The sequence below is a fragment of the Elephas maximus genome, chromosome X (genome assembly GCF_024166365.1).
Source record: "Elephas maximus indicus isolate mEleMax1 chromosome X, mEleMax1 primary haplotype, whole genome shotgun sequence".
NCBI lineage: Eukaryota > Metazoa > Chordata > Mammalia > Proboscidea > Elephantidae > Elephas > Elephas maximus.
In genome coordinates, this window is record NC_064846.1 from 45,178,340 (window position 1) to 45,466,697 (window position 288,358).

The 288,358-nt window shown below is 40.7% G+C and overlaps 1 long non-coding RNA gene across 3 annotated transcripts; it reads right to left on the reverse strand.

Moving 5' to 3' along the window:
- Nucleotides 1–11,075: 11,075 nt before the first annotated feature.
- LOC126069211 (uncharacterized) lies at nt 11,076–177,498 on the reverse strand. Of its 3 annotated transcripts, none has more exons than XR_007515887.1 (5): nt 177,422–177,498; nt 16,211–16,259; nt 15,154–15,282; nt 13,401–13,506; nt 11,076–11,536 (listed from the first exon to the last, which is right to left on the reverse strand). It is a non-coding gene; the product is annotated as an uncharacterized LOC126069211 (long non-coding RNA). The 3 variants fall into 3 exon arrangements; XR_007515888.1 differs by lacking the exon at nt 177,422–177,498 and adding an exon at nt 24,316–24,363; XR_007515889.1 differs by lacking the exons at nt 16,211–16,259; nt 177,422–177,498 and adding an exon at nt 15,812–15,984.
- Between the last annotated feature and the right edge of the window lie 110,860 nt (nt 177,499–288,358).

Here is a 288,358-nt window from a genome sequence, read left to right on the forward strand (position 1 = left end):
ATAATCCTGGGGTCGGCTGGTTAAACAATGCCCGATATGAGACCAAAAAGCTATACTATACTCTTCTAGCTTTATTTCCAACTTTTGGATGATTTTTATTAATAGACCCTAGAGGGAGGAAAAGGTCGGGGTTTCAGCGTTCAGAATTCATTTCACTCACTCCCGTTTTCCTTATGATATTCGTAGTGTCCCACAGTCCAGAGACTCTCTGTTTTACCATCTTTGGAGAATAAATCTGTAATTTTCTGCAGAAGCAGGGAAGGGTAGTCACCTAGAAGTGTGGCGTGAGGGAGATCATCTAGGAATCTCTTAAACAACTTTCAATCTTACTTATTTTAGCTTCTAATTTACCCCAGTTCCAGAGGTGCATGGTGCCTCCATTTGTAATCCTTTTGACGGTTATACCAAGTAAGCCAGTTTACTCTCAGCTTTCCCCACTGCCACCTAAAATTTATCTTTCTCAGGTTTGCCATTTCAGTTAACCCAGATCTGTCTTCTTTCTGTCTTCCAGAATATTATTGTTGTCTTCACGTCACTTCTCTTTATCCTTGTGAGCTTCGTGCCTCTAAAAACTCCTTTTATTTTCATTTTAGAGGCATTTCAGAAAGTTTGATGAACCCTCAAATGTCAGTATCGTTGGGTCCTTCCTCTTAAACTGGCCAAATTTCAGAGAATACTTCCTGCAGAGTAAAGGTCTGGTTGTCAACATTTCTGAGAGCTCAGTAGCGGAAAAAAATTAAGCAAGTTTCTGACTTCAGTATGCATAGATGCATTCAACGGCTCCGGTTTTAATGTACCACCCATGCATTACACTAAAAGCTTTCCTTGGATCCAAGGAGTGAGAAAAACTCTTGTAGGGAAATTAGACATGTGATCAATTCACCAGAATCATTACCTCCAAAGTCTGATTATTTTCTTCTTTTTAATGAATCCTACAGGATTCGATGGCACAGGATTTATTAATTATAAGGAAGAAACCTCAGGTGCTTAAACAATTGACTCAGGACAAAAACAGATGAGTGCTTTGTAAGCTGAGCATTTTGGTTATTTCCCTACCACAAAATATGCACAACTGAAAACTCAAAATCCAGTCAAATATTTGGGCTGTGTTAAGTATGTGTAAAAAATTGAGAACAGTGCTTAGCACTCAGTAAGTGTTAATTACTTGTAATTGTTATCTGATAACATGCAACCAATTTGATGGGCATGTTGTAATGAGCTGATGAGCTACTCGGGTATCTTTGAAGACACAGCCTCAGTGTCCTTCTTGCCATCTGGAATAAGCATAGGCAGGACAGTTGCCTGCTTATATGCTGGGACATTGAGAAGCTTCTCTAGACTTGCACTCAGAGACTTGAAATCCTTTTCCCAGGAATGAGAGTTATAGGTTACATACCACTGAAAGAGGAGCCAAACTGGTTAACATTTGCCCACCCAATGACCAGGAATGGCTCCTTTTCTGGGAGCAAGCTTAGTCAAGATATGTGTTTAAGGGTATAGAGGCATGTAGGACGGCAACACAGGATAACCCCCCCCACAAAAAACCCTTTGCTATCAAGTTGTTCCCGACTCATAGTGGCCCTATAGGACAGAGTAGAACTGCCCCCACAGGGTTAACAAAGAGCAGCTGGTGGATTCGAACTGCTGATCTTTGGGTTACCAACCGTAGCTCTTAACCACTGCACCCCCAGGGCTTCAACACAGGGGTAAAAAATCAAACCCATTGCCATCGAGTCAATTTCAACTCATAGCGACCCTACAGGACAGAGTAGAACTGCCCCATAGGGTTTCTAAGGAGTGCCTGGTGGATCTGAACTGCTAAACTTTTGGTTAGCAGCCGTAGCACTTAACCACGATACCACCAGGGTTTCCAACACAAGGGTACTGGCCACTAAATTGGGGGAAAAAAGCTCAATGGGTAGGAAGTGGGAGAGTAAAACACAGAGAGGCAAACTGCCAAATTTACTATTTGTTCAATTACTGCTTCCTAGGCATGTTGAGCAAGGATTTTCTTGAATCCAGAGAACACTTCTGGAGCTGTTTCTAAAAATGTGGTAGAAGAAGGATATGAGAACACATCTCTTTTTTGTGTTCTCATTAGATGTTTCTGTCACCTATTCTGGGAATTGTCTGTTCACATTCTTGGTGACACAATGATCTTGACCATATCACTTAAGCATTCTATGCATTTTAAAAATAATTGTAATAATGATGTCTTTATTTTAATGTGTTTTACGAAAAAAATTAAACCAGCATCTCAAAACTGTGATTTCATAGATATGATTATCTAAGGATAAGGCTAAAGGTAAATAATTAGTCTAGTTAAAGAAAAATATCAAGTTGATCATAGTACTGGTGGATCATGGGTATGGCAAAAATTAGAAGGCGGTATGTGGATGAGTGCAGTTTGAACAACACTGGGCTTTTGCCTCAGGCAGAAGGCTAAAAGTGTGTCTTGGGGAAAAAATAAACACAGCCAACCTCAGTATCTTGGTAGCCAAACAATTCACATTTAATAAATGTCTTATTTTTCAGTTGGCTACTCCATTTTGGTAAAACCTAATCTATGCCTCTCAGGCATAGAAATATCACTATCCTTTGGGGCAGAGCTTTTCTAAACCATGCACTATATATTTAGTGGGATGCTAATAGGTGCTATGGAATAGGTAAGATACATTTTCTGTATCATTTAAGGATATTCACTTCTGATTACAGCCTTGGGGGGCCAAGATGGCTGACTAGGCAGAAGCTACCTCGGATCCCTCTTGCAACAAAGACTCGGAAAAACAAGTGAATCAATCACATACATGACAATCTACGAACGCTGACCATCAAACACAGATTTAAAGAGTTGACCTGAGTGACACAGACTGAGAAAGAGCAACCACAGGGAAGCAACGACAGTTTTCAGAGCCTGGAGCCAGCGTCCCAGTCAGAAAACCTTGGCGCCGGGCTTTGGACTGGGCGCAGAGGAGCTGAGCACAGTATCCTGAGAAGGCACAAACACGGGATGCAGCCCTAGCCCCCAGAAGTGACCTCAGAGGAAGCCCAGCCAGTGTACACAGGCAGCACAGCTATGCAGCTGACAGGAGGGGAAGTCATCAGGAGGCAGTGACAGGTTTTGGAGCCTGGAGTGAGGCATCCCAGCTGGGGAACCTTGGTGCTGGGCTTTGGACTGGGAGCGGAGGAACTGACCACGGCTTCTGAGACAGCACAAGCACAGGACGCGGACCTGACCCTCGGGGGCAATCTCGACCCAGCCAACGCACACAGGCTACACACCCCTCCGGAATCTCAGATAAAACACTCATCACCAAGCAAGATAAGTAACTTCGTCTATATTCTGGGGTGATACTCTCTCCTATCTATTTGATCCCTCCCCTCCTCTTCCGAGGTGGCTTCATTAACTTTGGAATTTCCTGAGCCAGAGAGTGAACTGCTCTGTGGTTTGTGTTTTTTTTTTTTTTTTTTGGTCTTTTCCTAACCCATTCTCCTGGCCTGAGAGAAGCAGCTACAAAAAAAACCCAGGGACCAAAAATCCTTCCCTGACTTCCTGAAATTGGACTAAAAATACAGAACCAGCTCCAGCCAAGCATATGAGATCCACAGTCTTGGGCTTTCATCCCTACAGGGAACAAGGTGGCTATTATAATGCAAAGGCAATTCTGATAGGGATCTGACTGTAATTGTTTTAGCGGATTACTGGAAAGACAAGTTTCCCAAGTCTGATATCTCTGCGTATTAAACAGAGCCCTCACTGACCCACAATGGGGAACTGAGGGCTAAAGCTCCCCCCAGACCACCTAGCCTCCTGCCTTAGGGGTCTGAGGATGGTGACACCTACCAATCTGTAGAGGTACATGCATTGGGTGCCTAAGGTACAGCTGCAGAGCCCACCCACCAAGGAGCTTTAGGAACAGAGACACACCTACCTCACCGGCACTTGGAGGAACCCTGTCAGCATCCTACCCCCCCTGGAGTGTGAACCCCTGCTACTACTAGAATCTGGTGCACACAACTATCACCACTACTCCTCTAGGTGGATAGGTGACAGTCTGCACCACACACTTGGTGACCCCAAATCAGATTCAACTCAAGAACAGTGAATGGACTCTTAGGCTTATATATCTGGTAATAGCCCAAACCAGCTGGTAATAGAACATAAGTGATTCAAGGGCTACAACAATCAAGACAGCACAATCCAGTAGCCCATCTATGTATACTGAAAGAAAACAAAACAAGTTAAGACTCAGTGAGCAAATATAAAATAAATCACTACAATATCTTATAGATGGCTCGGAGACAGCAGTCGATATCAAACCACATAAAGAAGCAGACCATGATTGCTTCTACAACTCCCCAAATTAAAGAATCAAAATCTTTCCCAAATGAAGATACAATCCTGGAATTGCCAGATACAGAATATAAAAAACTAATTTACAGAATGCTTCATGACATCAGGGATGACCTCAAAAATGAAATAAGGCAATCTACACAAAAAGCCAAGGAACACACTGATAAAGCAGTTGAAGAAATCAAAAAGATTATCCAAGAACATAGTGGGAAAATTAATAAGCTGCAAGAATCCATAGAGAGACAGCATTCAGAAATCCAAAAGATTAACAATAAAATTACAGAATTAGACAACGCAATAGGAAGTAAGAAGAGCAGAATCGAGCAATTGGAATGCAAAGTGGCGGACCTGGAGGATAAGGGAATTGACACCAATATAGTCGAAAAAAATCAGATAAAAGAATTAAAAAAAATGAAGAAACCCTAAGAATCATGTGGGACTCTATCAAGAAGGATAACTTGCGTGTGATTGGAGTTCCAGAACAGGGAGGGATAACAGAAAATACAGACAGAACAGTTAAAGATCTGTTGGCAGAAAACATCCCTGACATCATGAAAGACGAAAGGATATCTATCCAAGATGCTCATCGAACCCCATATAAGATTGATCCAAAAAGAAAATCACCAAGACATATTAACATCAAACTTCCCAAAACCAAAGATAAAGAGAAAATTTTAAAAGCAGCCAGGGATAAAAGAAAGGTCTCCTACAAAGGAGAATCAATACGAATAAGCTCAGACTACTCAGCAGAAACCATGCAGTCAAGAAGGCAGTGGGATGACATATATAGAACACTGAAGGAGAAAAACTGCCAGCCAAGGATCATATATCCAGCAAAACTCTCTCTGAAATATGAAGGCGAAATTAAAACATTTACAGATAAACACAAGCTTAGAGAATTTGCAAAAACCAAACCAAAGCTACAAGAAATACTAATGGAAATTGTTTGGTCAGAAAACCAATAATATCAGATACCAGCACAACACAAGGTCACAGAACAGAACATCCTGATATCAACTCAAATAGGGAAATCACAAAAACAAATATTAATTTTAAAAAGAAAAAAATGCTCAAAACAGGGAATCATTGAACTCAATATGTAAAAATTGCAATAATCAAAAAGAGGGACTAAATAGAGGAGGCATAGAACTGCCATATGGAGAGGAAAACAAGGCGATATAGGACAATACAAGTTAGGTTTTTACTTAGAAAAATAGGGGTAAATATTAAGGTAACCACAAAGAGGTATAACAATTCCATAACTCAAAATAAAATGAAAGAAAAACATAACGACTCAGCAAACATAAATTCAACTACTATGAAAATGAGGAACACACAATTTACAAAGAAAAACATCTCAGCACAAAAAAGTAAGCGGAAAAATGAAATTGTCAACAACACACACAAAAAGGTATCAAAATGACAGCACTAAGCACATAAAAAAAAAAAGCACATACTTATCTATAACTACGCTGAATGTAAATGGACTAAATGCACCAATAAAGAGACAGAGAGTCTCAGACTGGATAAAGAAACACGATCCGTCTATATGCTGCCTACAAGAGACACACCTTAGACTTAGAGCCACAAACAAACTAAAACTCAAAGGATGGAAAAAAATATATCAAGCAAAGAACAAGCAAAAAAGAGCAGGAGTAGTGATATTAATTTCTGACAAAATAGGCTTTAAAGTTAAATCCACCACAAAGGATAAAGAAGGACACTACATAATGATTAAAGGGACAATTGGCCAGGAGGATATAACCATATTAAATATTTATGCACCCAATGACAGGGCTGCAATATACATAAAACAAACTTTAACAGAACTGAAAAGTGAGATAGACAACTCCACAATTATAGTAGGAGACTTCAACACACCACTATCGGAGAAGGACAGGATTTCCAGTAAGAAGCTCAATAGAGACACAGAAGACCTAATTGCTACAATCAACCAACTTGACCTCATAGACCTATACAGAACACTCCACCCAACTGCTGCAAAGTATACTTTTTTTTTCTAGCGCACATGGAACATTCCCTAGAATAGACCACATATTAGGTCATAAAACAAACCTTTGCAGAATCCAAAACATCGAAATATTACAAAGCATCTTCTCAGACCACAAGGCCATAAAAGTGGAAATCAGTAACAGAAAAATCAGGAAAAAGAAATCAAATACTTGGAAACTGAACAATACCCTCCTGAAAAAAGACTGGGTTATAGAAGACATTATGGAGGGAATAAAGAAATTCATAGAATGCAACGAGAATGAGAACACTTCCTATCAAAACCTCTGGGACACAGCAAAAGCAGTGCCCAGAGGTCAATTTGTATTGATAAATGCACACATACATAAAGAAGAAAGAGCCAAAATCAGAGAACTGTCCCTACAACTTCAACAAATAGAAAGCAAGCAACAAAAGAATCCATCAGGCACCAGAAGAAAACAAATACTAAAAATTAGAGCTGAACTAAATGAATTAGAGAACAGAAAAACAATTGAAAGAATTAACAAAGCCAAAAGCTGGTTCTTTGAAAAAATCAACAAAATTGATAAAGCATTGGCCAGACTGACCAAAGAAATACAGGAAAGGAAACAAATAACCCAAATAAGAAATGAGATGGGCCATATCACAACAGAACCAAATGAAATTAAAAGAATCATATCAGATTATTACGAAAAATTGCACTCTAACAAATTTGCAAACCTAGAAGAAATAGATGAATTCCTAGAAAAACACTACCTACCTAAATGAACACAATCAGAAGTAGAACAACTAAATAGACCCATAACAAAAAAAGAGATTGAAACGGTAATCAAAAAACTTCCAACAAAAAAAAGCCCTGGCCCGGATGGCTTTACGGCAGAGTTCTACCAAACTTTCAGAGAAGAGTTAACACCACTACTACTAAAGGTGTTTCTAAGCATAGAAATGATGGAATACTACCTAACTCATTCTATGAAGCCACCATCTCCCTGATACCAAAACCATGTAAAAAAAAAAAGACACCACAAAAAAAGAAAATTACAGACCTATATCCCTCATAAACATAGATGCAAAAATCCTCAACAAAATTCTAGCCAACAGAATTCAACTACATATCAAAAAAATAATCCACCATGACCAAGTGGGATTTATACCAGGTATGCAAGGCTGGTTTAATATTAGAAAAACCATTAATGTAATCCACCATATAAATAAAACAAAAGACAAAAACCACATGATCTTATCAATTGATGCAGAAAAGGCATTTGACAAAGTCCAACACCCATTTATGATAAAAACTCTCAGCAAAAATAGAAATTGAAGGAAAATTCCTCAACATAATAAAGGGCATCTACAAACCAACAGCCAATATCACTCTAAATGGAGAGAGCCTGAAAGCATTTCCCTTGAGAACGGGAACCAGACAAGGATGCCCTTTATCACCGCTCTTATTCAACATTGTGCTAGAGGTCCTAGCCAGAGCAATTAGGCTAGACAAAGAAATAAAGGGCATCCGGATTGGCAAGGAAGAAGTAAAATTATCTCCATTTGCAGATGACATGATCTTATACACAGAAAACTCTAGGAATCCTCCAGAAAACTACTGAAACTAATAGAAGACTTTGGCAGAGTCTCAGGTTATAAAATAAACATACAAAAATCTCCTGGATTCCTCTACACCAACAAAAAGAACATTGAAGAGGAAATCACCAAATCAATACCATTCACAGTAGCCCTCAAGAAGATAAAATACTTAGGAATAAATCTTATCAAAGATGTAAAAGACCTATACAAAGAAAACTATGAAGTAGTAGTGCAAGAAACTAAAAAGGACCTACGTAAGTGGAAAAACATACCTTGCTCATTTAACATAGTAAAAATCTCTATTCTACCAAAAGCCATCCATACATACAACACACTTCCGATCCAAATTCCAATGACATTTTTTAATGTGATGGAGAAACAAATCACCAGCTTCATATGGAAGGGAAAGAAGCCTCGGATAAGTAAAGCATTACTGAAAAAGAAGAAGAAAGTGGGAGGCCTCACTCTACCTGATTTCAGAAGCTATTATATAGCCACAGTAGTCAAAACAGCCTGGTACTGGCACAACAACAGGCACATAGACCAATGGAACAGAATTGAGAACCGAGATATAAATCCATCCACATATGAGCAGCTGATATTTGACAAAGGCCCAGTGTCAGTTAATTGGGGGAAAGATAGTCTTTTTAAGAATTGGTGCTGGCATAACTGGATATCCATTTGCAAAAAAAAAGAAACAGGACCCATACCTCACACCATGCACAAAAACTAACTCCAAGTGGATCAAAGATCTAAACGTAAAGACTAAAACGATAAAGGTCATGGAAAAAAAAATAGGGACATTATGAGCCCTAATACAAGGCATAAATAGAATACAAAACATTACCAAAAATGACGAAGAGAAACCAGATAGCTGGGAGCTCCTAAAAATCAAACACCTATGCTCATCTAAAGACTTCACCAAAAGAGTAAAAAGACCACCTACAGATTGGGAAAATTTTTTCAGCTATGACATCTCCGACCAGTGCCTGATTTCTAAAATCTATATGATTCTGTTAAAAAGACAAACAACCCAATCAAAAAGTAGGCAAAGGTTTTGAACACACACTTCACTAAAGAAGATATTCAGGCAGCCAACAGATACATGAGAAAATGCTCTCGATCATTAGCTATTAGAGAAACGCAAATTAAAACTACGATGAGATTCCATCTCACTCCAACAAGGCTGGCATTAATCCAAAAAACACAAAATACTAAATGTTGGAGAGGCTGCAGAGAGACTGGAACTCTTATACACTGCTGGTGGGAATGTAAAATGGTACAACCACTTTGGAAATCTATCTGGCATTTTCTTAAAAAGTTACAAATAGAACTACCATTCAACCCAGAAATCCCACTCCTCGGAATATACCCTAGAGAAATAAGAGCCATGACAGGAACAGATACATGCACACCCATGTTTATTGCAGCTCTGTTTACAATAGCAAAAAGCTGGAAGCAACCAAGGTGTCCATCAACGGATGAATGGTTAAATAAATTATGGTATATTCACACAATGGAATACTACGCATCGATAAAGAACAGTGACGAATCTGTGAAACATTTCATAACATGGAGGAACCTGGAAGGCATTATGCTGAGTGAAATTAGTCATAGGCAAAAGGACAAATGCTGTATAAGACCACTATTAAAAGATCTTGAGAAATAGTATAAACTGAGAAGAACACATATTTTGTGGTTACGAGGGGGGAGGGAGGGTGGGAGAGGGTTATTTACTGATTAGTTAGTAGATGAGAGCTACTTTAGGTGAAGGGAAGGACAATACTCAATACATGGAAGGTCAGCTCAACTGGACTGGACCAAAAGCAAAGAAGTTTCTGGGATAAACTGAATGCTTGGAAGGTCAGCGGAGCAAGGGCGGGTGTCTGGGGACTATGGCTTAAGGGGACTTCTAAGTCAATTGGCAAAATAATTCTATTATGAAAACATTCTGCATCCCACTTTGAAGTGTGGTGTCTGGGGTCTTAAATGCTAACAAGCGGCCATCTAAGATGCATCAATTGGTCTCAACCCACCTGGATCAAAGGAGAATGAAGAACACCAAGGTCACACGATAACTATGAGCCCAAGAGACAGAAAGGGCCACATGAACCAGAGACTTACATCATCCTGAGACCAGAAGAACTAGACAGTGCCCGGCTATAATCAATGACTGCCCTGACAGGGAGCACAACTGAGAACCCCTGAGGGAGCAGGAGATCAGTGGGATGCAGACCCCAAATTCTCATAAAAAGACCAGACTTAATGGTCTGACTGAGACTAGAGGAACCCCGGAGCTCATGGTCCCCAAACCTTCTGTTGGCCCAGGACAGGAACCATTCCCAAAGACAACTCATCAGACATGGAAGGGACTGGACAATGGGTTGGAGAGAGATACTGATGAAGAGGGAGCTACTTGTATCAGGTGGACACTTGAGACTGTGTTGGTGTCTCCTGTCTGGAGGGGATATGGGAGGGTAGAGAGGGTTAGAAACTGTCAAAACCGTCAGGAAAGGAGAGCCTGGAAGGGCTGACTCATTAGGGGGAGAGTAAATGGGAGTATGTAGTAAGGTGGATATAAGTTTATATGTGAGAGACTGACTTGATTTGTAAACTTTAACTTAAAGCACAATAAAAATTATTTTTAAAAAAAGAATATTCCCTTCTGCTAGAGAAACTCATAAGATGTGACAAGATAGTTAGCAAGTAAATTAGTAATCTGTGAGACATGTTATAAAAAGAATAAATGGAACATATGTGTGTTGAGCATAGATTAAAAAGGACAGAACAAATAAGAGAGTTACTTATAGATAGAATGACTAACAAGACCTTGTTGTTGTTAGGTGCCGTCGAGTTGGTTCCAACTCATAGCGACCCTATGCGCAACAGGACGAAACACTGCCCAGTCCTGAGCCATCCTCACAATCGTTGTTATGCTTGAGCTTATTGTTGCAGCCACTGTGTCAATCTACCTCGTTGAGGGTCTTCCTCTTTTCCGCTGACCCTGCACTCTGCCAAGCATAATGCCCTTCTCCAGGGACTGATCCCTCCTGACAACATGTCCAAAATATGCAAAACGCAGTCTCGCTATCCTTGCCTCTAAGGAGCATTCTGGTTGTACTTCTTCCAAGACAGATTTGTTCGTTCCTTTGGCAGTCCATGGCATATTCAATATTCTTCTCCAACACCATTATTCAAAGGCGTCAATTTTTCTTCGGTCTTCCTTATTCACTGCCCAGTTTTCACATTCATATGATGCGATAGAAAATATCATGGCTTGGGTCAGGCGCACCTTAGTCTTCAAGGTAACATCTTTGCTCTTCAACACTTTGAAGAGGTCCTTTGCAGCAGATTTATCCAATGGAATGCATCTTTTGATTTCTTGACTGCTGCTTCCATGGATGTTGATTGTGGATCCAAGTGAAATGAAATCCTTGACAACTTCTATCTTTTCTCTGTTTATCATGATGTTGCTCATTTGTCCAGTTGTGAGGATTTTTGTTTTCTTTATGTTGAGGTGCAATCCATACTGAAGGCTGTGGTCTTTGATCTTCTTTAGTAAGTGCTTCAAGTCCTCTTCACTTTCAGCAAGCAAGGTTGTGTCATCTGCATAACACAGGTTGTTAATAGTCATAAAGCAGAGACCATACCACCCTGACGGCTATATTATTACTAGATGGGCAACCCATTGGTGACATCTATTCTGGCCCCACATGTCCTCTGCCTTAGATCCACAGGAAAAAATCCTGAAATCCTCATCATGTTACAGTTATGGCCAGACACAGTTGCCCCTCTCTCTCTCCCATACAGCAAGCGTATGTGTTGGCTTCAGAGAACTTCCATCTACTGAATTCCTTTGCTCCCCCTTATGTCTAGTCCTTATAACCACATCATGAGTGACTAAGTCTGATTCAGCAGAGAGAGAAAGACTGCGCAAGAAAGAGACAGAGAGAGAGAGGATATGAACATTAAACGAGCATGAAAGAGAGAGAGGATGTGAACATTAAATAACCAGAATTCAGGAAATGAGATTTTTCCACCCCACTTACATTCTCCTATCCTAAGTGTGTTGACTTAACCATCTCTTTTTACCTTGTTTTTCACTGTGTGCATTAAATTAATTCAATATACCATTTGCTTCAAGCATCTTAATTTGGTCTGTAATTATTTCCGTTCCATGGCCTCTAGGGTAGCCTGACTGTTAGCACATTTGGAGGTGACCATTGCATCAAGCTAATTTTTCACTGTGATAGCAGAAAAGAGGTTTTGAGGTTAAATTAATTTCTAAGTGTTAGGTAAAACAGAATTAAACACATTTCCTTACTGCAGAACTATTCAGAGCTTTTAATACACTAGTGTTGAGTATGGATCTCTAAGAATGAGATATAACCTAACCTAAGCAAACCAAACCAAACCAAACTCATTGCCGTCAGGTTGAATTCTGACTCATAGAGACCCCATAGGACAGAGCAGAACTGCCCCATAGGGTTTCCAAGGCTGTAAATCTTTACAGAAGCAGACTGCCACATCTTTCTCCCACAGAGTGGCTGGTGAGTTCAAACTGCTGACCTTTTGGTTAGCAGCCAAGCACTTTAACCACTGCACAACCAGGGCTCCTGAGGAAGGAGATATAGTATGCTCTGTTTTCCAAACTTTTTGGCAATGGAAACGTATTTTTTCCCCTGGAGCATCTCTTGAGACTAATGTTCCACAGAGCCCACTTTGGGAACGTCTTCATTAAGAAAACAGTTATTGCCATCTCAGTGTCTTTTCAACATCAATCTCTTGTTCATGGTTGCTTTCACTTCTAGCCCCTGAGCAAAATGATTGGATTTACTGATACATTTCAGCAAAACATGTGGTGAAGCCTGTCAAAAGGTAGATGGATCTGGATAAATGTCTCCTTCCTTTAAATTAAAAGCCAAGTGCAGGGAAAAGAATATCCTTGGAGACTAATGAATGGGCACCTTGGAGACCTTCTAAAAGAAGACAGGAAAAGGAAAGAATGGCTGGTGAATCCGGCTCAGAAATGAACTACTGAGGCTTCCAAAAGCTCCCCAGAGGGAATAACAATAGCAAAAGGAACTGAATGCTTGCTCCGTACAAGTTTTTTTTTAAAAAAAAAAACATCAATTATTTCATTTTTCCTTCCAACAATCTTGTGAGATAGACACTATTTTTCTCATCATTTTACCGGTATTACTGATGCTTTTTTTTTTTTTTTTTACTGATGCATAGAGAGGTTAAATAACTTACACAAAATGACATGGTTAGCAAATTTCAGAGCCTACATTTAAACCCAGTTTTGTTTGCCTCAGTAGCTGGTGCTGATAATCCCTATGTTGAATTATCTCTCAGAGAAGAATCTGCCACAAGTGTTGATCATAACGAACAAGAAAGGACCATGGTTAACTCTAGGAATTGCGCAAAGCTGATCTAACTAGCACACTCCCCTCTTTCACCTCAATACCTCCTCTCCTGGAGGCCCACAATCTTATTTAGCTTTGTGGCTGGTTCCCATTGTGAATTTGGTGACTTCAGGTTTTTCTGTAGCCAGCTCTCAGCTAGCAATCACACTGGAAAAGAAAGAGAGAGGAAAAAAACAAAACAAAATTAGCTCACACTAAGGTGTTAAAAAAAAAGTGGCAGATAATGACCTCATGAGGCAGTATTTTGTAGTGATTAACCTGTAGATGCTAATACCAAATTGTTGGAATTTGAATTCTGGCTCTACAACTTATCAGCTGTATGATTTGGGTAAATTCTATTATTTCTCTGTGCCTCAGTTTCCTCATCAATAAAATGGGGATAATCCTAACACCTATCTCACAGAGTTGTTGTGAGCATTACGTGAGTTAGTTTTCGTAAAGCACTTAGTATACAGCCTGGCTCGTGATATGTGTTCTATTAATTTTAGCTATGATTATTATCTTATTACTAAGGTTATTCTTATTTGATCATGGGGAACTTTCTAGAGATAAAAAAGTAAATTCCAAAAATAGACTTTTGGATTGCAAACACTCTCAAAGTAAACAAGAAAGCAGGAACTAATCTGTAAGTCAAACATCCTAGAAAGGGAGACCCTAACCAAGTACAGTCAAGTGGTTAAGATCCTAGGATATTTCCACACTGCTGGTGCCCTACTTCTTAAGCCCTACTCTATAGCTATGGATGTGACCTATGAGACTTCTTCAATCCCACCTACTTCTGTTATTTTGTGTTCCTAACCTTGTTTCCTGTTTGACTCTTAATATTGCATTTGTTTGGCATGACTGCCCTTTTTCAATCAGGAGGTTTGCTCTTCATTTTACCACTTCTTTTCATTAGCTTTTTTGGCCTTTAAAGTAGAAGATAGTGTTATCGCTATTTTAACATATGGCCTAAGTTTCTAATTAAGCACTAGAAATCCCCTGAAGTGTTTACAGCCTGGACTCTGAAACAGACTCCTTCCCTCTAAAGGTAACACATCTCCTTTCCACAGAAAATTGCAAGACATTCTTCCCTGAAAGTCCGCCTCCAGCATCTCAAACTCAATGTATCTCATCAAAGTTACCTTCCCCACCAGGCTAGCTACCTCCCTACTGTTCCTCCCTCCAGTGCACCAAACATGAACTTCTCCTGTGAGAAGCAAGCCTTATTTAATAGGTTAAGAGGATTAAAGGCCATTAGAGTCAAACAGACCTGAATTTGAGTTATATACTAGTGATATAGTCTTAGATACATTAGTAAACCTTTTGCCATCAAGTTGATTTTGACTCATAGTGACCTTATAGACAGAGTAAACCTGCACTATAGGGTTTCCAAGGCTGTAATCTTTACGGAAGCAGATTAGTGGAGCATCTGGTGGGTTCAAACCGCTGACCTTTCAGTTAGCAGCCAAGCACTTAACCACTGTGCCACCAGGGCTCCTTGGACACATTACTAACCAGAATTTAAATTATCTGAGCCTCAATTTCCTCTTCTATTAAACAGGGGTAATAATAGTACCTACTTCATAGGGCTTTTAAAGATTAAATGAGATAAAGCATATAAAACCTTTAACATGGTACCTAGCACATAATAGAAACCAGCACTTATTGAGGTTTTCCTATGTGCCAGGCAATGTTCTAGCACTCATTACACGCATTTCACTTATTTAATCCTCTAAAAATTCTATGAGATAATTACCATTATCATCCCCATTTTTCAGATGAGAAGACTCAGGCATGTAAAGGGTAAGTTACCTGCCCAAGGTGACAAAGCAGAACCGGTGTTCAAGTAAAGACAGCTTCGCTCCAGAAGTTATGTTCGTATCTTAACCACCATGATCTGCCACCTTCCGTGTAGTATACACTGAAAACTGTCAATGTCACCTTCAACAAATGATAGCACTTGATGAATGCTTACCATGTACCAGACTCTGTGCTGAAAGTTTTTCATGCATGATTTAAATTAATTGTATACCCTATGAAGTCATTGCTAATCTCACACTCTGTTTTACTTGCAAATTGCTGAATTCTCCCATCATATCCTTTTGTCTCTAAAAGCCCTGCTTGCTCTCTTTAATCCCATCAGAGAATATCAACACTAGTTCCCATTGTGCTGTTCTTATCTTTCCTGCAAACCGTAACTGATGTGGACTATTATTGTTTCATTCTGTTTTTTGCTCTCTCCAGGATCAAATATTTCACAGCAGTTCCACAGCTTAGAGCACGTGCCTCAGTGATTGTTGACTGTGCTTCTTTACCCCTCAGGAACCATGATCTCTCATAAGTACGGCTGGCTTTATGCATCAGTTACCTCTGTGTGACTGAAGTGCCTTGAAAAGAGCCCACTGCCCTTCAAATGCCCTTTCTTTACTGCCTGTGGTACAGTAAAGAAGTGGCATTTCACATTACTCACTTCTCTAGCTTAAAGCTCCAGACAGCCCTACTCTCTTTGGTGTATGTCCCCTCCTTTCTCCAATCAGAATTCTTTTTCCTTTCAGGCACCAAGCATCACCATGCCACCTCCCATTTGCCAATCCATTTTCCCTTCAGTAACTGACACAGGCCTGTCTGCTAGCCATCTGGATGAGGAAGACTTAGCCTTGGAAAGACAGAAAGAGAATAAAATAATATGCTAATAAAATCATAATAAATAAAACAAAATAAATTAACAAGCCTATATGTATATTTATTAATTAAATGATTAACAGTAATTAATTATTAAAATAAATTATTGCTAAATAGGCTAATAAAACAGTATGCTAATTTGGTTATAACAAACTGCAGAACCTCTCTTCTTCCCAACAAAGTTTACCTGTCCTATGTTCCCCTCCCTGGGGATCCTGTTGGGTCATGGTACTGTCCTAAAAAAAAAAAATAAGAAGAATCTGAGTATTTTTGTCTTGAAGCACCCCCTCCTGATTGTGTTCATCAGAATGGTCATTTGTTATCAATGGAATTAAAAAGCAGAAATTCAGATATGACTACATTTTTTTAACTAATAAAATGTTTTGTGGTTTTGCAGTATTATAGAAAAAGCTTTAATTGACCCATTGGTAACTGTAAAAAAAAAAAATCACTCAAACCTGTTGTGGCATATCAGAAGATTCCAAAGGGTCTGGCAGAGGTTGATTCTTTCATCTTCCAACTGATGCATGTGACCCCCGTGAATGTGTTTAAACTTTTTCATCTAAAGATGAATTTTTGCAATGAAGTTTTTCTGGTTGTGGGGGGTCAAGAAAGGTGGATTTGATTTGCACAGAAAAAGGAAGAGGAGTGGGTCTTCTCTAAGGATGCTGCCAATAATTTCATTTGAATGATGTTAAAAATGTTTATCACTTAGCATTCTAATTCTCCTTTTCCGTAATTAATCCTGCTCATGCCACAAAGCTATGCACAATTCTGTTTTTCCCTGGAGGAAACCCCATACTTCGAGATTACAGCAATGTGTGGCTAGAAGTGAATAGGACAGTGAGAGGAAAAGAAAAGTGAGCTCCAGAGCTCAAATGATTATACATAATGTTTAGACAACTTGGTTTGGTATACATCGTTTGAAAATGAACTATCTTGCAGCTTGGGATCAAAGAAAGGCAACTAAATGAAAATAACAGGTTGTGAGTTCTATGTCTAAACCTGGGAGACAATCTTTGAAGACAGACCTGTAGTCAAGCCCAATCTCTATCAATTGTATGACTCTGAAAAATTTTAATGTAATCTGGTTGAATCTCAGCTTCTCCAACTGAAAAACAGGCATAAAAGTATTTATCTCACAGAACTGTCGTGTGGATTTCATTACATATGGATATAAAGAGCCTGATACCGGAGATACTTAGGAAGCATTAGTTCCCGTCTCTTCTTTTTCCGTGATGTGCAGTGTGATTTTGAGCAAAAGATTTAGAATCTTGGGCTGAGAGGGAATTGAGAGTTCATCCACTCCAAAGACTTTATTTTATAAGATGAGAGAAAAAAAAAAAAAAACCCAGTGCTGCCAAGTTGATTCCAACTCATAGCAACCCTATAGGACAGTAGTAGAACTGCCCCATAGAGTTTCCAAGGAGGAAACAAAATCTCAAAAAAGTTGAGTGTGCCTCACTGGGCTGATTTGTAAAATGGGAATGGGGCTATGGATTCTTACCTTAATATCCTGAGGAAGTCTATAATTCACTCTGCATTACCCACTCCTCTCCAGATCAGGAACATGGAAAGGAGGTTCTTCTCCAGTCCTTTCCTAGATTTTCTCCTTAAGCCAGCCTGACAGTTTAAATGGACAATTATCCATCTGCAACCTACAACTTCCCTAGCTATGTGCTGAGTAAATTTCTTAAGCATCTCTCAGAATTACTTAGGATGTGGTTACAGTCAAGTGGAGACAATGAGGTCCTAGAGGCCAGAGGCAAATTCTTTGAAGATGGAGTGAACAGAATTTACAAGTGCCTTCACAGGGCAGGAGGGAGTAAGAGGAAGATGCCTAAGGTTTGGAGCTTGAATGACTGGGAAAATGGTGATGCTATTAACAGAAATTTGGAAGTCAAGAACAGGAATGGACTCAGAGTGGAGGTAGAGGTGATGATGAGTTCATGTTGGAATATGATGATTTTGAGGCGCCAAAGGAACCTCAGGTTTTCTTCTGACTACTTCAGAAGGTCAGCAACTGCAAGAGAGGATGCGGGAGGAGGTGTAGGAGGTCTGAAGAGGAGGGAAGGGTATGAAGAATGGGAGAGTGAATGGACCAGGGAAATGAATAGGAGTGGCAGTCAGCACCGAGGGTTCAGCTGAGGCTAGTGGTCATGAATTTAAAGTGAAGCAAGTTAACAAAAAGCTATGTCTGTATTCCAACCAGCTCTCTAGCCTCCAACTCCTATTCCTTTCTACTCACTCTCACAAGAGAGGGAGCCCCATTGTCTTTGAACTGAGGTTGTCTGATTGGGACTTGCTGTTCCTTTAATTTCTAAGGCAACATCTATAAAGGGGCCTAGACCATGCCCTCAATTTCAAACATCTCCCTTCCTGTTCCTGGGACCTTCCCTTTCCCGTAGCTCCAAGCAGAAGGAAAAGCAGCAGGTTTGAAGTGGGAAGGGAAGAGTTAGATTTTGGACAAGGTGAGTTTGGGGTGCCTGTGGGATGGACACCTGAGTGGAAATGCCAGTCTGGGGCTAAGGTCAGAGCTCTGAGCTGGAGGTACAGATTTGGGAGATGGTACCAAAGGCCAAGAGAGTGGACGAGGTTACTCAGGGAGGAAGGAGAGGATGAAAAAGAATGGAAGAGAAGAGGGTTTAAAGCAGAACTCTGGGGACCAACTACATTGCAAGGATGGGGCAAGGAGAAGGAGAGTTGCTAGGGAAGTGAACGTAGACCACGTTTGCCCATCATCCATCTGTCTTTGACCTGATTGCTGTTAGCCAGGCAGTGTTTGAAGAAACCCAAGTATGAACACCACCATACGATATTTCACTACACCATGAGTTGACAGTTACCTCACTACTTTACAAAGTCTCCTGTCCCTGAGGATCTCAAAGGACAGAATATTCCACATGCAGTACCAGCTTGAATCATGGATATTGGTTAAAGAGTAGGATAACAAGGTAAAAGCCCCATATGCCCAGGTTACACAGTCAGGCTCTGGCCCTGGGAGTTAACATCCCTTCACATATGCACACCTTTCACTTTGCAAAGAGCTTTTATGACTGTCATCCAAACTGGGTCCTTAGAGATCCTCTGTGAAGTAGGAAGAGCAAGGATTATGACCTTCGTTTTATAGGTGATGACCCTGAGGGCCAGGGAAGCAGAGAGATGTGTGCAGGGTCACCTGACCAGATCAGTGGCTGAGCTGCCTCCAGGATACAGGCCCTCAACCTCCTGGGGTGGTACCCCATCCCCAGCAGAGTGCTGCCAGGAGAGGCACCCCTGGTGGCTCCAAGAACTCCTAAGTCGTGGCTCCAAGGCCTGCCGCAGCAATTGCTGAAAAAGCTGATGGTGATGATAACCTCTGAAGTTGAGCCCAGCCCAAAAGAGGTTTTTTAGCATCTGCCTGTGTCCAGCACTGGACACAAAAAGAGGTGCAGCATGGGCTCTGTCCTCAAAGAAATGAAAACTTGAATGGGGAGACAAACCTTAGACAATAAATCCAAAGAGAATTCCAAGAGCATCTCTCTCCTCCACTAACTGGTCTATTACCAGGGATAATGACAAAGAGACCCCTTCTGCATTCACCTCTCTCCTGCCCCAGCCCCATGGGAGTAGGTGGGTAGGGAGGAGTAATAATGGGTAGAAGAAAGGAAAAATCAGAGTTCCTACTAAACACCAGGTACAACGTGGAGGAGTATATATGTTATACATGAAAGACAAACAAAAACCAAAGCAGCTGATTCTGACTCATGGCAGCCCCATGTGTGCAGAGTAGAACTATGCTCTACAGGGTTTTAAAAGGCGTGACCCTTTGGAAGCAGATCACCAGGTTTTTCTTCTGAGATGCTCAGGGAGAGTAGACTTTGTAAAGTCCATCTGGGTGGGTTTGAATCACCACCATTTTGGTTAGTAGTTTAGTGCTTAACCATTTGTGCCACTGAGACTCTGATATGTTATACATACATATATTATGTTTATAGTATATATGAATAAGTATATGGTAGACACAATACACACACATATGCATGCTTTATCACTTTCCATGGATTAACTCATCTAGTCAGCTGACTCTCATCCATGTAAAGAGCTGGCTTTTGGAATCTAATAAATGTTAGCTGTTCTTGTTGTATGCCATAGAGTCGATTCCAACTCATAATGACCCTATAGGACAAAGTAGACTGCCCCATAGGGTTTCCAAGGAGCGGCTAATGGATTTGAACTACTGACCTTTTGGTTAGCAGCCAAGCTCTTAACCACTATGCTACCAGGGCACCAAATGTTACCTATTCTTCCTATTTATCATCATCATTTATAGGCATATTTCCCAGTTTTGGCACCGGCAGTATGAGAGGAGCTGGTTAGAGATGAAAACTGGAAGCCTCCAAAAAGAGACCTTTGTTGTTGTTGTTAGGTGCTGTCGAGTCGATTCTGACTCATAGCAACCCTATGTATAACAGAATGAAATACTGCCTGGTCCTGCGCCATCCTTATAATCGTTGTTATGCTTGAGCTCATTGTTGCAGCCACTGTGTCAATCCACCTCGTTGAGGGTCTTCCTCTATTCCACTGACCCTGTACTCTGCCAAGCATGATGTCCTTCTCCAGGGATTGATCCCTCCTGACAACATGTCCAAAGTATGTAAGACTCAGTCTCACCATCCTTGCCTCTAAGGAGCTTTCTGGCTGCACTTCTTCCAAGACAGATTTGTTCATTCTTTTGGCAGTCCATGGTATATTCAATATTCTTCGCCAACAACACAATTCAAAGGCATCAACTCTTCTTCAGTCTTCCCTATTCACTGTCCAACTTTCACATGCATATGACGTGATTGAAAATACCATGGCTTGGGTCAGGCGCACCTTAGTCTTCAGGGTGACATCTTTGCTCTTCAACACTTTGAAGAGGTCCTTTGCAGCAGATTTACCCAGTGCAATGGGTCTTTTGATTTCTTGACTACTGCTTCCATGGCTGTTGATTGTGGATCCAAGTAAAATGGAATCCTTCACAACTTCAATCTTTTCTCCTTTTATCATGATGTTGCTCATTGATCTAGTTGTGAGGATTTTTGTTTTCTTTATGTTGAGGTGCAGTCCATACTGAAGGCTGTGGTCTTTGATCTTCATTAGTAAGTGCTTCAAGTCCTCTTCACCTTCAGCAAGCAAGGTTGTGTCATCTGCATAAAGCAGGTTGTTAATGAGTCTTCCTCCAATCCTGATGCCCCGTTCTTCTTCATATAGTCCAGCTTCTCGTATTATTTGCTCAGCATACAGATTAAATAGCTATGGTGAAAGAATACAACCCTGACGCACACCTTTCCTGACTTTAAACCAATCAGTATCCCCTTGTTCTGTCCAAACAACTTACTCTTGATCTATGTAAAGGTTCCTCATGAGTACAATTAAGTGTTCTGGAATTCCCATTCCTCGCAGTGTTATCCATAGTTTGTTATGATCCACACAGTTGAATGCCTTTGCATAGTCAATAAAACACAGGTAAACACCCTTCTGGTATTCTCTGCTTTCAGCCAGGATCCATCTGACATCAGCAATGATATCGCTGGTTCCACGTCCTCTTCTGAAACCAGCGTGAATTTCTGGCAGTTCCCTGTTGATATACTGCTGCAGCTGTTTTTGAATGATCTTCAGCAAAATTTTGCTTGCGTGCGATATTAATGATATTGTTCTATAATTTCCACATTCGGTTGGATCACCTTTCTTGGGAATAGGCATAAATATGGATCTCTTCCAGTCAGTTGGCCAGGAAGCTGTCTCCCATATTTCTTGGCATAGACGAGTGAGCACCTCCAGTGCTGCATCTGTTTTTTGAAACATCTCAAGAGACCTTATCTGCCTCAATAACCCAGCATGGCCCTGGAGCTGAGCTTTGTTTGGTGATGGCCTGTTTCCTGACACACTAGCCTAAAAATTCCAAAGTATTAGGGCTATGAAATAGAGCTTTCCAAATATTTTTTATTATTGTTCGTAGTAGTCATCTTTATTTTTTTCCATATCTTCTCCTGGACACCATGGTTTAGGCCAGACTACCGTCTCTCCTCTTACTATCTACAGATGCCCAAGCCTCTTGCTTCACTGAGAAATTCAAGACCACCAGGAGAGACCTTCCGCCCCAGCAACCACCCCTACTGTTGACTCATTTTCTCTAGTCCCAAACAGTGAGGTTTCACTCCAGTCCAAATCCAGTCTGTCCACTTGATCCTATCAACTCCACCATCCTCAAGGACACTGCTCTATAAAGCACCTCCTCCCTCTACTTATTCTCAACCTCACCCACTCCTAATGACTCTTCCTACAGCATAGGAACATGGTCAAGTTTCGCCCACATTAAACAAAATCAATAATTCTCCTTAACCTACAACCCCTTTTGCTTAGTCATCTAGTGCTGCCATAACAGAAATATCACAGGTGGATGGCTTTAACAAAGAGAAATTTATTTTCTCACAGTCTAGTAGGTTACAAGTTCAAATTCAGGGCATCAGCTCTAGCGGAAGGCTTTCTCTCTCTATCGGCTCTGGAGGAAGGTCTGTCTCATCAATCTTTCCCTGGACTAGGAGTTTCTCGATGCAGGAACCCCAGGTCCAAAGGACGCCCTCTGCTCCTGACACTACTTTCTTGGTGGTAGGAGGTCCCCTTGTCTCTCTGCTGGCTTTTCTCTTTTATATCTCAAAAGAGATTAGCTCAAGACACAATCTAATCTCGAGGATTGAGTCCTGCCTCATTAACATAACTGCTGCCTATCCCACCTTATTAACATTGTCATGGATTGAAATATGTCCCCCCAAAATGTGTGCATCAACTTGATTAGGCCATGATTCCCACTACTGTGTGGTTGTCCTCCATTTTGTGATTGTAATTTTATGTTAAGAGGATTAGGGTGGGATTTTAATACCACCCTCACTCAGGTCACCTCCCTGATCCAAGGTAAAGGCAGGGAAGCAATCACAAGAAAGCAGCACCAGTAGCAGAGCACGTCCTTTCAACACGGGGTCCCTGCGCCTGAGAAGCTCCTCAACCAGGGGAAGATTGAGGACAAGGACTTTCCTCCAGAACCGACAGAGAGAGAAAGCCTTCCCCTAGAGCTGACACCCTGAATTTGGACTTGTAACCTACCAGACCTTGAGAAAATAAATTTCTCTTTGATAAATCCAGCCACTTCTGGTATTTCTGTTATGGCAGCACTAGATTACTAACACAAGCATCATAGAGGTAGGATTTACAACACATAGGAAAATCACATCAATCACAAAATGGAGGACAACCACACAATACTGGAAATCACAGCCTAACCAAGTTGACACATACTTTAGGGGGACACAATTCAATCCATGATATCCTTCTAGCTGCCATCCTCTTGTTCTCTTTTCCTTCCCAGCTAAGCTTTTTGGAAGAAAATTTTACCGTCGTCACGCTCTCGTCTCTTATTAATACCTCAACTTACTGACAATTTGCTTCATCTTCATGACTCCACTGAAATTACTCTTCCTGAAGTCACCAGTAATCTCCATAATTCAAAATTCAATGGACACATTTCTATCATGTTCTTACTTGACCTCTCTGTTCCATTTAACATTGCTGATCACTCCCTCCTTAAACCTCTCTCCTCCTTTGACTTCTTTGAAATATCCTTTCCCCAGTTTCTCTCCTTTTCTGGCCATTCATCCTTGGTGACTTGTTCTGGATCCTCTTGCTCTGCTCAAACCTCAAATATTGTTGTGCCTCAAGTCTCCCACTTTAACCCACCTGTGTGATCTCCTCTGAAGCCACGGCCTCTGTACCCTATGCTTCTCCATACCAATGTATTTAGCATTCTGCTTTATAATCACCCTATTAGTCTGCAGTGCGCTTTTCATTCTTATATCCTCAATGCCTAGCACAGTACCTGATATGTTTCAAATATTCTATTAATGTTAATTTCACAAATGAATTAAAGTTAAGGTTTGACCTTAACCATTGCCGTTGAGTTGATTCTGACTCATAGTGACCCCACAGCATTTCCAAGGCTGTAAATCTCTGCAGAAGCAGACTGCCACATCTTTCTCCTGAGGAATCACTGGTGGTTTTGAATAGCTGACCTTTAGGTTAGCAGTCAATTTTTTTAACCAATGCACCACCAGGGCTCCTTTTGACCTTAGTGATACTTTATCAAATTAGAAGTTCCCTAGAATGAGGCAGAAGGGTTTAAATTAATGCTTTACATCAAATAACCACTGGATGTTTCTGAATGAGGCTAGATTAGCCCCTCAGACTACCCATACATCAAGAAGCAAAGTTGCTTACCTAATAGTAGATATTCTTGGGGTTCTTTATGTTCCTGAGCCCTAAATCTGAAAAAAAAAAAAGTTTCTGAAATTGTGCTTAAGATCAGTACAATAAATGTAAAAAAAAAAAATACATAGCTATAGCCGGGTTGAGGCAAGAAAAATGAGGCTTGAGTGACTAGGAAAGGTGACTAGAAATGAACATGTATATATGTTCATTTTCTGCAGCCTTGAAGATAATCATTTGCCTGGATATTCAAAGCTAGAAACACTGATGACAGGATATAGTAGGAATGGTGATTATGTTAATTTGGCTACAATTGTATTAAATTTTGTCTTTAAGTAAAATTTCCTGTAGAAACTCAGCCCCAACTTCCATAATCATTATCAACACTGTGGTAACACTTCACCAATATAATACCCCCTCCAAACGCACACCAACCACTAATGTCAAAGATGAAGAAATTAAAGATTTTTACCGACTTCTATAGTCTGAAACTGATCAAACACATAATCAAGATGTATTGATAATTAGTGATGATTGGAACGTGAAAGTTGGAAAAAAAGGAAGGACCAGTAGTTGGAAAATATGGCCTTGATGATAGAAATGATGCTGGAGATCACATGATAGAATTTTGCAACACAAACGACGTTCATTGCAAATACCTTTTCTTAACGACATAAACAGTGACTACACACATGGACCTTGCCAGATGGAATACACAGGAATCAAATCAACTACATCTGTGGAAAGAGAACAATGGAGAAGCTTGATATCATCAGTCACAACAAGGTCAGAGGATGACTGCAAAATAGATCATCAATTGCTCGTATGCAAGTTCAAGCTGAAGCTGAAGAAAATTGGAACAAGTCCACAAGAGCCAAAGAACGACCTTGAGTATATTCTACCTGAATTTAGAGACCACCTCAAGAATAGATTTGACACATTAAACACTAATGTCCGAAGACAGACCAGTTGTGGAATGACATGGAGCACATCATACATGAAGAAAGAAAGAGGTCATTAAAAAGGCAGGAAAGAAAGAAAAGACCAAAATGGATATCAGAAGAGACTATGAAACTTGCTCTTGAAAGTAGAGTAGCTAAAGTAAATGAAAGAAATGATGAAGTAAAAGAGCTGAACAGATTTCAAAGGATGGCTTGAGAAGACCAAGTAAATTATTATAATGAAATGGGCAAAGACCTGGAGTCAGAAAACCAAAAGGGAAAAACACACTCAGCATTTCTCAAGCTGAAAGAATTGAAGAAAATATCCAAGCATCGAATTGAAACATTGAAGAATTTTACAGAGAAAATATTAAATAACACATAAAGCATCAAAAGAAGATGGAAGGAATACACAGACTCAATGTACCAAAAAGAATTCAACCATTTCAGGAGGTAGCATATGATCAAGAAACTATGGTATCGAAGAAAGAAATCCAAAGTGCACTGAAGGTCTTGGTGAAAAACAAGGCTTCAGGAATTGACAGAACACCAGTTGAGATGTTTCAACAAACAGATGCATCGCTGGAAGTGCTCACTCGTGATTTTTAAGGTTATGTGTCAACTTGGCTGGGCCATGATTCTCAGTGAATTGGCAGTTAGAATGCAGTTTGGCAATGGTATAATAATGATGTGATCACCTCCATGATGACATTTGATATAATGTGATCACTTTCATGATGGGATGTGCTGTAAGTGGCCAATCAGTTGAAAGGGAGTTTCCCTTGGGGGTGTGGCCTGCATCCAATATAGAAAGACTCTGGCAAAGCTCACAGGCTTTTGCTGACTCTGGATCCTGCAGCTGGCTCCTGTTCACCTGACCTCAGGTTCTTGCGACTTGAGCTAGCAGATTACCTGCCGTCTTGCCTGCCAATCTTGGGATTCATCTGTCTTTGCAGTCTGTGAGAAATAGCCCTGCTGTCTGAATTGCTGATCTTGGGTTCACCAGCCCCTGTGGCTACATGAATCAGGAGAAGCCTCCAGCTTGACCCATGGACGTGAAATGTTCCAGCCACTACAACATGAGCCATCTTCTTAATATAAATCTCTCTATATAGATATTTATATGCTTTACTGGTTTTGCTTCTCTAGAGAACCCAGCCTAAGACACTTGTCTATGGCAAGAAATTTCAAAGACAGCTACCTGGGCAACTAACAGGAAGAGATCCATATTTGTGTCCATTCCAAAGAAAAGTGATCCAAAGAATGCAGAAATTATGGTACAATATCAAAATATCACACGCAAGTAAAATTTTGCTGAAGATAATTCAAAAATGGTTGCAGCAGTACATCAACAGGGAACTGCCAGAAGTTCAAGCTGGATTCAGAAGAGGACATGGAATGAGGGATATCATTGCTGATGTCAGGTGGATTTTGGCTGAAAGTAGAGAATACCAGAAAGATGTTTACCTGTGTTTTATTGACTATGCAAAGGCATTCGACTGTGTGGATCAAAAGAAATCATGGACAACATTTCAAAGAATGGGAATTCCAGAACTTTTAATTGTGCTGATGCGGAACTTGTACGCAGATCAACAGGCAGTCATTCAAACAGAACAAGGGGATACTGCATGGTTTAAAATCAGGAAAGATGAGTGTCAGGGTTGTATCCTTTTACCATACCTATTCAATCTGAATGCTGAGCAAATAATCTGAGAAGCTGGACTATATGAAGAAGGCCTTGGCATCAGGATGGGAGGAAGACTCATTAACAACTGCAACATGCAGATCACACAACCTTGCTTGCTGAAAGCAAAAAGGACTTGAAGCTCTTACTGACAAAGATCAAAGATTACAGCCTTCAGTATGGATTACATCTCAACATAAAGAAAACAAAAATCCTCACAACTGGATCAATAAGCAACATCATGAACAATTATAGGCCAATCTCAATTATGAACACAGATGAAAAATATGAAATAAATTAATAGACAACCAGTACATCTATATATCATATCATGACCAATTTTATTATATCCGAAGACTGAAAGAATGGTTTAGCATTCCATTGAAGCATACTATGTATGTCTTTAAACATTATTATATCAAAGAGAAAAATAAGTTGATACAAAGTCGACAGTTGCAGGAAACATATTTGATAAAAATCAACACCCTTTCAAGAAAAAAAGTCTCAGAAAATTGAGACTAAAAGGTAATTTCCTTAACCTGATAAAGATTAACTACCAGAAAATATATGATGACCGTTAAACTGAATAGCAATACATTTAAAATATTTCCATTAAGCTCAAGAGTAAGTAAAGAACACCCGTATTACTGTTTTTGTTCAATACTGTACCGGGGGACCTGGCCAACACAATTAAATAAGAAAATGAAATCAAACATGTCAGTGTAGGAAAGAAGAAAAAAGAAACTGCTATTATTTGGAGATAATATGATTGTCTATATAGAAAACCCAAGAAAAACTACAAGATCTTAAAACTAAAAGGTTGCTATATATGCAATTAAAATGCAAAGACTGTGATCTTATACACCATTAGCAAATAATTCAAAGTGAAATAAAATATACAGATATTATTTAAAATAGAAAAAAATGCTACATGCACTACAGGATAAATTTAACAATAGAAACAAAAGACTTTAAGGAGAAAATTATAAAATATTATTGAAAACATAAAATGAAGGTCTACATAAATGGAGAAACATTCACATTTATGTGCCATGTTCATCAATGGGAACATCAATATTGCAAAGATTATAAGTTTCTCCAAATTAATCTATGAATTCAATTCAATTCCAACAAAACTTTTGCTTAAAAAGTTCACTCTAAAAGTTATATTAAAAAATAAAAGGTGAAGAGTAGCCAGGAAAATTTTGAACAATGATAACAATAGAGGGAAAATTTACCTCCTGTAAAATCAAGCCTTACTATAAAGCTATAATTGTTTTTTAAGTACCGTGTTGGTACAAGAATAGATAAATAGCCCAATAAAACATAACAAAGAACCTAGAAACAGACCCACTTTATATATCTGAGCTTTATCTGAAGCAGAGATGCCATTACAAGTTAATTTTAAAAAGATGGATGAACTAATCAATAAATAAATTTGATAAATTTTATCAATAAATAGATAACAACTAGCTATATGAAAAAAGATAAAATTAGACTCCTATTTCACTCTGATTAATTAAAGATTTAAATATGAAACACAAAATTTTAAAAATTTTAGAAGAGAGAAGCGCTCTGACATTAACCCAGTGCCGTGGAGTCGATTCCAACTCATAGCTCTGATATTAGGCAGAAAAAAATCTTAAAATACATAAAAATGCACAAGTCATAAATGAAGAGATGGCGGAATTTGATATATTGAAATTATAAATTTCTGTATGACAAAAGACACCATAATCAAAGTGAAAAGACCGGCTACAGACTGAGAGAAGATATGTATAATGCATAAAACCAACAAAGGTTTTTTTTGTTTTGTTTTGTTTTTTAACTCAGAATATATAGGAATTCTATAAATTAATTTAGAAAGGCAAACCACTTAACAGAAGAGTGGTTACAGGATATGTACAGACACCTCACAGAAGAAGAAAAATGGGTGATTAATAAATATAGGAAAAGATGCTCAATTTTATTAATTATCAGGCGAACACAAGTTAGAATAACGAAAGACCATTTCACACCCATCAGACTGGAAAGAATAAATTTGATCAACACCACAGAACTGGGACTGGGGTGAGGTGAGTGAGACACTCTCGTCAGGCGCAAACTTTAACCAAAAAAATAAAAAACCCACTGCTGAGTTGATTCTGACTCATAGCAACTCTATAGGACAGACTCGCTATGAGGCACAAAATTTAAAGGGGGCCAAAAAAAAAAAAATTCAGGAATCAAGATAAATAATATTTCAAGGCAGCATTTTAGAAATTCAAAATTAATGCCAAAAAATCCTCATGATGAACAAAGTATCAAATTTTAAATAAAGACAAGATCTGACCCTGGATTTCTATGATTCTCACGTGCCTCAACCCTAATCCTGGCCTGTTGGATCCAAGGATTGGCGATGATTTGAGGAAATTGGGTCTTTAATTCATTTCTGTTAGGGATATAAATCTGTACAGCTATTTTGGAGAGCAATTTGGTACTATTTAAGATGCCGTATCTTGCATCACAGTAATTTTACTTCCAGTGGTCTATCTTAAAGAAACTCTCACACATGTGCACAAGGAAACATGTAGAAGGGTATGCTTTGCTTCACTGGTATGGCAAAAAAAGGTTGCAATCATCTAACTGTCCCACAGGAGGGATGGATAATTAAACTGTGGCTTCTTCATACAATGGAGTACTAAACAGCAGTCGAAATGTATAAACTAGATCTATAGTACTCACATAAAACTCAAACATAATGTTTCATAAAAAAAGCAAATTCCAAAAAGACACTGATACCACCTATGTAAAGATTTAAAACACTTGGAAATAATATATTATTATTTATGTGCACACACACATAGGCTATATATGTACGTATATATTTATACATACATATGTATGATATGTGAGTATAAATATTCGTACCCCTGGGAACTAGGGGAGGAGGAATGACTACTATGTGGGGACCCAGCTATATGACATTTTATTTCCTCCTTTAATAGAAAGGAGAAGAGGCAGAAATGTGAAGGAAATAAGATAAAATGTTAGCATCTATTAATATGTCTGTTACCTTTGGCAAAATTTTATTTGCATGTGATATTAATGATATTCTTCAATAATTTCTGCATTGCTTGATCACCTTTCTTTGGAATGGGCAGCCAGGTAGCTGTCTTCCAAATTTCTTGGCATAGACAAGTGAGTGCTTCCAGTGTTACATCCATTCGTTGAAGCATCTCAATAGGTATCCATCAATTCCCAGAGCCTGGTTTTTCGCAAGTGACTTCAGTACAGCTTCCTTAAGTACCATCATATGCTACCTCTTGAAATGGTTGAACATCCACCAATTCTTTTTGGTACAGTGACGCTGTATATTCTTTCAACCTTCTTTTGATGCTTTCTGCGTCGTTCAATTTGTTGCCCATAAAAAACCAAAACCAAACCCAGTGTCGTCGAGTCGAATCCAACTCATAGCGACCCTATGAGTCTATAGAATCCTTCAATATTGCAACTCAAAGCTTGAATTATTTATTCATTTCTTTCAGCTTCAGAAATGCTGAGTATCTTCTTCCCTTTTGATTTTTCTAACTGTAGGTCTTTTCACATTTCATTACCCTCAAAACTGGACCAAAAAGCAATACCCTGATAAATGGAGAAAAGTTTGAAGTGGTCAAGGATTTCATCTTACTTTGATCCATAATCAACGTCCACAGAAGCAGCAGTCAAGAAATCAAATGATGTATTGCATTGGGAAAATCTGCTGCAAAAGACCTCTTTAAAGTGTTAAAAAGCAAATATGTCACTTGAGGACTAAGGTGTGCCTGACCCAAGCCATGGTATTTTCAATCTCCTCATGTTGTTGTTGTTGTTAGGTGCTGTCGAGTAGGTTCTAACTCATAGTGACCCTATGTACTACAGAACGAAATGCTACCCAATCATGCTCCATCCTCATAATTGTTGTTATGCTTGAGCCCATTATTGTAGCCACTGTGTCAATCTATCTCGTTGAGGGTCTTCATCTTTTTCACCATTCCTCTACTTTACCAAGCATGATGCCCTTCTCCAGGGACTGATCCCTCTGGTAACATGTCCAAAGTACATGAGATGTAATCTTGTCATCCTTGCATCTAAGGAGCATTCTGGTTGCACTTCTTCCAAGACAGATTTGTTCATTCTTTTGGCAGTCCATTGTATATTCAATATTCTTCACCAACACCACTATTCAAAGGCGTCAATTCTTTTCATATGTATGTAAATGCTGGACAATGAACAAGAAAGACCAAAGAAGAATTCATGTATGTGAATTATGGTGTTGGCAAAGAATATTGAGTATTACAACATGAACTGCCAGAAGAACGAACAAATCTGTCTTGGAAGAAGTACAGCTACAAAGTTCCATAGAAGTAAGGATGGCAAGACTTTGCCTCACGTACTTTGGACATGTTATCAGTAAAATTTCATCCATTGAGACATTCTGTCTTCTATTCCTCTTCCTGTGAAGAAACCACTGCTTTGTCATATTTGAATGAGTATATACGACATTTTACAATTAAAAATACATAATATAATTGATATAATAGTATTGTATTATAGTGTGTGTGTGTGTGTATGTATATATATATATATATATATATATATATGTAAAATGAATCTAGAAATGTTAGTCCAAAACAAACAGGAATGACATTTAGTGGGCAAAACAGAATTCTATCTTTAAGGTAAAAATGTCATCACGTATGTTCTGAATGAAGGAGAACTCACTTAAGCAGGTGTTCATATGAAAAATATGAACACCTGAGCATTTTTGTTAACTATGGGGTAAAAATGAACCAACCATATGACATGGTTGCTGAAAAGGCTAATGTAATTTTAGGTTATATAAACAAAGGTTTATTACCCAGATCAAGAGTTTATTGTTCCACTTTATTATATACTGATTCAACCATACCTGGAGTATTATGTTCATTTCATTTCCGCATGCCACGGGAGCGAGAAAGAACTTGTGAAGTTATTGAGAAAGATTAGTTTTGAAAATGAAGAATTAAGGGAAATAAGAGGTCTCTTTTCAAATACGTGAAGGCAAGAGCAGTTAGACTTATTCTATATTCTTTTGAATAGCCCTAGTAGGACCTCCACAATCACAGGAATTAAGGGAAGCAAATTTCAGCTCAGTATAAAAAGCTTCTAACAATTTTTCTAACAATTTGGTTGTGAAATGGGAACAGGGCAGAAGGAAATTAATATATACTGTCAACTCCCTGCCAGACTTATTGTGTACATAATTACTAATCTTCACAATAATCTCACAAGGAAGGTATTATTATCTGTGTTCCAGAAGAGAAAATGGAGACTCAGAAAGGTTGAGTAATTCACCTAAGACCCTGCAGCTAGTAGCAGCAAAGCAAGGATTCGAATCCAGCTCACTACGGTTTAACTTGTTCTCCGTACATTCAATCCTATTTCTGCCATGTAATCAGCGTGATCTTTCTAATAAATCTGATCATGGTATCTCTCTGCTTAAAATTCTTAGCTTAGCTTACAAAGTCCTTCATGATCTGGCCATTACTTAACTCTTTATAACCACTCACTACTTGGAATTGCCCGTGGCCACATAGAATATCTTTTAATTATTCAAATATGAATAGAAAAAAAAGTTGTTTCAATGGAAAATTATGCATTGTCTATTGCACTCTCTCCTGGGTTATCAGATTCTAGTCCTGTTTATCATTTTTTTTGAGCTACTTTGCAACTCTTTCTAGTTGTAGGTAACTAATAGATATGTAAATTCTGTCCCGTTCTGAAAAAACAGCTTTGTCTCTATTTGCAATTCATCTCAATATTCCTTTAGTTTATAAATCTGTCCTGTTTTGAGTCTTCTTTTGAACCAGTTATAACATCTGCCTGGTTCTCTTATACCATATGAGTAAAATAAATTCTTAAGCATGTATTTATTTTTATACCTGTATGAGAGTCATGATTTTACCTTTCCCTGAAAATTATCTTTTAACACATGCCATGCTCTCCTCTTTCTTGCCTATTTCTTGTCTCTGGGCCTTCACATAGTCTGTTTCCTCTACCTAGAACAGATTTCCATCCCTATCCCCCTTCTCCTCTCTGCTGGCAAAGGGATTATAAAATGCTTGTTGAATAAGAAAGTAAAAGGAAGCCTTGAAGGAAGAAAGAAACTAACCAATCCAGGTCTTTCTGGAAAAGCCCATGCTCTTTCCAGTTAAATAGCTGCCTCTCACATCTTTTATATCATATAAACAACAGAATAGTCTACTCAAAGAGCAATGAGCTCCCTGTAACTGGGACTGTTCAAACAGCAATTGGACCATCACCCATTAGGAATACAGTACTAAGAGGTAGGTTGTAATAAGCAATCTCCATGATTCTTTCCAACTCTAAGGTCCTTGAGATGTAACGTACTAGAGCCAAGATACTTCTCTGATCAGTTTGAAAGAAAAGGAGCCTGGGACAAAGTGAGCCCCATCTCTGTGAGTCTCCCACAGTCTCACTATACCAGCCCACTTGGCCTTTCTGTTTTAGGCATATTAAGTTCCAAGTAGAATCTAGGAAGCAAAGCCATAAAGATCACTGTGAATTCTAGAGTGTTCCTGGATGGTTTCCCACTGTGCATTTCTTAAGGAACAGCCCCATGCATTTTTAATTGGAGCCACTTCTTTCCATTTGTGTAGGCAACCCACATTAGTGATCTGCAAAAGAGAAGGAATGGAAATGAGCTCAATGAAATGGTAAGCAAGCTTGCAACAGACTCATCTCTTCCCCAGAAGCTATTTCTTAGACTTCCATAGGAGAAGGTATCAGTGGTAGTGGCTTTAAGAAACATCACAGGCAGCCTGAGCATGTGACAGATGCAACCAGCTGGGGTGCCTTATTCACTTACACAGGGCCCCATTCCTTGCACCGCCAGAGGCAGGAGCTAAGCCAGCAGCAGAGAAGAGGGACAGGGTTCCCACTGAAATGAGGAAATCAGGTCTCATCCAACCAAAAGGCTGGAGGCTCAAGTCCACCCAGAGATGCCTTGTAAGAAAGGCTGGGCGATCTATTGTTGAAAAATCAGCCCCTGAAAATCCTGTGGAGCATATTTCTATTATGACACACATGGGGTCACCAGGAGTCAACATTCACTCAACAGCAGCTGTAAGATATATTTCTTCAGCCCCGAATGACATTCATTATGAGCTAGTAAATGCTACCTAATTAACAAGATTCAGAACAGGCAAATTGTTATAGAGGACAAGAAGAAAGATATGTCCAAGGCAGTTTGTCGTGTATGTGGCTAGGTCAATAGGAGTACTATAGCCAGAGCCATCAAGACAACTAGGGCACCCATAGTTGGTGGAGAACAGAGCATGCTAATGACAAACTTCACTTCATAATTTTGCTGTGCTTAGGCCCCAGCCTCCACATCCACACACAGACACTCACATGTGGATACACACAGACACACAGACACACACACACACATGGTCTCTCCCCAGGCCCCCTTCCAAAAACAGTCGTTCACAATAGACTATAAATTTTATTTCGGTAATCAACCTAGCATTAACCCAGTAAACCCAGTGCCATCGATTCAATTCCGACTCATAGCGACCCTATAGGACAGAGTAGAACTGCCCCATAGAGTTTCCAAGGAGCGCCTGGCAGATTCGAACTGCCGACCATTTGGTTAGCAGCCGTAGCACTTAACCACTACGCCACCAGGGTTTCCAAACCTAGCATTGGAGGTTATAAATCAAACACTTCCCAGACCCATATTATCAAAGCAGTACTTATTAGGAGGTTGATCGTGGAGAGCAATGAGCTCAAGACTTAGGAGCAAAGTACTTTTATTTAATTACTTCCTTTCACATAATAAGGTGACTCCTTGTAGGGCACCTAGAATAATTTGGGCCAGGGTGGGAAAGCATGAACCAGTTTACTTTAAATTCGGTTCATTTGGGGTGGATTTCTTTTCACCTGAAGATGCTGTTTTTGTTTACCTTTTATGACAAAGAGAGCAGCAGCTGATAGTTTGTGACGGGCTCTACTTAAATCATCTCTTAGAATTCAGATGGCCGAGAGCTCAGAGACTGATCTGACTCTCTGGGTGTTCTTTGGTTGATGCTCTTTCCATGCTTCAGTGTATCTCATTTTCATAAGGTTCAAAGACACTTATTAGAATGCTTACAACGTCACTAAAATCCTTTGGAATTGAAGTGAACCTGTTTTTCTCTTAGGCACTGGGGCATTCTTTTTAAAAATAAAGGTTGGGCACTGGGCATCTACTTTAAAACGGAAAGCTATTTCAGCCTGGCTTATCATCCCCAAGTATTTGAGGGATACAGACTGTAAGTTATGGCTGTAAATCTTTTAGAAGTGGAGTGCTGGCCTGCAAGATCAATGTGGGGTCATTTCAAACCCTTCATGCTCAATTCCAACACACACACACACACACACACACACATTAAATATAATGTACACATGTACTTCTCTATGAAAGTATGTAAAATAGTCAGAACTGGCCTGATACAGAATCTGGTTGGATCCAGACTTAATTTATTTACCCTAAACATTGTGATGCAGTGAATATTAAAGTTTTTTTTAGTAATCCAGAAGTTTTCAAATGGCCTTATAGTCTGTGTTACTTAGAGCAGGATATAAACAGGGACCGTGCCACAAATAAAAAACATCTTTCATCTTTCTATGCATGGCCACTTAAAGAAGGACAAAGAAGAGGAAGATGAAAGAAAATAAAGGGATGAGCAGAGGGGAGAAGGCAAGAGCAGAAAAGAGAGAAAGAGCTTGGTGTTTGCCAAAGTCCCAAAAGGCAAAGATCTAACATATTGACTTTTTTTTAAGAAAATAATGCAATCATTTATATTATAACAGTAGGTAAAGGTTGACAGAATTTTAATTTCTATTTAAAGTTCAGCAGTGCAAGCACTCCTAAAATACTTTCTTTTTCTCTTTCAGAAGCATCTCTAAATGAAGCTCTGTAGTTGAAGGTAGTCTTTTTGAGGACTGAATACATGCTAGCTATTATTATCATAATCACCATCATTGCCATTGTCACCATCATCATTATATTTTTGCGAAGATAAAGATCTCCCATGGAAAACCATTCTTGTCTTATCATTTTAAAAATATATCCACAAAGTACTTTAAACGTCATGTTTGTGTGCCCAGTTCCACACATAAATGGGATCATCTCTTAATGTCTGACCTGTGGGCTAAATGAAAATAAACTGCAGGTCTGATCTTTCCCTCCTTGGGGGCTAAATGCTCCCCAAACCTAGTAAAAACCAAGTATTTCAATGACTGATTACATTTTTTTGTGTGTGTGGCTCTATATATGTTTTGCCATGTAGACACAGGAGTGCTTCTGGTTAGTTGTCTTTCTCCTGATAGAACTGCATACAGAGGGCAAATTACCAATTATACAATCAATCAACTCCAGTCATGCTTCTGTCTTCATGTGGCATTATCCCAGAGAATGTACACACAATATAGCAATGCAATCTCTGCCTTGTGAACCCTTGAAGCAATGACACCCCAGACATAAGAGACACACAGGCTGGCTCTAGATAATGTCCCCATTCATCTGTTGGGCAGTCAATACATCCAGAAGAGCTGATTCTAGTCCCATGCAATTATAGCCACAGACAATTGTTTAAGCACTAGACTGAATAAATCAACAACCATACAATTTTACTCCAGTTCTCAAATTTTCAAGCCTACACATGGGCCTTTGTGTCTATATGGAAGAAATTTGATTGTGGATTTATAACGTGGAGAGTTATTTCTTCCTCTTGCAGGAGTGGTGCAAGGACACTCTTCTCTGTTACCCCAAGAAGGTTACCAGTGGGAAAACTAGACTGATTCTGTGCCACCCAAGGGATACGCATTGGGGATTTTGGTACCCAGAGCACCTTGGTCTGGATTTAAGGGTTGATCAAGATGAACAGTCAGATGGAAGAGTAAGCTGCTCACATGCTCACACACTGGGCTCTACCTCCACCCTTAAATTTTTTTTTTGTACTTTAGATGGTTTATAGAACAAACTAGTTTATCATTAAGCAGTTAGTACACATATTGCTTTATGGCATTGGTTAAAAAACCCACGACATGTCAACACTCTCCCTTCTCCACCTTGGGTTCCCTATTTCCAGCTTTCCTGTTTCCTCCTGCCTTCTAGTCCTTGCCCCAGGGCTGGTGTGCCCCTTTAGTCTCATTTTGTTTTATGGGCTTGTCCAGTCTTTGGCTGAAGGGTGAACCTCAGGAGTGACTTTATTACTGAGCTGATAGGGTGTCCGGTGTCTATACTCTCAGGGTTTCTCCAGTCTCTGTCAGGACAGCAAGTCTGGTCTTCCTTTTTGAGTTAGGATTTTTTTCTACATTTATCTCCAGCTCTGTCCAGGACCCTCTATTGTGATCCCTGTCAGAGCAGTCAGTGGTGGTAGCCAGGCGCTATCTAGTTGTGCTGGACTCAGTCTGGTGGAGGCCATGGTAGATGTGGTCCATTAGTCCTTTGAACTAATCTTTCCCTCGTGTCTCTAGTTTTCTGCATTCTTCCTTGCTCCTGAAGGGGTGAGACCAGAGGAATATCCTAGATGGCTGCTCACAGGCTTTTAAGACCCCAGACGCTGCTCACCAAAGCAGAATGTAAAACATTTTCTTTATAAACTATGTTCTGACAGTTGAGCTAGATGTTCCCTGAGACCATGGCCGCCACAGCCCTCAGCCCAGCAATTCGGTTCCTTAGGGTGTTTGGGTTTATCTATGGAGCTTCCATGACCTTGCCTTGTATAAGTTGTGCTGGCTTCCCCAGTACTGTGTACTGTCTTACCCTTCACCAAAGTTACCACTTATCTATTGTCTATTTAGTGTTTTTACATCCCCACTCCTCCCCTCCCTCATAACCATCAAAGACTGTTTCTTTTTGTATGTAAACATTTTCATGAGTTTTTACACTAGTGGTCTCATACAATATTTGTCCTTTTGTGATTGACTTCTTTTACTCAGCATAATGCCCTCCAGATTCATCCAGGTTAGGAGATGCTTCATAGATTCATCATTGTTCTTTATTGTTGTGTAATACTTCAGTGTGTCTATGCACCACAGTTTGTTTATCCATTCATCTGTTGATGGGCATCTAGGTTGTTTCCATTTTTTTGCTATTGTGAACAATGCTGCAGTGAACATGGGTGTGCATATGTCTATTCATGTGATGACTCATTTCTCTAGGATATATTCCTTTTTTTTTTTTATATTCCTAGGAGTAGGATTGCTGGGTCATATGGTATTTCTATTTCTAGCTTTCTAAGGAAGTGCCATATCATTTTCCAAAATGGTTGTATCATTTTGCATTCCCACCAGCAGTGCATAAGAATTCCAATCTCCCTGCATCCTCTCCAGCATTTGTTATTTTCTGTTTTATTGATTTCTGCCAGTAATGCTGGAGTGAGATGGTATCTCATTGCGGTTTTGATTTTCATTTCTCTGATGGCTAGACATCGTCAGCATTATCCTAATGTGTCTGTTGGCTACTTGAATGTCTTCTTTGGTGAAGTGTCTGTTCATTTCCTTTGCTCACTTTTTAATTGGATTATTTGTCTTTTTCTTATAGAGGTGTTGGGTTTTCTTGTAGATTTTAGAGATTAGACCTTTATCTGATTCGTAATAGCCAAAAATTTTTTCCCAGTCTCTAGGTTCTCTTTTTATTCTTTTGGTGAAGTCTTTTGATAAGCATAAGTGTTTAATTTTTGGAAGATCCTAGTTATCTAGCTTATTTTCTGGAGTTTCTGTATTGTTTGTTGTGGTTTGTATCCTGTTAATTGCCATGTGTTAGGGCCTCTAGCACTGATCCTATTTTTTCTTCTATGAATGTCATAGTTTTTGGTTTTATGTTTAGGTCTTCGATTAATTTTGAATGAGTTTTTTGTATATGGTGTGAGGTATAGGTCCTGTTTTGTTTTTTTGCAGATAGACATCCAGTTTTGCTAGCACCATTTGTTAAAAAGACTGTCTTTTTCCCATTTGGTGGACTTTGGGCCCTTGCTGAAGACCAGTTGATCACAGGTGGATGGATTTACATTTAGGTTCTCAATTCTGTTCCATTGGTCAATGTATCTGTCGTTGTACCAGTACCAGTACCAGGCTGTTTTGACTACTGTAGCTGTATAGTATGTTCTGAGGTCAGGTACTGCAAGTCCCCTTACTTTATTCTTCTTCTTCAATAGTGCTTTATTTATCCTGGGCTTCTTCCATTTCCACATAAAGTTAATGATAAGTTTTTCCATGTCTTTAAAGAATGTTGTTGGTATTCGGATGGTATTGCATTGTATTTGTAAATCACTTTGGGTAGAATTGCCATTTTCACACTGTTGTGTCTTCATATCCATGAGCTTGGTATGTTTTTCCATTTACGTAGATCTCTTGGTTTCTTGCAGTAGTATTTTGTAGTTTTCTTTGTATAGCTCTTATACATCCCTGCTTAGATTTATTCCAAAGTATTTTATTTTTTTTTAGGGGCTAAATGGTATTGTTTTCTCGATTTCCTTTTCATCGTTTTCTCTATTGGTGTATAGGAATCCAATTGATTTTTGTATGTTTATCTTGTATCCTGCTACTCTGATGTATCTTTCTATTAATTCCAGTAGTTTTCTCATGGAGCCTTTTGGGTTTTCTGTGTATAGTATCATATCATCTACAAATAGGGACAGTTTAACTTCTTCATTACCAATTTTGATGCCCTTTATTTCAATTTCTTGCCTATTGCTCTAGCTAGGACTTCCAGCATAATGTTAAATAGGAGTGGTGATAAAGGGCATCCTTGTCTTGTTCCTATTCTCAAGGGGAATGTTTTCAGCCTCCCTCTGTTAAGAATAATGCTGGCCATTGGTTTTGCATAGATGCCCTTATTGTTGAGAAATTTCCCTTTTATACCTATTTCATTGAGAGTTTTTATCAGAAATGGGTGTTTGACTTTGTTGATTGCCTTTTTTGTGTCGATTGAGATGATCATGTGATTCTTTCCTTTTATTTATATGGTGGATTACGTTGATTAATTTTCTAATGTTGAACCATCCTTGCATACCTGGTATGAATCCTACTTGGTTGTGGTGTATTATTTTTTTGATACGATGTTGAGTTCCACTGGCTAGAATTTTGTTGAGAATTTTTGCATCTATATTCATGAGAGATATTGGTCTGAAATTTTCTTTTTTTTTTTTGTGGTGTCCTTGCCTGGTTTTGATATTGGGTTATGCTGGCTTCATAGAATGAATTCAGAAGTATTGCTTCCTTTTCCCTTTTCTATGTTCTGAAATAGTTTGAGTAGTACTGGCGTAAGCTCCTCTCTGAATGTTTGGTAGAATTCTCCAGCCATCTGGGCCATGGCTTTTTGTTGTTGTTGGGAGTTTTTTTTTTTTTATTACCTTTTCAATCTCTTCTTTTGTTATGCATCTGTTCAGATTTTCAACATCACTTTATGTTAGTTTGGGTAGGTAGTGTGTTTCTAGAAATTTGTCCCTTTCCTCTAGGTTTTCAAATTTGTTGGAGTGTAGTTTTTCATAATACTCTGTTATGATCCTTTTTATTTCAGCTGGGTCTGTTGTAATGTCTCCCACTTCATTTCTTATTTGGGTTATTTGCAGGCTCTCCTGTTTTGTCAATTTGGCCAGTGGTTTGTCGATTCTGTTGATACTTTCAAAGAACCAACTTTTGGTTTTGATGATTCTTTCTATTGTTTTTCTATTCCTCCCTTAAATCTTTATTCATTGGCATCAACATAACCCAAGGCTTGTCATCCATCAGTAATTGGTGTTTTACCCAGTAAGTGTCCATAAAGAGATTTTTTGAGGTTAGGAGGGTAAGAAGGTAAGACTGTTTCCCTAACAGTCGCCAATCACACTCACTGTGTAGGCTGCATTCAAGACTACTGACTATCTCATTTTCATTTCTCTCCCCAGTCACTTAATAATGCTGAGCTCTGGGTGATGCTTAAAGACAAACAACAGTTGAGCCTAGAAGGGGTGCTTCCAGGATTTTGAAAGGAGGTCTGTGCCAGCAGTAGTCCATCAGGCCCAATAACGTTAGACCTGCTATATCTCATTTTTCAGTACTATTCTACTGTTATTGCTAACCTGGATTCTTACTCATGATAACACCTCTGTTATTAACTCTACTGAGTTAAAAATATATTCCTCATTGGTGCTTGACCCTAAAACTCTCTGCTTGATTTAGGTCTAGCTTTGACTGCACTCTAACCCATTTTCAATTTGGCATTACTCTTACCCTTCAAAAAATGGACCACTGTAGGGCAGTAATCCTGCCAGGGAAGAGAAATCAAATAGAAATATAATAAGGAAGAAGCTCTAGTTCCATCTTTTCTCCTTTCCCTTTTCAATCCCAGGGTTCCTTCTCTGAACAGCCAGGCTCCTCCAGGAGCTGTAAGAGTGATAGTGTGTATGAGACACTGCTTTCAAAATAGGCACTCTCCTAACAGATGGTGCAGAATGGTGAGTTGAAGGGAGAAATCATTGTTAGGCAACATTTCAAACAACAAAAATAAGTTGTGGGGGCTTGGGGAGGGAATTGTGTTTTGGTTTAAAGTAGCAAATTACCTGGATGGCTTACAATATCTGACAATCTAAGAATATCAAATTATCCGCTGAAAATCTGGCTACCTAAGCTGCTTTTCCCTGCTGCACATTATTTGCTCAACAAATTTTCTGTTCTCCAGTCTCTGAGAAAAAAAATTTTTAAATGCTCTTTTCACCACTAAAGAAAAATATTTTTTTAAAGAGCCTATAGAAAGAATCCACAGGATGAAATACCAAATTTTCCTGAAACATGCAAGTTTCTCTCAGAAGTAATTACAGCTATCTGTAGCAAACAATGTTTTCCACTTACACTGATTAAACAAGAAAACATAGATAAATTACTTTGATTACAGTATAAAATAAATTTAGATTCCTTTCATCCAAAATCTCAAAGGTTTGAGGACTCTTAACTCCTTTGTTGAGGATAGGAAAAGAATATTGACCAAATCTGTTACATGCAGCAAAATTGGTCAAAAATGAAAGATGACAGAGACCCGTTTCTGCAAGACTTGCTTTCAGGGTCTTGCCTAGTATCAAAAGATTCTGTTCAAGTTGAGACCAATAGGACCCTCAAATATTATTGATATGGCCAAAAAAATAATCATCACTGGTTATCCAACAGACGCCAAATTGTCTTCTGGAACAGATTCACCCTGTCTTGGACAGTGGCATGGCATTAGGGAGGCATGATATAGTGGACAGAATATGGGATTTGGCAACAGACCTGGGTTTAATTTCTGGCTCATCCATTTACCAGCTGTGAGACACTGGGAAAATTATTTAACCTTTCTGATTCTCATTTTCCTCATCTATAATACAGATAATCTTATTTACCTCTAAAGATTGTTTTGAAGAGCAAACAAAATAAACTACTCACCAATGTTCCATGGATCCTAACGCCATGTTATGTGTTCATAAAGGACAGCTTAAAAAATTAGCGGGCATGCTGCAACATGAATGAACCTTGAAAACCTTATGCTAAGTGAAAGAAGCCAGCACAAAGGACCACATATTGTATGATTCCATTTATGTGAAATGTTCATAATAGACAAATACAGAACAGAAGGTAGATTAGTGGTTGCCTAGGGCTGGGGCGGGCAGTGTGGCTTCTAATAGGTACAGTGTTTCTTTCTGGGGTGATGAAAATCTTTTTAAATGATATACTTAGACCTTTTACATTTAAGGTAACTATTGATATTCTGGGCTTAACTGTACCATTTTATTATTTGTTTCTGTTTGTTCCTTCTGTTTCTTGATCCATTGTTCCCTTTTCTTGCCTTCTTTTGGGTCACACTCTATAGTATTCCACTTTGACTTATTTATAAGCAAAATATTACTTGTGTGTGATACCAGTGATATTGATCGATAATTTCCATATTCTGTTGAATCACTTTTCTTTGGAATGAGTACAAATATGGATCTCTTCCAGTTGGTTGGTTAGGTAGCTGTCTTCCAAATTTCTTGGCATAGATGAGTGATCACTTCCAGCAATACATCTGTTTTTTGAAACATCTCAATTGGTATTCTGTCAATTCCTGGTGCCTTGTTTTTGGCCAGTACCTTCAGTGAAGATTGGATTTCTTCCTTCAGTACCATCAGTTCTTGATCATATGCTACCTCCTAGAATGGTTGAATGTTGACCAATTATTTTTGGTACAGTGACTGTGCATTCCTTCCATCTTCTTTTGGTGCTTCCTGTGTCATTCAATATTTTTCCTGTAAAATCCTTCAGTATTACAACTCGAGGCTTGAATTTCTCCTTCAGTTCTTTCAGCTTGAGAAATACCGAGCATGTTCTTCCCTTTTGGTTTTCTAACTCTGGGTCTTTGCACATTTCAATATAATACTTTGTTTTCTCGAGGTGCCCTTGAAATCTTCTCTTCTGCTTTTTTACTTCATCATTTCTTTCTTTCACTTTAGCTACTTTACTTTCAAGCACAGCTTTCAAAGTCCCTTCTGACATCCACTTTGGTCTTTTCTTTCTTTCCTGTCTTTTTAATGACCTATTGCTCTCTTCACGTATGAGGTCCTTGATGTCATCCCACAACTCATCTAGTCTTCAGTGATTAGTGTTCAATGTGTCAAATCTATTCTTGAGATGGTCTCCAAATTCAGGTGGGATATACTCAAGGTTGTACTTTGGCTCTCGTGGACTTGTTTTAATTTTCTTCAGCTTCAACGTGAACTTACATATGAGCAATTGATGGTCTGTTCCACAGTTGGCCCCTGGCCTTGTTCTGACTAATGATAGTGAGCTTCTCCATCATCTCTTTCCACAGATGTAGTCAATTTGATTTCCATGTTTCCCATCCAGTGAAGTCCATGGGTATAGTCACCATTTATGTTGTTGAAATTAGGTATTTGCAAAGAATAAGTCGATCTTGCAAAATTCTATCATGCAATCTCTGGCGTTGTTTCCATCATCAGGGCCATATTTTCCAACTACCAATCCTTCTTTGTTTCCAACTTTCGCATTCCAATTGCCAGTAATTATCAATGCATCTTGATTGCATGTCTGATCAATTTCAGACTGCAGAAGTTGCTAAAAATCTTCAGTTTCCTTGCCTTTGGCATTAGTGGTTGGTACATAAATTTGAATAATAGTTGTATTAACTGGTCTTCTTTGTAGGTGTATGGATGACAGCACTGCACTTCAGAATAAATCTTGAAATGTTCTTTCGGACAATGAATGCAATGCCATTCCTCTTCAGGTTGTCCTTCTCAGTATAGCAGACCATGTGATTGTCTGATTCAAAATGGCCAATGTCAGTCCATTTCAGCCCACTAGTGCCTGGGGTATCAGTGTTTATGCATTTCATTTTTGACAACTTCCAATTTTCCTAGATTCATACTTCTTACATTCCACGTTTTGATTATTAATGAATGTTTGCAGCTATTTCTCCTCATTTTGAGTTGTGACAGATTGCCATGTGTCTGTCAGTTTGTCATACTGTGGTGGTTTGCATGTTGCTGTGATACTGGAAGCTTTGCCACCATATTTCAAATACCAGCTGGATTACCCTTGGTGGACAGGTTTCAGCAGAGCTTCCAGACTAAAACAGACTAAGAAGAAGGACCTGGCAGTCTACTTCTGAAAAAACTGGCCAGTGAAAACCTTATAAATAACAGCAGAACATTGATATTGTGCCGGAAGATGAGCCCCTCAGGTTGGAAGGCACTCAAAATATAACCAGGGAAGAACTGTCTCCTCAAAGTAGAGTCGATCCTAATAATGTGGATGGAGTCAAGCTTTTGGGACTTTCATTTGCTGTTATGGCATGACTCAAAATGAAAAGAAACAGCACAAATATCCATTAATAAAACACACATACATATATATATAAACATAAAAAAAATTGCCATCAAGTCGATTTCAACTCATAGCACAGTCTATTTGTACTATTCATCTTATTCATCCATCTTCGAGTTCATTGGTTCTTTCCTCTGTCATCTCTGTTCTACTATTGAACCTATCCAGGAAGTTGTTTTTTGTTTGTTTTAGTTATTGTATATTTAAGTTCTAATATCTCTTTGGTGCATCTTTATATTTTATGCTTCTTTGCAGAGATATTTTATTTTTTTATTTGTTTTAAGAGTGGTTGTTATTGCTTGTTGAAGCATTTTTATTATTGTTGCTTTAAAATTCTTCTCAGATAATTCCAACATCTGAGTCATCTCATTGTTGGCATCTGTTAATTATCTTTTCTTAGGCAAGTTGTGGTTTTCCTAGTTCTTGCTATAATGAGTGATTTTCAATTGTATCCTGAATTTTTTTTTAATTCTGTGAGACCCTGCATACTAACCTTTTTTTTTTTTTAAACACGCAGTCACCACATTTAGGTATACTGCACAAATAAGTGCAGATGTTTAGCTTCCTTCTGGGCCTGATAACACTACCCTGACAAAAGTGAAGTCTAAATCATACCAACCAATTGCAGATAGTGGGGTAGAAGTTCAGTTCTCTGCTTGGCCTCACTGACTCTTCCCCAATGAATGTGGGGCACTAACTCATACTGAGTAGATGTGTAAGCTCAGTACCCTACTGGGCCCGGCTGACACCAAGGAGAGGGCAGAAAACGAAGGACTGACTCACCACCTTGCACAGCCTTGTTCTGCCTTGCTGCTGCCAGGTGGGGGTGGAAGCTCAGCTCCTCTATGGGCCAAGCTGACTCAGGAAGGTGAAAAGCAGGCTTCTGACTTGCCCTGTCCTGCACCCCTTAGTTTAGTCTCATTGTTGCCTAGTGGGAGTGGAGCCTCAGCTCCCCACTGGGCCCTGCTGGTGCAAGGGTGGGTTGGAAATTGGAGTGCCTACTAGCCCTGTCTTATTCCCTCCACACCATCTTGTTGATGTCAGGAAGGGGTGGAGGCTCATGTCCCTGATGGGCCCCACTGACACTACCCTAGCAGGGAATCTGAGCCTTTCCTCCTTCTGCCAGTTGGAAGGATAGAAAATCAGCTCCCTCCTGCTCAACCCTGCCAACACCATCCCAGGCGGGCTGGTGGGGGCGAGGTGAGGTGGCTGAATACCACCTACTTCTGCCGAGCTAGGGTAGAGTAGGCTTCCACTTGGACCTTTATTTCTGTCTGTGCCTGTTGGTAATCCCAGGTTAGAAGTTACTGTCTGGCATATAGGGGAGGCAAGAAGAAAATTCTGGGAACTCACTGCTATGTTGTTCCTCAAGGCTCAAGGTCCTCAGGCATTCCATCTTCTTCTTTCTGCCTTTCAGCGTCTTCCTATGATTTTGTGTTGGGTTATATCCAGAATTTTTTATTTGTAAGAGGAAGAACATGGTAATGGGGCTACTCTATCTTTGCCAGAACCAGAAGCCCATTCCAGCACTCTTTGTAATAGCAGTAAGTGTGAAAACATCTCAGCTGTCTCTCAAGAGGGGAATATAAAAATTATATTTGGTGTAGTTTTAAGATAGAATACTATAGCAGTTAGAAGGAATGGATTAGATCTGTATTTATCACCTTAAAACCAAAACCCATTGCCATCGAGTCGATTCTGACTCATAGCGATCCTATAGGAAAGAGTAGAACTGCCCTATAGAGTTCCCAAGGAGCGGCTGGTGGATTCCAACTGCTGACCTTTTGATTAGCAGCTATAGCACTTAACCACTGTGCCACCAGGGTTTCCTTTATCACCTTAGGCATATATAAAAAATAATGGTGAGTGAAAAGATATGGAGTAAAAAGTATGATGTCAATTATATAAATATAAAAAATCATATACACATAAAACAATATCCATTGTTTATGGTGATATAAATAAAAGTATCAAATCTATTATACAAGCATCTGATGTAGAGAGTAATGAAACTAGGGATGGTCCTTAAAGGAAACTTTAAAATTTAAAAAAAAAATTTTTTTTTAAATTAGCTTATCTTTAATACTATATTGCCTAAAAACAGACAAGAAGCAAATAAAACAAAATGATAATAGTAAATTATAGGAGTGGGGGATATGGGTGTTATTATTATTTTGCATTTTTATGTATGTTTAAAATGTTTCAGTGGAAGAAAAAGGACACATTTGCTTTGTATTAGGAGCTTATGCATGTTAGTAATACGGGACTTTCTCTGAAGAAGTCTGTAGTGGACCACCTTCTCAACTCTAACACAGCATAACAAATCCATTCAATAGATTATGGCTCTTAGCCTCCCTCATATCCCAACCTCACTGAGACTCACTCAGCATCATTTGACTCTCAGAACAAACTCACTCTGCCACAAACTGCCCCACATTCATTCACAAACCATGTGGTAAGTGTCCTATCTATGCCAGGTGCTGAGCATAAAGTAGTAAATAAGACATAGGCAATGTTTTGTAATAAAATACATCATACAAGAACTATAATAGAAATATATACAGGTTGTGGGTTTTGTGTGTGTGTGTGTACCTCTATTATAGCAATATTCAGACAAATTTTCCCCTAAGACTTAGATAGGACATAAAAATTGAGCTGTAAAACTTGGAGGGAGAAAAAGTCTATTTCTCTCCCTTATTTTGTACTTAAACTAGAGTAATATAGGAGCTAATCCCTGGAGAAATTGACAATTAGCAAGTAGCAGCCATCTGCCCCCATGATGGGTGTAACACTTCCCTTATGATCTTGCCCTTCAAAGGCCACTCAACTGTGAAGGAGATTAAGTGGAAGGTCATTGCCCTGCTCCTCAGGGAATTCTCAAGGAAAATGCCTATCCTCAGCACATTCAGTGAATTGCGTGAGTAGAGTAGCCATGTGGAAAACAACTCAGCTCTCAAAAGCCACTATCTAATTGCCTCACTCTTTCAAAGAACCATACAAATCTTCCCTCCATGACTCTAGTGTAAATTCTTATGGACAAAGGTAGCCCTTTCTTGATGATCCTGAAATAAACCCATCTTGGCAGCTGACCTGACACTGTATAAAGTTAGCACTGATCAAGAGAAGAACAAATTGTTCTGAAACCCTTAATCAGGAATTATTTCCTGGGGGCCATCTTAATTCTGAGGCTCTTTGGGTTCCTCAGGTTAAATTACAAGCTGGGCTGGTGGCAGAACTGAGGTCTTTAAAGTCAGTATCTAACCACAGGGCTAATATTTCCCAAAGTGTGGGGTGTTCTAATAAAACAAACAAACAAAAATTGCTGAGTTTAACACCCTTAAACAGGCTTTTTAAATTGCAGGAATTCTCAGAACTCTTGATGTACTAAGGTGTGTTGTTAATTTCTAAAATGAAGATGGAAAATACAGTATTTTTCAACCATATATGCCCACAGATTCCTTTTAGGATTGATTATGGAAACTTAATTCAATTTAGTCTGCCCAGAGTCATTTCCATGCCCTGTTGCAGACCCTAGTTATATTTCCTAATCCCAAGACCTAAAAATGAATTCTTAGTACTTTGAGGTTCATTGCTATGTGTCCAGGTAAGGAGCCATTGTTGGATAACGGTGTGCTTTTCTCTAGCATCTCATCTGATTTTTTTTTTTCAAGCAATACAACTCCTTGACATGGAAAAACTGTCAACTGGCCAAATAGTTTCTATCTTGTACCCTCCATGAAGATGGTTCGCAACGGACAACCCAAGTAATTTAGTTATTTTGTCCCTTGGGGTTTGTTGTGTTGAGCTTAGAAATGTATAGAGAAGAATCTCCTGGGCTTGGGAAACTCTGTCACACACTGGTCATCCTGACACAGAATTTACTCTAAAGAGATTTGATCAGAATTTTTCTTGAGTACAGACCTTGTCTTTGCAATGCAATTACAAAGAATATGATCCCTGTCCTATCTGACTTCAATATCTTGTCCTATCTCACTTCAAAATCTTTACCTGGATGGATGAATGATGCTGATACCATACTCTACAGCCTGGTCTATCTCAGAGGATCTGTCTACTGTAAACATGTTCCAGGTCTTTGGTCTGTTTTCTATAGAGAAACTGAACAATGGGTCCTATTAAGAAGCTAAGAACCAAAGAGAAAACTCAGGTCAGTCCTATTTCCTTCAGATTCCTGTAACACGTTCCTGGTTTCCACCTAAGTTCTCATCGGCAGTACATTTAACGTCTATGTTTCTGTCAATAGTCTATTCTTAGATATTCTCTAAGACAATATATGTTTTCTCTACCATGCTCCCTACTTTCTTCTGAGTCTTTACTAGCAGAGTTGTTAACATCCATTGTTTCTACTAACAGTCTGTCCAGGGCAATCTAGGCTTTTTTTTTTTATCATGCTTCTCAAAATTTTTCCAGCCTTTGCCCATTGCTCAATCCCAAAGCCATTTGCACATTTTTAGGTATTTATTACAGCAGTACCCCCTTCCAAGTAGCAAAATCTGTATTAGTGGCTTAAATATAAATATAGTGGCTTAAAACAACACAAATTATCTTAAATTTCTGTAGGTCAGAAGTCCAAAATGTGTTTCATGGGGGCTAAAATCAAGGCATCTATAGGGTCTTTCCTTTCTGGTGGCTCTAGGGGAGAATCTGTTTCCTTGTCTTTCCAGGTTCTAGAGCCTACATTCCTTGGGTCCTAGCAATCTTCAAAATGCATCACTTAAACCTCTGTTTCCGTTGTCACATTGCCTCCTTCAGCTTTTGGCCTTCTTGCCTCCCTCTTATAAGGATCCTTGTGATTAGATTGGGCCCACCCAGTTAATTCAGGATAATCTCCTCATCTCAAGATCCTTAATTTAATCACGTGTGCAAAGTTGCTTTTGCCATGTTTTGTAATATCTTCACAGGTTCTGGGGATTAGGATGTGGAATTCTTTGGGTAGGTGGGTTTATATAGCAACGCTATGTACAACAGAATGAAACACTGCCTGGTCCTGCACCATCCTCACAATTGTTGCTATGTTTGAGCCCAGTGTTACAGCCATTATGTCAATCTATCTCATTGAGGGTCTTCCTCCCTTTTGCTGACCCTCTACTTGGTGTCCTTCTCTAGGGAATGTTCCCTCCTGATAACATGTCCAAAGTACATGAGATGAAGTCTCACCATTCTTGCTACTAAGGAACATTCTGGTTGTACTTCTTCCAAGGCATATTTGTTTGTGCTTCTGGCAGTCCATGTTTAAATATTCAATATTCTTCACCAACACCATAATTCAAAGGCATCAAATCTTCTTCAGTCTTCCTTATTCATTGTCTAGCTTTCGCATGCAAATGAGGCAATGGAAAATACCATGGCTTGGGTCAGGCACACCTTAATCCTCAAGGCAATATCTTTGTTTTTGAATACTTTAAAGAGGTCTTTTGCAGCAGATTTGCCCAATGCAATACATTGTTTGATTTCTTGACTGCTGTTTCCATGGGCGTTGATTGTGGATCCAAGTAAAATGAAATCCTTGTTACCTTCAATCTTTTCTCTGTTTATCATGATGTTGCTTACTGGTCCAGTTGTAAGGATTTTTCTTTTCTGTATGTTGAGGTTTAATCCATACTGAAGGCTATTGTCTTTGATCTTCATCAGTAAGTGCTTTAAGTCCTTTTTGCTTTCTCAAGCAAGGCTGTGTCATTTGCATATTGCAGGTTGTTAATGAGACTTCTCATATAATCCAGCTTCTCAGATGAGGGGGAGTGCATTATTCTGCCTACCACAATACTGCTTTAGTATACTGGCAATCTCATGGTCCTGAGTTCTGATCAACAATTGATCTCTAATGTCTCTACTGATTTCTGATACCGACCCTGGTTTGAGCCTGGACATTGTGAATTTCTCTACCTTTTAGTTTCTCTGAAAATGTATTATATATAAGAATGTATTTACAATAGTGGAGTGGGGAAGCATTGGTGGTTCAGTGGTAGAACTCTTATCTTCCATGCAGGAGACATGGGTTCAACTCCCAACCAATGCACCTCATGCATAGCCACAACCACAGTGTCAGTGGAGGATTGCATTTTGCTATGATGCTGGACAGATTTCTGAGGAGCTTCCAGACTAAGCTGGACTAGGAAAAATGGCCTGGTGATCTACTTCTGAAAATCAGCCAGTGAAAATCCTCTGGATCACAACAGTGTGATTCACAATTGATCATGAAGATAGTGCAGGACCGGGCAGCATTTCTTCCATTGTGCATAGGGTCACCACAAGTCAGGGGCCAACTCAAGGGCAGCTAACAATAACGGGATAATGAGGAGCAGACTTTGTACTATAGATAGGAGAAGGGAAAGTTATTTAATCTTCACAATGAGCTTGTGAGGTAGATACCATAATCTCCATTTATAAATGAGGAAACTGATGCTTATAGAGGGCTCCATCATATGTCTAAATCACATAGCTAGAAAGTGCCAAATCATATTTGAAAAAATTCTGTTGTGACACTGTCCCTCCCCCAAACCAATTAAACAAAATTAGGCAAAAATAACTTGCAAGTTGAGCTGCTAGATTCATCCAAACCATTCTTTTCTCCTCTCTGGCACTTGGGCCAGCTTTGCAGTCTAAATTGTTTCACACTTTTTCTCCTCTCCTCTTCATCTCTTTCCCACCCCGCCTCCAAAGCAATAGCTTTCTTGGTTGCCAAAAGCATTTGGTACAGGCTGGGATGTGTGACTCTATATGAGTGCTTGTAAGGAGCTATTTCCACAAACATTTACAACTCTAAAAGGGATCATTTCCTCAGCCTCACTCTGAGTATACGTTCGGGAGCTGAGATTTCCCAATATGCTCATGATAAGATTTCCCAGATTTAAACAGCCAAGGACAGAGCAGGAACAAGTCAGAATACTTGCCTCAGGAATGGCTCCTTCCTTGATGTACGGATAAAGCCAGTCTGTTGTCCTTCTGGGAAGGGTGCCAAGCCTAACTCTCAGTGAGGCCTTGGCTAGACCTTAGAGAAAGCTGAATTGTCAGGGCATTTTTATTGGTTACAGCTGATATTTATACTTTTGCTTAAGTCATAGTAACTGAAAAGATTAAAAAAAAAAAAAGAACCAAACCCACTGCCGTCGAGTCAATTCTGACTCACAGCAACCCTATAGGACAGAGTAGAACTGCCCCATAGAGTTACTGCACAATAATTCGAGGAGAAATGTTTTAGAACTTTGGGACCCAATTCAACCACAGGCCATGTGGTCAAACCCTGCTTTTACCTAAGACATAGTCAAAGTCTTCTGCTGCCTCTAAGGCAGACAACAGTCCTGTCAGTAAATCCAATTAGGAGGATTGCTTTGGGCCCAAACCAAAGAAGCATAGCTGTTGTGAAGCACTAAGCCATTTTGGGAACTTAGGAGAGGTAACCCAGAAATTCACAGCTGGATTCTAAAGTCCACTGTCCTTTATTGAACAGGCTGCAGGCACAGGATTGACATATTGGGGCTGTGGTCATGTCGCTTGCTGCTAAGGAGGATGTATTCTGGCCTGGAGTAGCTATCTGCCACTTGTCAATATCAGTTGACTGTAAAGGGAAAATGATAGGTCTCAAAGAAGCCAGAAACAAAACGTCTATTCATTTGAGTTTGATACCACCTCTGGCAAATAATTCTATGAGCAGGACTTGGTGATATTTCTCAGTTTTGTTGCCAGGAACAAGTCGAGGGTAGAAAAGTCTGAATGAAAATCCCAATATCAGAAATTCCGAACACATCTAAGAAGCCAATGCTACCCTTCCGCTTGATAAATACTAGCAAAACATCGAGGCCAGGGTGAATATAAGCAGTCACCAGACCAGAATCATAAAAGATGAACTGTGCACTGCCTATTTTCTTGCTCCATTAAGCACAAAGTAATCATAATGAAATTGTTTGACAATGATTAATCAAGTCAACCAACCTTGTATTTTACTCGGATCGGGGGCGGGGGAAGGGAAGAGTGTTGTTGATTCTACCTGCCTGATTTTCTGGAGTACAAAAGAGGAGCCTATCAACTTGACTTCTCTCCAGCTACTCATTTGCTTTGGTAAAGACAGAGGAGTGAGTACAAGTAAATGGCTGGGATTCAAGCATGACTCATGGCTTACAGTCTTTGCCCCTAAATGCAGCCTGTTGAAATCACAAACCTTGGCAAGTAGACCACTAATGCTGAAACTGATTGTAACCATGGAGATGTTGTTGTTGTTAGGTGCCGTCCAATCAGTTCTGACTTACAGTGACTCTATGTACAACAGAACGAAACGCTGCCTGGTCCTGTGCTTCCTCAAAATTATTGCTATGTTTGAGCCCATTGCTGCAGTCACGGTGTCAATCCATCTCGTCAAGAGTCTTCTTTTTCACTGACCTTCTACTTTACCAAGCATGATGTCCTTCTCCAGGGACTGGTCCCTCCTGATAACATGTCCAAAGTATGTAAGGTAAAGTCTTGCCATCCTCGCTTCTAAAGGACATTCTGGTTGTACTTCTTCCAAGACAGATTTCTTGACTCTTTTGGCAGTCCATGTTGTAATATTCAATATTCTTTGCCAACACTGTAATTCGAAGGCATCAACTCTTTTTCAGTCTTCCTTACTCACCATCCAGCTTTCCCATGCGTATGAGGAGATTGAAAGTACCATGGCTTGAGTCAGGCGCACTCTAGTCCTCAAAGCAACATCATTGTTCTTCAACACTTTAAAGAGATCTTTTGCAGCAGATTTGCACAATGCAATACGTCAATTGATTCTTGACTGTTGCTTCCATGTGCAGTGATTGTGGATCCAAGGAAAATGAAATCATTGACATTTTCAGTATTTTCTCCATTTATCATGATGTTGCTTATTGGTCCAGTTGTGAGGATTTTTTTTTTTTTTATGTTGAGGTGTAATCCATACTAAAGGCTGTAGTCTTTGATCTTCATTAGTAAGTGCTTCAGGTCCTCTTCACTTCCAGCAAGCAAGGTTGTGTCACCTGCATAATGCAAGTTGTTGATGAGTCTTCCTCCAATCCTGATGCCCCATTCTTCTTCATATGGTCCTACTTCTTGGATTATTTGCTCAGTATACAGATTGAGTAAATATGGTGAAAGGATATGACCCTAACACATACCTTTCCTGATTTTAAATTACTCAGTATCCCCTTGTTCTGTTCAAATGACTGCCTCTTGGTCTATGTACAGATTCCTCATGAGCCCAATTAAGGGCTCTGGAATTCCCATTCTTTGCATTGTTATCCATATTTTGTTATGATCTGCACAGTTGAATGCATTTGCACAGTCAATAAAACACAGGTAAACATCTTTCTGGTATTCTCGGCTTTCAGCCATAATCTATCTAATGTCGGCAATGATATCCCTTGTTCTAAGTCCTCTTCTGAATCCAGATTGAATTTCTGGCAGTTTCCTGTCGATGTACTACTGCAACCATTTTTGAATTATTTTCAACAAAATTTTACTTGCATGTGATATTAATGATATTGTTGGATAATTTCTACTTCCTGTTGGATCACCTTTCTTTGGAATGGGCACAAATATGCATCTCTTCCACTTGGTTGTCCAGTTAGCTGTCTTCAAAATTTCTTAGCATAGTCAAGTGAGCACATTCAGCACTACTTCCGTTTGTTGAAACATCTCAATTGGTATTCCATCAATTCCTGGAGCCTTGTTTTTTGCCAGTGCCTTCAATGCAGCTTGGACTTCTTCCTTTAATGCCATTGGTTCTTGATCATATGCTACCCCCTGAAATGGTTGAATGTCGACCAACTCTTTTTGGTAAGTGACTGTATATATTCCTTCCATCTTCTTTTGATGTTTCCTGTGTCGTTCAATATTTTGCCCATAAAATCCTTCAAAATTATAACTTGAGGGTTGAATTTTTTCTTCAGTACATTCAGCATGAGAAATGCTGAGGGTGTTCTTCCCTTCTGGTTTTCTAACTACAAGTCTTTGCACATTTCTATATAATATTTTACTTTATGTTCTCCAACTACCCTTCGAAATCTTCTGTTCAGCTCTTTCACTTCATCATTTCTTCCTCTCACTTTAGCTTCTTGTCTTAGGCTGGGTTCTCTAGAGAAGCAAAACCAGTAATTTATATCAAGGAAATGGCTCCTGCAATTGTAGAGGCTGGAACGTTCCAAGTCCATGGGTTGGGATAGAGCTTTCTCCTGATCCACATAGCCACAGGGGCTAGTGAACCCAAGATCAGCAGGTTGGAAAGCAGGGCTCTTGCTCACAGTTTGTGAAGTTTGACAAATCCTAAGATTAGCAGGTAAGCTGCCAGTTCAAGACCCAAGAACCAGAGGTCAGACGAACAAGAGGCAGCTTCAGGATCCAGAGCAGGCAAAAGCCAAAATGTCCACTTATATTCAGATGCAGGCCACACATCCAAGAAAACTCTCTTTCAACTGATTGGCTACTCACAGCAGATCCCATTATGGGGGTGATCACATATAAATACTGAGACTCATGGCCCAGCCAAGTTGACATACAATCTTAACCATCACAGTCCACCCTTTGTCAACTTGGCACCTGTACACATCTCCCCAAACCATACATAATTTCTAAGTAAAGACAATTACAAAGTCATACTTGCACCTAACATGATACAACTAACATATGTACAACCAAAAACTCACTAGCCCCAATTACATCTTATATTTTATAAGTTAAGAAAACAAAAATATTTGATGCACACGTACAAAGCAGAAATACAACAATTACAGTCCTTGTATCTCCAACTGGTCATGTGGCTGTAACTGGTATTTAGAACTACCTTCTTCCACCAACCCTTCTGTATTCTCTTTGCCCTCAGCAAGCACCTCAGCTGGCTGTGGTTCTTTACCTGTGGTTCTTTACCTTCGTTCCTGAAGGGTCTGGGTCATTAGTAGTCATGTCGGAATTGGGTTGCTGTAGTTTTCCATTGACTTTAATCACAGAGCGTGGTAGTACTAAGAGACGCCCTAAGGAATCTCCTGCATTCCAGACATGCTCTTCTTTACCTCCATTACATAATATCAATCTGATTTCCTCTTGGTAATCAGAATCACAAGTGCCAGTACAGAAATTCCCTTCTTTGCCTGTTGATCCAGAGGCATAAGGAGTCCAATGTGGCCAGGTGGCATTCTTAGCTTCCAGTTCAATGAAATCAGTGATGTATCTCCAGGTGGGAACATTCCTCCCTTTGGAACTAAGACCTCTAGATGTGCAGAGCATAAGGTTGTGGGGACAGGAAGCATAAATCTTGTGAGTTAGTAACTAGGGGTAATAGTGAGTGGTACCACTCCCATTTCCACCCCTTGATTCCTGGACCCATGAATCCTGGCTATGGGAGAAACAGCACCATATATTGGACGCTGGTTTAGAGCATATGCAGCCTACTGGAGAACATTGCCCCAACCCTACAAGGTATTGCCACTTAGCTGGCACTGTAATTGTGTCTTCAGGAGGCCATTCCAACATTCTATCATGCCAGCTGCTTCAGGATGATGGGGGACACAGTAAGACCAGTGAATTCCATGAGCATGGGCCCACTGCCACACTTCATTTGCTGTGAAGTGAGTCCCTTAATCAGAAGCAATGCTGTGTGGGATACCATGATGGTGGATAAGGCATTCTGTAAGTCCACAGATGGTAGTTTTGGCAGAAGCATGGCATGCAGGGGAGGCAAATCCACATCCAGAGTAAGTGTCTATTCCAGTAAGGACAAAACGCTGCCCTTTCCATGGTGGAAGTGGTCCAATGTAATCAACTTGCCACCAGGTTGCTAGCTGATCACCTCGAGGGATGGTGCCATATCAGGGAATCAGTGTTGGTCTCTGCTGCTGACAGATTGGGCACATAGCCATGGCTGTAGCCAAGTCAGCCTTGATGAGTGGAAGTCTTTGTTGCTGGGCCCCATGCATAACCTCCATCCCTGCCACCATGGCCCCTTCGTTCATGAGCCCATTGAGCAATGATGGGAGTAGCTGGGGAAAGAGGATGACTGGATTCCACAGAACATGTCATCCTATCCACTTAATTGTTAAAATTATCCTCTGCTGAGGTCACCCTTGGGTGAGCATTCACATGAGACACAAATATCTTCACTTCTTTGGCCCATTCAGAGAGGTCTATCCACATACCTCTTCCCCATAAATCCTTGTCTCCAATTTTCCAATCATATTCCTGTATTAATTTGTTCAAGCAATGAAACTACATCTAGAACAGCAGCTGCAATTGGTTTCACCACCTGGTTAAGTTTTTGATAACTTAGTGTCACTACCCAAGATCCATGTGTGTTTTGCACAGGCCAAATAGGTGAGTTGAATGGGGATGTGGTGGAAATCACCATCCCTGTATCCTTCAAGTCCTTGATGGTGGCAGTAATCTCTGCAATCCCTCCAAGAATGTGGTATTGCTTTTGGGTTACTTTTTTCCTAGGTAGGGGTAGTTCTAATGGCTTCCACTTGGCTTTTCCTACCATAATAGCCCTTACTCCACCTGTCAGAGATCGATTGTGGGGGTTCTGCCAGTTGTTGAGTATATTTATTTCAATTATGCATTCTGGAACTGGGGAAATCACTACAGAATGGGTTTGGGGACACACTGGACCTACTGTAAGATGGACATGAGCCAAGACATCATTAATAACCTGACCTCCGTATGCTCCCACTCTGACTGATGGGCCACAGTTATATTTTGGGTCTCCTGGAATTAGTGTCAGATCAGAGCCAGTATTCAGTAATCCCTGAAAAATCTGATTATTTCCTTTTCCCCAGTGAACAGTCACTCTCATAAAAGGCTGTAGATCCTTTTGGGGAATGTTGGGTGAGAGATTAACAGTATAAATTTTTGGCAGTGTATTGAAATCTTTCCTCTAGGGGACCTGGCCTCCCCTTCATCCAAGGGGTTGTGAGTCTTTAAACAGGCTCAAGGCTTGGAATTGATTGAGTAACCGCAGCTCTCTATTCTGGCAATTCAAGTTACTCTGCTGTTCACCTGACCTAGAATTTATCCATTTATGCAGATCATGTAAACATTTAGTAGATTTCCTATCTATTTCACTCCTAGGGACACCATGACTAATTAGCCAACGGCATAAGTCCATACGAGTCAGACTATTCTGCTTACTGCTTTGACTTCACTATCCATTACTGTAGCCATGCCAACCTTGTCTGTGTCAACTGAGTGCCACCACTTGGCCCCTACTACCACAGGGTCCAGTCAGCCCCGTTGTAGTTAGGTGTCTTAATTCAGTTAGGGCAGTTCCCACTGTCAAATCTAATTTACATAAAATAGCAACCACAGCAGTCTTCAAGGATGCTGGAGCTCCCTTCACAAATTTGTTCTTCATTGTCCTCTGGGCATTCCTGGTATGTGTGTGTCTGTGGGTCTAACCTGATAAATCCACTCTAGCATGCCAATTTCTGTAAGCCTTTGATACCTTCTGCTACAGTATACCAAGGCAGGTCTGGTATTTCAACTTGATTTAGCGTAGCCCACCGCATAATCCGTGCTTCAGCAACCCAACCAAATAAACTATTAGATCCTTTCTTAACTTCTCGAGCTGAAACATTGAATGAAGAATGTGTGCTTAGTGGACTCATATCAATAAATTCAGACTGGTCCATCTTTATGTTCCTTGCACCATTATCCCACACATTTAATAGCCATTCCCACACATATTCCCCAAGTTTCTGTTTGTACATATTAGAAAAGTCAAGCAGTTCTTTTGGAGTGTAGCATACCTCCTTTTGGGTCACACTTTGTACTTCACGTTTTGTGGCTGACTGGGACTTAAGTCTAGTTATAGGTCTAGAAGTCAGAATCAGTAGTGTGGAATTGTTTTGAGAACATTCAGCATTGACTTGTAAAGCATTTGCCTCAGGTGATATCCCAGGCAATGCCTCAGGCAAGGGCTCTTTAGAGGCACCTGGGCTAGGGTAATCTCATTAGAAGGGAGTGGAGACGGTAATAGTTTTTCTAGGAAGGGTGGTGTAGCAGACAAACATGAAGTAATCTCTTCAGATGGGAGTAGTTTTGTTGGCAGGAATGATTCAACAGAATTTAGGGGCTCAGTGTCTCCAGCTTCCTGATTATCTGCCCATATGTCCCCATCCCAAGTTTCCAGATCCCATTTCTTCCCAGTCAATGCCCTCGCTTTAACTTTAGATGCCTCTCGAGGTTGACAATTGAGTTGTCATAATTCAGCCACTGTCCTATAGGGTCGCTATGAGTTGGAATCGACTCGACGGCAACTGGTTTTTTTTTAATTCAGCCACTTTTACAATAAGAGCCTGGGTTTGGTTTTCAGCAATATCAGCTCTGTTACTATGAGAAATAAGTTTTTCTTTCAAAGCCAGAACATCCACTTATATTCAGATGCAGGTCACACACCCAAGGAAAATTCCTTTCAACTGACTGGCTACTCACAGCAGATTCCATCATGCGGGTGATCACATATAAACACTGAGAATCATGGCCCAGCCAAGTTGATACACAATCTTAATCATCACACTGTGTTCAAGAGCAAGTTTCAGTTTTGGTATTTTCTTTCTTTCCTGTCTTTTTAATGACCTTTTGTTTTCTTCATGTATGATGTCCTTGATGTCATCCCACAACTCGTCTGGTCTTCTGTCATTTGTGTTCAATGTGTCAAATCTATTCTTGAGATGGTCTCTAAATTCAGATGGGATATACTCAAGGTCGTATTTTGGTTCTCGTGGACTTGTTTTAATTTTCTTCAGCTTCAACTTGAACTTGCATTTGAGCAACTGATGGTCTGTTTTGCAGTTGGCCCCTGGCCTTGTTCTGACTGATGATATTGAGCTTTTCCATAGTCCTTTTCCACACAGGTAGTTGATTTGATTTCTGTGTATTCCATCTGAGAAGGTCCATGTATGTCCAAAGATCATGCGATCTCTGGTGTCATTTCTATCACCAAGGCCATATTTTCCAACCGCAGATCCTTATTTGTTTCCAACTTTTATATTCCAATCATGAGTAATTATCAATGAATCTTTATTATATGATTGATCAATTTCAGATTGCAGAAGTTGCTAAAAATCTTCAATTTCTTCATCTTTGGCATTTGTGGTTGGTGTGTAAATTTGAATAATAGTTAATTCCTCTGGCAGTCCATGGTATATTCAATATTCTTTACCAACACCACAATTCAAATGTGTCAGTTCTCCTTCTGTCCTCTCTGGCCCTAAAGAAACAAAAACTGTTGCCCTCGAGTCCAACTCATAATGACCCCCCCAGTGCTTCTTTTGTTTCCAAGCTGCACTTTACGATCACCAGTAATTATCAATGCATCTTCATTGCATGTTTGATTGATTTCAGATCACAGACATTGGTAAAACTCCAATTTCTTCATCTTCAGCATTGGTGGTTGGCATGTATTTGAGTAATAGTTGTATTAACTGGTCTTTCCTCTTGGCATATGGATATTATCCTGTCACTGACAACGTTGTACTTCAGGACAGATCTGGAAATGTTCTTTTTGATAATGAATGCAATGCCATACCTCTTCAGTTTGTCATTCCCGGCATAGGAGGACATATGATTGTCGGATTCAAAATGACCAATACCAGTCCATTTCAGCTCACAAATGTCTAGGATATCAATGTTTATGTGTTCCATTTCATTTTTGAGGATTTTCAATTTTCCTAGATTCATACTTCGTACATTTCATGTTCCAATTATTAATGGATGCTTGCAGATGTTTCTTCTCATTTTGAGTTATGCCACATCAGCATATGGAGGTCCCAAAATCTTGACTCCAACCACATCATTAAGGTCAACTCTACTTTGAGAAGGTGGCTCTTCCCCAGTTGTATTTTGTGTGCCTTCCAACCTGAGAGGCTCATCTTCCAGTAGTATATCAGATAATGTTCCACCGCTATTCATAAGGTTTTCACTGGCTAATTTTTTTTCAGAAGTAGACTGCCAGGTCCTTCTTCTTAGTCTGTCTTAGTCTGGAAGCTCAGCTGAAACCTGTCTGCTAAGGGTAACCCTAATGGTATTTTAAATACTGGTGGCATAGATTCCAGTATCACGGCAACACACAAGCCCCCACAGTACAACAAACTGACAGTCGTGTAGTGGAATATGAAGATAGCATTTTTATATTTGGACCAAACTTCCAAGTGCTCCCAGTCCCCAGGAATATATAGTGTTAATGATGGTACCATACTAGTGGAGGGTCTGACCAACACCCCCAGGAAATTCAACTGTTTTACATGAGCCCAGGTTTGATTCTGAGGCTTCTGATTCCTATTTTCCACAGCTATGTCCTACTTGGGCAGGGCTGATGACCCAACAAAATGAACAAGTGATAAATGAGCTGACACTCTGGCACTTAAGCTTCAGAGGATAAAGAGTGTGCTGATTCACAAACCTACCAATAACTATTGCAGAAAGGTGTTTTTTGCTTCTGTTATGGCTAAATCAGTATCCATATCATCTTACCAAATAAAGCCAAAGCAATGAGGGCCAGGGAATGTCTACAATGTAGCAGAGCACTCTGCTTGCTGCTTTCTGTATGCTATCTCATTTAATCCTTCCTGTATATCTCTGAGGAGGATATTTATTAACCCTGTTGTACAAGAAAAAAGAAACATGACATCGCCATGAGTCAGAATTGACTCAATAGCAACTAAGAACAAGAATATAGTTCAGAGGGATTAATCTTTCAGGAGTAATGGGACATACATTTGTCCACCTAGATTTGCCACCTCTCAGGTCTCCTAAGAAGTTGCTTTCCCACTTTCAGTGCATGCTGTCACCAGGTGGGGACCTGTATAACTGTTTGAAATCAAAGAAACAGGTGTGTGCCACAAGTTACTGTTTTTACAGGGATTGTATTAGGTGGTGCATCCTGGAGGTATGATTGTGAAAAATTTTGTCTCTTATGGCTTTTTTATAGTGAGATGAGCTGTGTAAGTGTATTTTCAGGTTCCTGTGTGTTATTTGACGTTGTGATTCTTATCCCACCATCTTACTTCCAGAGTCTAGAGTGACACATGTGTCCCACATAATTGCATATAATCCTACCTCCATAGTGCAGAGGGACATGTGTGTTCCCACATAATATTATTCAAAATTCATTTTACCCACTGCCATTGAGTCAATTCTGACTCATAGAGACCCTACAGGACAGATCAGAACTGCCTCCTAGGGTTTCCAAGGCTGTAATATTTATGGAAGCAGACTGCCACATCTTTCTCCCATGAAGCAGCTGGTGGGTTTGAACCACTGACCTTTTGGGCAGCAGCTGAGTGGTTAACCACTGTGCCACCAGGGCTCCCCAAAATTACCTCACAAAACTTTAGACACACTCAGTGCTTCAGCATGCATTCCATTAATGAAAAAACAAAAAATTATAAGCGGAAAATCATTCATTCACGAAAGCAAATTGTCCAAGGTCACACAGCCAGTAAGAGTTTTCTCTGACTCCAAAATCACAGCCAATGGATCATCATGGCTTTGAGGAAATCTTCCAGTACATAAAATCAAAGTTCTAGAATGACAATAAAAATATTTAGGCCACCCAACCACATTTCTTTTGCTGCCACACCTTCAGTATCAGATAGCGGACTCTTTATGAGGTGTCTAAGAGCTAAAACATGCCCAGATTAGAGTAGAAGGTCCTCTCATTTTCTGAAGGGTTATTATAGGGCTCAGCTCCAAATTCAGCTGACTCTAGGCCAGAATGTGTTTCAGTTTCTTCTCAGATCTCTCCAGTACAATGCCACAGCCCAAAAGACAGGTTCAACTTATTTACAGCCACAGAATGGGTCAACTGACCAATTTGGAGAAGATGGGTGTTGGCTGTTTTCTTTGTCCCACCTACTCAACTATGCCCACCTTAACTTTTCTGTGAGTTCACTCTGTTGGCGTCTGCATGGTTTATGGGTGACTGAGATGACCAGTGGGAGGAGGGTATGAAGCCTGCTCTCCCCTTTGTTCCTATAAGTGTTCTTTTCTTTTTTCTAAAATTTATTTTGATGTAGTTGTTGAGAATATACATAGCAAAACATATACAAATTCATTAATGTTCTTTTGAATCCAAAGGGTGATTCAATGCTATTGCAGTGTTACTACTTCTTGGCCCCAAAGAAGCTGAGGACTGTATAAATGGCTGACCATCTTTCCTGCTGCCTTGAAAATAATGGCGATGGCGGCTGTTATACCATCCATGCAGCCATTTCCTTTCCTGAGAATCAGATCCAAAATAGAGTAAGGATTTTAGGCCTTAGCTCAGTTCCTTTCAAGGAGTAGGGAAGGTGGACATTAGGTAGGGAATTAAGTTGAGAGAAAATTTCCTAGTCTCCTAAAGTTTGTAATATAGGTGGGGAGGCAAGACAAATAACAGCTAACACTTCCGGAAACAAAAGAAAGAGAGAGGAGCTTCAGTCAAAAATCAGAAAAGCCCGTTCCAGTTTCCTCTCCCCTAACCAAAAATGCAAAACTAAAGTCAATAGTAAAAGTGAATGAAAATCAGCTCTGCTCTATGCCCGTATCATCCAGTTTCTGGTCCCAAGGAGATATCTGTTGAATAATGGTTGACTCTTATTTCTAGATATGTCTAATGGCAACTGGTAGGTCCATTTGAGTGAGTTAATAACCAAGCATCAGGTAAATTCAGGCTGTGTCTATTTAATTTAAAAAATGTAAAGACTGGATGAAGCACTGAAGCAGTTGCCCTGAGATAATCTTTAAACTTTAAACCAAGCATATCCCCCTGAAGTCTTCTTTAAATTAAATAAGTTAGCTCATTTAGTAAACAATGTCTGACTTGAACGTTGTGCTTTTTTGAAGAGCTAAAAAATTTTTTTTTTTTTCTATAAGAGATCAAACTGAGAACAGTAACTCAAAAGGTCAGACAGAAAGTTGTGGGGGGGCAGTGAGTTCATGTTAATGGGAAAAGAACAATTTGGAAAAGGAGGCTGAGAATCGTTGCACAACTTGAAGAATATAATCAGTGTCACCGAATTGTGTATGTAGAAATTGTTGAATTGGTATATGTTTTGCTGTATATACTTGTAACAATAAAAAAAAACAAAGAACAATACGTCTAGTGACTTCAAAAATTAATTCAACAGAAATAAAAACATTTGAACAGTACTTCGATGTGTACTATTATTACTTTTTTATCCTCACAATACTCTTCTAAAAAAACAAAGCAGGGATTCTGATTTGCATTTTACAGATGGGGAAACAGAGGTTCAAATAGGACACCTAGCTTGCCATGATCACCCAGGGAGGTGATGGTAGGGCTAGGACTAGACTCAGATCTGCTGACTTTTCTGAGGGCACCAGACCCGACCCCTTTTCTGAGTGGATCTGGGGTGCTACTTGCCTTAGCTGACATTTTTTTTTTTGTGCTTTATGTGAAAGTTTACAAAGCAAATTGGTTTCCCATTCAATAGTTTGCACACAAAGTGTTCCATGACACTGGTTGCATTCTCCACAATGTGTCAACGCTCTCTTCCATTTCCATCCTGTTTTCCCTGTTTCCTTTTGTCCAGATTTTCTACCCCTTCCTGCCTTCTCAACTTTGCTTTTGGGCAAATGTTGTCCTTTTGATCTTGTATAATTGATTGTTCTAAGGAACACGTTCCACTTGGGTTTTATTGTTTATTTTATGGGCCTGTCTATTGTATGGCTGAAAGGTGGTCTCTGGGAATGGCTTCAGTTCCAGAAGGGAAGGGTGTTTTAGGGCCATAGTCTCAGGGGTTCTTTCGATCTCTGTCAGACAAGTGTGTCAGTTTTGTGTGTGTGCGTATGTGTATGAATCCGATTTTTGTTCTACATCAGGGCTCCATAAATTAAACCAAAAAAACAAAAACAAAAAAATATTGCCAGAGAGTCGATTCCGACTCATAGCGACCCTACAGGACGGAGTAGAACTGCCCCATAGGAACGCCTGGTGGATTAAAACTGCCAATCTTTTGGTTAGCACTTTACCACTACACCACCAGGGTTTCTCTCCATAGATTAGGAAAAAAAAAATTTTTTTTCTCCATAGATTAAACCCTAGTATAGATTTAAAAAAAGGGTTTAAATCCTGGCTCTACCACTTATTGCTCAAATGGCCTCAGACAAGTCACTTAAACTCCTCTCAACTTTGGTTTCTGCATCTGGAATATGGGAATAATAACAGCACTTACTTTATAGGGTTATTATCAGGATTACATGAGATAAGGTAAAGTCATTATCACAGTGGTATACATGACTACAGTAAGATTTTTAACTCTGGAACCAAGGAAAATTATGTTTAAAGTTCTACTTCTACCCCTAGTAACCCTGAACAAGTCACTTATCCTCTCTGTATATCAGTTTCCTCATCGGGAAAATGGGGATGATAATAGTTCCTATCTATATAGGGCTTTTGGGAATATTTAAGGGATAATGCATCTGAACTGCCTGACACGAGTATACAATAAATAGTGACTAATTATTTACCTTTTTAGCCTAAATGCCTGGCATGGTGTCTGACACATTATAGATGCTCCAAAAAAAAAAAAAAACCCTTTGCTGTTGAGTCGATTTTGACTCATAGAGACCCTATGGGACAGAGTAGACCTGCCCCATAGTGTTTCCAAGGAGCAGCTGGTAGATTTGAAGTACCAGCTTTCGGTTAGCAGCTGAGCTCTTAACCACTGCACCACCAGGGCTCCAACAGATGCTCAGTAAGTATTGAGTGGAGTTGAACAGCCTAGCACCTTCAGCAGAGGGACAGGGTAGGCAAAATACCAGCCCATCAGAGACTGGATACGAGTGGACAAGATAATTAGTGGGCTGAATGAGAATTAATAATGTTAAATCCTTGCAGAGATACTTTTTTTTCCCTAGAGGGGACACCTTCTTTGGCATAAATAACTGTCAAGCTTCACTCGCTCCACAGAGGGTTTGAGTGCCTGGAGTTTTGTCTTTATTAGGAAATCAGTGAGGGAAGAATCTGGGTGCAGTTGCTTGATTTTAGAAAATTGATTTGAAATTTTCTTCTGGGATAATTCCCAGATAATCAGATCTTGTTGAGACAAAAATAGAATTATATGGAGGAAAAAACACATCCCTCACAGACTTCACTGTTACTATTAAAATGAAAATGGTTCCTTTGAACTTGTGGGCATGGGAGGGAAGAAGTCAAACCAAAGCGAATGATCCTGGCCACCTGCTCCCACTCTCTGGAACCAGGGGCCTTCCAAGAAATGGACTCAGCACTGACTTCCCTTTGTGTTATTAATGTCCTTACTTCTGACTCAGTGATATCCCCCAGGAGCCCGTGCATCTGCAGGTATGGAGAGCAAGCACCGGAGAAGACTGGTGAAATACAGCTCTGTCTGCACTCCCCCCAGTCCCTGGACTACCAGCAAGTGCGAACAATTATGTCCAATTGTCACACCATTAACTACTGCTGCTCAGTGTTAGGCCAACAGCAAGTAAAGCCACTTGCTGCTTGGCAATTCAGGTAGTTGCCCTGAGCCTGGGACAGAGAAGGAAAGGCTAGAGGCGTAGTGGTTAAGTGTTACGGCTGCTAGCGAAAAGGTCAGCAGTTCAAATCCAAAAGGTGCTCCTTGGAAACTCTACGGGGCAGTTCTACCCTGTCCTATAGGGTCGCTATGAGTCGGAATCGACTCAGCAGCAGTGGGTTTGGGTTTTGGGGGGGCACAGAGAATCAGCCTGAGGCAAGATGACAAAGCCTGGAAAGTTTGTCTTTTGAAGGTAGTACTTCCATTTCTGAATGACAAAGCTTACTTTCAACAATACTCCAATATTTTCTCCCTCTTGACACTCTAATGTTCAGGTGCTTCGTGAGCCCCTGCTCACTCCTGATACCCAAGCAGTCCCCGCTTACCCATCCTGATCCCAATTTTAAACCTTACCTGCTTGAATCTCACTCAGCATGATTGAATGACTGACTAATCTCATAAACTCATTTCTGTACAGGTGTCAACAACAGATAATGGCTCCACCTACAACTATTTCACTTTAAAGGGCAGCCTCCAATAATCCTTTAGCTTAAAGAAGAGAATTCCAGAAAGCCTTTAGGCACTATGGAGTTATGTAGGGTTGGATACTCCCCAGCACTCCTGCCCAGCAGCATCTCCCTGGAGGACTCAGGCTGAGGCTTGTGAACTCCAGACACATCTAGCTTTCTCCTGCCTGTGGGCCAAAGGCTCAGCTGATGGATTGGTACTGACCGTTTTCTTTGACAACCTCTTCATCACTTCATCAGCCACCTGAGCCTGGCTCCCACTCAAGCAGACTTCAATGCATGGAAAGTGAGTTTTGATATACTATCACCATAGTACATGGGCCCCATCTCAATCCCAACCTCATCTCTCCCCAGCCACTCATAGCCCTGACAGACAAAAAGAAGGTAAGGAAGGAGGTTCTAGTGGATGTCAGGTGAAGCAGCCATTTACAGCTCATGGGGTGAAAGACAACTAAGGATAGAGCTCCTGCATGGGTTGGAAACCCTGACCAGAGCTCAAATGCGGACTTTTTTGTTGGGGAGTTGGTCAGGGGGGATGAATTGACCTTTCAAGGTAGAGAAAAGGAAAGCTACACTATAGCCTGTGCCTTTGATATCAAATAACTGAGGATGCAAAGCCATGAGTGACATTTGTTCACTGTAGGGCAAATACAAGATTGTAATAGCCACCATTTATTAGATACTTAATATGTGCCTAGCACTTCCCATACCTTGTTACTAATCTTTACAATGACCTTGCAGGTTCACTCTTATCCGCATTTCATAACTATAGAAACTGAGGCTTAGAGAGATGACTAGATGACTATCTCTCTACAAAGCTGATCAGTATTGGAGCTGGGATTTGAGTCCATATACATCTGACTCCAAAACCCATGCCCTTAGCACCATTCCCCATTTCTTTCCTGCACCATGCTACCTACCAGTCCAAGACAGAGCAGACCAGCTTAAAGAGCATGCCTCTAATAATGATGCCTCCCCATAACCCATCCCACAGCAATGGGAGAGGACACATCTGTCGGGAGTGAGAAAATGACTCAGGGAAGGTTTCATGGAGAAGCCTACAACTTAGCTGGCCTTGAAGGATGGTGTCTTAGTTATCTAGTGCTGCTATAACAGAAACACCACAAGTGGGTAGCTTTAACAAAGAGAAATTCATTTTCTCGCAGTCTAGTAGACCGGAAGTCCAAATTCAGGGTGCCAACTCCAGGGGAAGGCTTTCTCCCTCTGTCAGCTCTAGAGGAATGTCCTTCTTGTCGATCTTCCCCTGGACTAGGAGCTTCTCTGTGCAGGAACCCCAGGTCCAAAGGACGTGATCTGCTCCCCATGCTTCTTTCTTGGTGGTATGAGGTCCCCAACTCTCTGCTTGCTTCCCTTTCCTTTTATCTCTTGTAAGATAAAAGGTGGTGCAGGCCACACCCCAGGGAATCTCCCTTTACATTGGATCAGGGATGTGACCTGAGTGAGGTTATTACATCCCACCGTAATCCTCTTTAACCACAGGCAGATATTATGATTTGTAACACATAGGAAAATCACAAAATGGAGAACAACCACACAATACTGGGAATCATGGCCTAACCAAGTTGACACATATTTTGGGGGGACACAATTCAATGCATGATGGACGGACAGAATTTTACAGACATTGTTGGAGGGAAAGAATATTTTTAAAAGTGACTACAGTGTGCACAAAGGTATGGAAAGTACAGGGATTAAGGGCATGGGCTTTGGAGTCAGAAAGAGCTAGGTTTAAATCCTGGCTCTGGCACCTATTAGCTGCATTCCATGTACTGCCTCTTCCTATGTTATGCCCACTCCCTAGTCACACCTTCTGCCATTCACCCATCCAGTAGTGTGCTGGAGCCAGCTCATATTGGCCTGCAAGAGCTAATTGTGCACATCTCTTCCCAACTCTTAATTCAGTGACCTCATATAGGTAGCTTGAGATAAGCCATGGTGAAAATATTTACACCATGGAAACTGGCAAATGCTGCAACCCAAGAGTTTTTTCTTTCAGAGAGACAGTTGTTAAACATTTACCAGCACACCACTGAACAAACTTTCCAGGGGCAGGGCTACGGCATCTACATTTTTTTTCAAAACTCCACGTTAATTCTTCAGCCTAGTCATTCACAAAGCTTCTTGGGACAGTGGACCTCAAACTTAGGTGTACAGTAGAATCACTGATGGAGAGTTTGCTAATATATGTATTCCTGTGTCCCCTTCCTAAGATTCTAATTCAGTGGGTCAGGAGTAGAGCCCGTGAATCTGTACTTTAAAAAAATTGCCTCCCTTCATGATTCTGTTGTAGGCCATAAAAAGTTCCTTTGTTTCATCTTAAGTACATAGGCACTGCAAGGAATGGAGGCAGAAAAAAGTGCAGGGCTCTCAGCCTGTGCCTATCACGGACATCTGAGAAATTAACAGAATCACCCGAATTTCTCACCAGGTTTTCTGTCTTTACTATTGGGAAAATAATTGATTAAGCAGCTGGAGAGAAACTTTCTATCGTAATTAAAGTGGTAAAAAGCACAAGAACAAAATGCACAAAGTAAGAGAGAGCTTACCATTTAGGCAGAATCATTTTTCCCAGCCACCACCACCCCCTTGCACTATGTATACGCATAAAGTACCAGAGTAAAACCACTAGAAAAACAAGAGCTTAGGAGAGACCAAGGTCTAGTCTTGCAAAAATGGCAGACATAGAGGATGGGATGGAGAAGAGCATCAAAAGGTAAAGAAATCTAGTGGTTAAGCAGGCAGACTATGGTATCGAACTGCCAGGGTTTAAAGCTCAGTTTGCCATTTATTAGTGGTGTGACCTCAGCAAGTTATTTAATAACTGTGCCTCACTTTCGTTATCTTTAAAATGGGGTTATTAGCAGTAATGGCTTCCTAGGATTGCCATGAAGATTAAATTAATTAAAATTTGTAAAGTGCTTCGAAAAATGCATGACACATAACAAGCTCTATATATGTATGCATGTGAAATAAATAGCGACCAGACAGAAAGGGAAATGTTCCTGAGGGCTCTGGGCCTGACATTGTGTTCATGGCTGAGTTAGAGTCCCCCCAGCTGCTTAAAGAAAATAAAATTGGTGGGGAGTACAACAGTGAACCCCTGTCACCAAATTCTTACCTCCCTGGAAATGGCAACCACTGAAGTTGCTGTATGTGATCAATGTGACACCTTGCTGGCCACTGAGGTGACATGAGAATAAGTGGGAAGCACTCTCATCCCTGCTTCGGGCAGCTGAGCTATTTTTCTGAAAGAATCAGCAACGTTTGTAATTATTTTATTATTCATAATACAAATAACATAATTCTCCAAGCTCACGCGCAGTTGCCCAGAATACGAAGTGGTACTAGGTTACTTCCCAAGCCATGTCTCAACTGGCATGATTGTTAGGCAGACTGTCCTGTGCCCTCACTGTCCTGCTATCCCGAGTCTGCACCTATTCTGGTTGTGCCAATAGGGACCAATTCAGGGCTCCATAACCATAGAGCATGTGGAGGACCAGATAGGAGAGTGGATAAAAGACTGACAGATATTAGAAACTGAGGCCTAAGAGGAAAAAAAAATAAAGTGGACAGTTTTGCCAGGAAAGACCAAAGAATCAGTTGATTGTGGTTTCCACAATTATAAGGCACCAACTACATGAAGAAGATCATATCATTGAGGAGGAAGATAGTATTATAAATCTGCATTGAGAAGAAACAAGCACTAAATCACACTATCAGCAACTTAGGTCAAATATAAAGTAGAACTTCCTGGAGAAAAAAAAAAGGCTGATGGACACTGCTGTGAGTTATTGGGTGGGACAGAAAGAAGCTGAAGAACCCCACTCAAATAATATCTAATACTGGAACAGGATCTGTTGGAATAGTTCCAATGGAGTCCTTCCTAGAGGGAGGGAAATGAACAGAACGCCCCCTTACGATTTCTTCCTATGAGTATAAAAACTGGAAACAACCATGGGAATAGCTCAAAGCCACCAGAGACTTCACTAGGGATATGATGATGTAGAACCGGAGCTACTGACATAGGTTACATGGAAGGTGTTGTCTCACAGGCGAGGCAAAGGTAACAATCAGCTTAGCCCAACCCCGGTTTACCCTTTTGTCTTTAAACTATCTGTCTCATTTAGGATAGTCAGGTCCAACCTAGATTAGATTACAGCAAGGAAATAGGATTCTTTTAAGTAGATAATATAAAACATGTCTAAGGAAACTCAACGATAACCGCATTATCTCTGGCACAGTGTCAGAGCATTATCTGTATTGTGTTAGATGGTGGAAGGATGCCAAAAAGCTATTTAAAATGCAAACCTGGTCATACCAGTCAATCAGTCATTGGTTACAAATGAATTAAAAAGCTGGAAGATTTCATATTCATAATTCCAGGCTCCCGGCTCCCTCCTTTGCCAAGGGTGACCAGAGCTGAATACAATTAACAAGCAGCAGTGGGAGCAGGCAGGAAAAAAAATCCCTGTGATGATATCCCCTAACCCTTTTTCCTCCTTCTTGCACCCAGTTCAGGCTGTTCGCAAAATGTCAGCTGAAGGAGCAGTTTTTAGCATCCCACGCACGCTTCAGCCACTGCTGAGAATTGTCAACAATTCCGTTCTCACGATGCGTTAACATTTGTATCGTAATATGTTCAATCTGGACTAAACGAGGGTGAAAACATTGACAATGATTTCCCATCCCCAACCCCCACGCCTTTTACTGGCGACTAGCTGGAGAGCCCAAGATAGTTGTCAGCAGAACACTAGGGCCAGGGGACCTTCTTGCCAACTACATGGCATCAGCTCCATTCAGCATTTCTTTCACTGTATCCTAATGAATGACAAGAATATCTTTACTACTGAAGGCGATACAGAAAGTGTGCTCCACTGGCTGTAGCTACTGGAACTGGGCCTATTCCTGATTCCAGAACTCTGCGGTCCTAGCTAATCTTGAGAATATGCCCAGACTTTGGAATGTATTTCCTGTCCTTATTTGTATGAGGATCCACTTTAGTAATGGGAGGGATGGAAGGAGAGACGGGGTATTTCTGGAGAGGCGGTAAAAGCTTAGTTTCAATCTCTGAAACAGCACAGGGAGGGTATTGTCTTCTCTTCAATTTTTTTTTCTCATCATGACTGTAGATCTTGAGAGTCTGGCGAGCCTGTATATATTCAAGGAAAAAAATGAAGTCCTTGAATTCTTAGGATACTGTACATTTCCCATAGTATTATCTTCGAACTCACCCTCCATTCTGAGAAACGGGCCCTTTCCTTTGATATTTATCTTGTGAAGGGTGAGAGAATGAGGAACACTGAATGAACCTGAGACAGGCTCCTCACTCTTAGATCAAATGTCACTTGACATATTTTATTATTTCACACTCATTGTTTTTGTCTTCTAGAACACAATGAAAATAATAAAAGCACACAGGTAACAGGATCATCCAAACAAACGAACAACCCCAAAGGAGCCACATTCAGCCCAAGAGATACCATAATAATAAAGCTAAATCTTTGCATTTGGTAATTCACTGTCCCTTCCTTTGCTAATAACACCCTGAATTTCCTTCAGAAAACAATCCCACCACTCTCAGCACATGTGATTTGGATGAGTTTGGCCCCACCTCTCTGACCCCACAGAAAGGTAGGAGACCTAGGCCTGGTCAAAATAAGAGTGAACCTCAAGCTATTAACTGAAATTATTAGAAAAGATAGCATTTTCCTGTTAGGATTGCTAAACTAGTAGAATGTAAGTCCTGTTCGTGCCCATTTTTCCTAGCACTTGGGGAGAACTTGGCTGAGAACAGCACCAACATAGAGGAAAGCAGAGTCAATGAATACAAATTCCTCATGACATGGTTGTAACACCTTGATCCAGCCATGCCTGATGCCAAAATACCTCTTTGGACTGTTCAGTTACATAAGTCATTTTTTCTAAAAGACACTTTGAGTTAATTTTTTTCTTACACACAACTAAAAAGTCCTGATTTACATAACAACCAAGACATGATATTCCTTGTTTGAAGAGCATCTTGGAGCGCTTTTGAATCCAATTAACTGAGTGATTAGGAGTCCCTGGGTGGTGCAAATGGTTAAACACTCAACAAGTAGCTGAAATGTTGATGGTTTAAATCTACCTAGAGACATCTTGAAAGACAGGCCTGGCAATCTGCTTCCTAAAGATCACAGCCTTGAAAACCCATGGAGCTGTTCTACTCTGCACACATAGGGTCATCATGAGTCAGAATCAACTCGACAGCAAGTAACGACAACGACAACTGAATGATGACTGGATTCACCGTTAATAGTGTCACCATTGCCTCAATTTGTATAGAGTTCAACTTAACTAAAGTTTTTTGTTTTTTCCTTAAAACTGAGGCCTCAAGACCAAATGTTTTTCATCTCAGCAAATACAATCTAGTCTAGCAGGTTCTTTATCCTTTATCCTTAGTTTAAGAAGTCACTATTTTATAGGATTATTTAAAAACTTGATTATGTTTAGGGAAAAAGGCACAAAGTCCCTTTGGGGAGACATATCAGTGTCAAGAGCCAGGCTATAAAACTGTTATTACTATTTAATGAGTAAACATAACCAGTTATATTGAGAGGAAAATACTGATTGGACAGCACAGGTGGAAGTAGAGATGAGAATACAGGAATCATTTGGACCTAAGGAACTGAGGACACCATCAGAGAAGGAGAAGATGGGGTTCAGGCTGAGGAGCACAGGAGGAGAAGGCATATAGAAGTGTTTTTCTATCTTAAGCAATCCTTGGGGTTAAGTCTCCAAGAGTCTAATAGGAGCCAGACCCAGCATAAGGGACAGAGACTCCGAACATTTTTGATCATGTACCACACCACTAAAAAATTCTGGAGGATCGCTATGAATCGGAATTGACTCAACAGCAATGGGTTTGGTACCCAAATACGTGTAAATTTCCAGTGGTGCAGTGGTTAAGAGCTATGGCTGCTAACTAAAAGGTCAGCAGTTTGAATCCACCAGCCAGTCCTTGGAAACTATATGTCAGTTCTACCCTGTCCTATACGGTCACTATGAGTTGGAATTGACTCAGCAGCACTGGGTTATAAAGTATATACGTATTCTATCATGATTCACTAATATCTCAAGGCGTAACATACACAAGTTGAGAGACAGTCATTAATGATAGTGGATGTAAATAGGTTCTTCCAATAGTGTCCTCCATAGTTTTTTTTTTTTTTTGGTTGACTGACTTCTTTTCCAAAATAATTAGATCACCACTGTTTTTACCTCATAAAACAATAGCTGAGAAAAAGCTAAGATCAGAAATAGGAGCGGTGTTAAATCTTCCATTTTATTGTTGTTCATTTGTGTTTATATAATTAATATAATCTTCAATCCACAGTTGCTTGGAGAATTATTTTTAAGTCACATGTCCATTCTTGAAGGTTTGTTTAAATAAAACTAGATTATGTGATTCACAAATGCACCAATCTGGGTACATGTAAACTTCAATGTATTGCAATGTTTTGAAAACAAATAAATGAGTTTTCAGTTGTGGAATTCCTATTCTTCCCTCAGGATACCTTGTAAATCCCTTGTGATACCCTGTAAATCTTAAACCAAAAAACCAAACCCAGTGCTGTCGAGTCGATTCCAACTCATAGCGACCCTACAGGACAGAGTAGAACTGCCCCGTAGAGTTTCCAAGGAGCGCCTGGTGGATTCAAACTGCCGACCCTTTGGTTAGCAGCCATAGCACTTAACCACTATGCCAGCAGGGTTTCCTTGTAAATTTTAGGTGATGTGAAATCCTCTGACATAGATACTGAATAATGGTGCCAATGCCAACTTGAATATTAAATGTTATTGTTAGCTCCTGTTGAGTTGGCCCCTGACTCATGGTGAACCCATGCACAATGAAACAAAATACTGCCCAGCTCTACACCACCCTGATGATCAGTCGCAGATCAGACTGCTGTGATCTATGGGGTTTTCACTGGCTGATTTGTTAGAAGTAGATCGCCAGGCCTTTCTTCCTAGTCTGTCTTAGTCTGGAAGCTCTGCTGAAACCCATTCAGCATCACAGCAATGTGCAAGTCTCCACTGCCAGGCAGGTGGTTGCTACACATGAGATGCCTTGGCCAGAAAGCCTGGGTCTCTCACGTAGAAGGAGAGAATTCCACCACTGCCTCAATTAAATATTACTACATCCTAATTCCTTTCTTATACTGAACGTAAGAAATCACTAGAATTTCTAATATTTTCTTCCAATAAGCCAGTTTGGAAACCACTGCTCTAGAATTCCCCTCAGCACAACACATAGATACATACCCTCAGAAAAGGCCTAAATTGTATTTTGTTCATTTTCAGCTAGATGGGCCTAATGTGGTATCAGAAGCTACCCTGCCTGCTTCTTAAAGTCAAAATCACCCTATAACATTTGTGACTCTTAAAATGCATTTTAAAAAGACCCTGGCTCTCTTTCTTAATCCTTAACAAAAGATTTAAAATGTGAATATTCGTATAAGTAACATAAATTTCAGATAGTCATTCAGTCCACTAGCCTATGAAAATTTCCAGGCAGTCAAGACTTCATACCACAAGTGATAACCAAGCAGCACTACTGTCTACATGGTTATAGCTACTTAAATTACAAGTAGAATGTCTAACCAGAAACCAATAGTCTCATAGACTTTTTGTTACAAATCTAGAACTAGAAAGTACTGATCATACCACACCGAGAGTTGTGTGTGAGTATAGTGGGAAGCAGGAGCTAGTGGGAAAAAATTGCTGAGGAATTAAGTGGCTTAAACTACTTGGTCTTCATCTGAAGCATACTTAGTTTGGGTGCAGAAAGAATAGGAATGCCAGCGTCATACGCAGACAATGGAAAACTGATGAGGAAATAAAGGATAACAGTGTTCCCAGAGAGAGAGACCCCATCGGGAGAGGATTTCAGGCAGCCTGATCATGGCCTGGCTCTTGGGCTTTACAATGTGGCCCTCGGACAACTGCCTACTTACCCAGATAAAGAAATGTGGAAGGGAGCTTGATCCTTTCAAGACCCAATTATTTTCTGTTTTGAATTTTTTGTTAATACCATGTGTTTTCATTAATGAAAGTATGCTGAATCACTAAGTGTTGTTGAATTTTTGGTAGGTAGTATGGATTTTTTTTCTTACCTCCTCCTAGAAGCCTACACTTAGAGTCCAGAGGGACATACATCGGCCCATTAATTCTATCCCCAGAACCCCCCAGAGTCCACTGGGACAAATGTGTCCCCAAATTTTTTCATAATTTATATTTTCCTACTGAAAAATGCACACACCTCATACAACAAACACCCTGTAGAAACTGTAATTTATGGCACACACCTGTTTTTTCTCTTTCAAAGAGTCAAAAAGGTCCCTGTCTTGCAGCAGCATGCACTGTCAGTAGGAAAGCAGCTTCCCAATGAACCTGAGAGGCAGGAAATGTTGGCGGGCAACCGTATATCTCACTGGTCATGAAAAGGGTGACTCTGGCATCAGTTAGCAACACATAGCTTGACTAATTGGCAGCTTCATAGGTGGTCTGATGGAAAACAGCATTACAGAGAGAGGAAAACTGAGACACTAAGAGGATAGCTCATCTCAGCCAAGAAAGAGACACAGAGCCAGACTGTGTGGTCCTTATTTATATATATTTTGCTCTTCCATCCCTAGCAAAGCCACCACCTTTGCTAGGTATTCTGAATTCATGAAGAGCTACTGTGCAAAACTGTGTCATTGGCAAGATTTGTTTTTGGAAAACCTGATGGTGTAGTGGTTAAGTGCTTCAGCTACTAACCAAAAGGACAGCAGTTCAAATCCATCAGGTGCTCCTTGGAAACCCTATGGGGCAGTTCTACTCTGTCCTATAAGGTTGCTATGAGTCCTATAAGGTAGCTGTGACTCCTCCTACATTTAACCTAGATGTTCCCGAAGGATGAGTTCTAGCTGGATGTCAAATATTCTCAATAAGATTTGTTGAATGAATCAATGAATTATGGTACTCCCTTTCCCAGAGGTTGGTTGGTTTGTTGCTTTCCATTTTCATAAGGTACTCCCAAAGACTAAAAAGTCTCCCATACATAAGGAAGTTAAATCTTCATGAAATTTTAAACACCATGGTAGGGAATGGGGGAAATATTTTATGCAGGGGATCAACAGTTTTGAATTATACTACCTAGGCCCTTTTTAAGGCCAACTCTATGTTAAGCAGATCAGTGAGGTATTTATTGTGCATTTACTATTGGGAGAGAATGTTATTGGCAAATTCTTTTCTCTTTAGCCAACTCTTGGTTGTTTATTACGTGCATCATCACATTTAAATACAACAACTTTATATGGCCTGCTGTTATGATTCCCCCCACTAACAGATGAGTAAATGAAAATCCAAACAGGTTTAAAAAATTGGAAGAAAACGTATAGATAGTGATTGGCAGAGCTGACACTGAAACTCAGATGGTCCCCAGAGTCCGTGTTCTTAAATACTGCATTTTACTGCCTATTGGGAAGTAAAGAGAAATGATAACAAGCTGCTACTATTGTTGACATCAAGCCACTTATGATACAAAAGGCAGCGTCTTCCTTGGGTTCATGAAGTATTATGCCTCCACTGGTCACCACCACCTCTTTTCACGTGCCCCATGGACTTAAGACAGCCCCACGGCTCTTACTTTCTAAAAACACGCAAAACACTGCCTATGCCACTATTTCAGACCCCTGCAGCAGGGCAGGAGGGCCAGAGGGCTCTGCAGGGTTAGCACTCATATTGCCCAGCTTCCCTGGGATCAAAGGCAATGAGAACTTTGGACTTATTCTCCTCTCTCTCCCTATCTCATTCTCCAGTCATCTTCCACCTATGGTAGCATTGACCAGTGCTAACCTCTGGCCAAGGAATGTCATTTTTTCTAATGTTTAACGACAGCTATTGATTTCAAGGAAACCCTGGTGGCGCAGTGGTTAAGTGCTACGGCTCTTAACCAAGAGGTGGGCAGTTCGAATCCGCCAGGCGCTCCTTGGAAACTCTACGGGGCAGTTCTACTCTGTCCTATAGGGTCGCTATGAGTCGGAATCGACTCAACGGCAGTGGGTTTGGTTGATTTCAAGGCTCATAAAGTTCTGGAGGATCCCTGTTGTCAAGAATGGATCATTAACTCTTCACACAGCTACTGAAGGACTGTTGGATTAAATTTCTCATTGCATATGCAAAGGCCAAAGATTTGGGCATAAGCCACAAAATGCCTTCAGTTTCTGGATAGATGTTAATGGTCTGCCATAGGGGGAAATGAGCCAATTGCTCATCCTACAGATGCCAGAGAGGATTTCTTATGCCTCCTTGTACTAAAATAAACATGCTTGAGGAGACAGTTCTATCCTAGGGGTCTCTAAGCCAACCATACCTTCCATCTTTACAAGTCCATCGGGGGCCATCCATCATTGTGGGAAAGCTCTTCATTTGGGAAGCAAATGAAATAGAGGAAGAGGAGAATACAGACCCTAAGTTTAACCCATAGTTTAAAAATAGCTTCCACATATTTCTTCAACCAGAATTCATAGACAGAAGAGCTAATGGGCTGGGTCATCCAAAATATTCCTCCAGTGCCCATATACTAATCTCGAAAATACCCTTAGACATAGGTTCATTCTTGGAGGTCAAGGCTATGGCAATTGTTAAAATACAAATATCCTATGGTTAAGGATATGGTGATTATAAATCCATAATATCCTAAGGCATTCATGAAAACCACTTTTGCTACTTGATTTTAACATTTAATGTTTAAAATGTTAGAATATTTGACTCAGATAAGGCTAAAGAGGCCTTCTATTTCATACTTCTACTCAGCTCGCCAATCTCCTCGGTAGCATCCCTGACAGATAGGGCTCCAAGAGAAAACAGGGAACTGTCTACTTCCCAAGGTAGCCAACTGTGTTGCAGGACATGTCTGAATATTTCAAATTTAGTCTAAATCCAGGGAGATAGTTCCCTGGAGCCTTGGTCTTCTTGTTGCCCCCTTGAGCTACAGTTTGTATTTGAACAAACAACTAAAGCTCCCTCTTCCCAGTGCCTGACATAAAGGGAAACAGTGTTGCCACATATGAAATCTACTGATTTTTATGCGGTGGCACAAATTTGATATTTGAAAGCCTTTAAAAACACTTTGTGGTACAAATAAAACATGTCTGTATGGAACCAAGAACTCAACCTACCTTCCCAGCTGTGGTCTGGCCAGCAAAAAGTGCAGCAGGTTTTGTCACCTCCCTTGATCTGGATTAGAGATTGGAATAAGGACAGCCTTAGTTTCATACTAAGGCAATGGTCAGTTAACTTTTCTGAATGTTTACAACATGCCAGGCATTGCTCCAAGTACCATCCATCTATCAACTCATTTAATCCTCCCCACAATACTGTGAAGAAACCAAAGCATGAAGAGCCAAGAGCATCATGAAGCTTCTAAAAATCCAATACATAGTAAACTTGTGGTCTACTATAAACCCTCAGATATTTTTTCTTCCCTTGCAGTAACTGCTGCCCAATCAGTTCTTTCCCATTGCCATGATTAGCCTGTTAACTATTTTACTGGCTATTCCTCCCAACTTGGAATAAAAACATAGAAGTTAGCTGATCAGGTCTTATATACTAATATATCCCCTCCAGGGTCACTTAACACCTAAAGCCAATATTGGGCAGTGGTCAGCCTGTTCGACCCACATTTCAAGCCAACTTAGTCATTTGTACATCACTATAATTAAATGGGAAACCCTGGTGGTGTAATGGTTAAGAACTATGGCTGCTAGCAGGAGAGCAGTGGGATGCAGACCCCAAACTCTTGTAAAAAGACCAGACTTAATGGTCTGACTGAGACTAGAAGGACCCCAGTGGTCATGGCCCCCAGACCTTCTGTTGGCCCAGGACAGGAACCATTCCCAAAGCCAACTCTTCAAACAGGGATTGGACTGGACAATGGGTTGGAGAGGGATGCTGGTGAGGAGTGAGCTTCTTGGATCAGGTGGACACTTGAAACTATGTTAGCATCTCCTGCCTGGAGGGGAGATAAGAGGGTGGAGGGGGTTAGAAGCTAGTGAAATGGACACGAAAAGAGAGAGTGGAGGGAGAAAGCGGGCTGTCTCATTAGGGGGAGAGTAACTGGGAGTATGTAGCAAGGTGTACCTAAGTTTTTGTGTGAGAGACTGACTTGATTTCACTTAAAGCACAATAAAAATTAAAAAAAAAAAGAGAACTATGGCTGCTAACCAAAGGTCAGCAGTTCAAATCCACCAGCAGTTCCTTGGAAACACTATGGGGCAGTTCTACTCTGTCCTATAGGGTCGCTATGAGTCGGACTCGACGGCAACAGGTTTGGATTTTTTTTTGCGGGGGGCGGGGGGGAGGTTGTAATTAAATGTAGCAGCTCCTATAAGAATAGGTTTTAGTAGGGGAGAGAGTTTTGGTTGACCTTGGGGATGAAAACATCCACTGATCAAGTGAGGGACACTGATGTGACTAGGGAAATACTGAAGACGGATTGATTGCCTTGCTAGCTATTTTGCCTCAGGCCCACCCTGACCATGTGTTTGTACTTCAACTTTGCCACTAGCAACCCTCCCCCAGAAACTCAGCAGGGTCCCCTCCCAGTTTAACTAATGAGATTGTAGAGATAATACTCAAAACCTCAGTGTCAGGAAGGAAGACATAAAAATAGTGAGGGATCAGGAAGGCATTTTAGGAAAAGAATGGTTGAAGGAACCCGGAATGATTAGTTTGGAGAAGAGATTTAGGGCCATAAGGACTTGTTCATAATAACAGTAGCAATAATTGTACTAAGTGCTAATCACAGGCCTAGGCACTGCCTATGTATCATCTCTTTTAATTTTCACAATAACTCTCTAAAGAAGGTACTATTGTTATCCCTAGTTTACAAGTGTAGCCCTGTTGGTACAGTGGTTAAGAGCTTGGCTGCTAACCAAAAGGTCAGCAGTTGGAATCTACCAGCTGCTACTTGGAAACCCGATGGGGCAGTCCTACTCTGTCCTACAGGGTTGCTATGAGTTGGAATCAACTCGAGGGCAATGGGTTTTTTTTTAGTTTACGAGTGAGATAATTTTACGCTCAAAGGGGGTAAGTTTGCACAGCAAGCAGGTAGTAGAGCTCACCGCACTATCTGATTACACACTCCCTGTTCACTCCATCGCCAGACTGTTTCTTCTGTAATTTTCCCACAACTTGTATATATTTTATTTGTTTTTTCATTCCATAACTAGACTATAAACTCCAAAAGGCAGGGACCATACCTCGTGGTGTTCCCTATGATATCTCCAGTGCTTAGCACAGTGCCTACACATAGCTTAGCATTCAATAAACATTTGTGGCAGAGAGAAGCAGAGAGGAAAGGAGCAATTAAAACCCAGGTATGTCTAATTCCAGATCCTGTGCTCTTAACTTATACAGCTGAATTGCTGTGGGCTGCCAGCACCAAGTTTTGGCCAACACCCTGGTTCAGTTGTGTACAATGTTCACAATAAACCCAGCTCCATGTGCTCTGTCAAAACAGCCAAATCAAAGGCAGGCAGAGCTAAGACAGTCTATTAAATGCTGTCTTATTCTGTCATCTCCATGGTCCAATTCTAGGTAGCACTGTTCCAGCTGGAATATACATTGTAACAAAGCATTCTGCCACTTAGGGTAGACCCACAATTTTCTTGAGATGTGGATATGCCAATGTACTCTTCCTGCCTTCCTGCATGCTTGGTACAAGAATCAGGATCTATTTTGCCCTCTGTCCCTCTGTTTTAATTAGTCCTCTTTCTAAGCTCATCAGTGGCTCTGCTGTGGAAAACAGTTAAAATTAAAAGAACATTTTTCTGATTAAATCCCCTTCCTGCACTTCCAAACCTTCACTTGTCTATTTATGACTGTGAGCTTCATTTGACTAAGTTCTATTTCTAGGCCACTAATATCATCTCATGCAGAGAGAGACGTAGTCAGCATTGCATGTGGTGCTGTTTTCTGAAGAGGGTGAAGTCTCAACGCTAACGCTGTAGTATTCTTTTTTTCCAGAGAGTTTTGGGAGACATTAACCAACCCTTTGGAAGGAATAGCTCCCTTCTGTCCTTGTCATCCCTACTGCTGGGTTCTAAAGGTGACGAGTAGATACATTTCTCACGACCTAATAAAGACAGTTCTCAAGGAAAAATAGCTCTCCTTTGAGGAGAACTTGGTGTTCCCTAGGACTTGAAAGGAAAGCTTTGTTCCCAGGTTCTCCCAGAAGCTGAGAAATCTAAGACCTGCTATTGAGAGCCCTTTTTCCTTCTTGTATGGGATGGCTTAGGAGGGCTCAGCTTGAATTTGGGATGACAAGATGCAGGGATTTCTAATTTTCAGGAGAGTAATCAACCTGACTTTTGGATATCCCCCCCACAAAAAAAAATTATTGCATCGATTCTGACCCTATCTATTTCTGAGTAGAACTGTGCTACATAGGGTTTTCAATAGCTGTGATCACCTGGCCTATAGATGATCAGGCCTTTCTTCCAAGGAGACTCTGGCTGGATTCAAACTACCAATCTTTCAGTTAGTAGCCAAGCACTTAATGTTTGCACCACCCAGGGACTCCGACTTTTGGATAAGATATAATGAAAATGTCCGACGGCACTGGGTTTTTTTCTTATAATGAAAAAATAATGAATGAACAAGAAACTCAAATATTGGCTCTGTATGTCAATATCTTCAATGTTATTATTGTTAAACCAAATCATACAGTTCCTGTCATAACCGCATGTTTTCACACCACCAAAATTACGTCACATTCTGTAACTTAGATATAATAAAGGCTATCACTGGTCCCTGAGTAGTGCAAACAGTTAACAGGTTTGATTTTTTAATATATGCCAGGCACTGTGCCATGTGTTTTCCATTTATTCAGTTATTGACAACAACTCTATGAAGTAGGAACTATTACCTTTCTCATTTTATACATGAAGAAGCTGACAAACAGAGAGGTAAATAACTTGCTCCATGATCACAGAGCTGGTTAAGTAACAGTGTTGAGATTATAACACAGTTATGTCTGACTCCAAACATCACATTCTTAACCATTATACAATAATGCCTCTCAAGTATAACAGGGATAAAGGGTTTAAGGGGGCTAGGTGAAAAAAAAAAGAGAGTATGAAGTGACTGTGGGTGGGCCATTTCTGCAGTAAGGCAAACACCAAGAATCCAAAACAGTCTAAGGTAACCCTGAAAGAAAGCTGAGAATTATCCCAATGCCTAGGAAAGCATCTTTGGAAAAAGAATGCAGTTAAGAAGAGGAGAATATGCAAAAATAGGCAAATCTATAAGACACTGAAAGTAGATTGGTAGTTGCCAGAGGCTGGGGGCAGTGGGAATGGGGAATGACAGCTAATAGGTAAGGGGTTTCTGTTTCGGATAATGGCAATGTACTAGAATTAGATAATAGTGATAGTTGCAAAACTCTGTGAATATACCAAAATCCAGTGAATTGTACACTTTAAAAGGATGAATGTCGTTATATGTGAATTATAGCTCAATAAAGCTGTTACTAAAAACAAAGAGAGAGAATGAAATCAGAAGGCTTAAGAACATGTTGGCAGAAAGTTGTCTCAGAAGTAGAGACATAAAGGGATTGGATTCTCTCTCTCTCTGGAGAGACCAGGAGCCCTATTCCCAAGCTTGCCAGGACATTTAGAAGACAGCAACACTGCCTGGCCACACTGAAGAGCCTCCCCCTGTGTGTTTGTATATGGTGGTGGGAGTGTGTGGGAAAAAGGATACATTTAAATAGAGCCTTCTTTCTTCAGACACTTTGGGTAAACAGATCGATCTTATTTCTAACCTAATCCTGTTTGTGATGAACTAATCTGAATGGTTATTTTATCATTGCTAGGTAGAAGAACATCCTATGAACTGATAACAAAAGACAGGCCTTCAAGCCTTGATGTCATGTGGAAGCTTATCTACCTACCAAACCTGATGACCCTATAGGACAGAGTAGAACTGCCCCATAGCACTTCCAAGGAGTGGCTGGCAGGTTCGACCTGCTGACCTTTTGGTTAGCACTGAGCTCTTAACCATTGTGGAAACAGGGCTCCACCAAACCTGGCAGGTTCTTAACAGAGGCTAAAAAATAGCCCTTTTTTCCAAGGACTTCCAAAGGTCCTTGAACTATGCTCATTAGGACAGTCTCTGGCCTGGAAACAGGTTAGAGTATCTATGGTTGTGTCATCACATAAGCAGTCAGCATTTTTGATACTTTGACCCATTTTTTTTAAAATAATTTTTATTGTGCTTTAAGTGAAAGTTTACAAATCAAGTCAGTCTGTCACATATAACCTTATATACACCTTACTACACACTCCCATTCACTCTCCCCCTAATGAGTCAGCCCGCTCCCTTCCTCCAGTCTCTCTTTTCGTGGTCGTTTTGTCAATTTCTAACCCTGTCTACCCTCCCATCTCCCCCACAGACAGGAGATGCTCATAGTTATCGTGACCTTGGTGTTCTTGTTCTTCATTCTCCTTTGATCCAGGTGGGTTGAGACCCATTGATGCATCTAGATGGCCGCTTGTTAGCATTTGAGACCCCAGACACCACACTTCAAAGTGGGATGCAGAATGTTTTCATAATAGAGTTTATTATGCCAATTGACTTAGAAGTCCCCTTAAGCCATAGTCCCCAAACCCCTGCCCTTGCTCCGCTGACCTTTGAAGCATTCAGTTTATCCTGGAAACTTCTTTGCTTTTGGCCCAGTCCAGTTGAGCTGACCTTCCCTGTATTGAGTATTGTCCCTCCCTTCACCTAAAGTAGTTCTCATCTACTAACTAATCAGTAAATAACCCTCTCCCACCCTCCCTCCCTCCCTGCTCTCGTAACCACAAAAGAATGTAATCTTCTCAGTTTATACTATTTCTCAAGAACTTATAATAGTGGTCTTATACAATATTTGTCCTTTTGCCTCTGACTAATTTCACTCAGCATAATGCCTTCCAGGTTCCTCCATGTTATGAAATGTTTCACAGATTCATCATTGTTCTTTATCGAAGCGTAGTAGTCCATTGTGTGAATATACCACAATTTATTTAGCCATTCATCCGTTGATGGACACCTTGGTTGCTTCCAGCTTTTTGCTATTGTAAACAGAGCTGCAATAAACATGGGTGTGCATATATCTGTTTGTGTGAAGGCTCTTATTTCTCTAGGGTATATTCCGAGGAGTGGGATTTCTGGGTTGTATGGTAGTTCTATTTCTAACTTTTTAAGAAAACGCCAGATAGATTTCCAAAGTGGTTGTACCATTTGACATTCCCACCAGCAGTGTATAAGAGTTCCAATCTCTCCACAGCCCCTGTAACATTTATTATTTTGTGTTTTTTGGATTAATGCCAGCCTTGTTGGAGTGAGATGGAATCTCATCGTAGTTTTAACTTGCATTTCTCTAATGGCTAATGATCGAGAGCATTTTCTCATGTATCTGTTGGCTGCCTGAATATCTTCTTTAGTGAAGTGCGTGTTCATACCCTTTGCCCACTTTTTGATTGGATTGTTTGTCTTTTTGTGGTTGAGTTTTAACAGAATCATATAGATTTTAGAGATCAGGCACTGGTCGGAGATGTCATAGCTGAAAATTTTTTCCCAATCTGTAGGTGGTCTTTTTACTCTTTTGGTGAAGTCTTTAGATGAGCATAGGTGTTTGATTTTTAGGAGCTCCCAGTTATCTGGTTTCTCTTTGCCATTTTTAGTAATGTTTTGTATTCTGTTTATGCCTTGTATTAGGGCTCCTAAGGTTGTCCCTATTTTTCCTTCCATGATCCTTATCGTTGTAGTCTTTATGTTTAGGTCTTTGATCCACTTGGAGTTAGTTTTTGTGCATGGTGTGAGGTATGGGTCCTGTTTCATTTTTTTGCAAATGGATATCCAGTTATGCCAGCACCATTTATTAAAAAGGCTATCTTTTCCCCAATTAACTGACACCGGGCCTTTGTCAAATATCAGCTGCTCATATGTGGATGGATTTATATCTGGGTTCTCAATTCTGTTCCATTGGTCTATGTGCCTGTTGTTGTACCAATACCAGGCTGTTTTGACTACTGTGGCTGTATTATAGGTTCTAAAATCAGGTAGAGTGAGGCCTCCCACTTTCTTATTCTTTTTCAGTAATGCTTTACTTACCCAGGGCTTCTTCCCTTCCATATGAAGCTGGTGATTTGTTTCTCCATCACTTTAAAAAATGTCATTGGAATTTGAATCGGAAGTGCATTGTATGTATAGATGACTTTTGGTAGAATAGACATTTTTACTATGTTAAGTCTTCCTATCCATGAGCAAGGTATGTTTTTCCACTTATGTAGGTCCCTTTTAGTTTCTTGCACTAGTACTTTGTAGTTTTCTTTGTATAGGTCTTTTACATCTGTGGTAAGATTTATTCCTAAGTATTTTATGTTTTGGGGGCTACTGTGAATGGTATTGATTTGGTTATTTCCTCTTCGATGTTCTTTTTTGTTGATGTAGAGGAATCCAAGTGATTTTTGTATGTTTATCTTATAACCTGAGACTCTGCCAAACTCTTCCATTAGTTTCAGTAGTTTTCTGGAGGATTCCTTAGGGTTTTCTGTGTATAAGATCATGTCATCTGCAAATAGAGATAATTTTACTTCTTCCTTGCCAATCCGGATGCCCTTTATTTCTTCGTCTAGCCTAATTGCTCTGGCTAGGACCTCTAGCACAATGTTGAATAAGAGCGGTGATAAAGGGCATTCTTGTCTGGTTCCTGTTCTCGAGGGAAATGCTTCCAGGCTCTCTCCATTTAGAGTGATGTTGGCTGTTGGTTTGTATAGATGCCCTTTATTATGTTGAGGAGTTTTCCTTCAATTCCTAGTTTTGCTGAGAGTTTTTATCATGAATGGGTGTTGGACTTTGTCAAATGCCTTTTCTGCATCAATTGATAAGATCATGTGGTTTTTGTCTTTTGTTTTATTTATGTGGTGGATTACATTAATGGTTTTTCTAATATTAAACCAGCCTTGCATACGTGGTATAAATCCCACTTGGTCGTGGTGGATTATTTTTTTGATATGTTGTTGAATTCTATTGGCTAGAATTTTGTTGAGGATTTTTACATCTATGTTTATGAGGGATATAGGTCTGTAATTTTCTTTTTTTGTAATCTCTTTACCTGGTTTTGATATCAGGGATATGGTGGCTTCATAGAATGAGTTAGGTAGTATTCCATCATTTTCTATGCTTTGAAATACCTGTAGTAGTAGTGGTGTTAACTCTTCTCTGAAAGTTTGATAGAACTCTGCAGCAAAGCCATCTGGGCCAGGGCTTTTTTTTTTTTGTTGGGAGTTTTTTGATTACCTTTTCAATCTCTTTTTTTGTTATGGGTCTATTTAGTTGTTCTACTTCTGATTGTGTTCGTTTAGGTAGGTAGTGTTTTTCTAGGAATTCATCCATTTCTTCTAGGTTTCGAAATTTGTTAGAGTACAATTTTTCGTAATAATCTGATATGATTCTTTTAATTTCAGTTGAGTATGTTGCGATATGACCCATCTTGTCTCTTATTTGGGTTATTTGTTTCCTTTCCTGTATTTCTTTAGTCAGCCTGGCCAACGTTTTATCAATTTTGTTAATTTTTTCAAAGAACCAACTTTTGGCTTTGTTAATTCTTTCAATTGTTTTTCTGTTCCCTAATTCATTTAGTTCAGCTGTAATTTTTATTATTTGTTTTCTTCTGGTGCCTGATGGATTCTTTTGTTGCTCGCTTTCTATTTGTTCAAGTTGTAGGGACAGTTCTCTGATTTGGGCTCTTTCTTCTTTATGTATGTGTGCATTCATCGATACAAATTGACCTCTGAACACTGCTTTTGCTGTGTCCCAGAGGTTTTGATAGGAAGTGTTCTCATTCTCGTTGCATTCTATGAATTTCTTTATTCCCTCCTTAAAGTCTTCTATAACCCAGTCTTTTTTCAGCAGGATATTGTTCAGTTTCTAAGTAATCAATTTCTTTTCCCTGATTTTTGTGTTATTGATTTCCACTTTTAGGGCCTTGTCGTCTGAGAAGATGCTTTGTAATATTTCGATGTTTTGGATTCTGCAAAGGTTTGTTTTATGACCTAATATGTGGTCTATTCTAGAGAATGTTCCATGTGTGCTAGAAAAAAAAGTATACTTTGCAGCTGTTGGGTGGAGTGTTCTGTATAGGTCTATGAGGTCAAGTTGGTTGACTGTAGTAATTAGGTCTTCCGTGTCTCTATTGAGCTTCTTACTGGAAGTCCTGTCCTTCTCCGAAAGTGGTGTGTTGAAGTCTCCTAGTATAATTGTGGAGGTGTCTATCTCACTTTTCAGTTCTGTTAAAGTTTGTTTTATGTATCTTGCAGCCCTGTCATTGGGTGCATAAATATTTAATATGGTTATATCTTCCTGGTCAATTGTCCCTTTAATCATTATGTAATGTCCTTCTTTATCCTTTGTGGTGGATTTAACTTTAAAGTCTATTTTGTCAGAAATTAATATTGCTCCTCCTGCTCTTTTTTGCTTGTTCTTTGCTTGATATATTTTTTTCCATCCTTTGAGTTTTAGTTTGTTTGTGTCTCTAAGTCTAAGGTGTGTCTCTTGCAGGCAGCATATAGATGGATCGTGTTTCTTTATCCAGTCTGAGACTCTTTGTCTCTTTATTGGTGCATTTAGTCCATTTACATTCAGTGTAATTATAGATAAGAATGTGCTTAGTGCTGTCATTTTGATGCCTTTTTGTGTGTGTTGTTGACAATTTCATTTTTCCACTTACTTTTTTGTGCTGAGACGTTTTTCTTTGTAAATTGTGTGTTCCTCATTTTCATAGTAGTTGAATTTATGTTTGCTGAGTCGTTATGTTTTTCTTTGTTTTTATTTTGAGTTACGGAATTGTTATACCTCTTTGTGTTTACCTTATTATTTACCCCTATTTTTCTAAGTAAAAACCTAACTTGTATTGTCCTATATCGCCTCGTTTTCCTCTCCATATGGCAGTTCTATGCCTCCTCTATTTAGTCCCTCTTTTTGATTATTGTGATTTTTACATAATGACTTCAATGATTCCCTGTTTTGAGCATTTTTTTCTTTTTAAAATAAATCTTAATTTGTTTTTGTAATTTCCTTATTTGAGTTGATACAGGATGTTCTGTTCTGTGACCTTGTGTTGTGTTGTTATCTGATGTTATTGATTTTCTGACCAATTTCCTTTAGTATTTCTTGTAGCTTTGGTTTGGTTTTTGCAAATTCTCTAAGCTTGTGTTTATCTGTAAATGTTTTAATTTCGCCTTCATATTTGAGAGAGAGTTTTGCTGGATATATGATCCTTGGCTGGCAGTTTTTCTCCTTCAGTGCTCTATATATGTCATCCCATTGCCTTCTTGACTGCATGGTTTCTGCTGAGTAGTCTGAACTTATTCTTATTGATTCTCCTTTGTAGGAGACCTTTCTTTTATCCCTGGCTGCTTTTAAAATTTTTTCTTTATCTTTGGTTTTGGCAAGTTTGATAATATGTCTTGGTGATTTTCTTTTTGGATCAATCTTATATGGGGTTCGATGAGCATCTTGGATAGATATCCTTTCATCTTTCATGATGTCAGGGAAGTTTTCTGCCAACAGATCTTCAACTATTCTCTGTGTATTTTCTGTTATCCCTCCTTGTTCTGGAACTCCAATCGCACGCAAGTTATTCTTCTTGATAGAGTCCCACATGATTCATAGGGTTTCTTCATTTTTTTTAATTCTTTTATCTGATTTTTCTTCAGCTATATTGGTGTCAATTGCTTTATCCTCCATCTCCCCTACTCTGCATTCCAGTTCCGCGATTCTGCTCCTCTGACTTCCTATTGAGTTGTCTAATTCTGTAATTTTATTGTTAATCTTTTGGATTTCTGAATGCTGTCTCTCTATGGATTCTTGTAGCTTATTAATTTTTCCACTATGTTCTTGAATAATCTTTTTGATTTCTTCAACTGCTTTATCAGTGTGTTCCTTGGCTTTCTGTAGATTGCCTTATTTCATTTTTGAGGTCATCCCTGATGTCTTGAAGCATTCTGTAAATTAGTTTTTTATATTCTGCATCTGGCAATTCCAGGATTGTATCTTCATTTGGGAAAGATTTTGATTCTTTAATTTGGGGAGTTGTAGAAGCAATCATGATCTGCTTCTTTATGTGGTTTGATATCGACTGTTGTCTCTGAGCCATCTATAAGATATTGTAATGATTTATTTTATATTTGCTCACTGAGTCTTATCTTGTTTTGTTTTCTTTCAATATATGTAGATAGGCTACTAGATTGTGCTGTCTTGATTGTTGTAGGCTTTGACTCACCTATGTCCTCTTACCAGCTGGTTTGGGCTGTTACCAGATATATAAGCCTAAGAGTCCATTCACTATTCTTGAGTAGAATCTGATTTTGGGTCACCAAGTGTGTGGCGTAGACTGTCACCTATTCGCTTAGAGGAGTAGTTGTGATAGTTGTGTGCACACCAGAGTCTAGTAGCAGCAGGAGGTCACATTCCGGGGGGGCAGGATGCTGACAGGCTTCCCCCAAGTGCCAGTGAGGTAGGTGTGTCTCTATTCCTAAAGCACTTTGGTGGGTGGGCTCTGCAGGTATACCCAATGCATGTACCTCTACAGATTGGTAGATACTTTGACCCATTTTTAAGCAGCTTAGAGGGTTTCCTTATTTAGTTGACTTTTTCCCTTGATTAGGATGCCACCTTAATTGAGGCCACAGGTGGGTGATAGCTATGTTGCCTTTGTCAATCTCTCCAAATGGCCCTTGCTATTAAATACCATCGCAGTTCCTGGAGACTATCTTAGTGAAGAGCTCAGGGACCTTACTTATTTAACTGATTACTGAAAGACTGCAGATAAATTGTGACCTTGTGACCTCTTGGCCTCAGAACTACCTTCTGTTATAGGGACATGATCCAGCAAGTGGAGCAATATCTGGGTTTAATAAGTAATGGTGTGTCCTTTCAGATCATGCATGTCTCCTAACTGGCCAGGCCCACTAGATCCTGTTTCCCAAAACTGCAGAAGTTGTGATTTGTATGAGCCCTAGTGATTTACAAAGAATCAGATGAACATGAACATCTTCTCTACACAAAAAAATTGTTCAGTGACCTCAGCCGAACTCCCCTTCAACTAATAGCAGTTTGGAATCATAGCACCATCCATTAATCTCAAGGGTAATTTCCCCTGGCTTTGCAGTAGGTGCTCTGATTTCACCTTGGACCTCATTACCACAAGTCCCTGTTCCTAGCAAACTGAACAATGTCCCTGATCTAATATCTGTCTAAATGGGACATGTTCTCAGGCCATGGAACTAATGGGGTCAATTTGTATGGGGTCTCTGGCGTCCCCATTTTTGAGATTTATATATATATATGTATACACACACACACATGTATATACACACACACACATATATATATACACACATGCACACCATATATATATCCAGTGGTTCAAGCCATGTTTTACAGAGCCCTCAGAGTCCATGGTCCTCTGAGAAACTTTAAGGGATAAGATTAGCTGGGCAGGTTCAGGACCCCCTCATACCCCTCCCCTCCTTCACCAGAACAATTGCATCTTTAATCTATTGTGGTACCACATAAGATTTTGTATTTTTAAAAAAAGCAATACCACTATAAGGAAAATTAATTTCATAACCCATCACTGTAATCAATCCAAACGATGAGCATGGCTGGAATCTCCAAGTAGTGAATTTGAAGTAGCAAGTAAGGCTCCCCACCCAAAATTGTCCAGTTAAGTTTTGCCACCCATTAATTTATCACAACAATTTTTGAAGCAATTTCTTTAGCCTGAAGCACGGTCAAGTACTTTTAGACAGTCGAAAGCACAAAGAAGAAGCTAAAATAGGGTAATGGGATAGAGCGACCAGAGTGGTGGGGAAAGGAACTATTTTAGAGAAAGTGGTGAGGGAACATCCCCCCGGGAGATGACATTTCAGTTGAAACTGTTTGGAGAGAAAAATCAATGCAGCTGGAACTCAGTGAACCAGTAAAAGAGATGCAGAGTGACTCAAGTTGACATCAGAGAGGTAGTTCAATGGAGCCACTAAAGGAGTATAAGGTTGGGCTAAATAACATTTGCAAAAAATTAGTCCCGCTGTTCTTTGTGGAGGAGGGAAAGGGAATAAATAGGAAAAGCAGAAAGGAGGCTATTACAGTAGTTCAAGTGAGTGATGATGGTGACTTGAACCAGGATGCTAACAGGGAAGACTTAGAAAAGTAGACATATGTGGGAGATAATTTTGAAGGTAATATTTAGAGGATTTGATGATGATGGATTGAGTGTGACTTGTGAGATAAGAACATAAATCAAGAATGATTCTTGGGTTTTTAGCTTAAGCTTTTGGGTGAATGTTACTGCCATTAACTCAGATAAAAAAAAAAAACACTGTAAGGAACAGATTGTCACTTTGAGGACTAAGGTGAGCTTGGCCCAAGCCATGGTATTTTCAATCACCTCATATGTATGCAAAAGCTGAACAATGAGTAAGGAAGACCGAAAAAGAATTGATGCCTTTGAATTATGGTGTTTGCAAAGCATACTGAATATACCATGGACTGCCAGAAGAACGAACAAATCTGTTTTGGGAGAAGTGCAGCCAGAATGCTCCTTAGAAAGGAGGAATGACGAGACTTCATCTCACGTACTTTGGACGTGTTATCTGAAAGGACCAGTCCCTGGAGAAGGACTTCATGCTTGATAAAGTAGAGGGTCAGCAAAAAATAGGAAGACCCTCAATGAGATTAAATGACACAGTAGCTGCAACAATAGGCTCAAACATAGCAACAATTGTGAGGATGGCACAGGACAGGGCAGTGTTTCATTTTGTTGTACATAGGGTGTCTCTGAGTAGGAACCAACTTGACAGCACCTAAGAACAACATAAAAGGAACAGATAGGTTTGACGGGGCAGGGGAGAGGAGTAGTGGGTCAGGGGTGGAGCCCATGAATCTGTATTTTAACAAGATTCCCTCCCTTCATGATTTATGTTTGGAGCATATTAAGTTTGTGATTCCTATTTAGACATCCCAGAGAATAACTCAAGAAGCCAATAAGATATAGGTGTCTGGAGCATGAGAGATATATAAACGTGGGAGTCATCAGCATAGAGATTATGTATAGAGTCCTAAAACTAAATGAGATCACCTACTTAATGACCGTAGATAGAGAAGAGATTGCAGGCCACAATTAAGTCCTGGGGAACTCTAAATTTTAGAGGCCGGTAAGAGGAGGAGGTAACAAAGGAGTAGAGAAGGATCACTCTGTCACATAGGAGGAAAACCAGGAGAGTGTGGTGTTGTGAAAATCTAGAGAGGAGTGTATTTCAGGAAGAAGGGAGTGATCACCAATGTCAAAAGTTTCTGAGAGGTAGAATAAGATGACAAAGAAGTAATGGTGGATTGGGTAGGACAATTTGGGATAGAGCAAAACATTACAGTCTTCCCAAGCCAAAACCAAACAAGTTGTTGAGTCAATTCAGACTCATAGCGACCCCATGTGTTTCAGAGTAGAACTGCACTCTTCAGGGTTTTCAATGCCTATGACCTTTCCCTGGTGGCATAGTGGTTAAGTGCTCAGCTGCTAACTGAAAGGTCAGCAGTGTGAACCCACTAGCCATTCCACAGGAGAAAGATGTGGCAGTCTGCTTCCATAAAGATTTATAGCCTTAGAAACCCTATGAGGAAGTTCTACTCTGTCCTATAGGATCACTATGAGTTAGAATTGACTCAACAGCAATGGGTTTGATTTTTTTTTATTATTATTATTTTGGTGATCTTTCTTTCCACCCTCCCTAAAATCCTGTGACTTGGCTGGCCACCTGCTTTATCAAGGTATAAAAACAGCCCTGGGCAGTAGAGGACTGCATGAAGAAATTAGAGAGAAAGTTACAAAGATATGGCATTGCAAACAAACATCCCCCTTTCCCAAATGTCCTTGGGCCTGTGACTTGGCCCAGCAAAGTTTAATAGATCAAGTCTTTGATTTCTGTGGGGCCAAGGGCAATAACATAAACACAGATCGCCTAGAGAAAGGCACACTTCCTCTACCATCCCAAGAGACGAATGCAAGTCAATAGAGATTCAAACTGCCAATATTAACCCTGTGCAAACATTCAAATCATTTCAGCACAGAGATGTATAGTTGATTTAAGACTACATTCTATATTTAAGGAAGATGTTCTAGAAGCCCATTATGACTATTGCAACATATAATTGTCCTACCCCTCTGATGTACTGCCTATCTTGTTGCCCCAGTTTTGGCCTGCTCTTTCCCCATTGCCTTGGCTATTTCTTCAGTACATATATTTTCTACCACATGGTAGAGATAAATCTTCTGATCCAAAACGGTGCAACAGAATTAAAATCACCACTGGGCACTCAGTACGGGCTAGCTTAAAAACAAAGGGTCCTTCTACAACTTTTGGCCTAAGTGCCTCATGTTGAAATTAATGCAGATCAATTCACTCATTGCAGTGAGGAGGGGTGTGTCTGTGAGAGAGAGAGAGAGAGAGAGAGAGAGAGAAATGTGCACCCAGGAACATGTACTCTAAAATCTAAGCAGACTATATCTTTGGAAAATAAGCTCTTCAGGATGACCAATCCAGCTGCATTTACCCTCTATTAATGGACCAAGAATTTCATTCACTTTGTTTTGTATAAGAAAACATCTTTCTAAAATTATTTCATATGTGTTCCCCTTTTAATAATACCTTAGTATAGTTTCATCATTTTTTTGTTGATTTAGGTCTATCATTAAGAACCTCCAATTTTAGGATCAACTCTGGAGGCCCTAATACACGGCATTAATGGGATACAAACCAAAACCAACAACACACACACTCCAGAGGATAAGCTAGATAACTGGGATCTTCTAAAAATTAAACACTTATGCTCATCAAAAGACTTCACCAAAAGAGTAAAAAGAGAACCTATAGACTGGGAAAAAAAATTGTGGCTATTACAAATCAGACAAAGGTCTAATCTCTAAAATCTACAAGAAAATCCAACACATCTACAACAAAAAGATGGATAACCCAATTAAAAAATGGGCAAAGGAAATGGACAGACACCACCAAAGAAGATACTCAAGTGGCCAACAGACACAAGAGGAAATGTTCTGATCACTAGTCATTAAAAAAAGTCATTAGGGAAATACAAATCCAAACCACAATGAGATACCATCTCACTGGGCATTACTGGCACGAATCAAAAAAACAGGAAATGACAAATGTTGGAGAGGCTGCAGGGAGATCGGAACTCTTATGCACTGCTGGCGGGAATGCAAAATGATACGACCATTTTGGAAAATGATACGGTACTTCCTCAGAAAGCTACAAATAAAAATACCATATGACCCAGCAATCCTACTCCTAGGGATATATCCTAGAGAAACAAGAGCTGTCACACAAATAAACATATGCACCCCCATGTTCATTGCAGCACTGTTCACAATAGCAAAAAGATGGAAACAACCTAGGTGCCCATCAACAGATGAATTGATAAACAAACTGGTACATACATTCAATGAAGTATTATGCTACGATAAAGAACAATGATGAATCTGTGAAGCATCTCATAACATGGATGAACCTGGAAGGCATTACGCTGAGTGAAATAAGTCGATCACAAAAGGAGAAATATTGTATGAGACCACTACTTGTACTGAAAAGGTTTATACACAAAAATAAGCAATCTTTGATGGTTACGAAGGAGGTGAGGGGTGGGGATGGAAAAACGCTTAATAGACAATAGATAAGTGGTAACTTTGGCAAAGAGTCAGACAGCACACAAAACTGGGGAAGCCAGCACAACTTGTCCAAGGCAAGGTCATGGAAGCTCCATAGATACATCCAAACTCCCTGAAGGACCGAATTGCTGGGCTGAGGCCTGTGGGGCTCATGGTCTCAGGGAACATCTAGCTAGATTGGCATAACATAGTTTATAAAGAAAATGTTCTACATTCTACTTTGGTGAGTAGCATCTGGGGTCTTAAAAGCCTGAGTGGCCATCTAAGATTTTCCACTGGTCTCACCCCTTCAGGAGCAAGGGAGAATGAAGAAATCTAAAGACACAAGGGAAAGATTAGTCCAAAGGGCTAATGGACCACATCTACCACGGCATCCACCAGACTGAGTCCAGTACAACCAGATGGTGCCCAGCTACCACCACTGACTGCTCTGACGGGGATCCCACAATAGAGGGTCCTGGACAGAGCTGAAGAAAAATGTAGAACAAAATTCTAACTCAAAAAGAAAGACCAGACTTGCTGGTCTAACAGGGATGGGAGAAACCCTGAGAGTATGGCCCCCAGACACCCTTTCAGCTCAGTAATGAAGTCTCTCCTGAGGTTCACCCTTCAGCCAAAGATTGGACAGGCCCACAAAACAAATGGAGACTAAAGGGGCACACCAGCCCAGGGGCAAGGACTAGAAGGCAGGAGGAGACAGGAAGCTGGTAATAGGAAACCCAAGGTGGAGAAGGGGGAGTGTTGACATGTCGTGGGGTTGGTAACCAACGTCATAAAACAATATGTGTACTAACTGTTTAATGAGAAACTAGTTTGCTCTTTAAACCTTCATTTAAAGTACAATAAAAAAAAAAGAACCTCAATTTTACAAGAACGTTCTTAAGGAATATACGTTGTGCACCCCTTTACCAAAGGGCCCCAGGGCCCTGTACTTTTGAAGTTTTTATATCCACCTTTGAAAATTATTTGCTTCCCTTCATTCATGTCAAGATTCATATTGTACCACTCCAAATGTATTTGCCTATAACAATCCCTCTTCCTCATAATTAGCTGTGAGCTTGGAAACCAGGTTCAGATATCTGTTGTAACTATGTAAGAATTAAAAGTAAATAAATATCAGCAAGTTTGCAGGATACCAAATCAACACACAAAAACAAAAAATCTATCACATTTTTATATAGTAATAATTGACATGTGGGAACTGAAATGAAAAGCACAATACTATTTACAACTGCACCACAGAAAATGAAAATCTAGGGATAACCCGAACCCCCTGCCGTCGAGTTAATTCCGACTCATAGCGACCCTATAGGACAGAGTAGAACTGCCCCATAGAGTTTCCGAGGAGCGCCTGGCAGATTCAAACTGCTGACCTCTTGGTTAGCAACCGTAGCATTTAACCACTACGCCATGAGGGTTTCCAATCTAGGGGTACACTTAACAAAACATATAGAGGATCTGTATACTGAAAATTATAAAATGCTGATGAAAGAAATCAAAGAAGACCTAAATAAATGGCAAGACATACTGTGTTCATAGATTGAAGGACTCAACATAGTAGAGATGTCAATTTTCATCAAATTGATGCATGGGCTTCAAGCTATTGCTGTCAAAATCCCAGCAGAGTTCTTTTGACGTAGGCTTCTTCTAAAATGGATACGAAAAGGCACAAGCCCTAGAATAACTAAAACAATCTTGATAAACAAAGATAAAGTCGGAGAAATCACTCTGCCTATATTAAGGCTTACTATTTTTTTTATATAGTTAAAGTACTCCAGGCAGTGTTGTAGTAATAAAGGAATAGGCACATATCAATGGAACAAAATAGAGTACCAGAAATAGACCCAAACAAATACAGGTAGTCCCCAACTTATGACAGGTTCTGTTCCAATGACTCCATCATAACTTGGGTCCGATGTAAGTTGAATACTCCTTTTTTTTTTTTTTAGTTTTCATTACCATTGCATTTTATTATCAATACCTTTATAAATCCTCCTTTGCGAGTGAATATCTGAGAACAATAACATCAGCAAGTTATGCATTGCAACATTGTATATAGTACATATTACTAACAATAAGATATACAAAAAAAATTCAGAAGCAATTCAGTGAAGGAATAATACCTTGTCAACAAGTAGTACTGGAGCAAATGCACATACTTAGGCATAAAAATTAACCTCACCTAAACCCACATGTTATACAAAAACAAAAACATATCAAATTAGATCATGGAGTTAAATGTAAAACAAAACCATAAAACTTTTAGAAAAAAAAAACAAGAAAATCTTCAAGCTCTAGGGTTAGGCAAAAATTTCTTAGCCTTGATGCCAAAACCAAAATCCATAAAAGGAAATATTGATAAATTGGACATCAGCAAAGTAAAAATTTTTGAACCATAATGTATATATAAAAAAAATGATAAATATTTGCTCTGGAAAAGACCCTTTAAAGAGGATGAAATAAGAAGCCACACATGGGGAGTATATTTACAACCCACATATCTGATACAGGACTACTATCTAGAATATATAAAAAACTCTCAAAAACTCAACAGTTGAAAAAAAAAGAAACAATCCATTTAGAAAATGGGCAAAAGATATGAAGAGACTTTTCACTCAAGAGGATATACAGATAGCAAATAAGCACATAAGATGATGTTCAACGTCATTAACTATTAGGGCAACGCAAATTAAAACCACAATAAGCTATCACTATTGTGGCAACACCAAATGCTGCAAGAATGCGGAGAAAATCTCTCATACACTGCTGGTGAGAATACAAAATGGTACAGCCACTCTGGAAAACAGTTTGGTGCTTTTTTATAGACCTAGCATGCAATTACCATAAGGTCCAACAATAGTACTCTTTGGCATTTATCTCAGTTCGTGTTCACGTAAAATCCTGTACTCGGATGTTCATAGCAGCTTTATTCAAAATAGCCAAAACCCAGAAACAACACAGATGTCCTCCAATAGGTGAATGGTTAAATAAACCATGGTACAGCCATACCATGGAATACTATTCAGCAATAAAGTGAAATAAACTATTGATAAACATTTTTTATTTTTTAAACATAACTTGGATGAATCTCCAGCAAAATTATGCTGAGTGAAAAAGGCCAATCTAAAAGATTACATGCTGTATGATTTCACTTAAATAACTTTTGGAAATGACAAAATTATAGATATGAATAACAGATTTTTGATTGGGAGGGGTGAAAGACAGGCAGAGGGGATGGGGAGAACAGGAAAGGTGATGGTAGGGGAGGGAGGGAGGTTTGATTATAAAAGAGCAGGACAGACGATCCTTGTCATGATGGAACTGTTCTGTAACTTGACTGTGATGGTGGTCACACAAATCTGCATATGTGATGAAACTGTTTAGAAGTAAACACACACACACACAAATGAGTACAAGTCAAACTGGAGAAATCTGAATAAGATAGGTAGATCTGTCCAATATCAATTTCCTGGTGTGATATGTTCCATAGTTATGCAAGTTCTTGGGGGGAAACAAGGTAAAGTGTACTCCAGATCTATACGTATTATTTCTTACAACTATATGTATCTACCTGTAAAAAAACAAAACCCCGTTGCCATCGAGTTGATTCCGACTCATAGCAACCCTATAGGACAGAGCAGAACTCCCCCATAGGGTTTCCAAGGAGCGGCTGGTGGATTCAAACTGCCAACCTTTTGGTTAGCAGACGTAGCTCTTAACCACTACACCACCAGGGCTCCTACACATTTACAGTTTTCTCAAAATAAAACATCAATACGTATTAAAAAGTAAATATGTAATACAAAATCTATGTCCTAAAACCAGTATGTTTCTCACACAGAAGAAGCCTGCAGGCTCTAGTTTTAACCTAATTCGATTTCTCAGAAGCTATTTTTCCCCTTATTACCCGATTCTCAACTGTTTTCCCAACAGACTAGGTGCTCTTCTGTCCTCCTCTCCTTCTTTCTGTGTATTACTTGTATTTGTCTGGTCCTTGACATGTTTCAAGTGCACTATAACCACTGATGAAAGGCACTTACTCTCTTAAAGATGCCTTTGGGATACAGGTGAGGAGTTCCCTTGGACAGCCTGGGACTGAAAGCAAGTGATTTATACAAGGGAATAGAAATAAGGCAAGAAGGACAGAGTAGGACTCAAACGATGGTAGTAAAGAGCTCCTTCTTCATTGTTTCTTTCCCTCCTTTTGCTTTGTATACTCTCTTTATCCCACCTCTCTGGCTGCTCCATTCTGACTCTGATAAATACAGAAGCCTATTTTTAAGTTGGGCAGGTTGTCGGGGACAGAGAAACCAGGTTTTCAAAGGGAACATCTGTTCAAAACACCACAGCCAAGCAGAATGCCTGAAAATCATGTACAGTGTTCCAGCCCCCACTTCTAGTCTGCCCCTGTTGGCTTTTGACCCAGGATCACCCCACTCTACTTATCCATACATGCACATATCAATACTCAAATCAGTCCACTCAGGTTTGGGCGTCCTAAATAATTTACCTCAGTAACTGACCTTGGCCTTCTTTCCAATTCCTAACTAGATTCTGGAGTCTGCCTGCAGGCTTCTGGCATTTTTGAAACCTTTGTTGTATCTTGGCACTGGAAGCCCATGTTGGCTTAGCTCCCTACACAGTCAAGTAGTTGAGTATCCAAGCTATGAAGCTATTCTGCCTAAGTTTAAGCTATAAATCCCCCACTTACTACCTGGAGGAACCTGAACAAACTCACTTCCCTGGGTTTCAGTTTCCTTATCTGTAAGTGGGAATAATACTAGTTCCTACCTCTAGGGCTGTGGTAAGGATTCAGTGAGTTATAAAAGACACTCAGAATAGTGCCTGGCGCATAATAAATGCAATAATGTATGGAAAGTCATTAATAATGTGCCTGGACATAGTAAATGCTGAATAAGTTTTAATATTATGACTAGTATTACTACCACTCTTACTACTATTTTTATCATTAAGGAAATTGTTTCAAATCTGAGAAAAGTAATATGGAGCAGAACATTGTTGTGAAAATGATTAACAGCCCCTTCTGGGAAATATCTAGCAGTTCTGATAAAATAACAGGCAATTTTCTCCTAGGGCTTGATAGGCTTAAAAGTCACTTCTAGGAAGTTAGATGCATCCATATGGTCCTATGAGGAGTGACCCACACAGCAGACAGTCATGTTACAAGCCTTATGATTTTTAACCAGATATTCCTTTCTTGAATCTAGCAATGTTAATATACCACTCTTTCTTCCTATAAAAATTATCTTCCAAGAAAGAAATACAAAAACACAGAAGGGAACTGGGAGGAGGTTAAGGGACCTTTTCCCACCCACCATTTTACCCACTCTTCCTCAAGTAGCTGAAATGAAAGACAAGGTATGCACATGGCTGATCTCTTAGCACTCTTTTCAGACCTTACAGGTGCCTGTATACTGATCTCATTGCACTCTTCCTAGTTCACTAAACACCTCCAATACTTCCTTCTCACCCTTAAACAGATAAATATCTCTCCAGTCTCAGGTCCTTTGTACATATTGTTCCCTCTACTTGTAATACTCTACCAATTGCCCAACCTCACCATCCTCACCCGGTTAATTCTTCATCTGCCTTCAGGTTTCAGTATAAAAAGCACTTCTTAACCCCTTAGATTAGGGGTTATACAATTATACACTCCATAGTACCCCTGCACTTCTCCATAGTAATACTTAGCACAATTTTAACCACTTTATCTATGACACAAGTACTTGTGCATACCAAGGGTCTTGACACATAGTTGGTATTCAAGAATTATTAGATGGGTGGATGAATGAGTGGGTGGGTGAGTGAATGGATGAATATATATCATAGATCAGTTATAATGAAGGATAAATACTCACAGAACCATAGAATATTAGACAACAAGAGGACCTGAATCATCTTTCATACCTTTAGAAACTGAGCCCAAAAAAAGGAATGTGGCCTGATTAAGATCTCTAGTTAGTAGCAAAGCCATGACCAGAGTCAAAGAATACCAACTCCAAGTCATTCGTTCACTCATATATTCATTCAACAAATATTTTTGGGAGCCTACTACATGCCAGACACTATACTAGGGTCTGTGGATCCATTAGTTAACAAATCAAACAAAAATTACTACCTTCATTGAAGTTATATACTAGTGGGGAAAGAAAGACAATAAACAAGTTTAGTAAGTAAATTATGCATTAGAATATGGTATAGCCAAGGCTGTTTACCCCTGCTCCGCTTATCCACACATGCACATATATTTTCCAGAGCATGCTCCCTTCCCCTTGGACTATCACAACACTAGATTGCTTTAGTGCTCCATTCTCTACTCAGTCACATATTTTGCTGAGTCTTAAGCCCCCACCATGTGCTCAGTACTAGACCTTCAGATAATATCTTCCACTCTGAAATTCTCTTCTCTGGTTCTTCTGTAGCATGGAAAAGTAATCAGGACTTAGCTATCTATGAGGCCTATAAGACAAATAATAACACACGTGAGGAACCTGCTTCTTAGTTCAATCAAGTATATGAGACCAAATTGGCAATACCTGCCCAAAAGCAAAGACAAGAAGGCAGGAAAGGACAGGAAAACTGGTCGAATGAACACAGGGAACCCAGGGTGTAAAGGGAAAAGGGAGAGTGCTGACACATTACGGGGATTGCAGCCAATGTCACAAGATAATTTGTGTATAAATTTTTCAATAAGAAACTAATTAGTGCTATAAACTTTTACCTAAAGCACAATAAAATTTAAAAAAATACAATGTCACTTGCAATGGCTCAAAAAAATGAAACACTTAGGCTTAAATCTAACAAACATATAAGAGTTGTATGCTGAAAACTACACAACACTGATAAAAGAAATCAAAGAAGATTTAAATAAATGGAGAGACATACCAAGTTCATAGATTAGAAGGCTCAGTAAAGATGTCAATTCTTCCAAAATTGATTCTTGTTGGGTACCATCGAGTTGATTCTGACTCATAGCAACCTCATGTAACAGAGTAGAACTGCCCCATAGGCATTTTCTTGGCTGTAATCTTTACAGAAGCAGATAGCCAGGTCTTTCTCCCAAGCAGCCACTGGGTGGGTTCAAACTGCCAAACTTTAGGCTAGTACCCGAGTGCTTAACCGTTGTACCACCAGGGCTTAGTTTTAAAACTTATTTCAAAATTCCAGCAAAATGTCTTGTTTATATGGGCAAGATTATGCTAAAATTTTATTGAAAGGCAAAGGAACTAGAATAGATAAAACAATTTTTAAAAAGAAGAATAAAGTGGGAGGAATAATTCTACCTAATTTCAAGACTTAATATATTTCTACAATCATCAAGACTCTGTGGTCTTGGCAGAGAAACATATATAGATTAATAGAACAGAACAGAGAACCCAGAAATTTTTTCCTCACAAATATGCCCAACTTATTTTTGCCAAAGTTGCAGAAGCAATTCAATGGAGGAACGACAGTGTTTTCAACATTCATAGGCAAAAATAAAAAAAGAACCTCGACATAAAATCCATACTTTATACAAAAATATATTTTTATATTACTAACTTAGATGTATTACTAACTCAAATGTAAAACTTAATACTATAAAACTTATAGCAAATCACATAAGAGAAAATCTTCAGGATCTAGGGTTAGGCAAAAATTCTTAGACTTGACACCAAACACATGATCCATAAAAAGAAATATCAATAAATTTGAGCTCATCAAAATTATAAATTTCCGCTCTATGAACAACCCCACTAAAGAGATGAAAAGACATGCTACAGATGTGGAGAAAACATTTTGCAGCCCACATACTTGATAAAGGGCTAGTATCTAGAATATCTAAAGAAAATGTCTAAAATTAAAGAGTTAAAAAAATCCAATCAAATTAGAACACGAGCAAAAGCTATGAAGAGACATTTTACCAAAGAGAATATACAGGTGGCAAATAAACCAAAAAAACAAACCCATTGCCATCAAGTTGATTCCAACTCACAGCGACCCTATAAGACAGAGTAGAACTGCCCCATAAGGTTTCCATCAAGCAGCTGGTGCATTCAAACTGCCAGGCTTTTGGTTAGCAGGCCAACACTTAACCACTGCACCATAAAAAAGATTTTCAACATTGTTAGCTATCAGGTAAACATAAATTAGAACCACAATGTGATATCACTGCACGCCTATCGGATTGGCTAAAATAAAAATAAATGACAACACCAAATGCTGGTGAGAATGTGGAGAAACTGATACACTGCTGGTGGGAACATACCACTTTGGAAAACAATTTGGCAGTTTCTTATAAAACTAAACATGCAGATACCATTTATGACCCAGAAATTGCACTCCAGGACATTTATCCCAGAAAAATATAGACTTATGTTCACACGAAAACTTGTATACAAATGTTCACAGTAGCTTTATTCGTGATAGCTAAAAACTGTCAACAAACTGTAGTACATCCATACCATGTACTATATAGCAATAAAAAGGAACAAATTGTTGATGCACAAAACCACCTGGATGAATCCTTAGCAGATTATATTGAGTGGAAAAAAAAACCCAAAAGGTTACATACTGCATGATTCTATTCATATAACATCGTATAGCATTTTTATACATACTGCATGATTCTAATTATTAACATTCTTGGAATGAAACAGCTTTAGAAATGGAGAACAGATTAGTGGTTGCCAGGGGTTAAGGCGAGGTGGGAGTGGGAAGGAAGTGAGCATGGCTGTAAATGACGGAAACTTGTAGTAATGGAAATGTTCTTTATCTTGCCTATATCAATGTCAATATCCTGGTTGTGGCATAGCACCATAGTTTTGCAAGATGTCATCTCGTGGAAACTGGGTAAAGGGTACAAGAGTTCTTTCTCTATTATATGTTATAACTGCACGTGAATCTACACTTATCTCAAAATAAAAAAAAATTGATTAAAAATATAATTTGAGCCACTCATGTTTTGCTATCTTTTCCCAAAATTAATCTAAAGAGGTATTAGAGTTGAACATCGTACATGTTAACAGGCCAACCCCCTTCCAGAGAACAGTGGGAAGCATGAAGCTGTACATTGAGAAATACCAACTCAGTGACTGTAGGGCCAATTTATAGGCCCTATAATTTTTTTTTAATTAGAATTTTACGTGAAATACTCAAGCAAAACATAAACATAATGCAGGGAACCTCAGTACCACTGATCTCCCAAGCAGCAGACCCGTCTTTTATAGGCCATAGCATTTTGAGTTAGACAGTCTGTTCCTTTAAGTACCCAAGACTCCTAATAGATGAAACTTAAGCTCAGCCCAACCAAACTTATACCTACTTCACAATTAGGAATCAAGAGGAACATTCCATCTAGGCTAGGGGTGGGGGATAGTGGAGTAATGCATTGACTGAGGACATATATCTAGATACCCCCTTGAATATAAACAGCCAACTAATTTAAGCTGCAAGAGAACATGAGGAGAAGGGATGGTATTATAAAATCAATGAGCAAATTGGAATGGCAATAAATTGCTTCCTCTGCTCTTCCTTCCTAGGAAAAACAAGGAACTGTATAGAAATGTCCGATGTAATAAGAGTCCTTGGTACATGATGAGAGCCTAGGAGACAGAGGTTCTGAAATACCTACTGATAAGGCTGCCCAGAACATTGTTATTTGTTTACTAACAAATATCCTATGTTATTGAAGACCCAGCATAAGAGAGCTGTCATTGCCAGTCAAAGGTAACAGAAACCGTAACAACTAGACCAACTCTTTTTTTGAGAAACATTTTTCCCTCTTGCTGAAGCCATATAGTATTTATCATCCAGCCAGCAAATCTGGAAATCCCAGGTCTTTAGTACATACCCATCTCTCTGGGTACTGTGCCAGTGGCCAATGGTACATGTGAATGGTCTGTTCTTGAGCTGGTTTTGGCCTCTGCCTCATATTTGCTTGCCTGGAGATGCCCAATTTGACATCTCCCTGAGATTCAGCTAGTGCCCAAATTATGCCTCATTGAGGGTAGACAGATGAGGTAAAGCAATAAATGAGGCAACTCAAATGAAACAGAAATGTCTGAATGTCTTCTATAATGAACATGTTCCTAGTCCTGATTTAGAGCCCTTTGCATCTATTAACTTCACTTTTTCAATTTTTCAAATAGTGTCCTCTCCAGATGCTTGAGGTGAATAAGCATCTTCACTAGAGAATATCATATTCACCATGTCAACACCTCACCTCCACCAACTAAAAAACTGAAATAAATGGCTTCCCACTACCTACAGAACTAAGTTCACAGGCTTTAGCTGGGCATTCAGGACCTTCCAAATTCTGGCCTCAACCTTCCTTTCCAACCTCATCTATTCTTATTACTCCCTTATTGGATATCTTTGGTTATTTTATAGTCAGACTGGTCCATTCACTGTTCCTAAAAGGGGTTGCATTATCTCACGTCCATGTTTTTGCTCATGCCATCAACAGTACCCAGAATGCCTTATCTTCCACCTAAATCTTACTTATTCTCTGATTTCCAAATTAAATTATTTATGTTCCATTAAGCTATTTTCCCTTGTGAACTCCATGGATTGTAGCCTTCATTTGCTAATTATCATATGCAGCTTGGCACCTGAATTAAACCCAGTTGATTGTCTTTGGTTATTTTATAGTCAGACTGGTCCATTCACTGTTCCTAAAAGGGGTTGCATTATCTCACGTCCATGTTTTTGCTCATGCCATCAACAGTACCCAGAATGCCTTATCTTCCACCTAAATCTTACTTATTCTCTGATTTCCAAATTAAATTATTTATGTTCCATTAAGCTGTTTTCCCTTGTGAACTCCATGGATTGTAGCCTTCATTTGCTAATTATCATATGCAGCTTGGCACCTGAATTAGCTCTTCTTTAGTAATCCTTTCACATGTTTGCATCTTTGTAGAAAAGCAATGAGAAAGGCCACACAGAAACTTTGATGAATTAATTGGCATGTATCTCTCAAAGTATGGTTTCCTGATATCTACTGTACTTTAGAAGAAGGTTGGCCTGTCAATATGAACTATGTTTACATCTAGTACCTCTTTAGACAAAAGTGATACAGTCAACACTTTAGGAAAGGGAGGCATAGAATGAGGAGCCAAATAACTATAATTAAAAGTAATTAAATGATTCAAAAATTTACACAATTTTTAGTTTTTTTTTAAATCTTGTTAAGTTGTAGGAGCTCTTTATGTATTCTAGATATGAAACCCTTATCAGATATATAGTTCCCAATTTTTTTCCCCAATCTGTAGGTTGTCTCTTCACTTTGTTGATAAACTCCTTTGATGAAGAAATTTTTTTTTTTTTTTTTGCTGAAGTCGCATTTATCTGTCTTGTCTTTCGTTGCTCATGCTTTTGGTGTCCTATCTAAGAACCCATGCTAAATAATAAGTCCCAAAGCATTACCCTTGTGTTTTCTTATAAGGGTTTTATGGTTTTAATTCTTATATTTAGGTCCTTGATCCATTTTAAGTTGATTTTAGGAATCGATTCGACAGCAAAGGTTTGGTTTGGTTTTTTATGGAGCTTCCATGACCTTGTCTTGGACAAGCTGTGCTGGCTTCCCCAGTATTATGTACTATCTTACCCTTCACCAAAGTTACCACTTATCTACTCTCTATTTAGTGTTTTTCCCTCCCACCCTTCCCCTCCCTTGTAACCATCAAAGATTGTTCTTTTTGTGTGTAAACCTTTTCATGATTTCTTATACTAGTGGTCTCATACTTGTCCTTTTGTGATTGACTTATTTCACTTAGCACAATGCCCTCCAGATTCATCCATGTTGTGAGATGCTTCACAGATTCCTCATTGTTCTATATTGTTCTATAATATTTCATTGTGTATATGTACCACAGTTTGTTTATCCATTCATCTGTTGGTGGCCATCTAGGCTGTTTCTATCTTTTTGCTATTGTGTACTATGCTGCAATGAATATGGGTGCACATGTCTATTTGTGTGATGGTTCTTTATTTCTCTAGGATATATTCCTAGGAGTGGGATTGCTGGATCATATGGTATTTCTATTTCTAGCTTTTTAAGGAAGAATTTCCAAAATGATTGTACCATTTTCCATTCTCACCAGCAGTACATAAGAGTTTTTATCTCCCCGCAGCTTCTCCAACATTTGCTATTTTGTTTTTTGATTTGTGCCAGCAGTGCCAGGGTGAGATGGTATCTTATTGTGGTTTTGGTTTGTATTTCTGTAATGACTAGTGATGGCGAGCATTTCCTCCCGTGTCTGTTGGCTGCTTGAATGTCTTCTTTGGTGAAGTGTCTGCTCATTTCCTTTGCCCTTTTTTTAATTGGATTATTTGTCTTTTTGTTGTAAATGTGTTGGATTTTAATATTAACATCTTAACAATATTAACCATAAACATGAAATGTCCTTGTATTTATTTAGGTCTTCTTTAATTTCTTTCAGTTATGATAAATTGTATAATAAAGACTTATTGTACAAGTCTTTCACTTCTTTGGTTAAACTTATTCCTAAGTGTTTTATTAATCTAGATGCTATATTATCCAGGATTGTTTCCTTGCTTTTTTTCAGAAGGCTCATTGTTGATGTACAGAAGCCCAACAATTTTTTTTAATTGTTTTATTATTTATTGTACTTTAGATGGTTTACAGAATGAACTAGTTCCTCATTAAACAATACACTTTTTTTTAATGACATTGGTTAACAACCCCATGACATGTCAACACTCTCCCTTCTCGATATTGGGATCCCTATTACCAGCTTCCCTGTCCCTTCCTGTCTTCTAGTCTTTGTGCCCCTTTAGTCTCGTTTTGTTTTATGCCCAACCAATTTTTGTGTGTTCAACTTGTATATTGCAACTTTGCTGCCATCTGGTCCAGAACTTCTCTTTTTTGGGAAGTTTTTAACTATCGATTCAATGTCTTTACTCGTTATTATAGGTTTGTTGATATCTTCTATTTCTTGAGTCAATGTAGGAAATTTGTGTGTTTCTAAGAATTTGTCCAATTCATCTAGATTATCTAATTGGTTGGCATTTAATTGTTGTCGTATTCTCTTATGATCCTTTCTATTTCTGGAGGATCGGTTGTAATGCCCCCATTTTTATTTCTGCTTTTAGATATTTGCATTTTCTCTCATTTTTTTCTTTGTGTCTAGCTAAAGTTTTGTCAATTTTATTTATCCTTTCAAAAAATTAACCTCTGGTTTCACTGGTTTTCTCTATTTTTCTGTGCTCTATTTCATTTTTCTCTGCTCTGGTCTTTATTAGTTCCCTCCTTCTGGTAGCTCATCTTTTTCTGGTTCCTCAAGTTATAGAGTTAGGATATTGATTTTAGAACTTTTTTCTTTTTTTAATGTAGGTGTTTACCACTATAAATTTCCTTCTGAGCACTGCCTTTACTGCGTCCCATAAGTTCTGGTATGTTGTGCTTTCAATTTCATTCAGTTCTAGGTATTTTCCAATTTCTCTTTTTATTTCTTCCTTGACCCATTGGTGGTTTAATAGTGTGTTGTTTAATTTCCACATATATGTGTATTTTCCAGATTTTGTTCTGTTGCTAATTTCTGATTTTACTCCATTGTGGCAGGAGAATATACTTTGTATAATTTTAATCTTTTTAAATTTATTGAGACTTATTTCATGACCTAACCTTTAGTCCATCCTGAAGAATGATTCATGTGCACTGGAGAAGAATGTTTATTGTGCTGTTATTGAGTGGAAAGTTCTATATATGTCTGTTAGGTCTAGTTGTTTTATACTGTTGTTCAGGCCCTCTATCTCCATATTGATCTTCTTTCTAGATGTTCTGACCATTATTGAAAGTGGCGTATTGAAGTCTTCAACTATTATTGCAGAGTTGCCTATTTTCCTTTCAATTCTGTCAGTGTTTGCTTTATATATTTTGGGGCTCTGATGTTAGATGCATACATATTTATAATCGTTATATCTCCTTGATGAACTGACCCATTTTTCATTATATAATGTCCTTTATCTCTTATACTCAATTTTGACTTCAAGTCTGTTTTGTCTGATATTAAAATCACCATACCAGCTCTCTTTTGGTTAATTACTTGCATGGAATTTTTTTTTCACCCTTTCATTTTCAACTTGTTTGTGTCCTTGTGTTCACCTAGGAGATCCATACCTTTGGTTCTGGAGGCAGAGATCAGGGTCCTTCCCAATGCACAGGAGAGTCCTGTGTTGGCTGGCGGTACAGGAATGATTGTGCAGTCACTGGAGCAATCCATCTGCAGAATAGGGAAGGGTGGGGATGGTGATAGAAGCACTTTTCCTACCCTGTGATTGGTCCTTGTCTTTATTCAGTTTGCAGTTCCTTGCTTATGTTCTTTGTCTATCATTTCAGAGTTCTTACAGGGCTAAATACAGGGTTCTAGTGGCTTTTTTGTCGCTATGAGTCAGAATTGACTCAACGGCAATGGGTTTTTAGTGGCTTTTATTGATGTTCTTGTGGGGAGGGTCTGGATCTTAGATTTGCTCATGCCATCATCTTCCCAGAATTCACCATCCATTCTTGAAGTATGGGGAAAAGAATTTCCCCATTTTGGCAGAAGATGAGTTGTGACCCTGTATGTGAGGAGTCTGGCCTGACGGTCAACAGACAGAGACTGTAGCCATAGCACTGAGTTAAACCAAAACAAAACCCATTTCTATCGAGTCGATTCTGACTCACTGCAATGCTGTAGGACAGAGGAGAGCTGCCCCACAGGGTTTCCAAGGCTGTAATTTTTTTTAATCTTTACAGAAGCAAACTGTCACATCTTTCTCCAATGGAGCAGCTGGTGGGTTCAAATGCTGACCTTTCAATTAGTGGCCAAGTGCTTTAACTACTGCACCATGAGGGCTCCTTTTAGCACTTGGTTAAGCACTAACTTACCCATCATTAATTACCATGTCAGGGACTGACCATATGCATAAAGTTGACCTCAAAAGGGGAAGAGAAGTCCTCCCCGCTAGACACAGCTATTTTATTTCCAATGCCTCTGGCTGTGCTTCTAAAACACTCTCAGGCTCCTTAGCACCAGGAAGAGAGGTGATATCATATCTAATTATGGTTCCTGATGAAAGAAAAACTCAATAGAAAAGTGATAACTTTCATGAATTTCCCACATGAAGGGAAAAATTAGGGAGGCTCCTGTGGCATATAATCTATGAGAATCAATCTCCAAAGTGTTTTACCAAGTCTCGGCTCTCAAAGGTGGCCATAGAATCAGCCTTTGTTAGGAAGTTTGTTTCCTGAGTTGCTTTACTGACAATTAGACAATGTCCTTTGAGAAGCTGGGCTTCTCTGATAGGACTTTTGCTAAATGACAGGATTCAACTGGAATCCTTAGTCCTTTCTACTAGACTAAGATGAAAATGAAGTGTGAAAGATGATTCCAAGCCAGCTAATGCCCCAAATGAGAAAGTGATCTATTTTGTTCCAGCCATGGTCAACTGAAAAAAAGAAAAAGTTTAATCAACAAATCTTTACAGAGAACCAATTGTATGCCAAGCACCTCTAAACATTTCAGAGGGATATAAAAGCAACATAGGGTAGGTCACTGTCTTCAAGGCCCTTCATACAAGTGATAAAAATTAAAAAAAAAAATGTATAGTAAAAAGAATCAGGAAAGGGCAACTGGCCTGGAGGGCAGGAGGCCTGGGCTCTACTCCTGGCTCTACCACTAATTTACTATATGCCCCTGGGCAAGTCATATCTCCTCTTTGGGCCTCACTTTCCCCACCTGTACCCTGAGGAGATTGAACTAGATCCTTAAGAGTCTTTTTAATTCAAGCATTTACTTAAAAATAACGAATGAGTGATACAGTATGAAAGTGGGAAGGAGATAGTTGAACATGCCAAAAAGGATATAGTTTTCCTGAAGATGAGTTTCTTTTTCTATTCCAAGGGTACAAGATATCTTCCCAATGCTTTGGGGTCACTGGAAGCTGAAGGCCATAAAGTCCAATGCCAAGGCTAGAGAACATTTCCTCTCCAAGGATCAGTAAATGCAGTAAGGAAAGTTGGTGACTCATTCCATGGCCTCCTCAAGGAAACTGTAGAGGGCAACTCCAAAGTCAACTTTGAAGTTTTCAGACTCTCTTTTCTCATCATCTGCTGTTCAAATGCAGGAGGATTGGAAAAAGATTCCTATCAGAGCCATTACTTTGGCAGAGAGCCCAGTGCCTGCCTGGGAATGGAGGCAGTGTTTGGTGTTCATGAATAAGGCTGGTAAATTGGTGTCCTTTGTAATATTATTGAGGGGACAATGCCAACTTCAATATTAAAAAAAAAAGGCCATAAGACCACAAGTAGGCTGGAGGTGAAAAGAAGACAATAGAATAGGAGATGGACATGGTCCATTACAGAGGTCACTTTCACAGGATATGGAGTCATTCACTCCTAGGCTCAACTCCAGCTCTAGCACCTTAAGCAAAGTGCTTAATCTCTTTTGAGCCTCAGTTACTTGATGTGTAAATAAGGATAATAATGCCAATTGCATAAGGATTATTGTAAAGACTACCTAAACTATTGTGTATAAAATGTAGGGCATGTGCCTAGCACATAGTAGGTATTCGATAAATGGTAATTGAAAACATCATTGTCATCACCATCATAATCATAAATATTTCTCAACACTGGCAGTAAGAACATTCCTAAGTCAAAGGTCACTGATATTAAATATTCAAAATTCATCAATAGCTCCTTATTTACTACTACTTCAAATCCAAATACGTCTGTTTAGCTCTTAACACCCTCCACAATTGGGCCTCACCCAACTTCTCCAACTTCATTAGTCTTTGAAGCCATTCACCTACACTCCCGGACCTGCTCAATTAGCCTACAAATCCTAACCAGGACTAGGAGCACATTGGGAGCTGCTTCTTCTCCACTGGGTGGGAGTTTTTTTTTTTTTTTTTTTTTTTTTTTTGCCCCATGCATGATATCCAGTAAGCTTGGAGTGACCCCTGGAGGTTCATGTCCCTGTGGCATGTCTGTTCCATACCCCACAGTGACTCAGTCTAGATCACTGAGAATGAAGATTGATCCTATCCATCTGCCTAGATCTAACCAGTTCCTTCTCAGGAATCTGGGTTCTGTATCATGGTACGCTCAGCTATGGTTGGAGTTCTTATTACAACAGACTGATGATCAAGAAACAGGGTGCCACCCACACCAAGGTCTGAATATTGTCTGTTACATAGACCTTCCTGCTTCCATGACTCACAAATCCCAGTACACTCCTTTGAGTATTATATTGAACTGACAGTGTTTCAGTCAGGGTCACAGTAGGAAATAGAAGGCACACTCAAGAGGGGAAAATTGAAGAGAGTTTAATGAAGGGGCTATTTCAATGGTGTAAGAAGGGTTAAGAGAAACCAACAAAGAATGGTGAAGCACCCAAACCTAGCAACAGCAGGGAAACCTTTACCACCTCTAAGCCAAATGGAACAAGAGGAGGGAGCAGTTACTGGAACCCAGAGAGAGAGAGAGCCATAGCTGTGGCTATAGGAGATGACACCCGCCCCCGCCAACAAACTATAGTCTTTCTGGAGGAATGCTGCCACTGCCAACCCACACTGACTCAGGGGAGTTCATATTCTGACCTCCCTTTCCTCCCATCTTCTCCTGCTTTCCCACATTGTCTAGACTCAACTGAAAATTCAAATGGAAAAAGAACCCAGATGATACATCCATAAAGATCAGCCTCTTAGGGCACAGAGAAGACTGCAGAAGGGTAAAGACTGAATCTGAAGGGATGTAGCACAGGTGGATACTCATATTGTAGATTGCCCCAACAGGTGGTCCAGTTCTGCTATAACCAGCCCTGCCCTGCTCAAACTTCCTCGGTGCTACTGAGGTTCTTGCCACCTCAACATCCAATTCCCCAGCCTTCAACTGCAAGTCATGCCAAAGGCTGGACCTTATACATCTATTTGCATTCCCTCCATAAATCATAAATACTTGCTGATAGGTTGTTTTGCAAGTGTAACAGCTTCTCCAAAATATCTTCTTTTTGTTTGCCTTTCTATTCATTCAACAAATATTTCATGAGTGCCCACCACACATCAGCCACCATGCTAGGAGGTGGGGATATAATGGTACACAAAAGCATGCACATTGACTCTTCTCATGGAGCTTGCAACCTAGTAGTAGAAAAAATACACTAATCAAAGAATCATGTTACTGAGTACAAGAGCTAATGTCTATTAAGTGCTTATAATAAGCCAGGCACCGTGCGAAGGCTTTGTACTACGTCAAAGCAGTTACGAGCTTCCAAGAATTACTTTCCTTTTATGGCTCCAAGTTAGGGTTGGCCACAGAGAAATCTGCATGAGATTTGAAAGGTGGAAGTGAAGGAACACCCACTTTTGACACTCTGAAGGTCATTGCAGGGGCAGGTGCTATTCCAGCTCATGTTTAGGGTTACAAATCTGCTGGCTCATCTCATTGGCATGGAGTAGGAACTGGACCCACAGCTCCTCCCGTTCCCATAGGATGTCCTTCTTCAGCTTGAATTCTGGGCCAGGTGCATGTGCAGCTACGTGGTGAAGGACACAAATTTCTCCTGCAGGTGACCCACATCATCGAGTTTGAGGCGGTGAAAAGACAGACCTAGGTTTGTCTTTACAGGATCCAAATTGTCCTCACGGGATCCAGCTTGTCCTCTTGGGTTCCAATTTGACTTTGTTCTGCTCCACTTCACCTTTGACACAGTACAAAGCCATCACACAGTGCCTAGCATATTGTAACCACTTAATAGGCATTAGCTCTTATACTCATTACTGTGATTCTTTGATTAGTGTTTTTCTCTACTACTAGGCTGCAAGCTTAACACCAAATGCTGAAATTAGCCTTATGGAAACTAATTAGTTCCCCACAATTGCATAATGTCTAATCCTTATAATAAAATCCCCAAGTAATTCTGCTTCTCTGATCAAACCTTAGCTGAGAATGAGGTTGGTACCATTATTATCCTTATTTTAAAGATGAGGAAACTAAGGCAAAGCGAAATTAAGCAGCTTGCACAAAGTCACACAGCTAGTAAGTGGGGGAGCTAAGTTTTGAACCAAGGCAGTTTGGCATAAGGCTGTGTGTGGTTAACCACCATGCTTTCTGCCTCTCAAACCTCAGTCTATAATTATGCACACAAAGGTAGATAATTTCTATGAAGAAAAGGAACATAATTCTATCACAGCAAATAACAAAAGAACTGAATGAGTTTATCTCTCTGACTACCCATCAATCTTATTTATCTATCTGATTACGAAAAATATATCTTTAACAAAGAAGAAAAGGCAGAAGACTTTTGATACCACTACTGGGACACAGTGGCCGTCAACTCCGTAACAGAGAAATTAGCCTAACCACACAGAAGTTATTTGCAATGCTGAACATTGCTGAGGGAAAGTAGAAAAGTACACTATATTGAGAATCAAGAGATATGTCTTTCTAACCCTAGCTCTGCCACTGATTTACTGTGTGACACTGTACAAGTGACTTTCCCTCTCTGAGCCTCAGCTTCTCCTTTTTAAGATGATATGCTTGGATTCTATGATCTCTAAGACTCTTTTTAATTCCAGGATTCTATAGCCAGTGGTCTATGAATTTAGGGTTCATCCAGGCTTTCGGATCAGCCAAGAAAGTTCTTGGGGAATGAGCCTAGGACTCCTGGGTGATTCTTTGCAGACTCGTAACAGAAAACAAGGTCACTAACACACTGTTTGCTGGAGCTCCTCATGTACAGTGCCTGGCCCATTGTAGCTTTCCACTATACATTTGTTGAATGAATGAAATATTTATTGCCCTGATAGTTACTTGACTATGCCTCATCTCCTGCCACACAGGCATTTAGGGAAGAAAGCTATTGTTCTCTAGATTAATACAGCTAGGTAGCATTCCTATTAAAGAAGGTTAGAGGAAATGGCCACTGCCCCCTTTAACATCCTGTAAATTTTCTGAAGTGTTTTCCCAACAGGTTTATAATACCCTTAACTCCAGTGGGGTCCTGGTGGTGCAGTGATTAAGAGTCCAGCTGCTCATTAAAAGGTCAGCAGTTTGAATCCCCCAGCCGCTCCGTGGAAACTCTATGGGGCAGTTCTACTCTGTCCTATAGGGTTGCCATGAGTCGGAATCAACTTGATGGCAACGGTTTGGTTTTTTTTTTTTTTCTTTTGGTTTGGGCCAGTTTACCTGGTGATAAGCCTGGTGTGCAGTCACCAGCTATGGGCTATAAGCCATTTCTCTCACCAAGATCTCAAATGAATTCTTGTTGTGCAATTAAAAAAAAAAACATGAACATATTCTCTTTGGAGAGACGATCTCTTCATCCAAAAAGTCTCCAGGGGAACTTTTGTCAAATAGCAGAATGTGAAAGCAAAGCATGATTCAAAGAAACCACATGACCTGCTGCATAGAAAATGATGAATACTTCCTGCCTTGCCCAGGATGAAAAACATGAACTAGAATTGATTTGTTCTTTTCTCTCGGGAGATTGTAGGAGTGGGGGCATTAGAAATTCCGTTTTGAGGAGTCTGGACTCAAATCTTTGTATTTTCTTGATATGTGGGAATTAACAATGATAAAGTACTTGTCCTGTTCAATTACATTTGTTGTTCTACATTTTGAACTGAATACATTTTTCTAATTAAATTTTAAAACAAGAGTTTTTAAGCAAGTAAGCAGATCAAGTACCACAGCTGAGGTTATAATTTAAGCAGCCATCTCTTAAACGAAGAAAGAAAGATAACAGCTACAGATTTAGCCTGATATCCTGAAGCATCTAAATCAGATAGCCGAAAAACTGGAGGAAAAAAAAGAAAGTCTCCTCTTATCTTTAAAGAGAATGAGGTGATTTAAAGAGATTGCTCTAAGGTCCATGAAGGCCAAGGTTCTGAAATTATGTGAATGGAATGAGGCCACATTGCTTTGACCTATAAGTCAATAAGGCACATTAACTAATTCTTTAAATAAGGGAAATTAACTGACCTCATTTAATTAGCATTAGGTGGTTTTTAAGGGGGAAAAAGGAGGCTTAATTAACTGCTTATAAATGGTCCTATTTCAAAAGATACAAAAACCACAATGGGAATTTGTACTTGGAAAATAAGTCTATCCTATCACAGCCAGCGATTTTTCATCTCCTTTTTGCTCTAGTTGCTCCTTTCATTGTGCCATTAGCTGATTAATTCATTTATTCAAATATCTCTTAAGCATGCATTTTATGGCAGGTTTTTTTGTATTGTACTAGGTATTGGCGTATCTCTTTGACTCTTGGGCTTTTAAGAGCTGAGTTTAGAGTGTTAAGCCTCCAGGGCTGGAGCTTCAATGCCAATTTTAAGATTTTTTACTTTGCTGTGGAATTTCCTTCCTTTCTGGTTTTCCTCCTTTCATCCACATATAGGCTATCAGAAAGTAGATGGGTAGAGATGGCATGCAAGGTAGCATAAGCTTAAACCACAGTTCGCATATAAAGGAAAGTTCCCAGGTGTCAAGACATTTTAGTGACAATGTATGATATTCTATCCCATACTCAATCAGAGGCATAACATGCCCCTGTTTTTTGGACTCCTTTGTGACTCTCATCAATACCTGCGGTATCAAGCCTGCCACATCCAATAAAGAGGAAACCAGAGCAGAGAGCAAATGTTTCTGCCTTAGAATTAGCATCTGTCTTTAGCATCCCTTGCTCATTAGTGCTAGCTAGCTTGCTGTTATATTGGATTTTTCAGCCTCTAGATCATGTCCATGGAGCCCTGGTGGTGCGGTGGTTAAGGGCTACAGCTGCTAACCGAAAGGTCAGCAGTTTGAATCCACCAGCTGATCCTTGGAAGCCCTTTGGGATAGTTCTACTCTGTCATACAGCGTCGCTATCGACTAGAAGGCAATGGGTTTGGTTTTGATTTAGATCATGCCCACCTAGTTCTGGAACAGCATCCCCCACCCTTCATCATCACTCTGTATTCCCTCACTCCCTTTCCTGTTTTTTTTTTTTTTCCATAGCACTGACCACCTCCTGGCGTCTGTCACTTTGTCATATCGTGGAGGCTTGCGTGTTGCTGTGATGTCGGAAGCGATGCTACCAGTATTCAAATACCAGCAGGGTCACCCTTGGTGGACAGGTTTCAGCTGAGTTTCCAGACTAAGACAGACTAGGAAGAAGTACTTGGCAGTCTACTTCTGAAAAAAATTAGCCAGTGAAAACCTTATGAATAGCAGCGGAAAGTTTTCTGATATAGTGCTGGAAGATGAGCCCCTCAGGTTGGAAGGGACTCAAAATATAACTGGGGCAGAGCCGCCTCTTCAAAGTACAATTGACCTTAATGATGTAGATGGAGTCAAGGTTTTGGGACCTTCATTTGCTGATGTGGCACAACTCAAAATGAGAACAACTGCAAACATCCATTAATAATCAGAACGTGGGATGTATCAAGTGTGAATCTAGGAAAATTGGAAGTCATCAAAAATGAAATGGAATGCATAAGCATTGATATCCTAGGCATTAGTGAGCTGAAATGGACTGGTATTGGCCATTTGGAATCAGACATCATATGGTCTACTGTGCTGGGAATGACAACTTGAAGAGGAATAGCATTGCATTCATAGTCAAAAAGAACATTTCAAGATCTATCCTGATGTATAATCCCATCAGTAATAGGATAATTACTATACACCTACAAGGGAGACCAGTTAATACAACGATTATTCAAATTTATGTACCAACTGCTAAGGCCAAAGATGAAGAAATTGAGGATTTTTACCAATTTCTGCAGCCTAAAATTGATCGAACATGAGCTCAAGAAGCATTGATAATTACTAGTGATTGGAATGTGAAAGTTGGAAACAAAGAAGGATTGACAGTTGGAAAATATGGCCTTGGTGATAGAAATGATACCAGAGATCACAGGATAGAATTTTGCGAGACCAACAACTTCTTCATTACAAACACCTTTTTTCAACAACATAAATGGCGACTATACATGTGGACCTTGCCAGATGGAATACGCAGGAATAAAATCGACTACATCTATGGAAAGAGACGATGGAAAAGCTCAATATCATCAAATCAGAACAAGGCTAGGGGCCAACTGTGGAACAGGCCATCAATTGCTCATATGCAAGTTTAAGTCGAAGCTGAAGAAAATTACAGCAAGGTGTGCCTGACTCAAGTCATGGTGATTTCAGTCGTCTCATATGCATGTGAAAGCTGGGCAATGAATAAAGAAGACCAAAGAAGAATTTATGCCTTTGAATTGTGTTGGAGAAGAATACTGAATATACCATGGACTGCCAAAAAAAACAAACAAATCTGTCTTGGAAGAAGTACAGCCAGAATGCTCCTTAGAAGAAAGGATGACAAGACTTTGTATCACATACTTTTTGCATGTTATCAGGAGGGACCAGTCCCTGGAGAAGGGCATCTTGCTTGGTAAACTAGAAGGTCAGCAAAAAAGAGGAAGACCCTCTATGAGACAGAATGACACAGTGGCTGCACCAATGGGCTCCAGCATAACAACGATTGTGAGGATGTCTCAGGACCAGGAAGTATTTCGTTCTGTTGTATATAGGGTTGCTATGAGTTGAAAGCAACTTGATGGCACCTAACAACAACCATCACCTCCTAAGATGTGGTATATTTGCCTGTTTTATAGTCTGTCTAAGCCTCACGAAGACAGGGAATCTTGTTTTATTCACCCAATACCTCGAATACTGCCTGACACATTAAGCTCTCAAAAAATATGTCCTGAATAATCCCGCTTTGAAATGTGGTGTCTGGGGTCTTAAATGCTAACAAGCGGCCATCTAAGATGCATCAATTGGTCTCAACCCACCTGGATCAAAGGAGAATGAAGAACACCAAGGTCACACGATACCTAAGAGCCCAAGAGACAGAAAGGGCCACATGAACCAGAGATCTACATCATCCTGAGACCAGAAGAACTAGCTGGTGCCTGGCCACAACCGATGACTGCCCTGACAGGCAGCACAACAGAGAACCCCTGAGGGAGCAGGAGATCAGTGGGATGCAGACCCCAAATTCTCACAAAAAGACCATACTTAATGCTCTGACTGAGACTAGAGGAATCCCTGCGGTCATGGTCCCCAAACCTTCCATTGGCTCAGGACAGGAACCATTCCCGAAGACAACTCATCAGACATGGAAGGGACTGGACAGTGGGTAGGAGAGAGATGCTGATGAAGAGCGAGCTATTTGTACCAGGTGGACACTTGAGACTGTGTTGGCATCTCCTGTCTGGAGGGGGGATGGGAGGATAGAGAGAGTTGGAAGCTGTCAAAATTGTCACGAGAGACTGGAAGGGCTGACTCATTAAGGGGAGAGCAAGTGGAAGTATGGAGTAAGGTGTATATAAACTTATATGTGACAGTTTGACTTGATTTGTAAACGTTCACTTGAAGCTCAATAAAAGTTAAAAAAAAAAGTGATTGGCTTACAACACACCCTGCACTGATATGGCCCCATTAATATAAACAAGAAAAGCCTATACCCAAATGGGATTACATCTACAAGTGCAAGGGTTAGAATTCCAAAACACATCTTTTTTGGGGGGCTGGGGGGAAGGCACAGTTCAAACCATAACACTCACTAAAAGCCAACCCCAGAATATTTTTAGGTGTGCTTTATTAATTGTTGGGAATAAATCCTCTGCAATTAGTAAAAATGTTAGGGGATGCCTGAAATAAAATTGTTCTAAAATGAAAAAAAAAATATGTGCTGAATAAGTGAACTGAGTGACAACTGCCAGTTCATTTCTGTCTTAGCTGACCTTTTGGGCCTCAACCCCCAGCTGTGTAAGACCTGCAGGACCAACCTAATGCTGTTCCTCTGACATCAGTCCTTTCCTTGCCCAACCTGACCTGTGCACCGGATCCTGATGGATGAACTAGACCCACATATAACCCTGGGAGGAAAACAGACAAATCAAAGTAGCTTCGCATACAAAACGGTCTACTCGCAAAACTACTTATTCTTTCATTTGTCTTTAAAGGTCTTTTTGATGTTGTTGTGTATAGGTGAATACTTAAAATGGTTTTAACTCAAACTTGTGAAACAGAAATAATTACCCACTACAGTCCCCTCCATGTTCCCATCTTTCCTTCAGGCTCTGTTCCCCCTCCCAGGTAACATTTGCATTTTAATAGGGAACACTTTAATGCCCTAAGCCTAACCCATAGGAATAAAAAAAAAAAAGAATTTTTTTTTTAACCCATAGGAATGAACCTCAGTAATTAGGAGGCAACAGGAAATGGGAGCCTTTTACCTACTGTCAAGTCACTGTGTCTGGCCCCCTCCTCCACCGCCACATCAGGCAGGCCATGCTTCATAAGGAATTTAGAAAACAGTGAATACTGGGAGTCTATTCCTGGAGGAGGGTTCACTCAAACCAATCATTCTTTTCTTTGCCAACTGTCTTAGCTTATGCTCATTAGTCCAAAAAACCATGACAATTCTTTTCTGCTATTGACAATTCTAGAGAATCTTCAAATGCTCTTTATTCCCTCTGTGTGTTATGTATGCTTTCTAAGAAGTTTGTAGTCAGAAGAAAAATATGGTGAGAATTATATTTTCATCTACTCCTGAAGCGTTCCCTTGAATAACTTTTGTGATTCTCCAGGAAACATTGCTGGGGGTTGCATGTTGCATGTACTATCACAGATGAGATCTCCATGATACTTTACAATGAAGGCAGGAGAGAGTACGGGTCGGGGATCAGTTAAGCAGATAGTTTTGGTAATAGGCTTTTTATTTTGTAATAATTTTAAATTTACAGAAAATTTGCAGAGATAGTATAGAGAGTTCACATATACTCTTCACTTACTTTCCCCTAATGTTAATATCTTATATAACCATGATACATTTGTCAAAAGAAATTAACATTAAAAAACCAAACCAAATGTACTGCTGTTGAGTGGGCTCCAATTAACAGTGAACCTATAGGACAGAGGAGGACTGCCCCATAGTGTGTCCAAGGTTGTAAATCTTTACAGAAGCCGTTCTGGTGACTTTGAACTGTCAACCTTTCAGTTAGCAGCCAAGCACTTTAACCACTGTGCCACCATGGCTTCTTGAAATTAAGATAAACAAACAAACAAAAAAAAAACTCCAAACCTGTTGCCATAGAGTTGATTCCTACTCATAGTGACCCTATAGGACAGAGTAGAACTGCCCCTTAGGGTTTTCAAGAAGCGGCTGGTGGATTTGAATTGCTGACCTTTTAATTAGCAGTGGATTTGAACTGTTGACCCTTTGATTAGCAAACGAGCTCTTAACCACTGCACCACCAGGGCTCCAAAATCAACATCTGTACGTTAACTAAACTACGGACTTTATCTGGATTTCATGAGTTTTTCCACTAATATTGTTTTACTGTTTGAGGGTCTAATCCAGGATTCCACAGCCATTTAACAGATAGCCTTTTGGTACAGTGTGAGAAGACCTATCAGAAGGCCAAATCCAGACTCGGACTTCATCAGAGAAAAGTTGCTCAAGTGGGCTCTTTCTTTCTGACTGCAAGTTCTGGTCAGTCTTCCCTGCATGGTGCAGTCAAGGTGAGCTTGGTTGAACAGTAAAATCAAAGAGAATGTGGCAAGGGAAAGAACATCTTTCAGATAGGAAAGGCATGAGGGAAATGAAAGAACCACATCAGATGCCAAGTAGAAATTAGGTGGACGAAAAGGAATTCAATGGCCACTTTACCAGGGACTCCAAAGTCAATAATCAGAGGTTCTGAAAATCCATTAAGGAGAAGAAATTGCCCAGAAAATCAGCAAGAATCCTTAACAAATACAGTGGTAGGGGTGTGCTCAGGCATGAACAGGGCTATGTTGACACACTAAATGAATTTCCTGACTCTGTCTCTATCAAGAATGACAAACCTGTATTCTGAAGTGGACATGTTAGGGTCAGTAAATCAAAGTGTGCCAAATACATGGGCTATTCTAGACCAGAGGTTGGCAAACTGTGCCCTACAGGCCAAATCTTGCTTGCTGCTTGTTTTTTTAAATAACCTTTTACTGGAACACAGCCACTTTAAACATATCATCTATGGCTGCTTTCACACAACAAAGATAGAATAGTTGCAACAGGGACCAGATGACCTGCAAAGTCTAAAATATTTACTATCTGACCCTTTACAGAAAAATAGATTTAACCAACTGGTAGAGAAATAAGAGTCTGAATGGTCTCTATCCAGCAAAGACTGTGCAACTGTTAGGCAAAATGTACAACCTATGTCAGAGGTCTGGTGCATGGCTAGTGGCACACCCGTGAGGAATGAGGCTTCCCGGGAGCTCTGGGGACATCAGCCGGCTGAGCCTGGCTTTGACCTCAGGCCCCAGCTGCTGGAATCTCTAATTAAGGGTAGGATCACTAAACTACGGAAAGTCTGGTTGGTTGTAGAAAGGGGTAAATCACTACTGACCAATGCTATGAGAGTTCTTTACAGGATTAATGTTGAAAATGGAAATAAAGGAAACTCATGGGTAGAATTGATTTAGATATTTTAGTCTTTTCCTTTGACAAGGTTGTATCTTCAGGATGACTTTATAACATTCAATTATCATTGGCTAAGAGAATATTTTATTTCCACTCAAGTCATTATCTAATACTTATTATGTGCATGGCCCTGTGGGATTACCAGTCTATGCCTTATGATTTTAGTGAGGAAGAAAAGACACCCACTTAGCCATCTATAATAAAAGTATGGTAGAGAAAGTATCAGAAAGTTGAAATATACCCCATTTTGTCCCAATCCTCTCTAACTCTCAAGAACGTTCTCCCACCTACAGATATAGGCTTGGTTGCGGCTATTTCTACACACATGATTGTAGGTGCTGTATGTATATTAATATAGGCAATAGAGCACACAAGAGGCACAGTCATGGAAACTTCTTAGACATAACCAAATACCTCGTGGGACAAAGTTCCTGGGTTCAAAGGTGAAGGACCATAGACTCAGGGGCATCTACGTCAATTGGCACAACATAGTTCACAAAGACAGTGTTCTGCATCCTACTTTGGTGAGTAGCATCTTGGGTCTTAAAAACTTAAGAGTGGCCATCTAAGATACAAGTATTGGTCTCTTTCCATCCAGAGCAAAAGAGTGTGAAGAAAACCAAAGAGTCAAGGGAGCAGTTAGTCCAAAGGACTAATGGACCACCTGAACCACAGCCTACATAACCTCCAGTCCAAAAGAACTAGATGGTGCTCAGCTACCACTACGGATCACTCTGACTGGGATCACAATAGAAAGCCCTGGACAGAGCGGGAGAAAAATGTAGAACAAAAAATCAAATTCACAAAAAGACCGGGACTTACTGGTCTGATAGAGACTGGAAGAAACCCTGAGACTATGGCTCTAAAACACCCTTCTGACCTGGAACTGAAGCCATTCCTGGAGACCACCTTTCAGTCAAACAATAAGCCCATAAAATAAACAATAACACCCAAGTGGAACGTGTTCCTTAGAACAATCAATTATATGAGATCGAAAGGGCAATATTTGCCCGGAAGCAAAGATAAGAAGGCAGGAAGGGGTAGAAAATCTGAATGAAAAAAAATGGGGAACCCAGGGCAGAAATGGGGAGAGTGCTGACACATTGTGGAAAACACAACCAATGTCATGCAACACTTTATGTACAAACTATCAAATGGGAAACTAATTTGCTCTGTGAACTTTCACCTAAAGCACAATAATTTTTCTTAAACGAATAAAAACGCTATTTACATCAACAACAACAACAAAGAAAGTTCTGCACTTTCTTTCCCTATCATTCTTCCAGACTTTTCCACCATGCGTGCTGGAACCACCACTTCAAGGTAATCTTTTCACATAACATCTCTTTGCTTAACTAAAATCTGACTCTATCACAAGCCTTCTACTTCCCCTTCAGCTCTCTCAAGAGCAGGCTGCTCATTCCCCTACATTCCAGAAATCATATGATCACAATTGCTTTTATTGTCCCCATTTTATGGATGAGACAATGAAGACTTGGAGAGGCTAAGTAACTTGCCCAAGTTCATACAGCTAGTAAGTGGCAGAGCTGGGTTTGGAAGCCAGGTTGGAATGACTAGAGCACCATGCTCTTTACCCTCCTCCACCAGACCACATTTTGATCCTCTATAATCCTCACTTGCTGATAAAAGTGAAATATTCGAGAAACAACACTTTAAAAAATTATTTTAGAATCAAGTAACTTTCTAGAATACCTGATAAAACTGTCTGATGTGTCTGTAGGGACAGGAGGCTCACTTTATGTTCTAGCAGTGCCTGTCACCCATCCATTCCTTTCTTGGAGCCAAGACATTGCCACTAGCAATCTAATTATAGTCCGTAGGACAATTCCTCATAGATGATAGAACATCTACCAGAAGTCACGTGGAAGTTGGAATCAGAAGAAGTCCAAAGACTTATAACCAGGAGACATACACGAGCGGAGACATAGAGAATGCTGTTAACCAGTCATACTTCCTAATTAACCTGCCCCAGCACTCTGGTGTGTTGTGAATGAGTTACAGGTTGGCTGATATGTTTATTATATTGACTACTCAGCTTCAAGGCCTCAATATTTATCGCCTCCAGATGTTAAGATTCTCATCTTACACACAAGGATTCCACAGAAATATTTTCTACTTGTGCCAGGATGTGCAGTGCAGGAAGCATTGACTTTGAAGATGGCTAAACTGATGGAATATCAATCATGTTTCAACAAATGGATGCAGCACTGGAGGCGCTCACTCGTCTATATAAAGAAAAAACCACTGTCAACATCTTAGCAAGCAACTTGTAAAAATGGGCTCAGGCTCTTGTAAAAATGGTGCGGAGGCAGTATCTGACCTCCTCCAGCTTCACGACAGGGAAGGAGAATCAAGATCAACAGCACAAGGCTGACTACCATGAGGCAGAGGCCAGATAAGTCTCCCCCTCCTTCATCTTTACTAATTCTGACACCAAACATCCCTCGCACAGCACTCCCTACTTCTCAGCTGGGTTCCGATAATTCATTGCAATGGCCACACAGACCTCACAGACCATACAGCTGTGGGGTTTATTAGAGAAGTAACAGTTACACTCAGGCTTAGGAGCACTCAACATACAGTTCTTCCATCAGGATAGCTTCTTCACAGCTGTGCTCACAGGCACGCCTCTCCCTGGCTCTCAGTCTCTGCCCAAAGGCACTCAGCTTTCTCTCTCCATGGGCCGGAAGGCCCACCGTGCCATCTCCTGCTGCCAGACCGCTCCTTCCTTGGAGGTGGTGGGCTCCTCCTCTCTGTTCTGGAGTTGGCTCTCTTTTAAGGCAAAACTGACCAATCCCCTTGATAGGCCACAATTACCCTATCACACAATCACCTAGAAAGGCCACACACAAAAGTAATTAATCACACTGCAAGTATGCAGAGAAAAAATGGGGCTCAGAACACAACCCCTTAGGCCTGACCTGAACATAACAGATAGCAGAACTCTAGCCCGAACAGTAACTCATTTGAACCTCACATTAACTCTCTAAGGTGCACTGTTTTGTTAGCTGCCATAGAGTCGGCCCTGACTCGTAGAGACTTCATGTACAGCAGAATGAAATGTGGCCAGGTCACACATCATCTTCACGATCATTGGTATGTTTGAGTCCATCGTTGCGGATATTGTGTCAATAGGACCACCATTATGACTCCCATTTGACAGAATTAAGGATACTGCATCTCAGGAAAATTAAGTAATCTGCCCATGGTCACAAAGTTAGGAAGTTGACAGAACCAATATTCGAGTGCAGGTTTTCTGGCTAGATTCTGCATACTTGTGTCTGTTCTACAACTTCATGTTGTGCTTTGTACAGCTCCCCACATTGTACGGATGCTCAACAAATAATCAATGGCATCTACCACCTGGCTCCCAGCCAAGAGCAGAACAGTGAAAATGTGCTCTATGCATCTTAAAGCCCTAGAATATGAAGAAAAGATAAATGAAGAGAATCGCAAAGTGTGTGCCAGGCGCTTAGTATTCATCATTTAGCATCAGCAGCAAGCGTCAGCATTGAGGCAATTCTATTTTCAGATGCTGCTAAATAAATTCATCTCCTTTTGTTGTTATGACAATAATAGTAATATATTTTCCAGATTTTTCAAGACAAGACTACTTTACCCCCTTAGGATTCTCTTTACAGAAAATACTGAGCAAAATTGGGGAAAACAAATCAGCAGTAGGAATTTCTGAATAAACTGCATTTAGAGAAGACAGATCTACTTTAGATAGCAAAGGAGATGAAGCGAAACCACAAATTTATATGATAGAGTTAATTACAACCAAAATAAAGGTCTCCGGGAGTCCTGGTGGTGCAGCGGCTAAGCACTTGGCTGCTAACCAAAAGGTCAGCGGTTCAAACGCACTAGCTGCTCCGTGGGAGAAAGATGTGGCAGTCTGCTTCCGTAAAAATTACAGCCTTGGAGACCCTATGGGGCAGTTCTACTCTGTCCTATAGGGTTGCTATGAGTTGGAATCGACTTGACAGCAATGGGTTTGGTTTGATTTGGTTACAGGGACTACGGGTTTTCCACTTAAGCAACAACAGGGACAATACAACTGCAAGGCTTTTACAGTTTACCAATCCCTTTTACATACACATACCATATAGGTTCCTCTAATAGGAAGTCCCTTTGCACCTGGCATTTAAATTTCTTAAAGAAAACTAGTTTCTTTTTTTTTTTAATTCACTCCTAATTATCATTTCCTTCCTTCACACAGTTAACATTTCAAACCTTCGCCTCTTTCCTCAAATTCCTTAGCATGGCATTCTAGGCTCTTCATAATCCATTTCTAACCAAACTCTCAGAGTTGTTCCTTCCACTCTCTCACCCTTTCCCAACATACACACACAAGACACACACCCCTCAGTTCCTGTAACATATTCTGAATAGTCATGCCTTCTCTCTCCCTTCACCCACTAGTCACTTACCAACTTATCCAGGTCAAATGTCCACCCTCTTCAAAGCCCTCCTTGAAAATCCCTGCCTCCATGCACCAACCCCCACCTAAACTGAAAGCATCTCCACAGTGCCTGCTGACTAGTGCGTACTTAGGTGTGAGTTTCCCTCCCCTTCCCATAACCCTTTGTACGTATTTTTACCACAGTGTTTATTACACTGTATTATAAATAGATGTGCATATATATGCTTTTGGAGGGCAGAGACCGACTTGGTCTCACTTATCTCTGTATCCCCAGTACCAAGCACAGTGCCTGGTACCTAAGAAGTGCTAAGTAAATGCTTGCAGAATGAATAGATGAGATAATTACATGAATTTTCGAAGGTAAACAAGTTACTGGCAGATACAGGTCTAGAACCTAGGTCTACCTCCCCCAGTGGACTGTGAGTTCCTTAAAGACACAAAACTACCAGTTTTTAGCAAGTAGAGGCACATTAAAAAAAATTGCCCTCAAGTCATTTCTGACTCATGAGGACCCCATGTGTGCAAAGTAGAACTACACTCCATAGGGTTTTCAAGACTGTGAACTTTCAGAAGCAGATTGCCAGGAGTTACTTTCAAAGTGCCTCTGGATGGGTTCCAACTGCCAATCTTTTGGTTAATAGTCAAGCACTTAACCAATTGTGTGACCCAGGGACTCCAGAGGCACATAGTTAAGTGCTTAATACATGTTTCAGTGAAATAGTCGACTCAACACATACCAATTAAAACCTACCAATTTATAAGCCTCTGTTCCAGGTTATCCCATACTGATAGGCAATATGTATTATTCGGTCCCAAGAAATTTATTCTTTCATGGTTTAGGAGGCTGGAAGTCCAAATTCAGGGAGCCAGCTCTGAAAGCTTTCTCTCTCTGTTGGTTCTGGGGGAAGATCCTTGTCATCAGTCTTTCCCTGGTCTAGGAGCATCTCAGCACAGGGATTCCTGGGTCCAAAGGACATGGCTCCACTCCTGGCTCTGACTTCTTGGTTCTTGGTGGTAGAAGATCTCTGTCTCTCTGCTTGCTTCTCTCTCCTTTGATCTCATGTAAGATAAAAGGTGATGCTGGCCACACCCCAGGGAAACTCTCCTTAAGTGGGATCAGGGCTGTCACCTGAGTAAGGGTTTTGCATCCCACCCTAATCCTCTTTAACATAACCTAATCTTGCCTCATTAACCACAGGCAGAGATTAGGATTTACAACACACAGGAAAATTACATCAAATCACGAAATGGCAGACAAACACACAATACTGGGTATCATAACCTAGCGAAGTTATCACATATTTTGTGGGGACACAATTCAATCATTATAGGCAACAATAGAAATAAGCTAAATATCACCACCAACAGATCAAATATTTGTGAGAAACAAGACCACTAAATGAAGGTGAAGTGCCAGACCTGTCTTGGTATACTATAGAAAACAGAATCCAAAGATTTAGGGAAATTGGCATGTTAGGATGGATTTATCAGGTTGAACCTACAGACCCACCCATGGAGTGCACAGAAGACACACCTTTTATTACAATGGTGAGGAACAAATTTGTGAAGGTAACCCCAGCATCCATGAAGACTGCTATGATCACTATTTTGTATAAGTCAGATTTGACAGTGGAAAGTGCCCTAACTGAATTAAGACACCTAAATACAATGGGGCTGATTGGACCCCGTGGTGGTAGGGGCCAAGTGGACGTACTTAATCAACAAATACAAGGTGGGTGTGGTTACTGTAATGAACAGCAGAGTCAAAGCAGTAATCAGAATAGTCTGACTCAAATGGACTTTCGGCACTGGCTACTTAGTCATGGCGTCCCTAGGAGTGAAATAGATTGGAAATTTACTAAATATTTACTTGATCTGTACAAATGGAAGAATTCTAGGTCAACTTGAATGATGAACCATCCTTGCATCCCTGGTATGAATTTCACTTGATCATAACAGTATTTTTTTTTAATATGCTATTGAATTGTGTTGGCTAGAATTTTGTTGACAAAATTTGCATCTATATTCATGAGGGATATTTGTATTTTCTTTTTTAGTGGTGTCGGTATTAGGGTTATACAGGCTTCACAGAATGAATTAGGGAGTATTCCTTTTCTATGTTCTGGAATAGTTTGAGTAGAACTGGTGTCATCTCTTCTCTGAATGTCTGGTAGGATTCACCAATGAAGCCATCTGGGCTGGGCTTTTGTTGTTGTTGGGAGTTTTTTTTAATAAACTCTTCAAATCCTTCTTATGTTATGGGTCTGTTTAAATTTTCTACCTTAATTTGTGTTAGTTTAAGTAGGTAGTATGTTTCTAGAAATTTGTCCACTTCTTCTAGGTTTTCAAATTTGTTGGAGTACACTTTTTCATAGTATTCTGTTGTGAATCTTTTTATCTCATTTGGTTCTGTTGTAATGTCACCCATTTAATTTCTTATTTTTATTATTTGCCTCTTCTCAGTCTTTTCCCATGTCAGTTTGTCCAGTGTTTGTCAAATTTATTGATCCTCTAAAAGAAACCAACTTCTAGTCTTGTTGATTCTTTCTATTATTTTTCCTTTTGCTGTTTCATTTATTTCTGCTCTATTCTATTATTTCCTTTCTTCTGGTGACTGTGCGTTTCTTTTGCTGTTCCTTTTTCTATTTGTTCAAGTTGCAGGGTTAAGCTATTGACTTTGGCCCTTTCTTCGTTTTTGATATGTGCATTTACTGCTATAAATTGTCCTCTGAGTGCTACTTTTGCTGCGTCCCAAAGGTTTTGATATGCTGTGTTTCCATTCTCATTTGATTCTAGGACTTTTTAAATTTCATTTTTAATTTCTTCTGTTACCCAGTGGTTTTTAAGCAAGGTGTTATTCAGTTTCCATGTACTTGATTTTTCCTTGTTCTTCCTGTTATTATTTTCTAGTTTTACAGTATTGTGATCAGAGAAGATGTTATGTATTATTTCAATGTTTTTTAATTTATTGAGGCTTTCTTTGTGGCTTAAAATATAGTCTATCCTGAGAATGATCCATGTGTGTTGGAGGAGAATGTGTATTGTGCTGCTGTTGTGATATGTCTGTGAGGTGAAGTATGTTGATTGCATTATTTAGCTCTTCTGTATCTTTGTTTAGTTTCTTTCTATTTGTTCTGTCTATCACTGAAAGTGGTGTGTTAAAGTCTCCTACTATTATTGTGGAACTATTTCTAATTCTGTTAGAGTTTGTTTTATATATTTTGGAGCTTTGTCATTGGGTGTACATATAATTTATTATGGTTATGTCCTCTTGGTGGATTGACCCTTTAATTATTATATAATGCCCTTCCTTGTCTCTTATGATGGATTTTGTCTTAAAGTCTATTTTATCAGAAATTAATATTGTCACTCCTGCTCTTTTTTGGTTACTGTTTGCATGATATATTTTTTTCCATCCTTTGACTTTTAACCTATTTATGTCTTTGTGTCTAAGGTGTGGAAACCCTGGTGGCGTAGTGGTTAAGTGCTATGGCTGCTAACCAAAGGGTCGGCAGTTCAAATCCACCAGGTGCTCCTCGGAAACCCTATGGGGAAGTTCTACTCTGTCCTATAGGGTCGCTATGAGTTGGAATCGACTCAACAGCACTGGGTTTGGTTTTTTGGTTTTGGTCTAAGGTGTGTCACTTGTAGGCAACATATTGATTGATCGTGTTTTCTTTATCCATTCTGCTACTCTGTCTCTTGACTGGTGCACTTAAACCATTTACATTAAGCATGATTATTGATAGGTATGAATTTACTGCCATCATTTGGTTATGAATTTTTTGTATGTGTGTGGTGTTGACGTTTTCTTTGTTCTGCTTAATTTTCTGTGCTGAATTCTTTTTGTTTATATATTTTCTTTTAACTTCCTTCACTGTCGTTGATTTGGGGTTTACTGAGTTTTTATGGCTTTTATCTTCTTTATTTTGGTGAGTAGGTTTATTAATTTTCTTTGTGGTTACTCTGAAATTTACCTTTATCTTGCTACAATTTAAAACAGTCTATTATTTCTATTTGCTTGACTTCCTCTTCATATGGAAGTTCTATAACTTTCCATTTATTCCCCCTTGTTGTTTTGAAGTTGTTGTTTACAGATCGACACCTCTGGTTCCTTGTTTTCATTTTTGTAGCTTTATTTTACTTTTGATACTTCTTTATCTGGGTGGACATCTGGGTGATGCTGTCGTGTGTCTTAATCTCAGGTTCTTGTCTGATGTCATTGGTTCTCTGTCCAAAAGACTCCCTTTAATATTTCTTGTAAGGTGGTCTGGTTTTTATAACTTTCCTTTTTTTTCTGTTTATCTGAGAATGTCCCAGTTTCACCAGCATATTCGAGAGACAATTTTGCTGGGTATAGACTCTTGGTTGGCAGTTCTTTTCTTTTTTGCCTAGTAGTTTTGTAGTCACCTTTACTCACAAACACCTTTACCCCCATCCTGCAGTCCAGGGCCAGTTGACTTGAGCCTCCTATTCTGATGTGATATTGGTGATATTGCAGATATGTATCATCGAGGCAGTCAGGGATTTAATTCAAATCCTAGATGGTAGGCTGTCTGTTTCCTCTCATTTCCTTGTTATACAGCTTTATATAAGTCGTAATCCTAAGCAATAGTGAAGATTTTTTTCAGTCTTCTTTCAATACAGGAAAGAATAAGTCCCACTCCCATCACACCCTTTTCTTCCGAGCACCAAGCCCTGCTCTAGTTCCTCAAGTTCTGTGATGCACTTTTAATCCTACTATTCCAGAATAGTTGAACATCCAACCACCTCTGCAACTGGATCTGGAGTATAATAGCTCTATGATATAAACCTTGCTTTCAGTTTTTTGTGTTTGTGTTCATTTTCTCATCCACAGAAATGTATATCTTGTTTTGAATACAGCTATCTATGTCTTCTACACTTCCTCTGTCTACGTTGTATACATTATTGCTATATGTTAGGAAAAGAAGGGTTCTCAAAACATGAACTTACCATGCCATTTTGATTGAATGCCTCTTGCAGTACCTCTCACTTACTTTTATTTATGTTACTTTACTTTAAAATTAGTTAGCTCCTTAATGTGCAAGTCCCAGGAGATAAATGAAATAGTTCAAAGAAAGAAATCCTCCTAGAGTTTTTATCTGCAAGGGGGACATTTCTGTCTTTCTCCTCAGGAAAAGTAAAACGGATTAAAAAGAAAGTCTTAAAATGAAGAAACAAAAACCACTAAGGGATTGTTTCAGAGTAGACTCTGAGGAAGGACAATACCAGAATGATTTTTTTGACTGACACCCAAGAGTCAACAACCATTAAATCTTGTAAGCACAGTCTAATGCTAAGCTGCTAGAAACTTGACCTAAAACTCTCAGAGCCATTCAGAATGAGTCAAAAGGAGCATTTTACTGAAGACAATGTTAAAACTATAGATATATTAACCAAACATTAACAGGATTAATAATTATGGAACCTGGGGAGTGATGACCATGAGAACAGTAGAAATTGTCAAAATCAACTTTTCAAGAACTCTGAAAATTAACCAAAGGCTTGCAACAATCTGGGGAGCATTTATTCAAGAAAAAAAAATCTTGGAATCATGGTAAAGACAGTGAGCTTTGTGGCATTTTAACTTGCCCTGTTCCCATATCCCCCTCCCCAGCAATGTGGTAGCCTTGAAAACCCACAGCCCCCAAATCACAGTGAAAATCAGAAGCTTAATAGCCACTGGAGGGGGCAGAATGGGTTTGGAGCTCCCCCAAAACACTATTCTCAAAATTGTTATTATTTGGCCTATCTGGCAGATCTATTGAAGGTCCCATTCACAGGGTTTTGCTTTATTTAACCTGACTCAGACCTTTGCTCAGTGCAAACAGTCTTTTCCCCAGAGTGTTTTTCAGAAATAGTCAGAGGCAATTGTTTAATACCACAGCTGCCTGAGGCAGTGATATAACTTGGGTCAAACAAGAAGCTGACCATAAATCTTAAATGGAAAAACTAGGAAATGAAATGTCCATGGGGGCTCTGAAAAGCTTCAACATATTCCTGGGAATCTTGAAGGCCATGCAAATGGGCAGGGCCGTACACTTACAGATGATAGACCTGAGAAGGCTCCAGTTTCTCACACCTGGCTGACGTAGACATTCTGTGTACGCAATCAGGAAGGGAAAGCTAAGGCAAAGCTGTAAACTGACAGAGGGTTAAAGGAGTGCCCCAACATGCACACAGAGCCTCTTTGTTTTCATTCAAGGCATTTCAGGAAATCTCTGTCTAATCGGAATCGACTCAACGGCAGTGGTGTTTTGGGTTCTGTCTAATCATTAGCTAATCACTAAGTTAACCAAGCAGAGACATCAATGGTCACATCTGACAAAGAACCCAGACTTTACAAAATTAGTCCAGGAAAATCACTAAAGAAACAAACAGCAACAACAAAAACAATCAGGAAGAATAATAAACTCTGGGGGGCAGATGCAGAGGAATCTGATTTCCAGAGTTGCCACCTTATATTATTTTAAATGTCCAGTTTTCAACAACAAAAAAATTTACAAAACATGCAAAGAAATTATGGTCTATACACAGGAAAAGGAGCAGTTAGTAGAAAATGTCCCTGAGGAAGCACAGGTATTAAATTTACTAGATAAAAACTTTAAATCAGCTTTTTCAAATATGTGCAATGAACTAAAGAAAATCATGTCTAATGAACTAAACTAAATAAGAGATTGATGCCTCACCAAACAGAGAAACACAACAAAGGAATCAAAATTAACAGAACCAAACAAAAATTCTAGAATTAAAAGTACAATAACTGAGTATGGTGCGCCATTAAAATACCATCTATACGAGACCAAAAAGTCAAAAATTACTCTAAAGTAAAGATCAGAAGAAGGCAGGGAAACTAGAGTGCTCGAAATGGAACTAGAACCCAATTAAAGAGAATGCTGACGTATTATGAAAAATGTAACTAATGTCACTGAACAGTTTGTGTAGAAATTGTCAAGTGAGAACCTAATTTGCTGTGTAAACTTTCACTGAAAACACAATAAAAAATTATTTAAAAGAAAAGAAGCAAGATGGTGGAATACACAAAATATACAACTTGCAGCAAGTCTAACGATCAGGTACCAAGGAAACCAAAGTACGCTTACACCAAGCGTCATTGTTAATTTATTGAATTGCCTGAAATATAAACAGCTAAGTCAGAGCAAAAAACAAGTTAATAGCTCTCTTCAAATTAAAGAGAACATTCACACGCTGCCTCCTTAATACCTACAACAACTGAATGAAAAAGGCACCAGAACTTTTCATCCCGTTTTACAAATAAAATCAATTTGTGTTTTAATCAGCCTCCATATGAGTCTGATGAACACAAATGCCCTTTCTCAAGCTGAAAGAACTGAAGACAAACTTCAAGCCTCACGTTGCAATAGTGAAGGATTCTATGGGCAAAATACTTAACAACACAGGAAGTATCAAAAGTAGATGGAAGGAATATACAGAGTTACTCTACCAAGAAGAACTGGTCGACATTCAATCCAGAATTGATGGTACTGAAGGAAGAAATCAAAGCTGCACTGAAGACATCGATGAAAGACAAGGGTCCAGGAATTGACAGGATACCAGTTGAGATGTTTCAACAAATAGATGCAGGGCTGGAAGTGCTCATCTATACCAAGAAATTTGGAAGACAGCTACCTCACCAACTGACTGAAGAGCGTCATATATATGCTTATTCCAAAGAAAGGTGATCCAACCAAATACAGAAATTATCGAACGATATCATTAATGTCACACACAAGTAAAAGTTTGTTAAGGTTCATTCAAAAGCAACTGCAGCAGTACATACACAGGGAACCGCCAGAAATCCAAGCCGGATTCAGAAGAGGACGTGGAACGAGGGATACATCTTTGCTGATGTCAGATGGATCCTGGCTGAAAGCAGAGAATGCTAGAAAAATGTTTACCTGTGTTTTATAGACTATGCAAAGGTATTCACCTGTGTGGATCATAACAAATTATGGATAACATCACAAAGAATGGAAATTCCAGAACACTTAACTGTGCTTATGTGCAACCTGTACATACAACAAGAAGAAGCTGTTCCATCAGAACAAAGGGATACTGTGTGGTTTAAAGGCAGGAAAGGTGTGCATCAGGGTTGTATCCTTTTGCTATACTTATTCAATCTGTATGCTGAGCAAATAATTCGAGAAGCTGGAGCATATGAAAAACAACAGGCATCAGGTTTGGAGGTAGACTCATTAAAAGCCTCAGATATGCAGATGACACTACCTTGCATGCTGAAAGTGAAGAGGACTTGAAGCACTTACTGATGAAGATCAAAGACCACAGCCTCCAGTATGGATTACACCTCGACATAAAGAAAACGAAAATCCTCACAACTGGACCAATAAACAACATCATGATAAACGGAGAAAAGATAGTAGTTGTCAAGGATTTCATTTCACTTGGATCCACAATCAACACCCATGGAAGCAGCAGTCAAGAAATCAATGTATTTGCATTGGGCAAATCTCCTGCAGAAGACCTTTTTAAAGCGTTAAAAAGCAAAGATGTCATTTTGAATACTAAGGTACACCTGACCCAAACCATGGTGTTTTCAATTTTCTCATATGCATGTTAAAACTGGGCAAGAATAAGAAAGGCCGAAGAAGGATTGACACCTTTGAATTACGGTGTTGGGGAAGAATATTGAATATACACAGTGGACTACCAGAAGAACAAACAAAACTGTCTTGGATGAAATACAACCAGAATGCTCTTTAGAAGCCAGGATGGTGAGATTTTTGTCTCACGTTATCAGGAGGGACTAGTCCCTGGAGAAGGACATCATGCTTGGTAAAGTGGAGGGTCAGCAAAAAAGAGGAAGGCCCTCAATGAGACGGATTGACAAGGTGGCTGCAACAATGCGCTCAACCATAACAACAATCACGAGGATGGTGCAGGACCTGGCAGTGTTTTGTTCTGTCGTACAGAGGGTCGCTTTGAGTCAGAGCCGATTCGACGGCACCTAACAACATGAGTCTGGTGCACAATAAAATCTTAGAACCATTGTCTAGTCAAAAAACAAAAGTATAATAATTGTCTTGGTTATCTAGTGCTGCTATAACAGAAATACACAAGTGGCTGTCTTTAACAAAGAGAAATTTATCCTCTCACGTTCTAGGAGGCCAGAAGTCTGAATCCAGGGTGCCAGCTCCAGGAGAAGGCTTTTTCTCTCTGTCGGCTCTAGGGGAAGGTCCTTGTCATCAATCTTCCCCTGGCCTGGGACCTTCTCAGCTCAGGGACCCCAGGTCCAAAGGACACACTATTTTCCTGGCTCTTGTTTCTTGGTGGTATGAGGTCCCCCATCTCTCTGCTCACCTCTCTCCTTTATATCTCAAAAGAGATTGATATAAGACACAGCCTAATCTTGTATATTGAGTCCTGCCTCATTAACATAACCACCTCTTATCCTGCCTCATTAACATTGTAGAGGTAGGATTTAGAACATGTAGGAAAATCACATCAGATGACAAAATGGTGGACAATCACACAGTACTGGGAATCATGGCCTAGCCAAGCTGACACACATTTTTGGAGCACACAATTCAATCCATAACAATAACTGAAATGAAAAATTCACTAGAGGTGATAAACAGCATATTTTGAGATGGCAGACAAAAGAAAGATTTGAACGCAGGTCAATTGAGATTATCTAGTCTGAAGAACAGAAAGAAAAAAGAGTAGAGAAAAATGAATGGAGACTCAGAGATCTGTGGGACACCATCAAGTGCACCAATAAAGACATACTGGGAGTCCCAGAAAGATAGGAGAGAGTAAACAATGCAGAAAGCATATCTGAAGAAATAATAACTGAAAACTTCTCTAAATTGGTGAAAAACTTTATCCTGCACATTCGAGAAGTTCAATGAACTCAGGTAGGATACAGTCAAAGTAATCCAAACCTAGACACATCATAATTAAACCGTTGAAAGCCAAAGAATCTTGAAAGTATGAAACCTAGTTGCCTCTACATATTTTTTATTTAAAAATGTGTGCTTTAGGACTATCTAGGTCACTCTGTTTTCAAATACCCAAATACAAGCATTAGTGTTTCATTTTTATGTAAATGGATATGTGTATGAAAAATTGTACTTATTTCTATGTCATTATATTAGCTTACAGAAAGCTTGACTGTTTGGATCTTGGAACCGTAATCAACATACTTGCAGGCAAAGTATCTCAGAGGAAATAAAAGAACCATGAATAGCAAATAAATTTAAATATAAAAACCATGACAGAAATATCTCAACAATCAATTCATATTTATTCAGTCTGATTAGGAAATGGGATATTTCATAATTGATCACTCTGGGCAGCTAAAAGTTATCAGCTCTTTCTACTTTACATAAATTGCCCTTTTTCAAATAATCAGGATGTAATAATTACAGGAAAAACAGAAAATCTACTCTACTGCAAATGACTAATTTTTTTCAGTGATTGAATCTCCTTTACAGCCTTAAAGTCTCAATGGATAATATGATTTTTCATCATTCAGTTCTAGAGATATAACTGGTTTTAGAAACTTGGGCTGAAGTCCCAACTGACACTTGGATGTTGATTTAAAAAAAATTAATTCCTGATATCAGCTTGCTTACTATTTCTCATCAAAATAGAGGGCAAAAAATGCCAAAGAAATCGGTTGATTGACCTTTCCCAAGATTTGGACTTCAAATGCATAAACAATTGTTGTACCTGGCTGTAAATTAAGTACTTTGGAAGCTACAGAAGGCTCGCAGGCCACTATGGCACTCTTTAGTAGGCTTTTATTTAGGATCTTTAAGGACCTCTAGGGACATGAATAAGTTCATCCAACTTCCTAAGCTATCTTTCTTAAAGCTGTGAAGACTTTGATGGCATAGAAGAATCTGCCTCAAAAGGTTTGAAAGAACTGTGAACTTTATTGAAGAAAATACAGTAAAGATCCAAAGTTTTATTTTTATTGAGTCTAATTGTCCACTGGAGATAAAAATCAAATCCATTGCCATCGACCCAATTCCAACTCATAGGTACCCTTATAGGACACAGTAGAACTGGCCCATAGGGTTTCCAAGGAGGAGTCTAACTGTCGACCTTTTGGTTAGCAGCTGAGTTCTTAACCACTGTGCAACTAGGGCTCCACTGGAGATGAGGGTAGTATAAATCTGTTGAGAAAAGACTTCAGAAAGTTTATAAGATGTTGAAGGAGGTAGAGGCCACTTCCTTCAACCTTCTTTAATAGGACTACCTAGCTGTGTTAATCTAGAGAGCAATAGCTTTCTTCCCTAAATGCCCGCATGGCAAGAGATGAGACAAGATCAAGAAACTATCAGGGCAGCAAATATTTTATTCACTCAACAAATAATGTAGAGGAAAGCTACTATGGGCCAGGCACTGTACTAGGCCCTGGGGATACAAGGGTGAACATAAATGGACACAGTTCCCATTCTTACGGTGCTCACAGTTTATTAGGGAATAGTTATATTTCCCCAAGTCCCTAACTTATACAAACTCCCATTGAGTTTATCCCAATGTCTTTCAAAGTCTACTCCAAATCCATGTTAGTCTTCAACCACTGAAACTTGGAGGCAAGAATGAAGTGATTTTTCTGCACAGTCCAAGTTGCAGAACATTGGGCAAAAATTATAAACTATCACCTCTACCCCAGCCCCATTTATAGCCCTGAGGACCATAGTGCTCTATCCTGTGAAGCTGTTAGGTGCAACTATGGCCCTTTTTTGATTTGTTTGTTCTTCTTAAACCCAGTTTTCAGACAGTCTCTTATTTCAACTAAGAAAGAAACTGCCCTGGGTAAGATAATAATAGCCTTAACCCTTGGAAACCTTGAGATCTGACAAGAACCACACCCCACCCCCAATGGTGTTTTATTTTGTGTATTTAGCCAAACAGTCAACAAGCACATTAACAACTGTGTTGACCCACAGGCTACTCCCTCCTTCTTTGTTTCCTTCTAGCATTTCATTTGTAAAGGTACAGGACTGTCAACAGGAAAATTATGTGATCAAAGGAGCATCAGGGTCAGGGCTTGGAACAGAAATGCTGTGAAATCCCTTGATAAGTCATTGCTTTGAATGGATTAAAGCAGTACGAACCTCTTCCTTGCTGAGGTGGACAAAAGGTGAGACTGTAGAAATGAATTAAACTCATTTCACTTCCAGGGGAACATCTATGGCATACTGAACACATCAAATCGTTTCCTCCTTTTCCCAGTTGTTAATTAAAAGAAATACTGAAAAGAAATTCAGCATTGGCATGAAATCATCAGACTTCTAACTTCAGTGCTGAAGAAGTAGAAAAATGACTTCATTACTGATATTTCTCTTACATAATGTTGAGATGATAAGGCAAACTTGGGTAACGAACCAAAGTGAACAGTCCATCCATACCAGTTTGGGGGTGGGTGAGTGGGTAAGCTATAGAAAGGCAAGGATAAACATGCATTTCCAAATAAATTACCATTTGTCAGTCTCCAACTCTCTAAGTCTTTCAAAATCGATTGCCTTTGGCTCAGCCATGAGGTTTTTTTCACTGACTGTTTGCTGAGGGGCAATGCACCTAGAAAAGCTAAATCTCTAGACAAAGAAAAATATCTCCAATTGGACAAATGTCCACGAGCGCACACACTGGCATCAGTATTCCTAGCCAGTGTGTGACTGTCTTGCATGCCTGAACGTGGATGAGGAAGACATTCTTCTTTGGGGAAGAATTATAAATAAAAGGAGATTTAGATTCCTTGAAGTACTCCAACTGCTCCTCTTTCTTTTGACTTTACTTCATTGTGGCCAGTTGCCTTTCCCATGAGAGGGTGAGAAAACAGTGAAGTCCTCAGAATCTACAGCCTGACCTCCCTCTGCATGTCCCGAGAGTCCTGGACCAGGGAAGGGTTGTGTAAAAGAGATGGGCAGCACGAGCAGAAACAGAGAGCGATTTTCAGCATTCAGAGGAAATGGGGAGGTGGGAAAATAATCTCAATTAGTGCTATCAGAGTAATAGTTTCTGACTTTTTCCTCCCATATTCCCTCTGTGTGCCACATTCACCTCTATCAAAGCAAAGGCCCTGGTTGATCTCCTAGAACAGAGTTCTTTAACCTGAATTCCATGGCCCCGCTTGAGCATCCATGGATGGGCTTCACAGAGGTCCATGAATCCCTGGAAATATTATGCAAAAATTCACATGCATGTATCCATAGGAGCTTTTCTGAAGAAAGATTTCATAGCTTTTATTAGATAAGATCTCAATGGAATCTTTTACTCTGAAAAGGTTAAAAATCACTGTCCTAGATGCTGCCACCACCAAACTTTTCTATTTCTTCCCTCTGAATTTCAACATATTCAACGGAGAGGGAGAGGTAAAAGAAAAGAAAGTGGGGGTTCAGGGTGGCTATGTCTGGAAAGGTGGAACAGGCAGTTTACCTCCACCAGGGAGCAACTGATTGGAAAAACTAAAAGGAACTCCATTGCCTAGGTCTCTGCCACATCCTTTAATCTCTTAAAGATTATCTACCCTCTCCTTCCCTGTGCTTCTTCCAGAGGGGAAAATTTTTCAAACCCCAATTTTAAAAATACTACCTCATTAACAAATCTATTTTAAGACCTACAACCTCAATTCCAAGATTCATTTAATTATATACCAAGACTACTATCCACATTTGGAATTCTTCCCATCTCATGATCTTTATATTCTTTTTTGTGTACCTAATCGAACTTTCTATTTCAAGAAAAGCTACCAAGCGACAGTTTATCAATTTCTAAAACATGGATGCCTTAATTGGTGCTGGCCTAGAATCATTCTAGCTTCCCATACAATGTTCATATCCTTTCCTTTCAGGGCTTCCAATCGGTTCTTTCTGATTCAGTCATGGCCAAGGAAGTGAAACCAGAACAGACCCGAATTTTCTAAATTTGGATAAATTGGAATGATAACCAGAATGGGAAAAATTATGAGTTGAAGCCCTGCTAGAAACCTAATCTCACTCTTAGAAAATGAGGGCAGTGTATAAGTTGCATAGCAACCAAATCTCTTGCCCATTGGATTTTGAACAGAGTAGGAAACAGCAGTGCCCTGCTCAAAGAGGGTGACCAACCTAAACGCTTTGAATGTGTGTAGCTCTCCACAGTCCTGCCAAAATCCAATCTCATTCATCAGGCTCCTGAAAGTGCTCACTAACTACACCTCTTCCAAGTCTCCCATTCCAGTGTTTTGACTGGTAATTTTTCCCATTCTGGTTATCATTCTAGATCACCCACATTGTAAAAATTCAGGTCTGTCGGTTCAAACTGGGTCGAAGTCCTGTTTCCTTCATAGGGACAGTAGAATTGTCCTGCCAAGTGTTAGAGATCATATTTTCTTAAAGGATCACCATCATTTCATTCAAGCAGGTGAATGAAAACCAAGCTCTTTACAATGGCCTATATGATTTACATAATTGTTAACCCCTCTCAATCTCACCACATTTCTGACCTCGTCTCCTGCCATTCTCCCCCTTGCTCATGTTGCTTCAGCAACACTGGTCTCCTCAGTGTTCCTTGGACACACAAACACAGTCCAGCCTCATAGTCTTTGTACTTGCTGCTCTCTCTACTTAGAAATGCTCTTCTACCAGAAATCACCATAGCTGACTGCCTCATTTTCTTCAGGTCTCCCCTCAAATATCACCTTATCAGAAAGGTCTTTCCAGGCCACCCTATTTGAATAGTGACAAACCCTCACTTCAGATCTCCCTTTCCCCCTTACCCTGCTTTACTTTTCTCTGTAGCATATCTCATCACTTGACATATTATGGTTATTTTTTTCTCTTTCCCCGTTAGAGTATAAACTCCATGAAGACAAGAATTTCATCTGTCTGGTTCCATACTATATCACCAACATCTAGCACAATGGGAAACCCTGGTGGCATAGTGGTTAAGTGCTACGGCTGCTAACCAAAGGGTCAGCAGTTCGAATCTGCCAGGCGCTCCTTGGAAACTTTATGGGGCAGTTCTACTCTGTCCTATAGGGTTGCTATGAGTTGGAATTGACTCGACGGCACTGGGTTTGGTTGGTTTTTGGCTAGCACAATGACTGGCACGTGGTGAAAAAAAAAACACCGTTGCTGTCGAGTCGATTCAGACTCATAGCGACCCTATAGGACAGAGTAGAACTGCCCTGTATGGTTCCCAAGGAGCACCTGGTGGATTCAAACTGCCTGCCTTTTTGTTAGCAGGCATAGCTCTTAACCACTATGCAACCAGAGGTTCCTGGCACATGGTAGGCACTTAGTATTTGTTGAATAAGCAATGAGCAGAGAATGAGAGCAAAGAGCTCAGTATCAAAGCTCCTGACTTGAGTTTCTCATTGGCAATTTAGGGGAAAGGAAAAAAATATCTATACTAACCATGCCCTTCACTCTATTCCAAAGCTATATGAGTACTGGCAGTTTAAGTTCCACTGTCTAGCACTCTGGTCTGAATTAAAATGCCCATTATGCTTTGTCAAAATCCTCTGCCTTTTTCTTTCATAGTACTTTTCAAATATGTAATTATCATGTATTTACTTGTTTTAGAAATGTTTAATACTTGCTGGCTTGGATTGAATTGTGTCCCACCAAAAATATGTATCAACTCGATTAGGCCATGATTCCCAGCGTTGTGTGGTTGTTTTCCATTTTGTGATTGTAATTTTATGTTGAGGATTAGGGTGGGATTGTAACACCACCCTTGCTCAGGCCACATCCCTGATCCAATATAAAGGGATTTTCCCTGGGATGTGGCTTGCACTACCTTTTATCTCTCAAGAAATAAAAGAGAAGCAAGGACAGAGTTGGGGACCTCATATCACCAAGAGAGCAGCACCAGAAGCAGAGCGCATCCTTTGCACACAGGGTCCCTGCGCCTGAGAAGCTCCTCGACCAGGGGAAGATTGAGGCCAAGGACCTTCCTCCAGAGCCAACAGAGAGAGAAAGCCTTCCCCTGGAGCCAGTGCCCTGAATTTGGACTTGTAATCTACTAGACGGTGGGAAAATAAATTTCTCTTTGTTAAAGCCATCCCCTTGTAGTATTTCTGTTACGGCAGCACTAGATGACTAAGATGCCTGGTTCTTCCCTCTAGGATATAAGCTCACGAGGGCAGGGACCTGGTCTATCTTGTTCACTCTATTGCCAGCACTAAGTGCACTGATGGGGACCTGCGGACTCTCAATAAATATGAGTTGAATGAATAAACGAGCAAATGACCAGAGTTTTATAGAAATTAAATCCTCTTTTTCTTTTTAGTTACGCTTTTCCAATACCAACAGAGGGGGATGCAGTTTAAAAATTTATTTTCTCAAAACAACCATGTGATTATTTGAAGTAGGGTGGGGTATATTTAGGAAAGTAAGCCCCCAATTGACATGAATATTTTAGATTCCAGTTTTGACATGGAGTCACTATTCATGTGGAGTCTAGCCACAGCTTTTGAAGGAACTGATCAACAGAAGAAATCGGGAGAAGGATGGTTTCTCGTATTTGGTTTGGTCAAAGGAGAAAAGATAAGTACTTAAGGTCTGCAATTGCTAATCCTCTATTTCTTCAGATCTATGAACTTTACTGGGTATGAAAGAAGCAGACATGCAGTTTAGTCCCAAACTTGTTGTTTGGGATTTGACAATTTTGTTGACGGACGGGACTCCTCAAATCACTCAAAAAGCTCATTGAAATTTGGTTTATTTTCATATTTAGAGTTGCTCTCATTGTTTTCCTTTTTCAGAGCCATCATCAAATAAAATGAAACCTTACATTTGTATAGCTCTTCATAGTTTAGCATTTTAATGTATATGGAATCCTCCATTTAATGCTCACTACGCTGGGAGGTGGTGCAGTAGGTAAGAGCTCGGCTGCTAACCAAAAGGTCAGCAGTTAGAGTCCACCAGCTGCTCCTTGGAAGCTCTGTGAGGCAGTTCTACTCTCTTATAGGGTCGCTATGAGTCGAAATCAACTCAATGGCAACGGGTTTGGTTATTTTGGGTTATGCTGGGAGGTGAGGACTGTTGACATCACCATTTTACACATGAAGAAGCTATGCCCTAGAGAGGAGCAATGACATTCCCTAAATTACATAGCTGGTAGGTCACAGAAACAGGGTTTTAGCCCAGATTTTTAACTCCAAGTCCAGTGCTCCTTCCATGACATCCTGTTGTCTCCATTTTTTGCCCTTTAGCTAAGCTTGGTTGTCTAAGGTGACCAACTTGTCCAGTTTTGCCCAGTTCTTTCCTGGTTTTAGCACTGAAAGTCCTGTGTCCTGGGAACCCCTTCAGTCCTAGGAAAACTGGCCCTCAGGACATATCTACAACCTTATTCAACCTCCTTTCCACCCCCAAAGTACTCATACTTCAACCCAAATTCAGCGTCTCTAAATTTGACATTTGTTTTACTCTTGTGCTCCTATTTGTCATATGTTATATGCATACAGACAACAAAGATTTCAAGAAAACAAGCCTATGTACTTTATATTTTACACCTAGTATATCATTCTGTGTTAATAGGTCCTTTAATAAAGACTGTTTGATAGTTCTGTAACCGGCAACATGATTCACATCCAGGAAGAAATGATGAACTTGGACTCAGAAGATTAGATTCTAGGTGTGGGTTTTCTATTCTGGCTACTGTCAAGACTCTTCTGGACCTCAATTTCCTCATATGAAAATGGGCATAATCCCCACCCTGCTCACCCTACAATGATGAAATGTGATGCATGTCGAAATAACTTGAAAAGACATAGGTACATTAGCAATGTCTCATGTGAGGCTGATGACAAGTCCAGTATCAAGGATAGTAAGTGGTGAAAAGCTTGGTTCATATCAGTCATTTTTGTATTCAGCATTGCCCTGGGGGCAAGCAGTAGATCATTAATGCAGTGGACATTAACAGAGTAGCTGTGTCATAATCACATCATTTGGCCAGCACAGACAAAACCTTAACCCTGTGCTCATTACGACCACCTGATGGCGAAGAACATTACACTCTTTTATCCTTCTTGGAGCCCATTTACTCATTTACTAAATTTGCCAAATGTGTTCCCTGCCTCTGGGTGCAGTTAGCAACAGGCAGGATGTAACATCCTGCCATTAGTACCTAGACCACTTCTCAGATGACAGGAAACTTAGAAATAGCCCATGCTCATATTTCTAGATATTCAAAGCAAATGTAATTTAAGAAAACTGACAATACTAAAGCCTTGAACCTTGGAGGGCTTGTAACTCACAATTTCCTCATCCAGAGAGGAAATGACATATGTAACAAGCTCCCCTGATCTCTCAGACACTCAGTTGTTTTCACTAAGAAACCTGGCGATGAGTTCGTGGCAAATGCCTAAGATTAAATCTGAGAAAATTTTTTTAAAAAAATGATGAAAAGGAGACATAACAAGGAAGTGGCGTTTGCAGTTTGAAATTTCACCATGAGTTTGGGCCTTTTTCCAGAGGCAGAGTGAGATCTAAGACTAGGCTATTGTCACAGTGACCATGACAGCTGAGATGAGGCAGTGCCTTGAGGTCAATGAAACCTTCTAGCTACCACCAGGAAAAATCTGATAACACCAAAATTGCTAGATCAGTGCGTGCTTTGATATACCTCTACCCTTCTTTTTGATGCTTCTTATCTACACCTTCAACTGGTGATTTTCTCAGTCAGACCAATAGGACAGAGTCTTCCTCTCAAGAGAAACTTTCTCCTTCTACCACTTTCTTTGCTGGTAACAATAGGTAAAATGGAATTTTGTCCTTAATCTTGTCCTCCTTCAGTCTAATGTCCACACAGCAGCTAGAGAAATTCTGCTAAATTCTTCATAGCTCCCCATCTCACACCAAGTAAAAAGCAAAGTCCTTACTATGACCTGCAAGGCCTTCACAACCTACCCCCTGACTCCCCAGTTACCTCTCTGGCCTCAATTCCTGCTACTATTCCTCTCATTTACTCAATTCCTGACACTCTGTCCCTCTTGCTACTCCATGTATGCATCAGCCATTCCTCTGCTTGAGGGCCTTGGTACTTGTCCTACACCCTCTGCCTAGAATGCTCTTCCCCAGATATTTGCATTTCTTTCACCTCTTTATTCTAATGCCACCTTTTTGTGATTCCTTCCCTGGTCTCTATCTAAAACCGTAACACTCTCACTTATAATACTTTTGATACTTCCTGTCACCCATTTCTGCTTTATTTTTCTCCCTTGCATTCATCAGCATCTAACATGTCATATATTTTAACTATTTATCTTTTGTCTGTCTCCTTCCAAAGGACTGGAAGCTCCATAACAGTGAGGGTTTTTATCTGTCTTGTATCCTTAGCACCTAGAAAAGGGTCTGGCACATAGTGGGCACTTATTAAATATCTGTTAAAGGAATGAATAAATGAATGACATTAACTTTGTATAATAGGCTGTGCTAAAGTTATCACCAGTTGAGGGTTTTTTTTTAAAGAATGGTTTAATGGCTTAATCAGTGAAAATGTAGGTGCCTTCACCTGTAGACAGATGCAGGAGATGCTGAGATACCTGAGGGAAGAGAGGCTGGCTTCCCCACCTGCCCTCAGAGATGCCATCATCACCCAGCCCCTATCCAGGGTACTGAGGAGAGGAGACACAACAATAGGATGAGATACAGGGACTACTTCCAGCACAGGTAAAACTAGTCTGTTCGTTTTTTTTAAGCTATCATATATTGAGTGTTTACCATGTGCCAGGCCCTTCACCTAACCACATAGAATCCTCACACTAACTTTTCAAGGTAGATATCATTATCTTCATTTTATAGAAGAGAAAACTAAGACTCAGAGAAATTGAGTACTTGCTGAAAGTCACTACAGCTAGAAATATACAGAACCAGGTTTGAAACCCTGCTCAAAGCACACAGAGACTGTTCTTTCTGCTCTACCATGCTGCCGTAGTTGAAGGGAGGGGATGTACCTTCAGCCAAGGTTTTCATTTGGCCAATAGGTCAAAATCCCCATAGGCAGCAGACCTCAAGCCTGGCATCACTTGGCAGTTGTAGCAAGCATTTTCATTTCTGGCTACAAAAGGCCTTTGCACTGACTGGAATTAAACTGCCACCCAGTCCTGCCCCCTGCAGCATGTCACAACAAATATCAATCTGCTCACTCAGAAGCTGTTGAATGTATTTGCCTTGTATTTGCCTGACTGTATTTCACTTCCATTAACATCACTGGAGCTGGAAGACCAAAGCCAGGATTTTTTCACTCTAAGTGCCACATAGCAGCCCGATCACATTGGGAGAGGTGGAACACACATACTCCTCCTTGTTTATGGCATGAAAATAGGCTCTTAGGAATCCCAAGCTTGTATCACTGTGCAGAGCAAGTCCCCAGAGATAAAACATTCCACTGAACACCAAATAAGCAGGAGGCACCTAGCTCCTTTGAGGTCTACCAAACAGTGTTCCTCCAGCTTCTTGCGCCACCTTCTCCCAAACAGGAGAGTCTATTATTCATTCACCATATGTTGGTTAGGTTATGAGCTATGTGCCAGAGACAGAAAGGTGAATGTGATTTCATCTAGTGGGGAGATAGACATGTAATCATATGATAAATGACCACCAATGTGGTAAAGAATGTGGTAAAGATTATAGTGAGGATAGGAAGAGAGTGCAGGGAACACATAGAGCCGGGGAGGTCTGGTTTTGACTGGAGAAGGCAGAGGAAAGTTTTCCTAGAGAGATGACAAAGAGCTACTCAATTAATTATTTTTTTTAATTGTGCTTTAAGTGAAACTCTACAATTCAAGTCAGTTTCTCATACAAAAACTTATACCCACATTGTTATGTGACCCTAGTTTCTCTCCCTACAATGTGACAACACAGTCCTCCTGTATTCCTGTATTCCCCGTGTCCATTCAACCAGCTCCTGTCCCCCTCTGGAGCTGCGCACATAGTCACAGGTGTCTACTTGAGCTAAGAAGCACACTCCTCACCAGTATCATTTTATGTCTCATAGTCCAGTCTTTGTCTGAAGAGTTGGCTTTAGGAATGGTTTTAGTTTTGGGCTAACAATGAGTCTAGGGGCCTCAATTAATTCTTTTTCAAGGAACCAAATACTTATTAAACACCCAGTTGTTTCAAGGTATGGTGTTAGGCTTTATTAATCCAGATGCTTACTTCAAAATGGTGGGGAGGGGGTGAGGAGTTTACACGATGGCTAGTTCACAGAAATGCAGTGGCTGTGACTCTATTCTCCACAGGGGTGGATTATCCAATAAGCAAGGTAAGCACTGTGCTTACCTGGCTTACCAGATCATCTGCAGTGAACAATTTCACCACAGATTATTAAGGAAGCACAAGTAAGCCCATGCTTACCTTGCTTACTGGGTCATCCACCCCTGTCAGGGACTGTAAATTTGAAAAGTGGCTTTGATTCCGTAGGAGTATACTAGAAGCAGAATCTTTGATGTGGTGAAAAAATGTGAAACTGTCCACTAGAGATGATCTGGCGTGTTTACCTTGCCTATTAGATAAACCGCCCCTGATCCTACATGTACTGGAGGTGGCTCAGTGGTCTGTAATGCAGAGCCACAGGATTTCCTAACAAGGACCAACAACCCTGTAATTTCAGCCCTTGGGCACAAGGCGGGGGGCAGGTGAGACTCTGAATTCTAAAAATTCAAAGGCCTAAAGACCAAAGAACACTGAATTCATCAAGTTGAGTGGTCTGTAAACCATAAGGGGGGGGCAGCTGAGGAAATGGGACTACAAGACCCACACTCAAGCTTGAAATAGTGCAGCTCTATTTTATTTATTGTTTCTGCATCTGCTTTTTTAAAATTTTTTTCAAGATGAGAGGGCCCTGATGCTGAAAAATTTGTAAGTAATCCATTCACTCACTTTACAGATGAGGGAAACTGAGGTTCAAAGAAGGGAAATAATTTGATCCCAGACCACACTGTGTGACATCAAACAAGTGGTTTAACCTCTCTGAGCCTTGGTTCCTTCATCTGTGAAATGTAAATGATAATGGTATGTACCTCATATGATTGTTGTGAAGATTAATTGAGATAATGCATGCCACTGTAGCACAGTGTCTGAAGCATAACAGATGTGGAATAAATACTGATTACTACTACCATTATAATGGTAATGATGCAGTTACTTCCAGTTAGTTCATGCTCTGTCTGACCATCCTGCTCCTTTTCTTCATAGAACTTACCATTATTTGAGGTTGTATGTACACATATGATAGTTTTACTTGTTTACATTTTTCATGTCTCCTCCCACAGGCTAACCAATAGAATGTCTTTTCCATGAGGGCAGGATCTTTGCCTTGATCACTGTTGTGTCCTCAACACCTAGAATAGTGCCTGGCTGAGTAGATCCTCGGAAAATATTTGTTAAATACAAGAATAAAAATGAAAATTTTGACTAGAGACTCAGCTTGATCCCAACACGCCGTCTTTCTCTGTGAACCCTCCATGCTAAATGAAATCCATATTCTAAGTAAGCTCCTTGGGAGTCTGAGAAGGACCTGCTCTTCACCCCACTGCACCCCCACCCTAACAGGGCACATGGAGGCCAGTGAATTAAGCATCAGCACAGTTCTCTGAAAGTATTCTTTTCATAGCAAAGCTGTGATTTCTCCAGTCTACAAAAGATGGTAATGAAAAAGAATCCATCATGATCAAAAGTACTGTTCCTAACTATGGTCATGATGAATGTACAATAATTAAGCTATTCCAACTAATGTCACTTGCTTGGCACACTCCAATTAAGGAGGATGCTATAAATAAAGAGGTGAAAAACATCACCTGTTGCAAAGATTCTATGGAAGAGCTCCTGCACGGAACACTTGAGGATAATAGTTCTGATGATGAATGGCTTATTACTACAGAAAGAAATTGACTTGTAGAACCACAGAAATAGGGAAGGAGGGGAAGAGCATGCTGACCTACAGAGTCACTCCGAGCCAGGGGTTCAGTCCAGTTTGAACCCCTGCTGAAAACGCTAACAAGTTCCCAGGTGATGCTAATGCTGCTGGTTAGGGACCAATTCTGAGAACCACTGGCAGAGCAATAGTTATCAAAATTTATTATACATAAGAATTACTTGGGGATCTTGTTAAACTGTTGTTTCTGATTCAGCATATCGAGGGTGAAAATGCAAATTCTTAGCAGGGGTTCGAACTGGTTGGAAGCCCCACTCCGGACCAGCACCAGGAGTCTTGAACTAGATCAACATTGTAAAGTGAGGGAATTTGTCCAACGGCAGAATAAGTGTACCTGGTGGAGGAGTTTTTGATGATTTATGTTCATTATTCAGTTACATGTGAGAAAAGCTATGGAGGAACAGAGGGGAATTTAAGGTCTCTAGGTTGCTATGGGGAAACCCTGGTGGCGTAGCGGTTAAGTGCTACGGCTGCTAACCAAAGGGTTGGCAGTTTGAATCCACCAGGCACTCCTTGGAAACTGTATGGGGCAGTTCTACTCTGTCCTGTAGGGTCGCTATGAGTCGCAATCGACTCGACGGCACTGGGTTTGGTTTGTTTTTTTTTTTAGGTTGCTGCGGAGGAGTCCTCGTAGCACGGTGGTTAAAGCACTCAGATGCTAACTGAAGGGGAAAAAGATGTGGTAGTCTGCTTCCATAGAGCTTTACAGCCTTGAAAACCCAATGGGGCAGTTCTACTCTGTCCTTTAGGGTTGCTATGAGTTGGAATTGACTCGACAGCCACAGGTTTGGTTTTTTTGAAAAGGTGGCATAAATAGAAGTCTCTGCGTGGCGCAAAACATTAAGCACTGGGCTACTAGCTGAATGACTGGCAGTTTGAACCTACTCAGAAGTGCCTTGGAAGACAGACCTGGCAATCTGCTTCTGAAAGGTCACAGCCTTGAAAACCCTATGGAACAGTTCTACTCTGACACACATGGGGTCACCATGAGTCACGATCTACTCAACAACAACTCATCTACTCAACAACAGGCAGTGTCAACAGTTTGCACTCAACCTAAAGGTTAACCTAGAGGTCAGTGGTTAAAACTCACCCAGCAGTACTACGGAAGAAAAGTCCTCGCAATCCACTTTCATTAAGATTACAGTCAAGAAAACCCTAAGGAGCAGTTCTGCCCTGTAACACATGGGGTCGCCATGAGTCGTAATCAACTCAATGGCAAAAAACAAAAACAAAGAAACAAAGAGGGGACTTTAGCCTGGAACTTGTATCACAGTGGATTGCAACATTGAAATCACATTAGAATCAAGTGGGAATATTTTTTACAAAATGCCCTTGCCTGGGCTTCACTCCCAGGGATTCTGATTTAATTAATCTGGAGCACGTCCCAGTCACTAGTATTTTGTTTAAGCTTCCCAGGTGATTCCAATGTGCAGTCAGGTTTGAGAGCCATTTTTAACTCATTCAAATCTTAGGAAGGCAGACTAAGTCTGTTCCTTTAACTCAGTGGTTCTCAAAGTGTGGTCCCCAAGGCCAGCAGCATCAGCATCACTCAGGAACATGCTAGAAATGCAAATTATGGGACTGCACCCCAGATCTACTGAATCAGAAACTCTGGGAGTAGAGTCCAGCCAGCAAACTGTCTTTTAGCAAGCCCTCCCATGATTCTCATGTACTCTCAGTGGGAGAACCACTACTTTACCCAGCAGTAACAGATTAAAGCAAAATTAGTACATTCCCAGGACTGTAATAGAGTGAAACAGCTGGAGCTGGAAGGAACAACTAGAGGCACTATAACTCCAAACTGAACTGAAGTACTAGAAGTGGAGCTACCTTTGTAGGGACCTGACTCCAAGAGAAGATATTAGTCAGTTAATGAGTATTGAGCCAAAAACTCACCCACTGCCATTGAGTCTATTCTGACTCACAGCAATCTTATAGGTCAGAGTAGAACCGTCCCATAGGGTTTCCAAGGCTGTAAATCTTTTCAGAAGCAGACTGCCACATCTCTCTCCTGTGGAGCAGCTGGTGGGTTCAAACTGCCAACCTTTTGGTTAGCAGCCAAATGCTTTAACCACTGGACCACCAGGGCTCCTTGAGCAAAAATATAACTGTAAATAAATGTAAATGTAAATATAAGGTTAAATCTGAGGTTAGAAGATGATATATCTAGAAACATTTAAGAAGAAGAAAAGTACTGATTTGTACTTAGAGGATTCTTTCCTTTTAAAAAATTAGTCTTATAGCAGTGCTTTGAAAAAAATGTGGATCAGTCTTCTGGGCAACTTGTTGAAAATGTCGATTCCTTACTGGGAAAAGAGAGAAATAAAAAAAAATGTAGATTCCTAGGCCTCACACCCAGACATTCTGAATCAGTAGGCTGGGAGAGGGTCCTATAAATTTATATTTTTTAGTAAGCTATTTAGGTAATTCTGCAGGAGGTGATTCTCTTACCAAACTTTCAGACACAATGTTCTGTATGACGTAAGAATATTGTCTGATATAGTATCAGAAAATGAGGCCCTTAGGTTGGAAGTCACTCAAAATACACAGTGGCTGCAACAATGAACTAGAGCATACCAACAATTATAAAGATGGTGCAGAACTAGGCAACATTTCACCCTATTGTACATGGGGTCACCATGAGTCAGAGCTGACTTGATGGCAACTAACAACAACATACGGGCATTATCTAGCTCTGTCTGCTAAAGAGTACCTTGAAGCAGTGACATCCCAGTAGCAACAAGTACACCTACAGCCCAGATACTGGTCTCTAATACCATTCTTCAAAGGAACTAGGGTTCCTTGAAGAATTGTCTGGTTTTAAGACTGGGGCAGGGAAAACACAAGGTGGTTCTTAAGCATCAGATAATGCAAAGAAAGTAAAGAAGTGCTAAAAAAAAAAAGAAGAAGAAGAAGAAGAATGGAAGCATATCAAAGGGACACAGGAACGAACATGAAAATGCTTCCAATGTCCAAAACTTGAACAATTTGAGCAATAAACTAAATTATGGTAGTACTGTATTATAACCCAAAGAATAAAATATCTGAGTCCATGCTGAAATAAATAAACAATTGCATAAGTAAATGCGAGAGAAGTAACAACCCTTCCTCACTGAATAATTTCAATTAATAAATGTAGAAGGAATGAGAGAAATAGAAATAACTTAGAATAACATAGTGACAATTACTGCAGGCAAAATCCACTGATGAATGCTAACCTTAGAACATGAAACTTTGAAAAGAAATAGGGTATTTGCGTAGCCTATAAGCATCTTTTCCAAAATGTTTATTAGGTACTGTGGCAATTTGAACAAATGCCTGCATAATTTTTTATACTCCTCCCTTCTGGAGAAGGAGTTTAACTCTCCTCCCCTTGAGTGTTGTCTGGACTTAGTGACTTGCTTCTAATAGGTTATGGAAATAGACTATGGATAAACGAATCAATTGAGCAGAATAGAGATTCAATAAATAGATCCACACATAGATGGTCAATTGATTTTTGACAAAGACTCAAAATCAATTCAATAGAGAAATTACAGTGCTCAAAAAATTCGATATCCATATGCAAAAATGAACTTCAATCCATATATCATACTCAATTCAAAAATTAACTCAAAATAGGCTTAAATGTAAAGCCTAAAACTTAAAAAATTCTAGGAAAAAAAAATAGGAGAATATCTTTGTGACCATGGAGTTGGAAAAGGTTTCTTGGATACAATACTAAAAGCACAATCCATAAAAAAAAAAATGATAAATCAGACTTCATCAAAATTTTAGGCTTCTGTTCTTTGAAAGACACTGTTAAAAGAATGAGAAGGCAGGCTACAGACTGGAAGAAAATCTTTGCAAACCATATATCTCAAAACTCAATAATAAGAAAACATTGACTCAATTTTTAATATAGGCAGAAAGTTTGAACAGACATTTCGACAAAGAAAATATACAGATGGAAAATAAACACAGGAAGAGATGCTCAATATCATTCATTAGGGAAATGCAAATTAAAGCCATAATGAGATACCAATCCTATTCTGACACACATGGGGTCACCATGAGTCACGATCTACTCAACAACAACTCATCTACTCAACAACAGGCAGTGTCAGCAGTTTGCACTCAACCTAAAGGTTAACCTAGAGGTCAGTGGTTAAAACTCACCCAGCAGTACTACGGAAGAAAAGTCCTCGCAATCTGCTTTCATTAAGATTACAGTCAAGAAAACCCTAAGGAGCAGTTCTGCCCTGTAACACATGGGGTCGCCATGAGTTGTAATCAACTCAATGGCAAAAAACAAAAACAAAGAAACAAAGAGGGGACTTTAGCCTGGAACTTGTATCACAGTGAGTTACAACATTGAAATCACAATTAAAATGCCCACAATTAAAATGGTGATTGACCTTCCTAAGTGTTGGTAAGGATACAGAACAACTGGAACTCTCACACCGTGGTTGGTGGGAATGTAAAGTGATACAACCACTTGGGAAATCAGTTTGGAAATTTCTTAAAATATTGGGAGTTAAACATACACTTACCATAGGATTTAGCCATCCTCTCCTAAGTATTTATCCAAGAGAAATGAGAACACATGTCCATTCAAGAACTTCTAGACAAATGTTTATAACACCTTTATCTGTAAGGTCAAAAAACAAAAACAACTCAAAAGTTCATCAACAGATAAGTGGATAAACAAATGGGGATAAATAGATACAACAAGCTGGTATATCCATCCACACAGTGGAATACTACTTGTCTCAGTTTCCTAGTTCTGCTGTAAGAGAAATATAAGTGGGCGGCTTTAAAGCACAGAGATTTATTTTCTCACCGTTCAGGACGCTACAAGTCTGAATTCAGGGCATGGCTCTAGAAGGAGGCTGTTCCTTGTCTATTTCAGCTTCTAGAAGCTGCCAGTAATCCTTGGCATTCCTGGGCTTGTAGATGCATCTGTCTCCGTTGTCTGTCTTCCTCTTCCCCATGCGTGTGTCTCAGTGTATGTTCTGGTGTTTTATAACTCAGAAGTGATTAGGTTTAGGATTCACCCTACACTGGTATGTCCTCATTAATATAACAAAAGAAAAACTCCTATTCCCAAACAAGGTCATATTTACAGGTACCCAAAACCCACTGCCGTCGAGTCAATTCTGACTCAAAGCGACCCTATAGGACAGAGTAGAACTGCCCCATAGAGTTTCCAAGGAGTGCCTGGCGGACTCGAACTGCTGACCTCTTGGTTAGCAGCCGTAGCACTTAACCACTACGCCACCAGGGTTTCCATTCACAGGTACAGGGGTTAGAATTTCAACACATGTTTTGGGGGAACATTAATTCAATCCATAACATTGCTCATCAACAAAAATTAATGAATGGTTGATACATGTTACAACATGGATGTACCTCAGAATAATTACACAGAGTTAAGGGAGCCAGGCAAGAAAGACTACATACTGTATGATCCCATTTATATAAAAATCTAAGAAATGCAAACTAATGAATAGTGATCAAAAGCAGTTCACTGGTTCCATAAGGATGGGAGGAGACTACAAAGGCCCCTGTTAAACCTTTTGAGGACGATGGATATGCTCACTATCTTTATGGTACTAATGGTTTCGTGGGTGTATACAAACGTCAAAATGTATATTTTACACTTTAAATATATATAGTTTATTGTATGCCAATTACAACTCCATACAATGTTTTTTTAAAAGCGCTACTGGACGTCTTCAGAGGTGGTAGACTCAAGATGGATCCCAGTAGTAGGACATGGAGCCATAACTTCCCCATCAATGGGTAGAAGAATGATTTGTAGGGGTGAAATATCCTTTTCTAGGATCAATATTTTCCTTGAAACGATGGGAGTTAGAAAAACCCCACACTGTATTTCCAAGTTTGAAATAAATTACTTCTACAGATCCTAAGTTTTGTAAGCGTCCTAGTAGTCCAGTGGTCCACAGGGCACTGGAGTTTTTCTGAGCTAACTAGAGTGGCAAGGGTGGGGGAGCATGGTTGGAGGGGACTGGGAAGGCAGAGGAGGTGAGGCTCCTTCTTTCATCCTGCTTCAAGTGGAACAGCTCTACTCTTATCTCTTTTATTTACTGAGCTTCAGACTAATTTTTGAGGAAAATAAAGCACTCCACAATTAAAAAGAAAAAATTGAAAATCACAGGTATAGCTCTAGCAGTCAGCTATGTGAATAATTTTTCACTACACCCATTTATTGTGGTGTAGCTCAAAGAACATTAGAGAGATTGGGAGGGCCTGCTTGGTATTCTAGTTGTATCAGCCCTAGCATGGAATAGGGAAGAAGAAGTTACTGAGCAAGAGAGCAAAATGGAAAAGCTGGATGACCTAACTTCCCTTGACCCAAACCTTTGCTTGAAACTATATAGATCAATAATGATAATAATAGCAAACATTTATTGAGCACTCACCATATGCCAGATACTGAGCTAAATATTTTACATGTAATAACTCATTAAATCTTTACAGTCACCTCAGGGGATAAAAGCTATTTATCATAATCTCTTGTCATATGGGGAAACTAAGGCATAGAGAGATTAAACAGCTATTAAGGTCTCAGAGCTGTTAAGTCATAAAGCCAGGACTAGAATCCATATCTGTTTCACTCCAAAGCACATTGCTCTTTAGATAAACTGTTTTCAAAGTATACTCTATTGATGTGCTTCATGGGTGTGATGGTGGTGTGAAGAAGAGGTAGAGAAGGAGACCAACTGGGAGGCAACTTGACCCCTTTTTCAATTATAGCAGCTCTACTTTTATTTGTTCATATATTGGCATTCTGCAAAATATTTCTATTGAAATAATGTTTTCACTACTAAAAAACTTTTTAAGGAGTTTTGAAAATCACTGAAAATCTAATACCTTCACGTTACAGATGAAAATACTGAGGACACAAGGGAAACTGCTTTACTGTCAGTAATAATAACACAGCAAGTTAGTGGCATCTTTCTGACTCTGTACAGCTTTCTTTCCCATATTCCACTATTTCATCATGAACCCCAACAAGGTCTCACCAAAATTTTAGTAGAATAGATGAGGTTGAAAAAATCAAATGTAAGTGATAGCTAGACAGAAAACGTATTTCGAAATTCAGAGTGAGCTACCCTCTTCCAGGAAGTAATAATAAAAAAAAAAATCCCCGACCACCAACGGGCACTGCAGTGTACAAAGAATTTAATGTTATTATTGACATGATAATCTCTCTTAGTGAAAATCAATTACCAAATTTGAGTCTAGGTAGGAATTTAAGACTAAGATCTTGCATCAAATTTTTCGTACGAATATGCCTTAAAACGGGTGCCAGGCCAGGAGCTCATCCTCTGTCTCGAATTTCAGTGTCAGTGACTTTGCAGTCCCTGACCCTGAGATTGTCATCTAAGATACAAACTTCAGGACTTTGAGGGGGTTTATGAAACTCCTGAAATTGTATGCGATACATTGCATGTATGTGCCTATTGCTTGAGAGAAGGTCTTCAGCTTCTCAAAGGGGTCCATAATCCCCCAAAAGGTTAGGAAACGCTGGTTTGGACTGAGTTTCTATGGGTGAACTAGGTATTAAGCCCTTTGTGAGACCAGAGGAAGGTAAGCTTGACTTGAAAATCCCAGTAAAGGTGAAAAATGAGGCTAGGGATTTATTTTCTGCCTGTCTGCTTATCTTCCTTGCAAAGCACTTTAACTGAATTGAATCTAAGTACGTGGCAGGGAGCATGAGGAGAGGAGGTAATGAAGAGAAACAAAGTGAAGGATAATGGTAGGTTATTTTGTGCTGTGCGCTTTTTCTGTTTATATGATGCCATAACCTGTTTAGCTTAAGTTTTTGCCTTTTAGCCTGTTATTTTAGTATCATGTACCAAAGTCATTGCATTTGAGTCCATTCTGACTCAAAGTGACCCCATGTGTGCAGAGTAGAACTGCACTCCATAGGGTTTCCAAGGCTGTGACCTTTTAGCAGCAGACTGCCAGGCCTTTCTTCTGAGGTACCTCCAGGTGGGTTTATACTGTCAACCTTTTGGTCAGTAGTGGAGCACTTAACCATTTCTGCCACCCAGAGACTCCTCCATATCATTAAAAAAAAATCCATTGCCATCAAGTCAATTCCGACTCATAGCAACCCTATAAAAAAAATAGGACAGAGTAAAACTGCCCCATAGAGTTGCCAAGGAGTGCCTGGTGGATTTGAACTGCCAACCTTTTGGTTAGCAGCCATAGCTGTTAACCAATATGCCACCAGGGTTTCCACAACCTTTTGGTTAGCAGCCATAGCTGTTAACCACTATGCCACCAGGGTTTCCACATCATATAGAGGTAGTTTAATGCAGTAGACAAAGTATGGCCTCTTGAGACAAAAACACCTGGATTCAAATCCATGTTCTATGACCCTGGGGAAAGGTAAATTTAACTTCTTCAGGTCTCTGTTTCCTAATTCATAAAATGGGAATAATAAAACCTATTTCATAAGGTTGTTCTACGGATTAAATGATATAAGGCAAAGTGCATAATATTTAGGAGTATAATAAATGGTAGAAATTCTTATTAGAATTTACTATTATCACGATACACAGTCTTCCTACTCCCGTTTTTTATTTCCTCCATTTACTTCTCTCAGTCCTGTTATCACCATTTATTTTCCTGGTTAGCCCCTTCTTTCTCTCTTCCTTATCTCCCTCTCTTTCTTTTCCAACTTCTCTTTACTTCCATTCCTTTAATTTCTCTCTTTCTCCCTCTAGCTCTCTCTCCTCTGCTAACCATCTACCTGGAAGGAGGGAAATATGAAGCAACTTAAGAGATTCTAAGGCAAGGATAGTCAAGGGAAAAGAAAAGGCATTTATTAAGTCAACTTTCACGGAATAACAGGCATCGCTACTGAAGTCCTACATCTTCACCTGAAATCTCCTATACAAATATGCAATCACCTCTAAACTTATCCTGTCTCCTAATAGCTCATCCCAGGCCAAAATCAATGTCAGTTTTCCTGTTGTACCCAGAGCTGAAAACGAGTCCTGGATGCCATGAAGATTTGAAGTTCTCCACGAGCTCCTGAGCTTTTACTTAAATGAAAAGTCTGAGCCAAGCAATATTTACCCAGGGACTTTGTTATCTTAATTAAAATACAGTACAAGCTCTCTTACCCATGCAACAAGACAAATACTTGGTTGATAAATTTAAACGTCTCCGTTAAAGCAGAGAACGATACAAAAGAATACATATATACCTTAGATGCTTTATTTTAGCACAAAACATATAAACGTACATTAATTTCCGAATATTTTGATGTAGGGCCAATGCCTACTACATCATTTTTCTTGTAGAAAACTCACCAATAAGTCTCGTCAATGAATGATTTCAAGGTTCAGTTTCTTTAACAGGGAGTATATTTTTTAATAACCTACAGACACTTGTCAACCATATTGAATGAAGAATCCTAGATTTTATGATCTTGTTCTCAATTGTTTATACTTGTCATACCCCCATTTGGTTTGACACCAACAGTTTTTAGTGACATGGATTTACTGTTTTTCTAAATCATTTTACTTTAGTACTTTTATTTTATTATTAAATACATCATACATAAAATAGTATATATATAAAAGATATACAATAACTCTAAAATGAGCACCCATATACTCACAACCCATTTTAAGAAACAGATCATTACAAATAACTTCCAAGGCTCTTGTGTCAAGAACTCTGAAGGGTCTGAGATTTTACCCTGCTTGAAGGGGACAAGCCAGCCTGCTACAGTTTCATGGATGCTGGCAAAAATTGATCTCTGTCTATCTTTATGCCAACACAACACTGGCTTAATAACTGTGGCATTATAAATCTTGAAAATCAGCTAGTGCCAGCACTACCAACTGTTCTTTTTTGAAGTTGTTTAGGCTAATCTAGGTCCTTTATATTTTCATGTAATGTTGAGAATTAGCTTGTCAGTTTAAAAAAAAAAAAAGCACACTGGCATTTCGACTGGGATTGTGTTGAATCTATAATTTGGGGATAATTAATATTTTAACAATAGTCAGCCTTCCAATTCATGAATTCATGTATATAATATATCTCTTCAGTTATATAGGAGCCCTGGTGGTGCAACGGACAAGAGCTCAACTGCTAACCAAAAGGTCGGCAGTTTGAATCCACCAGCTGCTCCTTGGAAACCCTATGGGGCAGTTCTACTCTGTCCTATACGGTCGCTATGAGTTGGAATTGACTAGACCGCAAAGGGTCACTTACATAGGTCTCCATTTTTTTTCTCAGCGATGCTTTTTTAGTTTTCAGAGTATGGATCTTTTGGACATATTTTGTCAGATTAATCCCTAAGAATTTCGTATTTGTGATGTTACTGTTAATGACACTGTTTTGCATTTCAATTTCTCTTTGTTGCTAGTATATAGAAATACAACTGATTTTTGTATGTTGATCTTCTATCCTATGTCCTCGCTAAATTCATTTATTAGCTCTAGTAGCTTTTTTGAGGATTCATCATATTTTCTACATAGAAGATCGTATAGTCTGAAAATGAAGGCAGTTTTAATTTTTCCTTTCGTATCTGGATGCTTTTTTCTTGCCTTACTGCAATGGATAAAGCCACCCGTCTACCGCTGAATATAGGTGATGAAAGAGGACAGCCTTGCATTGTTCTTGATCTTAGAGCAAAAGCATTGAGTCTTTCACCTTTAAATATAATATTGTTGATGTCGTTGGGTGCCGTTGAGTTGATTTTGACTTATAGCGACCCCATGTGACAGAGTAGAACTACCGCATAGGATTCTCTTGGCTGTAATCTTTATGGAAGCAGATCACCAGATCTCTCTCCCTAAACTGCTGGGTAGGTTTGAACTTCCAACCTTTTGGTTGGCAGCTGAGTGCTTAACCGTTGTGCCACTAGGGCTTCTTAAAATATAAGGTTAAGCTGTAGGGTTTTTTGGCTGGTGTACTCTATCAAGTTGAGGAAATTTTCTTCTATTCATGGTTTGCTGAGAATTTTTATCAGGAATAGATGTTGGATTTTGTCAAATGCTTTATCTGGGTCTACTGTGATGATCATTTTTCTTTCTTTCATCTATTACTATAATGAATTACACTGATAGTTATACTACTAAACCAATCGTGCATTTTTTTTTTCTGGTCGTCATGGCTTATCTTCTCTGTATTTTGTACATGGATCTCCTACTAGATGCCTCTCCTTGGGCATGCCCTGGATAATGACTTCTGTCCCACCCACCACCTTGAGACCATCAAAAACCAAAGTTCTAGTCACCTGGTTTGACAAATTCCTCAAGGATGAAAATGGCTTCAGTGCTCAGCTTATATCTATCTCCCTGTTCCCACTATCATCATAGCTTTTAGCCTTGTAATTTGTTATTATCTATTCATCTCTTGGTTGCCTTTAAGAAGAGTTAAACAATATTTTATTCACAACTGTTAGTTATTTGAATGGAATGTTAGTTCAAATAAATTAGCCCTGTATATTCCCAGAAATGGAAGTGTCATATAATATAAAAAAAAAAAATACAGGCATATAATTCAGAAAAAATACATAGTTTTGTTTCTTCCTTTTAAATCTTTATAATTCTCATGTCTTTATCTTGTGTTACTCTTCTGGCTTGGATATCCTATAAGCTATTGAATAGAAGTATTGTTAGTACATATTCCTATCTTATCCCTGATTTCAAAGGGAGCTTTTGAAAGGTCAACATTGTGATGTTTACAGTAGGGTTTTTTTTGTGTGTGTATAGATTTTGTTTTTCAAGTTTAAGAAGTTCCCCTCTATACCCAGTTTGCTAAGGTTTTTTTTTTTAATAATGAATACATGTTAAATTTTATCACATGCTTTTGCTGTATCTATTTAGATGATATTTTAATGTGATAAATTATATTAATAGATGTTCTAATCTATTAATAGTATAGGTCAAGAATTCTCACATAGGTAACCAGAATTTATTTTCCTAGCATTTCTGAAATAAATTCATCTGCATTTCAATGTACTGTCTTTTTAAATACTGCTGGAATCAATTCATTAATATTTTAATTAGAATCTTTTATCTGTATTTATGAGTGAGTTTGACCTCTAACTCTCCTTCTACATACTATCCTTCTCTGATTTGGTATTATGGTTATATACTCATCTCATAAAATAATTTGGGGAATGTGCCCTTTTTCTGTACTCTAAAACACTTTGCATAAGACTTTAAAACTGTCTGGGTCTGGCGTTTTTCTTATGGGGAGATTTTTAACTAGTGAATACATTCTTTGAATGTTATCGCACTTAATAAAATTTTCTATTTTTTCCCAGAGTCATCTGTCGTAATTTATATTTTTCTAGAAACCTATTCATTTCATCTAATGAACATCTTTCAAATATACTGGCATAAAGTGCTTCATGATATTCTCTTATTAATCTCTGCTGCACCTCTATTTAAGTCCCTTATTTTATCCCTGATATTATGTATTCAGTTTAAGTTTCATAGAAACTATAATTTTATTTTTATAGCATGTTCTATTGGTTGTCATAGTACTAAAATTAAATTATAGAATTACATTAACAAGTTCATTTGGCCTAAACAGATTTGGAAACAAAAACAACTGAATCTTGATTCATATACCTCTCAACCGGTGACAGCAAGTATTCTGGCATAATAGAGAGGAGCCTAATAGCTACAAGCATTCACCATGCCCTGGGCATCAGTCACTAGTTTTTACAGGGGACTGGAATGCAGCTATATGACTTTTAGTGTATGTCAAATTTCCTGTCTGTATTCAGGGGGAAAAGAGTTATCTTTCAATTTTCTGAAAAGCATTTTTAATGCACTTTTCAGCTCTTATAGTCAGGTATATAGTATTTTTTGTGTTCTCCTGAATACGGGGATAAAATGTTTTTTGTTTTTTCTCCAGAAGAAGGAAACTGCTAGGTTTAGGGGGCTTGTTTTGTTAATAAGTTTCAAAGTGATAAAAAAAAAAAAAAAACCTGAGCTTTGAGGTACCTATTTGCAAACTCGTGATCTATGTAATGACGTCTTTTCTACCTAAAAAGGATCCATGTTGCCTACATAAAATATTTTTGCAAAAATCCAATTTTGATGGCCATTTGGAAAAAAAAAACAAAATTTTGCTTTTGGTTTGGACCCAAATGGGTACTCGGAACTGCCATCCTGAAAGGAAGTAAGCTACCTCATAGGCTCTCTATAAACATAATTCGAGAAGGCAGACTGAGCAAGCTGTAAGAAGAAATGTTATGAAAACAGGTTACATTAGCTCATCATCATTTTTCAAGAGATATAAAGCCACTCTACAAGCCGATCAATAAATAACACGATAGTCAGTAAACATTTTAATGATCAATAATAATATTACACATTAGAGTTGGCAACACTGTTCTTCGAGTTTAAAGATGACATGAGAGACCACAGTTATCATCAGGGCCCTCAAGGTTTCTACAGGATTCTTTCCGTGGTTAGAGCTCTTTTCCATTCCAAACAGTTATTTTAAGCTTTTACCACCCTCTTCAGGCCTTTAACCCCATCACAGACTGAGTAGAATGTCTTGCTACCTCTCTCAGAGGGAAAATAGGGACCAATAAGTGTAAAGTCCATCACCTTTCCTGCTTTAATATGCTAAGATTTCTAATAGTGGCACCCATCTTCTCTTCTGTCATATTTCAGAGGTAGGTGAGGTCCCAATCCAAGTCAAGGCTAACCAGTTTTGGCCAAAGCTAATATGTCAGGCCCAAGGCTTATACATTCTTATGTCCAAGGCCAACTCTTGAACATATTTAGAATTTAATTATATGTCACTGTGTTTATGACAATGGCCTTCACGTGTGCATTGGAACACACTCTCTCCCACTTCCACAAGAATTCCATTCCTTCTCTCTTCTGTGCCTCTGACCTTGACCTCTCCTCTAGCTTCTTCCCTTCAGTGAACAAACACATTTGTTTTCCTATTACAGAAAAACGCTTTCCTCAACCACATCTATCCCTAAAACTACAGTCTTAAATCTCTGCCTTCCCTCAACTACCAAACTTCTTGAAAGTATAGTTGATACACACAGGCTTTCTTTCCTCAACTCTCATTCTTTTAAAAAATATATGCATTGATTGGTTATTGAGTTTCTCAAACATCAGTAATCTATGTTCATTACTTTAAAAATTGGAAAACGAAAATTATATTTTAAAAATATCCTTAATCTTACAACCCAGAAACAAACTTGATATCTATCTTTTCAAGGTTTTTACTCTGCATATCCATACACACAAATATATGCATTTTTTTTCTATGAAAATATAGCATAACACAAACAGTTGTTGTAGCCAGCTTCTAAGATGGCCCACAATGATCCCCACCTCCTGGTATTCACACCCTTGTATAGTCTCCTCCCTCATTGCAAAGGGTTTACCAACTGTGTAACGAATAGCACATCGCAGAAGTGATGGCATGATGCTTCCAAGGTTAGGATATAGAAGACTGTGACTTTCTTCTTGGCCTGTCTCTATCTCTCTTTTGGATCATTAACTCTGGGGGAAGCCAGCTGCCATGTCATAAAGACACTCAAGCAGTCTACGAGTTGGCCCATGTGAAGAGGAGCAGAGGCCTCCTGCCAATAGCCAGAGAGAAACTAAGACCTGCTAACCACCAAGTGAGTGAGCTTGGAAGCAGGTTCTTTAACGCCAGGAGCCTTGAAATGAGTGCAGTCCTGGCCATCATCTTGTCTGTAACCTGGTGAGGGACTTGGAACCCGAATCACCCAACTAAGCAGCTCCTGGGGCCATGACCCTCAATAACTGTGTGAGACAATAAACGTTTGTTGTTTAAGCTGCTAAGTTTTGTGTAATGTGTTATGCAGCAAGACATAATTAATACAATAGTGTTCTGGGACCTGCTTCTCTCAATTAATACTCTATAAAGAACGTATTTCCATGTCCATAAATATAAACCCTGTATCATTATTTTTAATGACTGTGTTAAATTTTATTTTACAGATACACCACAATTTACCTAACCAACGCCCCACTGTTTCAAGGCTTAGGTTATTTCCAAATGTTTACTATTATAAACAATATTATGACTAATATACCTACACATTAAACATTGCGGATTCAAGGATTATTTCCCAGGAACAAATTACTAGAAATGGAATTGCTAAGTCTATAAATATTTTTACTCTTTTGAAATACATAGCCAAATTGCCTCCTGCAAAGGTTATATGTATTTATCACCCACAAATTTTATATGTGCCTCTTTCCCCACTCCCATGTCAATACTAGCTTATACTGTTCTTTTTAATTTGTTGTCTTTTTCTTTTAACTTAAATTTCTTTGATTTTAAGTAAGGTTGAATTCCCCCCTCTCCCCATGGGATTACTACTTATTTACATTTGTTTCCTTTTTTGTGAACTACTTGTTAATATCTTTTACCCATTCTCCTATTAGGATGTTCAACTTTTTCATATTGATTTGGAAGACCTCGTTATATGTTCTTATAACTGTTCATTAACATCTTTTCTTACATATATGTTGCAAATATTTTTCTCAGTTTTAAAGTTTTTGTTCCTAGCTTGTTTTGCCATACAGAAATTTAAAATATTTATGTGGTCAAATCTATTAATCTTTTCCTTTTAGGTTATGCCTTTTGTGACATACTTATAAAGGTCTTTTCCATCCTGTGATTCTAAAAATATTTACTTATGTTTTCTTTTAATATCTCTATGGCTTCATTTCCTACATCTAAATGTGTAATAAAAACTCCTTCCATGTCCTTCAGTGATGTTTTGTGAATTTTTCTTCTTTGGGCTCTCTATAATTTTATTTCTAGGTATTTGATTTTTATAGTAATATGAACTGAATATGTCCATCATATTTCTTCATTGTTTTTTGCTGCTATATAGGAAATATATTGATTTCTTGCCACTCTACTGGGTTCCTACAATTAATGCACTGATGATCATGTTGTGATTATCTTTTGAAGTGTCTCCCTCCTACAGATGATGAGTTTCTTGCTAACCAAAGATTGGAAGTTCAAGTCCACCCAGAGATGCCTCAGAAGAAAGGCCTGGTGATCTACTTCTTAAAAAAAACAGCCGCTGAAAATCCTATGGTGCACAGTTCTACTGACACACACAGGGTGGCCATGAGCTAGAATCAACTCCATGGCAACTGGTACTGGATATCACAGATACTGACATAATTCAGACCCTCATCTTCTCTTGCTTGGACTATTGCAAAAGCCTCCTGTCTAGTCTCCAAGCCTCTAGTCTCTCCTTCATCCTCCATAAAGCTACTAAGCCCATCGTCTGAAAAATAAAACCAAACATATTTGAAAGCGTATCTACGTGGCTTAAAAATCTCTGTTGACGCTCCACTGCCAAATTCCTTATTTTGATATACAAGTTCCTTGACAATCTGATACTTCCTCTCCCACTCCATCTCCTGTCACACCTTCCCTACATACTTCTTATGTTCTGGATACTTGTAGACATCTCATATGTTTTTTGTGAGCCCTTTCATTATTCCATATTTTTATACATGTTGTTCCCTCTGAATTGAATATCTTCCCTAAATTCTCTCTCGGGCACACTCCTATTCATCTTTCAAGTCCCAGTTAAAAATGTCACTTCTTCCACAAAGCCTTCCCCCACTGCCACAGAGTTAGGAATTAATCTCTCTTTCTCCTCCGGGCTTCCATTTCTTTGCCCACACCACTGATACAGCGGCTGTGATGATCATGTTGTGATTATCTTTTGAAGTGTCTCCCTCCTACAGATGATGAGTTTCTTGAAACCAGAAATTTTCTTATTCATATCTAGGGTTTAGCCCAGTGTCTGGCTCAAAAAAGGACCCATGGCCAGGGCCAGATTGAATGGAGGAAAACAGACACCATACTTAAGAGACTTTGTTTCTCTTTTAATATAGTCTTGCATCATCTTAGTAGATAAAGTAGTTCATTACTTTTTGTTAACATTTTATTGTGGTGAAATATATTTAGCAAGCATTTGCCATTTCAACCATTTTCACATGTATAATTCAGCTCATTACTTTTTAAATAAATAACCATGATTCTTTTGTTTAAAATGACTGCCATATATTCCCTACGCCCTCAACTCCTGCCATTCCACTAGACTAAATTCCACAAGGACAGGGATCTTTGTTTTGTTCAATTATATATCCCAAACAACCATTGTTTCTTAAATAAATGAATAAGTGATACATATGCGAGTGGGGGTAAGGGTGATTATATCTTTTGGTTTCAGAGTTCTCACTCCCACCACACATTAGGTCTGCTATATAACCATCTCCATAAAGGGACACCTAGATCTTTAAAGCCTCGTCCACATCTCAGAGTCTGTGATTCTATTATAATCATTTGATGGCAGTATGGGGGTTGTCAGGGACTAGAAAGCACATTCTTTGGGACATGCCCTAAAATGTCAAATCATGATGGCATCCTTCACTTGTACCCTCTGTGCTGACAGGTATTATGACACAGTCTCCAAAACTATTACTGGTTTGCAGGGATGTGTAACTGTCTGACACAGAGCATCTTCCTGGGTGTGCCTTCACTGTCTTAGCTCCCTACCCGACAAGTGTGCTTCGCTATGCAGTACCAGGCTCTCATAGTGTGGGGCTGGTTGGTTGGTCTGTGGTTTCCCAATAGGGATGACCACACCATATTATTTAATGTTACTCTGAAGGTGCTGATGAAGCTCCTGTTAGGTTACTCTGCTTATAAAAAGCCTAATGTTGCTGACCACCAAACAGCCTTTGAGGATACAGCTGTTGCTCATTTCCCATCAGTCTCTTGCTCGACAAAGGTGAGCTTCAGAAAGCATGGCTTCCCTGCTGCTGACCTGGGTGAGTCTGAGGGCCTCATTGCTGATGTACTCAGCACATCACTGATAAGAATAGGTCTCAGAAGATAGGAATAAAACCACTTAAGTTGCCAAGTGGGATATCCATAGTTGATTGAGATTTAACATCTGAATGAATATAATCAAAGCTGGGCACCCAGCCTTCTGTAAGTAGGCCACTACGTGAAAATTGACAGTTACATAGCAATTAATTTGGGTCAGATACTGTTCTAACTATTCTTCAGTTATTAATTTATTTAATCTTCTTAACAAGCCTGTGTAGTAGGTACAGTTATTATCCCCATTTTAGAAATAGAAAACTGAGGCTCAGAGGTTAAGTAACTTGACAATCACTGCTCAATGGTGAAGCCAGAACTGAAGCTCAGACGGTTTGGCTCCAGACTACATATAAATCCTGCTACTTTAAGGCAGGCTTATAGTATTCAGCTAAATAACCTTCTAATCATTCTCCCAACCACTTTCTCAGCAACACTCCAACACCATCTCCATCCCCAGCCATTCATTGACAACTTTAGGTCCTCAACTTCCTCTATGCCCCAACTCCTGCCATCACCTTGGGTGACATTAATGGATGATCCAACCAACACCTGATCCTTCAGTTCTATTTCCAATCATCTCCTCCTTCACTGTTACCACAGATACTCACTCTTGCAGTCATACCCTTGACTGTTCCTTCTCTAAAATGACACATTCAGACTCCGCTCTCTTGCCACAAGTTCCAATATTTCCATTGCAGGCACTTAATCATTCTCAAGATGAAGAGGTTCTTCAACCTTATTGGTAGCATCTATCCATTGAGCCCTCTACTTTTTCTCTATCCATTAGCCTCCACCTGCCTTGCCTTCTCTTTGTATTGAGCTTGGATTCAATGATCTATCACATTTCAAGCTCCATGGATCCACTAAACTGCTATCACACCACCTGGAAAAAACCCTGGATGACTTAAATCATCTCCTTTTTCTGCATCTGTGCTCAGACTATGGAACAATGTTAGAACCACCGACCTGCTCTCAACACTGTCTGGTGATTCTAAAGTGTCCCTTCTCAGCTAGGTCTCCCATTCTCTAAATTATTTTCTCCACTCCCCTCAAACCTCCAAGCTCTCATACCCTTCCAGCTTGCTCTCAGCAAATTACCGCATTGCCTAGTAAACCAGAAAAAAAAAAGAAAGAAAAACTCATTGCCATTGAGTTGACTTGGACGCAGTGACCATATAGGACAGAATAGAGTGTCCCCATAGGGTTTCCAAGACTGTAAATCTCTACAGAAGCAGAGTGCCACATCTTTCTCTAGCCGAGAAGGGCTGGTAGGTTCGAACTGCTGACCTTCCAGTTAGTAGCCTAGAGCTTAACCACTGCATCATCAGGGCTCCTTCATCTCCTACTACCCTTCATAAAATATAGAAGGAAACTGCCTCAGCTTTCTACCATGAAACCCACAAACTTATCTGAATTCACACTGATCTTTCCTTCATATTATAATAGAAAAGTTATACCCCTCCTTTCTAAGATTAATCCTGCCCTCTTCTTGAGGATCCCACTTGATTATCTCCTCTCTCTTTATCCTTCTCCTCTCCTTTTCTACTAGTCCCTTCCTTGCAGCATTTTAACATGCTCAAAGGCTCTCACATCTTAAAAACAAACAAGGAAACTCATCCTCCTTTGGCCCCACAGGCCCCAGCAGCTACTCTCTGCTTTCTCTGCCAAATCTCTCGAACAAGTCGTCTACATCGACTGTTTCCATTTTCTCACCTCCCTCTCACTTCTCAGTTCAGTGAAATCTGAGTAGAACCAAGGAATCAATGACTATCATGTGATTAAACCCAGTAGTCACTTTTTTTTTTATTTATTTTGCTAGACCTCTCAGGAGCATCAGACACTTTTAATCATTCCCTCTTGAAACATTCTTTCCTCGGTCACTGGCCTCCAATGTTGTTGGAATATCACACTATTCTGACATTTCTCCTACTTCTCTGGTCTTATCACTTGACGGACATGACTTCTCTGTCTGATCTATAAATGTTGGAGGATTCCCAGGGCTCAGCCTTCTGCCCTCTTCTATTTATACTTTCTCCCTGAGTGATATCGTCCAATCCCACGATTTTAAATACTATCACAAGTCCCAAATTATTATCTCTTTCAGAGTTCCAGAATCATATAACCTCTTTTCTAAGTTCCAGAATCATATAACCAACTCTCTAACATCTCTCCTTAGATGGTTCACAGATATCTTAAACTCACCATATCCAAAACCGAACTCACATTCTGCCCCTCAAACATATTCTTCAGTCTCCCCAGTTCAGTAAAATGGTATCAGTATTCGCCTACTTGTTGAAGCCAGAAACCTGGAAGTCATCCTTGACATATCCCCTGCCCTCACCTACCACGGTCCATCTATCACCGTCTTATTGACTATATCTCCTACCTATATCAAAAATGTCCTTTTCTCTACATCCCCACTGTGACTGTCTTATTCTAGGCCACCATTGCTTTTTTCCTGTATTATTCCAATATCATTTTACCTCATCTCCTTGCCCCAGTCATTTTCCCCGCCAACGCATTCTCCTTAGCTAGACTGATCCTTCTAACATAGATGTCTGATCATATGACTCTCCTTCAGTGGCTTCTCACTGTTTTAAGATGATGTTCAAAGTCCCTAGTATGGCCAACAAGGGCTCATATAATCTCACATAACTGCATAATCTAGTCCCTGACTATTCTTGCCACTCTTCCCTGTTGTAGTTTCATGATAGTTGCAACGATTTTCTTTCTTTCAGTTCCTAGAACATAGCATGCTTTTGCCCAGGTGACCTCACATGTAGTATTCTCTTTGCCTGGAATACTGTCCCTGATCTCTCTTCACCTGGCTAACTCCCATTCATTTTTTATGCCCCATTGTAAAATCATGGCCTTAGAGATGTCTTCCGGGATCCCTCAAGTAGGCCCTGCTATCAACTACTTACTCTATCATAACAACTATCATACATTATTGAAATGATTGGTTTATTATTATTTATCTTTTGAAACAGACTGTAAGGCCCATAAAAGTAGACACCAAACACAGCTACATCCCCAGTACCTAGCATATTCCCTGGCACACTTGAGTTATACAATAAATATTTCAGGAACAAAATAAAAGGAAGGAGGGAAGGCCTCATGAAATATGAGCAAAGAGGCTTAGGGAGGGAGATTCTGGGGTTACCATGAACAATGAGTGTTAGTGGGTTGGTAATAGAGTCTTACCTGACATGAGAGGTAAATATACCTTGGCAGTGGAGAGGGGAGGGACACATAAGTTGGAACCTGATTAGAGAGGGTGGAGAGTTTCCATGACTTGGGCTGATAGGCTGTGGAAAATTATGAGATCTTAAGCAGAGCAGTCACTTTATTAAAAGGGACACTTTCAGAAGATTACTCAAGCAGGATAGATTGGAGGTGCCAAAACCTAAAGCAAAGAAGCCATTTAGAAGGCTTCCATTAATTGTTTAAGCGTGGAGTAACGAAGATAGTAGTAGTAGTGGAAATGGAGAAAAAGAATCAAATCCAAGTGACAAAGAGAAATTGCCAATAGATTTTACAGATTTGGGGGACTAAGACAGAAGTATAACCTCAAGCCTGGAGGCCTAGGATAATAAAAGTCCTAATTGTTGTTCACCGATTTAAAGAAAATGGGTTTTCTGGGGAAAGACAGTCAGTTTCAGAACTATTGTGTTTGAAGTGATGGTGAAACATTTAAGTGGCTAGGTATGGGAGTGAGAAGTAGGGACAAGGAATGTTGATTTGCATGCCCAGAGCAGACAAAGGGTAGGTATACAGGGAGGAAGGGGTTTTCTACTTCATTGTCATTGCATAAATTTACGAAGAAAAACAGACTTAGGTCTTCCTGTAATGGTTCTTTGCCAGCCAAATCCCAAAGCAAAAGAGAAAAAGGAAATTAACTACTGATGTATCCCACCCACCCATAAAAAAAAAAAAAATAGCTACTGCTATATATCAGGCTCTGTGCTAGGTTTGTGCATTATCCAATCAAGTGTACTAAACAACCCTATGACACATTATCTCTATTTTAGAGATAAGAAAACAAGGTTCATATAACCTAATTTTCACAACTTACAAGAGATGGAGTTGGAATTCAAACCCAGGTCTCTCTGGCTCCAAAGCCTACACTCCCTATCACAATCCACTGTCCAAAAACCTTCCTTAGCTAGCTGTTCATTACTCTGTCCATAAGAACTTGTGTCTTTGAAAAAGAATAAAAAACAGCTCACCAGCTCCAGAGAGAAAAGCTCAAATTAAAACTTCATTTGTACATCAAACCCTCCCCGAAAAGAAAAAAATAGCCAATTCTCAAAAAACAGGAGAAACAAACTTTCCCTGGCCTACTCCCAGCCTACACAGATTTTACAGGGCCTGGCCTGCTTTGGGGGTGATTTCAGGGGCTTCTGGAACTCCTCCTTCCAAAGAAATACCCGTTCTCTCAGGCTTTGACTCTCTTCCTAAGGGGTCAGATCCCCCTCCCTTTTTTTTTCCCTACAATTGGAAATAAGACTGAAGACAGAGCTACAGCTACTCTTGGGAGAGAGAACACACTGGCGTAAGTGATTAGAGGAGATCATATTAATAACCAGGCAGGGTGAAGACTAAGCCTACCCTTCCTGATATCACACAGAGAGTCAGTTGCAGAACAAGAAGACTTGATTGGAATCTTATCTCTGTCACTCGCTATCCATGTAGCCGCTGGCAAGGCCCTTCTCATTGGCCCAATGTTCTCTAATGTTCTGTGATACTGTAATTCCAATTTACAAATATGCCTAGGGTTGGCTCTAGTTGCATTCCTATTAATGGCAAGCACAGCAAAGTCCGTAGCTAATCCATGAAGTGTGGTTCTGTTTACACTTCTTTTATTAAGATTAATCCCTTAATAATTTAAGGCCTTATACCTTGATTACAGGGATCCTGTTGTGACATAAGAGTTTAAAACATACAATTGAAAAGTAAAACATATATTCAATTACTTACAGTCACTCACGGCCCCAATTCAGGCAAAACTTATTTAAGTAAACAATTAGCCTTGGCAAGAGAATCATAATTTATGAATGTGCAGAGTTTGAATGTGCTAATTGTTGGTCCCTGCTATGGACATTAGCCCAGTGTTGGTCTTTAGAAGGGGTATGGTATTGGACTAAGAGTTATCCAAAGCAAGTGATGCTGATGCAGGCCTGGCTCACTGAAAACTTATTTTCTAAGGTAGGAGCTTACTCAGCTGATTCGAACAGATATTCCATGCTTCCTTTTGCATTTTCTTTTGCTGAATTCCTGACCAGGATCCTACAACTTGCACTAGGGTTGTCTGACTTCCTGGGGCAGAGATAGTGCTGAGTGTTAAAACCCAGAATCACACCAAGACATTTTTCCACACTCCACAGTATTTTAAGAATCACCTGTTCTTACATTGCATTCCATTTCCTTTGTCTTTGCCTTTGCCATTGTTGAATATTTCTCTAATATACATACTCAATTTGTTAAAACCTTTGTGATGTTGTGGTCATTTCAATGCTGGATACATTGTTATGACACAAGTGCCATATATAGAGAAGTCACAAAAATTCTAAGTTGGGCTATGGTAATTAGCAAGAGAAAGAGCAATCTCCCTAAGGCAGTACTTTCAAAAATAAGTCTCTGTTTTGGGACAAAAGGGAAACGGAAGAAGGGAAAAGCCAGGTTTGGATTCAATCCAGAAACTGGTTATCCAAGAAAAATCAGTAACCCCTGCCCCTAGGAGGCATAAAGGTCAATTATTTCTTAATATATTGATTCTTAATATATATGTCTTACAGATCTTTGCTATAATCAACTCCTAGTATGATTCCCTGCTCACAGTGTGTGCTCCACAAGAGTTAGATGATGATGGAGAGAGAGGTAATGATAACAATGAATTCAACCATTTATCAAAACTTACTAATTCACTCCTTCTTATGCTGTTTCCTCACAAAATAGTCTATATTTTCTAAGACTGTTCAATACAAGGTCTGGACATGCCATGTAAGTAGAATTAGGATAAAATATGATCTTTGAAATGTGATACACCTTAAATGGCAGTGGTTCTCAACAGAGAGGCAATTTTGCCCCCCATGGGACATTTAGCCATGCCAAGATACAACTTGGGGGGAGGGTGCTACTGGCATCTAGTGGGGTAGAGGCCAAGGACGCTGCTAACCTTCCTACAATGCACCAGTGCACAGGACAGTCCCCCACAGCAAAGAATTATCCAGCCCAAATGCCAGTAGTGCCAAGGTTGGGAAACCCTGTTTAATGGAGAAAGGAAAATGTCTTCATTCTCTGAGTTCCTCCCTTAGCCTATGATATTACACAAAACTCCAGTCTACATATATCACTTACCATTATGGCCAAGGCTATAAGAAGAGAAGAGAAAAGAAAGTATGACTGAATGTTTAAGTCTCAATTGCATTTTGACAGTCATTTTGACAGTCATATCTGTCATAGTGTTTGAATAGGCCAAGCTACATGAGTAAACCTAGCCTAGAAGTCAGGTAGATCTGGGCTTAAGTTATTCAGATAGTTGCTTCCGTTTTGTACTTTCCACCACTTTTGTAGATTTGGCCTCTGGTCACAAACTGCCCTCAGAGAGTTCAAACAGACATATCCTCTCAGTCAACAAGTAGAAAACTTGAATATTTCCATATCTACAGAGAAGATGAACCACCCACACCCAAGGTTGACATGGAACTCAGGCAAAGCTTGGGTTCCTGCCTCAGCTTCTAATTGTACTAAGAGATCCTCTAGTAATTTTGTCCTGGAATTTGTATGGTAATACCTGACATTTGCATGGTGCTTTGAACTTTTGAACAGGTTTTCCTCTGTATATCCTTGATCTTCTGAAGAGATTAGCAGGGTAGGGCAGGGGCAGGTAGAGAAATTTGGGTCTTATTCACAATCGACTAGGAAAACACCAAAATACAGAAGCATACATACACCCCATATGTTAAAGACGACTGCCTCTGTGTGTATGGCCTCTGAAGGAAACAGCCCAGAACAATACAGATTTCCTTCTACCTGAGTATTGCTCCTGGTTGTATCATGGGCTTGGAGTGGAAGACTCAGCCGGGCTCAAGTTTGGCCAAAGAAAGTAGGCTGTCCCAAAATCCTCTCCAGAGTCACATATCCTACTCATCCCTCACATCCGAGGGACCAGCTTAATCAGAGCATTGACCTCTTTCGTTTAGGAGGCTTCTCATTAGAGTTTGCTGGGTCACTGTGAAACTGCCTTTGAATGGGAGAAAGGCAGGAAGGTGCCAGAATGAAGTGATTTTTGTTCATTTGCCCCATTGGGCAATCTTTAAAAACTCTTCAGAGTACTTTAACTGCATGGAGGGGAAGGCTCCTCCCTTTCTGCTCCCTCCCACACACAAACTCTTCATTCCCCAAGGCAATACTTTTTCTCCTAAGCCTTGCTCCTAAACAAAAGCCTTGCTCCCATACAAAAGCCTAATACTTTCCAGAATATTGGGCCACCTCGGGGCTAGGGAGGCTACAGAACTAAGGACAACAGAAAAAACGTGCCTGTCTTCTGCTTGGCGCCCCTAGGGACTACCCAGAGTACAGTAAACCCCTACTGAGAATTTGCATCTCTAACAAGTTCCCAGGCAACGTTAATACTGCTAGCGAGGGACCAATTCTGAGAATTACTAGTAGAGCAGTTGTTTTCAAAATTCATTATACCTGAGAATCACCTGGGGGATCTTGTTAACTGTAGATTCTGATTCAGTATATCTGAAGTGGAAACGAGCATTTTCAGCAAGGGTTCAAACTGGAGGAACCGCTTCAAAGCCCTGCCAGGGTAGCCTAGGAGGAGAGTTGCTAGGGCTCCCACTAAACGTAACTAACACCAGCTTCTCAAGCGCAGCAATGGGAACACGCAGCCATTTAGTCAGGGAAGGCTGTAGCACTTCCTGGAGCTTGACTCAGGTTCTCAGTGTGTGCTCAGTGGGTTAAAGCGACAACGGGAAGTACAGCAGAGCTTTCTCTGAGCTCGGGATTGTTCCGAGAATGAGTAGGGAAAGCGTTTCAGGTACCGGTCAGGTATTCAGAAAGGCAGAGCCTTGCGCTCCCTTTTCCGGAGAGAGCTAGTGACAGAGATGAAAGACAAAGCCAAGCTTTGGGGCTATGCAGCGGGCCATGAGATGATGCCAGCTAGCGAACCTAAGCGCCTGCAGGTTGCAGGTGGAAGTCTCAGGGTTATGGTGGGGGTGGGGCCATTCAGCCGGAGCTAGAAGAGTTCTAGAGGGTCGATGTTCTGGTCACCGGAGAATGGGGCGAGAGGTGGGGATGAGGAGGTGCCTCACGTAACACGAAGGCGCAAAGATCAAACAGTCGCCTAAGTGTCCGGTGACTCCCCCCCCCCCCCGCCCCGGACAGACACATACACTACTGCCCCCACTAAGCAACTCACCCTCTCATCCTATACCACTATCTCGCACCCAACACCAATCTAGGCTGGGTCTTGGGAGACCAACCCTATGGATGAGAGGGGCACGGATGGGAGAAATGGGTTCCACTCCAGGGCTGCCTGCATTGGGTTACACTAGACCTGTCAGGAATTGAAGCCTTCCCGAGGCGACCCCGGCTCAGCCCCTGGCGATTCAGAGCCCCGCCGTCCGGCCGCCCGCCCGAGCTCTCGCCGGCTCAACTCTCCTTCCCCCAGGATGACCCGTGGCCGCCAGTGCAGCCCCACCACCGCTGACCCAGAATCGGGGCTCCATCGAGTGGGCGGGGGTCGCTCCCCAAAAGCAGGGGCCACCCAGGCCAAGGGGCAAAGAGAGACCCTGCAAGCCAAACGCTCCAGGCGCTCCTGTCCCCTCTCCCCGCACCCGCACACAGCCCTCAGTCTTTGCCACCACCCAGCGGAGGGGGAGGCCCGGGAGAGCAAACGAATGAAACAGAAAATTCCGTACCGAGGGGGGAGAGATGAGACGGTGGGACGGGGCAGCGGGGGCTGACTTGACTTGGGGCTGCGGCTGCGGCTTCCTTCCACCCCTGGCCGCCGAGCTGCAGAGAAGGAAGGAGCTGCCCCTGCAGGCTGCCCGGTCCTCCCTCTTTTCCTCCCCCTTCCTCGCCTCCCCCGCCCCGCCCCGCCCGCCCCAGCCCTGAGCAGGAGAGTGAGTGAGGCTTTGGCCCCTGGGCTGGGGGAGGTGAGAGGTGCTTTCGCCAGCCGCGGCGGGCTCTCTCTCTCACTCACTCACACACACACAGACACAGACACACACACACGCACGCACACACACACACACACAGCACAACCGCGACGGGTTCTCCGCATCTCACAGCTACCTCAAAGGAAGGGAGAAACAGAGAACGGGAGCCGAGGGAAGCCCGAAGCAGATAGAAGGAAAAAAGAAGAGCTTAGGGTTGGACATTTTTGGAGCTAGGGGTGGGGAGGAGAAAGGGAGCGCGCCTCCTTGATTTTTTTCCCTCCCCACCCTTCTTTGATTTTTTTCCCCCTTCTCTGTGCAGCATCTTCCAGAAGCAGCAGCAGAAGGGAACAGAAATCTCCTGTAGTCTAGAAAAAGGATTTGGAGGGGTAGCCGGGGCTCCCGCCGGCCGCTACCTGGCAGCTCAAGCTTGAGTGTGCGTGTGTGCGTGTAAGAGTGTGAATGAAGCTCTCTCTCCCCAAGCCCCCCCTCCGTGTCAGCTACCCCTGCCAGTTTCCAAGTGTCAGTTTCTTCCCTTGCTCCCATTGTGTGGCTGTCTGCGTGAAGGCACTGCGTGCGTTTGGAGGGGCCCAGGTTGGGTCAGAGAGACGGGAGAAGCAAGAGACAGCAAGCCAGAGGCGTCAGTAAAGCAAAGAGTTTCGGGGCGCAGGCAAAGGCGCAAGGTGAGGAGGGCCGGCCAAGCACAGACAAGTTTGGGAATAACTGAGAGAAGGGGGAAACCAAGGTAGGAGCCAGTTCTTGTCACCCTCTCCGCACCCCGCCCCTTTGCTGTGCCGGTCCACCCACCCGCCGGGCAGCCTCCAGGCCTGGGGCTGTCCCAAGCGACTGCTGTTTGCGCGCCGCGGAACAACAGTCCTGCAAGGCGGCCGCACCGCGCGCCCTGGTCAGTGGACACCAGACAAGCGCAGATGAGAAGGAACCACTTGGTCCTGGGTAAGTCGGCAGACGGCCTCCGCCCTCCGCTTCGCAGCGGGAGCGCTGCTGAGGGGGCGGCGAGGTTCGGGCTGAATTGCCGTGAGGGGTAGCTGAGGGCTGGAAAACGTTGGATGGCTGGTTGGGGGCTCCAGGTGGTGGGGAGCAGAAGGAGGCCAGCAACAGATTGTCTTTGGACATACAGAGGGATGCGATGTGGGGACTCTCTGATAGGACAAGGCGGTTTTTGGCCATGACCAAAAAAAAAAAAAACCTTTTCGGGTTCTTCTAAACCAGAGCTTTGCTCTGCCCCTGGACAGTCATCTACTTCATCCCTGGGACGATATCAAGATCCCTGGGGAGCCGGTCTCCAGGGCGCTACAAAATCTTAGAAGATGGGCATGGGAATAAGGACACTGGCCCTTTAGCCAAAGCCACTTTCAGATGCAAGGTGCCAGGGGCAGGCTCATGAGGGCTCCTGGACCAGAGCCCCCATTCACCTTCTTTCTGATTTGTATGCTTCAAACTTAAGAAATAGCCAGATTCCTTTGCCTACCTTCCTTAAAGGAACCACAAAATGCAAATAGAGAGTGTGCCAGATCTGTGGACTTAAGATCTGTGTTGGAAGTGGACATCCCTCTCTTCTCCTTCCACCCGCACCCCCACATTGACTCGGACAAACCGTCATGATCGTATTCCACACACGCAGGTACTAAGTTGAATTCACAGATCCAGATCTTTCTCCACGGTGTCTGAGAATGAGACTGTGAGAAGGGCTTTTTCCCCATTGCTAGCCCAGGCTCTTTGGGCCACAGTTACGTACTTAGTGATGGCCAAGTGGTTAGCAAGGTTATTGCTCCCTAGTGAAAAACCTGGAGCCGGAAACCAGGAGCCTGGAAGGCAAGATCTCTGAACTTTACCCGAGTTTATTATATGAGTAGGAAAGACACAAACTAATCACTAATGCTCTGTTTGGAGATTATGCCTGTCAGCCCTGGCTTCAAATGAGAAATAATTACTACATTGACATGGCACCCAGGCCCACTTGTCTACTGCCATATATTCATCTTCACGGCATTGAGCAACTATGACAAGTGTATATATCAGCATTCATAATTGTCTATTTTGTTTATTGTCTGTCTCTTAGGTAAATTTTTTTGGTGTTTTACAGATGATCTATATGTATCATGTCTCCTTTCCCATAGACTCTTAAAAAGCTAAGATACAAATGATGGCAAACAGTACCTTTCATCCAGTGTTAAAAATCTGCTTATTCTAAATCAAAAGGCAGGATAATACAGTCACATAGCACCAAGTTTGTTTCAAAGCAAGTGTTCAGCCTAGGATAAAGGAGAGAGAAAGAGAACATGGTGCCCAAGAATGTTTAGGCATGGAGGATCAATATTTTAGTAACAGGGTCAAGAGGAGCCGCTCTGTTACTCTGTTTATTTGCCAGATTGAAGGAAGAACTGAATGCCATTTGAAATCTACATTTTGGTCCTTGGGAGATGCTGCTTTCATAAAGTTTTACACTGTGTGTGTGTAAGAGACAGAGAAAGAGGATTTCAACAACCCCAATCAACCCCTTACAATCTAGGCTCTGTGCTACTGTGGCGGGGAGAAGGGGGAGGGATTTGAATTTGTGTTTCCAAAGCACCCAGTCTTTTTCCTTAAACTTTCTATTTATTACTATGTTACTGAAATATAATGAGTTACCTCCTTCCAACTCAGCAAATGAGAAAAACAGATTCTGCCTTAAGTGGAACTGTTTATGTTGCGTCAGGCAATTTGTTCTAATGCTCACTGTGGGGAGACAGGGGAGAATGGAGGGTTACTCAAGCGGCATCTGAAGGGGTGCCTGTTCTATTAGTTTTTTAGGCAGTCATAGCAAATATCTTCTTAGATAGGTTAATATTACACTTTGCCATAAATAGCAGAGACTAGGTTGCAGGCAGGTAGGAAAGAACCAGCAGCTTCACTCCTGGGAAAGAAGAACTGAAAACGTCAACAGGGATGAATCCTAAGGTGTAGGTCTTTGCTGTCTTCTTGGCCACGTATCTGGCTACCGCAGAGGGTCCTAACCTGGGGTTCTGAAAGGAGCGAGGAGGTGGGCAGGTGTAGGAATCAAGAACCAAAGTAGCCCTCAGCTTCATGGATACAGCCTCACCTGGCTTCAGTGTATGCTCCAACACAGAGATCTGGACCAGGTAATATCGGCTATCCCTATCAGCTATAAGAGCTATAATCCTATGATTCTATTCATTCTAGAACTAACAACTAAAACCAGAATGAAATGCAAAAACCAAAATGCTTGGAGAAGGCTGGGCCAGGAAATTAGAGATGCAGTGGGGAGGAGGAGAGGGATAGTGAACCTAGAGATGTTTTGAAACAGGGAAATAAAACCATCCAGGTGTTTGCTTTCTTTGCTTTTGCCAGAGATGGAATTATTCCAGAAAATCGACTCAGATGTGAAGCACCCTAAAATTGCCTGTGATTTGACTTTTAAGCACTGAGCAAACAGTGATAAAAAAAAAAATCTTTAGAACCAGGGAATTGGGAGCCTTAGAGTACATTTTCAGTTTTGCCATCTCATTTCACTGCTTAGCATATTAAATTCCAATCTATGAGCCTTTTGGATGCTTAATTATTGAGTGGATATTTAAACTACGTCATGCTACTTCCCTCCAGCCTGCTTTCAAATATTCTAATCTGTCTTTTGCCGTGGCTCCATTGCTGAAAGAGAGGGACCAAAGCATCTCTGTCCACTTTACTTCTGCCAAAGGTTCACTTTTTTCAGCTGAGCGCACTAAACTGTTCAGAAGCCTCCTATAGCTGCTGGGGAATATGAAGGACAGGACTTCTCTCCCCAAAGTGCCCTGTGCCTTAAGGTGCCACCAACCTAACCTTGCCGTTTGCAGCCTGCGGACAGAAACGATACCTCATTCTACTTGAAAGTGGCAGCTAATCAACCCCATAACAGGACTAAACTGAGACTAACCATCATGTCCAGAGCTTAGGAGCTGAGATAGCTATAGTGTCACGCTTTCTAAAACTCATATAGCTTTCCTTCTGTTGATGAGTCCCTCAAGCTGTTTTTCTGGTGAGACCAGCCGACCCATCCCACTAGCAAGGGATGATTCCTGAATGACTCAGCTGTGGTCTCATAAACAAACATGTACATCATGCTCAACTGAATGGAACAGATGATTTTTTTTAAAAAAATGGTGGGGCTAAGGAAAAATTGCAGTTCACTGGGTCAGGGGAACATTGCAAGTTCCCTATATTTGGTTTGTCTTCCATCATGGAGCTGGCTCTTGGATGCTGGTGGTCAGTGCAATTGCCCAAGTTTTTTGCCTTAGCAAAGACAAAGAAAGGGCTAATGGTGGGAAATAAACAGGGATCTTGGCAGGGTTCAATACCCTCATTTCACCTATACAGAAACTGAGGCCCAGAGAGTAGAAATGACTTGTTTAAATTATACAGCCAGCTAGTGACAGAGACAAAACCAGAGCCCAGGACTGCCTGCTGGAGTTCTCTGGAGATCTTTCCAAGAAATTCAGGGAAAACCATAAGCCAAATTTTCCAGATTCTCCACTCTCGACTTCCACCCCATGTTTATTGCCATATCTTTGTGACCCAACTCCTCAGCCACCACCTCCCTCCAACATACACACAAACACACAGAGATAAATACACATACACTCCATCCTATAAAATACTAGCTAAGAATATGGCACATGCCTATAGCAAGCATATTCAGATAGGGGACAGAATTAAACAAGACAAAGTTTTAGCTGCTCATACTTATGTTGGCTGATCTGGTTGGCACCACAATTAGCAGGGCATCTAGAAATCACAGTATCTGCTGCTCCCAAGTAATTTTGGAGATTGGAGGCAGGTGGAATCCAGTGACCATGGCTCTGGCTTTGTATACTCAGTCTCAGAATTGGCACCCCCTAAATGCATACACACACAGATTCACACACTTCCTGAAAAATTAAAACAAAGGAAATAGAAAAGATAGTGCAGGTGACTTTTTATAGTAGATTATGAGAAGAAGGAAGGGTTAGCAGGGGGATGTTGTTAACTGCCTCCATTCTTTAGCCTCACTGCCTGCTTTTCATTAATCCCAGTCTGATTTCTTTTAAAATCTAACAAAATAGGCCAATGCAGACGTGGCCACTACAGCCCACAAGGATGATATGGAGAACTTCCACACTATGGTGAGAACATCACAAGGTTAGGAAGGAGAGGCTAGGATGGAGTGGCCTGTAGAGCCCTGAAATGCAGAATCTCAGGTCCCTCCCCAGACCTACTTAATCGGGATCTGCTTTTTAAGAAGATCCCAAGTGATCATTTGCATATTAATGTTTAAGAAGCACTGGGATAGACTTTTACCTAGGAAAGCACCTCAAATTCATTTGAAAACAATTACCTCTTAGGAATGTAGGGACAATTCATGTGGCTTATCATTTAAAATATAAAAATATAAACTTTCTCCAGGTTCACATCCCTCATTATCCAGTATAAAAGTACCAAAGCCTTAAGTGTGGGCAAGAGAGGTTATTCACGGGGAGTCAGACCACAGGATTGTTTTGTTTACTAGGAGGACCTGAGTTTGGGGTCCAGACAGACCTGAGTTCAAATCTTGGCCCTGCCCACAAATTACTAGCTATGGAAACTTGCACAAGGTACTTTGCCTCTGAGCCTCACATTCCACATCTCTAAAATGGAATTAATAATAGTACCTGCTGGCATAGGATTGCTGTGAAGATTAAATGAAACACTGTACGGCACTGGCAAGTGGTGAACAATAAAAAAAAAAAGGAAGGTATTATTATAATTGATATGCTTTGACCAGTAATTTTAGTTTGCTAGAAAACTAGCCAGTGGATGCAATGTCTTGGGGCAGCTAGCATCTATTTCTAATTGGTGTGAATCACATTGGGCTTTCCACAGATAGAATGCTGAGAAAGACGCACAACAGAAAAATATATTTATCCAGAATGGAGGCCTGAAAACAAATATTTTTCAGAAAAGATTACTCATGTCCCTGGTAAAACCACTTCATGGAACAAGACTGAAGTCAGAAGTGGCCTCACACTATGTGGCCATCTCTAAAAATTACCAAGTTAGGGAGTAAGTAGTGAGGCTTGTTCTGGATGTTTGCACATACATGCACATACAGACAGACATGCAATATGCACATACAGACAGACACACATACTACCCTCTATGGAGAAACTGAAAACATTCCAGGCTGAAATAACATTCCAGGAACAAAACCAAATGTTACTGGGTTTCTGGCCTGTTAACAATCTGTAAAATGGGTAAATTATAACCCATACCCCATAGGATAGATGTGAGATGATTTGGGTAAAAGAAATAAGGTAGATGAAGGCACAGCAGAGAAACTCAATATTTTTTTTTTTAATCTGAGCCTGAAAAAAGGGGCAGAAATATTATAGATAAATCTCCAGCTAAGGTACAATTATTTTTTCCCCAGGAAGTATTGACTTTATGTTAAAAAAAAGCCCCACCTTCTCAACACAGCTTACAAAGTTCAGCTCAATAACAAAACTGTTAACACCTAGAAAGTGCTTAGTTATGTGCCAAACACTTTACATGCATTATCTCATTTAAACCCTCACAAGAGCCCCATGAAATAGATACATTATTATCCCTATTTTATAGATGAATGTCTTAGTTATCTAGTGCTGCTATAACAGAAATACCACAAGTGGATGGCTTTAACAAAGGGAAGGTTATTGTCTCACGGTAAAGTAGGCTAAAGTCCTAATTCAGGGTGTCAGCTCCAGGGGAAGGCTTTCTCTGCCAGCCCTTTCATCAATCTTCCCCCAGACTAGCAGTCTTTCTGCGCAGGGACCCCAGGTCTGAAGGACGCACGCTGTTCCCGGCACTGCTTTTTTGGTGGTATGAGGTCCCCAACTCTCTGCTTGCTTCCCTTTCCTTTTCTCTCTTACAAGATAAAAGGTGATGCAGGCCACACCCCAGGGAAACTCCCTTTATATTGGATCAGGGATGTGGCCTGAGCAAGGGTGTTACATCCCACCCTAATCCTCTTTAACCACAGGCAGAGATTATGATTTATACCACATAGGAAAATCACAAAATGGAGGACAACCACACAATACTGGGAATCATGGCCTAACCAAGGTGACACATATTTTGGGGGGACACAATTCAATCTATTAGAATGAAGAAATTGAAGTTCAAAGGAATTAAATGACTTGCCCAAAATTCAGAGTTTAGTGACTTAGGTGGATACTGTACCTATCACTATTTTACAGGTGAGAAAATTAAGCAACTCACACCTCCTCTCAGCCCACAGGATTCTCTACCTGCTCAATTTTCTCCTCTTTAAAATATGATAGGTATGAAATCCATTGCTGTCGAGTCGATTCCAACTCATAGTGACCCTACAGGATAGTAGAACGTCCCCCATAGGATTCCTAAGGAGCGGCTAGTGGATTCAAGCTGCCAACCATTTGGGTTAGCAGCCGAACGCTTAACCACTGCACCACCAGGGCTCCATGATAGGTATAATATCTGTAAATTCCAGTAATTCTATAAATTCTGATAAAATCATTAGGCACTTGATTCTTTAAAGACTTACTGATGTAGACACCACAAACTCTTGGTCCCAGTGCTTTGGCATGTTTGAGAGTTCCAACTTCTATTGGCACTGAGATTGTCCAACATCCATTAATTTTTGAGAAGATCATATTAGTGTGGCATCAATAATTTTATAATAAACCAAACCTGTTGCCGTCAAGTCTATTCCGACTCATAGCAACCCCATTAGGACAGAGTAGAACTGCCCCATAGGGTTTCCAAGGAGTGGCTGGTGGATTCGAACTGCTGACCTTCTGGTTAGCAACCAAACGCTTAACCACTGTGCCACCAGGGCTCAATAATAGACAAGATTGCCATGATTACCCTAAATAAAAAATAGCAATTGCTATCAATTATTGAACATCTTTGTATTAGTTCTCTATTGCTCTACAAAATTACCACAAACTTAGCCTTTTAAAACAATTGAAGTTTATTATGTTACAGTTCTAGACGTCACAAGTCTGACATGGATTATCACTGGGCTAAAATCAAGGTCTCAGCAGTGGTGCAATCACTTCTGGAAGCTCTAGGGGAGAATCCCTTTCCTTGCTCATTCAGGCTATTGGCAGAATTCTGTTCCTCGCCCTTGAAGGACTGAAGTCCTGATTTCTTAGCTGGCTGTCAGCTGAAGGCTGTTCCCAGCTTCTAGAGGTCAGCCACATTCCTTGTTTCTTGGCCTCATCTTCCAGCTTCAAAGCCAGCAAGAGTGGGCCAAGTCCCTCTCACACTTGGACCCTCTCCTGCCTCTTCTTGAATCTCATTTCACTAACTGACTATTCTGTCTTCCTCTTCCCTTTTTGTTTCTATATATATGTATAGAGAGAGAGAGAGAGAAATTTTATTATGCTTTGGGTGAAAGTTTATGGTGCAATTTAGTTTCTTATTCAAAAATTTATACACAAATTGTTTTGCGACATTGGTTGCAATTCCTGCAATACGTCAGCACTCTCCCCCTTTCCCTTTATACCCTGGGTTCCCTGTGTGCATTCGTTCAGTTTTCCTGTCCCTTCCTGCCTTCTTGTCTTTGCTTTGGGGCAGGTTTTGCACATTTGGTCTCCTATGCTTGACTGAACTAAGAAGCACGTTACTTATTGTTTGTTTTATATGCCTGTGTAATCTTTCACTGAAAGGTGGACTTCGGGAGTGGCTTCAGTTCTGAGTTAGCAGGGTGTCTGGGGACACTGTCTCAAAGGTGCCTCCAGTCACTGTCAGACCACTAAGTCTCGTCTGTTTTTGTGAATTTGAATTTTGTTCTACTTTTTTCTCCCACTCTGTCCAGGACCCTCTATTGTGATCAGAGCTGTAGGTAGTGGTAGCCAGGCACCATCCAGTTCTGGTGGAGGCTGTGGATCATGTGGTCCATCAGTCCTTTGGACTAATATTTTCTTTGTGTCTTTGGTTGTCTTCATTCTCCTTTGCTCCAAACAGGATGAGACCAATAGATGTATCTTAGATAGCCATTTGAAAGCTTTTAAGACCTGCAGTATGATGAATTACTTAGTATGGCCTTTCTTGCCATGGTCTTGTAACTCCCACCCAGGTGATTGGGTGGGGCTATGCAAATAATTGGGGCCTACCCAAGGGGATTGGTCAGTTTTGCCTTAAAAGAGAGCCAATTCCAGAGGAGAGAGGAGAGCCCACCACCACCAAGAAGGAGAGACTTGCAGGAGAGACCCGCAGGAGACAGCACAGTGGTCTTCTGGGCCCACAGAGCAAGAAAGCTGAGTGACTTTGGGGAGAGACTTAGGGCCAGGGAGAAGCCTATGCCTGACCCACAAATTTGGGACGTGCCAGCCTCCACAACCATGCGAGCCATTTCCTTTATACGGTTTGGTTCGTAAGTTCTGTTGGAGTTTGCAGCCAATTAGGGAACCCAAAGACAGGAGGGGGAGTAGTTGATGTTAGAGATGATGGAGTGATACAGCAGCTTGGAAAAGTTGGACATTTGGGACATCTTTAACCTCCTCCTCATAGGAACCAGCTTTGTGCTGATCCTTCTAAAAGAAATTAACTCTTTTAAGATCCCAGATGCTACTCACAAAAGTAGGATATAGAACATTGTCTTTATGAACTATGTTATGCCAGTTGACCTAGATGTCCCCAAGACCATGGTCCCCAGCCCTCAGCCCCACTAACTCTGTCCCTCAAGGTGTTTGGATGTGTCTAGGAAGCTTCTGTGACTTTGCCTTGGTTAGGTTATGCTGACTTCCCCTATGTTGTGTGTTGTCTTTCCCTTCACTAAAGTTAACACTTGTCTACCATCTAGTTAGTTCTCCTCTCTACCCCTCCTCTTCCTCGTAACCATCAAAGATTGTTTTTTTTTCTGTGTGTAAACTTTTCTTGGGTTTTTATAATAGCAGTCTCATACAATATTTGTCCTTTTGTGATTGACTTATTTTACTCAGCATAATGCCCTCCAGATTCATCCGTGTTGTGAGATGTTTCTCAGATTCATCATTTTTATCATTGCATAGTATTTCATTGCATGTATGTACCATCATTTGTTTATCCATTCAATCCTTGATGGGAACTTGGGTTGTTTCCATCATTTTGCTATTGTGAATAATGCTGCAATAAACATGGGTGTGAATATGTCTATTCGTATGATTATTCTTATTTTCTCTTCCTCTTTTAAGGGCTCATGTGAGACGTTCTTCCCACGCAGATAATCCAGGATAATCTCCCTATTTTAAAGTAAACTAATTAACAACCTTAATTCCATATGCAGAATCCCTTTTGCCATGTAACATAACATATTCACAGGATCCAGGGATTAGGGCATGGACATGTTTAGGGGATTATTATCCTGCCTACCACAATCTATATGTTCAATGCTACAAATACATGATCTTAAATATTCCTCACTATAGTCTCTATAGGTATTATTATTTCTATTTAACACGTGAGGAAACAGGATCAGGCAAGGCAAGTGGTATACCTAATATTGCACAGTTAGTAAATGGTGAAGGCAGGATTGGAACATAGGTCTGACTCCAAGTCTTGGATTTCTCCCCGTGGCCTATATTAATTGCCTCCTCATTTCCAGAAAGCTATTTTCATTGTTATTTTTGTTTTTCTTGTCATTCTTATTTCTTGTGGTTTTTTCTCTTTTTTTATTTAATTCTTTGAATAGGTAATTTGTGTCCACGGTCAAAAATCAAAATATATAAAAGGTTATTCAGTGAAAACATTTGTACCTACTCCTGTTTCCCATCTGCCTGGTTGCCACCACCCCTCCTCCATTTTACTGGGTTTCCATCTAGAACTTCAAAGAGGAATCAATTTTCAGAAAGCTCTTTATGTCATAATAAAATCTCTCAAGCTACAGCTCAAATCCATTGTGTCCTTTTCTTGTGTTCTCACTACAATGTATCTTTGGAAGAATTAACATCTGTGTTAAGGGACGGATTTTTGGTCCAATCAGTTATCCAAGCAATTGGTGACTCCACTCACTTTCTAAAATGCTTTATGGTCCCTTTGGCCCCATGATGCTCACCTGAATACTCTCTGTATATTATATAACCCTAATGCCTCGACACTGTTATGTGTCCCATCAGTTTTATCTGGATATTCCACAATCCTGGAATTCCTGGAAGCACAAACAGATTGAGAGAGAGAGAAGAAATCTTCACAATGCGCAGTAAAAAAAAAAAAACATAAATATAGTTATTATGTTCTTATTATTTATTCCATATAATAATAAAGTGATCATATTTTAGTATGTTGTTGTTTGGTACCGTCGACTTAGTTCCAACTCATAGCAACCCTATGTACAACAGAACACTGTCCAGTCCTGTGCCATCCTCACAATCATTGCTATGTTTGAGCCCATTGTTGCAGCCACTGTGTCAATCCATCTCATTGATGTTCTTCATCTTTTTTTCACTGACTGTCTACTTTACCAAGCATGATGTCCTTCTCCAGGAACTGGTCCCTCCTGATAACATAACCCAAGTACATGGGATGAACTCTCATCATCCTTGGTTCTAAAGAGCATTCTGGCTGTACTTCTTCCAAGACAGATTTGTTCATTCTTCTGGAAGTCAATGGTATAGTCAATATTCTTCTCTAGCACCAAAATTCAAATACATCAATTCTTCTTTGGTCTTCCTTATCCATTGTCTGGTTTTCTTTGTTTACTCTGCTCTTCTAGAGTAATTGATTCTACTTCCATGACTAACACTTACTGTTAATGTAATAACTAAGAGCATGAGCTTTGGCGTTGTACTTGCCTGGGTTTGAATCCTGGCTCCAAGAGATACTGCTTATGTGACCTTAGGCAACTGACGTCTCTGAATCTAAGAGTTTTCCAAACAGTAAATCATTTTATCTTCACAATAATCCTATGAGAGAAATGCTGTTTTTATTCCCATTTTACAGGAGTGAAACTGAAGCTCAGAGAAGTCACTTGCCTAAGGTCACATAAGTAGTATCTATTGGACCTAGGATGCAAACCCAGGCAAGTACAATTCCAACGCTCATGCTCTTGCTTACTGTATTAACAGTAGGTGTTAGTCACGGAAGTAGAATCAATTACTCCAGAAGGGCAGAGTAAACAAATAAATAGGTCAACTACTGATGCTTAGAAATACCAATAGTTGAGAGACGGGTGAGAGAAAAGCAGTTTTCAGAAAAGACCAACAGTGATCATAGAGCTAGAGGGAATATTGAGACCACCTAGCCCATAAAGCCTAAAATATTTACTATCTGGCTCTTCACAGGACGAGTTTGCTGACCCTGGCATTAGAATATGGGCTCTAAGGTCAGACTCCTTGGTTCAAATCCCAGCTCTATCACTAACTAGGCTATGTGACTTTGAATAATTCATTCAAATGCTTTAAGTCCTCTTACCTATAAAATGAAGATTTTAATGTTACCTCATAGAGTTGTGAGAATCAAACAAGTGCTTAACACAGTGACTGGTGCATAGTAAGAAGTTAATAAGTTTTAGCTGCTGTTAATGTTATGATGTGGTAGAAATGAGTGATGGGTTTAGAAGCCAAATTGCAAGAAGGGGTTGTGAAAGGAAATGGAGAAGAGAACTATACAAATGGAGACTATTCTTATGAGAATTTTAACAGTGGGTTTGAGGACAAGGGAGGAATTAGCCTGAGGATGGAGTTTTTATTTCTAATGAAGAGACTTGAACAATTTCAAGGGCTGAAAAGGGGCAAAATGAGTGAAGAAGACTGAGAATCTGGGAGGGAAGAAATAGAACAACATCCTGAGAAGACAGGAAGTGGAGGGTCAAGAGCAGAGGTGAACAGATTAGCCTTAGAAAGGAGTAGGAACACTACTTCCTCAAAAAAGAAAAAGTTGGATAAATATATAAGATTTGCTATGGAGTAGAGGAAGTTCATATCTCAAAGACTCTTTCCTTTCTGAGGTAGGAAATAAGCTTTTCTACTGTAAGGCAAGAGGCAGGAAAACAGGATGGGACACTGGCTCTGGAGCTTTACAAAGAGTTTAGCAAACTCCAAAGTCAGAGGAAACAGTCCCCAAAAGCCTGTCTTCACTTCAGACACCGTCCACAAGTTTGGGAATTACCAAGATAAAGCACCCTCACTTCAGACTGGCTGGCTACAAATTGAAGGTCCCCATGACAAGCTTCAGGTGTGATAATTTGCAAGAAATATTCTCAGAAGTCAGGAAAGCACTATACTTATAATTACAATTTTATTACAGTGAAAGGATATACTGTATTTTTATGCAAATAATGAGTGCCTTCTGTATTTGTTTGCCAGCTATGCCCTCCCCGAGCAAGGCACCCTCACAAGTGCCACCATGCCAGCCCTCTTCCACATGTTCCTGTAAAAATAATTAGCATGGCGTGCTTACAAAATACCTCACAGGGGTGGGGGTGGAGGGGAGGAATGACACAGCCAGCAAAGAAATGCAGAAGGTGCACATTATTGCACATTATTTGCATAAAAATATGGTAAATTAAAATCAGCCAAAGGAAGAGCTGTGCAGGGCAGATTCTGGGGGAGGTCCAAACACAGAGCTTCTGCTCATCCTCTCCGCATGGAGTCATGGATGGTGTTACCTACTCCCAGCCACAATGTGTCACAATATGCATAGAGTATTGCCAACCAGGAAAGCTCACCTGAGCCTTTGGGTCTCAGTCACATACTGCTCTTGTGGCTGACCTTTAGTCTCCAGCCCCTTCCAGAAGATCAGCTAATGATTTTAACGTTCAGTTCCTCTAGATGTCAGAACTCATACAGCATAGTACAAAACCTCCATCATAAATCACATGGTTAGACTGGTGGCCAAAGCTTCCAAGTAAACAAAGACACACCTATCAAACAGACATTCTAGGGGCCTAGCAATCACCTCCCAGTAGCGGAGAGCAAAGGTCAGACCTTTCTTTGGGTAAGATGAATTCTTCGCCACACAGACTTTCAAGAGAAAGTAGACCCAGGAGATGCAAAAGAGGAATGTGTATGGAATGGCACTATGGGTTTGGCAGAGCGTGGAAAATCAGAACTGGGTGTCACCAATCCGCACAGCTATGTGACTTTCTCTGGAGGTGTTCAAATACCTGGGAGAAGAAACCCAGGAAATGGAAGGTTGAGTTGGGTCAGGACGTGCAGGTGTGTTAAAAAAAAAAAAAAAAAAGGACTGGGAAAATGGTATGCCACCATTGGTAACCACTTGATCCTGTACCAGTCGGTGCTTGAAACCACTGGCTCTGGGACCATGGTCTTGCCAGCAGACTCTGCAGCTTGCTCATCTTTATCCTGCCTGGTGTAGAATCTAGTTTGCGTGATAGCATAGCCTCCCCAGACATTTCCGGATTTCTTTCCCTGAATTCTCTTTGCAGCATGATAATGGACAGAAGGTACACTGGACAGCTCTGATGAGGAATATAAACTGTGACTTTTATGGAAAGAGAATGATACTGCTGAAGGATGGAGACTAGTACTAGAGACAGAGATGGTTTGAGTACCTTTCAGGACCCCATGAACCAGGCAATAAAATCTCTTTTAATTTGCAAGATGCAGGACACAAGCTTTATGGTAGCCTGGCATAGATCCAAATAAAATGCTACAACAGCTGGTGTGTTAGCTTTGGCTCTCTTGAGACTTCCAGGGGTAAAGTGACAGGGCTAATGGGCCAACTCCTATCTGGTCAAAATAAAGACAGAGCTGAACTGGGTAGGGGGCCCTGTTTCCCTAGTTGCCTGAGGAGGCCACAGATTCCAGGAACAAATGCTTTGGCTAAGAGTCAAGGTGGCAAGGAAGAAATAGAACAACAGGTGCTCCCAAACAGGGGCCCACTGAGCCCCTCTCCCCCGACCCCGAGACAGGCAGCTCAACTAATACTTAGGCTGGGCAGCTCTAAGGATTATGGACACACTTCCTCCAGGGAGCTATAGTGTCTTCTAGTGAAAGTGGGTCTTCTGTAGGCATTTTCTCATCGTGCCCTGACCTTCCGGCTTGAGGCCCAGAAAAATGCACATTCCCCTTAGAGGGACCCTGATAAGAGGATATAGGGGGCTGATTTATATTCAGAGAACACTGCACATTCCCAAAGCAGTTTCCCATCTAGCATTTCAAGCAGACTAGTAAGGTGTCGAGAGCACTACCCTAGGAGTCAAGAGTCCTAGGTTCAAGTCCTAGATGTGCCACTTAGTAGGAGTGTGACCTTGAGCAAGTCACTCAACCACTCTGACCCTCAGCTTTCAGCGTTTGTAAAATGAGGATAATAACAGTACTGTCCTTGTGGAGCTGTTGGTGAGGATTAAACGAGATAATAGTGTTTAGCCTAGAGCCTGGCTCGTGATAGGCACTTATTAACAATCATCATTGTCATCATCATTCCCATTTAACAGATAAAGGCCTCGAAGCATTGCTTCCAACAAAATTAGACTTGAATCCTGGCTCTGCCACTTATTGGCCACGTGACCTTGGGCAAGTCACATAGCCTCCTTGAGCCTCGGTTTCCTCATCCTCAGTTTAAAGCAGATTGATCAAACAAGATACTGTGTATGAAAAGTATGCAGTGCTAGCAAAATGCTAGTGTTTATTTTTATTTTGAGAGAGTTTCATTCAGATATGCCTTGGAAGAAAGGTCTGGCAATCAACTTCTGAAAAAATGAGCCAATGAAAACCCCATGGAGTACAGTTCTACTCTGACACACATGGGGTCGCCATGAGTTGGAATTGATTCCACAGCAACTGGTTTGATTTTATAGGCAGGAAAGGCGACCTGAGAGGTAAAGGTATTTATCCAGTGAAGCAAGAGCAAACCTGGGATGAGAATGCAAGACACTTTACTCCCAACCCAAGACTCTTCCTACTAATATTCTCCAAGAGCAGTTTGGTTTTCCACCAAGAATGGAGGGTCAGAAGATTCCGGGATAAACTGAATGCTTCAAAGATCAGCGGAGCAAGGGCGGGGGTTTGGGGACCATGGTTTAAGGGGACTTCTAAGTCAATTGGCAAAATAATTCTATTATGAAAACATTCTGCATCCCACTTTGAAATGTGGCGTCTGGGGTCTTAAATGCTAACAAGCGGCCATCTAAGATGCATCAATTGGTCTCAATCCCACCTGGAGCAAAGGAAAATGAAGAACACCAAGGTCACACGACAACTAGGAGCCCAAGAGACAGAGAGGGCCACATGAACCAGAGACCTACATCATCCTGAGACCAGAAGAACTAGTTGGTGCCCGGCCACAACCGATGACTGCCCTGACAGGGAGCACAATAGAGAACCCCTGAGGGAGCAGGAGATGAGTGGGATGCAGACCCCAAATTCTCATAAAAAGACCATACTTAATGCTCTGACTGTGACTAGAGGAATCCCGGCGGTCATGGTCCCCAAACCTTCTGTTGGCCCAGGACAGGAACCATCCCCAAAGACAACTCATCGGACATGGAAGGGACTGGACTATTGGTTGGAGAGAGATGCTGATAAAGAGTGAGCTATTTGTATCAGAGGGCCACTTGAGACTGTGTTGGCATCTCCTGTCTGGAGCGGGGATGGGAGGGTAGAGAGGGTTGGAAGCTGGCAAAATTGTCACAAAAGGAGAGACTAGAAGAGCTGACTCATTAGGGGGAGAGCAAGTGGGAGTATGGAGTAAGATGTATATAAACTTATAGGTGACAGACTGACTTGATTTGTAAACGTTCACTTGAAGCTCAATAAAAGTTAATAAAAAAAAAGAATGGAGGGTCACAGCAGTGGGGCCTCTGCTAACGTGTGCCCTTCTCTGATGCTCACCAGTGAGAAAGGCAGCAGTGTTGACTAAGCCCCTTTCAGGCAGAACTCAGAAGTGAGAACCTTGTACCCTTCTCTTTGCCCCTGTAGCAATGAACAGTATTTGAGATTAGAGAGATCCACCTATCTTCACACCCCAAATACTTCCCTCTTCCCCATACCACCTTACCTTGGTAACTGAGTCCTTAACATTTGGGCTTTGTTCCTTTAAGCCTTAGTGCTTGTTCATATGATGAACTCTCTAGGACACGCCTATGATGCATGATACCAAGGATCAATCATCAGCACAATAAAGTGAATCAGTTTTTTTCAGCTCTTTTCCATTCTGGGAGGAGAGAGGGAGATTTCAGGTTTAGGACATTGCTCAGGCGTTCTGTACAGCTAAAGGGCACTGGAGACAGCAGGAAGACATCATGAAAGGAGAGAGGGGCACATGAAATGGTAGGCAGTTAACACAGCTCATCTCTGCCCTTCCTAGGGATGGAGAGAGAGGAAGAACAGGAGAGGCAGCCTTGGAATGATAAAAAGGGCAGGGGTTTGGAATGGAAAGATCAGAGTTCTAATATTATGAGCACATTTCTTCTCTAAGCCTCAGTTTCTTTACCTGTTAAATGGGGTGATAATACTATCTGCCTCCCCAGATTGTTTTAAGGATAAGAAGAAAAAATGTGTATGAACATGCTTATAAATCCCCACCCAGACATAAGGGATTTTTAGACCCTGACAACTAAAGTGAACTTCTCAGAGGAGGCTCAAGGGTGCGGTGACCTTGACAACTAGATGGCCAGGTGAGATGCACTCAGCTTTCCTCCCAGCCCCTCTGCTGTTAAATGGAGCGTGCCATGCACCTGCCATGCTTCATCTCTGGGTCCGTCTCCCTCCCCGTATCTGGCAAAGGGAAAGACTTGACCAGCTCTCCATTGGGCCACTAGTAGGTCTCGAGAGGTTTGATCCAAAGGCAGTGAAAATGGGCAGTGTGCAGAGGGCAAGGTGCTTCTGAGACTGCAGGCCTTTCCCCTGGCCAGCCGCAGTCTCCAGCCAGATATGAAATCCTGGCACCAAGCTTGGGAGGCAGAGGCAATTAGGATGACCTCTCAGGGACACGGCTCTGGAGTCATTAAAACAGTGACATAATTGGCCTGCCAAAGCTGAGACAGCAGACACATGTCCTAGCAATATGGCAAAATGGTTGTCTCAGAAAATAAATAAAGCAATATATAAATGATTACTGAGGCCATTAGCTGTATTTTCTTTTCTGTCTCCCCCCTTCCTCTACACTACAGGGCTTGGAGAGCCCACAGGAGTGACAGTCAGAGGAAGAGAGATGGCAAGGGAAGGAATGGGTGAGGCCAAGGACCCTGGTTATCAAAAGGCTGTCAGGGGCCTTGCAGATTGTCTGCCTACAAGTCCCGGGGCCCCCACAGTCTGCTTTGTGAGAAGAGCAGGCAGGGATGGGCTAAGGGCTGCCCCCAGTGAGGGATGGAAGAGAGACGAGACTGGTTATAAGACAGAGAAGTACCTAAAGCCCATTTGTCAGGACCCCATGATTCAGGCCCACCCACAGAGGGGTGACTGACCTGAATAAGGATGAGGCTCAGGATGTATGGGAGCTGTAAGTAGAGAGAGTAGTAGGGTACTCAGCTGTACAAACTACCCTGAAGGGGCATTTCCACCATACCTTTCTCTTTCTTTTCCCCAAACAAGCCCTAAAGCTGAAGGGACAAGAATAGGGAAGGTCATATATGAAGAGGTAAAATCATAGTTGGTGAGGAGGGAACATGACCAACCACCATTATCCCCCAAGCCAAGCACTTTAAGATTTTCTGTGCTCTCTACTATATTTTATTTTATTAAACACTTATATATGCCATACACTAAGTGTTTTACAAATATGAACTCATCTAATTGTCATAACAACTCTGTGGGGTAAAGACAATAATATTCTCATTATACAGATGAGCAAAGCAAGACAAAGGGATATTAGGTGATTATCAAAAGCAGCATAGCTAGTAAATAGTGGAACCAGGATTCAAACCCAGGCTAGCCCAATTCCAGAGAATAGGCCATAGTCTTGACCTCCATGCTATGCTGCCTTACAATTAACTTCAACCTATTCACCTACCATATTTTGTTGGATTATCTGTTTATTTGTGGGTATCCCCTGCCACCCTAAGCATCAAGTATAGGCTCTGTCAGGTCCAGGGCCAAGCCTTGCTGATTCACAACCAAATTCCCAGAGCCTAACATAGGGCTTGAATGATTAAATGAATTCATTAATGAAAAATAGATTCAATGAGCATTCACTGAAAACCTATTAAGTGCTAAATATTATGGAAAATATTGAGGATGGGGGGAGGGTAAGTCCCACCTCTCTACCTCAAAGTAAAGCCAACAAGGGAGATGTGAAAATAAATAATTGCAATACCTTGGGATAGGTATGTACAGAGCTATGGATGACTCTGGTATCATGGAAACATCAAAGTAGGAGGGATTGGTTCTTGCCTGGAGAAGTCATCGAGAACTGCACAGAGGGGAGGCTTGAAAGAGAAGTAGGTATTCAGAAGCAGGAAACAGGTGTAAGGCAGGGGCATCCCAGGATAGAGAAGAGCATGAGGAAAGTCAGAGGTATGCTGGGGACAAGTAGTCTGGTGTGACTGGAGTCCAGGGTATGTGAGTGAGAGTAAGCTGAAGATACCTTTGGAGTGCTAGATAGGGGCCTACTGATCAATTTGAACTAGGCCTGTAACCAGAGTAGAAACATCAGTGAACGTTTTCATGGGGGGAAATTATAAGCAGATTTGTGTTATGGAAAGCTCATTCTAATCATCAAGGGAATGATACAGAGTATGAAGGCAGGGAGACCACAAAACAGGATATTGTAATAATCCAGTAGGGCAATGGCAAGGTCCTGAACCCAGGCAGTACCAACAGGAGTGGAGATAATAGAGTGGATATAAGAGATGTTTTAGAGGCTCTATTGATAGCTCTTGGTCATGGTATGTGGAAGATTAATGGACCCAGTTTTCTGGCCTGGATAACTGGATAGATGGTGCTGCCACAGATATGAAATATGTGGGATAGGTTGGGGAAGAAGTGACGATGAATTTGATATGGGATCTGTTGAGTTTGAGTTGTGCATGCAGGGGTCATATGCCAGTGGAGGTGCCCAGTAGGCAGTTTGGCACATATATCTTAAGCTCAGGAGTAAAAGGTAAAAGGAAATGTAGATATGGCATTCACTGCTATACAAATCAGCTGTTAAAACCATGTGAGTGAGACTGATCATTTTTTAAATAACCCAGATCATTACTGGATCCATTCTATATTGAATGGGACCTTTCTAGTTCTTCAAATAAAAGAGAGCCATGCCCTTCTCTGACCCATTATCTAAACTTTTCAGTAAGGAGATTATTTCAGATACAACATTTCTAGGAGCTTAAGGAAAATTAATCAATGGCTATGGGCAAAGCAGAGGGTTGGCTCCCATTCTGAGGGGGTTGAGCCAAAGACCCTGGATGCTTCCTTCCCATCTCCGAAGCCAGCTGGCATGGGTGTGTTGGGCTGCCACAGTAGGCAGCAAATCTTCCCAATGCAGGAAGACTTTATCTCCCTTCCAACTATCCCCTTCCCCTGGTGACTGATTACTATTGACGCCTAGAGCAAAGCTTGGCAATAGCCTTTCCTCTTCAGAGGATAATAAAGAATAAGAAGAATAAAGAGAAAGGGCATTGCTGCTAAATTGCTCAGTTACCTTGGGCAAGTCATTTATCTTCTTTGTGGCTTTGGAAATAATGATATCTACCTGCTTCACCTCACAGGAAAGCTGTGAGGATCAAATGAATTTAGAGGTATGAAAATGCTTTTAAAAAATATGCTATAAATGAAATCTATAATAGTTTCAAGCACAAAGATTCCTAGAATCTAGTTTCGAATCGGCCATTGTTCCAATTAAAAATGGTACTTTCCTCTGCCTTCATTTACTTTCCCATATATGACTGAGGTGACCATAGAACTTTCTTATCTTGGAGTGTGTGTGTGTATGTGTATATGGGAGGGAGGTTGCCGGCTTGCAGTCGAATTTCTTATAGATAGCTTTGGAGTAAGTGAGCACTTAATAAATGCAAAGTGGGTTTTTATATACTAACTGACATTATTATTTTAGTCTTTCATATGTTTTCCTCTGGTATCTCTTTTGCTTCAAAGAAATCATTCAAGCATACACTTACTGAACCCAAGCCTCTACAAGGAAAGAAAGAAAAAACAAACAAAAACAAAAAACCAGTCTTCCTGTTCTACAGGTAAAAGGGATCCTTTATTTAAATTAATAAAATAAAGACATCATTAGTTGTTTAGGACTGTGTTTTCAGTTGCATAAAAAGGCAGCAGACATCAATCCCTAAGATGTTTGTAGTTCTCGAAGGCCAAAAATAAGCCTGAAGACATGTTCTAATATCAAGCAGAGGTAGATGAGTACGGTCGCGGACATGTCAATGAATAAGCGTTGTTCAGCCCTCCTAAATGAATTGCCAAAAAAGGCAGGTCTGGACAGAACTGACAGGCTGGGAGTCTGAATGAAATAGCAAGAGAGTGAATCAGGACACACTGGAATGGTCTATCATGGTTTGAGGCAGCCCTGCCCACAGGCCAGAGTATAAAGTCTAGAATCTCCAGGACCCTTCAAGCCCTAGGGTTCCAAGATACAAAGATATGAAATGGACTTAAACAGTCAACAAGAACAGCTCTGTAAAACTCATCATTTTGTAAACTAGCCTAAACCAAACCCACTGCCGTCAGGTCGATTCCAACTCATAGTGACCCTATAGGACAGAGTAGAACTGCCCCATAGAGTTTCCAAGGAGCACCTGGTGGATTTGAACTGCCGACCTCTTGGCTAGCAGCCATAGCACTTAACCACTATGCCACCAGGGTTTCCAGACTAGCCTAAGACACCATTAAACAACCCCTCAGCAGAGAAAGTATTTCTGGTAATGCCACCGCTTTTCTAGTCTCATGGACTAGAAGTCTGAAACATCTTACCTTCCAATTCTCCTTTGCCCTGTATATGCAATCAAGTCACTAAGTCCTGTTCATTTTTCTTCCACATTTTCTTCCTGCATTTCTTACTACATTTTCCCACTGTTAATACCCTAGATACAGCCCTTATCACTTCCTTTCCGGATCACTTCCATAGCATCATAGCTTGTCTAACTGCCTCCAGTCTCTCTGTGTCAATCCATCCTACACATCATCATTAGAGTCATCCTATCTTGGCATCACCCTCTGCTCAAAAACTTCTGTGGTTCCCCACTACCTAGAAGATAAAGCACAAACCCCCTTCCTCTGCATCCTAGGTCCTCAATTATCTGGCACAACCACTTTTTCAGTATGATCTTCTTCCATAAGCCCCTTGATCGAGAAAGAACAAATATTTGCAGTGTTCCCCAGATCAACCTATGATTTTCCCACTTTGCCTATACCATGGACCTTATCAGGAATATATGCCCTGCTCTAAACTACCTATCTCAATATTACTCATCCTTCGAGATCCGGCTCAAATTCCACCCCACCCAGTAAATACATATCTACGTGTGCCAGGCATTTCAAAGCCTTTGCTAGCCTTCCCGATTGTTGATGATTCCTCCCTTCTCTGAGTTCACAGGGCAAGGTCTAAATATCTCAAATAGCCTCTTTTACTGATTTCTTTATATTACTATTAACCATCATTTAATGTCTAAAAATTTTTTCTTTCCAAGTAGACTGTAAGTTTCTTGAAAGCAGGAGCTTGGTTCTGTATTCTTTCTATCCACCCCTTACTCCACACACTACAAATAACACAGTGCTTATTGCCCTGGGAAAGAGTGCTTTGCATATGGTAGGAAGGCAATAATTTTTTTTTCAATTATCTTTATAACAACATATTACCAGTCAGAAATCTTACTGCCCTTGGAAAGAGTTACTTTCGGGCAGCATCAAAACAGTCTAAATGAAGCAGGGGAAAAGTAAAATAAGTTGGCTATCTCAGCAGCAATACAATTGAATTCCAGGTCTAGAAGGAAAACACATCTGTGATAACTAACTGATATAAAGAACATCTATATCATATAGGAGAAAGAAAATGATGACTATACCCGATAAAGGAAAATCAACCCATTATATCATTGGACCCCCACGTGTCTCTCAGTTTGTCGTACTGTGGGGGCTTGTGTGTTGCTGTGATGCTGGAAGCTATGCCACTGGTATTCAGATACCAGCAGGGTCACCCAGAGAGGACAGGTTTCAGCTGAGCTTCCAGACTAAGACAGGCTAGGAAGAAGGACCCAGCAGTCTACTTCTGAAAAGCATTAGCCAGTGAAAACCTTATGAATAGCAGCGGAACATTGTCTGCTATAGTGCTGGAAGATGAGCCCCCCAGGTTGGAAGCCACTTAACAGATGACAGGGGAAGAGCTGCCTCCTCAAAGTAGAGTCAACCTTAATGACGTGGATGGAGTAAAGTTTTCGGGACCTTCATTTGCTGATGTGGCACAATTCAAAATGAGAAGAAACAGCTGCAAACATCCATTAAAAATCGGAACAGGGAATGTACGACGTATGAACCTAGGAAAATTGGAAATCCTCAAAAATGAAATGGAACACATGAACATCGATATCCTAGGCATTAGTGAGCTGAAATGGACTGGTATTGGCCATTTTGAATTGGACAATCACATAGTCTACTATGCTGGGAATGACAACTCGAAGAGGAATGGTGTTGCATTCATTGTCAAAAAGAACATTTCAAGATCTATCCTGAAGTACAACGATGTCAGTGATAGGATAATATCCATATGCCTACAAGGAAGACCAGTTAATACGACTATTATTCAAATTTACGCACCAACCACTAGGGCCAAAAATGAAGAAATAGAAGATTTTTATCAGCTGCTACAGTCTGAAATTGATCAAACATGCAATCAAGATGCATTGGTAATTACTGGCGATTGGAATGCGAAAGTTGGAAACAAAGAAGAAGGATCAGTAGTTGGAAAATATGGCCTTGGTGATAGAAACAATGCCGGAGATCGAATGGTGGAATTTTGCAAGACCAACGACTTCTTCATTGCAAGTACCTTCTTTCACCAACATAAATGGCAACTATACATATGGACCTCGCCAGATGGAACACACAGAAATCAAATTGACTATATCTGTGGAAAGAGACAATGGAAAAGCTCAATATCATCAGTCAGAACAAGGCCAGGGGCCGACTGTGGAACAGACAGACCATCAATTGCTCATATGCAAGTTCAAGCTGAAACTGAAGAAAATCAGAGCAAGTCCACGAGAGCCAAAATATGACCTTGAGTATATCCCACCTGAATTTAGAGACCATCTCAAGAATAGATTTGACGCACTGAACACTAGTGACCGAAGACCAGACGAGTGTGGAATGACATCAGGAATATCATCCATAAAGAAAGCAAGAGGTCACTGAAAAGACAGGAAAGAAAGAAAAGACCAAGATGGATGTCAGAGGAGACTCTGAAACTTGCTCTTGAGCGTCAAGCAGCTAAAGCAAAAGGAAGAATTGATGAAGTAAAAGAACTGAACAGAAGATTTCAAAGGGCCTCTCGAGAAGACAAAGTAAAGTATTATAATGACATGTGCAAAGAGCTGGAGATGGAAAACCAACAGGGAAGAACACGCTCGACATTTCTCAAGCTGAAAGAACTGAAGAAAAAATTCAAGCCTTGAGTTGCAATAGTGAAGGATTCCACAGGGAAAATATTAAACAATGCAGGAAGTATCAAAAGAAGATGGAAGGAATACACAGAGTCATTATACCAAAAAGAATTAGTCAATATTCAACCATTCCAAGAGGTGGCACATGACCAGGAACCGATGGTACTGAAGGAAGAAGTCCAAGCTGCTCTGAAGGCATTGGCGAAAAATAAGGCTCCATGAATTGATGGAATATCAATTGAGACGTTTCAACAAACAGATGCAGCACTGGAGGTGCTCACTCGTCTATGCCAAGAAATATGGAAGACAGCTTCCTGGCCACCATATTTATGCCTATTCCCAAGAAAGGTGATCCAACCAAATGTGGAAATTATAGAACAATATCATTAATATCACACACAAGCAAAATTTTCCTGAAGATCATTCAAAAACGGCTGCAGCAGTATATCGACAGGGAACTGCCAGAAATTCAGGCCTGTTTCAGAAGAGGACGTGGAACCAGGGATATCATTGCTGATGTCAGATGGATCCTGGCTGAAAGCAGAGAATACAAGAAGGATGTTTACCTGTGTTTTATTGACTATGCAAAGGCATTCGACTGTGTGGATCACAACAAATTATGGATAACATCGTGAAGAATGGGAATTCCAGAACACTTAATTGTGCTCATGAGGACCTTTACATAGGTCAACAGGCACTTGTTCAGACAGAACAAGGGGATACTGATTGGTTTAAAGACAGGAAAGGTGTGCGTCAGGGTTGTATTCTTTCACCATACCTATTTAATCTGTATGCTGAGCAAAAAATACGAGAAGTTGGACTATATGAAGAAGAATGGGGCATCAGGATTGGAGGAAGACTCATTAACAACCTGCGTTATGCAGATGACACAACCTTGCTTGCTGAAAGTGAAGAGGACCTGAAGCACTTACTAATGAAGATCAAAGACTACAGCCTTCAATATGGATTATACCTCAACATAAAGAAAACAAAAATCCTCACAACTGGAGCAAGGAGCAACATCATGATAAATGGAGAAAGGATTGAAGTTGTCAAGGATTTCGTTTTACTTGGATCCACAATCAACAGCCATGGAAGCAGCAGTCAAGAAATCAAAAGACGCATTGCATTGGGCAAATCTGCTGCAAAGGACCTCTTCAAAGTGTTGAAGAGCAAAGATGTCACCCTGAAGACTAAGGTGTGTCTGACCCAAGCCGTGGTATTTTCAATCAAATCATATGCATGTGAAAGCTGGACAATGAATAAGGAAGACCGAAGAAGAGTTGACGCCTTTGAATTGTGGTGTTGGCGAAGAATATTGAATATACCATGGACTGCCAAAAGAACGAACAAATCTGTCTTGGAAGAAGTGCAGCCAGAATGCTCCTTAGAGGCAAGGATGGCGAGACTGCGTCATACATGCTTTGGATGTGTTGTCAGGAGGGATCAGTCCCTGGAGAAGGACATCATGCTTGGCAGAGTACAGGGTCAGCGGAAAAGAGGAAGACCCTCATGAGGTGCATTGACACAGTGGCTGCAACAGTGAGCTCAAGCATAACAACGACTGTAAGGATGGCGCAGGACAGGGCAGCGTTTCGTTCTGTTGTGCATAGGGTCGCTATGAGTCGGAACCAACTCGATGGCACCTAACAAGAACAACAACAACATATCATTGGAATTAACTGTTCCTGGGTTTAGACAGAAAAATTAATTCCAAACTCTGAATGACTTCAGCTTAGACGTTCCCTTTAGGATTCCACACAGATTGTAGATTGGTGTAAAGAGCAAAGAGGTGGGTTAACATAGGGAGAACCTGCATCTGAACTCTTCCCTTCACTCTCATTCCCTACCTTTCCCATTAGTTCTTCTCTCCCACTTTCCCAACTACTCTTAGGCCCCCAACACACGTACATACACACACTCAAGTTTTTTAATTTTTAAATTTTTTTTACGTGAAACTGAGTTTGTTGGCTGTGTTAGTAAAGTTTGGTTTTTCCTGCCTCTTTAGAGGACTCAAATTATAAATTCATGAGTGTGGGAGCACAGCTCTATCCCCAAAACAAATCCCAGAGAATATCAAGGAGCTTGCTTTCCTAACCTGTCTTCACCTAGCTCCTCCTCTTTTGCTTCCCCTCTGATTTCAGTCCCCACACTCATCTCAGATCTGCAGACTAATATGCCCCTCCGCACTCCTCCTCAGAAACAGCTTTCCATTCTTCCTTAGTCACAACTTTCATTTTATCACCCAGTGAAACAAGTCTGCTCTGATATCCAGGGACTATCCTCAACTATAACCCCTGGGCCTGTACACCACAGGGAATATGACAGGGTTGAGTGCTGGTGTTCAGGAGAGATGAAGATACCTTCTGTCAACTCTCTTTTCCTCCTTTTGCCACCTGCCTTTTAGCCTTCAGCACAGATTTGATCAAAATTGAACTTGGCCATAGAGCAAACAAAGGTTGGTACAGTCCAACAAACCCCACGGGTGTTTAATTAATAAACAGTTATGAGTGGCTGTGACTGCCCAGAAGTTGAATCAGGCACAGATCAGTACAGAGACAGCTCAGAAAGCTATTTTCCCCTAATTTCTAAGGAGGAAACAGAAAATGAAGGTTGGGGAAATGACTGATTGTTGGAGGGTCCAGGAGAAAGCCAAGAATATTAACCCATGAGGCACATTCAACTCTAAGAGTCCATAAAATAGGAAAAGCAAGAAAGACAAGCTTTAATTTTCCCATTTCACAGGGGGAACTGTAGAGGCATGAGTTCAACAAGAAGGCAACTTGCAGCTAACAAATCAATCCTTTCTTAGGAAGCCTTTCATAATAGACTCTGTCAGTGATTCTCATTACCGTTTTTTGCAAAGGGCCTCCAAACCATACAAACAGTATACAGGTTTCCCCCACTATCTGAAAGTAGAGCATTCCTGTGCAACCTTCCATAAGCCTAAATTCCGTAAAGCAAAGAAGCAATTACCATTAATTTATACGGGAAAACTTTTTGAGCATTCCCAGACCCAAAAAATAACCTACCAAATTATGCCAAATAACAGATAAAACCCTTACAAGCTCTCTTAGGCTTTTCTGATACCTTAGGACACATCTTCCTAACGGATGCACACAATAAAATCAAGGTAAAGCACAGATGCTCCCAGACACAGTTCAAAGCTATGGCGGCTTGATGCTGAGATGCTTAGTGTAGTTCCCAGGGAAGGAGTTTGGTGACACACTCTTGCTGTTCGGGGTGCACACTGCCGCTTTAACACCTCACTGCAAAACAAATGCTTATGTTATTTCCGCTTTTTGCTTTTTTTGTCAAAGCGATAATCCTCTTCAGATTTCTTTCGGTTAACGAAAACAGGTACTACTAATGCAGGTCTTTCATAAAAGCAAAGCGGTGTAAAGCGAACTTTCGAAAAGCAGGGAATACCTATACTCCAATCAGCAACATATCTCATTACACAGAGTAATTTTATTGTGAGAGCTTCCTCTGGAAAATTCTGGTATGTTCTTGTACTCTCCCCCACAGTCCAAACACTAAGCTAAACTAGGGTAATCAACAAAACCAAAAGCAAGAACCACAAAGCACCAATACACTTGACAAAAGGCCTCAGATAAGGTTATTTCAAAGTTATTAATATCCAAGTCATTTATTATACTAAATATATTACATTGATACAAACACCCTCATGAGCATCAACATTGGAAAATGTTAGATCTTAAATCCTTCAAAAGACACACCACTACTATTCACAACCTTGATTTAATTTGTATGGGTAATATCTTTTGTTCTCTCTTCCTTTAAGTTTTCGAAGGGCTGCATGTGGCTCTGAGTGGCTACCCCTCCCTGCATAGTATATAATTTTGTCACTCTGAGCTGACACTCTCTCCTCACGCGGTGACTCCCGCCGAAGAGGTTGGAACCCTGGACGGGTTCGGGGCTCTGGGTTACCGACGGCCCACGTGCCCCTGGGCTCCACACTTGAGGCGCCCGCCTGGGGCCTGTGTGCCAGTTCTCGCTTGCCCAGGTATCTGGCCACGGTGCCTACTCCGGCCTCCAGTGCCCAAGGGTGGCAGGGCGCGGGCATCTTAAGCCCTCTAATCCGTGCGCCCCCTGCTTTTTTTGGAAACCCTGGTGGTGTAGTGGTTAACCGCTACGGCTCCTAACCAAAGGGTCGGCAGTTGGAATCCGCCAGTCGCTCCTTGGAAGCTCTATGGGGCATTTCTACTCTGTCCTATAGGGTTGCTATGAGTCGGAATGACTCGACGGCACTGGGTTTGGTTTTTTTGGTTTTGAGGTTATTTGGCAGGGGTTTCAAATTTAAATGCCTCCAGGGATCAGACAGGTAACAAATGCGTGAAGCCGTTGGGTACCAGGCAATTGGGAGTGGTGAGAACTATGGCGCTCAGTATAGGACATGGCTAACCAGAGGATTTAAATTCAAAAGTTTTTAAAACTGTGTTCTGGCCAAACAAACCTTTCTAAGGGTTTCGACTCAACCTTTGGGCACCTAGATTTCTGCCACCGGTTAGGACTAGATGGACAGAGGGATGGACTTGATGAGTCCTCAGTGTCTTTAAGCTTGAAGATTTGGTCATTTTGTACTTAACATTGCAAATCAATCAAAAATCCGTAAGAGCGAGACTCTCAATGAGGTTATGTGAGAATCCACTTTCTCATACCTCACAACCATGGACAAAATTTTTGCATGTTTTTTTAACTGAAACATCTCCACGAAGCTTCTTTTAATTCCCAACAGCAGTGTCCCTAGCTCTTCTCTGTGATACCTGCTCTGGCATTTGGAGAGTCTGAAACTAGTGACCTAGGCCCAGCCCCGTTCCAAGACAGGCACAGGTGAAACCTTTGAGAACCAGACACTTAAGGCTGAGTTTGATGGTAGGGATGGACATGGATAATCCACTCCTACCAAGGGGCCTCAGTGTGGTCGCCATCTAGGATCACTACCCGTTGCTGTTGAGCTCTACTGAGTTATCAGAGAACAACTGACTTGATTGTTTGGCTCTTAGTTCTATGCCTTCCTAACCTCCCAACCATTAAACTCCAGCATGAGACATCTCAGAATCCCCTAAAACCTGCCTTGCCCGCTGAGTACATATACTGAACCAGGCTCTTTAAATGGTTAATCAAGATTCAGTATGATTGTAATCAGAACCCAATACAGGCTTTTGAACAGGGAATTGACAGGATGGAGAGAGTTTGAGGAAGATTATTTTGGAAATTCTGCCCCTCACGTTTGAAAGGCAGGGCGGTTTAGAGGTTAAGCTCAGAGTCTCTGAGGCCAGACTTTGTGGGTTCTAATTCCAACTCTAAAGCTAGCTGTGAGGTCTTGGGAAATTTACATAATTTCTCTGTGCCTAGTTCCTTCATCTATAAAATGAGGATGATAATAATAGTATCTACCCTACAGCGTTGCTGTGGGGATTACATATGAAGCACATAGAACAGTACCTGGCTTGTAATAAATCATCAAAAATATTATCTATTGTTAATATACATTCCTCTTAAAAGCTATTAAGAGTAAGAATTGAAATTAATACTCAGTATTTAAAAGTTTGAAGTGACCTTAAGTCATTTTCTGTTTCTGGATCTTAGTTTCCTTATCCGTAAAATGAGAAAGTAGGGCTGTATCATAGATTTTTTTCAAGGATTTTTTGGTAGCAGTACTTTTTACTCAAGCTCAGTTGATACTTTTTCATTTACCCTAAATTTTGGCATAAGGAAACGATCTCTTACATATGCCCTGGGTCCTTTCCGCTGACATTCATTGGTTCCCAAACTCTGTGGTCCCAAGAAGTATAGGATCAAAGGCTCCCACACCCAGCTCATCCGCTCACATAAGCTGGTAGGTAACACAGAGAACAACGTCCTTTAGCAACGAAAGCTGCAGTAAGCATCTGAGGGCAATGTGTTATTTATCAACTGTTTTCTTTTGTTCCCTCTCAAGCCTGACACTGGTCAATGGAATCACACAGACCAGCTGGTAGATAAAAGGACTAAGGTTAGTTCATTGGCTTGGTTTTTATTCCAGCACGTCATTATGCTGAATGGCAGAGTAAGACTGCTCTAAAGAGTCCAGCACTAAGCCGGGAGAGGTAACTTGAATATTGTTCCTTTTTCTGGGTAGGGGCTCTAGAGAAGTCACGTCACCTCACTAAACTCTGAGAAAACCAGGGCTTCAAACCAGTTTGTTCCGGTTTGACCCTCTGAGAATTTGCATTTCCACCCCCAGATATACTGAGTCAGAATCTACATTTTAACAAGATCCCCAGGAGATTTTTCTTTTTGTGTATGTGCATTAGGTAAGAGTACAGAAAGTGTTTCAGGGCCTTGGTTTCATTCCCCACAATGTGTCAGCACTCTCCCCATTTCTACCCTGGGTTCCCTGTTTCCTTTCTTCTTGATTTTCTACCCCTTCCTGCGTTTCCATCTTTTTTGGGCAAATATTGCCCTTTTGATCTCATATAATTAATTGATTGTTCTAAAGTACAGGTTCCTCTCGGGTGTTATTGTTTATTTTATGGACTTGTCTATTGTTTGGCTGGAAGGTGGTCTCTGGGAATGGCTTCAGTTCCAGGTCAGAAGGGTGACTTAGTGCCACAGTCTCAGGGGTTCCTCCAGTCTCTGTCAGACCAGTAAGTCTGATTTTTGTGTGTGTGAACTTGAATTTTTTGTTCTACATTTTCCTCCTGCTCTGTCCAAGGCTCTCTGTTGTGATCTTGGTCAGATCAGTTAGTAGTGGTAGTTGGGCACCATCTAGTTCTGCTTTTAGGGTCATGCAGATTGTGGTTCAAGTGGTTTGTTAGTCCTTTGGACTAACTGTTCCCTTGAGTCTTTGGTTTTCTTCTCTCTCTTTTGCTCTGGCAGGGACAAGACCAGTAGTTGCATCTTGATGGTCACTCACAAGCTTTTAAGACCCAAGATGCTACTTACCAAAGTAGGATGCAGAACGTTCTTTATAAATTATGTTGCGCCAATTGACGTAGATGTTCCCCTGGCCTATATCCTTTGCCTTTGAACCTAGGAACTTCATCCCGTGAGGTGTTTGGTTATGTCCAAGAGGTCTCCCTGACTGTGCCCCTTGTGTGCTCTATCGTGTGTATTAATATATGAGGAGCACCTCCAGTCATGTATTGTAGAAATATCTACCACCAAACCTGTATCTGCCAGCGGTTGTGCTCCCTTACACCCTCCTACACCTCTTGGCATATCTATCTGTGTATCCATTCATAAATTATTGTTTGTTAATACAATTTTTGCAGGATTGTCTATCGTATAGTAGTTTCCCTTTAGTCTTGTGTTCTTCTCAGTGTCCTCTCTTGCCTTAGTCATGTTGTGCTGAATTCTCCCATAATGTATATTGCCATTCCCTTCACCAATATTAACACTTGTCTTCTATCTATTTGGTAATTTTCCTTTCCTCCCCCTCCCATCCCTGGCAACCATCAAATAATTTTTTTTTCTTTTCTTTCTGTGTGTGAACTTTTTGTCGTTACTTTATAATAGTGGTCTTATATTTTTCCTTCTGTGATTGCCTCATTTCATTCAGCATAATGTCCTCCACATTCATCCATGTTGTGAGGTATTCTGCAGATTCGTCATTATTCTTTATTGTTGCACAGTATTCCCATAGAGTCCTGGTGGCACAGTGGTTAAGAGCTCGACTGCTAACCAAAGGGCTGGTAATTTGAATCCACCAGCTGCTCCTTGGAAACCCTATGGGGCAGTTCTACTCTCTCCTATAGGGTCTCTATGAGTCGGAATCGACTCGACGACAAGAGGTTTAGTTTGGTTTTTTTAGTATGCCATTGTGTGTATGTACCACAGTTTGTTAATCCATTCATCTGTTGATGGGCACTTAGGTCGTTTCCATCTTTTTGCTGTTGCGAATAATGCTGCAGTGAACAATGCTGCAGTGAACATGGGTGTGCATATGTCTACATGAATCATGGCTCTTATTTGTTTAGGGTACATACCTAGGTGTAGGGTTGCTAGATCCTATGGTATTTCTATTTCTAACTTTTAGAGGAAGCACCGTACCATTTTCCATATGGTTGAATCATTTTACATTCCTACCAGCAGTGTGTAAGAGTTCCAGTCTCCCACAACCTCGCCAACATTTGTTGCTTTCTGTTTTTTTGATCAGTCCCATTATTGCCAGGATGAGATGGTATCTTATTGTAGTTTTGACTTGCATTTCTCTAACGGCTAATAATCATGAGTATTTCTTCATATGTTTGTTAGCTGCCTCAATGTCTTCTTTGGTGAAGTGTCTTTTCATATTATTTGCCCATTTTTCAGTTGGGTTGTCTTTTTATTGTTGAGGTGTTGAAATTTTCTATAAATTTTAGAGATTAGACCCTTCTTGGATACGTCATAGCCAGTTTTTTTTTCCCCCTAATCTGTAGGTTCTCTTTTTACTCTTTTGGGAAGTCTTCTGTTGAACACAAGTGTTTAATTTTTAAGAGGTCCCATTTATCTAGTTCATCTTCTGCTGTTTGCATTTTTAGTTGTGTTTGGTATTCTATTTACGCCATATACTAGGGCCCCTAGCATTGTGCCTATTTTTTCCTCCATGATCTTTATAGTTTTAGGTTTTATATTTATTCTTTGATCCATTTTGAGTTAGTTTTTGTATATGGTGTAAGGTATAGGTCCTGTTTCATTTTTCTACAGATAAACATCCAGTTTTCCCAGCACCATTTGTTGAAGAGACTGTCTCCTCCCCATTTAATGAACTTTGGCACTTTGTTGAAGATCAGCTGTCCATAGGTAGATGGATTTATGTACGGTTTCTCACTTCTGTTCCATTGGTCTCTATGTTTGTTGTTGTACCAGTACCAGGCTGTATTGACTACCGTGGCATACAGTAGGTTCTGAGGTCAGGTACCATGAGGCCTCTTTGTTCTTCTTCTTCAATAACAATTTACTTATCTGGGGCCCCTTTCTTTTCCATATAAAGTTGGTGATTTTTATTTCCATTTTGTTAAAGACTGAAGTTGGAATTTGGATCAGGACTGCGTTATATCCGTAGAGCACTTTGGGTAGAAATTGGCATTTTCACTATGTTGAGTCTTCCTATTCATGAGCATGGTATGTTTTTCCATTTATGTAGGTCTCTTTTGATTTCTTTCAGTAGTGTTTTGTAGTTTTCTTTGTATAGGTCTTTTACACCCCTAGTTATATTTATTCCTAAGTATTTTATCTTTCGGGGGGCTACTGTAAATGGAATTGTTTTCCTGATTTCCTTTTCGAAGTTCTCTTTGTTGGTGTAGAGGAATCCAACTGATTTTTGTATGTTGATCTTGTATCCTGCTACTCTGCTGAATCCTTCTCTTAGTTCCATTAGCTTTCTTGTGGATTCCTTGGGATTTTCTATGTATAGGATCATACTGTCTGCAAATAGAGATAGTTTTACTTCTTCCTTACCAATTTGTATACCTTTTATTTCCTTTTCTTGCCTTATTGCTCTAGCTAGGATTCCAGTACAATGTTGAATAAGAGTGGTGGTAAAGGGCATCCTTGTCTGGTTCCCATTCTCAAGCGGAATACTTTCAGTCTCTCTGTTGAGAATAATGTTGGCTGTTGGTTTTGTATAAATGCTCTTTATTGTGTTGAGGAATTTCCCTTCTATTCCTATTTTGCTGAGAGTTTTATTAGGAATGGGTGTTGGACTTTTATCAAATGTCTTTTCTGTATCAATTGAGATGATCATGTGATTCTTTTCTTTGGGTTTATTTATGTGGTGGAGTACACTGATTTTCTAATGTTGAACCATCCTTGCATACCTGGTATGAATCCCACTTGGTTGTGATGTATTATTATTTTTTTTTTGATATGCTGTTGAATTCTGTTGGCTAGAATTTTGCTGAGAATTTTTGCAACTATTCAAGAGGGATATTGGCCTATAATTTTCTTTCTTTGTGGAGTCTTGCCTAGATTCGGTGTCAGGGTTATGCTGGCTTCATAGAATGCATTTGGAAATATTCCTTTTCTATGCTCTGAAATAGTTTGAGTGGTATTGGTGTGAGTTCTTTTCTGTATGTTTGGTAGAATTCTCCAGTGAAGCCATCCAGACTAGGGCTTTTTTTGCTGGGAGTTCTTTTTTTTTTACCTCTTCAGTCTCTTGTTTTGTTCTGTTCAGTTTTGCTGCCTCAGTTTGTGTTAGCATAGGTAGGTAGTGTTTCTAGAAATTTTCCATTTGTCCAATTAGGTTTTCAAATTTCTTGGAGTACAGTTTTTCATAGGATTCCACTATGACCCTTTTTATTTCAGTTGGGTCTGTTGTGATATCACCCATCTCATTTCTTACATGGGTTATTTGCTTCTTCTCCTGCTTCTCTTTTCTCAGTTTGGCCAGTGGTTTGTTGATTTTATTGATCTTTTCAAAGAACCAACTTCTGGTTTTGTTGATTCTTTCTATTGTTTTCTGTTCTCTATTTCATTTATTTCTGCTCGAATCTTTATTATTTCCTTTCTTCTGGTGACTTTGGGCTTCTTTTGCTGTTCTCTTTGTATTTGTTTGAGTTGTAGGATTATTGTTTTGATTTTTACCCTTTCTTTTTTGATGTGTGCACTTATTGCTATAAATTGTCCCCTGAGCACTGCTTGTGCTGTCTCAAAGGTTTTGATAAGATGTGTTTTCATTCTCATTTGATTCTAGGAATTTTCTATTTCATCTTTGATTTCTTCTATTACCCAGGGTTTTAAATAAGGTGTTGTTCAGTTTCCATGTATTTGATTTTTTTTTTTCTTTGCTCTTCCTGTTATAGATTTCAGGTTTTATAGCATTGTGATCAGAGAAAATGCTTTGCATTATTTTGATGTTTTGGATTATATTGAGGCTTTCTTTGTGGCCTAAAATGCAGTCTGTTCTGGAAAATGACCCATGTGCGTTGGAAAAGAATGTGTACTTTGCTGCCGTTGAGTGGAGTGTTCTCTATATGTCTATGAGTTCAAGTTGGTTGATTCTGGCAATTAGATCTTCTGTATCTTTGTTGAGTTGCTTTCTAGTTGTTCTGTCCTTCACCAAAAGTGGTGTGTTGAAGTCTCCTACTATTATTGTGGAGCTGTCTATTTCGCATTTCAATGCTGTTGGAGTTTGTTTTATGTGTTTTGGTGCCCTGTCATTGGGTGCATACGTATTTATTATGGTTATGTTCTTTGGATAGATTGACCATTTAATCATTATATAATGTCCTTCCTTATTTTTTACAGTGGATTTTGCCTTAAAGTCTATTTTACCAGAGATTTATATTGCCACTCCTGCTGTTTTTTTTTTACTATTGTTTGCTTGATATTTTTTGCCATCCTTTGAATTTTAGTTTATGTATTTATGTCTAAGGTATGTGTCTTAGTTATCTAAAAAAACTAGCACTGCTATAATAGAAATACCACATGTGGACGGCTTTAACAAACAGAAGTTCATTCTCTCACAGTCTAGTAAGATAGAAGTCCAAATTCAGGGTGCCAGCTCCAGGGGAAGGCTTCCTGTCTCTTTCAGCTTTGGAGGAAGGTCGTTGTCATCAATCTTCCCTTGGTCTAGGAGCTCCTCTGTGTAGGAACCTCAGGCACAAAGGATGCGCTCTGCTTCTGGCACTGTTTTCTTGGTGGTATGAGGTCCCCCATGTCTCTCTGCTTGCTTCTCTCTTGTATATCTCAAAAGAAATTGGCATTAAGACACAGTCTAATCTTGTAGATTGGGTCCTGCCTCATCAACATAACTGCCACTAATCACATCTCATTAACATCATAGAGATAGGATTTACAACACATAGGAAAATCACATCAGATGAAAAAATGGTGGACAATCCCACAATACTGGGAATCATGGCATAGCCAAGTTTACACACACTTTTAGGGGACACGGTTCAATTCGTAACAGTATGTTTCTTGTAGACAGTGTATTGATGGGTCTTTTTTTTTTAATCCATTCTGCCATTTTCAGTCTCTTTACTGATGCATTTCAGCCATTTACATTCAGTGTGATTATTTTGTTGTGTTTGTGTATGTGCGTGGTGTTGACAATTTCTTTGTTCTCCTTAATTTTCTGCACTGATTTCTTTTTGTTTGTGGATGTCCTTTTTATTTCTTTCACTGTTGTTTTTTTTATTATCAAGACTTTATATTTTTCCATGAGTAGGCTTGTCAACTTTCTTTGTGGTTACCTCTAAATTTACCTTTATCTTCCTAAGGTTATAACAGTCTTTTATTTCTTGGTATCGCCTTGACTTCCTCTCCATGACAGTTCTATAACTACACCATTTATTCCCCCATTTTGTTTTGACGTAGTCATCATTTATAGATTGACATCTCTGGATCCCTATTTTTAGTCTTTTAGCTTTGTTTTAATTTGGAAATTCTTTATCTGGGTTTGTATCTGGCTGGTGCCGTCCTGTGTCCTAATCTCAGGTTATTATCTTATGTTTTTGGTTCTCTGTCCAATGGACTCACTTTAATATTTCTTGTAATGTTGGTCTGGTTTTTACAAATTCTCTTAATTTCTGTTTATCTGGAAATGTCATAATTTTTCCACTGTATTTGAGAGAGAATTTTGCTAGATATGTAACTCTTGGTTGGCAGTTTTTTTTTTCTTTCAAGGTTTTATATTTATCATCCCATTACCTTCTTGCCTGATGGGTTCTGCTGAGTAGTCCAAGCTTAGTCTTATTGATTCTCCCTTGTAGGTGACTTTTTGTTTTTCCCTAGCTGCTCTCAGGATTCTTTCTTAATCTTTGGTTTTGGTAAGTTTGATTATGATATGTCTTGGTGACTTTCTTTTGAGGTCTATCCTGTAAGGAGTTCGCTAAAGTTCTTGGGTGGTTATCTTCCGATCTTCCTTGATAAAAGTGAAGTTTTCTGTCAGCAAACCTTCGACAATTCTCTCTGCATTTTCTGTTGCCTCCCCTTGTTCTGGAACTCCAATCATGCACAAATTTTTCCTCATAATAGTGTCTTACGTAATTTGTAGGCTTTCATTTCTTCTAATTCTTTCTTCTGATTTTTCTCCAATCAAATTGGTGTCAATTGATTTGTCCTGAATTCTGCTAAGTCCATCTTCCAGTAATTCAATTCTGCTCATATATCCTTCTATTGTCTGTGAATTTTTTTTGTGTGTGTGATGGATTTCATTTTACTTGGATCCACCATCAACATACATAGAAGTAGCAGTCAAGAAATCGAATGACGTTTGCATTGGACAAAGCTACTGCAAAAGACCTCTTTAAAGTGTTAAAAAGCAAAGATGTCACTTTTATGACTAAGGTGTGCCTGACCCAAGCCATGGTGTTTTTAATCACCTTATATACATCCAAAAGCTGGACAATAAAAAAAGGAAGACAGAGGAAGAATTGAAACATTTGAATTAGGGTGTTGGAGAAGAATATTGGATACGTTATGGACTGCCAGAAGAACAAACAAATCTATCTCAGAGGAAGAACAGCCAGACTGCTCCTTAGAAGTTAACTTTGGACATGCTATCAGAAGGGTCCAATCCCTGGAGAAGGACATCCTATCTGGTAAAGTAGAGGGTCATTGAAAGAAAGGGAGACCATCAGTGAGATGGATAGTCATAGTAGCTACAACAGGGGGCTCCAACATATCTATTATTGTAAGGATGGTGCAGGACTGGGTAATATGGGTTGGAGCTGACTTGATGGCATCTAACGACAACAATTTCTATTTTGAATCTCCCTTAAGGTGGAAGGAAGGAAACCACTCTGTCTTTATTATGGTTAGTCCTGGGTGATTTATGTTCTGATTTGCTTGGAATAGCCCTGGCTTAGGTTTGTTGTATCGGCATGATTATAAATGCTCTCAGATATGTCCCAGTTTTTATATTTGATCACCCCAGTGAATCATGTCCCCAGACCCCAGGTCATCTCAAAGTGCCAAGAGGCTGGTGTGCTTTGGTGTGGGAGGAGTATGAGCAGGGGTTTGAACATCAGATGAGACAGGTTGTCCTGGGAATGGCTATGTGGGCAATTAGGCTTGGGGCTGGACTTCCTGCTGCCTCTCTGCCATTCTTGGGGAGTGGCATGTTTCCAAGCCTGTCCACGTCCTTATGAAGAGATGCTGACATTTCCCTTTAGAGTCTGGCTGCTTCCCTGGTACAATAACAGGAAGTTGAACTTTGGTCCATGTGGAAGGCAGCCCATAAAATACCATCCTGAAATGCATAGCTAACTGCCTCCATAAACATGTCTGTGAATTTTTATTGTTAAACTGTAGCTCTCACTTCCCGCCTCGGGGTTGGTGGGGCAGTGACTACATGTGTGAGTGTAGTTCTCTGTTCACTGGTCTTGCAGGGTGACTGAGGATGTAGCTGGTGTTTCTGGTGAGATGATATATCTGTTTGGCTGGTCAGCTGTGCATGGGTGCAGGGCACATTGTAATCGGTCGCTGGATTGGGTGTTGCGTGTGCACACTGTCAGTTGCTGGGTATTCTGGGCAAGGTCGTCCAGGTCATCAGTCACTGGGTGGGTGGCACAGAAACTCTCATTGACTGTCCTGGGCAGCCAAGGCTGGGTGGGGCTGGTCAGAGTGGGCACAAGCCTCCAGTTATGGGGGGGTGATACAGGAGGCAAGGCAGGAGGGATGCCACCAGTTCATGGGTGCCCATTTGGAGGGCATGCTCCTGTCCACTAGAGCATGCCATGGGGGAAGGTGTGTGCCACTGGTCCTGAGGCTCCTGGCGCAGGTGGCTGAAGGGAGTAGGAGGTGTCAATGGACCGTGGGCCCCAGTGAGGGTGGCTGGGTTTAGGAACATGTGGGTGCCTCCGCTTGCCGGGTCAGGGAAGGGAGGGAAGTGGATGATGGGCATGTGAGTGTGCAGGCACTCAGTCGCTGATGCTCACCTGGTGGGCGGGAGGCGGGTAATAAGTACGCTAACTTGCAAGCACATGTGCATGTGATTGGGCAGTCAGGAAAGGTGGGGCAGGTGGCTGAAGCCACACTAAAGTGGCTTGCCAGTGCTTCACATGTTCAGTGGGTGAGAAGGGCAGGGCAGATAGTCAGGTTTGAGCCAGAGTGACCTGCCGGTGCTTGGTGCTATCAAGCAGACAGGAAAAGTGAGGTGGGGAGCCAAAGCCAAGCTGGCGTGGCCTACTGGCACTTAATTCAACTGGGCTGATGGGAAAGTCGGAGTGGGTGGCCAAAGCTGTGCCAGAGTGGCCTACTGGTGTTCAGTGCAATTGGGTGGGTGGGAAAAGTGGAGCAGACGGCCGGGTCCACACCGGAGTGGCCCACTGGTGCTCAGCTCTATCAGGCATGCAGGAAAGGAGGGGTGGGCAGTTGAGTCCATGCCAGAGCAATCTACTGGTGCTTGGGTCCTTTGGGCAGATGGGAAAGTTGGGGTGGGTGACCAAAGCCACACCAGAACAGCCTGCCAGCATGGCTGGGTGGCTGGGTCTACACCATAGTGGCATGCCAGTGTTTGGTATAGTCAGACAGGCATGAAAGGTGAGGTGGGCAGCCAGTTGTTGGGGGGCTCGTACCATGGTCCCCAGTGGTCTGAGCTGCAGGGGTGGAGGATTGTGCTGCTGTTCACCTTGTTTCACTCCAGGTATGTCTTCTTAGTTTCTCTGTGTCCTGATGGGGATTCCATGAAGTTGCCCCCTGTTCTCCTCACCCAAGATTACCACTATCTTTGTCTCAAGATGGCCACGTTGTGCCCAGCTAGTTGGCTAGGCACCTCAGCTCCGTCCCTTTTTGTTCACTGTTTTCAGTTTCTTCTTCCATTCGATGTTCAATCTAGTTCTTTATCCCTTCATTTGATGCTCAGGGTTCCAGGGTTGACACCTGTATCTGTTTTACGGGCCTTTGCTGCAGAGGGATGGTGTGGTGCGTCTGTCTAGTCTGTCATCTTGGCCTCTCCTCCCCACAGGTGATTCTTATATATAATAATTGAGAACCACTATTCTACCAGTGGTTCTCAGAATTAGTCCCTAACCAGCAGCATTGCATCGCTGGGGAACTTGTTAGAAATGCAAATTCTCAGCAGGGATTCCAACCAAAAAGAACCAGTTTGAAGCCCTGGAGAAAACAGCATGCAATCACTGTTCCTCACAAAAGCCCTGCAAGGGAAGCAGATACAAGAGCAGTCAAAGAGTAGAGAAATGGTAAGTAGGGACTGGCATTAGGTGGTGATATCTCTCTATTGCCATCTTTCAAGCAAATTGTTCCTTCAAGAGCAGATTGCTACCTACTAAAAAAATCCGCTGGGGTGCTTGTCAAAATATTAGGTTCCTAGGCACTTTTTTTTTTCTTTAGGCCTTATCCAAGGAGCACTGGTAGCACATTGGTTAAGTGATCGCCTTCTAACCAGAAAGTCAGTGGTTTGAAGCTACCTGAAAGGTTGGTGGTTTGAACCTACCAGCTACTCTGTGGGAAGAAGATGTGACAGTTTGTTTCCATAAAGATTACAGCCTTGGAAACCCAATGGGACAGTTGTACTCTGTCCTATAGGGTCACTAACTATGTGTCAGAATCGACTCGACAGCAACAGGGTTTTTTTTTTTTTAGGCCTTATCCAAGAAGCCCTGGTGGTGTAATGGTTAAGTGTTGAGCCATTAACCAGAAGGTTAGAGGTTCAAATCCACCCAGTGGCTCCATGGGAGAAAGATGGGGTGAGAGCCTAGGAAACCCTATGCGGCACTTCGACTCTGTCATCTGGGGCCACTATGAGTTGGAATCGACTCAATGGCACCTAAAAACAATAGGCCCTATCCAAAGCCACTGGATCTGAATGTGGTAGCAGAGCCCAGTAATTTGAATTTTAATAAGTTCCCTCAAGTGATTCCTTTGCTCACTAAGAAATTTGCTTAAGAGCCACTGGTCTAATCAATTACCAGGTCCCTGAATCCAACTTGAAAGTCTGATCAGCTTTTTGGGATGTTAGTTATGAAAGAACAACAGGAAATAGATGTTAATTGTAGCTGGAGACAATTGAATTGGGTAAAAGGGAAGATTTTTCTGGCTGGGTGGTAGGGCACATAGGAATATGAAACCACTAAAAGCTGTAGAAACTCTTAGCACACATTTCTGTTTTTAGAATAAGGTAGCTAGGTTTGGTAGTTCAGGGAGAAGCTTACCTGCAAGGTGGCTCATAGTTCTGTCTCCAAACCAAACCCAACCCATTACCGTCGAGTCAATTCCAATTTACAATAACCCTATAGGACAGAGGAGGACTGCCCCCATAGGGTTTTCTAGGCTGTAAATATTTATGGAAGCAGACCGCCACATTTTTCTCCTGTGGAGTGGCTGACAGGTTTGAGCTACTGACCTTTTGGTTAGGAGCCGAACGCTTAACCACTACGCCAATAATAATAAAAAGATAAGTGGGGAAAAAAAAAAAACCTCTAATTGTGGTCTATATATTTCTTGACCTCTAGGAACCCAGATGAACTTACTTTACAACTGTGGAACCCAAGGCTTAGAGAAGGGAAGTGATTTGTCCAAGGTCACATAGTTAGCTAATTGGTTATAAATCTTTATTAAATCAGGGCCATTAATGGAAAGAACAAACTTACTTTATTTGCTTATCTCCCAGTTATCTCTCCTCCCACCACCACTTTTGAGACAAAAATATTATTTCTCCCACCATTTTTTTGCCTTCCAACTATACTTTAATGCTTGTCAGCTACAGCAGAAACTCCTCTGAGGGTTTGGGCAAAGCATCAGTTATGGATTGAATTGTGTCCCTGCTCCCCCCACCCCCTAAAAAAAAGATACGGTGAAGTTTAATCCCTATACTTATGAATGTGACCCTGTTTGGAAATAGGGTTTTCCTTTGTTATGTTAATGAGGCCATACCAGAGTAGGGTGGGTCCTAAGTCTAATCCCTTCTGAGTGCTGTCTTGTAAAGGGGAGTACAGACACAGAGATACAGATACACAGGGAGGCTGCCATGTGAGGATTTATCTACAAGCCAAGGATTGCCAAGAAACACCCAGGGTGGTATAGTGGTTAAGAGCTCCGCTGGTAACCAAAAGGTCAGCAGTCCAAATCCACCAGCTGCTCCTTGGAAACCCTATGGGGCAGCTCTACTCTGTCCTAAAGGGTCACTAGGAATTGGAACCAACTCAACGGCACCTAACAACAACAACAACCAGATGTGGGGGGCCCTAGGTGGTGCGGATGGTTAATGCACTCAAGTTCGAGTCTATCCAGAGGGGCCTTAGAAGAAAGACCTGGCAATGTACTTCAGAAAAAAGCAGCCATTGAAAATCCTATGGAGCACAGTTCTAGCGTCATACAGATGGAGTCTCCATGAGTTGGAACTGACTCGACCGCAACCTTTTTTTTTTTTAACCAGAAGCTGAAGGAGACAAGGAATGATCTTCTAGAGTGAACAGAGCATAGCCCTGCTTATGCGCTGAATTCAGACTCCTAGCCTCCAAAATTGTGAGACAATAAATTCCTGTTCTTTAAAGCCACCCACTCATAGTATTTTTGTTATAGCAGCGCTAGGTAACTAAGACAGCATCTAAGGGAGGTCTAATGATCCTTTAGACTGAAGTGAAAAGATTACAAAACCACTGTTCACAGATCTTCGGCTACTCTGAGCAAACCTTCAAATTGCTGAAGCTAAATCTTTGGTTTCAGCGCAATCTACAGCAGCAGGCAGTGAAGAAAGCATTTTTTGAATAGTTTACAAGATACATAAGTAAACGTGGTACTCAATTGCACATATAGTAATATGAAGGATAATCAAACAATTGAAGCTGCTACTCTGTGGCTGGCAGTAAATGCTGCCTATGCTGCTACCCCACTTTAGAGCTGCCTGCTAGATATTGGCAAGAGGAAGACCGTGCAATTAGTGGTAAAAACGGCCCTTCTCTAAAAACAGAGTTAGGGTGAACATATGCCTTCAACCCTCTCAGGAAAATGAGCCAAAATCAGCTGGTAAAATGTAGCTGCACAGGCTGCCTGGCAGAGAATTTTCATACATCGCTAAGCAGCAAAATGCATAGAGCATACCTTCCAGGTCAGCTAGTTCAGCTCCTTTCATTTTATAGCTGAAGAAAGTGACTTACCCCAGGTCACAGGACTAGATCATTGGTTATAAATTCTCCCTAAATCAAATTCATTGGTGGGAAGGCCAGTTTGATTTAGGGAGATGTCAGAATTAAATACCAGTTTTAAAAAAAAAATGTGTTTCTCTTAAGAATTCTATAAAATGTTTAGAATAAATAAGTAAACACGTATGTCAGTAGTTTACAACCTTGGCTTGTCATCAGAATCACCTGGGAAGGATTTTACAGTGGCTCTGCTACTTATTAAGTATGATCATGTAGGCCAGCTGTATACAGTTGTGTAGGTCGGGTACTACATGAGGGTTTCCACTGATGAGGGGAAATGGGGGCTCAACTTGAGCTAGTTCTCAGGCTTACCAAACCATGCACCCTGGTGTGGGGCTATATCTGCTTGTAAGAAGGTATACATTTTTCTACTTTGTACAAAAGCACAATATGGATTAGCAGCAGCCCTATAACCATGGCTCCCATGTCTCCCAGGTATCACTGCAACTCCTTGCTTTCCCTCACTCGACATCCTAATATTCTTTGAATCCTCTCCCAAGCCTGAAATACTCTCAACTGGGTGGTTGCCTCTTCTGTGTCTCTGGACATAAAAAGTCCTTTCAATGGATGGTACCTCTCCTCCTTATTGCATATAGATTTTTTCTTACTCCAGTGGCCTTCAAGTTTCCTTGGTTTATAACTCTATTAGCAAGAAAAAGTCTGAACCTGTACCCCAATATAAGTATGATTATATATTTTATACATACGTATATTTATAAACTAAACATGTGCTACTGTACTAATACATTATGTACATTATAAAACAAACACAAAAATAAATTTTAAAGGATACAAGAAAGTAACCATATTTTAAAATAATTTTTTTATAAATTTACTTATGCTTTCAAAATCCTTTTTGCTCTCACTAAAAATATTAAAATAATGTCTTTGGAGAGAGCAATGTGATTTAATAAGCTCAAGATTTTTAATCTTAGTCTAATCCTTCATGATACAGCAGTTGGAAGTTCTGATTCTAAATTCAGTACTTTCAAGTCTTGATATTATTGGCTGTCAATCCAAAAAAAAAAAAAAAGACACCTCAGAAAGACATTTGGCCAGATCCATAAATGGACCAATCTTTTTGGCCCACTTTTTAAATTTTTTATTGTACTTTAGATGAAGGATTACAGAACAAACTAGCCTCTCATTAAACAATTAGTATACATATTGTTTTGTGACATTGGTTGCCAACCCCACAACATGTTGACACTCTTCCCTTCTCGACCTTGGGTTCCCTATTACCAGCTTTCCTGTCCACTCCTGCCTTCTAGTCCTTGTCCCCTGGGCTGGTGCGCCCCTTTAGTCTTGTTTTGTTTTATGGGCCTGTCTAATCTTTGGCTGAAGGGTGAACCTCAGGACTGACTTCATTACTGAGCTAAAAGAGTGTCTCGGGGCATACTCTCGGGGTTTCTCCAGTCTCTGTCAGACCAGTAACTCTGGTCTTTTTGTGTGTGTGTGTGTGTGAGTTAGAATTTTCTTCCATATTTTTCTCCAGCTCTGTCTGGGACCTTCTATTGTGATCCCTGTCAAAGCAGTTGCTGGTGGTAGCCAGGTACCATCTAGTTGTGCTGGACTCAGTCTGGTGGAGGCTGTATTACTTGTGGTCCATTAGTCTTTTGGACTAATCTTTGCATTGTGTCTTTGGTTTTCTTCATTCTCCCTGGCTCCAGATGGGATGAGACCAGTGGAGTATCTTAGGTGACCACTCACAAGCTTTTGAGATCCCAGACACTACTCACCAAAGTAGAATGTAGATCATTTTCTTTATAAACTGGTTATGCCAATTGAGCTAGATGTTCCCCAAGACCGTGGTCCTCACAGCCCTCAGTCTGGCCTATTTCTTATCAGTTTCTTAATTAGATTGTTGCTGTTTTGACTTTGTAATGTGGCTGACAAAGAGCTCATTCTAGAAGTAGAAACGCTTTGGCTCTGTCATTTTCTTGTTCTTCTGTGCTTATGTTTCAGCTCTCCTCATTCACTTGTTTCTTTACAGAAAAATATTTAAACAACTTGCTCATTTTGTGAGCAAATATAACCCATAATCCCACATAACCAAGAGCATACAAAGTGCAATACATTTCAATATGTAGAGAGTATATATTATTATCAAAGTTGTGTGTCAAATGGGCTGTGCCATGCTTCTCAGTGGTTTAGCAGTTATGATGTAGTTTGGCAGTTGTATGATGATGGCATCACCTCCATGATGGGATCTACTGTGAGTAGCCAATCAGTTGAAAGGGACTTTCCTTGGGGATATGGCCTGCATCCAATATAGGCAGACTTTCTGGCAAGGCCTGTGGGCTTTTGCTTGCTCTGGATCCTGCAGCTGGCTCCTGTTCGTCTAACCTCCAGTTCTTGGGACATGAGTTAGCAGCTTACATGCAGTCTTGCTGGCTGATCTTGGGATTTGTCGGTCTTCACAGCCTGTGAGCCAGAGCCCTGCTCTGTAACCTGCCGAACTTAGGTTCACTAGCCCCTGTGTCTACGTGAAACAGGAGAAGCCTCCAGTCTGACCCACGGACTTTGGACGTTACAGCCTCTACAACTGTGTGAGCCATTTCCTTGATATAAATTTCTCTCTATATATACTTATATGCTTTACTGGTTTTGCTTCCCTAGAGAACCCAGCCTAACACAGTATATAAACAAGTGAGGATGACATCATCAATCCCTATTTGTTCTGAAACTTCCATCCTGCCCTCAGGATCCTCCCCATAGCATTCACGCTCTGCAACTTCCTGATTAACTGAGAAAGAGTTCCAGTGTCTTTTTTTGAATATTGAAAAATTTTTAATTTCTTTCTTATTTTCCAAACAAATCATACATATAAATAGAAGTTTTGATTTGTTTTCCACATCCTAATATTGCACATTCTACTTTGGAGTCTATTAATCTATTGGTCACCTGTTTTTGTCTCTCTCTCGCTTTAATCCTCTGTTATGATATAGCCATCAGACCACTTCCATCAAATGCTGTTGCCGTGATGTTGGAATTTTTGCTTTAATCCATTGGGTGTCTGGTGTTGGTAGCTTTGTTATTGCTTTATTCATTTTACAGCCCTTGCAGCAATCTTAGTGCAGGAACACACACTCAGGTGCAAAACCTCTGTGCAGAATTTCACAATAGCTATATCCCAGTTCCTCCAATTCCCTTCTGAGCGCTATACCTAGGGCCTCCTCATAACCTGTCTCATAACCACAGGAGAAATCATACCAGTTGGGAGGGAGACATGGACCAGGGAGGGCTTCTCAGGAAAGCCTGCATCTGAGACGGGCCTTGAAAATGGGCAGAATTTTCAAGGAGATGGAGAGTAAGGGCATCCCAGGAAGAAGCAACAATATGAAAAAAGTCATAAACAGCAGAGTGGTTACATTCATGGGCTTTGGAAACAAACACACCTTTGGGTTTAGATCATGGGCCTCACCCCTCACCCCTGTCACTATCAACTCCCTCCTGTCCCTACCTCTCTCATGTCCACCCCTTCAATCATTATCTTTGCGGATGGCACCTGGGAATCTGTAGTTTTTCAATTCAGGCTTGGGAAACACCAGTGTATATCATGGCCGTGACCAGGGTATTTTTACCCACATCTTGGCACTCCCTGCAGTATTGCATGGTGGTTCCCTATTGCCAACTATGTTAAATCCAAGAACCTCAGTCCAGCCTCCAACCACCCTTATTTTGGTCTGCGAAGATGCTTTCTTGAATCCTTCGACCACTACAGATTTCCTCACTCTATCATTCTTTAACATATGACATTCCCTCCTCCTGCCCCCACTACCTCCATGTCACTCTCTTCAAGGCTCATCTTAGAATTCATTGCCTCCAAGTGATATTTCCTGTATTCCTCTACCAACTCTGCTTACTTTATGATCCCACGCCACCTCAAACTGTTGTAATCTGTGCCACAGTCAATCCTCACATAATTTCGATCAGTTGAACATTCCCATGAATGAAGAAAAAAGGTCAAATTTGAAAAAAAATGGAATTTGTAATACTTTTTTAGTGCATATAGCCACCCAAACCAGTGACTCACAAAGTATTAGCAAATAGCAGCCTGGCCAGGTCAGCATTATTGAGAATTTCATAAAACTGTAATTAGTACAATAGACTGTAATTAGTACAACTATAATTAGTATAACAATTAGATACATGTGATATAGATATATTGAGCTAATGTTGTTGTTAGTTGCCACTGAGTCGATTCCTACTCACAGTGACCCCTTCTGTTTCAGAGTAGAACTGTGCTCCATAGGGTTTTCAAGGATGTGACCTTTCAGAAGCAGATCACCTGGCCTTTCTTCTGAGACTCCTCTGGGTGGGCTCAAACCACCAATCTTTCAGTTAGTAGTCAAGCACTTAACTGTTAGTACCACGTAGGGACTCCTGAAGTAGCACGTTATTATTGTTAGTTGCTGAGGAGTCTGTTCCAACTCATGGCTACCCCCCAGGTGTGCAGGGTAGGACTACTCCATAGGGTTTTCAAGGATGTGACCTTTCAGAAGCAGATCACCAGGACTTTCTTCTGAGGTGCCTCTGAACTGGTTTGAACTGCCAACCTCTTGATTAGCAGCCAAGCATTTAACTGTTTATGCCACTCAGGGTCTCCATCAAGTACATTAAGCACTCATATGTGGAAGACAGATGCCTGGTTCCAAGCCCACTGTCCTGCCCTTGCCTTTCTTCAGCCTCAAGAGAAGCATAGACTTGCAATGCTCCCCATTTTCCTCCACTTAGTTGATCACACTAGAAAATTCTTTTCTCATCTGCATACACACACACAAACACACACACACTTTCTTCTTCTCTCCTATATCTCCTCTCTAGTATAGCTCTTGATCTGTTACATCAGAAAAAGTTCTCCATCACCTGCTCACACAGCCCCAAGTAGCCATTCCTCTATTAAAAAAGTAGCAGAGTATGTGAATGGTGCTTTTGATAACACCAGTATCAGAACCAGTGCCATTAACCTCTAAAAAAAAAAAAGAGCCCCTTAAATGGAAGGGGACAGCATTTATTAAGCACCTACTTACCATGTACCAAGCACTGTGATAGGTATTATGCAAACAATTTTATTAAGTCCTCACTATAATCCTGAAACATAGGTATTGCTACCATCATTTTCCAGATGAGGAAACTGAAGCTCAAAGAATGTAAGTCACACAGCTAGAAAGTAGCAGACTCATATCATCTGACCACAAAGTCCTTCCATTACCAACTCTGCTCCACTGTCTGTGAAGGTCCCTTCAGACTGTACAAGTCTTCACCAATCTCCTCTTTGGGCCTCAAAATAAATCTCTTTTTACTCCAGCACTAGCTTCCAAAACACATCAAACACATCCACATTCATATCTTTCAAAGACTAAAATGTATTCCTGCCTACCATATTTTTCACTACCAATAGTTAGTATTTCAAATATATTCTGGGTTAAATAGGTTTTTATGAACTGACTTTAGAAGGAAGGCCCCATTTATACCTTCTTTATACAAAAAAAAAAAAAATGCAGGCCAAGTTCCCAAAATGGATTTAAATATCAACTTCTGGAATTTGAACCATTTAAGAATGTATACTCATGAGTGAGCTTTTTAAAGTGTGTCTATTGAGTATCTCCAATTTGACTGCTTTCTCCTTGAGTACACTACTGTTAATGTTGCCATTGGCTGACATGTTTTCTTCACATTGCTTGGTACTTTCCATCCAATTCCTCCTTTGACTCTGTTACTGCTACCCCAACCCTAAGCCCCATACCTCAGTGGGTGAGCGGAACCACTACTATTCTAGAACAGCTTTTATTTAGAGCTCCCCATAAAAGGTTCCCTGAAAAAAGTGACTCCAAGGTCAGGTAGAGCAATGCAGAAGGCATCTTTCCTCATTAGTGATCCATTTCTATGTCCACTTCTGTCAGCTTTTGAGCAGATAAGCATTGCTTTGGAAAATAGCTCTAATTCTTGCTCTTACATTACTGAGGCAAAAGATAGAGAAGAAAAGCAGTGAATGCTGAGTTGAGAAGATGTACCATATCAGTCAGGGTTCCAGAAGGAAACAAAATTTCGCCCAGTAAATTTAAAAAGATTCTAATAAAAGTAACAGACAAAGGAAAGTAGGAGAGCTTAGCAACAGCTGGACTCCATTACTACCTCTAGATGTGGAGGAACAAAAGGAGGAAATAATGAGAACTGGAACTTTGAAGGGGGGAGCTACCTGGCAGGTGATGGAGTCATGACAAGGAAATGGCACCAAAGCAGAGAGGAAACAGAGAAGAAATATCCTGAGCTCTCTCTTGCCATCCAGTCTTCTGCAGGAGCCTCACATTGGCTGAAGTCAACTGGAAGCCAGCCAGCAAAAGAGCCTGGGTCATATGTTCTTCTGGAGTTAGCCTCTCAGGGCTCAGAGCAGGGCAGAGAAAAACAGAGAATGGACTTGAGGTATACGTATTGCAGGTGGCAAACAGAGAATAACCAGGACATTTGGGTTCTAGTCCTAGGCCTATTACTAACTGTGGGGCCTTGGGCCATAACAGTTAACCTATTCTGATTTTTTACCTATTTGGGAATTTGTACATAGTAAGCTCTGTCCTGTTGATGTACTGCTGCAACTGTTTTTGAATGATCTTCAGCAAAATTTTACTTGTGTGTGATATTGATATTGTTCTATAATTTTTGCCTGCTGTTGGATCACCTTTCTTTGGAATGGGTACAAATATGGATCTCTTCCAATCAGTTGGACCGGAAAGTGTCTTCCAAATTTCTTGACATAGACAAGTGAGCAGCAGTACATTGACGGAGAACTTCCAGAAGTTCAAGCCAGATTCAGAAGAGGACTTGGAATGAGGGATATCATTGCTGATGTCAGATGGATCTTGGCTGAAAGCAGAGAACACCAGAAAGATGTTTACTTGTGTTTTTATTGACTATGCAAAAGGCATTCGACTGTGTGGATCATAATAAATTATGGATAACACTGCAAAGAGTGGGAATTCCACAAGAAAAGGTTTAAACACAGAAGAAAACATTCTTTGATGGTTACGAGGGTGGGGAGGGAGGGGAGGTATTCACTATCTAGATAGTAGACAAGAATTATTTTAGGTGAAGGAAAGGTAAACACACAGGGGAAGTCAGCACAACTGAACTAAACCAAAAGCTAAGAAGTTTCCTGAATACAACCAAACACTTTGAAGGACAGAGTAGCAGGGGCGGGGGTCTGGGGACCATGGTTTCAGGGGACATCTAGGTCAATTGGTGTAACAAAAGTGTATAAAAAGAAAACGTTCTGCATCCCACTTTGGTGAGTGGTGTCTGGGGTCTAAAAAGCTAGCAAGTGGCCATCTAAGATGCATCGATTGTTCTCAACCCACCGGGAGCAAAGAAGAATGAAGAACGCTAAAGACACAAGGAAAATAAGAGCCCAAGAGACAGAAAGGGCCACATAAACCAGAGGCTCCATCAACCTGAGACTGGAAGAACTAGATGGTACCCAGCTACCACAAATGACTGCCCTGATAGGGAACACAATACAGAATCCCTGATGGAGCAGGAGAAAAGTGGGATGCAGAACTCAAATTCTAGTAAAAAGACCAGACTTAATGGTCTGACTGAGACTGGAGGGACCTCAGAGGACATGGCCCCCGGACTCTCTGTTAGCCCAAAACTAAAACCATTCCTGAAGCTAACTCTTCAGACAAAGATTAAACTGGACTATAAGACATAAAGTGATACTGGTGAGGAGTATGCTTCTTAGCTCAAGTAGACACCTGAGACTATGTGGGCAGCTTCTGTCTACAAAGGAGATGAGAAGGCAGAGGGGGACAGGAGCTGGTTGAATGGACACAGGAAATACAGGGTGGGGAGGGGGAGTGTGTTGTCACATTATAGGGAAAGCAACTAGGATCACATAACAATGTGTGTTTAAGTTTTTGTATGAGAAACTGACTTGAATTGTAAACCTTAACTTAAAGCACAATAGAAAAAAGAATGGGAATTCCAGAACACATAATTGTGCTCATGAGGAACCTGTACATAGACCAAGTGGCAGTCGTTTGAACAGAACAAGGAGATACTGCGTGGTTTAAAGTCAGGAAAAGTATGCATCAGGGTTGTATCCTTTCACCATACTTATTCAGTCTATATGCTGAGCAAATAATCTGAGAAGCTGGACTGTATGAAGAATGTAGCATCAGCATTGCAGGAAGACTCATCAGCAACCTGTGATATACAGATGACACAACCTTGCTTGCAGGAAGTGAAGACGACTTGAAGCAGTTAATGATGAAGATCTGTGGTATGATGAATTACTCAGTATGGACTTTGTCGCCGTGGTCTTGTAACTCCCACCCAGGTGATTGGGCGGGGCTGTGCAAATAAGATAATTGTGGCCCACCAAGGGGATTGGCCAGTTTGGGCCTTAAAAGAGAGCCAATTCCAGAGCAAAAGGAAGAGCTCACCACCACCAAGGAAGGAGAGACCAGCAGGAGATGGTGCAGTGGGCTTCCCGGCCCACAGAGCAAGAAAGCTAAATGCCCTTGGGCAGAGACTGAGGGCCAGGGAGAACCCTACACTTGACCCACAAAGTTGGGACTTGCCAGCCTCTAAAGCTGCTGAACCATTTCCTTTATATTGTTCATGAGTTCTGGGAGACATTGCAAGCCAATTAGGGAACCCAAAGACAGGAGGGAGAGTACTGAGGGGAGAAGGAGTAGTTGATGTTAAGAGATGATGGAGTGATACAGCAGCTTGGAAAAGCTGGACATTTGGGACATCTTTAACCTCTACCTCATGGGAACCAACTTTGTGCCGATCCTTATAAAAGAAATTACTTGCTTAAGATCAAAGACTACAACCTTCAGTATAGATTGAACCTCAACATAAAGAGAACAAAAATCCTCAAAACTGGACCAATAAGCAACATTATGATAAATGGAGAAAAGATTGAAGTTGTCAAGGGTTTCACTTTACTTGGATCCACAATCAACACCCATGGGAGCAGTGGTCAGGAAATCAAATGACATGTTGCATTGGGCAAATCTGCTGCAAAAGACCTTTTTAAAGTGTTCAGAAGCAAAGATGTGACTTTGAGGAATAAGGTGCACCTGACCCAAGCCGTAAGATTTTCAATCGCCTCATATGCATGCGAAAGCTGGACAATGAATACGGAAAACCAAAGAAGAATTGATGGCTTTACATTATGGTACTTGCGAAGAATATTGAATATACCATGGACTGCCAGAAGAATGAACAAATCTGTCTTGGAAGAAGTACAGCCAGAATGCTCCTTAGAAGCAAGGATGAGAAGACTTCGTCTCACATACTTTTGGGCATGTTATCAGGAGGGACCAGTCCCTGGAGAAGGACATCGTGCTTGGTAAAATAGAGGGTCAGCGAAAAAGAGGAAGACCCTTGACAAGGTGGATTGACACAGTGTCTGCAACAATGGGCTAGAGCATAACAACGATTGTGAGGATGGCGCAGGACCAGGCAGAATTTAGTTCTGTTGTATGTAGTGTCGCTATGGCGGGAACCGACTCGACGGCACCTAACAGCAACAACGACAAGCTCTGTCCTGTTCCCTGACAGGGGCTCTGTGAGACTCAAATAAAATAATGAATGACAGGTTCCTTTTTACCTCACAAAGTGCTGTTAAACATATAAAAGTAATGTTTCTTCCATGCTTTCCTTTGCCCTCTCCTCTTCCTGGTAAGATCTGAAAACAATATGGTGTAGTGGAAAAAACTAAACTAGTATGTAGGAGACCCATGATGTCAAGCAAATGACTTTCCCCTCTTGTAAAAAATAAACGTTCTTATCAATGCTCCTTCCAATTCCAAAAGTTTTTCAGGCTGAAGAGTATGTCAGCAGGGTGTACACACATGCACACACATACACACACCCTCTGGTCTTTCCTTTTCTTCTGTTTCAAGTCACACAAATATGTTTGTTCAAGCCTAGTTATGTGTTTTTGCTTTTTTGAAACCAATATTGCCATCCATTACAGCAGGAATCAGGGCATTAACTATTACTTTGTCTTTTACATTATACCATGAGAGAGACCTTACCTGGGATAATCATCTAAGGCAGTATTGCCCATAATGTATACCTCCAGAATACTAGCAGGTGTTACAGGGAGGAAACAGGCACCTTTACTGCAGGACTTCTCACAGCTGTCAATATACTAATGTACATTGTACATCTCTGAGAGGGTGGTAAAGTACACAGTGGTTTTTTGCCAGGCTCATTTGAATGTAGAAGCCTCCCACTACCCTGCCCATAGCATCTCAAGTATGTGGGGATAATCTGAATTGCTGAACCAAGTCCTATATCCAAATAGCCTCTCTGTGCATTTGTACTTCAATCCAAAATATATTATGTTTACATACTAAAATATATATTTTAGCCCATAACATAAGCGTTATCCCTCAGTTCCCACCCTGGTGGCCCCTACAGTTGGTGGTACTTCCAGATGGATTTTTTTTTTTTTGTATGCGGGTATAAGAAAGCATCAGTTCTTACCCAGATCAGAAAAAAAACACTCCGGAACGCCTTTAAGCCAAGGTAGACACTTGGTACTTACTAATAACAGTAATTCACATTTGCAGAGCAGTTTACAGTTGCAGAGAGTGTTCACATGCACCATCTCATCTCTCACACAATTAGGTATGACCATCCCCATTTTACAGATGAAAAACACCAAGATTACATATCTCTTCTAACGTTACTCAGCAGAGACAGGACTCAAACACAGGCCTAGACATTTCAATTCCAGTATGTACTTAATGCTCAAGGCTGAAAGCAGAAAGATTCCTTCAGCTTTGTAATGACCCAGACTCATTGGGCACTTGATGCTAAGCATTCTACCACCAAACAGGAGACAAGGGTGAGAATCTCTTTTTGTTCCTGATTAACCTCCAGGGAGGGAAGGATGACCAGAATATTTTTTTATATAAGTTACCTTAAACTGCTTGTTTTTCAAATTCCAAAAGTTAACTGCACTCGTTACAGAAAGGTTAGAAACTGTAAATAAGCAAAAATTTAAAAAATTAAAATACTGATAAACACTCATAACTACCTATCCAGAAATGACTGTTGTTGACACTTTGGTGTATGATGTTCCAGACCATTTTCTATACATATTCAATTCTATGACTCATTTTCTTCCCTGTTTTAGTATTTCTGGAATTTTGATGTGTCTTTCAATTGATGTGCACAAGTGATGTGGTAATACTCCCTTCACAAATATGGTTATCATATTGGTGATGTGTCTTAAAATCATGACATCTAAGATGTATATATTTCAAAATTACGCCAGAATCGCTGTTTTGAAACCTGCTTTTTATTACCCCAAATATTTCCTGGCATCATTCTGTGCCAGTAGATATATTTCTACAACAACATATTTAGTGTGTGCAGAACAGCCCACTGACTACATGTATTGTATTTTTTAAACGAACATCTATTGCTGGCCAATTTCTCAACTACAAACAGCACTATGCAACATATATTAATTGTGAAAATGAGGTCCTACTAAGTGTCAGACATAATATTGAGTGCTAGAGAGTAATGAACAAAATATACATAGACCCAACTATCCAGGAGTTGATAGTCTAGTGGGGACAGCAGGCATTAAACAAGTAAACACATGATTAAATATTTATAGAGATTTATAGAATGTTAAGCATTATGAAGTATAAGAACTATCTTTTTTGGATTAGGCAATCAGGAGAGGCCAATCTAGGGAAGTGGCACTTAAGCTGAGATTTGACAGATGAGAAAGGTCAAGAGTGAGGGGAAGGCTGCCCTAAACTAGACTCCCACCAATACAGTATGAAATACCACTCTCTTGCCAACATGAACTAGTCTTATTTTTCTTTGCCAGCCTACTAAGGGGAAAACCCACCATTACTGTTCTAATTAAAACCCAGTGAAAAAAATTAGCATTTAAAAAATTGTTTGTCGGGTTGAACATTTATTTTTACCTCATGCTGTTTCCTCTTCACTGGAAGAGCTATCAATGGCACCTTGTTTTCAGCTGTGACCAACCTAATTGTGTGTACTACACACAACCATGGCATAAACCTAGGATGGTTCTCAAAGTCTGGTCCCTCTGGGGACCTTAGAGTATATCAGCATTACCTGGGAACCTGTTAGAAATGCAAATTCTCAGGCCCCACCCCAGAAGAACTGAATCAGAAATTCTGAGAGTGGAGCCCAGCAAACTGTGTTTTAACAAGCCCTCTAGAGGATTAGGATGTATAATAAAGTTTGAGAACCACTGGACTAAAAAAAAAAACATTAATGGATATTTGTGGATGGGATGTAGATCATCTGACCAATTGCTCCACCAAAGACAAATCAAAGTACACGCACCTCAGTTGCTGGGAAAAGGCTCGAGAAGACAGTTCATCCATCCATTTCTTCAACAAATATCTGCGGAGCACTAACTATGCATCAGACACTGTGCCAGGCACTGGAGATTCAATAAGGATATAAGATAAGGGTCCCTGCCCTCACAAAACTATTTGTCTAATGGAGCAATTCCTTGTCAAAGTGGGTTAGATAACCAATGGACATTCTAGCATTCACTTTTCTGGAATTCTTGAAGAGCAGGAGAAATGGAGCAATGATAATATAAGTACATTCTGGTCAGGATAGGGGAGAAAAAAGTGGAAGGAGAGAAGTGGACAGAGATAGCCCATCCAACTTGGTCCTACTGAGTCTCCTCCACAGACTGCTCCAGAACAGTCGTAGATTCTAGTTGGAGGAAATGCTAAAGTTCTCCACAGTTCCCGTTATCCGTGTTATTTCTCTAAATTCAATGCATCTTTTTCCTTTTGCTAGGAAGAGTAGCCATGGCTTCCTTGCATTCCTGAAGTGTGCACTAAGGATCTGCAGTTCTATGTTGATGTGATACATAAAATAGAGTCACCTTGACTTTGCATAAAGTAGAGTCACCTTGAGTTTGCATTTATTTGGCTTATGTAAGCTCTAACCTTTTACTGCAGTGCAACAGAAATGCCAGACCCATTTTGTCTAGGCATGTAAGCAAACACTCTGATTCTAAATAATATATCAGGGGCCCTGGTGGCTGTGAGAGCATAACAACCTGTGGGGGCTCGGAAATTAACCTACTGATCCAAGCCCTGGTGGGGAAGGAAGTGCCAAGATCTAGCTCAGCTCCTTTACCCAGGGCAATGGCTCATTGTCACAGTTCTGGAAAGAGCTCCAAGAATTTCCTCTCTACTGGCTATAAGACAGTTAAGTCACCCAGAAAAGTCTAGTGGTTCATTGCCCCACCAAGTCCCACAGCCTTGAACAAACTCTTTTTAATGTTCTCTTCCATTCCAGAAGGAATAATGCAAAAGACAGAGGAAAAGAGGCTGCCTCTAGCTTTCTCTCCCTTAGAGCAGGATTTCTCAACCTCAGAACTCTTGACATTTAGAGTCAAATTATTCTTTGCTGGGCAGGCAAGGGGGGAGGGGGGAGCTGTCCTGTGCATTGTGAGATGTTTAAGCAGCATCCCTGGCCTTCACCCACTAGATGCCACTTGTAACCTCCCTCAGTTGTGACAACCCAAACTATCTCCAGACATTGCCAAATGTCCCCTGTGGGAGGGGGACAAAATCATCTCCATTTGAAAACTGCTGCCCTGGAAATAGGAGCAATTAGAGATCCTGGGAATTGATCCTTGGGGAACTATACAGGCTATATTTTCAAAGCTTGATGGATCAAATCAGTCTAAATATTGAGGACCTCACTCCAGGGTTGACAGAAATAATTTGGGTAGTTAAATTCATCCCACTGTCAACTGCCCTCATTGACTTTAAACAACCAAATGTTATCAGAGCAATATTCTCACTCACTAAAAAAAAATTCCTGATGGCCAACAAATGAATTTGGGGTTCAAACGAAAGTTATTGTGAGTACTCCTAACAAATGCATGGAGCTTCATATTTTCCATATCTCTCAGTTCATTTTGTGTTGGTTTAACATTCATTGGTTGTGTTCTATGTGTCAGGGGTTTTTATTCTTTATACCATGTATATTACTTTCCTGTGGCTGCTGTAACAAATTATTACAAACTTGGTGCCTTAAGACAACACAAATTTATTCTCTCACAATTCTGGAGGCTAGGAATCTGAAATCACTTTGGAGTCAAAATCAAGGTGTCAGCAGAGCTGTGCTTCCTCCAGGAGCTCTAGGGGAAAAATCTGTTCCTTGCCTCTTCCAGCTTCTGGTGGCTACCAGCATCCTTTGACTTGTGTCCACATCACTCCAATCTTTGCCTTTGTGATCACACTGCCTCCTCCTCTTCGGTGTGTCGTCAAATTTCCCTCTGCTTCTGTCTTTAAGGACACTTGTGATTATATTTAGGGTCCACCCAGATAATCCAGGATCATCTTCCCATCACAAAATCTTTAACTTGATCACATCTGCAAAGACTTTTTTTTTTTGCCATATAAAATAACATTCACATGATCCAGGGATTAGGATACAGATACCATTTGGAGGCCATTACTGGCCTTCCGAATCACCCTTTTGAAGCAGGTAGAGAAAATATTATTTCCATTTTACAGATGAGGCAGCACTGGTACAAAGAAGTTAAATGATGTTGGTACAGATGGGGTAAGAATCCAGGGCTCCTGACTCCTCTTTTGAATTTACCGTGGTCCTGAAGGATGGAGACCTATTCCCTTTTCTTCGAGGAAACATATTCAAAGGTACTGTGAGGTTAGTATAGTCATGAGGGATTAGGAAGTAGAGTTTCTAGGCTAGGGAAGATTCTGGGAAGCCTCATATCATGCTTGGGGGCTCAGGGGTGGGAAAACACATAGAATTCCCCAAGATATTGGAAGAGCAGAAGGGAAATGAAATGAACCCTAATCTAAAATGAGAAGATGGCAAACTGTAGCTTTTTACCATTCATTGAGCCTGTGACAGCGCACTGTTTCACCTGCTATTCAGCATTCCACCTGCTATATAGTGGGCATATTTATGTACAATTTTATAAAGCACTTTCGCGAAACAGTCTCTATTGGATGCTTATAGCACCTCTGTTTGGAAGGACCATCATTATCATAATTCCCATTTTATAAGTGAGGAAACCAAGGTTTGGGGAGTTAAGTGACTTTCTCAAATTGGAATAAAATTCAAGACTCCTTCCTCTTATCCTACTTCTCTCTTCTAAATGCTATCTCTCATTTAAGAATGACATATCCAGATGCCTCACAAAGTTATGACCCATAGCTATTGAGATGTCAGTATAGATGTTAAATCTCACTTTCAAAAGACTCAAACACCCTTCAGGTACTTTTCATGTAATTTGGATACTGAACATGTGGCAGTAAGTTCCTTGAGTAAGTGGTTTGAATGATCAAATTTAAACTCTTTAAGTGTGCTTATGCTAGGCTAAGACAAAAATTATGGATTTCTGGGAATTTAAATTTTTAAAGAATATTATACTTTGCTAGTCTCTCTTACTTTAAGTGACATATTCAGATATACCTAAAAGTCAGGCACATAAAATCATTTAAAGAATATTGTTTCTGTTAGTTGCTGTCGAGTCAACCCCAATTCATGACAACCCCATGTGTGCACAGTAGAACTGATCCATAGGGTTTTCAGATTCCTTTCAGAAGCAGATCAGGCCTATCTTACAAGGTACCTCTGAGTGGATTTGAACTGCTAACCTTTCAGCTAGTAGTCAGGGGCTTAACCATTTGTGCCACTCAGGGACTCCTCAGTCTATTTTTCATCTTAGTTATTGTGGGTTTCTTCTGTAGAAGTCCAATTGGAATATTTTCATATATTCCATGTCCCTACTTAACAGGTTCCACCTTTATTCTAGCTTCAAATATATATAGTTATAATAACTGCTATAATATCTTCTATCAATTCTATCATCTGTGTCATTTCTAGGTGGTTTGAACTGATTGACTTTTCTCATTATGAATTTATAGGTCATTAGTATGAGGGTTCCACCACTCTGTCAGTTTGTCATACTGTGCTGGCTTGCATGTTGCTGTAATCCTGGAGCCTATGCCACTGATATTTTAAAAACCAGCAGGTCATACATGGTGGAGAGGTTTCAGTGGAGCATCCAGACTAAGACAGACTAGGAAGAAGGGCCTGGCAATCTACTTCTAAAAAATAGTGGCCAGTGAAAACCTTATGACTAGCAGTGGAACATTGTCTGATATACTGTCAGAAGATGAACCCCTCAGGTTGGAAGGCACTAAAAATATGAATGGGGAAGAGTTGCCTCCTTAAAGTACAGTTGGCCTTAATGATGTACACAGAGTCAAGCTTTTGGGACCTCCATTTGCTGATGTGGCACGACTCAAAATGAGAAGAAACAGCTGCAAATATCCATTAATAATTGGAATGTGGAATGTATGAAGTATGAATCTAGGAAACTCGGTAGTCAAAAATGAATTGGAATGCATAAAAATTGATATGCTAGTCATTAGTGAGCTGAAATGGACTGGTACTGACCATTTTGAACTGGATAATCACATGGTCTACTGAGTGGCACAAATGCCGGAAATGACAAATTGAAAGGAATGGTGTCACATTCATTGTCAAAAAGAATATTTCGAGATCTCTCCTGAAGTACAACACTGTCAGTGATAGGATAATATCCATTTGTCTACAAGGAAGACCAGTTAATACAACTATTATTCAAATTTACGCAGCAAACATTAATGCCAAAAATGAAGAAATTGAAGATTGTTACCAATTTCTGAAGTCTGAAGTTGATCAAACGTGCAATCAAGATGCGTTGATAATTACTGGTGATTGGAAGCAAAGAAGAAGGATTGAGGGTCAGTATGAGTCGGACTCGAGGGCAACAGGCTTTTTGTGTTTTGTTTTGTTTTTCAGACCAGAGAAGAAGACAGAAGAAGAATTGATACGTTCAAATTGTGACTTTGGTGAAGAATACTGACTGTACCACGGACTGCCCAGAAGAATGAACAAATCAGCCTTGGGGGAAGTACAGCCAGGATGTTCCTCAGAAGCCAAGATGGCAAGACTTGTTTTGCTTACTTTGGTCACGTCATCAGGCAAGATCAATTGCTAGAAAAGGACATCATGTTTGATAAAGTAGAGGGTCAGTGAAAAAGAGCTGCAACAATGGGCTCAACATACCAACGATCAGGAAGATGGAGCAGGATCGGGCAAAGTTTGGTTCTGTTATATACATACGGTCACCATGAGTCGGAATCAACTCCACAGCAACTAACAACAACAGGGCCAAAGAGTTTCCAAGGCTAACTGAGGGACCTCAGGGGGTCAGAAATCCTAAATGTCTAGGTCAAGAACTCTGAGAAAGGACAGGAGGGAGGACACACTAGCCAGATGGCAGGGGATCAGTCCGTTTGGGGTTCCTGTGGAGGGAACAACTTGATTCCTGGATGCTACTAAATGGCTGAAAGGGGGCAGGGGACGCTTGCTGACTGGAGCTACTCTGGCTTTCACATTGTTTCCAGTGGAGTGCCAGGAGCCAACAGCATGACCTGGAACTCCATGGGGTCTGAAGGTGTGGGCGGACCAGCCCCACCACATACAAGTGGCAGGATCTTGGACTGGTCATCTACATCCTCAGAGACTCTGTGTTCCTACATGTAACATGGGAAAATGGTACATGAAAAGTGAGGTGTTGGGGAATTCATTGAGGTAATGTTTGCAGAACATCTAGATAGTGTCTGGCACAATCCTTTCAATATGGCTGCCTGAGGCTGAGGAGTTTTGTCTTGGAGATCTACCAAGAAGGAATAGCCAGACTTTAGGCTTTAAAAGCCCTCCTACTTATGACAGTTTGAGAATTGGTGGATAAACCTTGCGATAACTCCTCTCTCCTGGCTGCCGACTTTCAGCTCAAATGTCACTGTTCATTGAGGTTTCCACTAAAAAGGCCCAGGGGAAATGAAGAGAAATTAAAAATCTGAATTAGTCTAATGGGATTATCTACTTGCAACTCTGATTTGGAAAAAAAAAAGAAAATGCCCAAGGGGGAGAATAAAGACTGATTAAAGGAATACTGGAAAGATTAAAAAACAACAACAACGAGACGAAGGATCAGTAATTGGAACATATGGCTTTCTTGATAGAAACAATGCCAGAGATCACATGATAGAATTTTGCAAGACCAACGACTCATTCAATGGAAATACCTTTTTTCAACAACATAAATGGCGAACATACATGTGGACCTTGCCAGATGGAACACACAGAAATCAAATTGACTATATCTGTGGAAAGAGACAATGGAAAAGCTCAATATCATCAGTCAGAACAAGGCCAGGGGCAGACTGTGGAACAGACATGACCAATTGCTCATGTGCAAGTTCAAGTTGAAGCTGAAGAAAAAATTAGAGCAAGTCCACGAGAGACAAAAGATGACCTTGAGTATATCCTACCTGAATTTGGAGACCATCTCAAGAATAGATTTGACACATTGAACACTAATGACCAAAGACCAGACGAGTTGTAGTATGCCACCAAGGACATCATATATGAAGAAAGCAAAAGGTCATTAGAAAGACTGGAAAGGAAAAAAAAATGGTTGTCAGAAGAGACTTTGAAACTTGCTCTTAAATGTTGAGTAGCTAAAGCAAATGGAAGAAATGATGAAGTCAAAGAGCTGAACAGAAGATTTCAAAGGGCAGCTTGAAAAGACAAAGTATTATAATGAAATGTGCAAAGATCTGGAGTTAGAAAACCAAAAAGGAAGAACATGCTCAGCATTTCTCAAGGTTAAAGAACTGAAGAAAAAATTGAAGGCTCAAGTTGTAATACTGAAGTATTTTACAGGAAAAATATTGAATGACGCAGGAAGCATCAAAAGAAAATGGAAGGAATACACAGAGTCACTGTACCAAAAATAATTGGTTGACATTCAACAATTTCAGGAGGTAGCATATGATCAAGAACCTATGTATTGAAGCAAGAATTCCAAGCTGCACTGAAGGCATTGGCAACAACAACAACAAAAGTCTCTAAGAATTGATGTAATACCAAGTGAGATATTTCAACAAAGGAATACGATGCTGGAAGTGCTTACTTATCTGTACAAAGAAATTTGGGAGACAGCTACGTGGCCAACTGACTGCAAGAGATACATATTTGTGCTCATTGCAAAGAAAGGTGATCCGAGAGAATGCAAAAATAATCGAACAATACCATTAATATCACACACAAGTAAAATTTTGCTGAAGATCATTCAAAAGCAGTTGCAGCAGCAGTACATCGACAGAGCACTGCAAGAAATTCAAGCCAGATTCAGAAGAGGACGTGGCATGAGGGATAATCATCGCTGATGTCAGGTGGATCCTGGCTGAAAGCAGAGAATACCAGAAAGACGTTTACCTGTGTTTTATTGACTATGCAAAGGCATTCGACTGTGTGGATCATAACAAATTATGGATAACATTGCAAAGAATGGGAATTCTGGGACGCTGAATTGTGCTCATGCAGAACCTGTACATAGACCAAGAGGCAGTCATTTGAACAGAACAAGGGGCTACTGTACGATTTAAAATCTGGAAAGGTGTGCGTCAGGATTGTATCCTTTCACCATACTCGTTCAATCTGTTTGCTGAGCAAATAATCCAGAAAGTCAGACTATATGAAGAGGAAGGGAGCATCAGGATTGGAGGAAGACTCAGTAACAACCTGTAAAATGCAAATAACACAATCTTGCTTGCTGAAAGCGAAGAGGACTGGAAACACTTACTGATGAAGATCAAAGACTACAGCTTTCGGTATGGATTACACCTCAACATAAAGAAAACAAAAATCCTCACAACTGGACCAATGAGCAACATCATAATAAATGGAGAAAAGATTGACGTCAAGCATTTCATTTTACTTGGATTCACAATCAACACCCATGGAAGCAGTAGTCAAGAAATCAAATGACATATTGCATTGGGCAAATCTGCTACAAAAGACCTCTTTAAAGTATTCAAAAGCAAAGGTGTCACTTTGAGGACTAAGGTGCACCTGATGCAAGCCATGGTATTTCCAGTCCCCTCATATGTGTGCCAAAGCTGGACAATGAATAAGGAAAATGAAAAAGAATTGATACCTTTGAATTATGGTGTCGGTGAAGAATATTGAATATACCATGGACTGCCAGAAGAATGAATAAATCTGCCTTGGAGGAAGTACAGCCAAAATGCTCCTTAGAACCAAGGGTGGCGAGTCTTTGTCTTACATACTTTGGACAGGTTATTAGGAGGGACCAGTCCCTGGAGAAGGATATCATGCTTGGTAAAGTAGAGGGTCAGAGAAAAATATGAAGACCCTCAAAGAGATGGATTGATACAGTGGCTATAAAAATGGGCTCAAACATAGCAACAATTGTGAGGATGTTCGGGACCAGGTAGTGTTTTGTTTTGTTAAAAAAAAAAAAAAAATTTTTTTTTTTTTTTTTTTTACATAGGGTTGCTGTGAATCAGAACAGACTCGAAGGCACCTAACAACATTACAAGGCTTATTTCCCTGCTTCTTTGGAAGCCTCATGGTTTATGTATTAGATGCCAGACATAGTGAATCTTACCTTGATGGGTGCTAGACATTTTTGTTTTCCTATAAATATTCTTGATTTTTGTTTTAGAATGTAGTTAATTGGGAAAGTTTGATCCTTTCAAGTCTTTGTTAGGCAGGATCAGATCAGTGTTTGGTCTAGGGCTAATTGTGTCTCACTATTAAGGCAAAGGAGCTGTGGTGGCGAAGTGGTTAAGAGCCCAGGCTGCTAACCAAGAGGTCTGCAGTTGGAATCTACCAGCTTCTCCTTGGAAACCCTATGGGGCAGTTCTACTCTGTCCTACAGGGTCACTATGAGTCAGAATCTACTCGACGGCATACAACAACGTTAAGGCAAAGGAGCCCAGGTGGCATAGGGTTTAAGGGCTTAGGCTACTAACCAAAAGGTCGGCAGTTTGAATCTACCAGCTACTCTTTGGAAACCCTATGGGGCATTTCTACCCTGTCCTATAAGGTCACTATGAGTTGGAATTGAATTGATGGGAATGGGTTTGGTGTTTTTGTGTTTGTTTTGTTTTCAGTATTAAAGCAAAATCGTCTGAGTCCTCAACCCAAAGCACTGTTAATGATGAGGCTTTCCACTCTGGCTGGTGAGAACAGGAATTATTCCCAGCCCTGTGTGATTGGGGGGGACTGTTCTATCTAGTCCTTTTGGATAGTTCTTTCCCCCGTCCTTGAGCTGCTTCCTCACTTACATGTGTTTATCAGTACTCTCCGAATATTCAAGGATGTCCTTCTGCAAATCTTCAGAGTTTTTTTTCTGTGACACTCTCCTCTCTGGCACTCTGCCTTGTGAAGTCTGTCTTTGCCTCCCCAGACTCTCAGTTCCGTCTTCTCAACTTACAGTGTCTACCAGGCTCCGCCTGAGTTTCCCCTCCCTGCACCATGGACTGGACACTCTGTAGTCACTAATCTGGGGTAATCATAGGGCTCACCTCATATTTTTCCTGTGTCTCAGGTATCACCATCATTCCTTGACTGACACCCAATGTGTTGAAAATCATTGTTTCATATATTTTGTCCAGGTGTTTCTGTTGTTTTAGGGAGAATGTTAAATACAGTTCCTGTTACTCCATCTTGGTCACAAGATGAAGTCTCTGGGTTTTGAGTTTTGTCAAAAGCTTTTTCAGAATTTATTAAGAAAATAAAAATATATAATTTGGTGTCTTTCAAAATAATCCCTATTACCGATTACAGTTTAACTAAAGTTTGGTCTCATCCTCAGACTGTAATTATAATGCTGCTTTCTACTTTACCGTAAGTCTTTTTTTTTTTTTTAATTAAGTTCCTCCCTGGCTAGGATGTGGCTTCAAGGTTTCTGTTTGGCTTATCAACAAAATAACCATGGATTATTTTTCTCAAGTAGAAAAAGCTTTTATTCTTCCCCAGTTTCTCTATAAGCTTTCAGGGAAAGGACATCTGAGATGAGAAAAGAGTAGGCAAGACCGTTTCTCCTTTTTAGTTCCTTAGGTCTTGCTTTCCTGCCTCTTCTCAGCAGAGAAGCTATCAAGCAGCAGTGTGCTGCCACTGAAAGCATATAGTCCTATAACTTTTTATTTTTATTTGTTTATCAGAAATAAAAATAGGTAGGTTTTAATTCTAGTCCTAAAAAGATAGTAACATTCCTTCTCCCAACAGGCATTTCCAAAGGTAATTAATGACTTAGTGTAAACTTAAAATGTACAAATGATACATTTCCTTAGCAAATCCCTAACTACCTGCAACATCCACAGAGTGCCTTCTGCCACGGATAAACTATTTTTCCAAGCTAAGAGACACAAATCCAAGTGCACAGCAAATCAGAGAACCCACATATGAAGCACTTTTTAGATATTTTCCATTGTTACCTCACAGATACAGTGGTACATTGCAGTGAACAATGTCCATGCTGTAGGTCAACCTTAAAAGTGAGACCATCTAGGCTTGGCCTTGTGCTAGGGACTGTGAGAACTCAAGAGAAATGTAAGCCACAGTTCTTGCATTAAGAGGTTTACAATCCATTTGAGGAGATGAGATACCTAAATGAAGCATTTCTGTGATATAAGAATAATGAGTTCATATCCAAAAAGTGATTATAGGCAGTATGAAGTATGGTGCATTGTAGTAGACAGGAAGGATTCATGGAAGGAAACCTTAAAGGGTGGATAGATTTTACATAAGCATACGTAAGCGGCAAGGTAGAGAAAATAAGGCTCACAAAGTCAGAGAGGTAAGAATGAACCTGACAGGGTTGCAGGTCAGAATGGGTGGAGCAGAAATGAGGGTGGAGAAATAAAGCCAAGTTATATCATAGATGGTCTTAAAGGCAGAGAGTATGGAAAAGATGATCGGCTTATAATACTTCTCATATGCCCCAATACAGGGACTGGGATCTAGCAGGAAGAGCTAAGGCTAAGACCAGAGAAGGTCAATGGTTAGGAGTAGTGATAGAGAAGAAGCCAAGTGAAGGAGACTGAAAGAGGGCCAGTTCGTGAGATGATAGGGAGGGCCCATGGCCTTGAGGAGGTAAGCCAAAGAGAAGGAGCAGAAAGCCATTAGCAATAAAAAAAAAAAAAAAAAAAAGAATCCCAAAAAGAGTTGGAGAAGGGTGGGTGGTAAGTTTTCTCTGGCATCTTAAGACTAAGGGTAATAGGTATATGTACAGAAGAGGCAACTGAAGATTTGGTTTCAGATAGAGGAAGAGAATAAAAGGAAAAATAAAACATTCTTGCCTCTTGGAGCAACTGAGGGCAATCCATTAGTGATAGCAATGTCACCGGGTCCAATGTAGCACCTTCTATTTTTCCTTGAAATATTCAGCACCCTTTATCTTCCCTTCCCATAGATCCTACATTTAAAGGCTGTCACAGCACTAGAGAAACTTGATTGCAACACTGTCATTTCATGGGTACCACTAAGAAGGCTTATACCAAAGCCCTTGCACAAGACAATTTTCAGATAACATATGCACTTGTCATAGCTGCAGTGAGCATCTGTCAGCCTCATCACAGGCTGCACAAAGAGAATTAGTTTCTAATCCTTAACACTCCAGCTTCCCCCATGCTGCTCCTCCTGAGTGGATTGAGACATGCAAATTAAGCTTGTTTATTCAATTTGCATTTGAGTAATCACCCCACTGTCCATAAAGTGACAGGTAAAACAAAACAAAACAAAATTCCAAACTGGCCAGCTTACCACCTGAGACCATCAAGAATGAGAGAGATTCAAGCTATAAAATGCTTTTTTTTGGCAATAAAGGGATCCACATTCATAAAGCATGTTGATTTCTTTCTCACTACAGAGCTATATGCAATATAATCTGTAAAAAAAAAAAATAGATCAGAGGTTTCTGTCACTTTCAAGGCACTGGTCTGGAAACTAGCATAGAAAACCTCAGCAAGATATCCTAAATCCTCTTCACCAACTGAGGCAACCAGCTGTAAGTGAAAAATTAAAGAGATGGGATCTTCAAGGTCACCAAAGAGGCTATGTCCACCATCTTATACCCAGGGTTGCCAGTAGTGGCTTTAAGAGTGTGGACTCCAGCATTTGACTGCCCAAATTCAAATCTCAGCTCTGCCACTATTAGCTGTGTGACCTTGAGCAAGTTACTTCAGCTCTCTGAGCTTCTGTCTTCTCCTCTGTAAAATAGAGATAACACAATTTAGTTCATGTTGTTGTTGTTAGGTACCATGGAGTTAGTTTTGACCCATAGCGACCCTGTGTACAACAGAATGAAACACTACCCAATCCTGCACCATCCTCACAATCATTGTTATGTTTGAGCCCATTGTTGCAGCTAATGTGTCAATCCATCTCATCGAGGGTCTTCCTCTTTTTCACTGACTAAGCATGATGTCCTTCTCTAGGGACTGGTCCCTCCTGATAACATGTCCAAAGTACATGACACGGTCTCACCATCCTCGCTTCCAAGGAGCACTCTGGTTGTATTTCTTCCAAGACAGACTTGTTCCTTCTTCTGGCAATCTGTGGTATATTTAATATTCTTCACCAACACCATAATTCAAAGTATCAGTTCTTCTTCGGACTCCCCTATTCATTGTCCAGCTTTTATATGTATATGAGGCAATTGAAAATATCATGGCTTGGGTCAGGCACACCTTAGTCCTCAAGTGACATCCTCACTTTTTGAACACTTTACAGCACTTTTTTGCGGCAGATTTGCCCAGTGCAATGGGTCTTTCGATTTCTTGACTGCTGCTTCCATGGGTGTTGATTGTGGATTCAAGTAAAATGAAATCCTTGACAACTTCAGTCCTTTCTCTGTTTATCGTAATGTTGCTTATTGGTCCAGTTCTGAGGATTTTGGTTTTCTTTATGTTGAGGTGTAATCCATACTGAAGGCTGTAGTCTTTGATTATCAGTCTAAGTGTTTCAAGTCCTCTTCACTTTCAGCAAGCAAGGTTGTGTCATCTGTGTATTGCAGGTTGTTAATTAGTCTTCCACCAATCCCGATACCACATTCTCCTTCATATAGTCCAGGTTCTCGGAATATTTGCTCGGCATACAGATTTAATAAGTATAGTGAAAGGATGCAACCCTGATGCACACCTTCTTGATTTTAAACCATGCAGTGTCCCCTTGCTACAGGTTCCGCACAATTCAATGTGTCTTCCTTCAATCCTGATGCTACCTTCCTCTTCATATAGTCCAGGTTCTTGGATTATTTGCTCAGCATACAGATTGAATAAGTATGGTGAAAGGTTACAATCTTGATGCACACCTTTCTGGATTTTAAACTATGCAGCATCCCCTTGTTCTGTTCAAACGACTGCCTTTTGGTCTATGTACAGGTTCCGCATGAGCACAATTCAATGTCCCAGGATTCCCATTCTTTGCAATGTTATCTATAATTTGTTATCATCCACACAGTCGAATGCCTTTGCAGAGTCAATAAAACACAGGTACACAATCTTTCTGGTATTCTATGCTTTCAGCCAAGATCCATCTGACATCAATGATGATATCCCTCGTTCCACGTCCTCTTCTGAATCCAGTTGAATTTATGGCAGTAGCCTATCGATGTACTACTGCTGTAATCGCTTTTGAATAATCTTCAGCAAAATATTACTTGTGTGTGATATTAATGATATTATTTGATAATTTCTGCACTCTGTTAGATCGCCTCTCTTTGGAATGAGCACAAATATGTATCTACTGCAGTCAGTTGGCCAGGTAGCTGTCTTCCAAATTTCTTGGCATATAGCACAGCCTGTACAAGGCAGGGCCATGGAGCTCCATAGACACATCCAAACTCCCTGAGGGACCGAATTGCTGGGCTGAGGGCTATGGGGACCATGGTATCAGGGAATATCTAGCTCAATTGGCATAGCATAGTTTATAAAGAAAATGTTCTACCTTCTACTTTGGTGAGTAGTGTCTGGGATCTTAAAAGACTGTGAGCGGCCATCTAGGACACTCCACTGGTCTCACCCCTTTGGGAGCAAGGAAGAATGAAGAAAACTAAAGACATAAGGAAAAGATTAATCCAAAGGATTAATGGACCACATCTACCACAGCCTCCACCAGACCGAGTCTAGTACAATAAAATGGTGCCCTGCTACCACCACTGACTGCTCTGACAGGAATCACAATAGAGGGTCCCAGACAGAGCTGGGGAAAAATGTAGAACAAAATTCTAACTCAAAAAGAAAGACCAGACTTGCTGGCCTGACAGAGACTGGAGAAACCCTGAGAGTATGGACCCCAGTTACACTTTCAGCTCAGTAATGAGGCCACTCCTGAGGTTCACCCTTCAGCCAAAGATTGAACAGGCCCATGGAACAAAACAAGACTACAGGGGCATACCACCCTTGGGGCGGGGACTGCAAAGTAGGAGGGAACAGGAAAGCTGGTAATAGGGAACCCAGGGTAGAGAAGGGAGAGTGTTGACATGTTGTGCAGCTGTTAACCAATGTCATACAACAATGTGTGTACTGTTTGATGAAAAATTAGTTTGTTCTGTAAACCTTCATCTAAAATTCAATAAAAATAAAGTTCTTGGCATAGACAAGCTTCCAGTGCTGCATCCATTTGTTGAAACATCTCAGTTGGTATTACATCAATTCCTAGAGCCCTTTTTTTTTTCTCAACGCCTTCAGCGCAACTTGAACTTCTTGCTTCAGTACATAGGTTCTTGATCACATGCTACCTCCTGAAATGGTTGAAGGTGGACCAATAGTTTTTGATACAGTGACTGTATTCCTTCAATTTTCTTTTGATGCTTCCTGTGTCATTCAATATTTTTCTTGTAAAATACTTCAGTATTGCAACCTGAGGCTTGAATTTTTTCTTCAGTTCTTTCACCTTGAGAGATGCTGAGAGTATTCTTAACTTTTGGTTTTCTAACTCCAGATCTTTGCACATTTCATTATAATATTTTACTTTTTCTTCTCGAGCCACCCTTTGAAATCTTCTGTTCAGCTCTTTTACTTCATCACTTGTTGCTTTTGCTTTAGCTACTCTACGTTCAAGGGCAAGTTTCAGAGTCTCTTCTGACATCGATTTTGGTCATCAGTTTCATGGGTATTAGCAGGTAACTATAATTCTAATGCTTATAATTATTAAAAACCTTTCTATATACAAAATACATTCACTTATACCTTTGTACCCAATGTAGTCAGGCTACCAGTGTCCTTCCCATACCTCCTTACCCTTACCATTTCACATGCTACCCCAACTTTCTACTGTAAGCACTCGTATTTGTTTCCCAAGGATTTTCTCTGGATGTCAAAACCTGCTTTTCCCACTTTTGTGGTAGGTTCAATGTGCTAAGGAAGTAACGGCTCCTGGGAGCAGCCCTCAACCAAAGGCTGATAGGAGTTGATGTATAGATACTTCAACTCCCTCACCCTTCAGGTACGGTAGCTCTGAGGTAGATGTCTTATGCTGCCTCCCAGACTTACCCTCGTAGGCTTAAGCCCCAGCTTGTTAATGCCCCTTGTAGGCTTAAGCCCCAGCTTGATAATGCTGCCTTTGTTAGCTGCCCTCTTCCCTTCCTTGTTTCATTATCCCATTCTTCTACCAGTGTTTCCTTCATCTCTCAAAACAACTACTTACACTTGAATCCTTGTCTCAAAGTCTACCTCTGGGGCAACATAAACTAAGACCTTCTCACAAACTGTGAGATAGATAAGGGTAGACATCATCATTCCCATTTTCAGTGAAGAAACTGAGTTGTAGGCAGGGCTTCAAACTGGTCCTGCCCAGTTCAGTCATGGCCGATGAAACAAAACCGGAACAGACTCCAATTTTTAAAATGTGGGTAAACCGGAACAATACCCAGAACAAGAAAAATGGGCTGAAGCCCTGCTAGAAACTTTATCACTTTATCTCCCTCTTAGGAAACAACAGGAGCATGTGCATTGCATAGCAACCAAATCTCTTGACTGGCAGAGTTGGAAGCAGCCGTGCCCTGCTCAAAGATGATGGACTGTGTTGCATTGAACGTGTGTTGTTCTCCACAGTCCTGGCAATAACCCAATCTCCCTCATCAGGCTCCTAAAAGGGTTCACTACACCTCTTCTGAGCCTCCCATTCTAGGGCTTCAACCTGTAATTTTTCTCATTCTGGTTATTGGTCCACTTTATCCAAATTTTAAAAATTTGTGTCTGTTCCGATTTCACTTAATCGGCCATGACTGAACCAGTTCGAACTTGTTCAAAGCCTTGGTCGTGGGTCATGTGGGCAGTTAATGGCAGAGCTGGGCTTATGACCTAGGTATCTTGACCACATGGATTCTTTTTCTGTTACCAGAGTATATATCATAGTTTTTGCCAGCTGTGTACAAGCAAACTAATAATGTCAGTAATTCCCTATTATCCTCCTCCTCATTGTGTATCAGTTAACCTCCCAAAAGTTGGGCTGAACCAGGCATAATAGGGTTATGCTCCAGCTGACTCATATAATTGAACTTCTCCATGTGTGGCATCAATATTTATCAGTTTGTTCTTAAGTGTTCAATATTAACGAGTCATCTACCTAATGAACACTGTATTATCTGTCAGAGTCTGGATATGGATTGTTCTAGCTCATTGAAGAGTCTAGCTAATACAGAAATTCTGAATTAACTGGAAATGACTTTCAAAATAGGATAACACCACAGTGGTTACACTGAACACAAAGCTCCTTTGATACTTCAGTAAGTAATTCTAATGCTTCAGGGTTATGTGTGTACCCATGAGTTCTCACTGGATTAGAGACATAAAAGGAGCTGGGTTCTGATGGCTCCCTAATCAGTGCACTACTAGGTAGTAAGGATTTATTTGCGTGATGCATTATCTTTTCTGGGCCTTCTATATGCTCTGTGTCTCCTACCCAAAAGGGAGGTACTCTGTAACACTGGGTACTCTAACTGAAAGGCTAGTTAGACTGAATATCTATCTATTAGATGTGTATCTCAAGAAGGTTCTGTACATTGGGGGGTCTGTTATTTGGAGAGCCTTCATAATTAATGGCCATCTGGTCACCTCTGAAGGATTGTAATTAGGGAAGAATTGAAAAACTCTCCTCTGCTTGCCTTCCTTTCCTCCAACATATTCAGTACTCAGGTGAATGCCAAGGTCACAATGGGCTATTTTTATTTTTAGTAAAAAATTATTTGGGTCTAGAGGCTGGGATCAAATAAATCACTGATTAAATTAAGTGGCAGGCATAGGACTTTCTAACATCTGAATGACCCTCACTGAATCTGATTCAGCACACATCTGTTGTTTTTATTGTCCCTGTTTCTTCCAGTTGATTTTAGGCTCACATGACAGTAACAGAGGGTTCCTGAAGCTTTGGAATAGATAAAAGAATGGAACAAGACCCTTGACTTTGTTCAAAAGGATCTAAAGATGTCTTTTCCACTGCAAATATAAGTGAAAAGCACTTACCATGGTTATTCCTTAAGAGAATAACAAAGGACTGTTCTTTACCCAAGCTCCAAAACAGCCATGACTGAGCTAGAAATCACCTCTCTTGCAATGTTCAAACATAGGGATATGAACAAACTAGAAGCTTCCTTAAGCATGTGCAAAAATTTAAAAGAAAAGGCTCCACCCTGCCCCTTGCTGTCTACTGTATCACCTCCATCTGCACGACCTGTAGGTGAAAGCCTTAGGAGTCTTGGGCACTGGGTATACCTGAGATTGGAAACTGAGGTTCCAGGAAAGGGGTACAACTCAGTGATATATTTACATTATGGCTCTCAGCTATGGCTTTAATAAATTTCTCTGAAAGAAGTGAAATAATAAGGGTATCACTTTAGAACAGTGAAGGGCAATATGAGGCACAATGGCAAGTACCTTCTGGCTTTACAGTAACTTGAATGTTCCTGTGGAAAGTGACCCTTAACGTTTCCTAACCTTGGCCAGAGCCATATCTAGAGTATAGCAGGTATGGCGAGTGCCCTAGGTGCCACTTGAGGGGGCTGGTGGGGGGCCAATGAGCAGTTTCTATTGGCTATCGCAGTTTCCATTGCCAGTCGTGACAGATCATTCAGCAATTTAAAACTAATCGCCATAGGCGCTATTTTCTGTAGATACTCTACTGCTCACAACTTCAGCAACATCCCTTACCTGTAACATCTCTAAGAATGAGGATCTAAGCAGGACATCTGAGCACCAAGCCCATGCATTTTAACTCATGTACTTCCCTAAAGGTGAGCCCCTGTAGACCTTGATTCAGAACCTATACACTTACATTCTACATATTATTCTAACCAAGTTCCGATGTTTTATTTCCAAACCCACCAAAGATTACAGGTATCATGATAAAAGCTAGACAGTGGATGCTAAAATAAAGAGAACACTGACAGCAAGGGGAGAGAAAGAAAAACTAGGAAAAAAGCTGACATAATAACTCCCTGCAGTTTGGGAACATATAGTGTTGTGGCAAACATTCTTATAGTCTGTAATAGGCCCTGTGGGCACCACTGTATACAGCACATTAAAAACAAAAAAACCAAACCCAGTGCTGCCGAGTGGATTCCAACTTGCAGTGACCCTATAGGACAGAGTAGAACTGCCCCATAGAGTTTCCAAGGAGTGCCTGGCGGATTCGAACTGCCAACCCTTTGGTTAGCAGCCATAGCACTTAACCACTACACCACCAGGGTTTCCATACAGCACATTGAGAAACTGAAAATCATAGCATGGACCCTGAGTCATCGAGAAAAGATGAGATTATATTCAGTATGTTCTGCTTAAGGAGGCAAGGAAGTATGCAATACATGCTAGAAAATGTTCTAACCAAAATGGTTAAATTTTGAACCGTCAAAGCACAAAGAAGGAAACTTTAAACTCCAGAAAACTCTGCTATCCCAAAGATTCATTTTCAGGAGCTCCACGTGTTGCTGAAGTTTTACTCTACATCATTCTTACCACATCCTTTGCAACCTTGGTCACCTCTTGATGGAAGAAGATAATGATTTTGCATATGACACTCCCTTTTGCTGTGGAAAAATACATGTACTTGGTTTTGCCAAGTTTTTCAACTTGGAAGAAGGGGGAGTCTTTATTTTCAATTGCATATTTTGTATGCTTCTAAGAGATCATAAAGTGTCCCGTTATTATATTAGCAGTAAATTTCCAATTAAAAGTCTATTCCAAAGTAAGACACCTACCAAAGTGGAAGAAAATTACCCACAATGCATCTTTGCAGTAGAATGTTGGTTCCATTAGATTAGGAGGAAATTAGTATGATTTCTCATCTGTACAAACAGCATTTAATATCCATTTCACCTGCACATTGACAATTTGTCTGACAGGCCTATAACCTACATTTTCTGAAAGTGCCAAAGAAACAGACACTACCTATGGCTATAAGGTACAGTTCAGAGATTTTGGAAAAGGATAAGAATAATGGACCCAGAGCAGAGAGAGAGAGAAAGAGAGAATTGAAATGAAGAGGAAATTGTATGGCTTAGCTCTAAGAGCAGCTGTGAGGGCTTAAAAAAAAAGTAGTTGTAACTAGATGAAGAGGTATCTAAGAGAGGACAATGGGGCAGGGAAGCTTCAAGGGAAAAAAAAAGATAAAGTCAAGATGGCAGAAAAAAATTGGCATGAATTTCCCAATAAATGGTCAGATTCCAGAGGAAGTACCCTGTGTAAACCAGATACAGAAAATTTGACGAATTCTTTTTTCCACCCCTTGGTGGTGGTGGTGGTGGGGAAGGGGCTGGAGGAGCAGTGGGAGGAGCCCCTTAGGGGATCTGGGCCTTAAGGGTTAAGAAGTCTAGACTTGGAAAGGTAGGTGAACTGCAAAAAGTGACAAGTATGGACTAAGAGAAGAGGACAAATCTGGAAAACCTAGATACCAGGGAAATTACCTAGGATAGTAGGAATGTAATAATATTTCAGAGCTATGCTTAGCAAGGAAATGTGACTCTGACTGAATAAAGAAAATTTACAATAGATGAAGAAAGAAGGAAGAAGTGATAAGGAAGAACAACCCAAGGAGAGACAAAATGCATCTTAGCAAGGAAATGTGACTCTGACTGAATAAAGAAAATTTACAATAGATGAAGAAAGAAGGAAGAAGTAATAAGGAAGAACAACCCAAGAAGAGACAAAATGCATCTGTGAAAGCCATTTGTTGGGGACAGCATTGTGAGGATAGACTGCGCATCTTGTCACCAGATTTTGAAATGTTGCTTGACTTCTCTTCCCATTGCCTTACTCATTAGCACAATCTTTTGCCACCACCCATCAACACTCAAATGCCCATGGGTATTCTCCAGGCTGAAGTCTAAGCAAAGGTTCCTATGCGGGAAGAGATATGGAGAGCAGAGTTCTTTTTAAAGGTCTCTGTGGGGAGAAGGATCTGTGGTGAGCAGAAGTTACAGCCTTTTTAAGCAAAGCCTTCCAAAACAAGCCTTGGATTCAAAGGCCCAGTTAGAACTTCGTTGGTGCTTAGTATACATTTTAAATGTTGATATTTTAAATAGTTTGCCCCCACTAACATAATTAAGAGTACACAAGCTTCAGCAAACTGAGAGAAAAATTAGCCAATTAGCAGGTACAGGAATTGGAAACAGAAAGGTTAGAAGAAATGCTCACAGTTAAAATGATAATAAAAACGCTGTCTTTCATAGCCAAGAAGCCATCCCCACATGCATGTTCTTGGTTTGACTAGGGGCAGGGGAGATATACTCAGACCATTTATCCAAGGCAGGGACAGGAGGAAAAAGGAAATAACCAGTCAATTCCATGTCTGAAGGAGCTCTGCTTTCTGCCCTTTTTCTGAAGAAGATTGTAGATTGTGTTCATCCTACCATAGGGGAACCTCCCGAGAGTTGAAGCCAGGACGTGGAGACAACTGAGAAAGACTGAGATTTCTCAGTTTATCAAGATGCTTGTAGAAGGCAGTAACTGTGTTTTCAATGAAGGATGAGTAATATAATGGAATAGACCTTGGGTTTTAGAGTAAAAATGACCTGGGTTGAAAATCCCATTTCTGTCCCTTAATAGCTATGTGATCACAGGCTATTTATTTACCTTCCTGAACCTAAGTTTCTCCTTCGGTTAAATGAGGATGTATAACTCTGCAGGATTGTTGGAAAAGATTAAGTGAGATAGAAATAAAATGACCACCACAGTGCCCAACACACAGTAGGTACTCAATACTAGTTGTTTTTCTTCAATCAAAGTATAGGTGTCCTCTCCCTTGCACTCTCCCTCCCTGCCCCCCCCAAAAAATTTAAAATTGACTAATGAGTGTCTTAGTCATCTAGTGCTGCTATAACAGAAATACCATAAGTGGATGGCTTTAACAAAGAGAAATTTATTTCTTCCATTAAAGTAGGCTAAAAGTCCAAATTCAGGGTGTCAGTTCCAGGAGAAGGCTTTTTCTCTCTGTCAGCTTTCTCATCAGTCTTCCCCTGGACTAGGAACATCTCCACGGAGGGACCCTGGATCCAAAGGACACACTCTGCTCCCTGTACTGCTTTCTTGGTGGTATGAGGTTCCCCCTCTCTGCTCGCTTCCCTTTCCTTTTTATCTCTTGAGAGATAAAAGGTAGTGCAGGCCATACGCCAGGGAAACTCCCTTTACATTGGATCAGGGATGAGACCTGAGTAAGGGTGGTGTTACAATCCCACCCTAATCCTCTTTACATAAAATTGCAATCACAAGATGGAGGACAACCACACAATACTGGGAATCATGGCCTAAACAAATTGACACATATTTTGGGGGGGACACAATTCAATCCATGACAATGAGCAAGGATTATACCAAAACTTCAATTATAAAATATACCAAAGCAATTATATCAGATGGTAAAGCAGGGAATCCAAAGCAATGGTTTTTCACCTGGTAAAACACATCCTGTGCAAGGAGGAATAAAAGCAGATTTCTTCAGGAGAAATCAACAGAATGAGAGAAAGGCAGAATTGATGGGCAGTTCCACTCTGGACTCCCTCTTTTCTATTGGCCTCACAAGAATTCAAAGGTATCCACATCCGATAAGCAAAGAGAAACTTCCTAATGGATGAATCACAATGAAATCATCTGAATAGGAAAAGTAATGGTTTCCTCATCCTCCTCAGGAGTCTCCAGGATTCAGAATGCTGTAATAACTAATAACGACATGGATATAGATCCAGACAGATGTGGGTTAAAATCCCAGATCTCCTACTTACTAGCTATGGACCTTAAGCAAACAGTTTTCTTCTCTGAGGCTTGGGGTTCTCATTTATAAGTAATAATACTTTGTAGAGTTGGTATGTATATTAAACTAGATAATACATGTAAAGTGTTTGGCACAATGTTGTGCACATAGTAGATAACCAGAAAATGTTCATCCTCTCCCTCTCCCTACCAGATAAAATTCTACCATATTTTATGGAAAACCAAAAAATCCACTACCCTTGAGTTGATTCTGACTCATAGCATCCTATAGGGCAGAGTAGAACAGCCCCATAGGGTTTCCAAGGCTATAATCTTTATGGAAGCAGACTGCCATATCTTTGTCCTGCAGAGCAGCTGGTGGGTTCAAACCACTGACCTTGTGGTCAGCAGTCGAGAGCTTAACCACTGCATACCAGGGCTCATTTTTAAAGATGAGGCTATCATAAAAAAGAATGATCTTCTCTACCTTTCTCCTTATTTGAATTACAGTTTAAGGGTCTCTAACATTTAGGTTATGTAGGTACCTATCAGTCTGGCTCAATTTAAAATTTGAGAGACGACGTTTTGCTCTTCTTGGAAAATACAACGATTTGAAAGTTAGAAGCACTCGAGTTTAGTTCCCACTTTTTCCCACTAACTAGCATACTGTCTTTCTGCATGTTTTGTTGTGTTGTTGTTAGGTGCCTTCGAGGCAGTTCCAACTCATGTTGTTGTTAGGTGCCGTTGAGTCAATTCTGATTCATCATAGCGACCCTATATACAACAGAACGAAACATTGCCCAGTCCTGTGTTATCCTCACAATTGTTACTATGTTTGAGCCCACTGATGGAGCCACTGTGTCAATCCATCTCCTTGAGGGTCTTCCCCATTTTCACTGACCCTGTACTTTACCCAGCTTGATGTCCTTCTCCAGGGACTGGTCCCTCTTGATAACATGTCCAAAGTGTGTGAGATGAAGCCTCGCCATCCTTGCTTCTAAGGAGCATTCTTGATGTACTTCTTCCAAGAGAGATTTGTTAGTTTTTCTGGCAGTCCATGGTATATTCAATATTCTTCACCAACACCATAATTCAAATCCATTAGTTCTTCGGTCTTCCTTATTCATTGTCCAGCTTTCACATACATATGAGGCGATTGAAAATACCATGGCTTGGGTTAAACACACCTTAGTCCTCAAGGTGACATTTTTGCTTTTTAACACTTTCAATATAAATTTACTTTTTACCCTGGCAGTGCAGTGGTTAAGTGCTATAGCTGTTAACCAAAAGGTTGGCAGTTCGAATCCACCAGGCGCTCCTTGGAAACTCTATGGGGCAGTTCTACTCTGTCCTAGATGGTCGCTATGAGTTGGAATCAACTCGATGGCAATGAGTTTTGTTGGTTTTGGGTTTTACTGTTTACACACAGTTGATGGGGATCTTGGACTCAAATATCCCTTCCAGTTTTAAACCTACCTAAATCTAATCACTGAGCCTGACAGTGGAGGGCAAGTTTGCTGGCAAAAAGAAGAGTCATGCACATGTGGAGTTTTAAGGGACCTCAAGAAGTCAACCAATTTATATAATGTTAGAATAATTTATAAGCTCAGTACCTGGGATGGAAATTTCACACACTTCCTTGTTGGCTTTTCCCAAGGTTTATTCTCCTTGAAAGTAAGCTTCTGTAATTTATATGTATATAATTAGTATGCAAATATCATGTGTATATCATAGTCACTGTGTTGATACAATGAATCAACTTATAGATATGATGATGGGTTACTATGGCATGGTATGGTTTTGAAGTAATCATAGAAGGAGATGTAGAAAAGAGAATTTTGTTATTTGGACTGAAGCTGAAGCAGTCTGCTTTCAGGGATTAGGGAATTTTCTCCTATTATCAAACCTACTTCTTTGTTAACTCCTACAATGAAAGCTGAAACATTTCAGGACTTAAAAAAAACTCCACAAATATGTGCAAAGGCATGCACACATACACATACACACATTCCTCTTCTTCTAAAGGAGAGAGGGTCTATCTCTCAAATTATACCAGTTAGAAGTGATTCCGAGACTTGCATCATCTTCATCCAGTAGGTCAAGCAATCCACCATGATACCAAGAGTAGAGTTTCTAGGAGGCCAAAACCTAAGGAAGATGTCATGGATTGAACTGTGTCCCCCAAAAATATCTGCCGACTTGGCTAGGCCATGATTCCCAGTATTGTGTGATTATCCACCATTTTGTCATCTGATGTGATTTTCCTATGTGTTGTAAATCCTATCTCTATGACGTTGATGAAATGGGATTACCGGCAGTTATGTTGATGAGGCAGGACTCAGTCTACAGGATTGGGTTTTGCCTTGAGGCAATCTGTTTTGAGATATAAAAAAGAGAAGCAAACAGAGAGACAGGAGGACCTCATACCACTAAGAAATATGGGCCAGGAGAAGAGCACATCCTTTGAGTCCAGGGTTCCTGCACAGAGAAGCTCTGAAACCAGGGGAAGATTGATGACAAGGACCTTCCTCCAGAACTGACAGAGAGAGAAAGCCTTCCCCCTGGAGCTGGCACCCTGAATTTGGACTTGTAGCCTACTAGACTGAGAGAATAAATTTCTCTTTGTTAAAGACATCCACTTGTGTATTTCTGTTATAGTAGCACTAGATGACTAAGACAGAAGATCATTAAAGGGCAAATTCAAGATCAAGCACAGAAATATGGTAACTGTTGCTCTTCATTTCCCTAGTCCAGGAAAAAGGCAGATTACTTCTACAGACGACTGAATAGAAGACTGACCACCTCCAGGGAAGTTCACCCTCCTTCACGTACATATCTTTATGTAGCAACTTCTATCCACACAGTTGTTAAGAGTCTGGCTGCCAACCAAAAGGTTGGCAGTTTAAATCCACCAGCCACTCCTTGGAAACCCTATGGGGCAGTTCTACTCTGTCCTATAGGGCCTCTTTGAGTTGGAATCGACTCGACAACAATGGGTTTGGATTTTTTGGTATTCCACCCACAAGGCAATGTATAATCTAGAAACCCAATGTCATACGTGATCTATGCCCTCAAGAATCTTGCAATCCAGCCAAGACTCTACACATGCACATACACAGAAGCATAGACTATAGGAACTGGAAAAGGTCCAGTGGTATTCAAACTCTTCTGTGGAGCATTTAGGACTCCATAGCAGCGCCTCAAACTACCACTAAGGAGGGATGTATGGGGGTTGTTTGCATACAGGAAGCTCTAAGTCAGTAGCTTTACTTTATTTTAAGAAACTCCTTTTATCCCTATTTTGTATATTGGAGGTCTACAGATTTTGGTAGTCGAAAGGGCTCCATGGCCAAAACATGAAGTTTGAAAACCACAGCTCTGATCCAGATTTTTTATTTCACAAATGAAGAAATAGAGGCCCAGAAAGGTCTAGTAACCTGTCCAAGGTTTTGCTGCAAACATTTAGCAAGCCATGAAGTGTTGAACAGAGAACACATATTGTAACACCTACTGCTACTAGAAACAAATCGTGTGTGGGCACAATCATAGGGGGGCTTTGGTGGATAGGGACTGCTTCTTAGGGAAGATGGAAGTTGAGCTGGTGGCCTGTTGGTAGGGTTTCAACAGGTAAAGTAGAAGAAGGAGGGAGGTACAGGCAAAGGTACAGAATGAACAGAGGTTCAAGGGCACCTCTGCACCAGGAACTACTCTTCTAGCTGCAGAAGGCAGCTGAAATCTGGAGAGCCTTGTGGAAATGATGCCAATGACCTATGCCTAGTGCTCACCAAACTTTCTGATTCCCATTCTGACAAAATCTGTTCCTATTGCACCTTTCATTATAGTGTCTGTACTGGAGGATTCTGTCAGTCAGCATCTGTGTGAGCCGTAATGAGATACAGTTTTGACAATTGGCATGATCAACTAATTCTTCATTTTATCTCCCACGGCCAGCTTTCTGAGTCTTCCAAATACCACAATTTACAGGACTTTTCTAATTAAGTTTGGCTAATCTTTTCTCATATCTGGGTACCCATTTCCTGCAGCTAATTCTGTTTAATTTTCTTGACTACAAAGACCATTCTTCCTGGCAGATATTGTATCCCTATTTTTCTTTAAAAGATACTAAAGAAAGCAACAGACTCATGTTGTCTTTGAGTATGAATACTTCAGGGAAGATTATAATAAATTGTTCTTGGTTAAAAAGGGAAAAAATCAAGAGTTGATATTATTACCCATTAACAATGATTGAGTTTCCTGACTTTTTGAGCATCCATATGGCATGGTGGTGCAGTGGTTAAGTGCTATGGTGAGTTATGGATGCTAACCAAAAGGTCAGCAGTTTGAATCCACCAGCCGCTCCTTGGAAACTCTATGGGGCAGTTCTACTGTGTCCTATAGGGTCGAATCTACTCAATGGCAACAGTTTCTTTCACTGTAAAACAAGACTCAGACAGAGGAGGTGAGTCATCCAAACTCATGCCACAAATAAATGATTGAGTCAGAATCACAACTTTGGTCTCCTAATTCTTAACCAAGCTTCCTTTCTTCAAAAATAATCCTAATTTGCAACATTCTCTGAAGTCTAACTGGACTGACTGCTCTTCATGGAGTAGCCAAGCTCTGAATGAAGAGGCAAGGTAGAAGGACAAGGATGGAGGAATCTCTTATCTCTTTTGTCAGGGAAGATAACCCACGCATTGCCATCAAGTCAATTCCGACTCATAGCGACCCTGTAGAGCAGAGTAGAACTGCCCCATAGTATTTCCAAGGAGTGGCTGTTGGATTTCAACTGGCAACCTTTTGGTTAGCAGCCTGATTTCTTAACACTGAGCCACCAGGGCTCCTGTCAGGAAATTTAGGACTTAGGAAATCATTAATCATCTCTCCTTCTTCCTCTCAGAGTTAGACAGAATCTCCAAGAAGGTAGCATTAATTTTTAAGATGATCTAGATTGGATGAAGCTTCCAAGGCCAGCATTCCTATGAAAGAGATTTCTAGGGGTTGGGAATACCATGTCCCTATCTCTATGAATAGAGGAAGGGTGTAAAATCGCTAGTTGGAACTACCCTCACTTTCTTTGCAAAAGAGTCATTTTTCTTTCATTTGGACTGGTCCCACCTCGCCTTTTCCCCTCTGTTGGGGCTTGGACAGATTTTGGAGCATCAAGGGAGTAAGGATATCAGGCGAGGGAGCAATGAACCACAGAGAAACATGGAAATAGGCCTGTGGGTAAAAGCAGATTTTAGGACTAGAACCACAGAGAAACATGGAAATAGGCCTGTGGGTAAAAGCAGATTATAGGACTAGAGTATAGGGACATATCAGGAAAATAGACCAGATTCAGGGATTTCATGGAAAGTGTAGAATAAAATAACATCAGAGCCAGGCAAATAATCAATAGAAGATACCAGAAACTAGATGTCAAGGCAAGTCCAAAGAAAGTGGAGAGTAGAGGCTGACACAATGCTCCAGAGACAAGAAGACTTAGAAACCAGGCAATTTCTGCCTCTGACAGGAGGCCTCTCAGACTTTTCCACAGGAGCCTGGGACCTACATCTGCCCATTCCAGGACCAACGTGGCTGAAAGTCACAGAATCAGGATCTTTGTCAGATGAATCTGCCCAGAATGTGAGAAATTCACAAGAGGCTGGAAGTTGGGAACAGATTTTAGTGGCAGGTGGTAGAATTACAAAGAGCAGGCCAAGAAGAAAGGAGCCGAGAAAACTTTCCCCAATCCCCAAGGAGGGGTTTAATAGAGGGTTTCACTGTATTAGAATCAACTACATAAATACTAAACAACAAAAAGGTAGTAAATGTTAGTCTTGCTGTCAGTAAAATCCGTGGCAGTTAATCTTATCCCAGTAAAATGTTACTTCCAGAAAATCCCATGGCTTTTTTTTTTTCCTGAACTTGAGCCAAGATCGAAGCCCTTACCAATCTAATTTTCTTTTTGTGGTTGTAATTTTGGAACTACCAAGAACTTTTCTTTCTCTCATAACCATGCCTTTTCCAGATTCCATAATCCCACTAATGACAGTTAAACTACAAAGCAGTGTACAGGTATTGGTTATGATGCCCCATCTGGAATGGTGAGTGAGAGTACTCATTTGTTCATTCATCATATTCTCTCTCTCTCTGTACATATATGTGTGTATATACATGTACTTGACAGTCGTATGTGTATATATATGTTTATGCACATACACACACGTATATATATATATAACCAAAGCCAAACCCATTGCCGTTGAGTTGATTTTGACTCATAGTGACCCCATAGGACAGAGTAGTACTGCCCATAGGGTTTCCAAGCCTGTAATCTTTATGTAAGCAGACTGTCACATCTGTCTCCCACTGAGCAGCTGGAGCTCCTACTGTGTGTCAGGATCTGTGCTAGACATTAGACTGGAGATACAGCAGTAAAATCACACAAAAATTCCCCCCCTCATAAAGCTTGTATTCTTATAAACATTCTAGCATGCTGTTTGGAGAACCTGATAACAAGAACCTTTGACCTATTCTAGTACACATTTGAAGAATCAGCTGTTCACTTCAACCAAAAGCTCTTACCTTCTTGCCTAGACATTAATGGTTTAATGGAGTATCTGAGTCCTAGAAAAGTACTCCTCTTCTCCGTCAAAAATGACAGAGGATTGGGATGAATAGAAAGCCGAGAGCGGCTTAGAGTATCCAATCCTTACAGCATAAATACAATGTCTCCCCCACTGATCTCTTAGACTCCTATGAGCTCCAAAATGTGGACCTAGGCTAGACTTGTCAAGTTCCTGGGCCTCTTGAAGCCAGACTCTTTAAAATAGATGAATATTTACTTGGGTATCCATTAAATCCCCCAAGCGCTTGGCTAGACACATCATTATCCCATTTATTCCTCACAACCTTGTGAGGAATGCAGAGCAGGTATTCCTAGGCTTTGGGTTTCTCAGCAAAATGTGTCAATGACTTACCCAAGGTCAATAAGCTAGTAAATAGCCCATTTGAAATATGAAAATGGTCCCTTTGACTCCATGACCCTTCTTCTAGTGTCCTTATGGGGGACTCTTTTTCCTTATAAATCCCCCTATGTGCATGAAACATGCACATAAACACACAACATACACAGTAGCCTTAGTCTTTGGAGCAAATATATTCAATTACTCTGACTATTCGGTGGCTGTTTATACCCTTTAGAGTCCATGTTTGCAAGGGGACACCATGAGGGGACAGGGAGGAAGTGATGGTGGTAAAAGGTTCATTAACTAGCTTGTGACTGAGCATCTGAACTTCTGTCTCTATTCAGTTTGGAACTGGGAAATGTGAGGGCTACGCACTTTCACCATAGAGATTAAAGCAAAAACGAGGGTCCCAGATAGCTGTAGGGATGGAAAAGTTTATGACTGTCCTACTGTAGCTTTGGTTAGTGGAGAAAACCTTCAGTTTTTGACTCAGCTACAGGAGTTAATTAGATAGAAACACCTATATTCATTATCTGGAGGCTTTTCTGTGTCCCTTTTTTTTTTTTTTGGTTTATTTTCTTGTTGTTTACCTGCTTATCTCAATTACTGTGTGGGTTGGCACTGTGGACACTATCTGATACTGCAAATCCAAAGGGTTTCCTGGACTACCAAGTCAGTTCTTAATTACTGTATATGTAAGGATGGGACAGACCTGAAAGCAAGAGAGAGAGGGATAAGTGGCAGGCAAATTCTCCAAGGCCCGGCAGAATCAATAGCTTGTTTCTACCTCCAGCTCTTATCAGACCTTTCCTCAAAGCTCCTAACAACAAGAAAAACTGATTTTCTGCCAGTTATTTCCATCCTCTTGTGACCCAGTGGTGGAAGTGGTAATGAGGATGATAAAGACCCCAAAGGCCAGAAGCAAATGGAAGTCATCAAGTGGCCTAAAACATCAGAAAACTAAACACTCCCAGAAGAGTTGAGAATTGACTGCTTGTTGTGAGTGGGAAAAGTCAGCTGCAGCTAGGTTATTGATTATTTTGTAGTAGAAAAATTATCCTCAGTGCCTGAGGCCCTGAAAACATGAGCAATGAGAAGACAGTATTTTCAATAAATGCCTAAGCTGATTTGACAGGGATCTAAATCAGGTCCTAGCCCACCTCCAAAGATAAGGACCATAGGAGGTAGCTGTACCTTCAAATCCAGTCATTCATAAAGTCAAACATGATCGCTGCCAGTCTGGCCCCCAGAGATTCCATTTTTATTTTTCTGCCTCTGCAAAAATAGTACTTGCTCATCTCATTACATTGATAATATACTGTCAGCACTAGAGGAACAAACTGTGTATTTGCATTTTTAAAATTGGGTCTAAGAATGTCGCTCAGGTAATGTTCCTTTGAGCCATCCAGGGTATTATAGAACCTGCTGTGTTCCTCATCAGATCCTTTTTGGAAGGTCAGAACAGCAGGACTTTGAAGTTCAAAGGCAATGTCCAGCCAAAGCTGTCAAAACCCCTAATTCTCAATGGCGCAGGGCCTCTAAGTCCTTGCCCTAAAAAGTCCCTTCTCAAATAATTTCATTGTTTTTACTTTGTCCTGAAAGAGAACTAGAGCCACTTCTTTGCCCCAGTTCCTCATACCTTTTAGAATTGTTTTGAAAAAAATATTCCATCTGAAAAATGGGAAATTCAGGAAAATTCATGATTTAATAACCACCATATTCAGTGTTATACATGAATGAGAAGATGAATTCAATGTTATATACAAAGTATTTTTCTAAAACTCAAAGAATAAGTGTTTTTAGGTTATAAATTATTTCAGATTACAGGTCGTCATGGCAAAAGCGAGGACGTTAATTTGAATGAGAAATTTTCATCTCACCAGATTTCAAATGTTCCATCTGCCAGCCCTTCCAATAGTCAACGGGTTCTACATAGGGCCACAATGGAACATGAGACGGCTGAAATAAACATTCCCAGAAGGCTTCCACTATCTGGGTCTCCATTTTCTCATCTGTAAAATGTGAGAATTATTCTGTATGATCCTTAACTGACGGCAGTGGGTTTGGGTTGGTTTGGATCCTTAACATACCCTCCAATGCCAACATTTCCTAAATTCAGAGACCCCTCCACAGGTACTAGGACTACTTCCTTCAGTGCCTTCTGCAGCCGTAAAAGAACTGGCTTCTTTACACTCAAAGTCTCTGTTCATAATCTCATCCAATGGAGGACCTGACCTGAGGTCCTGTGGTGGGAGAATTCTAAGAGGGCCAAGATTTCCAGCCCCTGGTGTACGCACATCTTCTCCCGGTAATTCAATCAAACACTAATCTAGGTATTGCTACGAAGAGATTTTGCAAATGTAATTAAGGCCCCAGATCAGTTGACCTTGGACGTGACCTAATTACATGAGCCCTTTTTGAGCAGGGGCGTTTTATCTGGCTGGTTATAGAAAAGAACGTCAGAGAGACATGCTCTGGTTGGCTTGGAAGAAAGCAAACCTCCATGTTGGAAACTGCCTTTGGGGGCCATATGGCAAGTAACTGCAGGGAGTTTCTAGGAGCCGAGAGTGGTCTCTAGGTGGCAACTAGAAGGAAAATGGGACCTCATTCCTATATTGACAAGGGACTGAATGAACTTCAAAGAGGCCCCTGAGCCTAAATGAGAACAGCAGCCCTGATCAACACCTTGATTTCAGCCCCATGAGACCCTGAGCAGAGAGTCCAGGCAAACCATGCCCAGATTTCTGACCCACAGAAACTGAGATAATAAAATCTGTTGTTTTAAGCCACTGACTTTATAATGATTTGTCATGCAGCAATAGAAAACTAATACAGGTCCTTTGAGCCATGAAGTCCTGGCTCCTGATGCTCTCTCCACTTTTCTTATTTTTAATTTCCCTGAGCTTTGGGATTATTTCGTCTTCACATCACTTCTCTGAACAGACGAGAAGGATTTAGAGATAGGAAATTTATAAGTGGAGCAACATTACATCACTTATCCACAGCAACGGCTTCCTGTCATTAGTGAAATTAAAGACATGAAATACAGTAATGTGAATTAAATACCCAGTCTCCAATAGAATGGAAAAATAAATCCAAGATGACTCCATGCACTTTCTAGCCAAAGTTCCAGGGTTCAGTACAAATTCAGGTTCAAGATCAATTCCTTCATTTGGTTATTTAGAAATATTTAGAAAGCCCTACTATGTCAGTTTGTCATACTGTGGTGGCTTGTGTGTTACTATGATGCTGGAAGCTATGCCTCTGATATTTCAAATACCAGCAGGTCATCCATGGTGACAGGTTTCAGTGGAGCTTCTAGACTAAGACAGACTAGGAAGAAAGGCCTTAAGATCTACTTCCCAAAATTAGACAATGAAAACCCTGTGGATCACAACAGAATATTGTGATCCCCATCATGAAAACGAGCCCCCTAGGTTGGAAGGCACTGAAAATACACAGTGGCCTCAACAATGGACTCGAGCATACCAATAATTGTGAAGATGATACAGGACCAGGCAGCATTCTGTTCTGTTGTACATGGGGTCGCCATGAGTCAGAGCCAACTTGATGGCAGCTAACAACTATATATTAGGCAGCAGGGACACAATGGTGAGCAAGACATACGAGGTCTCTGTCCTCATGGAAAGGAGCCCTAGTGGCACAGTGGTTAAAGCAATCGACTGCTATCTGAAATGTCGGTGGGAGGATGTGGCAGTCTGCTTCCATAGAGATTTACAGCCTTGGAAACCCTATGGGGTCACTATGAGTCAGAATCAACTCCATGGCAATGCGTTTTGGTTGTTCCTCATGGAGCTGACAGTCTAGTACAGCATGGTCCAATGGAAATATAACTTAAACCACATTTGTCATTTGAATTTTTCTAGTATCAAGATTTCAAAAGGGTAAATAAAAAACAGGTGAAATTACTTTTAATACATTTTATTGAGCATATGTCTAAAATATTATTTCAACATGTAATCAGTGTACAAAATATTAAAATATTTTGCATTCTGTTATTGTTTTTGTACAACATATCTCAATTCAGACTAGCCATATTGCAAGTCTTCAATAGCTACGTGTGGCTCATAGCTAGTGTCCCGAACAGCACAGGTCTACTCGGTACTACAATACACTGGGAGAAGTGTTGTTGTCGTTGTTGGATGTCATCAAGTCAGTTCCGACTCATAGCAACTCCATGTGACAGAGTAGAACTGACCCACAGAGTTTTCTTGGCTGTAACCTTTATGGAAGCAGACCACCAGGTCTTTCTCCCGTAAAGCCGCTGGGTGAATCTGAACTGCCAGCCTTTCAGTTAGCAGCTATGCCTTAATTGTTACACCACCAGAGCTCCTTGGGATAAATATCATAAGAATTATTGAGGGCTATGGGAACTTGAAAGCAAAGCATTGAACTCAGACTTGGAAAGTGGATAAACAAGAAAGGGTTAATGAGTGTTTACCAGGTGAAATGTGGGTAAAAGGGTATTTATTCCCTTCAGGTGATTCTGATGCATGCTAAAAAGAATAGCATAAGCAAAGAATGGGAGTGAGACAAGAAGAACAGGGCTTCTCAGGGTTCATTCCTGTTCGAACCCCACCTGAGAGTTTGCATTTCTAACAAGTTCCCAGGAAGTTATATATAAGAATCACTTGGGGATCTTGTTAAAATGTAGATTCTGATTCAGTATATCTGGGGAGGAAATGCAAATTCTCAGCAGAGGTTCAAACCAAACCGGGAATGAACCTGTTCGAAGCCCTGAGAATGCGTGTGCTCAAAGGCCAAAGGGAAGAAAGAGCAGGGCATTTGCAGAGAACTGCAAGTATTTCGGCCTCTCCTTTAGTGTGGATGGGGAAGGAAAAAGAAAGGCCCAATGCCCCATTTTGGAATTAGCCTCACTGCCTGCTGATCGATTCTGTCAGATCTAAGGAGTTCTTCATCTTGCTGGTGTGGTTAATCATCAGCAAATCCTGCTCAGTCCTTTCTCTGCCTGGAAATTTTACTCTCTAAGCCCCTTGTTCCAGGAGTATCTAATGCCTCAGACCCTGTTAAATAGTTGGCTTACTTCCCGCCACAGCAGTAGTGGCAATCACCCAGGGAAAGGCTATCCTTAGGGCCCAGAATGTCCCCAGACATTTTGCTACCACCCTGGGCTTCTCTGCCTGCCCCAGAAGCCTCTGTCTTCCTCCATAAAGGTAATGGTAACAACGGCCGGCATGCATTGAGTAATGTACTTACAATGTGCCAAGCTAAGTGCTCTACAGGGATTATCTCTTTTGACCCTCCCAACAGCCCCCCTGTATTGGGCATTTTTGTTATCCCTTGTTTACAGACAAGAAAATGAGGCTTAGAGTGGTGAAGTGATTTTTTCAAGGTAGTGCAGCTAATAGAAGGTATGGTTAAGATTCAAACCCAAGGAGTCTAAACCTGGATAATTAACATCAAACTATACTGCAGCTTCACCTCCATCTACACACACACGCACATAAGCGTGCATATGTGCGCAGGTTGGGGGACAGCCCCAGCAAGCAAAGACCCTCACTGTGCCTCCTGGCAGAAAATCCGAAGAGCTGACACGTAGCCCTTTCCAGATTCACGTGTTCAGGGAAACTTACTGACACAGGCAAGCAGCTGCTCTCCAGTGGTGGCCGGCTGGATCGTTTTCCACAACCACCTAACAAGGGACACAAGCTTACATACCATTCCAGCTGGGACCAAGGCTCATCGTTTTCTCCCACGTCCTTGGCCAGTCAGTGTTCCCAGGGACTTCACGTCCAGGCCCAGATGTTTTGCTTCTTGTTACTAAGGCATTCTTTGGCCTTGGCCGCTGGCCCAGTCATGCCACTCCTGGCCTTGTACCTTAGCCCAAGTCCATCCTGAATTCATCCCCAGCATGTTTCAGGGAAGAGAAAGCTGATTCCATTAGGGAGGGGATGCATATAGCTGAATAGCACTACCGTACAGCACATGTACATGCACGCACAGCAAGAGTTTAGCCCTAAGAAACACATGGTTACGTGGGACCAAGTTCTCAAGAAGGGATTCATGGTGGGGGTATTCCTGAGGGAGAAGACCTGAAAAGATGGAGAGCATTCTGTTCCTCATAGTCTCAAGATACCAGGACGTGGGGCCAGAAAGACAACAGGTTTCAGGACTATCCTACCAACCCCGCTTTCTGAATTCCTCTAGCTAGGCCAGCATTTATGCCAGTTCATCCTTATTCTGGACTGTGTAAGAGATACACGAGTAAGAAAGATTGACTGTCTAGTAAAGTTGGCATTGTTAGGCTTGTCCCTCCCTAACACCCATGCACGTGTGTACACACGTGCACACACACTTTAGGTTCCCAGACATGCTTCTCTGCAAGGTGTAATGTAATCAGTGTCTTGGGGCTGCTGGACTCATTTGTCACTTCCGTTCTTGCATTTGATCTGCTAGAGAAGAGGGGGTTAGATACAGGAGCTGTATTGCCAGTCATTCTGAACAAGCAGAATAACTAACCAACTCCCTCACAACCTCATCTCTGTCTACCTGGCTCCTCTCTCCACCCCACTCCCCTATCTTTGTGGAGAATAATTAAGCTTGCAAGCACTGGCACTGGGCAGTGTTAGTTAAAGTTGTGATATTCAGAAACAACACCAAACATTCTTCTTCCTGATCTGCTGCCCTGGATTGGGGGGGTGGGGTTTGATTTAGTTTTTGTTTTTTTTTTATATTGTTTTATGACATCAGTTAACAACCCCACAAGATGTCAACACTCTCCCTTCTTGACCTTGAGTTCTCTATTACCAGCTTTCCTGTCCCCTCCTGCCTTCTAGTCTTTGGCCCTGGGCTGGTGTGCCCTTTTAGTCTCATCTTGTTTTATGGGCCTGTCTAATCTTTAGCTAAAGGGTGAACCTCAGGAATGACTTCAGTACTGAACTGAAAGGGTGTCCGGGGGCCATACTCTCGGGGTTTCTCTAGCCGCTGTCAGGCCAGTAAGTCCAGTCTTTTTTTTTTTTTTTGTGAGCTAGAATTTTGTTCTACATTTTTTCCAGCTCTGTCTGGGACCCTCGATTGTGATCCCTGTCAGAGCAGTCAGTGGTGGTAGCTGGGCACTATATAGTTGTATTGGACTCAGTCTGGTGCAGGCCATGGTAGTTGTGGTCCATTAGTCCTTTGGACTAACCTTTCCCTTGTGTCTTTAGCTTTCTTCATTCTCCCTTGCTCCCAAAAGGATACGACCACTGCAGTATCTTAGATGGCCACTCATAGACTTTTAAGAGCCCAAACACTACTCACCAAAGTAGAATGTAGAACATTTTCTTTATAAACCATGTTATGACAATTGAGCGAGTTGTTCCCGAGACCATGGTCCCCACAGCCCTCAGCCCAGTAATCTGGTCCCTCAGGGAGTTTGGATGTGTCTTTGAAGCTTCCATGACCTTGTTTTGGACAAGTTGTGCTGGCTTCCCCAGTATTGTGTACCGTCTTAGCCTTCACCAAAGTTACTACTTATCTATTGCCTATTTAGTGTTTGAGGAGAATAATTAAGCTTGAAAGCACTGGGCAGTGTTAAAGTTGACTGTGATATTCGAAAACAACCCCAAACATTCTTCTTCCTGGTCTGCTGCCCTGGATTAGGGGTGGGTTTGATTTGTTTTGTTCTGTTTTTCCGGTGCCTGTGATCTCTAATTTGCCTTTGTGCTTTAACAACAAACCTGCTCCTCTTTAAATGGTAGAAGACGGTTCTAACCGTGGCAGGTGGCGAGGGAGGCAAAGACACCCAAACCCTACAGAGAGTGAATCAAGATAAACAACCTAATTATTTAACTCCTTCCTCAGCTGCTGGCTGCCTCCCATTACCCAGGAGAGCATTTGCTTAGTTTCCCTAATGCAATCCATTTGTCTTTCACCTGTCTTTGCAAATGAACACTTGGTGACTTTGATACAGTTCTCCCCAACACAGCTGTGTGGGTGTGCAGAACCTTTAGCTCTCCCAGGTACCAAAACCAAAACCCATTGCCCTCAAGTCGAATTCTGACTCATATTGGCCCTATAGGACAGAGTAGAACTGCCCCATAGGGTTTCCAAGGCTGTAAATCCTTACAGAAGCAGGCTGCCACATCTTTCTCCCACAGAGCAGCTGGTGGGTTCTGTCATGAATTGAATTTTGTCCCCCAAAAACATGTATATCAATTTGGCTAGGCCATGATTCCCAGCATTCTGTGATTGTCCACCATTTTGTCATCTGATGTGATTTCCTGTGTGTTGTAAATCCTATCACTATGAAAGTAATGAGATGGATTAGCAACAATTATGTTGATTCGATCTAAAGATTAGATTTGTCTTAAGTCAGTCTCTTTTGGGATATAAAAGAGAGAAGAAGCAGAGAAACTTGCAGACCTCATGCCACAAAGAAAGCAGTGCCAGGAGCAGAGTGCATCTTTTGGACCTAGGGTTCCTGTGCAGAGAAGCTCCTGGTCCAGAGCCAACAGAGAAAGCCTTCCCCTGGAGCTGACTCCTGAATTTTGACTTTTAGCCTACCAAACCATGAGAGAATAAACTTCTATTTGTTAAAGCCATTCACTTGTGGTATTTCTGTTACAGAAGCACTAGATGACTAAAACAGAATTTGGTACTGGGAGTGTGGTGTTGAAATCGCCTACTATTATTGTGGAACTGTCTATTTCTCTTTACAGTGCTGTTGTTTTATGTATTTACAGTGAGTTTGTTATATGTATTGTGGAGCCCTGTCATTGGGTGTGTAGCTATTTATTAAGGTTATGTCTTCTTGGTTGATTGTCCCTTTAATCATTATATAACGTCTTCATCTTTAATGATTGATTTTGCCTTAGAGTCTATTTTATCTGAGATTAGCATTGCTACTCCTGTCCGTTTTTGGTTACTGTTTGTTTGATATATTTTTTTCCATCCTTTGATTTTTTAATATATTTATGTCTTTATGTCTAAGGTGTGTCTCTTGTAGACAGGATATTTATGGGTCATGCTTTTTTATCCATTCTGCCACTGTCTGTCTCTTTACAGGTGGATTTAAGCCATTTATGTTCAGTGTGATTCTCAGTAGGTATGAGTTTATTGCTGTCATTTTGTAGTACTTTTTTTGTGGTGCTGACGTTTTCTTTGTTCCTCTTCTTGTGCTGAGTTTCTTTTCTTTGTGGATTTCCTTTTTCTTTCGTTTTTGTAGATTTTGTGTTTACTGGGACTTTTTTTTTCTTTTTTATTCTGATGAGTAGGTTTGTTAACTTTCTTTGTGGTTAACTTGAAATTTACTCTTATCTTCCTAAGTTTGAGCCAGTCTTTCATTACTTGATATTGCCTTCTCTACTCCACTGTTTAACCCTTTTATTGTTCTGACATTGTCAAATTTACAAACTGACATCTCTGTTTGCATGTTTTAGGCCTTTTAGCTTTGTTTTATTGTTGAGAGTTCTTAACCTAGGTTGGTGTTTGGCTGATACTGTACTGTGTCCTATACTCCAGTTATTGTCTGGTGTTGTTGGTTCTCTAACCAAAGGACTCCCTTAAGTATTTCTATAAATTTGGTTTAATTTTTTTTTTACAAATTCCATTTATTTTTGTTTATCTGGAAATGTCCTAATTTCACCATTGTATTTGTGAGAGATTTTTATAGGATATATTATTCCTGGTTGGCATTTTTTTCTTTCAAGGTTTTATATATGTCATCCCATTTCCTTCTTGCCTTTTATAGTCTCTGCCGAGTAATAAGAGTTTAGTCTTATTGTTTCCCCTTTGGAAGTGACTTTTCTTTTTTCTTGAGCTACTCTCAGGATTCTTTGTCTTTGGTCTTGGCAAGTGTGATTATGATATGTCTTGGTGACTTTCTTTTGGGGCTTACCCTATATGGGGTTTATTGCACTTCTTGGATGGTTAGCTTTTCATCTTTCATGGTATTTGGGAAGTTTTCTGCCAGCAAATCTTCAGCAGTCTTCTCTGTGTTTTCCGTTTTCTCCTCCTGTTCTGGAACTCCGATCACACACAGATTTTTGCTTTAACTGTATCTGTCTTAGGCTGGGTTCTCTAGAGAAGCAAAACCAGTAAAGTGTATAAACATATATAGAGAGAGAAATTTATATCAAGGAAATGGCTCACACAGTTGCAGAGGCTGGAATGTCCCAAGTCTGTGGGTCAGGATAGAGGCCTCTCCCGATTCTTGTAACCACAAGGGCTGGCAAATCCAAAATCGGCAAGTCAGAGAGTAGGGCTTCTGCTCGCAGGCTGTGAAAGCCAACGAATCCCAAGATCTGCAGGCATAGACCACAGGTAAGCTGCTAGCTGAAGTCCCAAGAACCAGAGGCCAGATGAACAGGAGCCAGTTACAGGATCCAGGATAAGCAAAAGCCCACAAGCAGACCACCAAAACCAAAAAACTGAACCCAGGGCTGTCAAGTCGATTCTGACTCATAACAACCCTATAAGACAGAGTAGAACTGCCCCATAGACTTTCCAAGGAGCACCTGGTGGATTCAAACTGCTGGCCTTTTGGTTAGCACCCATCGCACTTAACCACTACAACACCAGGGTTTCCATGCAGGCCATACACCCAAGGAAACTCCCTTTCAATGTATTGGCTATTCACAGCAGATCCCATCATGGAGGTGATCCTATAATATCAAAGCTCATCATAGAAGCGATCACATCATATGACTATCAAACCACTGAGAATCATGGCCCAGCCAAGTTTGTACACAACCTTAACCATCACAGGTTTGAACCACCAACCTTTCAGTTAGCAATTGAGCACTTAAACACTGTGCCACCAGGACTCCTTCTCCCAGGTACAGTGCTTAAAAATTGTCATAGTGATTGGGGTAAAAAAAAAATCACCAATCACAACTGTCTTTTAAAGGTACTACAAAAAGAGAATTGTGCCCTTTCCATTATTACAACAGTGGTTTTCAAAATGTGGTACCTGAATCAGCAGCATCAGTAGCACCTGGGAAAAAATCAGAGTCTCCAGCCTCACCACTGACCAACTGAATCAGAAACTCTGGGGGTGGGGCCCAGCGATCTGTGTGATTCCGGTGATTCTGATGCATGCTAAAGTTTAAGAACCACTGTCTAATTTCTTCTAAAGTAAAGCCTATAATCAGAGAAACCCTGGATGAAAAGGCAAAAAGACAGAGTAAAGGGAAACGAGGCTTTGGTTTTAAGGTCCAGGGCTTCAAGTTGTTTCATTCTGACTTGAACCCGGGCTGTGGATTTGCATTTCTAATAAGTTCCCAGGGGATGCTAATTCTGTTGGTTAGGGACAAATTCTGAGAACCACTTGTACAGCTAGTGGTTCTCAAAATTTATTATATGTAAGAATCATCTTTTGGGACCTCATACCACCAAGAAAGCAGTGCCAGGAGCAGAAGTGCATCCTTTTGGTCTGCGCTGAGATACACCCAGACCAAAAGACCTTGCTCCAGAGCCGACAGAGAGAGAATACCTTCCCCTGGAGCCGGTGTCCTGAATTTGGACTTCTGGTCTACTGAACTGTGAGAGAATAAACTTCGGTTTGTTAAAGCCACCCACTTGTGGCATTTCTGTTAAAGCAGCACTAGATGACTAAGACATGGTCTTAAGAGGTAGCTCAGTCTACAAACAGGAATAAAACAACCCCATCAAATGTTGGCTGGGATCAGGGAAGGCTCCGTGGAGGAAGTGCCATTCACAAGGCCTGAAAGAGCACTTCGATTGTTTGGACACACAGGAGGGGGCAGGGCTCCCGGGAGGGAATTATAGGAACAGAGGTAGAGGTGGAGAGAAATTTGCAGAGCCCCAGGAAGGAGCTAGAGTCCTTGGGTGGTGGAAATGGTTAACATATTTGACTGCTAACTGAAAGGCTGGCAATTTGAGTCCACCCAGAGGTGCCTCAGAAAAAAGGCCTGGTGATCTACTTCCAAACAATCATCCATTGAAAATACTGTGGAGTACAGTTCTATTCTGACACACATGGGGTCGTCATGAGTCGGAATCAACTCCACGGCAACTGGGTTCTATGAGACCATTTGAACTATCTAGGGACTCCATGTGTCAGTGTACATCTCATCGAACTTTTACCTGGGCAAACATGCACATATAAACATGTTTGTTTAAATAAATATGTTTATATGTATATGTTTGCATGGGTGAAAGTTTGGTGAAATGTACACTAAGATGTGTTAAAAATGGTTATTTCTGGATGAGTGGAATTTTGAATGAATTCAATTATCATGATATTGTTTATCTATTTTTTTTTATTTAAAATGCAGTTATTCCTCAAAAAATTAAACATAGAATTACCATAAAAAAAAAAAAAGAGTTACCATATGACCCAGCAATTCCAACACTAGGTATGTACCCAAGAGAATTGAAGGCAGGGATTCAAATAGATACTTGTATACCAATGTTTATTGCAACACTCTTCGCAATAGCCAAAAGGTAGAAACAACCCAAGTGCCCATCAACAGATAAGTGGATAAACAAAATATGGTATATCCACATAATGGAATATTACTCAGCCATAAAAGAAATGAAGTTCTGATACATGCCACAACATCTTGACAACATTATGCTGAGCAAAAGAAGTCAGACACAAAAGAACAGATATTGTATGGTCCCACTTATATGAAACATTTAGAAGTCCCTGGGTTGCACAAATGATTGGTACTCATTTACTAGCGGAATGTTGTTGGTTCAAATCCTCCCAGGGATGCCAAGGAAGAAAGGCCTGGAGATCTACTTCTGAAAGTTCACAGCCATTAAAACCCCCCTGAAGCGCAGCTCTACTCTAACACACATGAAATTACCATGAGTTGGAACTGACTCAGCAGTAACTGGTTTGGTTTTATGTGAAACATTACAATAGGCAAATGCATAGAGACCCAAGTTTATTAGTGGTTACCAGGGGTAGGTGGGAGAGGGGAAGTGGGGCGGTGTTTCTTGGGGGGCTGAGTTTCTGTTCAGGGTGATGAAAAATTGGAAACGGAGAGTGGTGATGATTGCACCACATGGTGAATATAATATCACCGAATTATACATATAAAAACAGTCAAAATGGCAAATATTTTCTTATACATATTTTACTATAAGAAAAATTATAAAAATAAAAACTTAAAATAAAAAAAAGAATCACCTGAGAATCCTGTTAACATGTAGATTCTGATCCAGTAGATCTGGGGTGGAAATGCAGATTCTCAGCAGGGGTTCAAACTGGAACAAACCCGTTCAAAGCCCTGTTTGTTTTTTTAATTGTGCTTTAGAGGAAAGGTTACAGCTCAATTTCTCATACAAAAATTTATACACATATTTTTTTGTGACAGCACACTCCCCCTTTCCATGCCAGGCTCCCTAGGTCCATTCAACCAGTTCCTGTCCCTACCTTCTCATGCTGCCTCCAGTCAGGAGCTGCCCCTTTGGTCTCACGTATCGGATTGAACTAAGATGCACACTCCTCATGTGTATTATATTTGTTTTATAGTCCTGTCTAATCATTGTCTGAAGAGTACATTGAAGCCCTGGCTTTAACAGTGGTTTACAACCTTGGATGCACGTTCGAATCACCTTGAGAGCTTTAAAAATACTGATGTCTGGGCATCACTCCCAAAGATTCTGACTCAGTTGGTCTTACATGGGACCTAGGCATTAATAGTTTCTAAAAGGTACCCAGGTGAATCTAATGGATATCCAGGGCTGAGAACCACTGTTTTTAGAAATATGGAGTAGGATGTTTTCTGGGAGCCTTTCCATTTTTGGTTATCACTTTGCCTAGAATGGTACATACCCCGGTTTGAATCAGAGGACTGCCAGGATGACTCCTGAGTAATAAGGACGTATTACCAGTTCAAGAAAGGAAGGAAGGGGAGCTAACACTGATTGATTGCTTACTATGCACCAAACACTAGTAGTCAATAGGCTCACACATCCCTGAGCAGGTAGAGTTGATAGGCGCAATCACTGTGGAGCATTCAAGGGAATGAATTAGAATAAGGAGATGACTGGTACATAGGCCAGACATTGAAGGTGTTAATCACAAGGACTAAATGAATAAAAGAGGCAGGAAGAGCCAAACATACTTGGAATGAGTTAGGTACCTCCCAGCTTAGATGCAGAAGGCTGGACTAGATGACTTTAGATTTCTTCTAGAATGCAATGGAAAAAAGTATAATGGCAGATATTACCTGAAAACCATTTCTGCAAATTCAAAATGGAGTTAACGGAGTTATTATATCCAAAAACCATTCTCACCTGAAATTTTGAGATGACTCAGGCAACCTTAGGGAAGAATGAGGTCAAGGATTATCATGGCCATTTTATAGATTAGAACAGTGGTTTTCAATGTGTGGTCCCTGGAGAACAGTATCACTATCACCTGATAACTGGTTAGAAATACAGATTATTGGGCCCCATACCAGACCTATTGAGTCAGAAGCTCTGGGTGTAGGATCTTGCAATCTATGTTTTAACAAGCCCTCCAGGTGATTCTGATGCTTGCTTAAGTTTGAGAACCATTGCTCTAAAAAGTCCATTCAGTTGAGGAATCAGTTTTTCCTTTTTTCACATCTAAGTATTCACCGAGGAGCCTGCCTATTTAGTCCTCAATCACACCCTACTCAGAACTGCATTGGAAAATGCTGGAATGGTGAAGAGCTGCAGTGAAGACTGGCAATGTGGCTGGTGGAAAACACTTGAGACTGGGTCTCTAAACCAACTAGGAAGGTTACCTAACATCTTTGAGTCAAAATATTGGATAGAGCAGGTGCTCAATAAATGTTTGTTATTTGAATGCCTGCAAAACAAGTATAATAGTGCTGAAGGTGACAGAGTATAATGAAGGGAGCAGGAGTCAGACATACCTGAATTTTGGTCCTGCATCTGCTTTTAAATTAGCCTTGTGACCTTGAGCAAGACACTTCCCACTTTAGCCTGTTTTCTCAGCTATAAAATGGGAAAGAGAGATTCTGATGACCTGCTCTTCAAGGGCCCTATTGGCATCTAAATTATTTTGTTTAAAGATCTGCACTGCGATACTGAGTTTAGTGACTCAGACTGTTTCTATAAAGATAGGGCCAACCCACCAAAACCAAACCCACTGCCATCAAGTCGATTCCAACTCATAGTGACCCTATAGGACAGAGCAGAACTGCCCCGTAGAGTTTCCAAGGGCACCTGGCGGATTTGAACTGCTGACCTTTTGGTTAGCAGCTGTAGCACTTAACTACTACGCCACCAGGGTTTCCCAAGATAGGGCCGAATAAACACAAAATCTACTGAAACATCAGACTTACAGGATAAATTTCCAGCACCTGGTAAACAGTTACTACTACTACTATAGGAAGTGGTTTAATCATTAATACTTGGCAAGCGACCACCTGATCAAACACTGTCCTGGCCCATTTAATAATCAGAGCTTTTGCATTGTCTGAGCAGTACACAAGAGTCTCTCTTCGTGATAGGAAGCTGTTGGTAGTAGCCGGTAAACATTATTCATAAATGAATGGAGTAAGCTGCTTGTGCCCATTAGAACCACAGGGCTAGGTGAACTCAATTGCCCTTAAACATTAGAAGATGCAAAGTATAGCACAGGGTCAAGGAAAACCCTAAACACATGTCATCAGGAACGAAGGCAAATAGGGAAGAGAGCAAAGACAATGGAAAGACCTGGGTTCAAATCCCAGCTCCACAGTAACTGTGTGAACTTAGACATGCCATTTTACATCTCTGAGTCACAAACTCATCTGTGAAGAAGAGACAGTACACTTGCCTCATAAGGTTGTTGTGAACACTGAATGAGACAATGGACTATGTCAAAGGCCCAGTATAGAACCTAGCACAATCTTAAGTGCTCAATGACAGATGCTATTATTACCTTTACATGTTAAAGCAAAGGGTGTTAATTATGGGACCCTGATTAACTTAAGCCAAAAGGACTTGGCAAGTACCTGCTACATACCCAGCTCAGTGCAGGGTACTGTGAGGCATAGGTGGAATTATACTAAATTGCAATATTTGACCATTTACCGACAAATCCATCAGTGTGATGTCATTCAACCTCATGTACCAGCCTGTGCCTCATTTCACATAAAGTCTGATCCTGTTGAGACGTGATTGTTACACAGGGAAGCAGCAGCAATCCCCAAATATCTAACCAAGTGCTAAATTGAATATAACGCAAAATGTGCAGCGCCAGGAGGCTGAGTTGGTGGTCCTAGAGGCAGCCAATGCCCTTCCTTTTGGCTGGGTGGCGGAGATCACCACACTTTATAAATTTCTTTTACAAAATATCTTTGGCCACCCACCTGCCCTTTTCATCCCCACCAGCAAAGCCCCCACTATAGAAGCTCTGGCATACTGAAGCCCCTTGTTGAGGTCCCCTGCTCCAAGCCAAGGAGCTCAGCAGAGCCGAAGCGAGGCTGAGATGGGTAACAGGCTCTACTTCTTAAGATTCTGGGGGCCTCCAACAGGAACAAGCTGTTTCATAGAGCCAGTCTCTGCCGAGAAGAGGCAGCAGATAACTCTTTCCAAGTCTCAGTCACTATGATGTCTGTAACCTTTTCATTATAAAAATATATGCATATTCCACAGAGCCCTGCCAACTTCCACCTTCCCTGAGAGGCTGCTGGGCTTCACACCCACCATTAGATACATTCTGGCTTGTTCAGGCACTGTCAGTTTAGATCCTTTAGTCCTGCAAACAACAAAATTAACCAAAGGGATTAAGCCCACTAAATCTAAGGAGAAAGTGGGGGCGTTTCTCCTGGTTGGAGGCTTCCCCAAGGCAGCCCCATCCCATCTGATGAGCCAATATACCATGCACATGGAGTCTGACTGGTCCTCTTTGTCCCCACACAGCCTCCTTAGACTTAACCTGTCTCTTACCCTTGTCAAATTGAGCATGGCAGCATGTCCCCTGCTGTAGAGGATACGACCACTCAGTTTCCAGCTGGGACACTCCTCATGCTCTCCCCTGAGGGAAGCAGGTGGGTGGCTCCCTGACTGTCTCTCTCACAGGCAGGAAGTTTGGCTACCAGGCAGCTCTGGTTCCACATTTGTTTAGCAAACATTTATGTAACACTTATCTTGTGCCAGGCATTATTCTAACCACTGTACACATAATAACTCACTTATTATCCTCCTAAAAACCCTGTGAAGTAGGTACCATTATTAAGCCCATTTTACAGAAGAGGAACTTGAAGCAAAGAAGGATGAAGTAACTTGCCCAAGGGCACAGAGCTGGTAAGTGGGAGAAATGAGAATTGATCAGGCAGTCTGGCTCCAGAACCTGCAAATAGCCTGCCTCTCGTAGTAAGGCCTTTCTAAGGGGTAGATTGGGGCACAGGGAAGGCCAAAGGCCTTACCCAGAGGTACAGCCACCTTCACACATACACACATACACACACACTGGCTGTGTGACTTTGGGCAAATTAACCTCTCAGAACCTCAGTTTCCTCATCTGTAAAAAGGGGATACCAACAGTGTCTGCCTCATAAGATCAATGTAAAAATTAAATGAGCTAATCAGTAGAAAGAAATCTCTAAGCACAGTGCCTGGCCTCTAGTAAATAAAAAATATTAGCTATTAATATTGGTGTTTGTTGTAACTGTTACAGAGCAGTGTGGTTCTAGAAGTCACCATGTTTTTGCTTCAATCTAATCAGTTGCTGCATCACTGGCTGAATTTCAGCTATTGCACAATGACCTGCCATGTTCCTCTACTTTCCTGTCACGTACACCTCAACTACCCTCCTCGGGTTGTTGTTGTTAGCTGTCTAAGAGTCAGCCCCTGACTCCTGGCTACCCCATTCACAACAGAACGCGATGCTGCCTGGTCCTGTTCCATTTCCATGATTGGTCATGGATCGGACCATTGTCATCCATAGGGTTTTCATTGGCTGATTTTCAGAATTAGATTGCCAGGCCTTTCTTCCCAGCCCATCTTAGTCTGGAAGCTCTGCTGAAACCTACTCAGTATGATAGCAACACACAAGTTTCTTCTGACAAAGAGGTGGTAGCTGTACAGGAGACGCATTGGCTGGGAATCAAACCTGGGTCTCCGGCATGGAAGGCAAGAATTCTACCACTGAACCTCCAGTGCCCCTTCCTCTGGGTCTAGATCATCGTAATTTGCATGCTGTTGAGCCGTGTACACAACTCCCTCCTTCTGTCTCCACTAGTGTTGGAGAAATCTGATGGGCCAGCAGAAGCAGACATGGAGAGGAAGCAGCACATGTGCCAGCCGGGGCTTCTGAGGGCAGTAGCTCTGGTCGCTGGCATTCAGCCATTACATATCCCTCCTTCCCCCTGTCAAGGCCTAGCCATTTGCCTGGTGAAGCCCATGGTGGGCCCAGGGGATATGCAGAGATTTCAGAAGGGCTTTGTCCAGACATCTGTATGAAATGGCTCTGGATAAGTCCCCCAGATCATCCGGTTTTACAGCAAAGCTTCACCCTGAGCTGCTGATCTCATTCACAAAGTAGTCAGGGATGTGGCTCACCCTCTGCAGAGAATGAGAGCCCCAGTTCAGGCTCTCTATATGGGTCTTTTGCCACAACGCAGCTGCAGGAAGGAGCACAACTCCCAGCAGTGTCATTTCCCATTCCTTCCCATCGACTTACAGATGTGCTTTATCCTTTTCTTAGAACCAGTTGCCAGTTGTCATCGAGTCGGTTTCAACCCCTGGCAGCCCCGTGTGCGTCAGAGTAGAACTAGGCTCCGCAGGGCTTTCAGTGGCCACTTTTTCAGAAGTAGATCACCGGACTTTCTTCCGAGCTGCCTCTGGGTGGACTTGAATCACCAACCTTTTGGTTAGTAGCTGAGCGTTTAACTGTTTACATCACCCAGGGCCCCCTTTCTTAGAACAGGGGTCCTCAAACCTGGCTGCAGTTTAGGAATACTTGTCAAAAATGCCAGTGTTGGCCCACTCTCAAGACAAATCTGAAGGCCTGGGGTTGGTAATGTTTACAAGCTCCCCAGGTAATTCTAATGTGCAGCCAGGGCCGAGAACCACTGGACTAGATGATGATTTGTTGCTGTTAGTTGCCGTCAAGTCAACCCCGACTCATGGCAAGCCCGTGTGTGCGGAGTAGAACTGCTTCATAGGGGTTTTAAGGCTGTGAACTTTCAGAAGCAGACTGCCAGGCCTGTCTTCTGAGGAGCCTCTAAAAAAAAAAAAAAAAAACCAAACCTGTTGCCATCAAGTCGATTCCAACTCATAGCAACCCTATAGAACAGAGTAAAACTGCCCCATACGGTTTCCAAGGAGTGGCTGGTGGATTCGCAGCCATAGCTTGTAACCAACAGGGTTTCCCGAGGATCCTCTGGGGGGGGTTCAAATTGCCAACCTTCTGGCTAGTAGTTGAGTGCTTAAACATTTGCACCACCAAGGGATATAATAGCCTCTTAACCAAACTCCTTATCTCCATGTTGTTCTGCTCCTGAAACACCTCTATGTCATCCACTGCTTGAAATCTAAAATCCAAGGCCCCCCATATGACCCGTCTCCTTTTCCTAGTAGTCGGACCCATGCAGCCTACCCTCCAGCCATACCAGATCCTTGCCAGTCCACAGAAGAACCACCTATATGAATCCAGGTGAAACTTGCTCACACTGTTTCCTTGACCTAGATGCTTCTCCTGCTTTGCCTAAAGCCGTGGTTCTCAAATGTGAGCCTCACCTCGGGGGGGGGCTCGTAAACACAGATTGCTGAGCCACACTCCCAGAGTTTCCGATTTAGTAGGTCTGAGGTGGGCCTGAGATTTGTATTTCTAATAAGCTCCCAAGTGATGATGATGCTGCTAATCAAAAGACCACATTTTGAGAACCACTAGCTTACAAAGTGCTGGTGAAGAATATTGAATATACACCATAGACTGCCAGAAGAACAAACAAATCTGTCTTGGAAGACATACAGCCAGAATGCTCCTTAGAAGGGAGGATGGCGAGACTTTGTCTCATATACTTTGGACATGTTATCAGGAGGGACCAGTCCCTGGAGAAGAACATTAAAAAAAAAAAAAAAAAAACCTAGTGCCGTTGAGTCGATTCCGACTCATAGTGACCCTATAGGACACAGTAGAACCGTCCCACAGAGTTTCCAAGGAGCACCTGGTGGATTCGAACTGCCGACCCTTTGGTTAGCAGCTGTAGCACTTAACCACTATGCCACCAGGGTTTCCAAACGAGGGCTCATCCGGGGCTTGAACATTATGCTTGGTAAAATAGAGGATCAGTGAAAAAGAGGAAGACTGTCAATGAGATGGATTGACATGGTGGCTGCAACAAGGGGCTCAAACATAGCCACAATTGTGAGGATGGTGCAGGACTGGGTACTGTTTTGTTCTGTCGTATATAGGGTCACTGTGAATTGGAACTGACTCAGTAGCACCTAACAACAACAAGCCTAGAAAACTCTTACTCATCCTTTAAGGGCTGGAAAACTCAAATGCTGTCTTCACTATAAAGCCATCCCTTATCTCTCACCTCCCTTCCTCGGTTCAAATTGTGCTCCTGCTCCGCACCTCCATGGCGTTTTCTTTGTGCCTCTATTATATTTGGTTGTATTTCTGACTGTCTCCCTATTACACTAAAAAGCCCTTGAAGATGGACTTACATTGCAGTCATCTTTCTATTCCATACAATGCTTAGCGCTGCATTTCAAACTGACAGGGCCCTGCAAGTGTATCTCCATTGAAGCCGTTTGCTCTAACGTGGAGGAAACCCGGGTATGTGGCAGCCTCCACAAACCGAACTTAAGTCTCATAGAATAGCACCATTTTTCTTTGAATGCATTGTGTAAGCCCAAAAGGCTGATCTTCAGCCTTACCTTTATGACTCAGTAGAAGCAGCTCACCCCTTCTTGAACTTCCAAAAGGCCTCTTTCAAATAGATAGTACAGTTCCAGGGAGAAATGACTGTAGCAGGATGTGCCCTTGGCAAACTTTAAGGGAAAAGGTTTGTCTTCAGCAACCTTCTAGCTCTCTTCTCTATCATCCATCCTCCTATTCCCAAGCACCCAGGGCTTTTATGCTGGTCGCCAGCTGTTCAAAATACTCCACAATAAAGGTTCCTGTGCTCCAGCCAGACTTTTCTGCCCTCCTCATATGCCCTCCGGGTCTCTGGACTCTATTGAGATGCACCGTTTGTAACATAACAGCTAAATATCACACCATGGTTAAGAGTATGGGCTCTGGGGTCAAATAGTTCTGGGTGGACACCTGGCTCTACTGTTTACTTGCTACATAACATAGGGAAAGTCGCTAAATTCCTCTGAGGCTACATTTCCTCATCTGTGATATAGGGATATTATATATACTTTGCAGGGTTATTACAAGGATTAAAATAAAATAATGTGTGTAAAGCACATACCGCACACACCTGACATATATTAAGTGCTCAATAAATAGCTATTATTACAAAAGAGTTAAAACTTTAGCATTAATATCTGATGAGCGTGTGCCAAGTTATCATATTGCCAGGCAGCTTTTATATTTTAACAGCAACCTTATCTGGGAAGATCTCTGGGGAAATCCTCAATTTTCTATACTGCCTCTAGAATGATCTTTTCAGAATATAAATTGGATCACTTTCTTCCTCTGCTTAAACTGTTCCCCATTACTTCCCCCTTGCTTATAGGGCAAAGCCCTAAATCATTAAATAGTCTACAAGGCCCTGCATACAATTGTTCTTAACTGGAGAGGGGAGGGGAGACTGTTGGGGAAATTAGGGGCTTTCTGGTTGTCACAAATACCATGGGGGAGCTATTGGTATTTAGTAAGCCTATGCCCGTTGCCATGGTGTCAATTCCAACTCACAGTAACCCTATAGGACAGAGTAGAACTGCCCCATAGGGTTTCCAAGGAGTGGCTGGTGGTTTCAAACTGCTGACCTTTTGGTTAGCAGCCATAGCTCTTAACCACTGTGCCACCAAGGGCGCCATATTTAGTGGGCAGGAGTCAGGAATGCTAAACTTCCTGAGGCTGTGCATATACAAAATAACACCCTTCATCCTCCAAACAACGAAGAATTGTTCTGCCCCAAAGCCAACAGTACCCCCTTTGAGAAACACCTCCATCTAACTCTCCAGCTTCATCTCACACCACTCCGTTGCTCTCTGCCACCCTGGCCTTACCATTAGTCTTCCACAGAACCTTGTACTTGCTGTTCTTCCTGCTTGGAATATAATTCTTTTCTGATAGGTCATTTACTTAACTCCTACTGACCCTTCAAATGTCACCTTAAGCGATTCTTCTTCATGGAGATCTTTATTAACTTCCCATTATAGTATACGCTTCCTTAGAACTGTGTTCATTTCCTTTAGTACATTTATCTCAGTTTATAATTATATACTCATTTGTGTAATTATTTGATTAGTGTCTGTCTCACCCATGAAATCACAAGCTCCAAGAAAGCAGGTGTCGTGTCTGGTTTTGCTCATCATTGAATATCCAGCACTTAGCCCAATGCTTGTCTAATAATAAACACTGTACCTGTGAAATGAATGTCCATTTAGGTAGCCCCTAGTCTTACACAAGCCCCAGGGTGGAGGGGGCAGCTGTCAATGTGGTCTGCTTGTGGGGGTCTTAGAACAACTGGCTCCCACTGAACTCTTTGAGGGAAGAGGAGGAACTGGATAGAATAGAAATGTTCTTGCCTTTATTTATTCTGCTTGCATTAGAGCTTATTAGAATGGAGTCATAATGGTTATGTTTCTAATTTCTTGCTGATTCCAAAATGCTACAAATGGACATTCTGATTGATTGCCTGCTCTCAAACTTAGTTACATTAAAACAAATGAAGGATTGTTTGAAGCATGTGTCTATTCACTTTTTTTGATGATTCCAGACATGAAGGTTACCTGTCCAATTTTTCAAAAATTAGCAAAACACCCTGTCAAGAGTCTTAACAGTTTTGGAACAGGGCACTGCAAGTGGTAGAGCTACTTACAACTCAACTCTCTAGAGAGCTCTGCATTGAAAATCAAGATAATAGGCTGCTTCAGCTCTAAGTGTTTTGAAGTTGGTTGTTTTGTCTTATCAATATCATGTTCTAGGCCCTCAGAAAGAAAGAGCGAGAAGTATGTAGGGATGTACAATGGGAGAGGAGCTGCTGAGAAGAGTGGAAGCACACTTCACAGGTTCTGGAACCAGGGCACAGTGGTGCTAACCAGTGGAGAAAAGTGGTGACACAGGGTACAGAGGGTCACACCCTGACAGGCTTGTTGGGTACACAGGGGGCTGTAACTGTATTAAAACCAAACCAAACCAGTTGCCATCAAGTCGATTCTGACTCATGGTGACCCCACGTTTGCTCCACAGAGTTTTCCATGGCTAATTATTTAGAAGCAGATCACCAGGCCTTTTCTTCTGAGGCCCTTCTGGGTGGGCTCTAACCGCCAGCCTTTTGGCTAGCAGTTGAGTGCATTAATCACTTGCACGTCCCAGGGACTCAGCCTCTGCATTACAGCACCTGTATTGGGATGTCTGCCATTTGAGGACATTTCCTGGACTTCTAGCCAGAAGGATTCAGCTGAATTTAAGGTTAGAAAACAACGGGCCCTCACTTGCTTTCCCTACCCTCACCCCTCTCCCCCGCAAGCCTGGGTTCTGACTGGCTGCCTTGCCCTTTCTCCCCAGTCTTTAGGTTCAGATTTTGGCTCAGACCAAAGAGGCTTGGAGCCTCTACCCTGAATATTTCCCTCAGGCAGCTTAGCACTGTTCCCTGACTGTTAGCCAGTGTGCAAAACCACAAGTGGCTCACTGAGTTCTCATGGACTTGCGTCTTGTGAACTCAGAAAGCATTTTTTTTCTCCAAAGCTCATTTGAACTCATCTGAATTTGCGTTTTACGCAGATGGGAAAACCAGGTTTCCTAATATTAAGTCCTTTCCACTCCAGAAAGGAGCACTGGTAGCGCAGTGGTTAAAGCGTTGCTGACTGTAAAGTCAGCAGTTCAAACCCACCCACTGCTGTGTGGGAGGAAGATGTGGAAGTCTACTTCAATAAAGATTACAGCCTTGGAAACCCTATGAGGCAGTTCTACTCTGTCTACTCATACGTGGTCACTATGAGTTGGCATCGACTCAACAGCAGTGGGTTTGGTTTGGGGGGCTTTGGTCCACTCCAGAGCATGAATAAATTCACAATCCCAAGCAAATACCTATAAATCAGAACATTTTATTTAGAGCTACAAGTTCCAGAACTTAAATAATCCAAAGCTTCAACAACCTTGCCAACAGCATTTAGGTCTGTGACTTTCCTACCACTAGCTCCATGTAAAGTTAGGATGTTACTGATTTTTTTTAAATAGGAAGTTGTTGCTGATCATTGTCAAGTTGATTCCAGCTCATAGCAACACCATGTGACCGAGTAGAAGTCTCCCATAGGGCTTTCTTGGCTAGAAACTTTACAGAAGCAGATCACCAGGTGTTTTTCCTGCACACCTGCTGAGTGGGTTCGAGAGTTGCCCTGAATTGTTATTCTCCAAGGTTTCCCAAGGAAGAAAAATCAGAACAGAGAAGGCATTTTTATTAAAAAGATAATTTTTGGTCCTTGTAAAAATAAGTAAAATATAGAATTCCACAAAATTAAAAGTCTACCTTCCCTTCCCTAACTCCCTCTCTCCCCACCACCAAAAAAAAATATATATATATAACCCTGGTGATGTAGTGGTTAAGTGCTACGGCTGCTAACCAAAGGGTCAGCAGTTCGAATCCACCAGGCGCTCCTTGGAAACTCTATGGGGCAGTTCTACTCTGTCCTATAGGGTCGCTATGAGTTGGAATCGACTCAACTGCACTGGGTTTGGTTTTTTGGGGGGTGTATATATATATATATATATATATACATATACATTTCTCAGAAGTAGACATTGTTAACAGTTCGAGCCTTTTGAAGGATGTTATTTTATAAAAATAGTAGAACATAATCTTCAGAATGACTTTAAAATGCAGCCAGAGAACTGGCCCTTAGTATATACAATGCCAGCTCAGGATGGCAGGGTTCAGACCAGGTCCACAGAATGAAGGAGTGATGCCACACAATAAGGCCATCGTCCCTCAAATTTCTCATCGCCAAAGACCCTTCTTAATATTTTCCTTCATGAACCCTTTGTCTTCAACTATTTTGCCTACCAAACCGATTTCAGTAAGGAAAAATTTGTTTTCCCTAATCTTCAGTAATCAAAGCCAAATGTATCTGGCACTGGAATGAAGTTCTCTTAGACTATAAGCTGTTTCTTAGAGTAAAAAGACAGCAGTGAAGCACATAACTTTTTCAAGACTGTGTATTCATTCAGCCAACAAATAATTATTAAGGGATCAAAATAATTCAGGCACTGTTCCAGGCACTGGGGATACGGCAGTGAAGAAAACCGCTGAAGTCCCCGCCCTGTGGAAATGACATTTTGATGGAGTGAGGCAGACAGTAAGTAATAAATACCAAGTATGTCAGGTGGGGATAAATGCTATGGAGAAAAATAGAAGAGAGTAAGGTGGTTAGGGAATGCTAGGGGTTGGGGTTTTGTTTTATGTAGGATGATTAGGTATGGTCCCTCTAATAAGGCAATATTTGACCAGAGATCTGAAGGAAGTGAGGAAGTGAACTAGGAGGCATATCTGGGGGTGGGGGGTTAGCACGAGCATTTCTGGAAGAAGGAACAGGAAGTGCAAGAATCCTGAGGCAGAAGTATGTGCTTGGTGTGTTAAAGGAATTCTGTTTGTTCTGTTTATTCTGTTCCACTGTGACTGGGATGAAATAAGCCAAGGGGAGAGTAAGACTAGATCAGAGAGGTAGCTAAAGCCTGTGAGAGCCAGAACTCAACAGGACTGCCTTGTTTTTCCAGGTCTCGAAAGCTTTCCGCCTTTGACAGGGTGTAGCCACCACTATTCTACCACTATTTTGTGGAAAATATTTGAGTTTTCCTTCTCTGACAGATTTCTGCCTTACACAGGTACTGGCTTTCACAGGTTTTACTGTAATAGATCAGATAGGTAGCTAAGAGCAGATCAGGTAAAAACCTT